The sequence below is a fragment of the Antedon bifida genome, chromosome 6 (assembly GCF_963402885.1).
Source record: "Antedon bifida chromosome 6, ecAntBifi1.1, whole genome shotgun sequence".
Taxonomy (NCBI): Eukaryota; Metazoa; Echinodermata; class Crinoidea; order Comatulida; family Antedonidae; genus Antedon; species Antedon bifida.
This window is the reverse complement of record NC_136231.1, coordinates 22865318-23097416: the sequence shown is the minus strand read 5'-3', so window position 1 is coordinate 23097416 and position 232099 is coordinate 22865318. Positions and strand designations below refer to the sequence as shown.

General features: G+C 32.1%; 15 protein-coding genes across 22 annotated transcripts; 7 read left to right on the top strand and 8 right to left on the bottom strand.

Moving 5' to 3' along the window:
• The first annotated feature begins 3773 nt into the window (after positions 1–3773).
• LOC144845829 (atrial natriuretic peptide receptor 1-like) lies at positions 3774–66943 on the top strand. 2 transcript variants are annotated; one of them, XM_078703275.1, is made up of 21 exons: positions 3774–4178; positions 22300–22402; positions 24073–24232; positions 24784–24904; positions 25336–25543; positions 35559–35710; positions 37615–37687; positions 38183–38324; positions 43674–43760; positions 43895–44038; positions 44766–44887; positions 49973–50114; positions 51091–51256; positions 52729–52942; positions 54396–54483; positions 54946–55085; positions 57934–58086; positions 60893–60991; positions 61291–61382; positions 62813–63035; positions 63681–66943. In XM_078703275.1, the coding sequence occupies exons 1-21, from the start codon at positions 4122–4124 to the stop codon at positions 63749–63751; spliced, it is 2757 nt and encodes a 918-aa protein (XP_078559401.1). In that variant the 5' UTR covers positions 3774–4121; the 3' UTR covers positions 63752–66943. The 2 variants fall into 2 exon arrangements, with proteins under 2 accessions (XP_078559401.1, XP_078559402.1); XM_078703276.1 differs by having other exon boundaries at positions 3776–4178; positions 62813–63029.
• Positions 66944–68520: 1577 nt separating this feature from the next.
• On the top strand, positions 68521–85550 carry LOC144844839 (uncharacterized). Of its 3 annotated transcripts, none has more exons than XM_078701930.1 (15): positions 68521–68573; positions 73754–74020; positions 75125–76908; positions 77196–77270; positions 77697–78239; positions 78349–78480; positions 78902–79133; positions 79559–79702; positions 80095–80208; positions 80905–80978; positions 81072–81182; positions 81820–81935; positions 82899–83037; positions 83649–83769; positions 84393–85550. In XM_078701930.1, the coding sequence occupies exons 2-15, from the start codon at positions 73909–73911 to the stop codon at positions 84485–84487; spliced, it is 3792 nt and encodes a 1263-aa protein (XP_078558056.1). In that variant the 5' UTR covers positions 68521–68573; positions 73754–73908; the 3' UTR covers positions 84488–85550. The 3 variants fall into 3 exon arrangements, with proteins under 3 accessions (XP_078558056.1, XP_078558057.1, XP_078558058.1); XM_078701931.1 differs by having other exon boundaries at positions 68522–68573; positions 75128–76908; XM_078701932.1 differs by lacking the exons at positions 68521–68573; positions 73754–74020 and adding an exon at positions 72654–72741 and having other exon boundaries at positions 75128–76908.
• Positions 85551–86974: 1424 nt separating this feature from the next.
• LOC144844848 (caveolin-3-like) lies at positions 86975–92349 on the top strand. Its single transcript, XM_078701943.1, has 5 exons — positions 86975–87045; positions 87906–87973; positions 90689–90859; positions 91628–91778; positions 92156–92349. Exons 2-5 carry the CDS (start codon positions 87911–87913, stop codon positions 92347–92349), a joined length of 579 nt encoding a protein of 192 aa, XP_078558069.1. The 5' UTR covers positions 86975–87045; positions 87906–87910.
• A 660-nt stretch (positions 92350–93009) lies between these two features.
• Positions 93010–97867, bottom strand: LOC144844846 (hyalin-like). The gene is made up of 9 exons (XM_078701941.1): positions 97548–97867; positions 97190–97309; positions 96576–96668; positions 96038–96244; positions 95405–95641; positions 94559–94819; positions 94067–94315; positions 93551–93665; positions 93010–93145 (listed from the first exon to the last, which is right to left on the bottom strand). Exons 1-9 carry the CDS (start codon positions 97630–97632, stop codon positions 93067–93069), a joined length of 1446 nt encoding a protein of 481 aa, XP_078558067.1. The 5' UTR covers positions 97633–97867; the 3' UTR covers positions 93010–93066.
• Positions 97868–98295: 428 nt separating this feature from the next.
• Positions 98296–197385, top strand: LOC144844849 (U6 snRNA-associated Sm-like protein LSm4). 2 transcript variants are annotated; one of them, XM_078701944.1, is made up of 5 exons: positions 98296–98303; positions 186641–186683; positions 187115–187213; positions 187358–187526; positions 196299–197385. In XM_078701944.1, coding segments are annotated over exons 1-5 (414 nt in total). In that variant the 5' UTR covers positions 98296–98301; the 3' UTR covers positions 196400–197385. The 2 variants fall into 2 exon arrangements, with proteins under 2 accessions (XP_078558070.1, XP_078558072.1); XM_078701946.1 differs by lacking the exon at positions 98296–98303 and adding an exon at positions 186511–186555 and having other exon boundaries at positions 186642–186683.
• Positions 99548–105910, bottom strand: LOC144844842 (hyalin-like). Its single transcript, XM_078701936.1, has 11 exons — positions 105203–105910; positions 104943–105059; positions 104417–104509; positions 103981–104196; positions 103402–103644; positions 103170–103307; positions 102770–102913; positions 102165–102398; positions 101251–101496; positions 100935–101043; positions 99548–100756 (listed from the first exon to the last, which is right to left on the bottom strand). The coding sequence occupies exons 1-11, from the start codon at positions 105294–105296 to the stop codon at positions 100669–100671; spliced, it is 1722 nt and encodes a 573-aa protein (XP_078558062.1). The 5' UTR covers positions 105297–105910; the 3' UTR covers positions 99548–100668.
• On the bottom strand, positions 105935–114736 carry LOC144844841 (hyalin-like). Of its 2 annotated transcripts, XM_078701934.1 has the most exons (10): positions 114303–114736; positions 112605–112718; positions 111999–112088; positions 110992–111207; positions 110312–110554; positions 109445–109705; positions 107864–108106; positions 106894–107139; positions 106576–106726; positions 105935–106197 (listed from the first exon to the last, which is right to left on the bottom strand). In XM_078701934.1, exons 1-10 carry the CDS (start codon positions 114397–114399, stop codon positions 106116–106118), a joined length of 1743 nt encoding a protein of 580 aa, XP_078558060.1. In that variant the 5' UTR covers positions 114400–114736; the 3' UTR covers positions 105935–106115. The 2 variants fall into 2 exon arrangements, with proteins under 2 accessions (XP_078558060.1, XP_078558061.1); XM_078701935.1 differs by lacking the exons at positions 111999–112088; positions 112605–112718 and having other exon boundaries at positions 114303–114733.
• On the bottom strand, positions 115010–122575 carry LOC144844840 (hyalin-like). The gene is made up of 10 exons (XM_078701933.1): positions 122468–122575; positions 121639–121743; positions 121139–121228; positions 120516–120734; positions 119764–120006; positions 119191–119451; positions 118545–118790; positions 117422–117667; positions 116973–117135; positions 115010–116653 (listed from the first exon to the last, which is right to left on the bottom strand). Exons 1-10 carry the CDS (start codon positions 122562–122564, stop codon positions 116560–116562), a joined length of 1764 nt encoding a protein of 587 aa, XP_078558059.1. The 5' UTR covers positions 122565–122575; the 3' UTR covers positions 115010–116559.
• Positions 124121–129847, bottom strand: LOC144844844 (hyalin-like). Its single transcript, XM_078701939.1, has 10 exons — positions 129759–129847; positions 129093–129206; positions 128324–128413; positions 127281–127496; positions 126649–126891; positions 126185–126445; positions 125292–125534; positions 124759–125004; positions 124480–124591; positions 124121–124338 (listed from the first exon to the last, which is right to left on the bottom strand). Exons 1-10 carry the CDS (start codon positions 129820–129822, stop codon positions 124257–124259), a joined length of 1671 nt encoding a protein of 556 aa, XP_078558065.1. The 5' UTR covers positions 129823–129847; the 3' UTR covers positions 124121–124256.
• Positions 133824–148696, bottom strand: LOC144844347 (uncharacterized). 2 transcript variants are annotated; one of them, XM_078701216.1, is made up of 9 exons: positions 147980–148696; positions 145273–145444; positions 144535–144732; positions 141922–142238; positions 139514–139674; positions 138927–139053; positions 138639–138776; positions 137780–137896; positions 133824–137334 (listed from the first exon to the last, which is right to left on the bottom strand). In XM_078701216.1, exons 1-9 carry the CDS (start codon positions 148011–148013, stop codon positions 136364–136366), a joined length of 2235 nt encoding a protein of 744 aa, XP_078557342.1. In that variant the 5' UTR covers positions 148014–148696; the 3' UTR covers positions 133824–136363. The 2 variants fall into 2 exon arrangements, with proteins under 2 accessions (XP_078557342.1, XP_078557341.1); XM_078701215.1 differs by lacking the exon at positions 147980–148696 and adding an exon at positions 146530–146703.
• Positions 151387–156941, bottom strand: LOC144844161 (transmembrane prolyl 4-hydroxylase-like). The gene is made up of 8 exons (XM_078700911.1): positions 156743–156941; positions 156230–156311; positions 155433–155587; positions 154940–155001; positions 154619–154653; positions 153924–154089; positions 153329–153584; positions 151387–152794 (listed from the first exon to the last, which is right to left on the bottom strand). Exons 1-8 carry the CDS (start codon positions 156929–156931, stop codon positions 152549–152551), a joined length of 1191 nt encoding a protein of 396 aa, XP_078557037.1. The 5' UTR covers positions 156932–156941; the 3' UTR covers positions 151387–152548.
• LOC144844912 (MAM domain-containing glycosylphosphatidylinositol anchor protein 2-like) lies at positions 157174–174797 on the top strand. The gene is made up of 14 exons (XM_078702020.1): positions 157174–157215; positions 157525–157626; positions 157945–158025; positions 158123–158261; positions 165521–165733; positions 166271–166414; positions 170953–171126; positions 171493–171810; positions 172083–172263; positions 172713–172810; positions 173168–173328; positions 173547–173721; positions 174024–174068; positions 174479–174797. Exons 1-14 carry the CDS (start codon positions 157174–157176, stop codon positions 174607–174609), a joined length of 2004 nt encoding a protein of 667 aa, XP_078558146.1. The 3' UTR covers positions 174610–174797.
• Positions 177118–179431, top strand: LOC144844581 (zinc transporter ZIP3-like). 2 transcript variants are annotated; one of them, XM_078701554.1, is made up of 2 exons: positions 177118–177197; positions 177724–179431. In XM_078701554.1, exon 2 carries the CDS (start codon positions 177800–177802, stop codon positions 178877–178879), a length of 1080 nt encoding a protein of 359 aa, XP_078557680.1. In that variant the 5' UTR covers positions 177118–177197; positions 177724–177799; the 3' UTR covers positions 178880–179431. The 2 variants fall into 2 exon arrangements, with proteins under 2 accessions (XP_078557680.1, XP_078557681.1); XM_078701555.1 differs by lacking the exon at positions 177118–177197 and adding an exon at positions 177452–177478.
• Positions 180735–186249, bottom strand: LOC144844843 (prolyl 3-hydroxylase OGFOD1-like). The gene is made up of 12 exons (XM_078701938.1): positions 185986–186249; positions 185713–185864; positions 185305–185351; positions 184906–185006; positions 184586–184702; positions 184070–184161; positions 183696–183824; positions 183174–183287; positions 183008–183087; positions 182274–182764; positions 181907–181965; positions 180735–181239 (listed from the first exon to the last, which is right to left on the bottom strand). Exons 1-12 carry the CDS (start codon positions 186167–186169, stop codon positions 181087–181089), a joined length of 1719 nt encoding a protein of 572 aa, XP_078558064.1. The 5' UTR covers positions 186170–186249; the 3' UTR covers positions 180735–181086.
• Positions 197386–200923: 3538 nt separating the features above from the next.
• LOC144844845 (metalloprotease TIKI1-like) lies at positions 200924–231361 on the top strand. The gene is made up of 6 exons (XM_078701940.1): positions 200924–201408; positions 201851–202414; positions 206727–207048; positions 221983–222073; positions 225583–225744; positions 228377–231361. Exons 1-6 carry the CDS (start codon positions 201286–201288, stop codon positions 228579–228581), a joined length of 1467 nt encoding a protein of 488 aa, XP_078558066.1. The 5' UTR covers positions 200924–201285; the 3' UTR covers positions 228582–231361.
• The last annotated feature ends 738 nt before the right edge of the window (positions 231362–232099 follow it).

Below are 232099 nucleotides of genomic sequence, written 5' to 3'. Positions count from 1 at the left end.
ATGTCTGTTTTCACTCAGACATCATTTCATTAGTATAGAGATAGGCATTGTTAAATCTCTATACAAGCGTTTTAGTAAATATTTCTATCTATCATCAATATTAATACATTCTTATTCATATTCGAAGAAAACCTCAAAGATTTTACTTTACGTTATATGTAAGTCTAATATTGTAGCCTAATTTTTTTGTTGTAAGTTCGTGAGAAATTCTGTTTACTGGAAAGAAAACTAAATCAAATCATATAATAAATCCCCAAAACATTTGTATTTAATACCAGATAGGCTCTACGTTATAATTCATTCATTCATTTCTTTATTTCGGATAGTACATCAATATACAAATCACACAACACAAACAAGAAGAGAAACAATTACACCAGAACATTAACAATATAAGCAACTTCCACGACTAAAAACCAATTTGCACCAACGCTGATGTAGGTTGGATTGTGGAAGTACGGTAATGATGGTGGTTTGAATCAGACTATTGCAACTGTAATGACGGTTCTTCCAATATTCATAGAAAGAGGGAACGTTATTCGTTACAAACATCATGTTTGCGCTATTAGGCCTATATCTAATTAAATAGAGTAGTTCAGACTCTATTATTTATGTTACACAAAATGTTTATACTACTGAAAAAATTAATAAGAAATCATTCATTTAATGAAGAAGAAAAAGTCGAGCGGCGTTTTATATAAGAAATATTTCTTAGAATTTATGTAGGTTTACATCAAACGAAGGGGATACATTGCATTGTCATTATTGCATTACATATGGCTGTTATAAACACCATCACACCAAGCATAACAGAACACACTTTCAGGCCATTGCTGTTGGGTAAAAACCAGATAATTTGATATCTGACTAGGTGTAGATCAATGATGTCCTCTTTACAATGAATGCGATCGATACAAAAGTTGACGACAGTGTGGCAGGCAACCGTTGATTTTAATATGTGGGTCACATCACAATTTTATTGATACTTTACAACAGAGAGGATTGATATAACTCCATGTTTTACATGTGGTTTTAAAAAGAGATCACTTTTATGTATTTTATGGTTTTGTTTTATTGGTGATACGTGTTCAAACTGTGTTATATTTGAAGGGCTAATAGTTAAGACGCAATAGTGTGTTTTTTTCACCATGTGGTGTTTATAAAACTAGTATTAGATCAATTAGGTATTGGTTCCATTTATGATTCTCTGATCAATATTACACATCTACATGTAGGCTTACTTATCAGTTTTCTTTATACTTTTGGATTCATTGACTTTAAAATAAAAAGTTATACTTTATACTTTAAAAACGATAGAAACATTTAAAACGTATATACTGTAGGCATTTACTTATTAACATCTGTTTCTTTCTTTTTTTATAAAAAAAAATAAAATAACTATTTTTCTAAAATGAAAATCAATCAATAATGGTAGAAATAGAACAATTATTTTACCTCAAATATAACGACATATATACATATACAATTAAAGGGTTATTAAACGATAAATAAAAGTTGACATAAGGGACAACTATAAATGCTTTGCGTAACCAGTAAAACAATTTTACGATTCGTTTTATTGAGAATGACAAATTTGATTCGCCGTATTCTTTCTGATATTCGTCAGTAAGTATTCGTATGCCTTCAGATACGTTTATAGTCATTATTTCAGACATTTTGTTTAAGCTAGCAGTGGTTGAGGCAGCGTAGTCGGTGGGTTGATATTCTGGGTCGGAATTGAAAATTGATCTTCAGATTTCAAACGTTATTGTTCTCCTATGTCACATCATTAATTTAGATTCTATATATAAGCATCGTAATAAACAAGAACATGGCGGTCCAATTAAAATGAACATTCTATGTAATGGAGTAACGTACTCGGTCCTCTTGATTTACAATCGTTGTTTGTGTTATTAGCCTGTATTTCATTCTTTTGTTTCATTACTTTGTTTAGACACGGCATGTGGCGTAGTCAGCTCTCAAAGTCTTTTTGGTTGGTTTATCTTTTAAACATAGCATTGGCTATACGAGTAGTATGATTTGATCCGAACGGTCCGGCATTGAAAGAACATTTTCTGGAATTGCTTTCTGACACCATACCTTAACACAATTAGCTGACTATATTTTTAAACCATATAACAAACAAAACAATCAATTTGATCGAAAGCCAATTAAAAGATAATTATATCAATTAGAGCAGTCAAAACATCTCATTAAAGATAAAAATATCTATTGTTTATTATAAAATGTGAACCGTCGCAACTTCAACATTGATGATAACCTCACTTATTTTATTACGAAAGAAAAGATGGGGCACCGCATCACCTCGTTAGGTGGGGTATGTTAGCAATGTTGGCTTATTATTAGCCTATTATTATTATTATTATTATTAAACACAGAGAAATTTAAACTACTCCTTAATCAAAAATATGTTAGCCTAGAAATGCATTTCATGTCATTAAACATTATAACAGCATTTGTAAGCAGAGCCTTCAACTATTGCAACATTCGTTTCCAAAATAAATGTCACCAAGTAAGTTATTACTGTCACTAAATAAGTACATACGTCAATGGCAGAATTAGCATGCTTAAAAAATGTATTTACTTGCGGTTAATAAAGAAAAATTAAGGCTATTACTATAATTCAACCTAAACATAAGGCTTAATAAATAACAATATTAACTATAAATCAAAATAATATAAAGCAATATTGCTGGCTCGTAAAATACAATACCGGTGGCATTTGTAGTTAATAATACACGTAGGCCTACCGATAGTTGCTTTAAACTGACAATCATTAAGAATATTCAATTAATGTTGATATTTTAAATAATACCAGCTCCAACCAAAGACCACCGCCACGCCCCACCCACCCTTCCGCACCATCAACTCATCCGCCACCACTTGCTCTTTGGAAATATTTTGTTGGATTTAAATATTTCTACTTAAATTTGAGGTATAGTGCCCTCTATGTATAATTGTGAACTTTTATATCTCGGATAAAAAAAATAAGATGCCCATGGCATACCTATATGGATGGATAACTGACATGATATTTCACAGGTAGTTACGTACCGGTAACCAACCGAAAGGTCTCTCTGACTTGATTATAATTTAATTAATTAAAACAAATTCTTTTGCTTAACTGCGTACACAGACAAAAAAATGTATAGGCCTAGGCGTTATGTTAGACAATCAAAGTGACATAGGAGAGTATCTTAAAAAATAAGCGAAATATAGGCTTACTCTTGAATGTAAAATTGTTGACAATCGAATTGGCTGTACTCCTTGTTTGTTTCACTTCTAGGCCTACTTCCAATTTCCTTGTCTACATATTTTAAAGAAAATTATGTTGCATGACTATGGTGATTGACAACTTCTGTGTCGGAAACATTCCCACAGGAATATCCGACATATCATATTTTCTTTCTTTAAATAATACGATCGAAAACAATTTTATTCCCTTAATACGGTTCTTGGTATAGTCTTATATTGTTGGATGTTTGCAGTGCCCCCTGTACAGTAGATAGTAAACATTCATTGCGTGGATAGTAGTTTTAAATTACATTTTCAATTGATTTGCACAATGTCTACACAAACAAATGTGAACACTGTAATAAAACACTTTGCAATGGATTGAATATTACATATTATTTCTTGCTGCTGCTCATACATAAAGTGTATCTGTGATGTCATAGCAGTGGTTGCTATCACGTGATATATTCAGCGTAAATCAGTGGTGAACTTGAAACGAAGCCCTCAATCTGAACACAAAGTACACAGCCGAGACTAAACATAAAACGATTGGAATCAAGAGAGAGACTTTATATTCACGTGTGCTTGCGTTACGATCACATCGTTTCGCACGAGACAAATCCATTCCTCGAAATCGGTGTTTACCACACATCAAAGGGAAATACTTCCCCTGATGAAGAACGAATTAGGATTTTATGTTCGCTGATATGGAAAGCATAAACCGTCTTGGAGATTTTTATTAGGAACTATTCGATTGACTTTGGAGTAAATTTTGACAGCTGATTTTAAACTCTGTTTGCAGATTGATTTTTACAATGTCCTAGATCTTTACTTTTTTTCAAAGAATATTGAATGATTTTTAATTAATGGCGCAAATACGAACTTTCGTCTGCCAGGTACTTTTGACATTGATAGTCGTGCAGGTAAGAATACTAATACAAATTTGAGGATTTTTTTATTCGTTAGTTTATTACAGAAATACCATCTGTAGAGGTATTTTCCATAGGAGTCTCATGAGTCTAATATTTCTGTCTTCTCAATAATTTAGCTAGTGGCCATCATAAATGCTTTGTGTTTTTTCCCTGGAACTTCGCCATGCCCTTGCTATATATAAGATTGAGGGGGAGGGGGGGGGGGGGTTTCTGATTCTTTTCTCAATAATCAACCGATTTACATCCACTTTGCATTATGTACAAATCGTCAAATACGGTTTCACATATGTATCACATGGTTAAGCTAAGGTTACAGTTAGATTGCCTGGTACAGGCACACAGTAGGCCTACATAGACTCGGCTAAAAAAATTGCAAATTTGGCCGAGTGTTTGGGGTGAAGTAATGGATCAGGAATTACGTCATAAAAAATCACAATACTAAGTCTGTTTGCCACAGTATTCATTTGTATAGGATAGTTAAATTACCCTAGAACTTGATAGATCTTTCTATCTATATTTAATTTTGACATAGATATATTGTTCATTATATATCTCTATGAGTTGATCATTGACCATTGCATACAATTAATAATAAGGAAATCACGGCTTGTGCTATTTTTAAGTCGTGTTTGTACGTTTATTGATAAAATCAACACGCATTCCAGGTAAGTACAATTAGTTAGTAGACATAATTACTTTCACTTCAACGATATTCTATATCCCTAATCCAATCCATAGAAGCATGGCTTAATCATGAATATAAAGACAGGGATACATAAATGGGACGGTTCCGTTTAAAATGCGGGGTTTAATGTGCGCAAAACAGCTTGTATACCATGTTAATATCATACATTTTACTCCAAACGTCAATATTTTATAGCATTTTTAGATATATATATGTATATGTTATAATGTTATGATTAATTACATAGATTTGTAAAGACTGTGATTGATCGTCCGTATGTGCAATGATACAACTCTAATGATCAATGTAGTATGTCTTTTTTCCTATTTGAAATATTTCCATTTATCCAACTGTTAGAAATACTGACCTTATAATACTGGATAAGATGGTAATAAATTGAGTATTTTGAAGTTAACGTTCATAATACTCTGGCTTATACGGTATCATTAAAAAAAAGTCGAAACAAATATCATATTTATATTAAACCTAAATAGATTCCTGTCATTTGATTGAACGATTATGGGTAACATGGTATTCGATAGACGGTACTATTAAATTATCGTGTGATAGAACAATTTTTTTAAATATTTTTACCTGAAAACCAACGCCAGGTGATCAGCTCCTTTCATATTTTTAGATTCACAAAATGTCCTTGAAAATAATAACATGAGTTTCTTGTCCACCCCACCCAAATTATATGAATCTATCGTATAACTATAACTGAAAGAAATAATCAGCTTCCGTACAATATGTGGTACTATATCAAATTTACAACCAATACTGCAGTTTCGGTTCCCTTATAATTTGGAAATAACTCAAGAGGTTACGTTTCTGTTTTAATCCGTTATATATGATATAGAATGTGTTGATCCATGACCAGTCTCAGTGGTACCCATATTAAATTTACAACCGATTTAGACGGTTAGGTCTCCTAGCCTGGACAGCAAGACGTATATGTTTTGTTGACTGTTGGTTTACGGTCAGTGTTAGACCTAGATTTGCTTTGCAGATAGCTATATTTATAAGCAGAATTTCAGATTATATGCTTTAAGGTATCTTTACTCTAAATATCCACATTATCTTCCTAATAATGTCAACGACTTTTAATTAAAACATTTAGTTAACATGGCTAATTGTACGATCACCCAGAGGGCTATTCACTGTAATTGTTCGCGCTATCAATACACATTACAGTTTAACGCAACAGAAATAACACATATGAAGTACTAACAGAGATTGTGGATATATTTGCAAGCACATAGGAAGAATTTACGTTGAAATTATAATTGCATTATAATTCACGCAATCGAACTGTTGGTTTTTAATTTATGGCGCTTCATAGCTACAAGAAACACATTCCATATATCTGACGTACCTATCGTATCTTATTTGTCAGGCCGAGCTATTATGCACCATACGTGCATGTTATTCATGGACATAAAAATTGACTTATGAATTAAATGTATCCATATTGTTAGTATTATATTCATTACTCTATTGATTCTATTAAATTAAATTCATAAAGCGTTGAGAGAACACCACACCATATGGCGATACTATATTAATTAATGAAAAGGAGAATACTGAAACATAATTACAGTATCCTATACCGACGTTTAAACTATATATTGAGATTCTGGTCCGGTGGAGGTGTCTTATTTATATTATACCGTTCCCATGTGTGGCCCGGTGTATTCGGTGCCCGTTTCCCATTTGAACTTTTATTTCCGCGTACCACGTTGAGTTCCTTCAATGGAATGTAATTGGTCTGTGATTAGAAACTCCTAAACTGTGATTGGAGTTTCAATTGGTGATTTCACCAACCAATGGCCTTGAAACGCAATGAACAATAATACAAAAAAGAACATACGCGCGCTTAAGCAGGCTCTCAATGCGATGTACATCATTGTACAGGAAAAATGGTTAGGCCTAGATAGGCCTAAATGAAAAACCTTTTGGGAAAGAAACGTCTTCAATTCGGTTTAAAAATTCAAATAAACACTTTCGGATTGAAGGGTATTCTACAAAGTTGGAGCTGCCACACCCTATAGGTCTTGGACCAAAATTTTGTTACGATACTTACGATATTTCTTAAGCGTGGTTCCCATTAGAACGCAACGCAGCGACGTATCAACGCAAAGTGATGTATTGCGTAATCACAAGTGGGAACCGAACAGTGCTGCAAAAATCGCAGGTTTGAATTCACGCAGGCGAAGGCAATCACAATTATTAGAAGGGCATTTTCTTACGTTGCGTAAGTTGCGTTACGTTGCGTCGCTAGTGGGAACCAAGCTATAGGGTAATTACTGTGCAGGCTTAGGATGTCTCATAGAAACACCTGCGTGGCTTCCCATCGTATAATTATTGATCACACTTGGTGTGAATGCAGACGATATCATTTTATTGTTTTTAATTATCAAATTCAAATTGAAAATTACAATAAGAAGATTCATTAATATAAAATAGATTGTTAGTAGAAATCTGGGCACAATGCATTCTGTAATAAATATGCAAAACTAGAAAAGTGTAATCGATATTTGAAATGAGGTATCGTTAAATTATGACTATAAAATTCAGCAACGAGTTACGTCACGCGGTTTAAAAAAAACCGAAATAATACATGTTCAATTTCATACCGTTATAGGTGATGCAGATGTAGTTTGCTGTGTAAAATCTGATTCTCATCAATAAATTAATCTCACTAACAACAGCGTAAAGCTTGGTTCCCACTAGCGACGCAACGCAAGGACGTAGACGCAACGCAAGTGAGTTGACCAATCACACGCGACTGTTCCAATAATCCATCGCTTGTGATTGGTCAAATCGCTTTGTGTTGCGTTACGTCCTTGAGTTGAGGTTAAAGCGTGGTTCCCACTAGAACGCAACGCAGTGACGTATCGACGCAAGGTGCTGTATTGCGTAATCACAAGTGGGTTTGATTTCACGCAGGCGGGGGCAAACACAATTATTAGAAGGGCATTTGCTTACGTTGCGTAGATTGCGTTGCGTCGCTAGTGGGAACCACGCTTTAGTGACGCAATTAGCGACGCAGCGCAAGGACGTAACGCAACGTAAGTTATTTGACCAATCACAAGCGATGGATTATTCGAACTCGCTTACGTTGCGCGTACGTCCTTGCGTTGCGTCTCTAGAGTGGGAACCATGCTTAACACATGGAAACGTAGCCCAATGTGCAACAGAGAGCAAGGAAACATACATTTTACTCTGTGGTACCATCAATCTTTAACCTAATTAGTAATTCACAAAATTAGGAAATTAAATTTTCAACAAAAGATATCATCCATTGAAAATTAAATACTTCCTTTATAGACGGAATTATTGATCGAGGACGTATCAGATCTCTCACGCCGTCCTGACTGTACGTACAGATTGTTCAGACGGACAGAATTGATTGTGGGGCCAATCAGACTATGACGTCCACGGCGTCCTTCTAATAATCTCTGCCTCAACCAATAGTGTTGACTGCATACTAGGTGCAGTTGATTACAAGCATCAAAGCATGGTTCGTACTCTACGCGCGCTAACACAAGCGCAGACTCGTCTAGTTTATGGTAATCCAGCTTAACTTGATCTAGAGTTCATCAAGCATCCTGTTAGAATGTGCAGAATGTGCCAACAGGCTTTATGAAGACAATTATCCGAACATCTTCGTTTTATTGATGTTGCTGAATGTAACATGTGATTTTCAACAGGTGGGCCTCCAGGAACCACTGACGTCAAATTAATTTTCCTGATACTTAATACTAAAAGTCATTATCCCGTTGCCAACTGTACTGGTGGTAAACCAGTTAGTTATAATTAGACCACTGTCCGTATTAAATGTATCTAAATGTATCAGTATTAAGTTTATTTTGCGTCATCTAAACAATTCATGACGCGATATCTTTAACATAAACACAAAGAAGTCAACTAAATTGAACATTATTTTACAGTGACGATAAAGTAGCAAATTGCATTTATTTTTATTGTTACATAATACACCAATGGTACTGTAAGTAAACCACACGATTGCCATATACACACTCATAACCATACTGTATACTGTATTCTTTGATGTACGTATGAAAGACCTTCAATGTAAAACATAATAATGATTAGAAAGGTATAGGCCTAATATAATTAACCTTAGTACAAAGACAAATAATTACCTGACGAACCGTGTATACAGTCGCCAGCTAAACAATACCGAATCATTTAATAAACCAAATAATTTGATCATTAAATGATACTAATAATATTCCAAATAATTTCGACAATATCATTATAACCTCGTGATTAACCTTCGCTTTCAATGTAGGACTAGTTGTTTTAAATGGTTATTAATTAGTGCTGGCACTGCCATCGAATGCAATTACCATGAATGTTCAATATTGTATTCGCACAATAACTGAAAACTCTGTCTACACTCAAACAAACAGTGATATTTCCAAATATGGTAGTGATATGATATCGTCATGTCCATTTATTTTTCACATAAAGGTTGATAGTGTAGACAGAGCTTTAAAAGGTGCACAACGTGCTTCTAATGGAGCAAGAAGCGCAGCCCCCGGCAATTTGCTTAATTGCTATTTATTGTATTATATAAATAATGCATTGTATATCGAGATATAACGAAACAAAGTTTATATAATTACAAACATGAAGTAATATAACAGGGTTGTGTAGGCTGAGTACATAATAGAGTATTGAAAGTTGGAGATTGATGTCATGCTAGTTTTCAAAACAATATTTTTTAAGTCCCTACTAGCAACTCATGTATTTAATTATTATAATTATTTAAAGCTCCGTATATGTTTTCTACGAGTACACTAGTTTCGCGGCATTTACTTCTTTGGCATTATGTAAATCATGACTCAAGTTGAATAAATAGCAGATATTCTGAAAACACAAGTCACATTTGATGAAGGAATCGTGATTAAAAAATATTACTAGTTTGGTGAGCATTCAAGTTATGCAATCTCAAATCAGACGCCTAACACAGATATCGTTTGTCAGCAAATATATTATATTCAGTCATATATGTTTAAATAACAATGTTAACATAGTTAATCATTATCCTTACTAAGTACAGTATTCATTATATTCTATTATATTCAGTATGTTTCTTACAGTTTATCATTTTCTTTACTATTTACTAGGCCTATTAATTATTTAATCAAAAATAATCCCACCACGTCATTTCATTTTGGTGATTGTTACTGATGGCATAATGATCGTGAAAACACTGAGTAGAATAATGACGATGATGAAATGGTGCAATGAAGAATGATAATGATGTTGATTATGATGGTGGTGATGATGATGATGAAATGAGGACAATGATGATGGAAACAATGCTGATAATATGAAGATAATGATGTGATGAAGATGATGATCAAAACAATGACAATATCAAGATGTTATGCGAAGATGATGATGAAATGAGGAGAATGATCATGGAAACAATGCTGATAATATAAAGATAATGATTTGATGAGGATGACGATCAAAACAATGACAATATCAAGATGTTATGCGAGGATGATGATGATGATGATGTTGATGATAATGATGATGATGATGTGACGGTTATTATGGCAATAACAATGATGAATAGAATAATGATCAGAGATGAGTAAAATTGTAAATCTACTCTTCCCTGATGATGTTAGTTAATGATGAGTCTATAACTTTCTTAAGCACAATTAGTACATACATCAGATTTGATTAGTTTTGATTGATTAGTTGATCTCCCGTCAATTACTTACATCATTTCGAGTCAACATTCTATTGTGTTGGTATTCATACCCAGAACAACCAATTAAAATACAAGTATCTTTGATTAATTAGTCAATATCTCACTCTAATTGGAAAATAATATAACTTACGCTAATTACTCGTTTAGCATGGATAGAAACTTATCTCGACAACGTCTCATGAATAATCGTACAGCATGTTGTTTATATACCTCTATGGACTGTGTACTTAAATACTATAAAAGTATCTTATCACAATTTGTATTAGCATTATTATTAGTTTAACGCACATTCATTTTCACACTGTCAAGACCTAAAACCGATGTTCTATGGTTCGAAGGAACAAAGCAGCTAGATGTGAAATAATTCTTAAAGAAAATCGGTAAATACCACTACAACCATGTTCCTTATTTTGAGGAAGATGTGTATACTATTAAAAATGTAGTCAAATAAATTTAAAAGTAGGGTGTTAAGTGTTTACACTCATTGTGAGATGGGAAATAATAATAAGATTGCATATTCCGTAATATGTCGTCAGTAACAACAATCAGAATGAATTCCCTGTTTCATTTTCATGATTATTTTATGAAACATGGCTATAGCTATACGCATTATTTGCCTATAATTTCTGACAAAGAATACAACTAATAACAATATAAGAAGTGACAGAATATTCCTACTGTTCTCTCGTGTTGATGATTCTCCAACGAGACAGGTGTTTATTACGTATTCGAGATGAACAAAAACACTGCTGAGACAGACTTTTGTCTTTGGCTTTAATTACGGATACTTGTATTATGCTAATAATGAAACTACGTAAATATGAAGAATACAACCAAGATACATGTCAATATAACCTAATTTCAGGATTGCCAATATCGGTCACTTGTTAACTAGACAAATGTGGTATTTGTATGTCATTGTTATTAAACAAACGCCATTAGAAAGAAGAAGACGTTAAAATGCATTTTGCTTTGAATATCGAGTTTTGTTAGTGGCGAGACGTTAATTAACTGACGATGATATAATGCACGTAGTTATGTTAATAACATTCTCAGATTGATGAAGTGGTGGTGGAGGTGAGCTAGGTAGATTGTGTTACTTTTCAAAAAAGACTAGCACCATCCTATTTGTCATACGTCAATCAACCAATTTTACCATTTGTTAAAATATTTAAAGAACTATTATCGAACCTCTTTTCATTAGTACTCCGATAGAAGTTCTTGGTTTAATTATACAGTTGAAATATTGTTCTTACTACTAATAATGTTTATATAGGTAGAAAGTACTCTGTTAGTAAAGAGTACGCTAACCCTCATCTGGGTTTACTCAACATTATGTGCTATTCGTTTGTTATTTTAATATTATTTTCACTTCTTTTTATGCATAGGTCTGTGATAAATATAACGCGCAGATGTATGCAAAATAGATTGATTACCATGCACTTATTGTTTTTAAATTCCTGTTTATACTTCCAATGAAACAGTCCCAAATCGATAGTATTTACCTCCCTTGCCTGCTATATTCATGAACTTCTATTTGAAGATTTAAGCTTCAATACATAAGTCCCACTGTAAGCTGATGTCTACTACTTATAGATTCCCTAAGGTATATTGTAGTCTGGACATTTTGTATAAATTGACGCGCCTTTTGGCCAGTGTAAACTATTTATTCAAATATCTGTCCGATATTTCCATTAGCTTTCTGTTGTGATTATATCAATGGCAATATGTAGATCGAGTTAAGATGTTCGTAATTTATACGTTCGGTACATAATAACAAAACAAATGATTAGTCCTATTATAATGTGTTTCCAGGTGGAAACAGATTATTTAAATTTGCCTATGCTTTTTTTCAACATGGAAATTTCAAAAACAATTGATAGAGATGCAAGTATATAACGGAGATGTCCAATTAAGGATTCAAATAGGAGACAGCTACAAATGAAGGATAGGTCCAAATGTAGAAAAGGACCAAATTGTAGGAGAGAAATCCAAATAGGAAAAAAGATGTCCAAATGGAAGAGATTCTTATAGAGGAAAGGCGCCAGTAGGAAAGGTTCAATAGAACTACCTTTCACCTCTTTAATTGATTTTCATAGAGTAGTTTCGGCCTCCATCTTGTTTGCCCAAACCATTCTCCATGCCAAAACTAAAATTATGTTATCATATATTTGATGGCATAGGTTTTACGTTATTTTCTATTACTTTTAATGATGTAAATGGATGTTTATGTTCTTACAACAGTCATTCGTTTCTATTGAACGTGTTTTTCAATTGTCACCTTCTCTATCTTGTTGGCCTAAACTAAAATTATGTTATCATGTATTTGATTTCCTTCTCTCACTCGAAATATTGCATACCGTAGGTTTTACACGTTTTTTTCTATTACTTTTAATGATGTTTCTTGTAAAAACTTTTTGTGTAAATTATAATGTTTATATTGTTGAGGTAGATGGATGTTTATGTTCTTACAACAGTCATTCGTTTCTATTGAACGTATTTTTCAATAGTCACCTCGGGGATTTTTCTTTAGGTGCGCCATTAAGAAATGAAACGTTTGCGTTTTCAAAATGTCATGTAGCATTAGATAATTGGCTAACTATTATTCAGAAGCACAGGTTTACGATTATTTACCTTTATTTGTGCTTGCTGTTTGTTGACTACTGTGTTAAATAGTAGACTTGTCGTTGGTGTATTTACTTTGACGTCTTTGCGACGACTACGCAGGCAGTTTCTAAGGTCTAATATTTACTTATTATAATATTTATATTCTTAAGATGTGCCTCATCATCAAAAGCGTTTAAATGTGGTGTGGGTAACCAGCCATTACACTTATCTCGAGTGATGATAGGTGTCGTATCTACAGCAATTAACAGTATGTTTACCGTACCTTAATATACTAGCACGTATATAAGGATGTTGGATGCATCACGTATTATACGCAATACCATTGCTTGCGAGAAAAAAAAATAGTTTTAGTAAATCATGAATTCCATTGTAGGCCTAATTAATCTACCTATAATTATCATAATAACTCAAATTATTATAATTAGTAAAGAATATTAGCTATGTTTTAAATGTTTGCTACGAATGCTGAATATTTTAACCCATCACTATCAAATTAAACCACTCCAAAAGGTATAGCATTCATTTTATACAAATCAAGATGAATTTTCAGATGACCAAATTTCATCGTATTCTATCTAGATTTAATGTCCCGTCTTCAAGGTGATAACGATCTCAGCGGGTATCTTATTAATGAATATATAAAACAATATTCAATTAAAATGACTATTTTGACACAAGTGTTGGAACAATCTATAGAGTTATTTTGTTAACCTCGATGATTGGAAATTCTTCCACTTTTTTCCATTTGCCTTTTCTATTTATTTGGTATAGGCCTATTACTTTTTTAAAGAGAGGAAATTAAAATGTATTTGATTTTATTTGAGTCGTTTCAGCCTTCATATTTCAATTAACAGCAATATAAATTGTCACTTATGGGTAAGTTTAATTGATTTGTTTTTTTATTATGAGGACATTTTTTCTTGCAATATTACCCTAAATTAGGAGGAAATATAATACATTGCAAAGAAACACGTCATACTCATGGTATTGTTTGTAGGATAAAGTTCGGTGTACTCCATTTAAGACAGCTGTATGTACAGTACAACCATGAATGAATTAGTTTAAACTTAATGATATTATTGTCCCTGATCGAAAAAAAAAGATTTAGGCCTACCTGGAAAATATGTAATTAAAGCAACATAGTCAAGTTGTCAGACAATGAGTTTTTAGTTGAATTTAGCCGCTTATTATATAATTTTGTTCGTGCTTTTTTTTCTACGAAAGTTTTTTTTTCTCTTTCGTGGGTTTAGCCTACTTTTATTCATTATTCCATTCCATGACAAAGATATAGGCCTACAAAGATTAAATATTTAGAAAAATGTGTTTATAACATGTATGTACAATAATTTCTACGAAAGTTACCGTTATAACTAAACATCTGTTTTATTCATCTTAATCTTCTTCATTTATGATTTCTGTAAAAATATATCCTCCAGGTACAACCAAAATGTACTTTTTAAATTATACCGCAATGTACAAAAATCATTTTAATACGACTCCTTTAGAGGGTAATCCGATTCAATAGTTCAGTTTTCCACGATGGTGAATTTAATAAGGGTCAGTAAGATGCAATCATTTGAATTGTAATTGCAATGATATATTTAATGTTCCATTCATTAATGTTCTCATTTGCGAATGACAGTTGTCATGTTTAGACAGCTTCATCACGGCCTATAAAGTTTATAGTCTTAATATGTTAATTCATGTGCCATCGTTACGTAGCATCAATTGAATTCCTATTGGAAGTCGATGTAAAGAACACTTATACCACAATATTGATAAGTATCATGCCGTATCAAGTCTTCTGACAGTAACATTCATCCCATGGGATACTGTATGCCTCTCTCCTGTAACACTGTAGCTTCTTCTTCTTCACTGTTGTCCGATGGTTAATGCTGCAGCTTTCCAATCAGAAAACATTTGTTCGAACACTAAGATGGTCGTTTGGATCTTTTTTTCACATATTGAGAGATTATTAGATGGTAGCGTCCAGTTTTTCTTAACTCACTATGTCGGTCGGTCGGTCTGTCGGTTGGTCGGTAAACATTAACTTGAGCACGCGACTGCAGCCATGTATATGCCCTTGTTTTTTCATCTACTGTGGTTAACCACCTCCTTTATTGTAATAAATAATATTAGAGTGAATTGTGTTCAGAACTGAATAGCCTTGCCTGAGCTATTTCCGCAATACTCGTAACCACGGAATAGATGAAATATTTGTTTCGTCTTTATGGTTTGTTATATCTCTCTGTTCATTACTTTCAAAATCTAGTACAGTTTATAATACGGCGCCGATGGAAATGAAGAGAACTTGTGTACAGCGGTACGTAATCTGTTTGAAGAAATTGTAATATTCTGCTTCCCTTTCTGATATTTTCTTAACATAAACATGAAGATACAGATTTATAGGTAGAAATAATTTAATGAATGCATAATATTATTACTCCATGTTTGCCGTCGGGGACCTATAGTAAATCATATATTTCTCTGCAATTGAAGATATACGTTGTGGGTCTACTGGCTGTTATAGGAAGCCGTTTGAAGTCCAATATTTCTGCTGTAAAAACTCTTAATTTTAAGAAGTATTTATTTGAAATACCAAGCGACCATCTTTATGCAAATTAGTATAAACCACGTCATTGAGTCCTAATTTCAATCCAGGGCTTTTAAATATATTATCATCTTGCCTTCAATTCTTATGCAATATTAGAAGCTGAAATTAGTGTTATGACGTAAGCTTTTGAAAATTAACATATTCTGAAACACATTTCTATACCACTGTGTAGTTTCTAGAACAAAATCTTAATATAAAGGTATGTCACTTCTTGTGATATGACGCCAAAATGGATTGAATTTCATGGTACGACGTCTTCCATGTCCGGAAAGTGGTTGTAGCAAGTGTAAAATAAAGAGGTTATAATCCCGCCCCCCTCACATACACCCCTGAATGTTTATGTCAAGTGTGTAATATCTTTCTGTATATTATCTGTACATCAGTTTGTGGATAAAGATTCGGTCTGACAGTTTTATTTTTCTAAAACGATTTAGTCATAATGGTTCATATAATTAGGCTTGCATAAACGCTACTGTCAAACATATCTAATATTTCTATTTTTAATTTGTTTCATAGTTTGGTATTTCAACGTACTCCGTGTAAAAATTCATAATGACGTGCTTATAGGTTGTTTTTCAAGAAAGCTTTGATTTATCAAATAACATTTTTGCCATATTCACTATTGTAAAAAGAACTATTGTGCATTGCTTAGGTCAAATACCTATACTTAACGTCATGTAATTGTTTCGCGTGTAATCTGTTGAAAAATATATATTTAATGAACGGTTCAGTTGCATATATCAATTGTAATGCACTAATCATTCAAACCAATTTTCTGATGGCGTTTAACATGCTGTCGCATCTCGGCTGTACGATCTCCATACTTCATTTTATTTTCAAATTAAGCAAATAGTGTTATCGCCAAGTGTAAGGTAATGTGGCGTATCTCCATTCTTTACATTTTATTGTAATTATGCGCTGGTTATGTTTGACTGGTGCGGCGCAGCATGGTTACATGCCTTTACGATAGCGCTGTGTCGTTAGACAGCTCTCCTAATTAGTCTGATTAGGGACAAGTCCCGAACTCTAACTTCTCTAAGTTTACACTAATAACCCAAAGATACATAAACTCGAAATTGATTAGGCATTTGTTTCACACACATTTTAATATGTTCGTTTTTATCGATAAGATAAAGAAGAAGGAGGAATTTCACTTATTTTAGTACTGTAGTTCAATTGTGTATATAAAGTTGACAAAATTGGAAACGGCAAAGGTGAAAATGTTTATTGAATATATATTATCTGCACGTTTAAAATGCTAGTCATAACCATAAGGAAACTTGAAGAATATTCATTTATAAAAAGGAAGATTTCGTAAAAAGTTCTCACAGCTTTCATTCACATTATTATGTCCATCCCAAACACGATTTAAAATTAGCTTAGCTCTTAAGACATACTTAAATAATAACAGTGTTTTGGCCTTACATTTAATTATTTACGCTATGAACACATCTTCTCAATAATATACTAATTAGAGTGCAAGATGATAGTAACTACTGTGTTTTAGCAAACGTTAATTAAGTATTGGAATATATCATTAAAATGAGAAAAACAAGTAGTTGTTAAATACAATTTTTAAATCTGTACTAAGAGGTTACTGTAATTAACTCGTATATGGAACATGTGATTATGCAGTACAGCAGACTCCACATTCTTTGGAAAACCTATAGTCTAGGGAACCCCTATTGGGGGAAAATTTTCCGTGAAATAAACGAGGTGCAATATGTTTTAACAGCTTAACCCAATTCAAGAAAACTCCCATTAAGGGGAACCTTATTAGGTCCGGAAGGGCCCCGTAATAAGGTTTCTAATTTAAGGAAAATGTCATTTTAACCATTGTTAATCTGTTTCACACTTCGACACATACACATGATAGATCATAATACAGATGATTCGTCACACACCCCGTATGGCCCGGATTCGGACAATACAATTGAAATTCCAATGCTAAAAAAAAACGGGTCGTGTGACTGACTTTGTTAACTGTACACTACTTTTGATCAATACCATTCTTTCTGTTTTAATTCAAATGCCGTTTCCTTTTTTCAAAAGCTTTCTGTCATTCCTCTACCTAGCTTCCTATCACCCTGAGCCATGTTCTAATTATTCGATTGCCTGTTGTCTTATGTAGCTACACTTGAGCATCTGTCGGGACTAATTGACGTAAGCCCTGGGCGCAGTTGCTTAAGTTCCCCTTTAAATTCAAATAAGTATTGATCGTTTAAGTACACAACAAGAATCACAATTAGATGGAGATGAATCAGCAGCAAAGTCTTTGTTGACATTAGTTTTCAATTAAACCAAAGTAATACTATATAAATGCTCGTAAAGTAGACATAATTACTAATAATACTGGTATGTAGTTGTTATTGAAATGGCTCACTAGGTCTTTCTGTAAGCTAGATGTATTTTCATATTTTTCTTTAAGTTCAATGTTTGTTTTGGCCTATATGTTTACGTTTCAGAACAAATAAAGCAGGCACAAACGCCCGGTCGTTCATAACACAAAACTGTAATTCTTATGCACTGCAGTAAAACAGACTCAATACGTGGTGGCTTCAGTTTCAGTCTTATTTATGACGGTTTTATATTTTATGTACGTTTCGAGTTTTATGTTATTCACCAACAATTATACCAAAGTACTTCGTTTTTGTTACCAACTGAACCATAAACAGCACATACCTTGAGCAAACATACCCTAGTCGTGTGTATTTAGTTTTAGATTATTATATAAAGTTTTTTTAACTTCAACAATAACAAGTACTTTTCTGTGTTGATTAAATTGGCACTTCTGATTTCAATTGACATACAGATTGCACAATGTGAAAGGAACCTACTTTTTTGTCCTAGAAAATCAGAGTGTGGTTTTATCGATACATTATTAATTCCGCAGTTATAAGAAAGCAATCCAACATGATATTCATCTTGATGGTGCAATGATGGTTCGAGCACTATTTCGTTTGGTACATGTGTTGATTTTAATATTAATTTAAATGTATACTTTGGCTGGTGAGTTGAAATATAATCTCATTATATCTCACCATCTTTCGGATGAGAAGTTAAGCAGTGTATATTCTTTTATATTCAACCCAGTTTGGGATATTATGTGCCAAGTGAACTAAACAAAAGACCGACTGGAAATTTCTGATTTAGTATAAGGCCAGATATTCTATTTATTCTACTGTCATGTTCGGAAACTGGACAATCCTATGGATCAATACATTCTACAGGGCAAGATTATGATAATGTTACACTTAGGTCACTTAACATAACCGCTTTCTGGTGCCATATGAGCCGCTATATGATCTTAACTTACATCAACAAATTAAGCACTACTTGATTAAACCTCCTTTGTTACTTAATGCTTGATACTCACTTGTATCAGGTAACCCAAAAGTCATTGCCTTGTGTGAGTAAACAACAGAGCATTGATCTTTTTCAACCAATATATTCAGAAAATGTGTTTTTGCGTCATAAGGGCATCATGTAAAAGTTAGCAAATCCGGAAACAAAAAATATGTGAATATTGTTGCTCCAGAACTATTCGTAATTAACGCGCGCATGCGTAGAAACCCTGTTCACGCATGTTCAGTGTTTGAATCGCCGTTGTTTTTAATTACCACGCATTACGGTACTATTTTCTGATACATATATGATATATATTATGATATACATACCAATCGTTAAAGAATCATCCAAACCTATTTTGCTCAATATTGTTATTTTATATAAAAAATAAATCAATATTCAAATCATTATGCGACGACGTGCGAGTCATTAATAATTATTAGGAATAAAAAAAAATTGTATTTATTATCACAAGTTACGTATTGATTTTATTGCATTGTGGAAATCCTTCCATATGAACACACCATTTCTCTTTCTGTCTATATATATAAACATATTTATTTTTCATCACTATGCGCCTTGAACAAATCATTAATAATTACATTTAAACAAATTATTGTAATATGCATAGATCGAAAATATTTGTTCTATACATCTGTTTGTCAATGTACTGAATTTTAGCAATATACGTTTGATATTAGATAATATAAATGACTTTTTATTTATGAATTTCTTAAAAGAGACGTCGTGAGTATATTTGTTTAATATCAGTAATAAAATAAGCAGTCGCGTATGAACGCACACCTTAATGCAGCGTGCTCCCTTTAACGTGTCGGAAAATATCCAGAAGGGTTAATGAGTTACAAAAGCTAGTGTGCGTTTACATCAGATAAATTCCAGTAACGCGTGAAAGAATGAAAATAACCGCCACGGCATCCCTACTTTCATACGAAAACGAAAATAAAGACATAGAAATGGCTTTTTAACGAGATCATGCACTGTTTATTACATACGTCTAAATCTCCCGAAGACTGTGAGAATAAGCTATAACAACGCAGTTGGCTATATGTACATTACGCATAATTTCCATCCATTTCAATAATTGCTAATGTTGGAATTTACATTATATCTTTAAATTAATGTAAACTATACGGATGGTATTCACAGAATTTTCATCCATAATATCATAATAAGAGAAATTTTATAAAGGCTTTACCTTCCTCAGAATTGTAAGATTTAAATTGATTATAATGGACTTCTAGCGCATTTCGTTTGAGACATTTAGTCGTTGGTTTGGGCATGTTTTGGATTCATGGTCAATTTCGATATAATTTCTCAAAGATCTAAATTTACTTCCTAATAAAGGATAATAAAATAAATCACTGTCATTATATTTTACTTGTTTTTATTTACGTTATTAATTGATAAATTCGTCAGGAACAACACCGCTAAATGGAACTCTCGTGGAAACTCAGTGATGCCACCGTTCAAAAACGATAAATTCGTCAGGAACAACACCGCTAAATGGAACTCTCGTGGAAACTCAGTGATGCCACCGTTCAAAAACGATAAATTCGTCAGGAACAACACCGCTAAATGGAACTCTCGTGGAAACTCAGTGATGCCACCGTTCAAAAACGATAAATTCGTCAGGAACAACACCGCTAAATGGAACTCTCGTGGAAACTCAGTGATGCCACCGTTCAAAAACGTTTAAACTCGCGTTTCCACTTGAGTGGTTACGTTACGGTCTGTTTACGGTTAAATAAATATTAAAATATGTCGGAAAAAAATACTGTACAGACTTTTAAAGAGCCTTTATCCACAATAAACCACATGCCACTGTGTGTAATGGTTTATCTATTGCGTACATTGACATATTTGAATTAAGCATTCATTTCTGTTTCTCTAGCGAATACTCATGGCAATTATTACAATCCAGTCTCATTTTGATATTTACTGTTAGACAATTACACAGTTGAACAAACATTGTGCACACGTGTTAATATTGGTCTCATTTTTTTGTTAGCTAGTCGTACTATTTGCCAATTTGAATTATTATCAATTATGTGACCTGCTAATTTCATATTTTTCAAATCAGAATTGTAATAGGAATATTAAGAGAATAGTATTTTAGTCATATATCTATAAAGCAAGGCTAACAGCATAACGTAGACTTCGTCTAAATCTCTGTCTACACATAAGTATGATGTCCCCAAATATGTTGGTTATATACTTAAATATGGTATTGATATGGATGGCACATCACATAGTTTGTCACATAAAATGTGATAGTGTAGACAGAGCTTAACAACATCATTTCATCATCATTTTTAGTATTTAATTTGTTTGTCCTATTTCAACTTGTTGCGCCGGTTATCAATTAACAATTTTCATAATTTTCAATAAAGTTCCATTCTCTCGTTTTTCAGATCTAATGTAAGGTCACAAACTACATTTAATGTAAAAATAAATACTATATGGTCATATTAAGATAACTTTTTTCGTCTTTAAAATGGTTAAAAATGTGAAAAACAAGTCGATTCTAATAATTTAAGCGGCCCGCTATAAATCCCAACATGCATTGCGCGCGGATTGATATTTTTATTTTTCTTCTGTAATTTACTCACTTTTCGATCGATCGTAAGGCCAAAACAAATGGAAGAAAATATACCGGGTTTCCTCCAATTTATATCAACGGATTCTGGCAAAAACAGAAAGACAATTAATGCAGCAACTATACAACGTCAGGCTAGGCCTATAGCTAGTGTACGATGTTCGTACGTTACCGATATTTACCAGCAAGGCCTACAAAACTAAGCCGAGCTAGGCTAGGCCTAAAGACCGTCCACGAGATCAGAGGACATTCACCGCGAGCTACTTATTAGGAGTACAGTGCATTGTTTCTGTCTTGTTATCATAATTTACCATAAAAAGTAGGCCTACATATTTAAGACAAGGAATGACCTGGTTTAATGTTTTTAAAGTATATATGCATTATTAAAAAAAAGTCACAAATTGTAGGGAATGAGTCTTTAATAATCGTATGTTTTAATTTTTTTTTCTTATTTATTATTAGAGAGGTTATGGATGGCATGATTTTGGTGATTCAACTTTTCACTGTTGGTCGTTAGATGCTGGACCTGAAGATAAAGACAATGTATTTGACTGTCAGGCAAAAGGTAAAGTTTATTATTATTTTTTTACAGATTATAGATTTATTATTTTTTAGGCTCACCTACTCCAATGTTTTTCATCTTTCCTTCATTCCCTGATCTTACTTTTGCACTATCAGTATCAACTATTAGTTTGAACTAGATGACTAGACTGTTAAAATAAATGTTATGAAACATAAACATTAAAAACATTTTTAATTTGAACATTGGCCGGTTCCTATATATAACTTATTATATTTATATGAATATGACTTCTGAAAATATAACATAAGTATCCTCTTCGTGTTTTGTATTTTGAAGGCAGCAGCAAAAGAAAATGATTAGGCTACACGAGCATCAAGCAATCAATATTGATATATCGATAAAATAAAAATAATAAATCGATAATAATTGTACTCTCATTGTATTCACTTTCTTAAGACAGAATTAAAGTTTTCAAAAATGAAGTTATTCGTAAATGTTACTTTGTTTTTGCCTTTGTGACGAAAGTGCAAACGAGTATTATATGAACGGTTTTTTGTTTATGATTTTGACGAAAAGGAAGTGATGATAACTTGAAGCACGATTCTTGCATACAGTATGTGAATAATAACATAATGAAATCCATTAGATATATGAAGTGAAGTTAGCATAAATTGTCTGGAGAAACATTCAGGAAATGTAGGCTAATTATTTTCAAAATGACTACCTTGCCGTACTAATGAATATAATCGACGATATCTAGTAGTAGTACTTCCATTTTGGTTTTGTTATATTTCTGATGATTAAATACCACACTTGCTGTGACTCTTTTCATAGTAGTAATTAAGTAAGTTGTATTTCATCGTAACAATTCAGTACATTACCTAAGTAGGTTAAAGCGTTCTCATTTGGATGCATTCAAACTTTCGCTTGTAAAGCGTGGTTCCCACTAGAACGCAACGCAGCGACGTAGCGACGCAAAGTGTTGTATTGCGTATAATAAAAACCGACGTTGCGTCGCTAGTGGGACGCAACGCAATCTACGCAACGTAACAAAATGACCTTCCAAACATTGTGTTTGACCCCGCCTGCGTGAAATCAAACCTACGATGTTTGCAGCACTATTGCGTCGTCGGTTCCCACTTGTGATTACGCAATACAGCATTTTGCGTTGATACGTCGCTGCGTTGCATTCTAGTGGGAACCACGCTTTATGCGTAACTTCCGTTGCGTCTACGTCATTGCGTTGTGTCCAAGTGAGAACCATTATTCATACGTACAGACCATATGACTTAAATAGTTACTGTTGTGTTAATTGTATTATCAGCGGTCCAATGCTGTCCATTCTGACATTAGGCCTACTATCGATGATGAAGTAACGAGTTATTATATATATTATATTTGTTTTTGGCCAAAATTATAGTCTGTTCCAAACGTAAATTACTTTTCCAGTTTTGTGGACAATTGTTGTTAAAAAACGTCAACACTTCGTCGTTATGCGCCATTCACACCCGCATTTCCATAAAATGTAAAATGAAAAGTAAATAAATATTGACATTGTTAGAAAATAATGTATGCCCAGACAAAATTATATTTTATCACAAAAATAACGTCCTGAAACTGCCACTCGTAAAACGAAAGACTTTAAGAGATTAAACGATGCGTGTATATTATTGATGATTTTAACCAATTTTAATATTTGTTTCTCAATTTAGGCTTATCGTTTGCTTGGGTTGGGGATGTTCCCAGCACAGTTGTTGCCGAGGAGACATTTTATGTAAAGTACAGTTTATCAGCTAATGACAAATTTTTCGAATGGGCGATAGATGCTAATTCAGATTATGCCCTGTTACATGGACGAATACTAGAAATGAAGTATGTAAAACCTGAAATATTATTATTGCTTTTAAATAATATACAACAGTTGTAGAGTAGGTTGAATAAACATGACAAGGAGCTTAATTTGAACAGTTTGTACAATAAACATGGACGTGTACATCGATATATAGGTCCATGCAATATTATTTGATGGGCATTTGCTACTGCTTGTGGAATATGGTACGATAACCCGCCTTTTATGAGCGTACGTGTTACGCGTATTTAGTCTGAATGTAAAATGTAACAACTAAACCCATAAGATGGACATAAAAAAAAACACATATAACCTGAAAACAATATTAACATTTAACGTAATGTAAATAATAATCATTTTCCAATTTAATTTATTTTATTTAGGCCTATTTCCACAATAATAATAATAATAATAATAACATACAGGATAATAAATACAATGAATTAAGCAAATGGCTATTCAATAGTTGTTGAATATCATAAGGAAAAAGAAAAAGAAAAAAAACTTCGCTAACCCTCCAACTAAAATATCGTGTATTTTATCTCATGATTTACACAAGTTTGGTTTATTTTAGCACTACAGAAGAAGCAAAGAATTTTTGCTATAATACTACATGTGACGATAAGGATAAAAATTACGACGAGAGTAGCTGTTGCTTACATCATATTAACGTCCACTCGTGTCCTCAAAATGCGGTAAGAAATATGTATCATTATTCAATGTGAACATGAGAGGAGGTACTTTATATTTTATATACACATATATATATATATATATAGAAAGGCAAATTACTGAAAAAATGACAATGCTGTGGGTATCAGTGGCTGAATCTCAATGGAGATACAAAAAAGCGAAAAGCTAAAACAAAACGATAAAGTAAAACATCACAGGCACAGAATAAATTCTAAACCGCCCGGTGAAATTTAATTAATTAATTCCAAACGATAAAGATGAGAACATCTGTGAGAATGAGAAAAAATTATGTATAATTAATATTATATTTATTTTGTGTGTGTGTTTTAATCATTTGGCAGAAATTACTTCTTATTCTATAGGCCTATTATAAATTGCAATATGTTATGAAAGTGAGTAAGTTTTCATATGCTCATTACGGCATTATTTTTAGATTGTTGGTAGTATCTGCGGACCATGGATTCCTCCAAGTGGAACCATATTTACACATACTCCTACCGTTTACGGTAACCTAGCAACAATGATATGGAGCACAGAGGTTGCTTTAGTTACACCAGGCCTGACTTCTATAATTGCTCACATTCGCCTGGGGAACATTCAGGCAGCCTTACATAGCGTCTTGACAGTGGAAAATGCAGTCGGTAAGTTACGCACGTGTTTTTTAACTCTTAAGCCAATAGCCTATGTTTGTGTAGCAGATGTCAATACAAACGTTTAATTGTCCCCAGTGGAGTTCTTCATATTGATTTCATAGCTTCGTGCATGTGCGAATATATATTTCAAACATATACAATTTTATAACATAACATAAAAAGGTATCATGACGGTCATGATCTGAGTCATTCAGTTTTTTGTAATGACCTTTTGTTTAATGACCAAGGAAATAAAAAGAAGGGAACCAATCATGAAAGTTTTCAAATTACTCTTCCGAAGAGGGCGCTGTTCCTTGATGTGTGTTTAGACATTTCCTTTAGTAAAGCTTGCTTTCCACTAGGACGCAACGCAAAGACGACGTAAGTATTTGACCAATCACGATGCAATGTGTCATTCGAACTGTCGGTTGTTACTGGTCAACAGACTTGCATTGCGTCTACTTCGTTGTGTTGCCTCTAAGTGGGAACCAAGCTTTAGAAGAGTAAGACTAAAATGAAACATTACTCTGTAAAGGCCAGTTTACACAGTAACGGTAATAGGCATACAAATATAGCATCTATGTTATTCCTTAAGCGTGGTTCCCACTAGCGACGCAACGTAACGCAACGCAACGACGTAGGCCTACTGACGCAAAGTGCGTCGTCGGTTCCCACTTGTGATTATACAATACATCACTTTGCGTCGATACGTCGCTGCGTTACGTTGCGTTGCGTTCTAGTGGCAATCACGCTTAACCATTTACACAAAGCGCGGAGCCTGCGGACATGCGGTTTCCGCTGAGGATAGATACAGATTCTACGTGGGACATGCTACGCGCTCGTCTGTGTAAATTGGCCTTAAATCTGTGCCTATAGTATAAGGTGTAGCTTAGGTAATAACAGATTCTAAAAGCAAAGAATCATCATAATGCAGAATGACCGTATGACATCTATAATTAGATTCGTCAACACAATTCATTGTGTATATGATTTACACAATGAAATCCAATAACGTAAAGCACATTCTTAAAATATCAGTAATTGCTACACGATATTTGGCACGGGGCGGAACAACTGAATCCGTAACTAAGCGACCAAAGTTTAACACCTGTTTTTGCCAGTTGGTCGGAAACAGCTTGAGCACCAAACAGGTGTACACCAAAATTATGTTAAGTCAACAACAACACGCTCGCGCTTAATCGTGCGCAACGCATTGTATGTATAACCGAAAATGGAAGGAAGAATAATTGAAAGAATATATATAAGTTACTAAACATAAGAATCATCCGTATACTGACAGTAATACCACATAATATGTTGAGGAATTCAGTATAATTGGCTTAGTGGATGGTACACCACTAAACAAGGGATGTTCATGTGTTTGGGGTGGAGATGGCTTTGTAACTGAGAATTATTTATGATACGCATCTATTTTGGGGGTAATTTTAAAGATATTTCATTTTGAAAACAATGATGTATTAGGGACTATAGATTCTTATGAACATTTGAATTCAACTTTCCGTTACAATTACACATAGGCCTATTTTTGGCATCGCTATATGTCGATTCAAAATATCCATGGCGTTAACGAAAATCTGGTAATCCTATGAATTTCTGTCAGCCATCTAAATTCAATCAAATATATAACATAACTCGTATTGAATTTAGTGAAAATCGATAATAATACTATCTTTGGGCGATAATTCAATCTTGTAATGCTAATCACAGTTCTCTGGAGTCATGTTCAAAGATAAAAAAAAAATAGGCTTCCTCGCGAAATTAAATTATTCTGTTATCTAAAACATTTGAGTTCAACCTCCTATAAGAGAAAAAGAGCATTACAAATATTATAGGCCTACAGTTTCATTGAAATATTTTGATCAAAATCTGTATACAGTAGCAACAATTTTACGGCATTGTCATCAATCACCATCCAATTTTATACGATGATTTTTAAAGGCTAATTTTAATGGTGACTGTGCATTGAGCCGTGAAAGGGGTTTCTTTGTACTCTGGTGCGACTCACATTACTGCTTTTTTCTTGCCGTTTTTCGGATGTTAAGTTTGTAAAGGAGTTACACGGTTACACAAAAAAATGAATATACCAAAGAATTGTATCAATAATAATAGGATATTATCATATCAAACATTGTTACATAAGAAAAAACGATTGGATTAAAACAAACATAACTCGTATCTAGATGACTCTCAACAGTCAATTAAGCATTACCTAGAGACAGAAGCAGATTCGGGTGAATGCCTAGTTCCTTTAATTTTGTGTAACAATTATCCGCTTTAATATTATGTAAAAGAATTTCAAGGATCATGTAGCTATATTTAAGTGTTTTGCTTTTGCTTTTAGTAATTCAATTCAGTAATTACATTGTCTAAAATCAATTTAGTCATTTTATCACTTGTATAGCAAATACGAACAAGCCTGCAAGCAATTCACAAAATAGTCTCAGTTAATTTAACATAATTATATTTAAAGGTTACAAGGGTAAATTGTAGTAAACCAAAACACAATGACGCGTCTAAACGCAAATACATGCGAATTGAGAGCTCGTCGTCGAAGATTAGTTTATTTGATACAAACTTAAATAAGACAAATATACGATATTTCTACCATGATTTTTCGACCTAACCTATTTAAAATGTATACAGTAGTAACTTGTTTATAAAAATGTTAAAAAGAACAGCAAAACAATATTGAGAGAATATATATGTTGTCTGATCACAATTTCTTTTTTTTATTCCGTTAAATAAGAAAAATACAATTTGTTGTATTAGTAAAAGTGCATTTTATAGGATTTTCCAGTATATTTAGAATGAACTAACCTCAATATTAATTATTTCTTCAGTGTTTGATAACTAGATAGATGCTCCATAATAATTTGTTGACGTAAAGCCTGGACATTTACAGTATTTAATAACCTATCATTGTTAGATTATCTATACTACTCGACAGTCTAAGTGCTAGTGGGCTTTTAATCACTTTAAATTCAACTTATGAATCACATATCTTGATAAATATTAGTTTTTTTCATAACTCTTGTTTGACGTATAACGTCTGAAACATTTCATATTGGCGTGACACAGGTATGTTTTAGTGTGATTTTTCTTTTTCAATTTTGATAAATCAACTAAATTGATACCGGTTAATTTACCTTCAAGATTGTTTGACGAAACTCAAGGGCTGTCGACATTGACGCAAATCTGTGTAAAAAGCACATTGACTGTTACGTTAAGTTAAATTGTAATACGTTTAATGTTACCAATAAGGAGAGAAAATTCATGTTTAATGTTATTTCCCGATGGAAATAGGCGATGTAATCACAGACGTCAACTGTCACCTTGTGCATGTCTAAGTTATATTTATGTTAATTTTTGTTATGATGGCGTAATACTGAAACGTCAGTATATATATTTATATTATAATTAAAGTATTTCATATTTATTATAGATGTCCCCTGAATATCAGTCAACAAAAAATAATAAAAAAATGTTTAATTGAAAAAAATTAATAAACAATTTTAAAAAGTGGTCTTTTTATCGAGATTTAAATTTTCAGAAATTGTTAGAAAACAATATGTAAAAGTCATGATTGCCAGTGACTACTAACTGTGGAAGAATGGATTATCGGTGAATGATTATTAATATTATCTCTATCTTGACAAAAGTCCTAATTTGCTTCTTATCTTTTGTTATATTATTCATATAAATCTTTGTTATTAGATATTAATATTATATAAGTGGAATCTTTGAATACCAACAAATATGAACACAGACAACATTTAGGGACAGTTTCAATATGCTATAATTCCTCTGTGATATTATTCATAAAAAAAGTACACCGAATATATTAAATATTATATTTAAATATTTATATATAAATATTAAAATTACCAATTGACACCAGCTGGACAAACCATAATAATAATAATCAGCGCATCATTTATAATATTCATGACATATGCATAAACTATGTATGTTAAACCATAGAATGTATTTTACTTCCTCCAACGCTCTAATAAATTCCGGTTAATATAGTCTGACGTATCCGTCGGATATTTAATTACCGCCAACTTATCTTTGTTAATTTACTCTAATACCAACGATGCAGGTGGGATTGGTATATTATATAGAGTTCCACTTTGATCATAAATCCAGGTGTTATCGTTACCGGTTTAGTTGTCTTTGGAAATCTAGATGATGCTAGTTTGACAATGAAGTTTGATTTTACTGTAGAAATCAAACGAAGATTATACGGTAGCAGTTTAATGGATTAAGCTTGGTTCCCACTAGCGATGCAACGTAACGCAACCTAACGCAACGTAAGAAAATGCCCTTCCAATTCCCTGCCTGCGTGAAATCATGGAACTATAATATAAGATAGTTCCATGGTGAAATCAAACCTGATTTTTGCAGCACTGTTGCGTCGTCGGTTCCCACTTGTGATTACGCAATACATCACCTTACGTTAATACGTCGCTGCGTTGCGTTCCAGTGAGAACCACGCTTAAAGACAAATCTTTCGTGTCTTGGTTCCCAACCAAATGCAAAGACAAAGACGCAATGTATGTACGCAACAATCTACGGAAACATTATTTTTTTTTATCTTACAACGTAAGGTAAACAAGGCCTAGGCCTAGCCAGACTAGGCCTGCTCATAAGTCTTATGGCGGTACTCTTTTAGGCCTATTCTATAAACTGAATTGATTTCTAATTCAATCGTATAGTGTTTTTTAATTTTTAACTAACTATTAAATATCAAGCTGTTTCCTACGAATGAAATCGATATAAACGTGTTTCTTTACTATATCATAGATCTAGTTAGTTTGTTTAAAGTCATGTCGTATACGGTCCAATTATTTAGTCATTTAACCGAAAAAAAATTACGAATGCTAATTGAATTTTTTTCATCCTAATATTATTCTTGTACCATTCTCATGAATATACATTTAGTAGGTTTGGTTAATTACATTTTACGGTAGGTTCAATTTCATGGTAGTTTACATTACATTTAAAAATAATAAATGATGTCATCAGTAGTCGTGAAGTTGGTTAGGGACCTCACGGTTAATTACATTATCATCTATTTTGCGAAGTATGCATATTGTAGCTCGATTAGATCGCTGAAAACCATCCCAACATAATCGTTTAGTCGTGATATAATGGGGGTAGATATTGGGCTAGGACACAACGCAAGAACATAAGCGCAACGCAAGTAATTTGACCCGATATACAATCACAAGCGATGGATTATTCGAAACGGTGTGTAATTATTGGTCAAGTAAATTGTGTTGAGCCTAAAGCCGATTTTCCAATAGGCGAATTTGTTCACGTGAATCGAAAGCGTCAGGTTATACACATGCGTAGAGAAGGATTTAAAGATGTTAGCATGAATACGCATACGAGGAAGTATTCGCGCGAATAAATTCGCCTAGTGGAAAATCGGCTTAAGGTGGAACGCAGCCTCTACGCAACAGTATACTGTATACGGGATTTAAATTTTCCGTGTAGAGTAAAACCATAAACTCAAGTGTTTTATGAGCTGCGCATCTAATAGCGAATGTGTTCTACAGTTTCTGAAAATGACGTCATTTTAAAAACAGGCGAGTTTCCAACGTCAGCAGCTCATCAACGCCAAAAGTAGTTTGTACACAAAACAAATAATTAGTATGTTTACTACCCTCTGTTTGTGCCATTGCATTCACGTTTAGAAAAAAAATACGTACTGCAGTTGATTAACTATTTTATTACCCTATCATATTATCGCATATTAAGATTTTTCATAGAAAACAAAAAAAAATCAAATTTGTTTGTATAACATTTCTACGTGGTACGCCTCAATCATGTAGAATTTTACACATTATAATCAATACTGACAACACATAATGATTAATCTGATAGCTTTGGGGTCAGACTGCTTGCCATTCCGATAATACAACTTGATTATAAAAATGCATTTTAACATGTTTTATTATTGAACTCAACATTTGCTAGGCTACATTAAATTATGTTTTTCCGCTAGAAATCTTTACTTTTTGTAACAGTTGTCTTAAACCTGTTCTACAGTATATCATACTCAAACCGTGACAACTAAGACGTTTTTATTTTTCTGTTTTCTTAATATATTTCAAGTCATGCGTCACACCTTTTATATTGTAGAAGTTGTATTTAACTCCCTAAGAGATTCAAGTTTTGTTTTGCGCAATGTGTTACCTTGCCCTGAAAAAATGAAATGAAGCCAACGATAAAGATTTGATAAAGATTGGAAAGTAAAAATCGAGATTCAATCTGTAAATCATGAACATCAAGTTTAGCTAACCTCTTCATATAATTTAGTACGAGTACCGGTAACATTTCTTCTTTTTTTTTCAAACAACAAGTCAAATATCCAAAGATGTAGATGTAGAAAACGTGATCATTCTAAATAGAACAGAAAGAATCTGTTCATTTTAAAAAGGCACCACAATGTGTGAAAGTTTTATTAACGGTAACTTGTATCAGTTTTGGCTTAGGCCTATATTCTGGTTGTGACTTTTGGTTATTCAGAATCACCAGTCTTGTAACCTGTGATCTTCAGATCGATATGATCTGTTTAAGGCGAATAACCCTTCGTCCTATGATCAGAAATGCTGTGACCCAACGGCCAAAACCCTTAGGCCTAAGACAACAATCTCAGTTTGGAATGTGGTATATATTACCATAACTATAATCTAGTGTTACTTCGGCTTATTGAAATGTCCTTGCCCCCTGCCCTTAACTTGAACAAGTATCCATAATAATCTAACAACAAACTTTGATACAAAATAAAGAATACCATTATGTAATCATAAAATATTTATTCCATCAGAGACAAGTATGCATATTACATAACATTTTTGCATATCTATAATGGTTACGACATCTGCATATCAAGCAGAAGGTTGAGTTCGGATCTTGGTTGGGGTGGCTTTTTTTCATTCCCATAAATATCATCATCTTTATCGTTTCTAAATTAACTAATCAATTTTCATATTTCACCGGGTGGTTTAGAATATATTTATAAGAATGACAAAAAGCTTAAACATTTAGAAATTCTAAACCACCGATGATATACTAATTAATTAATTCATTTTGAAACGATTAAAATGAGGAAATATGTGGGAATGAGAAAAAGCCTCCCAATCGAGATTCAAACTCGGAACATTCAGCTTAATTACAGATAATTCTAACCATTAGTAAATTATTAATCACGAGAGAATGTTTTAAACTGTTTTTGTAATATATTTAATTAATAGAAGATTGTCTTAGTCTTGTTATTGATTAAAGCGACAGTTTATTGATATATTCTTATAATTTTAATTTGTATTAAAATACGGTAAACGAATTTGCATTATTTGCAACTCAATTGCTAAATTCACTTCGCTGGTCCTGTCACAATTTAACAGTGGTAGCCTACACAAAATCAATATTTAAAGGTGTTGGCAAGTTCACCGTGTACTGTATCACCCATTGTATATTTTCTAGTAGTACCCCCCAGGTCTCGTTACCACTTTATTCATATTTTAGGTCATGTTATAAGACGTATGTACCTTAAGTGTTTGAATAAGTAACGCACCTTTGTACAAGAATGTTTGCTGAAGAGGAACAACAAACAGAAGTCCCTAGACTTTTCTTTTATTTACGGATGGCTGTGGTATCGATATTTGTCCGAAAGCGTGCTAATTTCAGACACGAAATCAAACAATGCTCCACAGAGAATCTGACAATGCACCAACAAGCGACATAATTATAAATGGCTGTCACAATATAATATTACTTCTCTTATAGATCTGACGTGAACTGGGTGTTTTATAATGCTACCTGGGTTCACCAAAACAAAAATAGGCCTACTTCTGTGAGCAGTGTATTTCACAATTTCTACAGAATTGTGGATACACTCCGAAAGTTGTACAATTTTGCATTAAAAAAAATGAGTTGGTTTTCCCCCAGATCTAGGTAATTTAATGTCAGATCATTTCTTTGTAAATTATATATAAGTTTGCCAATTAGGTTACAAAATTGTTAACAAATAATAGGTTATGTAAAAAATGATATGAATAATGGAATGTGTACCTATGGACAAACAAAATCGTATTGCTAAACATGTCAATCATACAACTTTTTTTTTGCATTTTTCTTTTATAATATTACTGCATAATCTTAATTATTTTTTAGGTTGGTTGAAGAGAAAGAGAAAGCACAATTGTTTTCTTCCCTTAGTATTTGAATTATTACAGGTCTTAGTTCCTTCACAACTAGGCATATATATAATGTTTTGTTCTAGACCCCACTTCACGAAATAAAGAAAGTTTCAAGGCTAAACCTCAAATTTGGGAATATTATTCACCATGCATTGCATAAGATGATTTTAGAATCGGGGTAATTCGGTATAGACATACTGTACTAAGTAGTATTAACCCGTATACACAGCTTCATCATTCTTTAACTTTCATACATTTGACTTTATATTAAAGATCGATGTTGAGTGTAAGTGGGAAAGGTCTTTAAGCAAATCTTTATTAGATTACTGTACTTTATAATTTAATGACTTCTATATCAAGCTAAATTAAATTTCATCAACTGGCTTTAAAATAACATTGAGTAATTGATCGATATTCGTTTGTGAATGTTTAGTTAGGAACTATTTTTAAAGTGAATGACGATTAAGAGCAACTAAATTCTGGCAAGCTGTGTGTGCGAGGAGTGATATTTTCTACATGTTAATACAATTAGTACGTGAAATGTCTCGCAATGGACGTGGGGATGATATTCTGTATCAATCGTCTCGTGGGGTGTCATAATAGAAAACGCACGAACCATGACATTCTGTTGTCACACCTGTATACAAATCAGTGTTGACGGAGTCATACGCGCGATGTTGTCATCAGAAGATCAGGGCTTATTTCAAATAATTTATAATATGCATGCGTTTCGTATTGACAGTTTAAAAGTATATCTATACTAATTACCACAAACATGGCGATAAGTCACGGTTCTAGTAGTTCCATCATATTCTTAGCTGCTGTTTTGATCTCAAATGACCAGTCTTCTTCTGACCTTAACACGCATTTTATAATCATTATCATACTGTCTCAGAATTTCTATTTCACATACCACTTTTTACTTACTTACGTTGTATATATGATATATTACAGTGCCATCTTTGAGCATTCGATGAGAATAATGTTTATAACTTTATAACAAAGAAATGGTTAGATTGTACAGTATAATGACACAAGGGGGCGCTAAATATTTGCGAGCTGGTTGTTCCGCTTTACCAATATTTTCACATAGCCCATACTGCTCTATATGAACGAAATTAAGCAATATTATTTTCGAGAATCTAGACTAATCTAAGACAAGAAAGATAATACTGTAACATCCTCCTGCCTACTCCGTACAAGTAATTGTTTTCTTACGTTAAATATACCTAATGATAGTTTTCGGCTAGATGGCAATCCGCCACTGAATGGTTTAATGTAGAGAATTGATGTTTTAAATAAAACAAGGACAAACTGGTTATCGTACAATGCAATATTATTACACGAGCATTATAACTCATTAATCTAAATAAACAAATTATCTTGCTTTCTATTTGGTGATCCCAAATAACACTTCAGCCAAACCAATGTTTTTTTAATTTATGTGATGGATGGGAGATCAATTTTTTCTAATTACAAGAGAAATTAAACGACATGCAAAATACAGATTATGATTAATTTAGTTTTTTTAAATATCAGATACAAAATAAATTGGGTTTTAATCTTGTCACTCAGTAGTAATGAGCCGCGTTAAAAAAAATTATTTATAAATAATTATTTACAAGATACGCATTTTAAAAACAGTGAATATATGTGTACGAAATATGAAGATACTTGCAAAGTATAGATCATTTCTCAAAATATAGTAAAGTGTAAATATTATTTACTGTATATTAACTAACAACAATTAACTACAACGATTCCGAATAAATGTTTTTTACATAATTTTGTAGTTTGTGGTGATGACTTGTGTGATACCGAACGAGAGGAAGATTGTAGCGTATGCCCTGCGGATTGTGGTAACTGTCCTCTGAGTTCAGGAGAGATTGCGGCTATCATTGCATCGATTTTCACAATCGTTGTGCTATTAGCACTTATATATCTGGTAAGCATTTTTGTATCTTTCTACTCGCTTCCTACCTCCTCCATCGGAAATCCCCGCCCTCTTTTTTTTTCTTTTTCTTTTTTTTTTTGGGGTGGCGTTTGTGTTTTTTCGTAGCAGCGACACTACTGTATCCAGCATAAATGGTCTTGGTATCTGGTCCACTCGCCCATGAGAATTAAAGGGATAACTGATTAATCTTACTTTTTCCTGGATCATTTTAGTACACTATATCTCATTGGATTGGTGTGTGCGTTGGCAAGAAACATATTGTGTATTAATTGTTAAATTTAATTTGTTTAGCCAGTTTATTCAATATAAATAATAGTTATTTTATTCTATATTAGTTGCAAAACATCTGGACTAAACTGCATATCATTTGAAATTGAATTAAATTTGTTTTAAAAATAACGGTTGATGTTTTATGTCACATGGTTCTTCCATGCATAGAGTTATGTAGCATATTAATTTCCAGTTATTTATATTCATGTAGTATCATAATTCACTTCAAGCTATAATCTTAATTATGAGCAGCCTGTACTTAGTTTATTTTTATTCATACATTCAAGAATCTGCATACGATCCATCCTATCATCGGAAATGCCGCAACAACTATCTCCGAATTGCCATAACTTGCATCTATTTGTCTACTCTTACCATTTAAAGCGCAATAATGTAATTGAATAACTTCTAAGAGATATAATTCTACTCAATTATTGATACTCATGATAAAACTAATCACGAATTACTGCACGGAAGTGGACAGTGCCGTAAGACGAGTAAAGTCCCGGTAGAACAAAATCACACACCGAATATTGATCACGTGTGTTTTAATGAGTGGAATCAAATAAACCATTACTTTCTATGTAATTGGAGATTAATAAACACATTACTAACGACATTGTTAACAGTTTTAATATATTTGCAGTTTAAGTTCAGCTCGTTCGTTATTGATTCTATTTAAAAGCTTCAGATAGTATGACATAGGCCCCGCTTATTCGTTTTTAGTGATAGTTATAGGGAGCGTCAATTAAATACAGCTGGTTAAACTGTTAAATTAGGTTAGTAATACTACAGAGAAATTAGGTTCATTTAAGTCACCACTGTAAAGTGTATGTTCAGTGACGTGATCGCATATGGAAAGCTCCTTTAATAAAACATTATATTAAGTTCCTCCCCCCTCCTTAACCCCTTCTTGTATGTGGTATGTGTTGCAAGTAATAGCCTAACTTTTGTTTAGAAAAATGTGTAACATTTAACGTTATTCACCCATCGCCTATAATTATTAATCGCCATACTCAAAAGTGAGAATATCGCAGTAATATAGAACATGATATTGTTAAAAGACGACGCTGTGTTTACATTAAAAATTATTATAATTCATGAATTCCAAGTATAACTACAATTTCCTACGAGTGCACTATATCATTGTTATATTCTAAGTTCAAGTTTAATATATATATATCCATGGAGGCCCATCATATAAACACCTGACACGATTCTTGCATTCATAATCATCATCAGTTACGCCTCTTTTATGACATGAGTTTCTGCCATTTTTGTCAGCCATGGGCAGGATGATTTTTGCCTTGTCGTGGCATAAATTAATAAAATATAACACTACAGCAAAATCAAAACGACTAAAGACAGATTTTAAAGAAAAGACAAACACATGTATAATTTAGACACGTTTTGAGTTTTCTGCCGTTTTAATTTCAACATTTAATTAATTTAATCAATCAATATACACTCGGGACAACATTTTAAAATGTAGGGTGGGGTGTCTAAGGGATGGAAACGTCCAGGAGAAGCCTCCCCCACCCCCCTTTCCAGTTATTTCAATCAAACTATTTACGTTAATCATATCTGCGGGTTTTTTTTAAATTATGATAATTTTTCATCTTTAGTATTTCTACTGGAAACAACAAAAAATGTTATGGGATGAAAGCTGGATAATCAACTATGATGAAGTAAAGCCAGGTAAATTATTAGTTTATCTCAAGCGAGAGTAGGGATTACAAAAAGATATTTCTAACACTTTTGTTGTAAATAAAACTGTAAGACAACTGTCCGTATGGTGTAAATTTCAAAAGCACAATATGGTCCTTTAATGTTGGTAGTAATGGGAAATTAATAGCATCAAAATGATTTTTCTTTAGTTATTAACGTCGGTACTTTTTTAATATGCATTATTATTATTATTATTCATTTAAATTAAATCTGAGAAATGGATTTTTTTTTATTAATATATATTTTTTCAATGAACATTTTAATTAAAAATAAATAATAGTGATGTGAATAAATTGTATCTGTAAACCTTCTTCATCAACCCACTCTAACTTCAGTTAATTTTTTTTATTTTAATGATGAATAATGGCGAATAACTTTGCTGATTGTAGAGTAAATGATCATATCTAAGATTAATTTACATTTTTACTGTCGGCTTACCTTTATTGTTTTGCTTACAAATGATAGATAATGGAGCTGCAAGAGGTTTAATGGGTAGTATGGTTAGCATGCTCCTAAGTGCAGAAAACCTTACTGATATCAGTAGTGGACACACAGGTTTGGCTTCACAGATGCAAAACAAACAAGTGTTTGCTGAACTAGGGCTTTAGTAAGTATACACTACATTGCGATCTATTCAGTTTTGGTTTTATTTTCTAAGTACAACAAAATACAGTGGAGCTACTCCGATAGGCGGATTATTTCAAAATGATATTTGTATTTCCTACCTAGTTTATGCTCATATACAACTTTAAAAAGGTGAGAAAATATACACACAAAAAAAACAAGATAGTAGGGCCTATATTGCAGGCATATTAAACTCTAGTGATAATACTAAAAGTAATGATTGCCCGTATCTGAGATTTAAAAATAGACCGGAGATTCGAACCCGGAATCTTCTGCATCATATACAGATACATTACCATTATACCACATCAAAGCAATATACAGAAACTTTGATTGCGTAATGCCTGTTTTAAAATAAAGAAGGCCAGATACACTTGCATGTATTTCATCAGTTTAAAATATGCTCTGTGACTTCGCGTGTAACTTCTTTAACTTAAGCCCCTTCTTTGGAGGCAAATACGTTCCGACACCATTATCATTATTATTCATTAACATTGACTATCCTTCAATAAGCAAGGCGATTCGTATGCGTGTAAACTGTAACACCATTTCTGAGAATCTAAAAGCCTGTGTATCCAATTTGCATTGATAATGCAGCTATTTAGTAAGTACAATCATACTGTAGCATACACAAATATACAATAATTGAATAATTTAGATAAATACATTATGTTTGTTTTGAAAGAAGACAAAGTGTATTATAACTAAAGACCGAATAATAATATTTTTTTTTTCAATTGTCGGTATGTTTGAAATTAAAACGACAAAAAAAGTAAATAGTATTGTTGCTATGTCTATACTATCTAAAAAGTGTGATGTGCCCAAATATGGTTGTGGTGGTCAAATATGGTAGTGATATGACATCATGTCCATAATGGGCATATCACATTTTGTTTGCAACATACAGTTTGATAGTGTTTACAAGGCTTAAAAGCTTGCACGGCGAATAAACAATGCACATCTATAGGTTTTCAGTACACTATGTGTTTCCGAAAGGAATCATGTGTAGTTGAGAATGCCTACAGAATTCGGTTGTTTTGCTGCAACCATTTCTTTGAAAAACAATATGTCCAGAAGAAGGTTTTAGCAAAACTACCAAAGGCATTCAACTATACTTTATTCCTGTTGGAAATAGAAACGTAACTTGACTATAAATGGTATAAGTAATAATGAAAATGGTGTTTCTGAAGAAATTGTTTAATGAAGTTGATCAAACTAGTAAAATCAAATATATCTACGATAGAACGATTGATGAAGTATTACATTAAATTTAGATAGACGACGGGTAATTAAGTATGCATCAACTCTTCACAAATAGCAATGTATCATTACTTTAATTATATATTTTGATACCGTATAATTAGACGTTAAGTGCCCATGAAATCTAGACGTCTTAAAAGTAATATTTTTCATTATTATTGATTACCATATTAATTAAAATCTTAGTCTATAACCTTAATAATCAAACTGTTATAGAGTATCAAAATAAAAAGTTAATAAAGTGGAAATCAATCAGAATGAGCACACTGATTGGCATTATAATAATACTTGACTTTCCACAGAATACGTGAATTGTGCTGCATTTTTATACCCTAACCATTTCCGAAGATTTGATTCTTTTTTAAATATAAAACAATGTTTCTAAAATGTAGTATTTAAATAGACTCACTACAGATCATCCTTCTGTATAATTATGCAAATTTATTCACGCGAACCAATAGTGATGATGGTTACTGCGCATGCGTAATCATATGTTCATCTACTTTTTGTGACGCGAAAAAAAAATGCACGACCAATTAGAATCAAGAATGGACTTTACGCAACCAAAACTATAATTTATGGCAAAAAATTATATGAAAAGTCACTGTGTCAAATAGCAATGATACCTAAACTTTTATTCATCGACTGAATAAAGTATAATTATAGTAATATTGACGATAAAACCAGTATTTTTGCTTAGAACTATTACACTAAGAAAGAATAAGTAAAATTAAATTACTAAACCACTTTTTAACGGTCCAGTGATTATATGTATTCGATAAGACTTATAAATAATAATAATAGCTAGTTCATCATACGTCATGGGAATTCTAATTATAACATAGTATGCCCATGTCGTAGATTTTTGTTCAGTTTAATTATTCATAATAAATCATTGTTGATTATGATCTCATGTATTGAGCAAATCAATCATTTAATATTATTTTCTCATCATTTCACTTAATGAATTATCCGTAATGATTGATTGTATCTTGAAATTAATTGAGACCTAGTTAATACGTGTATAATTGTATTACAAATAGAAAAGAATTATGACATGAATTGGACTGGAACTGGCCATTTTTACGCTAAACCGTCCTCTGAACAAGAAGAGCAGAACACTGCTGATACATTTAGAGATTATGACCTCATTATTAATGTTTGAGAAAATCACCAAGACTCATTTAATAGAACATAGTTCGTATTTAAAACTATTCAGTATAATTATTGATCGAGTTCAAACATGCACGACCGCAACTTCGCTGGTTTTAGATCCAGGGTATGCCACAACATCATGTCTATCTGAGCCCATGTCCCCACATCCCCCAATACAAAATCCTGCACATAACAATCTGCTTGCTGCTTCACTAGTTCTGTGAAACTGTACACTACATTTCATCATTTTCTACATTATAGTTTGGCCAATAATCATTTCATTTCATTTATTTGCCTCAAAACGATACATACAAAATTAATACAATACATGGTGACAGGGAACAAAAAAAACCAAAAGTAATCAAGGCTGGTGAGACGGGATTTATAAAACGTGAACCTTTCACCATCTTTTAGGTCTCCTGTTGTAATCATGATAAATACACTCACACAAAGAATAACTTGTTAAAAATAGGATCTACAGACTATTTTCACGAGTTGAAAGATTTACTGTTTTATTCAACCAAGCTGAGCAGACTGCTTTTTTTCAACGATGCGTATCCGATACGGTAAATCTTTCATCTCGTGAAAATGTTCTCTATCTGTCCAACAAATACAAAACATTCATACAAAATTGTTCGGCAAACTTTTATTCCATTAATATTCAGGCTTATGCCGTTGCACAACGAAGTTTTGTTGAAGTAGCCTTGAAATTACCCAAATAAAATTGTATAAACATAATAAGTTTCATTTCACCTGCAGTATAGCATCATATCCTGCATTTCTATTGAGAAAAATATTGATTTAAAAAGATATTAACACAAATAAAATAAAATTTAATCTTTTATTATTTTTTGTTGTTGCTTATTTAACTTTTTTAGCTTTAAATTTCAATAAATTCATCTGCTTCATTCAGTTCATAACGATGCGAGAGTTTATTATTTACAAGTATACTCAAATGTCTAAATATATACTTTTTTCTATACATTCGTTTTATTAATTCTTAGTATGTTTTTATTGTATATATCTCTCGATCCGAATATCTTATTTGTACTTTAAATGAACTAACCATTCATGCTTTGGTAACGTTAACTTCTTTAAATTCTCTATGGTACTATCAGAAAGAGTTAAGTGTCGAACAGATATCAATAAGATAATCCCTTTAAAAGAAAATTCAAATTAGTCGTTGCTTGTTTCCTGTGAGATGTGTATAATAAATAATGTGTTAGTAAAAATCTTGTGAAATAGTAGCAGATACCAGAATATGGTTATTACACCTTTAACCTGTTTTGTGAGCTTAATAATTGAGAAAACATTTTTAGAATTAAATTTCGCTCACTCACATTTAGCGTATCAAATGTATAAACAATATTTCTTCAATTTAAAACTCTTAACAATTTGAAACGTAAACAAAATAGAAAGCAAAAATAATGATTAGATTATATTGCCACGTTTGTATTATTATTATTATTATAACAAATCAGGGAAAATAGTTTACTTGAACAATCACAATACAATGTTTCTATTCAATAATATATTCGTTGCTGATACTCAATGTCAGCGCCACAAACTGTTACCATAATAGGCCTACGTGGTTGCACGCAGATTAGAACCGATACCTTAACTCTCTCAAGCTTGGTTCCTTCTAGGGCGGCACAGTGACGTAAACGCAACGTAAGCAATTTAACCAATCACAAGCGACGTTGCGCTTAAGCCTGTTTTCCTGTCGACGTCAGTCGACGCTATCGTTAACAATAATCGGCGATCTTCTACGTAAACATTGAAATGTTAACGATTTACAGGAAAAGGTACTCGCTATCGTTATCATTTCAACTTGATCGTTTTTAAACGATCGTCGTTGAACTGTTAACGATCAACGACGATAGCGTCGAATAACGTCGACAGGAAAACAGGCTTTACGCGCGCCTTAGCGTTGCGTCTTATTGGGAACCAATCTTACTCTCCAACAGTATTATATTTTGTAGCAATGTAAAAACAATACAGTATATTAAGAAAGATATTTTTATAATGTATGTATGTGTTCTTCAATCGGGACTTACTTCAAATGATACGCATGGTTCAGTTTGTTAATTACCCCTTTTTAAGTTCACACCAAACCACAATATGAAATTACATTGACCTTTCGACCGCTTGAACGTTTTAAATACTTACTCTACCGTAATCGAGTTTAGATTGCTTCTTCACCTCATCGTCGGTTGATATTTGTTTAAAAATTTCTCCTATAAGATTTTAAAACAGTCAACCTCTTAAATGTGTAATACCACTAAACCATGCGTATGCCAATATCAAACTCTTTGAGTCATAGACTGACGTGCGACAGAAGGTAGATCAATCCCATCTTAGAGGTAATCTTCAGTAAGCATTACCGGAATACGTAATCATTCGCCAATGTTTGAAACGGTCTACACACCATTGATCAACCATTGTAAATGAAACACTTTATGCGTTTGGCAATAAGTGCTATTTTGAAAAACGTACGAAGAACAGTATAAACTTTTAGAAATTAAATTAACTTATGACATACAATATTGTTAACATAGTACCACTGTGTTCCAGCATCTTCTTTCGTCAACTACCTGCTTGCCTCCTTACCTCTACTTTCCCATAACTGTTATTTTATTTACAAAAAAGAATTACAGGAATCTCTCTCTGTCATCTCTTGCCATGATTCATTGCTTCTTCTTTGGATTCTCTATTTTTTACAACTCCATCCTCAAGATCCTTCTTCCAATAAATCTAAATGTTTTTTGTTATTATATTTTCAGTAATCATTTTCATGATTCATTACTTTGGCTTCCCTGGCTCCCTCTTTCTGTTATTATAACTCCATCCTTAAAAGCCTTGATCTTTCAATAAAAAGTAAACCTGACCTTATTTTGTATTTATTCTATTTTTTTAGTAATGGTCAAACATTAGCAGTGAAACGGATAGCGAAGACAGTGTTTCAACTTACGAAAGCAATCAGAAAAGAAGTTAAAAGTGTAAGGTAGGTAGCTATACTATAACCACATTAATAATTAAATGAAACTAAAAAACAAATAGAAAACAGTAGTGTTTGAAAATAATAATAATAAATAGTAGAAAGTCTTAAAATACTGTATCTATATTTCTTTTTTATAGGGATGTTCAGCATGTCAATTTATGTAAATTTATTGGAGCTTGCATCGAGGTACCAAATGTTTCCATTTTAACAGAGTACTGTCCAAAGGGAAGCGTGCAAGACGTCCTTCTGAATGAAGACATTCCACTAAATTGGGGCTTCAGGTAACGAATTAATCAATACTTGGCATTTGTCTTAAGATATCTTTGACAATTATGTACGTCCGATATCGTTTAATCACACGTATCTGTAGGTTGATTCACTTGGCCACGTACGTATACATTTAACTAATTTTAAACAAAATGCTATATTCCCATTATTGCTATTTTATCAATAAGTTTGTACTTTAAAAAAGTATAATTCTGTGAATTACCAAGATTAACGTGATTAAAATCAATAGTGCAACACGTAACCTTTTTTTAAATATAAATTTAAACCCGTAGTTGGATTTTAATTCTACGTAGGCCTACAAACTTTTAAAAATATATATTTCTGACACTGTATACACCAAATTAGAATGCGTTGTGTTGTATTGGTAACTTTGTAATAAACTAGTACATCCTTTAACATTTTCTTCCCATAAGAGTTGATTAGTGTTGAAAGCTTAATTTCACTTCTGAATTTTGTCGCAATTATTTCGCCTTGGGCTGGAAATCACGACAGACGATACAATTTCAAAAGCAACGTGCAAATGAAAAATGTAATATATTATGTACTCTGAAGTATAACACCTGTAGATACAGTTGATTATTTGGCCGAACGCTAACAACTTTGATATTTGTCGATACTTCAATTATCTTTTTCGTTTTAGGGCTTGTTTGATTGTTTGCAGACATTCTTTCAGTTATTTTCAATGTATAGCCTCAATTAAAAATAATTGGTTTTTTTTAGATTTTCATTCTGTACTGACATAGCTCGTGCTATGACTTACCTCCATCAGAATAAAATATACCACGGACGGTTGACGTCATCAAATTGTGTTGTTGATGACAGATGGGTTGTCAAAGTCACAGGTAAATATACTTTCGTAAACTTTCTTTTGTGATCGTCAACAAAATAACAATAATTCGAATATGTTTTCTCTCTAATATAATGACTCCTAAACTATTGATATTCTGTGAATTAGATTTTTGTTCCACATTAATTTGAATCATTTAACAGAGAATGAGATTATTGTGAATAAAAGATAGTGTAAATAATTATATAAGGCAAATTAATTACAAAAGGGAGGAGGGGAGTACTAGTTCCTAACATGCAAATATGTTTCATGTATGGATATTTTTCTATGTACATGATAGTATTCATTTGCATACGCATCCTGTTCTTAAAATTATTTTACTTAAGAATTTTAAAATAATAGTGTATATTAAGACAATAATGCATTACTTAGTTTAAAAAAACATAATGAGGGTCGGTTGAAAAGCACTTACTTAATACATGGGAAATTGAAATGGACGTCTGTTCATTTTTAAATTCAGAATTGACGTCATAAACCTGCGCATGATCCCTACGTACTGAATTATTCATTTCTGTTCGCTTTGTGCTTCGGAATTGCTTCAATGAAAAGTGTTTATAAGTTAAGCTTTCTGTAATCCTTGTAAATCTACAAGAGCATACAATTCATTTACAACATATATAGTAAATATATATATCGTCAATTAAAGATTGATAAGAGAGCAGAGAATGGGTACGTAAGAAAGCCTGTTTGAATTATGCTCGTATGCTCGCGTTACTATCATTAAATCCCTCTCCTGCAATTATACTCCATCTTATTTGTATTACGAAGAGTGCGCGAAACGATTAACTGGAATTATGGTCTTCTTTAACTAAAGTCCATGCTTTAGAAATGTATAATTGGCCCACTGTAGATGAAGCGTATATTCAAACTCTTAAGTTGCAGTTTTCTTAGTAGAATTATATGCAATTGTGAAGAAATAAATAGTACTATATCGTTGATGGCATAAACACGTTTTGAGACAGAGTGGATTAAAAACAATGGCGCCATTCTATACTTCTAAACACCCGTCATTAGAAACGGTGTGAAATTATCATTAAGACAACAGGATACTAAGAGATAGAAGTGACATAAAAGTAAATTCATCTACATTTGGAAAAACGGTAATAACTATGAGTCATCGATACACCATTATCATTATCGTTGGTTTAGAACGGTACAATAGAATACTGTAAGGTACAAGATATCGAGAATAGATAAGGAATATTTATCTACCTATCTATATAAATCAAAAGGCAAATTACTGAAAAATGACAATGCTGTGGGTGGCTGAATCTTAATGAGATACAAATAACATAAGCAAAAACGATAAAGTAAAGCAGCCAGAGAAATTTGGGTAAACCTTTCATTAGTGCAAGTGTCTTCTACACATTATATAACATCTTTTAGCAAATACATGCAATATGATATAAATTATCTCGGATGTGTCCGCTTGCAAAAGTATAGGAATCTACATATGATTTTATACTGTTTTTTTAAAATGAATTACACGGTTTAATTTTGAATGTAAAAAAACACACAAAGAATTGAGAGAAATCAAAGTGAACTTGAACCTATAATGATGATTATCAAGCCTGGGGGAAAGTGATGTTGGTGAGGAGAGGCTAGCCATACTGCCTTTATCTTTAGGCTTGTCATTTATCTTCATTTGATTTACTTCACCAAGGCGTATAAATGAGAATCTGTAAAAATAATGACGTTTTTGACATTTAGTGTGTACTGAATTACACACAAAATTAACATGGGTCCCTATGGGGAATGAGGTCGTGTGATTGATTCATTCAAATGACAAGATAATTAAGCTTATATAGACACCAAATACTATTTAGTATACGAGTAATGATATTGCACAGGTTTGTAATAAATGATTCCAACAACTAATTATTTCTTTCGTTCTTAGAACTTCATCTTCTATAAAAAATAGCAAGATCCAAGCAAATTAATTGATATTGTAATTAAGTTAGAAAATGTGTAACGTCTTTGCCGTATCACCAATGTAAACTTGCAATAAAACAGCTTGTTTATAATAATAATAATCTGTTACAGTCTCATAAATTAAAGTTACTACTATCTAATGTAAGTGATTCCTAACATTTGATGTGCCGTTTATGATACCGGCTTCTTTTATGTTTCTAAACTTTCCCGTGACGAGTTCAACTAGAACGATGGTTAAATGAATCCGACATCAATCTGGACACTATCGTCTGCGACACCAAACTATGTCCTAACCACGTGACATGTGTCGATACATTAATCTTTTCTAATGTATCTAGGATTAGTTGATGATGCGTGGAATTAGCTGTTTCACTGCACCAGTCAAAACTCAATTATTCGCTCGAGTTCCAAGCATAGTTAAATGCACGGGGATTCCTTTACTCAGTCACAGAAACACATTATCATGTGAAAGGTCACAGACGTCAACATGTAATTTAAACTTAAGAGACCTAATGTTATTAGACTCATTAAATTATGTAATATTTACAACATGATGATATAATACAATGGAAGTTATAAATAGTTATGCGGCAACGACAAACCATCTATAAACCTGAACATATAAATGTTACATAAGAAATAAATACAAACACTAATGAGGGAAAACAATGATATTTGATCGAGGGGTTGATAACGGCGCACTTTCCTGAAAATTGACAAACGGATATGCCTAGATCAGCACGATTCACTGTGTCCATTTCAGGCTTAGCTATTTAACAGGATAAGTCGGCTTCAACTTCAACCAACAAATTTAAATCAATTACTAATAATATGCCATGTCGTTATGGTTATATGGGATTATTGATTTGAAACTTAAAGTGCAATTACTATTCAGTACAAAATACTGGTATTATTGGATATAAAGACTCAGGGGCACCTGTTAGTATTACACATTGGTACATTCGCGTATATCTATAGTTTGATTGCAAACTTCAATTCATATTAGCCTAAAATAGCTTAATTCTTATTATATGACAGAGACACATGTACAGTAATTAGCTCTTCCATAACAATTGTTCCATGCCACAGCTATGTTGCAACATTTCGCAATGTTATTGTAAAATTGGCTTAACGTCTTGTCCGAAAGATTGTATGATAATAACGTGTATCTTCTAGATAGTTATGATTACTAACAGTATCCTTAGCGATGGACATGACTAGGATTGAATGTTCCTGTAACGGTTTATTGGTCCAAAAGAGAGATATAAATATAGCGCTACCTTAATTCATCTCTGATAACATTAATCAGTTAACATTGTTATATCATTCAATGTAATCGTGTACGTCATGACAATTCTATAAATGAATAATGAATAAATAGTTATGAATACCTTTGTCGCCAGAATGGCGTACAACTGCTGCGTCAATATGTCTAAATTATGGAATAATCCCAAAAAGTGTTTACGTGCAACAGCCAACATTCTCGGGTTTCCTTAAAATACGCATTTCACAACTGGAAATATAATATACCTTATTAATTCAAATGCAGTGATTGTTAATTCATTTAATAAATATTCATGTTGACACCAGCATTATTATGCCTATTATTAAATTAGTATATTACATGTATTTCTATGTCTTCGCATAATATGACCTTGATATGTTGAGTAGGTACTTTCAAAGCTGATTTCGAAAAGTCCTAAACGATTCCTTTTTCAAACTTCATTATTAGCCCGAATAATGCTCTTTTATATATTGTGTAAACTTCTGGTGTTTTCCATAACACTTTTGTAGGACTTCCGAGGCACAGTAAGCCCTAGCCTACCGTATGTTGATGTTCTCCGTTTATAGATCATTCGGATTTAGAAAGTTTCCTATCTTTTAAAGAACATCAGTGTGGAATGTTACAAGGGATGATGTGACACTCTTTCATAATTTCCAAATCTACCCTTGTTTTTAGCCTTAGTAGACCTATGATTATCAGGGTTTTATATCAGCGTAGTACACTATAGCATTCTGTACTGATCTGTAAATGGTTGTGAAAAAACTTGTATAAGTTTGCTTCAAATTCGTTAATTATATAGACAGTTTGACGCAAAATGCTGTAGACTCCTATATTCGTCTTTCTTGAACTCACCGCCGTACACAATAACATTATTTCTGCCAATTTACAACAAAGTGGACGAATTTAAAGAATGTATTAAGTTGAAATTGAACAAGCTGATACATAATGTCCTTGGAGAAAACGTATGATTGAATTATCAGAAAGTCCATTATGATGAAAGCTGACAAGAAAGATTACCACTTAGAAAAATCGAATGAAAGAGTTTGATTTGATTGGCAAATAGCTTGAAGAGAAAAACGAAACAGTCGATCTAGCTTAATAAATGGGCTTAATTTAGCCAGTGTCTTGGTTTGCGCTCAATAACGATGGTTTTTTTTTCAAACAAAAATGTTTAAGAGACAGTTTCAATGTATATGTACCAAAGCATGTAGTCGTAAAGACACGCTATCGTTTCTTGTATCTGGTAATTTCAAACTGTGCACTTAGCAAGCTTACAAAGGATACCGTCTATACTGCTATTTTCTGGACATCTGATACAGAATCAATCTTAAATAAAGTACTAACTATCTAATATCTTGAACTTCTTAAGGCAAAATCCATTAGATCAGGTCAAGTGTGTTAGGAATCAACTGTGTTTGATTATCATTATAACTAATTAATGATTCACTGTTATTTCTTCTGAAAAATTACTTCGGCCCTAAGCCGTCTCGGCCAAAGTCAAGTCGGTCCCACGTCAAGTCGGCCCAATCAACTCGGCCCCAAGTCAATTCGGCCTCAAGTCAACTCGGCCTCACGTCATCTCGGCCTCAAGCCAACTCGGCCTCACGTCAACTCGGCCAAAACCTAATCAATCAACTCGGCCCCATTAATCACTTCTGTATCAGTGCTAATACTGTCTGTTCTTTTTTTTTTTTAATGTATAAGTTACTTTAAAACTAATACTAACCATGAAAATTAGATTTGTTGATAGGCCTAATGTAAGTTTAATGTTTTCCCATTCTCTTCTTCAGATATTTTCAAAGTAGACGAGTTCGAATAATGTGAGGTATCAAGTACTTTAGTCTTTTTTGGTCATATTTTCAGATTACGGTATGCCCCTTACTCGTCAAGTTGAAGATCAAGAATTTGACAGAACGTATAAGGACCAAGTGGCACGTGTCTATCTACCACCGGAGGTCATCAATAGCCATGGTATTGTACAGTCACCTACTACTGATGTATACAGGTGAGTAGTAGCGTACTTTCGATTTTACGCGACAATAGGTCCTACGCAGCTATTGCGTCAAACATCCGTCATTATCCGCATGCTAGTTTTCTAATAGCGTTGTTTCACATTGAGTTTTCTAATTGACACTAATGATAGTGGCGCGTTATGAAAACACAATTTCGCTATTTTGGAAAAGTAAGCAAAAAATGGTAACGTCTAAAACTTTGTCTACACTATCAAACTTCATGTGACAAAAAAATGCAATGTGCCCATATATGGAAATGATGATATCATATCACTACCATATTTGGGCACATGACACATTTGTTGTCAAATTTGTTTGATAGTGAGATAGAGCTTAATAAAAAAAACTGTTTGATGAATTTAAAGTAGTTGTATTTAATCCAAAACAAAACATTTCGAAGTAATTTAATACATTGTTTAATAGAAAGTTAATCATCATTTTCCATCATCTTCCATCATCACCATTACCTTTTCCTTTCGCGTGTTAATTATCAAAATTACTACTTTATTCTAGAGATGTAGTATAATAATGATTGTTTCTACAGGAAATAAAAGTAATTTTTTCACAGAGTTAAGCTGTTAAATCTTCTGCCAAACTTTGACGAAATATAATCGAATACGCAGCAGCCTACATAGAGAACTATTTTGAAGAAAAAATCGAGTGGGACAAAATGTTAGCGCTGAGCAAATCATTTCATTTATCAAGTTATAGATATCGTTAATATTGAATGTTATTCTGTATTGGTATTCACAATCAGTTCAACTGTTACCACTATCACACTATGTTTAATAATAATAATACATTATGTTAAATATCATTATCGCCACAAAAAAATTACTTTTCTTCAAAATCATTCGGCATTTAATATTTCTATCACCATCTTTCCAATATTTAACGTTTTTGCCAATTCTTTCTAATCCAGTATGATGGCAATACCTTATTACACCGTCAATATTGCTTATTTTGTAGCTACGCTGTAATACTAGTAGAGATTGCTTCAAGAAGCGAACCGTATGAATCAGAAGATTTAGAAAAGATCAATGGAGTATGGCGTCCTGAATTACCTGATCTTGCAGATATACCAAGATCAAACAACAATGATGAACATTGTCCTTGTCCTAAAGAATATATAGAGGTTGGTAAATGTTTTTAGTATATAATAAAGACTTCCCCTGAGTATAATGGGTTAACCGAGTGTTGAATATAGATTGTCCTTCTCTTTTTTCCACGGGAAAGTGCCTCTGAATAGGAGTGTCTCTAAAGGAGTTGTATGTTATCTGAATGTTATTCAATATTTTGACACAAAGTCAAGAAAGCTGAATAAACTGCCATCGGGTAGACTCTTCGTTAGCTGTAAAGGAGCGAAATATCGACTCATTTCCTTAAGCTATATACAAGTACAAAATACATTATGCCTCGTAAATAAATAAAGGTGTTATCGATATTTTTCGTTCGGGTTCAGATAGTTGTGTAGTTATCACATAATTAGGAAAATGATGCATCGGGTCATGTGTATTTTATAATATCGACAATCTTTTATAATTGGTAAAGAGTATTGTAGTCACAATATGACTGACGCATGTTTTCCGGGTTTTCGAAGTTTTTATCACATAGGCCTACCATTACATAAGATAGAAGAATTATTCTTTTCGTATCACTTATTGAGTATGAAATTCGGCATCCAAGTTACGTCACCAACAGGACGACAGAAGGAGAATAACACATTGTTTAATCAAAAAGCAGTTACGTAGAACCTTTAAACTCTTATCCTTAAGATATTTTCTTCAAGATATTCTTAAACATGTCTGTCTTTGATTGGCTATATTTTTCAGACGTTATTTTGCATCAGGATTTACAGTTGACACATGGGAATATTGCTCATAAAAAGTTGGCAAAACCAAATTATAAAGATAATCTTGTATCTTTTCCTCATAAATTATTCAATATTTCATATATTATTTACAATATTAATTAAAAATATTTACACGCTATTTCATTTATCAACGCAATATTTCAGATTTGATACCACCAACCGTTGATTTTTCAATTTCTTTGCAATTGATTAAATTTAATTACTTCAGTATTACTATGTTTATAGATGCAAATATATAATGATAATTTCAATTCGATGATAAGTTGAACTTGGTAATTAATTTAATTATTTTAATTTAATTTAATTAACTTGGTGAGTAATTAATTAATTAATAGTAGGCCTACTCCATTACTATTGAAAACATTTTCAAAATATCGAATTGTGACTACTAACTACTATCACATTTTTAGAGAAATGTATATATTACTACCAATCTGTTAAAAATACATTTTGAACTAGGACTATGAATACCTTAATTTTATGTGGTTTTTTAAAATATTTTTTTTGGAAAATAACTTTTTTAGTTAAATCTGTTTATAATTCTAATGATTTAGACTAGGTCTATGTATACCTTAATTTGGGTTTTTTTAGATTTATTTTGTAACTTTTCATTTTTAGTTAATAAAATATTAGTTAAATCACGTACCATTTTTTCAAAAATTAGTATTGTATGCATTGTGTTGAATGTGTATATGTTTTGTAACTGTTTGAGTTTGGGTTTTTTTTCTATGTAGTTGATTACAAATTGTTGGCAAGATTCAGCCTTAGCCAGACCCACCTTTAGTCACATTAAGCAAACTCTGTACACTATTAATCCGTCGAAACTCAGTCCTGTCGATATGATGATGCAGTTAATGGAGAAGTATTCCAAACATCTTGAGGTCCTTGTCAACGAACGTACACAAGATCTTATCCACGAAAAACAGAAGACAGACAGGTTACTTTACAGTAGGTTATTCGATTTTTGTGTTCTTTTACCAAACCTTTATAATCTACTGAAGAATTAACACACCATATTAAATTAAATTACATGAGTGAGTGCGTATTATTTTATTTGCGACTTAATGAATCAGGAACTATAATAATTCATTGTGCGCATGCGGGGACACTGCAGGAGTGTGCTTTCCTCACTTGACATCCCGGAACAACGACAAAATAATGCTTATATATGCTTATTAGGCCGTACAAAATCGAAAGTTTCTTATTATCATAAGGCCAAATCCAGTGCTAGAAAAGTATTCCTACACACTATCAGGCTATCATATTAGCTTGTTGATTACAATTCTATTATTTTGAATTAAATTGAACACAGTTTAACTTTGTAAACTATCTTTAACAACGCTAAATAATACTCCCATGTATTCGTCAATTGGCTTGCTTATTATATCGCAGTTATATCTATCGTTAAGTTTCAAATAGAACCGTCGACACTTCTATATTAATGTTCTTAAATAAGTGAAGTAACTATGACAACACACGAGTTACAGTTATAATGCATATAACATTAAAATTAGAATTAAATTGATATATTAATAATCGATGTGCGATGTCGCCATAATGGCGAGAGTGCAATTTTAGATATTATCATTATAAAATATAGGCCTTTTACTTTCTACAATACTCATTACAGGTCATTTATGATATTATGTTTTATCATGCACAATAATATAAAATTGTTAGTATAGGGAAGTTCACAATAACTGAAATATTCTTCAGCGTTAATTATTTTAAGAATTCCATTGTAAAATATTTATTGGCCACTTTATATTCATGTCGCAGTGAAGCTCTATACTTCTTTCAAGTTGGTAATTAATGCCGAAATTAATAATCCTTATTAATAATTCCCAAAACTCTAAACTAATAGAAGCAGAATATTTTGGAATAATAAACCGGTTTGATGTAATTAAATGCTAGCGGCAGTAAAAGGTGGTTTTAACGAGATAAACTACTGTATGAATATTATGTGAAGCTTAAATTACCTCGTACATTATAGGATATTTTGTTTGGAGTTTAAACTACTATCATATACTTTATCACACTTATTGTAATTCACTCTTACGTAATTTAGAACGTCTGTAGGTAACGTAGATAACTTAGCTCATTTTGTTTATTTAAAGAAAGACATTGTCTACCTTTTTTCAATAATTTATTAACATTTATTAAGTCTTACAATTCTAAACTGTAGTATGAATATTATTAAATACATTTAATCAAAATCTAGTAAAGTCAGAGATCGGGTTAATAATCTAAGGAAACAGAATGTATGAATATCTGGATGAGAGCATTCAATGACATACGGCAAAACTGAATATTATCAGAAAACAATCTACGTTACTTTTTCTAATATACTTAACGTCATCAATATCTAGATTTACAAAATTAAATTATCCTTTCCTCTCAGGTATGCTTCCTAAATCTGTAGCGGACGAGTTAAAACGTGGGAAAAGCGCAACGGCAGAATCTTTTGAAGGTTGCACCATATTTTTCAGGTACGCATAAAATATTATTAAACAGCTTGTACAATGAGATATCAAGAAGTAAGGCCTGATTCCATAATACCGTATACATATTTTTCTTTAAGCAAGATTATGTAAGCTTTCTGAAACTCCAAATTATGGTCAGTTTATGGTTGTCACTCTTCTATAGTGAGTCTATGTAAAGATACATACGATCATTCTCTATGTTTAAAATATTAGGATAATTAGGAAGGATTGGAAAGTTCTTTTTAATAATAACTAATATAATTTAAAGCATACTTTTATATTCAAAGCATGAGTCTAGAGCCTGATTTGTAAGTTAACGAGAATTGTGTTAAAGTCACGCACTGGCAAAATGATTAAGGCTATGAATACCAATTTAATACCTTCTTTTATCACTCATTGATTTTAGTTGAGAAAAAAAAGACCTAACCTCATAAAAATATATTATTAATTTTCTGTTTTCGTTTACAGTGATATAGTTGGTTTTACGAAACTTTCAAGTTCCAGTTCACCGTATGAGATCATTGCTCTTCTCAACAAACTTTACGTGACCTTTGACTCAATCATCGATAACTACGACGTATACAAAGTTGAGACAATCGGAGATGCATGTAAGTTATGATATGTAATATACGTATATACAAATTAAACCTAGCTCAATCCGAGGAAATCGCATGAGTAGGTAGGCCTATATAAGATCTACAATTTTTGCCCCGAATTACTAATTATGCTTCAATGATGCCCAATTGTTTATGTCGACAGATATTTAACTACGAGCACACCATTAAAGCATAGTTCACCTTAAGACATGCTTTATTTTTACTTTCTATGATCGATGTGTAAATCAATTAAACTGAATAAAGCATAGCCGCCATTGATTTGTTGGTGTAAGCCGATGGTCATTGGGTGTGAGTCCGTAATAGCATACTCGAGTGAGCACCCTTACAGTAGGCGTCACACCTAAGGTGATCGCGATGTTTATTATAACTTACTCGTGCATCATAACGCATTAATCATGTTCATATTCCATAAATATTTTTACTAAAATGAACACAAGTGAATTATTCTTTTGGATATGATAAAGAGAACTCACTTAACCAAATGTAAATATAATTGAATATAGAAACAGTTTAAGGCTTACTCAATCTGACGGGTTATAAGCTGATTTATTAAAAGCAGACGAACCACTTCAATTGACACATTCACGTTTATTAATAACTGAAGGTAATCCTATTAAGGTTTTCTAAAGTGCACTGTAATGTTACATACCTATTTCGAATAAATAGTATAGGTGGCCTACCGATATGATATTGGCAATCGCATGAAGAGTTAAAGACTACAAGTTTGAAATATCTATCAAGAAGCTGCGACCACATTCGACAAGGGTGGGAATCAGATAAAACTTATGCTACAGAATTAGGCAAATTCCTGTACAGGTATATCGTAATACGTTTTTTCAATGTGGTTCTGCTTCCACAACCAGTGATCTGGAAACCGCCTCCTCTTACACAAACTTTTACATTAAATGTAGTTTGCTTCTTTTTTGTTGGTTTGTTTGTTTATTAACATTATTCATCTGCCTACGACAGTTACTACAGTACAGCGCAGTGCAGTGCATATGGACCCTGTACACTGGGTAAGCCTTTACTCTTGCGGAAGAACAGTTCATGTTATTTGAAGTTCACGCTGTTCATATGTGTACAAAGAACCTCGAGAAGACTTGTTCTACCACTCGGTGAAAGCTTTCGATGTTGATCTTTTTACAGCCTTAACCGCCCGGCCAGTCGACCAAAAGCAGCCCATAGAAAATCGAAATATCATCTTACCAACATTAGCACGTTGGTATTGTAACCGACCCGCTTCGAATATTAATATTTATTTATTATAGTAGCAATTGTAATTAATAACTTCAATTTGCCACAAGGGGTTATTAGCGGAAATCTATCTAGATGTTTTAAATATACTAGCTGTTTTAAATATAGATTACGGCTTTTGGCAATTTTCAATTAACGAGTGTAAAGGTGCACATCATGTTCTCGTGAAATTGAAATGCTAGTCATAATAAATTGAAGAGCGATATAAAATACATAAAAGTAGCTTCAAGAAAGATGAATCGTGACATATATTGCCTTTTACCATTGAATTATGATTAATCTGTGCAATATTGGTAGCAATTTAGCCTTTTATACTAGCACACATTCTGACCTCTTAGAACAGTAGTTTCATAACCTAACCAACATATTATAATTGAAATAACAACTAAACATTTCTAAACGTATTTGTGCACAAACTCGGAGATTTAAGAAGTTACAGCTCAAATATTTCAGCCTTTTCTGTAATAGTACACATATCAGATTACATACACATATCAGAAAATGTGAGTTTTTAGTAGTGACTTAAAGGTGCTCAATAATGATGTTTGTTTAATGTTCAAAGGTAGGTGGTTTCAGATGCTAGGTCCAGAAATGCTGAAAGTCCGATCTCCCTAACTATGTTTGCTCCTCGGAATGGTCAGTAGCACCTGATGACTAGATCTTAGTTCTCGCTTTCTCTCTCTTTGTATGTCAATTTTATGCAAATCTATTCATCTTTTAAAAATAAACATTCTATGCAAATGTTATGTAATATATTTTTTTCATTTTTCTCTATTCATCATGTCATGTTTGATCACACATACAGCATTTTTTTTATATAAAACTACATGTACTTCCTTTTTTAAAAAGGTATATTCATATTAGAATATAAGAAATGATAGAATTCAAAACTTGTTCGACAGTCTACTAGTAGTAAAGATACTACTACTTACTAGTCATTTTAAAGCTCGGTTACATGCATATAATATCTGGTAAATGTACATAAAACAAATATGTGTAATAGAAATTACGGCGAAAAAAACATGAATGTCCCGGTTTCAAATGGCCAAATACAAAATTTGGCAAAATTCTTCTATAAAAGTCAGACAGACAGTTTAACTAATGTATTAGCATATCCAGTGACTCCCTGGAAAGTAAAAAAAAAAGTTGATGGGATATACGGTTGATAATGTTTGCACGAAAAAAAAACATAATTGTTTTAAAGTTCCTATCTCTTTACAACAGTTGTGTACACAAGGATAGGGATTTTACTGTGAAATTTGAACTATCCCCATCTGAAAAAAAATATAATTATATAAATATTTTCAACAAAATAGTGTAGCACAATAAAAATCCCAAAAATGATGATACATAGGGGAAATTATAGATCGATAATTATTGGAATGTATGATCAATAGAAATGTTTTGCCCGCACCTGGCCTTTAAGATAAAAGTACCCACTGGCATAATCACTCTTGACACTACTCAGGCCTCCGCGTGTGGTTGCGTCGTTTATCATACCTTTTGAAATGCATACATTTACGGAGTTCCAACAGAACAATTATATATGGATATTAATAAATCTTTTTTTTTTATTTCTACATAGATATGGTCGTCTCCGGTCTTCCAAATCGGAATGGAGATAAGCATGCCGGTGAAATTGCAAGCATGGCACTGGACCTCGTTAGGGTGTGTAACACATTCGTTATACCGCATAAACCGGACACCAAGTTGCTAATTAGGGCTGGAATTCATTCTGGTAAGTTAATTTTTCAATCAAATCAAATGTTGATTTATATTTTTGTTTTGACCTGCTCTGATTCAATTAGATTGTAATGTCTAGTTCAGGTATTCAATAAAGTCATCATTGAAATTAGATAAATGGGATTCCACCAGCAGACTCAATACATGGTTGAAGAAGTGCATAGACATAGGCCTAAGATACTGTACACTTTAATCCACCTGCAGACTCACCTATTAGAGAAGTGGAATGTACAACTTTCAGACTCAATATTATGACTAAATTAGTGGAATTGAGATATACCATAATCAATCATTCGCAACCAATCCACCAGACCTCGTGGAAATGCTCGATTCGAGGGAATTTTAAAAAAAAGTGGAAAATGGGCTCTACTGTATGCTCCGTATAAATGTTTGTAAGACTAAAACATTGTTACTTTTACTCTACAAATGCGACGATCAATTAGTAGTCCAATGTACATTATGTATTCATCTACTATACTTATATGTTATATATTATGAAGAAAAAGAAAGTGACCGAATTAGCAAGAGTATACCTATACTCGACAATGTAGTCAAATTTGATGACATTGAAAAACACATACACTTTTTACATCCACATCAATCAGGTCATTATTAAGTTTGAATGACGTTAAATAACGTATTGTCGTTTATCATTGTCCATTAGATGTATTGTCCAATGATTGTATTACCGCGACCCGAAACTGAACTGAAATAATAATCAAAAGAGAACGCAATGGCCTTAATATAAACCATTCTTCAAAAAAAAATGGAGGTTGCTTGGACTTTCGTGATCGATATACGTTGTGTTGTAGTAGACCTATTCAGCGCTCATTTTTACGTTTTAGCCATTGGCATAATGGAATGAATGAATTATACTTAATTATGAAACTGAAAACCAGTAATTGTATTGACTAATTACATTATAAACGTGTTATCAAATTGATCAGCGTTGGTAATTTTTACATAGATTTCCAAATTGGAATATCAACTTTTAGACCTAAAAAAAGTTTATTTTAGTCAAATAATGCGTATTATTTCCTACCTATGCCACAATATGTTTATTAACATTTCTGAAGAATGCCTTTGATTTACAATTGGTTAACACGAGTCCATATTCCCCTGTTATTTATAAATCGCTTTCATAACTGTGAAATATTGTTGAATACAAGTTCATTGTTTAGATTTAATAGAAATGTACCCATGAGGTAATATTACGTACTGCAATAATTTATAGTCTTATTATACATTGTTTGAAGTAATGGTTCAGAATGAATGTAAAGCCACTGTCTCATGAAAGGTCTCATTTAAGGAAAATAACTTCAATATATCAATTAAAAAAACGTGACGTCACGGTGGTCTATCTTACACACTATTCAATTTCAGCTCGGTTTAAATTTGACTATATTGTTAGGAAAACATATATGGGACATGTTACCAATAATCTAAATCAAAATTGTTTCACACAAAAATATTCAGTGAAGTTGTTTACTGCCTACACAGTTAAATATCAATGTACTCTGTTAAACTCTATCAATAATTTAAGAAATTTAAATGTAGGTCTATATGTGATTCTTTTTTAGCAAATTAAGCGCAGCATTGTTGCACAAACTCGATATGTGCCCAGCCAGAGGCGAATTGATGATTGGAGTTTAGAAAATTCAAAAATCAATATTTTCTCACTTGATGTGGTAAAGAATGTATTATAGAGTCATCAAGAATGAAATAGTAATTTTTAATACGATTTGATTGATTGATTAGCTTTATTTAAAAAAAAATATTTCCATGTCAAAATATTAGATAGGGTAGGTCTACAATGAAAAACACACAATGAAAAAGAGTTTACACTGAAATAGGATTTTCTTTTTTAGCTTACACAGAGTATCTTTGCTTCACACAGTGTACCTCACAGGTTTATATTGAATATTTGCAATGTATTCTATTTATATTCTTTTCTATATCCGTAAAGGTATTTATAATACTTGAATTTTCAAACGAATCAGCACTAAATTAGTACTAGCGGTGTATTATTCAGTGCATGGAATTATTTCAGATCTTCCTAGGGTCTGAATACCTCAGAATCCCAGTGAATCTAACACCCATACCTTGTGACCAATCTTTTATCCACGTGGTCACAATCCGCGTTCTACTTAATCTCATCCATCACAATGTTTAATGATGTGTGTTCAATAAAGATCAATAAAATGTCATTAACTATCAATCAGTGAAAGAGCGCGTATGACGTAATTCGTGTGCAGGCACTAGATGGGATTTTCTGAACGTTGAACGTGTTATTTAATACTTAATAAGTACTCCAGGCAACCGCTTTCCCATAGGCGGAATCCTCCTCTCATATTGTCGGTAGTTACACTACAAAGTACAATAGTACCATAATGCACAATCGGAATATAAATCATAATAAGCAAAGCATAATGACTATAGCATGTCTTTCGCTCTCAAGAAGTTTCATTTATAATTGTCTTCTTCTATAAAATAAAACTTCAACTTTCAAACTCAAAATGGCATTTCTGAGTTCATAAGAACATTTTACTGCAGTACAAATAGTAATAATAATGGCTATCGATGGATTGTTTGTTAAATTCACTAAATGAGAAATGTTTGCAATAATTTCTGAATGAACTTTGCTCTTTGGTAGTAGAACATTTCAAAATTGTAATTTTGTGTTTGGGTTTGATATACTCTATATATATACTCTATGATATATTATATATATACTGTATGAATAAAAATCCGAAGCAAAGGATTTAATAAATGCAATTCATAAATGTTTTGTTACATTTTAGGTCCTGTTGTGGCTGGAGTTGTAGGACTGAAAATGCCGCGGTATTGTTTATTCGGAGACACGGTCAACACGGCATCTAGAATGGAATCCACAGGAGAAGGTATGCAAAGTAATAGCTAATTTTAGTGGACAATTAAACATGATGATAGCTCAACGTTATCGACGCAAACTAAGCGTTGAAATACTGGTATGTGAAATGCATTCTAAAACGTGATTGCTTAGAAACATGTGCTACCGTAATCCTATAATTATCACAGTGACATAAGCATCAAATAGAAGAAAATTAAAGCAAAAATACAATTTGACGTAACCGTGTTTATTGCGAGGGCGTCCTACAATAATTTTGAAAATTGTATGAATAGAAAAGATTAGTTGATAAAAGATGTTGTTATTTTTCAGCTTTAAAGATACAGGCCAGTGATAACTGTAAGAAGGTTCTCGATAAGATTGGTGGGTACAGTGTAGAAGAAAGAGGAGAAATGCAAGTAAAGGTAATTAAATAATAAACAATTTATTTAGTTCAGATCCAACAGTCATTACAACCAGGCTACATTCACCATAATCAAGTTCGGTTCTTTCCCATGGGACGTAACGCACTAACGTATGCGTAAATGAAAAGCTTTGTTACCTAACACAACGGATTATTCGTCACTTGTGATTGGTCAAATTAATGCACGTAGGCCTACATCACTGCACTGCATTGTGTCCAAGAGGATCAAGCGTAAGGTCTTCATCAGGGCTAACTTATAAAAATATATGATTTGATTCTCTTTTTCCGGTCTCAATCTTGGACCCGTAAGTTTATTGTTTATTTTAAGAGATATGGTTCCTTCTGAAATGCAGGTTCTCAATATGTTTTTGTTTCTGCAGAAGAAATGTTGATTATTTTTCAGGAAAACACTATAACTAGGACGTGTAACATATTCTGAGCCCCTAATGAGGTTACTGTTCAAAATATACTATCTAAAATATATATTATCATGATATATAGTATTCAAAATGGCTTTGTAAATTAACCAGTTAGGACTAGTATACATTTAAGTGGTCGAAATGCAATTATGCTTATAACTACTCAAAGATGAAAAATTACTAGGCTCCGTTTTTAAGACACTTTCCCGCGTAAGTTTATGACAAGAGTTAAACGAAGTTGAGTTAGGTTTACGATGTATATTGCCGGGTTTACCTTGGGAATTGACACCTGTATCAAATACAATAATGAATGGGTAGCATCAAAGGTTAACCAAGACATAAAACGTAAATGCTGATATTTGAAATTAATCCTAATTTATTACTAGAAAATGTTTCGAGTTTATGAGATAGAGCAATTTCTCTTTACTGACGTATTTCTACGAATGTCCCATTTATTTGTTTACATGGCATACCTTTCGTTTTGAAGTGTCAAACAGGTACTTAGTTGCAAACATGTTAATTTATGCGTCTTACGTGATATTCACGGTTCACCTGTAATATCATTGTCGGGTTCAGTTTGTGACGCAATCTACCGTCACTTTGAAAGTGTTTTTTTTGCTCATAATTCCAAAACTGCGAATCGCATTTCGTAAAAGAAAAGTTAGTCTATAGGCCTGTAGGCAAATTAATACATTTAAAAAACACACTGTAAGTCAAGCAATAAACAGCTAGTATTATTTCAAGAAGAAGAAATCGCAAAAAAATTAAATCGAAAGTGTAAAACATAATATATAATTCCATGATGACACACCTTGCTCTACATTGAAAACTTGTCATATTCAATTCTCAGTTCTATTAATCAAAGTTTAGGACGTTAACAGTGATTGCATCCAAGACAATGAGCCATGGAGAAGTACAAGCCATGGGAAAAGAAGGTGTTAATATAATTTATAGTCAAAGTTATATTAGGCAGGATTATAATCTATTTAATAACTTATTTGGTTTTTTTCAGGGAAAGGGAATGATGAGGACGTATTGGGTAATGGGGCGTGTGCGTATTCCATCACATTCGTTACGTCACTCACATCATTCAATCGCAACAACAGGTGGATCTTCATCTGCACTAACATCTACCAATATCATAATGGATGAAGAGGACAATAGAACAAAGAAACTATCTCTAGAAGAACGAAGTGAAGACGGAAGTTTCAGAAGATTTTCCCTTCCAGGTACAGGTGATCAAAGCACTATTAAGCTCTGTCTACAATCTCAAACTAGTTAGACAAAAAAAAGTATGATGTGTCCAAATATGGTAGTAATATGATGTCATCGTGTTCATATATGATCACATTACATCAAGTTTGATATTGTAGACAGAGCTTTAGTTGATATGAATGTGAGAGTAGGCCCTGCGTATCGGGCATGCGCAATACTATTTTCCTAATTAACTAATGCAATGGCGTGTGCGTGTTATATATTTATCTTATAATATATACATAAAATACGATATATATACAGTACAACGTAAAATACGATCATGATTATCGTAACCTTAAATACCTCGCAAAAACTATAAAAAAAATGTATTGATTAATTATAAATCGTAATCGAAATACCTAGCATAAATATATATTATAACTTATCGCAAACTATCTAGGCCTAGATAAAAAAAAACACTTGTTATACCTAAAAGAGTTGTATCTCACTTTCCTCGAATTTCAGCCTACGTACGTCAACTACATGCATTATTTTTACCATTGGTTATAATAATAAGGCCTAAGTTTGATTGAATAATCGGCCGGTCAACGTCACTACAATAAACTGTAATACCGTGTTCTTCATCATCATTATTGATTTATTATGGTTTTTTTTCCTTGTAGGTTCCATAGAAGAAAAAGACGGTTTAGAAATGTCAGAGAAGTTATTACTTATAAACGAGAGTTCATTTTAACTTACGAAATGTGTTTAAACAACGTCTTCACCAAAGTCCGTTCTTGAAAATCAGGAAAACCGAACCAGCTAAATAAATTATTTGATTACTATTACAGATTTATTGGTAGAAAGATTTTTCTTAAATAAAAATTAAAATGTATTGAGATAAAAACTTCAACTTTACTGTGTAAGGTATTTGTAAAAATTTGCCATCGTTTAGTGTAAAAATACAAAAGAAAAGGTAGATAAAATGGGTACAATTTGTATTTAAATCACCAATTTCCTAGATCAATCCTCGCACATTACGTCACACATTCCAGATACATACAATATTGTTGATTAAAGGAAGACCTAAACGTAAGTCAAATGTATAAATAGTATCGTAATGTAAAAATGTTATATATTATTACCAGCAAAACTTTAGTTTGTAGACGGAATTTCCAGCAGAACTAGCTTACACATGGAAAGTAACAGTGCAACGACATACCGTTACTGTAATTAAAAAAACGAACTCTTTTGAGTGAATGATGTTTTAACCACGCTTAATGAGTAAACTCTCGCTTTTAGGAACTACTTGTTTACAATAATTATATTTATAAGAGATCGATTGAGCGTTTCTTGTCGACTATTAACACAGGAATGAAATTGTTGAATATTGATAGTTCTTTACGTGTAAAACGAAAACATTGAAAATACTGGTTTAATTTAGCCGGAACGTTTATTGTAATATAATATAAAGTAATTGCCAGTGTACATAGTAAAAGAAAGTTTTATTCCACGTTACGTACGTGATTTATATAAATAAAATATATAGTATTTATTTATATTACTTAATAATGGTACAATCATTTCCACCCCATTATAACTTCCAGAAAAATGTTATTTTTAAAATAATGTATTTGTATTCAACTGTAGCCATGGATAATAATAATTGTATAGGCCTAGTTAGGCCAAACACCACCCCTCCCGCCCCACCACAAAAATTGAAATCTGTTCAATTGTGTAATTAAACCAGCGATTCGTGTGTAAGATAATTGTAGGTTAGTGTCAGTTTTGCTTTGTTGTGTTGCGTTACATTAATGTAAATTGTATTTCGCAATGTGTGTACCCGATTGCCCGTTTGAAATGCGTTAAACTATATAAAATGCTTTCACATCGGTGAGCCTATTATTCTTTTGAAACGCGTTTTTATCGCACGCTTCATCTATGCAATCGGCCTCAACACAATGCTCTGTTCTTGCCTAAGTATTGCTGTCTTCCTTAAAAAGAGCAATACATTGTGGATTTAAAATTGATACCAAATGTAATGACTGAGCTGCAGTTTAGTATCGTATAAAATAATGTGCAGTATTCAGTCCTGTTATATTAGTGGAAGATCAAAACACGTCATCATTACGTAACATAAAACAAAATGACCAATGCTCTTTTTATTTGTGTATATTATTTGTTTGTTTTTTAAATTTGCTTTCTAAAAATGAATCTCTTGAAAGAATTTTTCTTATTATTCTTTTTATTCTGATGGTGCCTTCACTATAAAATGTTTTCAAATCCAATGCCTCCATCCTATGCTTTCCCAGGGCGTATGAAGTATCGAAATGGCAGGAATATAGTAAATGGGAAGGTTTTAAACTATGTTTGAAAATGATCTGCTATTTGGAAATGGTGTCTAAATGTCCAACTTTACCCCACCGTGTTGTTAGGTGTGTTTGTTATACAAAGTGTGAACGGGGTGGGAAGGGTACTCTCTATGGGTACCTTCGCCATAGTGTCAGAAAACGTGAGTACTTTGATCCTATGTCTTCGTTAATTTTCTATACCTATGTACTGTATTTTACAAACATTTAAAAAGTCAAAATGTTATTATTTGTTGATGCAGTGTGTATTGAAAATCATGTGATGTACCATGACGTCATGCCGTATTTTTAAATAAATAGTATTTATATTGAATGTAGATGGTGCACGACAGTGTATTTCATCATTATTATGTATATAACGTTTTGAGTTCTTCTCGTGTCTTTATAGTTTGTAATATACAATTACTACTACTCATCATGTTTAACATTATTTTTAAAGTTAAATGGCAAAAAGCAGAGATCTAGTAATGCCGATTTCTATCAACAGGTGAAGGTGTCGGTGGTATAAGCCTTCGCTATTTTTAGCACGCTCATTGAGACCATCTACCTGTACAATAATTATAAAAATGTTGAGTGTGTATAATAATTTAATAAGCCTACAGGAACCATGTAAACAATAGTTATTTTGTTATAATTATACGAAATCTATCCTATATTGATAATTAGATGTGTCAACCAAAGATACATGTTCATTAAACACAAAAGTAGGAGAAAGTGTTGATCTGAATTTGCTTCACCAGTGGTAGGTCTAGCAGTAAAACTAGTAATGCATTCGTCAAGAGCTTGTTTAATTATCATGTAAAGTAGATTATTGTCCTATTCAGAATTAAACTTGGTTACTGAAAGAGTTGGCACCGTATGATCAGATTTAAGGGTTTAATTACAAGATTTTATTTGGAGGAAGGATAATTTCCTTAGTTCGATTCGATACATTACTGTTACGTGATAGAGTATTAATCGTACGTATATGTCACCAGAATACTAAATGTGTATTATATATTAGTTGTCTTGCTCTACTGGATTTTCGTTTATTATTTTTCTTTTCGGTTTTATTTTTCATTTTTTTTATCACATACAAGTGTCCCGTTAGCAGATCCGTATGACCGATTTTATAGAGGTTATTTAGTTATATTTAACGACATAGGCCTATTCGATATCATTTACATCATACAAAAAAAGTACAAGTTACCCAATTAAAAACGATCCGACGAAGGGTGTGATATAGTTATTGGGCCTCATGTGTAACTTATAGCCCGATTATTACGACACCACTCAGTGCGAAGTCTATATTGATAATTTAGTTTCTCCTCCAATGTACAGACTATAATAGCTACATTCTGTATTGCGCACAAATGATTTTATGCAAAATATCTGTGACCATGAATAAAGAAACTGTTTTTGATCAGTCGAAATTGTTGTTCTTATGTCTTAGATTAGTTTCACCCCGTCTTTCAGATTGAAAATATAAAAAAAGAGAAAAGCCATCCAGATTAGAAAATGGTATAGTGCAATAGTACGCAGTAATAGGTGGTCGTCGTGTAAATGTTGTTTGTTAAAATCAATTTTTATCCCCGGACCCCAAGGGTATATTTTTATTAATGACGAAATAAACTATAGGATCTAAATTGTACAAAGTACGTAATAATAAATAAAAGAGAGTAAAACTTAATTAAATTTCTGTATTGTGAAGTTATACGTTAATCATATAAAATACTCAAAGATACGTCGCGACGTATCTTGATTTTTTCCATTTGCTAGAAAAAAAGTGTGGTTTTTTCCAACCCTTTCTTCTACAGTAACTATCTAAAAATTTGAGCTAAAAACACTACCATTGGTAGAAAGGTATGGCCCATTTATCAATCGATTTCTTTTACCTACATCATTTCTACATTTTTTGAACGGATTATATTAACTATTATAATGATCCATGTATACATTTATTAATCTTAATATCAATAGACAAATTAACAATGTTTTTTTAAGATCTACAATTAAATCTGCATTTAGAAACTAATGGCAACAACAATAATAATAATAAAGGTCTTATAAGCAACAATCAGGATTAAATAGCAACTATTAATAACCAATACTTATTATATATGTTTTATGTTACGTATAATATGATGAAATTTATGTATATTAATTAAAATATAGTATTGTTTTATTGAGTGAGTGGCCGAGCGGTTAAGACAGAACGATGGAACCGTAATTAAGGCAAGGGCTCACTAGCTCCATATAAACTGTAGATCCAGTTTACACATCTATAGCTCATGTGTACTTTAAAGAACCTAGTTCGTCTTTCTTCACAGCAGCTACTGATCATAACGGGGCCCTCTGGAGAGGTCGCCCAGTATAAATAAAATATTTCAATTCATAACTAATACTAAAACTAACTAATATACAAACAATTGATACATAATACATTTGGTACATAACGTCATAAAAAAAGTATATAACATTGTATATAACATCATACTAGGTTACCGGTGCTCCGCACGCTATTTTTATGCCTTAAAAATGTACTGTTTTGTCCCCCAAAAACATGAAAATGAAGATTAAATAAATCAGACTTTGAATATGTTATTTCGTAGTTTTAGTAAAGGAAAAAAGTAGAACAAATTATGTTTTCACGTATGAAATGACAAAATAAATGGTTATATTCAACCGAAAACCATTGGCTGGCAGCCAATTTGACCATTTTCTGCTTTAAATTACAGTTTTTTTCAGTTTCAATTTTTGGTCAAAGTGGATAACTATTATGTTACATTAAAATGGCATATTAAAAAAAAATGTTGTTAAGAATTATTTTTTTCAGGGGGACAATACACCTTTAATATGTGGTACTAATTCGCATAAAAGGAGTAAGTATAATACAAGCGCACATTGTTTTAACCTACGAAAAGATATTAAAATGTAGTGACTTTATTTCTAATTTATATCACTGTGCTCCACTGGCGTCAAATTGGGTCCACTTGAGCACAGTGTATTAACATAAGAAACGATTATAAAAGTAGTGACTTATTTCTATTTTATGTCACTGTGCTACCCTGGTGCTAAATTGGGTCCACTTGAGCAGTTACCGTAGTACTATTTCTATTATTGAAGTTAATAAAGGCATAAATGGCGCTCCATACCTCTATCAGCCTAGCATAACTCAACTAGCTCTCTGCACACATCATCATAGAGCGGAGCCCCCTCAGCAGGGAGGTATATTCAGAGCGTCATTTCGACGATCGAGCATTCTCTACTTCTACGGAGCGCCATTTATGCCTTTATTTACTTCCGAAATAGAAATAGTACTACGGTAACTGGTTCAGTGGACCAAATTTAGCACCAGTGGAGCACAGTGATATAAAATAGAAATAAGTCACTAATTTTAATATCTTTTCGTATGTTAAAACACTGTGCTCAAGTGGACCCAATTTGGAGCCAGTGGAGCACAGTGATATATAAATAGAAACAAGTCATTGAATGTTAATATCTTTTCGTATGCTAATACACTGTGCTCAAGTGGACCCAACTTGGAGCCAGTGGAGCACAGTGATATAAAATAGAAATAAGTCACTGAATTCACATATCTCTATTTAAAAAAAAAAAACAATATTAAAAAAAGAAAAAAAATATCCGTCGAGGTTCGAACCTCAGCCGATAGCACTCAAAACTGAGCATTACCCGTTACGCCACCAAGTACATGACTGAAAAGCTGATAATAGTCTATTTATACGTGTATTACGTAATTGATCATTACGTCATAAATATCCTATTAAACTTGCTAAAACCAAAATGATCAGTTAGCTCAGTCGTCTGAGCGTCGTGTTAACAACACGTATGTCGTGGGTTCGATTCCCACGCTGGTCGGTGGAATAGAGTTAAAGGCATGCGGCCACTGTGTTTGGGGTTCACAGATCATACGTCCCCCTTTCCACCACACACCATGAGGCGACAACATCAATGCATCTGGTGATGTGGTGGAAACGACCCCAAAAGGCTGTGGCAGGGCCTTAGTGCTGAGGCAGGGAGAGCACATTTACCATCTTTTTTTTTTTTGGCTCTCGCAAACTGCTTTGGTGGTTTAAATTTTATGTTTAGCGCCCTCAATTTATTTTAATGTTAAAAAAAGGGAACTAATTCTCTTCGTTACGTGTTTAGACGAGAATTAATTTTATCTCATCGTAGTTTGGTATGCCGTGCGTTTGTTATGCAAATGAGTGTGCACATGTGCTGTGGGAAAGACGGTATTGTTAGTCATTCGCGATCAACACACAACACTGTTCAATTTTAATTTTGTTAATCTTTTACATTAGAATTGTAATTCTACCGTTACACATTATAGTGTACTGTACTTTTAAATATCCGTTTCATGCAAGATATTGTATTGTAGGCCTACTAATATGTTGTGAATAAAAGTTTATGGTAGAATAAATAAATAAATATGTTTTAAGCAAATCTTCGAAATTGAAGCATAATTATGAAGTCGAGTTTTTTAAAACCCAACCTAAAATTCGCATCTGGATAGTTGAAATTTAACATTATAATTATCAAAGATGATATGATAATTCTAATTGTTTTCTAAATTATAGAAATATTAAAATTAGTAAGTAGGTTTCTGTGTGCTAGCTCTGTTTGTATTTCATAATTTTGTTTTGTTGAATTACCGTCACGGCCGCGTGCATTGCATGTCTCACACTTGGGAAACAATCACCATTGTATGGCTGGTTCTGAAAACTTGTATATTTCGTTTCATAATTTCCGGGGACTAAGCTTTCATTCTTAGCTCTGCCCCAACCATGGTGAGCTTAACTGGAGACTTAATATTTAATTTCATATTTCAATAAATATTTTTTCAGCCCCAATCATGGTGGGGAAGTGAAGACTCTTATATATCATGTTTCAAAATACTATAGGTGTCATTTCTGGGGACCTTGTAGCTATTTTAAACAGTTTGGTAAGCCCTGCGTTGTTATGCAAATGAGTTTGTGCAGGTGTAATGGGAAAGATAGTATTGTTAGTCCTACGCGGTGAACACGCCACAAAATAAAATTTAAATATTAAATTTTGATTTTGTTAAACTTTATTAGAAATTCAAATCATGTAAAGATACAATTTTCCGGGCGGGAATCTAGAAACTCCCCTCCTTTAGTTTAGTGATATAAAATAGAAATAAGTCACTGAATTTTAATATCTTTTCGTATGTTAATACACACTGTGCTCAAGTGGATTCAATTTGGAGCCAGGGGAGCACAGTGATATAAAATAGAAATAAGTCACTGAATTTTAATATCTTTTCGTATTAAGCATATTTGAATACCTACCGGTATGGTACCATACATGTTCGACAATACAGTGTCACATATCTCTATTTAAAAAAAAAAAACAATATTAAAAAAAAAAAAAAATATCCGTCGAGGTTCGAACCTCAGCCGATAGCACTCAAAACTGAGCATTACCCGTTACGCCACCAAGTACATGACTGTAAAGCTGATAATAGTCTATTTATACGTGTATTACGTAATTGATCATTACGTCATAAATATCCTATTAAACTTGCTAAAACCAAAATGATCAGTTAGCTCAGTCGTCTGAGCGTCGTGTTAACAACACGTATGTCGTGGGTTCGATTCCCACGCTGGTCGGTGGAATAGAGTTAAAGGCATGCGGCCACTGTGTTTGGGGTTCACAGATCATACGTCCCCCTTTCCACCACACACCATGAGGCGACAACATCAATGCATCTGGTGATGTGGTGGAAACGACCCCAAAAGGCTGTGGCAGGGCCTTAGTGCTGAGGCAGGGAGAGCACATTTACCATCTTTTTTTTTTTTTGGCTCTCGCAAACTGCTTTGGTGGTTTAAATTTTATGTTTAGCCCCCTCAATTTATTTTAATGTAAAAAAAGGGGAATTAATTCTCTTCCTTACGTGTTTAGAAGAGAATTAATTTTATCTCATCGTAGTTTGGTATGCCGTGCGTTTGTTATGCAAATGAGTGTGCACATGTGCTGTGGGAAAGATGGTATTGTTAGTCATTCGCGATCAACACACAACACTGTTCAATTTTTATTTTGTTAATCTTTTACATTAGAATTGTAATTCTACCGTTACACATTATAGTGTACTTTTAAATATCCGTTTCATGCAAGATATTGTATTGTAGGCCTACTAATATGTTGTGAATAAAAGTTTATGGTAGAATAAATAAATAAATATGTTTTAAGCAGATCTTCGAAATTGAAGCATAATAAATTATGAAGTCGAGTTTTTTAAAACCCAACCTAAAATTTGCATCTGGATAGTTGAAATTTAACATTATAATTATCAAAGGTGATATGATAATTCTAATTGTTTTCTAAATTATAGAAATATTAAAATTAGTAAGTAGCCTTTTGGTCCTGAAGACTTTTATATTTCATTTCATAATTTCCGAGGACTAAGCTTTCATTCTTAGCTCTGCCCCAACCATGGTGAGCTTAACTGGAGACTTAATATTTTAATTTCATATTTCAATAAATGTTTTTTTCAAAATTGTCTTTGCTCAGCCCCAATCATGGTGGGGTAGTGAAGACCCTTATATCATGTTTCAAAATACTATAGGTGTCATTTCTGGGGACCTTGTAGCTATTTTAAACAGTTTGGTAAGCCCTGCGTTGTTATGCAAATGAGTTTTTGAATTTTTACTCTTTTTTTTTGGCTTTCGCTACATGTTTTTGATCTCGTAAATTTTATGTTTAGCGGCTTCAATTTTAATGTAAAAAAGGAATTAATTATCTTCGTTACGCGTTACGTGTTGAGAAGAGAATGTATCTCTCATCATAGTTTGGTATGCCGTTCGTTTTTATACAAATGAGTTTGTGCAGGTGTAGTAGGAAAGATGGTATTGTTAGTCATTCGCGGTCAACGCGCCCCACCGTTAAATTTTGATTTTGTTAATCAATGTAGCGAAATGTCCGATTCTTCATAGTAGTTGGTGTGTATGGCCGCGCCGTCCCAGAATAAACATGTTTTAAACAGATAGTCTCCGATGGTTTTTATATGAGGTTAATGGAGAGTGAAATAAGATCAAATATAGAACATTTGCAAAGATGCCTATTTCCAGACCAATTTCGAAGCTTAGACTAATTCCGCCGCCGGGCTAGGCTATAGAAGTAGAAAACCCCACCTAAAATGCTGAAGTCGCATCTGGATATTGAAATTTTAACATTATCATAATTATCATAGGTGACTATGTATAGTAATAAGTATAAGTAAGTGCATTTCTGGTCTCTATTTTCATTGCTCTGCCTCAACTATGGATGGGCTAGTACTGGAGACTTAATATTTAATTTTATATTTCAATGAATAGGTGCACTTTACGGGGACAAGCTCATAAATATTGTCCTGGTGAGTCTTATATAGTTTGTTTCATTCAAATCATGTAACGCCATTTTTTCGGGCGGGAACCTACTGTATACAGCTCTTTTTTTCAAAATTGTCTTTGCTCAGCCCCAAGCATGGTGGGGTACTGAAGATTCTTATGCTTGTTGTTTGAAAACATAATAGATGTCATTTTCGGGTATTTTAAACAGTTTGGTATGTGCGTGCGTTGTTATGCAAATGAGTCTGTGCAGGTGTATTATGGTAAAAATGGTATTGTTAGTCATTCGCGGTCAACACGCCACACTGTTAAATTTTGATGCTGTTAATTATTTACATTAGAAGATGTTTCAAATCATGTAAATAAAATATTTTCCGGGCGGGAAGCTAGCAGTAATCTCGAAAAGAACTCCATGTGGAAAAGAAGCCCACTCAAGAGTACTAAAAATGAAGGAGCACATGGGCTTCTTTTCGAGGTTTTATGGCAGTTTGGAAAATGGAAAATAATGCCATGCAACTTTGTTTCTGATTTAAAAAAAGTTCCACTTGACATTTACAATCCTCAAAATATCTCTCTTTCAAAATAAAAGAAAAACAATATTCATTATTTTCCATTAATGGTGCCAAATTGGGTCCACTTGAGCACAGTGTATTAACATACGAAAAGATTGAAACTTTATTTCTATTTTATATCACTGCTCCCCTGGTACCAAATTGTCTTTAAAGATAATGCGAAGTGCTCTCTCTGGAACGGAGTTTATTTACAAGAAAAGAAAAAGATAAATTTGAATCAATGTGAATGCCAAGATGTTTCTGTTGATCAGTTTGTAATATGGGTATATACGAAACGATATTAAAAGTAGTGACTTTTATTTCTATTTATATCACTGTGCTACCCTGGTGCTAAATTGGGTCCACTTGAGCAGTTACCGTAGTACTATTTCTATTATTGAAGTTAATAAAGGCATAAATGGCGCTCCGTAGAGAAGTAGAGAATGCTCCAGTCGTCAGAATGACGCTCTGAATATACCTCCAGCAGGAGCCTGAGTCGTCGTCCACCAGCTATCAGAGAGTGGTGGCTAGCCTATACTAGCCTACAGCTTGTGTCTATTATATAATTCACTTTAATAGTTAATTATATATGATAACAATGTGAGCGATAACGAAGGGATATTCGTAGCGTTTTGTACAATTATGTTTACATCCTCTGGTTATTTCCGAGGGGTAAATTGCCCGTTTTATGTTCAAGGCCGCGGCATGTGTCGTCGGCCGTACTGTCACTTCAAGCATGTTCGAAGTTCCAAAGGTAAACGATCGTTTCTAAAGATATGCCTAGCTAGCAAGTTAGGCCTAAAATTTGGATGGAATCTAGGCCTAAGCAAAAATCTATTCAATGGATCTAAGCCTAGCTAGTCATCATCATAAGGTTCCAAATTATATTATTACTAATTAGGCCTAGGCCTAGGCTATGGTTTATACAAAAATATCGTCTCTTATTTCCATTTTCTTCTCTTCTCTGTCTTTGTTTAATTTATTCGAACGTAAACAACATCTACTAAAAGGCCTAGGCTAGGCCTACAATTTATACAAAATAAAAATGCACTGTCCTTGGTCAGTGGAGATCATAATACATCAACAAGCCATCGGCCCTTGTATCAAATATTAACATTAATGTATGTCATCGGTAAAACATTTAAAGACAATTATATCTTCAATCAATAATGCTCGCATACTGTTAGTAATATAGTAGTAGGCCTAGGCCTATACCAAGTTCCTTTTCGGAAATTCTGCTGGGTTCAAATCCTGTCAGAGTTTTTTCCATGATGGTTCCCTGGACTCGTCTGCCGGACCAATTTTGGCCTGAAAGTCCCAACTTCATTACAAATCTTATTTTGGAAAAAAAGTGAAAAAGATGATCAAAATTGTTTACATTATTATTATTATTCAGTAGCCTCACTCATTTCTTTCTTATGTATTCTTGAGTTGAACAACTTTACTTTTACAACAGATCATTGCATATGCTATCTGCACAGAAGTTTTTCCCAACAATAACACTAGTATTAGTTTCAGTCAACCGGCAAGTTCAAACAGGTTTCCAAAGATTATGCCTAGTTGTAACAACATTTTGAATGACCTCACCACCCTCATTTACACCACCCCTCGCCACAGTTAATCTGTAATAACAATTTTAATGAAAACCTGAATCTAATTTTTTTAAATCACACCCCAACTATTTCTATTGAAAATGTTTTCAATCATTAGGTTATGTAGAAATATTTAATTTCTTAATAATTGTTTTATTGGAAGTATTGTAACAATTGTGGTTGTGTTGAGTCGACTGGAAAAGTTCAGTTAATTAATTCTAGCCTCTATAAAATGGTTCTTCAAATTGGGCATTTTTTTTCCTCAGCAGAATCTCCTGTGGTTACAAGTAAAAATTCAAATCCAGTTGAAAGTGTTGGTGGAAATGGCTGCTCTTATGTAGCGACACCTCTGGCTAAATGCCCTAAAGATGAAGCCAGTGGCAGCAAAGACATATCTAGTGATGTTTTACAGTATAAGGCAACACCAATACCGAAAGAGAAGTCAACTACTGCTGAATTTTCCTACAAGGCAACACCGATGTATGGTCATTTTGGTAGTAATGACTTGGCTTTTTCCGAAACCGAACCTGATGACATCACAGACAAAACAAATTCTAATAAATACCTTGAAAACAGTGATGATCTGCCTGGTTCAAAGAGATATTCTTTCGACAGCGTACTCCCTACTGACGATGATTTTGTATATGATCCTGTGCGAGACTTACAAACCAATGAAGATGCATCTGAAGATACAGCCAATTCTCCAAGTAGCACACAGTTTGTATATCATGCCACCAAGTTGACCTATAATGACCTCTCGACAGCATCATCTTCAGAAGACAATGAACAAAAGTATCATCCTGCCAAAAATTATTCTACAAAAGAAAGTAAAGATAATCCAAATGATCATAAAATAAATTCACAAAAGACTAAAAATAAAAGGCTGATAGACGTAGATGATGAAAATGTATCTAATAAGAAAATTAAGAAAGATGAAGCTACTTTAATAGTCATTGAAGATGTAAACAATAAAGAAATGGAAGAGAAAAATATTGAACCAAATAATGATTACTATAGCTCTGATACTACTGGAGATTTGCAGATCATTGAAAGTGATGACCATGAAAAAGAGGATTCTGAAAAAGAGGAAAGTAACCATGTGCAAGAACCTGTTGTTAAACCTAAAATTTCAGAAGAAAAATTAGCAGAGTTCTTTAACAGAATACACACCATTAAAAAACCTGTTAAAACATATGCTAAGAAATGCAAAGTCAATAAATCATTTGGTGAAATGATAATGAAAAAGAAGAAATCTGTACAGACATTTAAACAAAATTCAAACTTGACCAAAAAAGCCAATAAAAATGAGAAGGACAATAGCAGTACAGACATTGACAATAAAGATGGTTTTCTTTTAAAAAGAAAGAAAGAAAGACAGGAATCACATTTATTGAAAATTGAAAAGGGAAGTTCCAAAGAAAAATCTAAACAACTCTTACGAAAGTCTGTTGAATTAAAAAGGTTAAAGATTGAAAAATCAAAAAGAAGAATTTCAAAATCTAAATCTCCTTCAAATGAAGAAAATAAGCTGAAAAATTGTTCAACTATGCATAGTGGGAAGAAGATAGAGGAAATAGATTTAACAGAAGATCTTGAAATAAGGAAAGAAAAGTCAGAAAACCAAGCTCCTAAGAAAGAAATTTATATTATATCATCCTCCAGTAGTGAAGAAATAAAAAAGACAAAGAAAAGAAAAATAAGCATAGAACTGTTTGGTGAAGATTCTGAGGAAGAAGGTGGAAATATTTTTAAGAAAATGAAAATTGTGTCATCATCGAAAAAACAACAATGTACTAAAAACTATAAGGAAGACAGTAGTGGAACACTTTCTGAAAAAGAAAAACCATCTAACAAGGTGTTTAAAAAACACAAAACCAGCAAAATCATTAAAAAGAAAAGTTTTACAACCAGTGATGATAACGACAGTTTTTCCTACAATGACATTTCAAGTGATCTTACTGATTTTGAAACAGATACATATGAAGAATGCTTAAAGATTTTCAACGAAGAGACTAAAGTAAAAACCGAGGAAGTTCCTGATGTTAAAATGGTCAGTTTTATATTTAATATTAAATTTTAATCTGAAAAAAAGAGAAGAAATACTAAGCAAATTGTAATGTAAATGTGGAGCTTACACTTAAAGAATGAAAAAAAAATGTGAAAGGTCTATTGATAGAACATTGCCAAGTCGGTTGGTCTGTAATTCCCAATTACTGTAGATATAAAAGGGAATTATGATTTGATCTTTATTCAAATGTTATATAATAAAATAATTGGAATTTTTATAAATAATAAAATTATTAAATGTTGTTATACAATAAATATTTTTTCTTCCAGAATATTGAAGAAGAATATGTAGATACAAATCAGCCTGGGCGAAAAAGACAAGCACATGTATCCAAACATGGAGAGGTAGGCACAAAACACACATGCATTCATACTGTTAAAAGTCTCCTAATTATTTTTGTTGAATGTCACTTTAATATTCACAAAAAATTGGATCAAACAAATATATACCCAAATAAACAATACATTTTTAAATAGTCAACAAAAAGCCCGTTGTCTGAATGGCAACATTAAATGGTTAAATGTAACCTTTATTTGGCTTCTTTTTTGTCTTTAATTCACTGAAAAAGGCTGGGGAACAAACTTGAAAATTGCAAAGTACAGTACATTTACAAAAAAATATTAACAAATTATTAATATTAGGCAAATGATGTGAAGAAAAAAAACTATAAAATTTATACATTTATGTTTCTGTTGGATATTTGGGAAAGACCTTGCATTATGATGGCATATAATTTATATTTATTTTTTAACTGTCTATTACTTTACTAGGTTAGACGTCCAGTCCAACGTCGTATTCCAGCCCAGAGCCCTGCTCAAATATGCCACAATCGATATCTTAAAATACAAGAGATGCTTGCCAGAAGAATGAATGTTCCTGCTGAAGAAAAGTCGTCTCTTGATAAACGAAGATTAGCACATCTACCTAAAGTTGTTCCAAAGACCAGTACACCAAAAGGGAATAAAAATATTAAAGCAACTCCTTCCAGAACATCAAGTAAATCAATTGACAGATCAACAACTCCTTCCAGTGCATCACGGAAGTCAGTTGAAAGATCAACAACTCCTTCCCAGACCAACTCCTTCAACTCAATTGCAGCAACTCCTTCCAGTGCATCAAGGAAATCAATTGACAGATCAACAACTCCTTCTAGTGCATCAAGGACTTCAGTTGACAGATCAGTAGTCTCCAGCAAAAAGGTTGTACAAAGCCCGAAACCCACACCATCCAAAAGAGAATCTGTAGACTGGGTCACTATTGCAGGAACGGCAGACAAAGGTGTCAAAAGAGTAGCCCATGTACCAAAAACAAAGGTAATGTTTTTTTTAAATACATCTTCCCTTGTATATAATTATCTCTAAACTGCTTTAGCTGTTATTCATTTAAAAGTTTCAAAATATTTCAAGAACATTTTATTTTTAGGCCAGCAAGAGACCTGTTATCCCACTTGGATATGGTAAGAATATACCAAATGTTGTACGACAACGTTACCTGACAATGTTTATTGATGAGCTGATAAAAGTTGGCCTAGAGGAGCAAACAGCATTTGATACGGTAACTCAAGTTATGATAGCTAGTGCATTACTGATTTAGACTTTTGCAAATTGGAGCTTCTCATTTTCCTCCTTAAATATAGTTGGTGTGTCCATTTAAGGCAAAGGTACAATTGGAAAACTAAGAGATAAAGTCATTTCCATATGAAATGAATATAAGTCAGAAGTGGGTACAAGGAGAGTGTATTCTTGGATGTCTGGTCATGAACATAGTTACAATGAAAGTTATTATTTTTTCTTAAAAATTAATATAAATTATAGTTTTTTTTAACCGAATGAATATTATTATTACCTCACTTACCACACGTTTTTGTGACAATAACCGTCATCTTTGTTGGTACAGTCATTTTGGTTGCATCTTTTTATCTCTTCACTAGTAAACAAACAATTACTTTGTCTTTTACAAAACCTTTTACTTTTAGGCGTTAGGAGAAGAGAAGCTTGCTTGTGAAAAAGCTTCATCGAAAAATGTTTATCTAAATGTTTGTATAAACACCGTGAAAAGAATTCGATCCATGGACAATAGAAATACTAAAAAGACATCAACTCCAACAAAATCTGTTTCTCATTTGGCAAACATTGGAGGGAAACGTGCAGCTCAAACCAGTTTTAGTATACAAGAGAAGATTGGGATGGATTTTTCAAAACTTAGAGGTTAGTTTTAGAGTATATTTCTTAAAAAGAAATTTGTTATAATTTCTACTTTATACTAGCTTACTGTTTTAATTGGTAGTTGTCTTTGACAGCTCTTGTTGTATCTTCTCAGTGCTATGTTTCACTGAAAGGAATATATAAATAACAAACTATTGTCAGCACATTCGAAAATTGTACTGTATTGTGTACATGGGTAATATACTGCAAGTACACAGAACCAATGGCTATACATCCCATTTGAAGGACAATGTATCTTGCCTTTAAAGGTTACAAGCAATATGGCACAGACGGATCTTTACCCCTCTCACAGGCTAGTCTAATATCCTTGATTGAAGGCAAGAAGATAGAGGCATCAGTTCTTGTTGCGCTACTAAAACATATCGTGAGATTGGAAAAAATCTATTTCATTGAAATTTTTTATACAGGCTTGAATTTATACAACATGTTGCAGAAATATTTAATGACAGAACAAGAACTTAATGATAATGGTTACCCACGGCCTGATTCAAACACATCGGGTAAGGCCATTGTCTATGTGCAAGTCAAGAAAAAAGTAAAATCATCCGATCGTAAGTATACAACTCTAAAGTCTTTAGTTTTGAACTTGTATTATATTTACCTTTCATATACCCCGTTCACACCATGTTTGGTGTGCTGTGTGTGTGTGTAAACTCTGGAGTTTTAATAGGCAATGTAAATAGAGCACTGTGGCTTGATTGTTGAGATACCAGGGGTCCTTGTTTCAATTCTATTTTTTCTGATAGATAATACCTTGCCACTACAAAAGGATAATATGATACCATATATATTTTTGTTGGTCTTTAATTTTAAGTTAATTTTAATCAGTGACCTTGACTCTTCAGTCTTCAAACTTTTTTTGGCCTATATCTACACACTTATTTATTTTAATCATTTACTAATAGTTTTTGTTTTGCTGAAATAAACAAACATTTTCTTGCAGCTAACCACAACATATGCACACGGTGTAGCAAAGCCTTTTTACGCAGACCAGATGGACGATATATTACAAAAGAAGAATGCCTATATCATTGGGGAAAGTTGTGGAAAAGGAAAGGTAGTTTAATATGTTTTGAAATATGTACTGTCCACTTGTAAACATGTATAACCCATCAAAACTGTGTCGAGGAATATAGTGAGGAAACATGAACCAACTTCCCCACATGCACATAATGAATTAACATGTCACTTTATATCCATTCTACATTGTGTTATCAGAAAATACACTTGTATTAGAATGCATATGAATGTATTCTTGCCATTTCATTGGTTAATTTTGCATCACATGCTATTCAGTATTATTTCTATTGCACGGTATAAGTTTGATTTGTTATTCTACTGTATGTTTAGACTCTTGTGAGCATTTTGAGAAGATTTTTTGAATGGTATAGCTTTCGTTATTTATTCAAACTGGAAGCAGCAGATTAATTGAATAAACGTAGAATGAGGAGAATATTTTCATACATTTATGTTTCCATTCAATCATTTAACTCATAAAATTCATTGTATATCGTTGCATTCTATCAGACAATTTCATAGTTTGAAACGTTTTTTATTCAAATTGTAATTGAGTATGTAAAACTAAAGGTACATTGTTTCTTTTAGAATGGACAAAATTCATTTTATTTTGAAATAAATATGTTTGTCTTTAGCAGATTAGAACATTATAATATGCTAAATTCGTAATTGACCACTGGAAATGAAATGAATAATATATTGATGTTAAATATTTAATCACTCACTTTATTTTTAGTTGCGGGCAGTTTTGAGTCTCGATACACATGTTGCTCTGGTGATGCAGAAGCCACAGGATGTTGTGTGGGCAAGGTACAATTATACATAGTTTAAATATAATTTGATAAAAATGTAAAATTATTGAGGTTCTAAACTGATTGTTTCTCCTGTTTTTTCCTATTTTAGTATCATGTTACTGATGAAAAATGTGAAAATTTTGATGGATTTATGAAAACTATTGCTAAATCACCTTTACCAAATAAAAGCTCCGGAGTATTTGCACTTGACTGTGAAATGGTATGTCTTTAATTACTCTTTACAGTATTGTGATTGCCTAGTTTCAATGGTAAAAATGCAATAAACCATACATTTTTATATTATTAGTTGTTATATTTTTGTTTATATATATATATTTCTATCTACTTTGTCCAAGTACAAACTCACTTGCACTGATGAAGGGCTAGTGTTGCCCGAAAGCTCTGCTAACTTTTCTGGCTGTTTTACTTTATCATTTTGATTTAGCTTTTCGCTTTTTTTTTTGTATCTCCATTGAGATCCAGCCACTGATACCCACAGCATTGTCATTTTTTCAGTAATTTGATTTGGATTTATATTTATCCTGTGCGATATGATTTCACTTTTATTACTTGTGATTTGTATGTGCACTTTTTATATACTGTTTATGCCTGATTTTAATGTTTTATATTGTAAGCATCATGTAATTCTTGTAATTTTTGTATTAAATAAAATGAAATGAAGTTATCTGTTATCTTCTAATATGCCACTGCCACAACCAACTTTTTCCATGATCCAAAATAGCAATTTTACACAAAAATCATCTTGATTTTTTTAAATCAAATAGTTTGTAAAAATATATTCTATACCTTGTTTCTTCATCAATAACCAGTATTATTTTCATTTATTCTGTTTGTAGTGCTACACTAACAAGGGTTTAGAGTTGACAAGAGTAACAGTGATTGGAGAATCTATGGAAAAGGTTTATGATAGTCTAGTGAAACCACCTAATCCAATTGTAGATCACAACACAAGGTAATGTAACGCTTGAACAACGATCGCGAAAATAAAGGGCATGCGAAATTCCCAAGATTCCCAACGATGTTGTTTACAGTCGATCAGGCATAGCCTAGGCTTAGTTAGCCATTATTTATTTACATCCCTAAATTTACAATCGCGTATTCTGTAATTTTACTCGACGCTATTCAATTGTTGTTTGACGTTCATCACGGAGGCGAAATACATTCGACAATTTGGTTCAACAAATTACACAAGAAACTTAAAATGTGAAAATAAAAGGTAGCAAAATAATTAAAAATGTAAAATCGCGAAAATTTAGGGCCGCAAAAATGTTGGCCTATACAGTATACAGTATGGTATATTGTAAGCCTGTTTTTCACTAGGTAAAGTTGTTTGCATGAATCAAAAGCTCAGCTTATATGCATATGTATTTGCTTCTTTGAATTTGAAATCAGTAGTTTGAATAGTTTCAATATGAAACTAATCAGAGCTCAGGAAATGAGTTGTCACATGTTCATGAGCACTCATGCGAATCAAACAGCTCAGTAGACAAGTGATGTAAACAAAATGTATGTTCGAAGCTTTCCTGTCAACCACAGTTCAAAGCCTTTGGGGTCACAACATTTAGAACTGGGCATTATAGTATAGCCTATTGTTAAATCATTTTTTTCCCTCTAACTTTTATTTTACTTACTCTGGATGCACCTTCATTCAAGAAGTGTGCCACTGTTTCAAAGGTGTAGCTTCCAAATAAATTATTAAATTATTATTATATTATATTATATTGAAAACAAACTATTTACAGCATAGCTCATAACTTTATATTACATATTTATGAAAAGGGTTGCCATTTTTATAAACAATGCTAAGTGTGTTAAATTGTTGTATGTATTTGTCTGTGTTTGTAGCTAGACGTGCAATCTCTCATATTTTGCCAACAGATGTTTGTGTAATTGCCTTTTGTGTGTTTGTTTTTAGATTTAGTGGCATAACAGAGAATGATATGAAGTCAGTGACCACATCAATACGAGATGTTCAAGCAGTATTACTTAGTTTATTCAGTGCTGATACAATTTTATTAGGACACAGCTTAGAAAGTGATTTATTAGCTCTCAAGGTATACATGTCTGCATGCTTTCTTTTCAATAGGTCTCAAATCAACTGAAAATTGGGCCCACACCAATCACAGTGCCATTATCAGCACAATAGGAGATGATCCCCCTACTCTTCCTCCTACCATTATCAGCACAATAGACCTTTACTCTTTCTCCTGGCATTATCACCACAATATGAGACGATCCACTACTTTTTCTTATGCGATTATCAGTACAATAGGAGATGATCCCCTACTTTTCTGCCATTTTTAACACAAGAGACAATCCCCTACTCTTTCAACCTGCCATTACCAGCACAATAGGAGATGATCCCCTTCTCTCTCTCCTGCTCTCGATCCTCTACTCTCTCTACCCCGTCCTACCATGACCTAGAAGATGATCTCCTACACCTCTCATATCATTATCAGTACACTGCTTTACCGTGCACAAGAGACCAATGACTTGATATTTTATTCAAAGGACTAAATTATGATGTAGTAACCCATATAAAGTATTGATTGTTTTTCTCAATCTAATTTATCAAATATTCAAATTCAAACATGATGCATATTTAAATGACAAATCATAACTCTCAAATCAGTGAATAATGTTGATTTCATGGCTTTCTATACAGCTTATACACAGTACAGTGATTGATACAGCAATTGTATTTCCACATAGAAGAGGTCCACCATTTAAGAAAGCTCTGAGAACCTTGATGGCAGATTGCTTAAACACAATAATACAGAACAATGGTAAGATCAGAAAATTCATTTGGTTGTAAGAATACAGTAAATAATCTTGCTAAATAGTACTTGCTTTGTTTGTTAGCACAATAGTGCCAAGAATTTTGAAGTTATCATTCTGAATATTTACAGAACATGCTTATTGAAATTCAAGAAAATTGGTCCATTAATAACTTTCTTGGCCATATTTTGCCAAGTACTTCACTCAGTTTCTGATTGCTTTTATTTTAAAGTTAGTCTTTATCTTGTGGCTTAAACAGCTCATTTGGAACTGTAGACTTTCTAAAACCAGACACTACCAATGCAAGAGTTGCAATTAAATGTCTTCATTATACTTGGTAACCTCTACAGAACAAAGCTGTTTACCCAGAAAGGTCATATTTCATGCCTCTTTTTACACTTGTCAAATTGTAAAATTGCTCCGTATCTTGTGGTTAATCAGCTTGCAGTTTAAGGGGTACAGTAATTGAAAAATCCACCTCATGAGTTGGGTTTTGAAACAGCTGGTTTATCTCAAAATTTACACCACAAGCGACCATTACACGTGTAAATTGTAAAGTCCGAACAGGCTCAAAGAGGTTGATAAATGCCAGCCCAGGGTGTTAGTATTATTATGTTTATTTTTTTTTCAGTGGATGGACACGACAGTACAGAAGATGCTAAATCCTGTCTACAGCTTATGCTCTGGAAAATAAAAGAAGATTCGAAAATCAAAGCACATTCATAACAAAAATACTAATTCTAGTACTAGTAGTAAATTCACAAAACAAACCCAAGTGAAATATTCTAATTATAGAGTATATAAAAATGTATAATTACTTTTGTACCAATCTCAATCAATCATATGATTGTTATTATTATTGTAATAATAATAATGACACCTGGATTTTCCAGGTGGCAAGTCTAAAATCATGTAATACATAATGACAGTTATTTATATGTATTTATTATTGGATGTTTTTCCACAATCATGCTGCTTGCAAATTTGATTAAAACAACCACCAAGAAAATATAATTTGTAACGACCTTATTACCCCCCAAATTTATTGGTTGCTGTACTTAACACTGTAATTGTACTGGATGCTTTAAACTTGAATGACATATAACAAAATTATTTTGTATCTTGTTCAACTTCTAGTTTGTAAAGTGTTTGATTTGTGATGACCAACAACCAATCTATGGTATGTCTGGTAAATCAATGTGTCATCAGTTGCCTAGATCTAGAAACCATCAAACCTGTTTAAAGTTGGTACAGGGATACACGTCTAAATATCTATGCATGCGCACAATTTATTAACACGACAGTTTGGTCGTCAGTCTTCGTAAGTGGAAAGCTGCCTACGACAACTTTGTAAGATAAAATAATCTTGCATACAATTGTTAATATCCAAGTTGTCCGCATTTTATATCAAGGATTTCCTATAATGATCATTTATATATTCACTATGTAATTACTGAACATTGAAGGTCCTTTCATTGTAAACTTTTAGTATTTAATGTCAAAGTATTTGTAATATGTTTCCTCTGCTTATAATATATTTATATTTTTTTATGTTTTTAAATCATTTGTTTCTATTTTTGTATCCAAATATATTCGTCCAGTATAATGTATAACTGAGCAATAATCAGTTTGTCAGTGCAATTAAGTAAAACAGGTTTATTTGTGTTATGTTATGTGACATGTACTGTTAATTTGTAGAAATAATTTATATTTTCATTATCCAGCTATTTTGTGTTGTTTTTCAGAAAAAGTACTTTTTTTTAAAAAGGAATAAATAAAATATTCGTTAAAAATATACTACTGTACATTGCATGTTCTGTTAATGTTAAAATAATCAACAGTTAAAGGGGAAATGTCAACATTTATTCTACTGCAGTCATTGCAGTAAGTACATTTTAACCTGATTAAAATGATTTAGGAAGCTTATTGTGGGGGAGGGGTGTTGTTTTTGCGGGAGGGGGAGGGGGTTATCATACAACTTGTTAATTGCAGTGACTGACTCGTATAGTTTTGAACGACGCAATTACGTTATAGATGTTTATTGAAAAAAAATGTAGTAACTGCAGTAAAAAAAATTGTTTAGATGATCCCTAGTGTGCATTTTAAATGTAATTTTTAATTAATGTGTTTCCGTTTGTTATGAATGTTCAGTATTCCTACAATATTAATTCTTACACATGACTTATCAACTATATATTAATTATCAACTGACCTTATATTGAATAGACATTGAAATGTTTATAAGACATGAGAATTATAAAACAGTAATTCTGAATGCAGTTTAATTTCAAGTTCAAACAAAATTATTTAATTGAATTACGGAAGGACAAGAGTCAGATGTAGTACAGTACTACAATAACAAAGTCAGTTGCAGATTTGAACTACTTCCATCTAATTATGACGTCATCATAACAATTATAAGTAGTAAATGAAAATACGTGTTGTCATGTTTAGGCCTAACAACAGACCAGATTCCAATGTATTTTCCAGGAGGAATCCAGGATTTTTAAAACTATAGATTAGAAGACTTTCCTTTGCCGTTTCACTTATATATTCCATACAGATAATAGGCTATACTCTATAGAAAAAGTGTGTATTTCATGGCATGGGGGTGGGGGGTGGTGTGGAAAGCGCATCACTACGTGTGTACCCTCGATCCGTCTTGTTTTAATATTTGTTTAAACATTAGCTTCATAAAATTATTTGATAGTCCTGAACCAAAATTACCCACATAAAGATTTCCTGATAATTTATTTACGTTTAAAATATTCATAAATTCCAAAAGCCAATAATACTAATACAATTGCAGTATCCTTTATGTTCTGTTATCCTAAATTATCTATATTGACGCGTTAGCATGCATAATTGTTGGCACCGTAATATTGAATTAATATTTTTCGGTCACTTCAAAAATTTCAGGAAGTGTCATCAGTGCGTCAAATAGTACAGTGATCTTTGCTGTTAGAGGGCCAAGGTATTTAAATTGGATAAATATGTGTAATGCCAAGCCTTACGATTTATGCATAGTTAATAATGTATCTACAGGAAAGCCTGCAGCATCTAACTTTTTGGGAGAAATAGGCCTAGAATATAGCTAGGTAAGTAAGTCGTTCTAAGTCGATTTAAAGGGCATACATTGGATTATAGGAATGCACATGTACTATAATTTTCGTTTTGCCATATTCCATTTATAGGCCTAAATTAGTGAGTTTGTATTTTGTGGAAAGTTAATCGTAATGTGTATGGTGTGGCTCAGAATAGACTGAGTGTGCTTGTGTGTGAATGTAAGTGTATTGCTTGAACTGTTTCCGATCTTCACTCTTTTCTATATTTTGTAAACTTCAGAAGTGCCTTCCTTCCTTCGTTAGCAAAATCTTATACCTACATTTTCCTTTTCTTTCTTTATCCATTTCATTAAGTTTGATTTACTAATTCAAGTTTTATTTTTCTTTGCCAATTTTTGTTTTAAATGTCAATCAACATTTTTATTATTTTAAATTATTTAAAATTAATATATTTATTAATATGGAAAAGGAAAGTCTTTCTAAAGTGATTAAGTTCACTTTCTATTCTTCTGTATTTCTTTGTAGTTTTTTAAATGATTAATTAATTTCAATTAAGTAGTCATACAGACTGCATGCACGGTGGGTTTCATGCTAGACTATTATGGAGACTTATAATGTTATTTAATTTATTTCCACTATTTATTTCTATTTTCTAAGCTTTAGGATAAATGATAATAATATGATTTTAACGTTGAAGTTGATTCACTTTTTCACGTTTCATGCCCGCATTCTGTAGGCCTAATTAAACTTAATTATGACTAATTTCAAGCAGAGTCAACTGGCGGATATAACTGTCAACAATTAGGCTTAAAGAACTTTCTGAGAACATACAAAATGAGATGTTACTTGCTTACAATGTATTCAGCAGTGATACTTTTACTGCAGTGCTAGAATACTGCAGTAAAAACTGATTTGATAGGATTTTTTGTAATTTGTATGAGTGTCTGCAGGAAATCTAGCGATATATCTATATCTTAAAATAGCACATTCACTCATGTCAAACTACTATTTGAACTAGGCCTATAAGCATTATGATGATCGCACCATTTTAAAATTATGATGTTAAATTTTATTTGCAGATTTTATGGATTTTAAACGTACGGAGGAAGGACCTATCTACGAACAAGCATGTCTTCATTATAATACGGTATGGACACAATTTAAATGAAAACTAAACACAAAAATATAAACCTAATAATAGGTTTATAACTTCATTTAAAATTAATGAAACGGAGGAATGATGTCGGATTGAAGAAGATCGGATCGGCAGGATCGGTCTATAAAAATAGGTAGATGTTTGTCAATTAGAAGATACTTAGGTTATTTATAGATGATTAAAAGTTAGTATTTTAGATTTTAGAAGAAAATTTCGATTTTAGAGGAAAATTATGGTTTTAGAAGAAAATTTCGATTTCAGAAAAGACCTCAAATCATAGATCATTACATAATTTGAATATAAATAATTCTAAATAATGTAAATTTTAAAAAAATATTTCTAAATGTAATAAAGTTAAAAATCCATCAACATCGGCATATATGCATTTCCGCCAATTGTTTAATTTCCTGAATCAATTAAATCTGGAATTGGACCAAAAGCGTCGTTTCTTGTTAACATTTTCTAACTATACCAATATGGTTCTCTTAGTTTTTATAACGTACATTTGATTTGACTATGTTGTTGTCACGGCTAATTAAAAATATGCATATGTAGGCCTACTGGTCTAAAGAAATTGTTTTGCAAAAACTTGTTGTGCTTTTGAACGGAAAAGCTGTCTAGTCTAAGCTAAGAAATGCCCTTTATTAGTCTGCTTAAAAGGATTTCATACTCGTTAACTGTAGACAGGAGATAGGCCTACGACCGAACGCAGCATAGGATAATTTCAACAGCGTTTTGTGAATTGAACACAATTATGAAGCATAGTACAGCAAGTACTTACAGAAGTTACACTGAGGTATTACGAGGTTCATAAAGTTTCTTTTTAGTTGCACCAAAAAAAAATGTTACTAAGAATATGCATAACCATACGGTCAGGGTTCAAGACATTCAAAGTCGTTTTATTATTGGATAAATTACAGTTCCGCCATTGCAAGGTTAGGCTTAATGTTTAGGTTTCGTGTAAGTTGTTATAGCTTACAAATGTATTATTTTGGATATGTCTAATTACTTTTGGGAACAATGTAAAAAGGTAAGGATATTCCTCCTTAAGATCTACTTGGTTAGTTGCTTAATTATGATTACTTTTATAATCAAGTTTCTATGTATTGCTCGATTTGTTGCCTTTAGGCACAGATTCAGTATCCTTGAAAGATCCTCGTATCATTATTTGCTTGTTATTATTGAACATTACACTTATATAGAAAATGATGACCAATAATTCACTTGAAAACACACCATATATGTTCATTATGTTTACTTCACATTTAAGATGTCATAAAATTCATAATAAACGTTTGCCTATTGTTTCGTTGAATTTATTTGGTGTATAAAACAGAATGTATATTTCCTATAATAGCTATCTTATTGTTTTACTTTCATTTTCCATTTTAAAAAGGAAAGCTAGTAATTCGTTTAATCTGTATTTCCTATCTAACCTAAAACAAATAAAGAAGTATATTGTTAATATTATTATCATTATTATTATATTTAATTAATACATTTATGAATATTTATATATTTTCCAAAGCACGCCTTCAGTAATCGAGCGTCTTTTGTGTCAGACCCGGTTCGAATACCATAACTTCAATGTGAAAATCGTATGAATTCCACCTGTTGTTTACTTTTGTATGCATGTCTTGTGTATACGAACTGCAATATAATTGCAGAATTACTACCTCAAAGCACAACCAGCGTAGTTCTTATAGTTCCAGTAGTTCCAGGTGCAGGCCAATTTCTTTTGTTCGACAATAATATTTAAAAACGTTTCTATTTATAAATGTCTAAATTTTCATTAATTGAACTATAAACTTGAGACTGTTATCATATCATATCAACTTAATTAAGTACAAAAATAAATAGTTCCAATTGAGGAATTAATCCTGAAGCAAGAGTAACAGGACGAGTGACAATAGAATAAGGAAAGCCTAATTTAGAATTATTGAATGATGAATCATTCAACTCAACCTATAATTTATGGAATATAATAACACTAGGGTTTATAGTAACATTATATAATGAAAGAGATCAAGAAAATGTATTCCCCTTTTCATTATTGCGTTTTAGAAACTACTACTGAAAAACACTTATCACGTATGAGTATGAGCATTTGGATCGAAAACTCGAATTAAATTATTATGGTATGATGAACAAAAGAATATGGTATAGGGGAAATGGCTCCCTCTATGAAATTCGGTACTAAGGGGTTTTAAGGAGTCTAATAGTCTTACTAATAGACTGTTTTTATAATTTAGAAATAGAGATGCTACCAAACGTAAATAATTTCCTTCCTTTGTTGCTACGGATTCCAACTAGTTTGTTATCGCCTTTCGTTGGAACATCTAGATACTTCGGCCAACCAACACAAGGAAATACATCTTGAAAGAATTTACCAATGCGAATAAAACAGCTAACTCACCCCAACCGAGGATTTTTAGTCGGATAGCTTACTAGAATTTGGGGCGGACAGTTTTTGTCTTGGTGTCTTTATTAGGGTACCGTACTATGACTATTTGGGACTTCGGCTATCTTGTTTTTGGGAGCTTTTTAATATAAAAAGGGCATATCAGATCAAACACAATTAGGAAGTTCGAATCCGTAACATCTAGTTGGTATGTCCTAGAAACGATTTTCATTCTATGTGGTGTCACATCACACGTTACGCGTCATAACTAACTAATTAATTTATAATTAATATTTTTGTTAAAGCCAACAATTATGTCAAACGGTGAAAAGATTGAATCCGAAATTGGGCGAAGACTATCACAGCATGAATTAACTGTTCCATACACGGAAGATACGGGCCCAAAAAAGCACAACCAAAACGTGATGGCAACCATGACAGAGAGAGATCCCTATCAAGTTAATGAGGACGTTCGAGTAAGTAACATTTTTCATGTTATTATGACACAACTATTGGACGTGATGTGATTTGTCAACAAATATATTAAGGCCTACATAAAATATTTCAAATACAAGTACAAGTAAATAAATATAATATATATTTACTTGTACTTGTACTTGTTGAAATATATATGAGGTATATATATATATATATATATATATATATATATATACTTTTTCTCATTCTCACAGATTTCCTCATCTCTATTGTTTCAAATTAATTAATTAAATGTCAGTATATCACCGGGCGGTTTAGAATTCATGTTCTGTGTCTGATGTGTTTATATAATATAAAAGTATCTCTTCGGAGATCCCGCTTCATGAATAAAAATGAAAGATGAGGGCGTATCAATTTGATCTCTGGTGCGCGTGCGTACAATTGAGGGACTAGTGCTGTTCCGCCGGCGTACCACACAGAGAATGTTAAAGAGTCGCTATCCAATCGGGTTTGAACAATACTATGAAAGCCTCAGTGGTCTAATGGTTAGTACATCTGCATATCAAGCAGAAGGTTCCGGGTTCGTATCTCGGTTGGGGCGACAGATTTTCTCATCTTTATCGTTTCAAATTAATTAATTAAATTTCAGTACCGTATATCACCAGGCGGTTTAGAATTAATGTTCTGTGTCTGATGTGATACATTAACGGATACATAGCAACAACAAGTTCCGTATATGAACTGCTAGCTAACCAACCAAAGTATTATTGTTTCTATGAAATATTATTGTTTATTTACTTTTTTAGGTTGGATTTGATGACGTATTTGCCGAACCAGATGGCATGCACTCATTCGATTTTGTATGGGAATATAGTTTCTTGACATTTTCCTCGTCAAAACTTTGGTGTTATAAGATAATAACAGCAGTATGCAGTTTACCGTTTTCATTGTGTTGGGGTGAGTAGTGAGTAAAGTAATGTATCATTTCAATATTAACGTATTAGTTGAATTTAAAGTTTTTGAGAGGTAGTAGGTTTAAGCCCCATCCTAAAACAACTTGAGAATTTTCAAAATCGGTGCACTTTTCGGATTACTTTATATTAAATTGAATCCTCTGAATCAACTAAGTATCTCGTGGGTGCATTACCTGTTGCTTCATGCGTGAGGTATAGTAGATTCGAACCCAATTTGCGAATTTATTCCACACATTTTCTAATATTCTTTAAATAAATATTCGGTAGAATTACGTCGGGTTGGTACAATGACTAATCAATACAGTTTAATTTGAATAGAATTTGTAACAACTATACGTTTGTTGCTTGTTTTTCTTACAGGAATTCAATTTGCATTTTTAACGTTCTGTCACATTTGGTATGTAATGCCTTGTCTTAAGATGTGGGTAGTTTCTCTTGACTGGGTAGGCAAGAGTTGGTCACACTGTGTAAGGACATTTGCTGACCCCGTATTTGAATCAGCTGGTCGATTTCTGGGAAACATTCGAGTATCGACAAGTAGTTCTACAGAATAGTTTTATATATGTTTATAATGTAATTTAAATAACGCTGCTGATGTTGAATGATGTTAAAAAGCAATCTATTTTGGGAATACGCAACAAAACGGAATTATCCAATCTCTAAAACATAATAAGAAGCAATTCTATCCCGACACACAAAGGTACCAAAATGAGTGTTACAATAGGCTGTATGACCACGTATACGATAAGGCCTAACGCATAATATTCTAAAATAAGGTTAAATTTAGGCACTTTTTAAAATTGTATATTAATTGTATAGTTTAAATAAAACAATTTAGTTAGGGTTTAGAAATGTATTTATAGTTTTGCCTAAATTTAATATATACAATATAATACTAAAATGTTAAAAAGCATTGTTCACAACTATATTTAAACAGGATTGAAAAGTTGAACAAATTTACATTTGTGTACTGTCTCACTTATCTTAAATTAGTCTATCTATCTATCTATCTATCAATAATAATGATATATGTTTAACATTTTTTCTAATCTTTTAATTAAAATTATTGGGGTTCTGTTTTGTCACTGTAGTTTATCAAGTGATCTTACCTCCTCCTAAAGTGTAATTTTAACTTTTAAATGTCTGAAATTCCTCCATTGAAAAAATGGCATAAAACTAGTTGGAATGCTGCTTGACTTACTGTTAACCTTTTTATTTAATGTTTACATAAAATACAGTTTTGTAAAATGTGTGGTATTTATTTATTTCTATTAATTAAAAGAAGCGTTGTTATCCTCCATTTTCATTATAATTCCTCCAGATAACCTGTCACACTTGCGTTTATAGTATCTGAAATAAAAGATTTAGGCGTATTGATTAAAAATCTAGAAATGTTTACTTTTTTGTTGAACCAAAATCAGTACCGTTTACCGCTTAATCAGCTCAATTTGATCATACTTATAATTCATTAGAAATTGCAAGAAAAAAACATTCCTTAAGTTTTCCATCTGTACTATGTTCGTTCCATTCAATTACTGCCAGGATCGCTGTCTAGTATATCGACTACTCCCACTCAAATTAAGTTAGTTCATCATATATCTTTTTTTTGTTCAAACATACGTCTAGTTTAATAATGTTTATTTTCTATCAAATTTACCCTTACTTGCAAGTTTAGTTACAATTAGTTTTTTTTCACTTCTGGTAAATGAAAGAAAAAATAATATTTGCTAAAAACATATAAAACACTTCTCAAACCTTGCTATGGTGATGTTTGTTAATACCAATACTAATACAATGACACCAAGAATGACAACAGCTGCTGTCATGTAGCCAGGTGTGACGTCAGACGCATTGTCATCTTGTGTTAAAGCTTTAAAGAAGAGTTTATAAATAAGTTAAGATGTATAATGCCAACGAAAAAGATGAAATTCATATATCGTAAGTTTGCTTCAGGCTGTATAAAGTGAAGAATTGGTTTATTAGAAAAAACCAAAACAACCCTATGCTTAATGAGAATTACTACAGTGAGCTTTTATTACACTTATGAAAAAAATTAACAAAAAAATATTAATTGCAGTGAATAGAAAATGCACCTTTTCTGTTATCATTTTTTGTTTGTATCATTACAGAGTGTAATTAATAAATATGAAAGGAAATAAAATATATACACTCCAAGAATGCTGTACACGTCCTGTATGCTTATAATTTAGAGGAAACTGTTGGTTATAGGTATAGGACGTATAAGGACTATGTAGGACTATGTAGACATACCTTGTGGTGCCTTGGGACTTGTAACATCAACTAAAAATGAACAGTTGCCATTGTTTCCAAATGAATTGGTTACTGAACATGTGACCTGTGTTGATCCACGTGAAAAGAGATCACCAGATGAAGGTATGCAGGTTGCCACTAAATCGATATCAACGGCGTCCACCACCGTTGGATCATTCCATGTCACTGGTTGCAAAGATTTATCCGAGCACGCTGAGATGCTGTGAGGACACATAACGGTAGGTATATCTACAAAAGAACGGAAGTTTTTGATTTAAATATCAGGTAATGTACGTACGATTTAATTAAGTGTATTATAAAAGAACTTTATAATTTAGAGTTGAGCTTCCACAGTTGTCTTCCATCACTTTAAAACAATCCGATTGTAGGTTCAAAAACAGTTTGTAGAATGGAGTGCAGTTTCGGTTCTAAATAGTAACACCAATGATAATAAAATAGTAGAGTGAAGGAAACCCCTTATTAAAAATTTACCTGAAAGAAATGTCTGACCTATGACATGGACAACAAATGAACAACTTCCTACATTCCCAGTACCGTCTGTTGCTGAACACGTGACAATAGTTGAACCAACATCAAAGATTGATCCCGATGCATGTGTACACGTTGCAGATATATCTTTATGTACGTTGTCAATTACTGTAGGTTTATTCCAAGTTACAGGATTTTCAGACTGGTCAACGTCATTGTTCACGGTAATGTGTTCGGGACAAGTGAGGGTAGGCTCTTTGACATCTAAATTTAGTATGTTGTAAAAATGGTTTTATATATTGTAAAACGTCAGAAGCAAGTGGAAGTGCAAGTACCATACTTACGTTGGTTTTTAGTGTTTTTACTACGCATCAACTAATTTATTTGTTTACGGTATATTAACATTTCTCATTTTTGCCACAAACAAATTGTCTGTATAGATATAAAAAAACAAATAGTCATAATGCATGCTGAATTAGTACCGTTCTTAAAATATTAATAATAATTATAACTGTTTGGCAATCACACTCCAGAGGATTAGATGCTATTTATCTGAATTTAAAAAAAAAACAGTCTAGTTGAGTATCCAATATTGTAATGACGTGCAAAAATTATAAAACCTTAAGCCTATATATTTTCCATCTTCCAAATCCATCTCTACGCATGCGTATAAGCTGACGCTTTCAATTCGCGAGAACAAATTCGCCTAGTGGAAAATCGGCGAAAGTTGTCACTGCAGTGTTTTACCAGGAAAGAGTGAAATTACACTCTTCTCTGGTTTTACAGAGGAAATGATTAACGGTAACTTTCAGTGCTTGTGTAAAGCGACTAATATTCTTAAATACTAACCTTTGACATGAACTACAAACGAACAATTGCCTTCATTTCCACTTGGGTCAGTTGCAGAACAAGTAATCTTGGTGAACCCAACTTCAAATAAGGAACCAGATGGCTTTGAGCAAATGGCTACACGGGCAGTGTTGTCAATAACAATAGGAGGTTGCCACCTAACAGGATGCACATTCTGATTGACATCAGAACTTATCTCAATATCACTTGGACACAAGACCTCAGGAGCCTGTATATCTGCAAAGATGTATGAGTTATTATAAAGTTTTTCCGTGAATCACGTCACTAATAGTTCAATATTATTAGATAAGTATCAATTACTTGTAAGTAAGCCGACATTTTGACGTATTGTTACGTTTCGCTGAGGCAATGACAGGTTATTTGTTGTTGGTTGCTAAGGGTGTTGTGTTTGCCCTCCAGTAGTCTAATTCAGGGACTATAGATGTTAAATATTTTATCATTTGTATGTGCCTTATTCTTTCTCTGTTGTTATCATGGTTTTTTTGATCCAGATAGCTTATAATTTACATCGGTAAATAGCTTCTTTAACATATCTTTTTGATCTTGTGTTTGTAATAATATTTTCGTGTTGTCAATCAATTCACACAAACTGTTTGTTTATATAGTAAATACCTGTGTATGCTTCTAGTTCACAAAGAGACAGGGCATCCGTTCCTGGTACATACACACTAACGTACTGGCCTTCTGATTGGCACCGTAGTTCTATGCGACGGCTGTACAATGAGCGGCTACGTATTGTGGGCCCACATTGGGAATTTCCTCTAAAAGGTGAAACATTGTCATTGCCTACACTCACAACGGCTCCATCTAACCGGTCTCCTTAAAATTGAACGAACAATGTTTTTGTTATAATTGTAAAGGTAAACCTAAAATTTGACTTTTGCCCCTACAAGTAAAACATGTACATCAACTTGTTCAGTTGATCTTATTATACTAGTCTTGCTATTATGAATACAGGAATTCCGTTAGTAAAACTAAATTCTAAATTGTACGTGGTGTACCGCAAACGTTATATTAACATTTGATTTCGCCATACAAACCTTCAAACAATATATCATCTCTGTTATATTATGACAATCTTTGAAATAGTTTTCGTTTAAATAAATACAGAAATAATTCCATGAGTAAAACTAAATTCTAAAACTCTTACCACAACAGTCATCTCTATTATATATAACAATCTTTGAAATAGTTGTCGATGATCCGAGATCAACATACCACCAAGGGTTTTTCCATCCATGTACTTAATGATATAATAGGAAAAGTAAGCAATTTTAAAGTGATTTTATTATAAAATCTTAAGTCGCATTTGTATTAAGTAAATCAATCAATCAATTAAATCAATCAAAATCAATTTATTCCATAAAGCTAATTCCATCAAAAAGTTATGGAAAGGAGAATCAAAATAAGCAAAGATTTTAAGCCGAGTTAATAAGAAGAATAAATTACTTTAAAAGTTTGTATAAGCATTAGGCCTACAAGAAAACAAGTCGGAAGTAATCTAAAAATATTAAAATAGGTAGTTAAATGGGTATGAATTTAAAGAATGTTTAATAATTATAGGTAGGCCTAAACTGTTTTATAATTTAACTCCGGTATAATTGATAACATTTTGTCCAATGTTTTTTCGAATCGCATTTATTAAAAGATCTGTTCTTGTTTTTAACTTCATGACTACTGTATTTCCCATTGAGCCCGGTCGGTATCACACAATTGTTCATAAATTAATGTTCACTATAGTTCAAGACATAGCTATATACTTACATGTATGAGAACAGGAATGAGCAAAATAGTTCCCATTTGTACCGCCATCAACTGCTCGATTTGCAACACCCGGTCCATGCGTTGAACTCTGAGTTGCATTTTTAAATCGTGAAACCAGCTCTAAGTAATACAAAAATTGTATAGGTCTTTGTGTACGAAAAAGACATCGAAAGGCAATACAAGTTGACATTATCATACTTAATATTACACTAGGCGGATTCACGCGTTTGCTTGATGGGTTTGTATCAACATGGATGCAACACCTTGACCATAAGTATCAGATACTAAAGAAACGTTAAGCAAGGTCTGCGGGTTTTTTTGAATACATTTTTATTAAATAATCGAATGCACAACTTACCGAAAGAACTTGTACCGCTCTTGGTAAAGAAACACTCAACCAGGGACAATAAAGTTACAATTAGAATATATATTCTAATCATCATGTTTCATTAATTTAGTAAAAGCAACCAAGTGAAGTAATAATTATCCACAAATGTGTCTTCAGCATATATTTAATGCTTATTTATAGGCTCACAATTGTTTTATACACATTTTCTGGTATTTAACTTTCAAGATGGTCAGAGATATATTACTTCCGTGCCAAGGTAAAACAATTCCAATTGGAGATTCCGCGTTACGTCATCACCGGTACGTCTATTAAACAACGTAATTAAATACTTGGTACTGGCACTGTTTGGATATTTTATCCCGGTGCCCAATAACAATGAATTGTGTCTTATTACATTGACCTTTTCTGTATTGGCTTTTTACTATTTTATTATTTACAAGTTAGCATGATATCTTGTTTACATAATCAGGGAAGAATTAATCTCACTCTTCTCTGACATAATATAGGCCTAGGCCTAATTGTAGTTGAACTCATTAACATTGACTATGCTCGTTCAAAGAAACTTTTTAAAGCCTAATATGCTTTTTCTTTTCTATCTCATGTTCGTGGTTGTAACCCACTTTTATTCATTCTTTCCTGAACACTCAGTAGAATCAGAGAAATATTTAACAAAACAACATGTGGTTATAAAATTGTACGATATTTCTTTTAAAACACAACATATTTATTCATATTTCCCCCACCCCTTTTTTTAAAAAACAACATAATGTATATAACATAATGAAAGAATAGTGCTATTTTCATATATAAATATAAACTATTATTATTTAGCATTTTTACCATTTGTCCATTTCTTAAATGCTTTATGTTAATTTTAATTTCTGAACAAACTAAATTGATAAATGAATTTTTCGATGTATATTATAAAGTACCGGTACTGTTATTCGGGGGTATTTTGAAGCATTTTAATGGCAGTTTATTCAGGGAAGAGTTAAATTAATTAATTAACTAGTAATTTAACTCTTCCCTGGTTTATTGTAGTAGTGTAGTACTGTAGTAATTTGTAGTGTATTAATCATTCCAAGAAACATTGTTATCCTCCATTTTCATTATAATTCCTCCAGCTAATCCATCACATTTGCGTTTATAGTATCTGCAAAAACAAAAAGAGTTGGTTTTTATTTTGTTCTATCTTAATTAGCTCAATTTTATGGTGCTTTACTCTTCAGTCTTTCTTATCCACACATCCTTTTTTTTTTATTCCTTTATTGTTAAACATGAAATTGATATTTTATGATGGTACTATTTCTTCAGATATTTGAGATAGAAAACATCACACCAAGTCCGCTACTTTCTCATGATTTATTTATTTTATTATGTGATACTTAAATAATGGAGTGCAGAACTTACCATAACGTTCGGCGACGAAGGGATTATAAGATTCAACAAGCGTCAATAAAGATACAAGAATATATATTCTAGAAAACATGTTTCATTGGTTATGTTAATATCTGAATTTGAGTCTAAGGTGAGGTCATACTTCATCCACAAATAATGCACAAATGTTGTTACACAAGCTGTTATGTTTACATATACTTTGTGTTTTTACACACATTAATTATCGAACTCTCAGGATACAGACATCTTCCGGACATTCATTCTTCCGTACAAAGTTTATAGATCCAATTAAAGCTTTTAATTTTCCGCCTTACGTAATTACCATCATTAAATAACGTATTTTAATTTCTGAAGTATTTCATACCGGTACCAAATAATAATAACACATACAAGTAATGGATTTTCTCATAATGTCTTGTCCTTAATTCTGTTCAACCATTTGACTATTAATGAACTTTACTATATACAACTCTCTGATTCAACTAAAAGCTGCTAAGGTTCAATTATTCATTTCTAAAAAAAGAAAAAACATTCCGATATTCACGATGAATGCATATCTTCTTGACATAATAATAAACAAGCGGAGACAATAAACATACATTTTAGTTGGTATTTATTTACATTAATATGATTAATTAGACAATAATAAAATTCACCTATAGGGTGTACTTTAATATTAGAAATATGTTAAATGTATTAGTTATCTGGCATAGCTAATTCTATTTTACATCAAATAAAACAATCCAAAACGACACCTATGCCTTAACGATTTTTTTTTCATATATATGCCAACTAGTACTATTAACACGTTAGTCTTATTATGAGCTGGTAAATATGGCGCTGGCTGAAGATGTATTTGCAATGGAATGATCAACTCAAGTGGGCAAAAACCAATGCCGTTGGCGGAGCAACAGAATAATTTGGCGTAATTACCGGAAAGTAAGTTATGTTTATGCACTTTTGTTATCCATTTTAGATCCGTTGCATCGAATAAAATAGTTGCAATGTATGCCTAGTATTGGCATTAGAAAATCGATCGAAGATTAAGATTGGTTGTAAAAGGACCTTGCTAATGCCCAATGCTTAACGGTTCTAAATTCTGCAGATCCGCATACAAAGTTAAGGAAGCCCTTTAATTCACGTGTGAAATCATCTCTGAACAAATAAACTTTTAGGAGTCATGCTGCCTATTTCATTGTTATGTTATTTGTTACTTTTTTTTATCATGCTAATTAATTGTCACATGTACATACAGTGGTTAAGATGGTATATAACTTCTTATTATTGTAATGATGATGAGAAATGGTTCTCGAAGCATGCCTAAGCTTAAATAATGTTGTGATTGTAATAAAATGCCTTCTATTTATGATTATACGTAATTTTTGTGGTATTATAAAAATGAATTACGTTAACAATACTATCCGGTCAAGTCATTGTATTCAGGATAACCCTCTAAATCCAAATGTGTGAATTTCACTTGTATTACATGTTGGTGCATCAATATATCAATACAATATTACAACATTTTACGTCGATAGGCTAGGCACTAGCCTAAATAATTCAACATTACAAATATAATAATGATGATCAGAATTGGTTCCCCCTGAACGTTTTCTGATTTGCCATATGCATTCTTAGTTTACCATTATATAATTCTTAGTTTTACAATATAGGATACATTACATTATTACTAACTAATGGAATTTTTTAAGATAGTGTAGAATAATTAAGATTATTTTATTAAGTCCCAAGTCACTGTTTCTTCTTGTGTTTTCATATTGATTCCAAATGTAATCTGCTTACGTTTTGCATTGTAATATCTGAAACAAATTAATTTCAGTAAAGTTAGGTTTGTTTTCAAAAGGAAATAATAAACATAATGTCTTGACATCTTCTTGAGAATGCTAGGCAAGTATGAGTCAAATATATAGAAATTGATCTTATCGAACAGTTTTTGAAACTCTTTAGTTGGTTCGTAAATAATAATATGAACATTACCTGATAACCACAATTATGACTGATGCAATAAGAACAACCATTACACAGCCTATTCCTATTACAAAATAGTGATGTGTGTCTTTAGACTCGTTGTCACTATGAGAATACCCTTTGAAAATAAAGATTTAAGAATGTTATTGAGATTTTCCGGTTTTTATAGGGTTGTTGGAACTATAAAGAAAATCACAAATTTGATTTAAGGAAAGATTTCAAAAGCACACAGAATAAAAGAATATTTTAAATTCATGCGAGCAGAACATTACATTATTTATTGACATATGTGTTATATAGTTGATATCGGGTGTAGGCTACTAACCCGTTAACTGTGTAGCACTTATCAGACTCTCAACATTAAACCAGCAGCTGATGTTAACAATAGGGTAAACTGCGTAACAAGTAACCCTGGTTGATCCAGCTTCAAACGTAGAGCCAGATGGTGGAATACAAGTTGGCTGTACGTCAGTACCAACGTTGTCTGTCAACTCTGGATCATTCCATACAACTGCAGGCTGATCCGTATTAAACGTAATGTCACGTGGACATACAATACCGATACTAACATCTTCCAATAATAATTAAAACATAATAGTCATAATTCAGTACATTTAAAAGTCCGGTTTAGCATAATTTGGAATTTAATTCTAAATAATATTAAATTTATGATTCCACAGTGCCATCAAACCAAAATAAGTGCAATATCAGTAGTTAGGCTGTAAATTCTAATTAGTCTTTCAGTTCTGCTCTTATAGTGTATTTTCCAGCACAAGTTTGGTTACGATGTAGTATGATATATTTCCAATGTGCATGTCCCATACCCAAACTAAAGTTTTGAATACTTGGATCTTTCTTGTGTTTGTTATTTGTTTGATTACTATTTTGAATGGCAATGTTCCTATTGGACGTCGTTTCGCACAGACATGCCATATCATGTAAATGTGCTTATTCTTTCATTGACAGTCTATGTTCACACTAATATATCTTGGAATAAAATTATGTAATGATAATTTAAAGAAATCTAGCTCTAAAGACTTTTAAAAAGATATCAAACATGTTTACTGTTCCAGTGATTACTAACTCAAATTTGCGCACGCGACTGCAGCTATGTATATGGCCTTGTTTATATTGTTGTATATTTTTCCACCTCCTGTTGCTAAGCTTATATGCAGACGCTCCTCGCGACAAAAACTGTAGGCCTACCTTGCAAGGGGCCTCCAGGTGACATACACTTACCTGAACTAGATCTCGCTTTAAGATGAACAACAAATGAACATTTTATTATGTCACCGTTAACGTCATTAGCCGAACACGTGACAATCGTTGAACCATTGTCAAAGACTGACCCCGACGGTGGTGTACACGTTGCTGACATAGATGTCAATGTGAGGTCACTCCAAGTTACTGTCCTTGATTGATCACTGTCCACACTAATATGCTCAGGACAAGTAAGAACAGATCGTACGTCATCTAAGATAATGTATGTGTATGGGACATTAATGTTATATTATATAGCATAATAAAATATTTTTTTAAATTCTTTGTCGTTTTCATTCAAAGATTTAGGTTGAGTGCATATCTTGCTTACTTATCCTTACCAGAAACAATACTTGTCTAAAAACCCAACATTTTAGGCTTTCTGATTGGCTCTTGCAATTAAAACTTCACAATTATTTGCACGATATTTCTGACAATATATTGTTTAAATAATATATATATAGTCAATTTCACAACAAATGGAGATGGTGTTTTAAAGAATGTCGACGTTATTTATCATTACATTTTAGTAGCCTCCTGTGTTTTTGATGATACGTGTTTTAGAATATAAAACTTATTCTTACTGGATTCAAATGTCTGACCTATGACATGGACAACAAACGAACAACTTCCTACATTCCCAGTACCGTCTGTTGCTGAACACGTGACAATAGTTGAACCAACATCAAATATTGATCCTGATGCAGGTGTACAAGTTGATGATATATCTAACGTATGAGAAACAAACTGAGGTCAGTTAGGGAGTACTGTGGAAGTTTAATTTAGGCCCGATAACAAATTACCTTTTTTATTTATTTTTTTTCAAGCTTGCGTGGTAATCTGTCGTCTGATTTTTACCCAGCAGACAACTTCAGCCACTTCTGATGCTATTGGCAAATTCTGATTTTTAAAGTAGTAAGTAAATAAATAAAAGTAAATGGATGTTTGAGAAAATTGTATCACAATGCATACAGATGCCCTTACCATGAAGCCAAACTTCCCCGCTTCCCCCAACAAAGTCGGATGCTGTGATGTCATTCCAGGTTACTGGATCTTGGTACTGATCGGTATTGTTTTTAACCGTGATATGTTTAGGGCACACAAGGTCTGGTTCCTTATCATCTAAAGAACAACAATATCTTGCATTTTTAATAGTCCATACTAGTTTAATTTCTGCGATTCGGCTTATTCGTTAAAGAAAGATATGTTTTCTGACCTGCAATATTTACAACAAACGAACAGTTTCCTTCGTTTCCAGTTGCGTCAGTTGCTGAACAAGTAACTTTGGTGAATCCGACTGGAAATAAAGAACCTGATGACGGAGAACAGGTTGCCGAAAGATCCGTATGAAAATTATCAGAAACTTCAGGAGGATTCCAAGTAACTGGATTTATAGATTGTTTAATTCCAGCACTTACTGTTATATCATCTGGGCACACTACTTCAGGATTTCCAATATCTGAAAAATAATTAATTGTCTTTCCTTAAATTTGCTTATTTTATTTTAAGGACATTGACAATAATTTGTTGTAAATGTAAGCATGTCATGCATATAATGTTAAACTATCTAAAATTGGAAGTTCCTTTTGCTAGAATTTGTTTTCCGTTGAGGGAATGTCATAGTCTTCTACTTTAAAATTCGATTCCTGAGCTAGTTCATATCTTTGTTATCTTTGGAATTTTCGAAATAAATGTGAATAATATATGAGTAAATAATAACGCCGTAGGTAATAACAATATAAGTGACAGATCTAAGCATGTAAGTGCATTTGTTGATATAATCTGAACACAGTACCTTTGTATACCTTTACTTCACACAGAGTAAGTGGTTGACTTCCTGGTAGCGATATGGTAACATATTGCCCAGAAACTGGTGGGTTGCAAGACATTTCTATGGGGTTTTTGGTCAATGCATCTATTCTTAAAATTCTCTCGCCACATGGTGAATTTTCTGAAAATGGTGAAGCATTGCTATTGCCGATACGAACAACCGCACCTGCTAATCTAGTTGCTTAAGTGTGAAAAAAATGTAAAAGGTTTTTTTTAAATGTAAATGCGCTATTAAGCACATAAAGACAGATTTTTTTAATTTAATGGTAATGATCTAGCAGTATCATACCAAGCTTAGATACTAAATCAGACCGTTATTTGTTATAATAATATTAACAATACTAAACAATGTTATACTAATAAGCCTACCGAACCGTTGAATATCATATTAATAGTCTTACCACAACAGTCTATTCTGTTATATATGATAATCTTTGAAATAACTGTTTCCGTTCCGAGGTTAACATACCACCATGGATTATTCGGTCCGATATCTTTTAAAAAACAAAATTATGAAAACATGAAATTCTCACCACAATAAATTAAAAAGAGTATTTAGTAAAACTCATAAGGGGCATCTTACCTTATAAATACTATATGTTTTTTAAAAGGTGTTTTTGAAAAAGTTTATGCTTTTTCTGTTTACGACCCATTAAAGTAGTGGATTGCATTCTGTTATCAATCGAATTTAGGGCCTGTTATGTTGACTTCAATCTACAGTTGGTTAGCCGATATCATCGGTCCGAACAGTAGGTAGTTCACTCTAAATCGAAACACAGTGAAGGAATACATTGATAATGACTCTCTGCGTCCACTCCTGGGTGTCGCTTCTCATAATGTGAACCACGTTAATTATTATTTTGTCAATAAATAACATCTAGAAGTGAAAAGACTCCCAAACTTACATAATTATGTAATGTCACTTACAAGTGTGAGTGCACGTATGTTTGGCAAAAATTCCATCTGTTCCACTATCAACAGCCCATGCCGCAACTGCATTGGACGAATGTGTATTAATTTGTTTAGCTTCTTTGAACTCCGAAACTAAATAATTTTGACAAACGTTTTTAAAATTGGTAAATAGTAACTGACAGTTCAGAATGCGCATTTTATATAGATACACATATTAACTCAACTAATCAACTAAATATTTATAAATTACAATAAATTGAAGGGTTGTTACTTACCTAATTCGAAAGTATCGTAGCATGAAATTTTTTGGGATTTTGTAAGGTGCAAAAATGTCATAGAAGAGACAATGATATATACTGGAGCAAACATGTTGTAAGAATGTTCAACCAGAGAATAGAGAAATTAATGTAAAGCGAGACTCTTTCAGTTCCTTTATTTACTTGGAATTGTACACAGTAGTAGTTTAAAGGAAATTGTAGCAACCACAATTTCCTACATAGGGCCTAATAGTTATCGTATTATAAGTTGCTGATCCACAGAAGTGTCATGTGTCCCGTCTATATGGAACAGAAAATACCTTAAATTTGTGCAGTTAGATTTTTAATAGTTTGGATACACTTGTAAATTAATTGAATACTATTTTATTTTGTTCTATAATTTGACTGTACAACGTACTGAACCACCAACTTGTTAATTTAATACGGTTGACGTTTTCCCTATGTTGTATTTGTAGGAGAGGGGGCAGAGCGTTTAAATAAGCACTTTCTGATCACTGGGGAGATAGTTAAAATTACGAAGTAGAATAATCGTTTGCATACAAATAATAATAGAAAGGCATATATTAAAATATTTACCAAATTCTTCAACACATTTTTATCTTCATGGTATATCAACAATTATCTACCGTTTTATACCACCTACTTTTCTTTGAAAATGTATTGAACAATGTCTCATAAAAAAGTCAGGCTAGGTCAGTTGAGGTCAGTTAGTTGAGGTCAGGTGTACAGTATCATATTCTGTATACAATGCTACGTCTGCTACAATTGTAGGCCATACAATGTTTATCGTGAATGGTATTATACTAGCTATGTCGAATCTTAGTGCAAGCAATTTGAACTACAGTACAGACAATATATATATTCTTGGCCTAAGACCGTATATACATGTATAACATATTTTGTAATAACATTAATTAACAATTCCCAAGGTCACGGAGTCTTTGTCTGTTTCCATATTGATTCCAAGTGTACTCTGCTTAGATTTACGATATCTGAAACAATAAACAAAGTTAATTTTACCTGAATTATTGAATCTCTTGAAATTAGCTAAAGTATGCATTTTCTTCGCTTGATTCCTGTACGCGACCTATGCACGCTATGTTTCTTAAAATTGGAATAATGTTTCGGCAAAGCGATGGTTATTTAAGAATGACATTTTTGTTCTTTTTTTAGCGAAAATTAAAAAGGAAATAAAAAGTTGTTTTCTTTTTTTATTTTAAGTTGTAAAAATCATTGTATCGGCCGAACAATAAATATCACTTTTCCATGATTATTACGATCGAAAATCTATGTTTGTAACATAGTTTGAGCAGAAAGATCTTTCATTTGGTCTGGCTATCTTAAAAATAAACAAAATTTATGAACATTACCTGACAACCAAAACTGTTACCGCTGCTATAAGAGCAAGTGTTATGATGATAACGAGTCCTCCTATTAGCCAAGACTGTGTATCGGTGGACTCGCTGTCGGTGGACGCGTTGTTGGTGGACCTACTGTTGGTGGACCCACTGTCACTTCGATCTGAAAAATAATCATTTAAACAAAGATTGATATCGTGATTGAATTCCAGTTTTTAAATATGAACCATGGGTGAACCACACTATTATGTTTGAGGCGGTCAAACTTCAACGGTCAAGAGTATCATCACCAATTATTACTAGTGTTTCATTAAAAGATTGTAGACTGACCTGTAAATGGCGTAGAACTTTCTATACTCCCAACATTAAACCAGCAGCTGATGTTAACAATAGGATAAACTGCGTAACAAGTAACCCTGGTTGATCCAACTTCAAACGTAGAGCCAGATGGTGGATTACAAGTTGGCTGTACGTCAGTACCAACGTTGTCTGTCAACTCGGGATCATTCCATACAACTACAGGCTGTTCCGTATTAAACGTAATGTCATTTGGACAGCCGATACCGATAGTAACATCTACCCATAATATAATAAAACAAATCGATGTTAAGTGAATTTTCTACAATGTAGGCCTATCAAGTATACAATTTCCATCCAGTATCAACATTTGTACACAATTTGAACATAAAACAATGTTGAATTTGTGTTTGGGAGCAACCGTGGTAGTATCAACAAGCAAAGTTACTCACAGGGCTTACTATCACTTGTCCCTAAATTCTGGATTTAGTGTTTCAGAATAATAGTTAATTTTAATTAATATTGCTCCTAAGAAAATGGAAATGGAATCTACTCCAATTGACACATACGATTCAAATTTACAATACTGTTTTGTTAGGTAGACTCGAATTTTTCGACATCCAATTTTATATTACAATAAAATATAATTTGCCAACACTTTCAAATTGTTCTAAAAACACCTAGATATAAATTGTAACGCGATTGGTAGACATTAGTAAACGATATTTCATAAACTTCTTCTAGAAACTAGCCTTGTAAATGAAAGTACAGGAACAACATCGTTAAAAAACATGACATACAGTGCTTAAAAATACAAATACTTCTTGAGACCGTTATCCAACTTTGGACACTACGGGTTCCATAATGTGGTTCCACTCTTTATTTAGAATGTTTTAAGGGTGTTGGTTGTCTTTTTAAGTCGTTTCTAATTGAACTGCTTTAATTAATGACTACACACTAAAAGTCAATGTTGTCAAGTGACATTAAAATAATATTATCTTACCTGAATTTAATATCTCTTTAACATAAACTACAAATGAACATCTTATTACGTCACCATTGCTGTCTCTAGCAGAACACGTGACAATGGTTGAACCATCGTCAAAGACTGACCCCGACGCAGGTGTACACGTTGCTGATATACCTCCTGGGGTCAATAAGGGGTCAGTCCAAGTAACTGGGTTCCGAGATTGATCACTATTCACGGTAACATGCCCAGGACAAGTGAGGACAGGTCGTTGGTCACCTGTACATTTAAGTTTTAAATGTTTTATTATAAAATATTAAACAGTAAAAGCACAATTTTGAAAATTTTGTTGAAAAAAAGTGCTGAAAATGGTGAAAAATAAGGCATTTTTAAAATGAAAATAATTCTTCAGAATGCACGATGACCCCAATTTTTTTTAACTTATTCTGGAAGCCATTGAGTTGTAGATATGAATTCATGTACACATTTTACGTACAAAATGTTGTGACGTCATCAAATGGCCACTTAAATTTAAAATTAAGTTTTTTCTCTCTTTCGTCATATTTTATCCCATTAAATAGAACGCATCTCTGTTATTTTGTGCCCGATTTTCGCTCAAATTTTAGTATGTGATTGCTCAATTAATTGACTTTCTCATGACTTGCCACTATTTTATTTTGATGACATCATCACGCGTAACAACTTGAATAACGTAGGTCGTGTAATTTCACCTTCGCCGTAAATTTGAATATCTTACAGCTCTTCAGAATTGAAGGTTACCTTGATGATTATAATTTATTATAAAGCTGATGAAATGTAGATATGAATTCATATAAAAATCAAGCCTATCGGATGTTGTGACGTAGTTTTTTCATCTTTTTCGTCAAAGTTATACAAATTTTAAAGAGCACGCACAGCGCTTCTACGTGCCAAATTCTCTTCCAATTCTTATATTTATTTGCTCAATTCATTATCTTTCGAAATTGTCATCTTCATCTTTATTTTGATAATTCCATCATACCAAAAAATTAGAACATCATGTGTGTCCTGTAATTTCACCTATGCTACACTGTATATAGATATACAGTATATACTGTACATATTGTATAAGGCATATAATAGGCACAACTCAGCACTATAAGCGTATAATAGGATGGCATACATTAACATTTTCTGATCGTATGTTAACGTACGTGCATGTAAAAAAAAATTATTTCAGTAAAATGATAAAAATGATCACCTATAATTCGTAAAAGTGACGAATTAAATTCTAGTTTTAATTAATTATTATTGTTAGGTGCTCTGTTCTTCGTAGTGCGCCATATAAAAACTTTTATAGAATAGAATCGTCATGAATATATTTTGATGAATTAGAAAGAGATTTATTCTGCACCCATAACCACCCATTATCGGACACGATGAATAGCTAAAAGAGATATAGCAATACGGTATTAATTTTAAAGATAAAAGTTTACCCTCTTGAGACAATTGCAATTATACTATATATATATGTATATGTATATTTGCCTGTTCTTTAGATAATAAGAAAAAGTAGTATGTTTTTAAAGATTAGGCTCTTTAAAGTACTGTATTGATAAATGTTAGGCCTGTGCTTACCAGAAATAAATGTTTGACCCGTGACATGGACAACGAATGAACAACTTCCCACATTTCCAGTATCATCCGTTGCAGAACACGTGACAATAGTTGAACCAACATCAAAGATTGATCCCGATTCAGGTGAACAAGTTGCGGAAATATCCTTATGCAAATTATCAGTTACTGTTGGGTCACTCCAGGTAACTGGGTCTTCGTATTGGTCGGTGCTGTTGTTAACAATTATGGGTTCAGGACACACGAGATCTGGTTCCTTATTATCTAAAAAACATTAAAAAAATTTACATATAATACGTATTTTGATCTTGAGCTCTGTCTACACTATCAAACGAGTTGACAAAAGAGTGTGATTTGCCCAAATATGGTAGTGATATTTTTTATTTATTTATTTATTTATTTATTCTGGTATAAAACTTACAACAGAAAGCCGCAAGGCTAAAAACGTTGCATTTACAAAATTACGCTCAAATATGGCAGTGATTTGACATCATGTGTAGACAGAGCCTTAGTTCAAGAGTATATTGGTTCAATATGTTCAAAATGTTTTCAATTATGATTAAATAAATTATAATTTAAGAAATAGCCATGTTTATTCGTTATATAAAGTTCTGTCTACAATATCAAATTTTATGTAATGTGCCTGTATATGCATATGGACTTGATGACAGTGTAGACAGAGCTTAAATTTGATATATTGGGTGGGGGGGGGGGGGGGGTTGGGGGATTGTAATACTTCTTTCAATAATACATTTAACCATACAATAGTGACTAATACAATAATTATAATAATAATAATAATTCCAATATCGAAACATAAAGATTTAAAATAAAACTTTGTAATGTTCATAGTATCATTAGTTTCCTGACCTGCAATATTTACAACAAACGAACAGTTTCTTTCGTTTCCAGTTGCGTCAGTTGCTGAACAAGTAACTTGGGTGAATCCAATGGGAAATAAAGAACCTGATAACGGAGAACAGGTTGCCGAAAGATCCGTATGAAAATTATCAGAAACTTCAGGAGGATTCCAAGTAACTTGATGCGAAGTCTGATTATTATCAACATTTACTTCTATATCATCTGGACATACAACTTCAGGTTTTCCAATATCTACAAAACCAATGTTAGTGCTTTAGTTGATTATATTATTAAACAGTTGGTAAATAAAGTTGTTATCTATAACATATATCTATAATATCTATAAACCAAATGTAGTATGGCTTTGACTTATAAAATGTCGGTATATTGTTTTTAAATTAAATTTGTTTATTGTAAAAAATTGCGAAAAATACTCGGCAAAATGCAGAGAACGACAGAGGGCGTGTTATTTAATATTGACGCATATTGAAGATACAGATAACTCGGGATTTTGAGAGCTATTTATAAAATATCGACTGTAACTGTTTTGTTGTGTAGTATGTAAAAGTTACATAAAACAAAAATACGTAGTAAGTTTGCAAACTGCTTTGCAAGCGTTCTGCCAATAATAGACAATAACACATAATAGACCTAAAAAATATTTATCGTATAATGATGTTTATACATACCTTTGAAAACCTTTACTTCACATAATGTAATAATTCCTGAAGTCAGTGTAGATACAGTAACATACCGCCCAGAAATAGGTGGATTGCATGATATTTCTATCGGGTTTATGGCGACTGCATTAATTCGTGAAATAGTCGATCCACATTGTGCATTACCCGAAAATGGCGAAACATTGTTATTGCCAACACGAACTTCCATACCTGCCAACCTCTCCGCTTAAAAAAATAAAATAATTGAATCAATAGCCAATACCACAATGTACGATAAATAAACGATGATACATTTAAAATATGTACGATACTGAGAAATATTGATTGTATTATTATTCTATCAACTCTATCATTTTCTTATAAAGATATTGTGGAATCACGTCAGGTCAAGTTCAATATTAAATATCGAAACGTGACAGGCTGAAGGCGCTTGACCTTTGACAATTAGATCGCCTACATTTTTTAGCATTTTAAACTTTACAATAGGCCTACTTGGTGTTGTGTATATTCTGGTACAGTCGCTCCATAATCTCTTTTGCTTTTCTTCCTTATATCTTTACTCTTTTTTAAAGTTAATACTAACAAATGTAATTAAATAAACGTATCTAATGATCAAATAACTATTTTCTCATAGTAACTTATATGAATAGTTTAAAATACTTCAACAATTGTTCAATTAAGATACACATCATACATCGTACATTTCTATCCTAACAAAATTTTCAAAACTTTCTATTATTTAAAAGTCGGATGGATGATTAGTTAGGAACATGAACGCTAGTTGATCATACCCATACCGTTTTTATCGTACGATTAATCAGGAAAACACCTCGCAATATCCTATGGGATTGGACCCAAACATTACCCATTTTAAAAAGATAGAATAGACACGGATAGTAACTTGCTTAACCTTCTACAGCGATAGCAATACACGCATGCAAAAGAGATCAAAATTGATATGCCCTCGAAAAAAAAACGCCCCAATATTATTTTATCAATGATTAATGTACTCTTACCACAACAATCTTCTCTGTTATATACAACAATCCTCGAAATGGCTGTTTCCGTTCCGAGATCCACATACCACCACGGTTGATTCTGTCGAGCTTTTAATTAATAAAAGAAATTATATAAAAATAAATATCGAACGAAAATATCCCTGTTTGCAGCATATTTGCAGTCGCGTGGAACGCGACTCATAGCTCACTATGTCGATCAGTCTCGGTAAACACTAACTCGGTCGGTAAACACTAACTCAAATTTGCGCACGCGACTGCAGCCATTTATATGGCCTTGTTATTTATGAAACGCACGAGCCAGGATTTTTGCAAAGAAGGTTGTTTTTCTACAAAAGGGGAACATTCATCACCCCTCCCATCCCTGGTTACCGGCGTTATTGGATAATTTAACTCGGTAAATCGTTAAATATTAAAACTTTCAATTCGTAAATTAATCATTCTTCTCTTCCCATTCAACTGATTGCCATTCACTACTAATAGTATAAACACATTTAGTTACACTCCAGTAACCTGGCGGGTGGGCAAGAATTAGAGAATATAAACATATTTCAACCAAAATTAACCATTAATAAAGACTATATACTTCAGGGCTCGTATACCTACTTGTATGAGAGCATGTTCGCTTGTTGTAGTGTCCACTTACTCCACCGTCAACAGCATACGAAGCAGGACCATTTGCACTCATTGAACTTTGTCTAGCTTGTTTAAACTCTGACACTGAAGAAAATGAAGAATGTTTTTAAAAGTTATTTTTATAACGAGCATATACTTTTAAAGACTCTGAAGATATAGACGTATGCCTGTTTTTCTAATCCAGAACCTCGTGTGACTGTGGTAGAGCAGGAATATATAAAGTTCTAAACTTTGTAAAGATACGTAAACATATAATAATGCAAAAATCCGAACGCATTCAACGCGTTTCCGTTGCGTTGGGTATGACGTAATTAACTATCGTTCATGTTGATTATTTAGCCGGTCATCGCTTGACCTTAAACGAATGACGAGTAGGCCTAATTAATTTTTGTTTTGATGATGATGAACTCCCAAGGAAGGAAAATAAAAGTTGAAATGATTGTTAACTATTTTTGTTTATATTTTGCTTAGGCCTAATTATAAACGTAAATTGAAAGAACTGAGCAAAAAAAGGTGATGAAGTGTCCGCGCGTGACGCAGTTGAACCATAAGAAAAGATTTAGTATGGTTGAACCAATCTGGAGTATGCTAAAGACGTCTGCAAACAACTATAGCATTTTGAATGATGTTAATTAATTAATATGCTACAGTATCAATTTTTTTTTTTTAAATCAATATTTTTGTTTTTATTTTGAATTTAAAAGGACATTTAGCTTATATGGTACAAGATACAATACTTTATTTCTTTGTAAAAAAATACAAAGAAAAAAAAGTTTGTCTGTTTTGGTTTTAATTGAAGTTTTATTTGAATGTGTTTCTATGATACTTTTTTTACATTTCTTAATTTTAGGCTAGTAATACGTACGATTACCTTTTATTATTATTATTTTTTTACCTTGTAATTTTTAATGTTTGTATACCAAATAAATAAATAAATAATAATCCAATACAAAAAACAGTGACATTGAATACTCGTTGACCGTTGGCGTATCGTTAGACAATATGGAGTTCAATAACATTCAACACGTTGAAGTCGTTGAGCGTTTATGAAAGCGTTTAACAATGCGTCAATCAATACATAATTACAGTGAAACCGCTATTTATCGGTAACGCATTTAAAGTCGTCGCCTCTCTTAGTTTTAACAATGGCTTTTGTGACGTGAAAGAAAGAAAACCAACGCGTTTCAAATACGTGTTCAAAATCAATTATAACTGCATCAAATTTTCTGTAAAGGCGTCTCTGATCTCTTTACTTCTATTATATGATTCGCCTTTATTAGTATTATTATCGTCGACATATTTTTCTTTTTATAATTGTGTACAGTGCGTAGAACATACCTTAAAATACGAATCATTCATATTATATCGTTTTCCTTGTGCGGAAAATAAAACGAAATTGAATTTAATTGAAAAATCTGGGTACCAATGGCAAATACTAACTTTGAAACGTCTCTATCATACAGTAGATAGACGGTTGAAATAAAAAGTAATTATATATAGGCCTATAGAAGGAAGTATATTTACATTACATAATAAATTCCAAAATAACTTGCCTAGTGTAACTCAAAACTCTTTTGCTATTTTGTTTAGTTAAACATAGAGGGTTTAAAGACTCGTTACAAGTATGCTAAAATAATTTAATGATTCAGAAAACAAAGTATAACTTACCTAATTCAAACGTATCGTAGCATGACTGAATGATTCTGGACGTCGATATATGCAGAAAAGTCATAAAACAGACGATAGTGTACACTGACGCAAACATTTTGCAAGAATGGCAAAACAGAAATTTAATATGCGAAATATAGGCCTACTGTGTGTATCGGGTTCTCACCAGGATACTCGTTTTCATAGCAACCAAAATGTTTACATCTGTTAAACAAATCTCTAATCCATTATTACCAGACCTACATGGCCTAACCTATAATGTCCTACCCAAATCTTAATTATTAACCCCAATCATGAACTATAAAGCCCTATAAATAATAATTGTAAAATATAAAATAAAAGTACAGTAAAATCAATAAACAAGTTTGTAATTTTGATTAGTATACAATTGGTTATTGTAAATAGAGAATTTAACACAAAAAAAGAATGTTTAGAAGTAAATACTTTGTATTGATGTTTAGTAATTCAGAAAACAAAAATAATAAATGAAATATAAATGGATATATTTAACAAAAATAATGTTTACTAATGGTATGATACTAAAGGCTAAAATTATGATATTAATGAGGGAAAAAAAACAGAAAATACTGAAAATGGTAGAAATGTTTAAATATTATGTAATGAAACATTCAATAAATAAAGATGGTGATAAACCACAAAAGATAAAAGAAAAGATAATAAAAGATAATTGTTTCCAAATAAATGTTCACCAGCCTATATATTAATTAGTTACAGACACTGTTTGAATTCTGTGTTTAGGCAACTGTGTGTGTGTTTCTGGTAGATAGGCATATACTGTCTTGTGTGTTTTTGGTACATAGGCCTAACAGCAAATAACTACATTCGTTGCAAAGATCAGAAATCTGCATTAAGTGTTGGTGAAAGTGTTTTTTGTTATTACAATATGAGTAGTTTATTTTCATGTTTATTTATGGAACCGTATAGAAATACCATGTCTGTAATTGAAGGTATTTCCAGTCTTGGTTAATACTAACAGTGTGACACTATGTTTGAAATAGTAATTGCACTATAAGGAGTGCATGTGCAACTACCGGCTTCGACAAAGTTGATCAAGATAGATTAAATTTGAATACGACATACTGATGCAGCCTCAACTCTTCTCATAATTGTTTTTATTATGTTATTATGATATAAGAGAGTACTTTGGATTCCACCCGGAAATATTTATAATATGATCATAGGACAGTGACATTATTATTAAAGAATTGTTGCACAATAGTTAGTACCCACAGATTTTTTTGAATAACGTAATGAAGTTTCGGCGTAAATATCTTTTTTTTTTGGTGAAAATGTACGCAAGGGTATACGATAATGTACAAGAGAGACTATGAATATTGCATAAACGATGGTAATTTATGTATTCAAATAAAATGTCCAACCTGGGAGTTACCTGCTGTCAAAAAAAATGAATCAAAATCATGAATCAAGTTATATAGTACCAAACACTAGATAAAACTAAACCTTGCCCTCCTTACGTAAATGTATAATAGATGCTGCCGTATAATTTCCTCCTTTAAATGAGGAGATAATGCTTATGAAAAGAAAGAAAGAACTCGGTACGGTATATAGATTGCAAACCCATGTTAAAGAGGAAAGAACTGATTATTTATTACCATGTTTCTTCTTCAAAATAACTTTTTTATTTAAGACCGTGTTTCCTAATTCTTAATTACTATAATCATCATCTGTGTACTGTAACTATGTAATCAGGCTATATAAATCATGACACTTGTCTCTAAATGATTAATTAAAATTGCTTAATGTATATATTGAGAGCATATTATTTTTAAAACATAGGTTATGTGAGATAGTTTCTTATTCCAACTTTCTTAAGCATTTTCCATACAAAGTGGTAGGCCTAATTAGACTATGTCGTCCGTCTTTAGATCTAGGTTTTTACAAATGATCATGGTTCTCAACTGAGAATAACTAAATACATTTAAGATGACGTACTGGTACTTTCTCTAAATAATAAGCAACAATTATTATGTAAATGCGTAAGATCGTTGTGGTCCGTTCCATACAGGTTTCAAAGAAATATAATCTTCTTCTTTCTTTTTTTAGAATGTAAGACAATCACTTTAATCATTTCTTGTTCCTAATTTGGTCATAGTACCAGTTTACACTGTTAATTTGGAGATGTCACTCGAATTTTAGTGTGTAATTTAAACAACAGTAAATGTATATTTTCGTCTTTAGTAGATTAAAACACTAAATAGGAAACATTCATTTCACATTAGTATATTATATTATTTCCCTTTTCCCAGGACACTGATTCTTCTTCAGTTTTCATAATGATTCCGAGTGTGCTCTGCTTTGATTTACGATATCTGAAACATGACAACAAAACAATTTTTCTATTTCTAGGACTTGTTTTAAATTAAAACCAAAACGTGTGCTTGCTTTGTTTGTATGTATATACTCAACTATTGTTTTGGTAAAGCAAATATGTACACTCGAGATAAAATGTATTAAAAAATGTGTTTGACAAAATAAAAGTTCAGGATTTTGCCTTTGTAATTTCAATATTTTCGTAAGTAATTAATTCCACATAATTCCGTAATAAACATTATATTTGGCTTCCCATTGTATAACATATAATAATGATATTCATAGATTTAGGCATATTACAAATAATTTAAACATTACCGGACAACCACAACTGTTACTGATGCAATAAGTACAAGCACTACGAAGCACATGAGTCCTGCTATCAACCAAGGAATTGTGCATGTATACCCGCTGTCAGTAGACCCGTTGTCGGTGGACCCGCTATCGGAGTCACTGGACACGATATCACTTTGCGCATGATCTTTAAAAATAATAACTTAACAATTAATGTTTATCATGCAGGTTTTTTTTTTTTAATTTCAGTTTAAAAACAATTATAATATACACATAATTGTGTTAAGTACTTATATAAATAGCATACATGATTTAATATAAAGTAGAAACAGAAAAATTTACTTTTACACCGACAAGGGGCGCCCTATTAACTCTAGATAATAATTAATAAGTTTTCAGGACGTCAATGTGAATGATCTAGCTATTATCCGAACATTTTCAAGACTTAATAACCCCAAAATGACTGTACTAACTTGCAAATGGCGTAGAACGTTTTATACTCTCAACATTAAACCAGCAGCTGATGTTAACAATAGGATAAACTGCGTAACAAGTAACCCTGGTTGATCCAACTTCAAACGTAGAGCCAGATGGTGGATTACAAGTTGGCTGTACGTCAGTACCAACGTTGTCTGTCAACTCTGGATCAGTCCATACAACTGCAGGCTGATCCGTATTAAACGTAATGTCTCTTGGACACACAATACCGATAACAAGATCTACCAATACAAATAATAAAACGTAGTTTATGTTGAGTGATTTACCAAATACTGACACAATTGTTTTGATTCAGTACATTTAAAGTCAATTTTATAATTTTAAAATATTACTAAAAATATTCAATTTGTGTTTTGGTCTGAACTGCCATATGCTTACACTGTAAGTAATCAAATGTATGTGCTACTGTAGTCTACTATTATTATTACAACTTGTTATTAGTAGCAATCATGATTTGTTGAATAAAAAAAGGTTGATCACAATATTAATTATTATGTATGTTTAACGTTAACATTTGATAAACAAATTTTAATTATTCAAAAACAATTCTACACATTCTGAAAAAAAATGTTGTAATTGTGAGTTTTGTCTGTATTAATAGTAATAGTAATCTGTTGTGGTAATAGTTGTAGTAGTGGTAGCAATTCTATATTAACTCTGACTTGTTCCAAAATTCTGTATTAGCACCACAGCTTAATTATTCTTCCAAGAAAAATAGAAATATATTCTACTGCAAATAGACAATCAAATTGAAAGCCACATCGTCTACCTTTCTCTTGCCTTTTGTTTTACATTTGCCAAACCTTTAGAATTAGTAGGCGTATGGCAGCCCAGATTTTGCAAGACAACATAGTATTTCAAGGAAACTTTAAAATTCTTCTAAAACTTTGGTACTACAATGTACACCATATATTTCCACTTTCAATTATTTAGACAAGACAAAACAATAAGGCAAGGAAAGACCAAACAGGTGCTAAGGTTTAAGTTGTTGGTTCTCTGCAAATATGTCATTTAGTTGTCTTTTGAAGTATTTCTATTGACTAGCCCTGCTGTTTATTTTGTTCTTTGTATTGCTAGTTCAATATTAAACACTCTTACCTGAGATAAATCTCTCCTTAACAATAACAACAAATGAACATTTTATTACGCCACCATTGCTGTCTCTAGCAGAACACGTGACAATTGTTGAACCATCGTCAAAGAGTGACCCCGGTGGAGGGGTACACGTTGCTGATATACCTTCCAATGTCAATATTGGGTCACTCCAAGTAACTGGTTTTCTAGTCTCATCATCACTATTTACCGTAATGTGCTCAGGGCAAATGAGAACGGGCCGTTCGTCATCTGTAAATATAATGTTATTTACAGGCGCCTTATAAAGATAAGCTTTTTTACATTCTGACAAAATGGGCTTCCGATTGACTATTATTTCCTTTATATTACAGTTTTTTCAGGTATAAATTTGTGTATCCACTGTTTGGTCAAATTGAATAATCATTAAGTGACATTAAAATGCCATATTCAACATTTTTTGTTAACAAAAAAAAATGTTCAGGGGACAACAGTAAGAGCTATTGCAACATTTACTTGTCTCGTTTATACTTTATTAGATGTTTATTACGTTACCGTATGCCAACTGTTTATCACTTTTCCTTTTTGAGACAAGCAACACTCTAGTTATAGTTTAACAGATCGTTTAACTAGGTACTGATAGCATAGGTAGGCCTACAACGGTTATGCTTACCAGATATAAATACTACACCTACGACATGGACAACGAACGAACAACTTCCAAAATTTCCAGTACCATCTGTTGCAGAACACGTGACAATAGTTGACCCAACGTCAAAGATAGACCCCGATGCAGGTGTGCAAGTTGCTGATATATTTTTATGTAAATTATCGGTCACTGTAGGGTCACTCCATGTTACTGGATTTTCGTACTGGTCAGTATGGTTGTTTACCGTGATATGTTCAGGACAAATTAGATCTGGTTCTTTGTTATCTATAGAACAAAAATATATTGCAATTGTGATGTACAAATAGCATATATGCAATAGTAGATGCTCTTAGACAAGGTTCTTTCATGCGTAAAATAGTGAAACAGTTGTGTCTAATTGTAACATGAGTTGCTGACGTTCTCAAAGAGTTTAAATCAAATTTTATGTAACTTTAATTGCTTTTAAAATAACCCTTAAACAATTAACATGGGCAATTAGAATTAGAACAATAAATCTGAAGATGGTAAATGCTCGGATGTGACTTCCCCATGAGTCCTGAGAGTAATTAAGTTTGAAAAAAAACGTGTTGTTACAACCTGCAATATTTACAACAAACGAACAGTTGTCTTCGTTGCCAGTTGCGTCAGTTGCTGAACAACTAACTTGGGTGAATCCGATTGGAAATAAAGAACCTGATGATGGAGAACAGGTTGCCAAAAGATCCGTCTGAAAATTATCAGAAACGTCAGGAGGAATCCAATTAACTTGATGTAAAGTCTGATTATTTTCAACATTTACTTCTATATCATCTGGACACACAACTTCAGGTTTTCCGATATCTGCAAAACCAATGTTATTTATATTGTTAAATTCGACAGTCGGTAATTTAATGCAATTTTTTTGGTTACACAACTTTACATCCATTTTTTCGACCATTCGTTTTATTAAGATTAGGCCTATTATAAAGAAATACAATATAGGCCTATATATTTATTTTTTTTCTCGAAAATATATTATTTTTTATACTCATTTATTTTATTATAACAATATTGATGACAATAATAATAATTGCATGGTGCAATTTAGACTATCACAATTATTATATTTCCTGCTTTTATTTTTGATGTAAAGCGCATTGAGAGCCTGCTTATATGCGCTATATAAGAACAGACTATTATTATTATTATTATTATTATTATTTTAAGAAATTAATAGGATTCTCAGACTGGGTGGAAAGATGTGATTTTAATGGCTTTTTTAGACAAATTAAGTTTACATGTGTGCCATGAAGCAGTTCATGATGTCGAAAAAGAAAATAAAAAAGTTCTATTACCAAGTATGTACAAACCTTTGTAAACCTTTACTTCACATAAGGAAAGATGGTCACGTAGACCTGATTTAATTAAAGTAACATACCGCCCAGAAATAGGTGGCCTGCATGTTATTAATATAGGATTGCTTGCGACTGCATCAAATTGTGAAATCATCCGCCCACACTGCGAATTACCGGAAAATGGTGAAACATTGCTATTTCCAACAAGAACACGAAGACCGGCTAACGAATCGACTTAAACAAAAATAAGAAAGAGCTCAATTATATTACTATACCAAGGTGCACTAGCAATATTTGAAAATATGCAAAACAAGACTTAACAATCATATTTCAGCTCTTCTGTTGTACCACGTCGAGTCTCGCTATCAAATCGAATTTGAACAATACCACGAAAGCCCCAGTGGTCTAAGTGATTTTCAACACTCTCAATTGTGGACTAGTAAACACATACAATACTTAGAGTAGGCCTACTTTTAAACATAATTTAATATAGCGCAAAATGATGGATGCCTCTAAGCGCCGCTGAACAATCTGAAAATGAGAAAAAGATGAAAAATCAAAATTAATTTCATTTCATTTAAAAAGGAAGAAACCGCCCAGAGAGAATTGCATTAAAATTACTATTAATATAATCTTACGACAACAATCTTCTCTGTTAAATATAACAATCTTCGAAATGAATATTTCCGTTTCGAGGTCAACATACCACCACGTTGTATATAGCCTACCTAAAAAAAATAGATAGGCAAACGAAAATAAAAAAAATAAAGAAAATAACCTACATGCAATAACGTGATAATAGAAGAATTGTAGACAATGGGAAAATATTGTCATTTGAAGACTCATCGTTTCTAAGCATGGTATTTACACTATTGCATGGGTTGTAAAGAAAGCAGAGTTTACCTGAGGCGAGAAGGACGATTATAAAATCTAAGATTAGGCCTATAAAAATATTTAGCCAAAGTTTTCATTATAACATTTTAAAATATAGGCTTACTCATTTTTAAAATATTTGAAAAATATGAATATGTTAATATTTTAATTGATGCTGGTAAAACAACGTTAGAAGTATTTCTAAGCCTATTTCATACAGAAAATACATTCATTAAAACAATATGCAATACGTAATATGACTTACCCGTTTGCGAGCATGAACCGCTCCTGAAATCTCCACCGTCCACAGCCCTTGAGGCTGAAGCGGACCACGCTGTTGACACCTGTGTAGCTGGTTTCAATTCTGACACTAAACAATTTTGACAACCGTTTTAAAAGTGGTTTTTTGTTTTCATTTATTTATTATTTTGTGGAATAATAGCTGCTTGAAAATTACATTATATTAAACGAAATGTATGATGTGCATGGCTAGGACAATGTGGCCTACTAAAAATTAGATTCATTATTATTATTAAATTAGATTTTACTATAAATTTTAAAAATAGAAACTAAGGTTTAAAATTACGGTTAGTGTAGGTACGGCACAAACACATTTCATGAGCTCATGCAGTTATATTTATATATATATATTTTACTATATCGTCCAAAATGGCAGATATTACAATCACCATAGGAACGCGGATGTCTGGGAATTCCATCCCTTCATCCAGTCCAGATTGCTTTTTTGTCGTTTAAGGTTTTAGAGTGTACGGTATATAGCGTTATAACAATTAGGGTTGGAATATCTAAAAAAACAAATCCATGGGAATACCTTTTAGTATTTTATTTATATTGCTAATTTTTAATTTAGATGATAGTAAAAAAGTGAATTAGGCCCTAGTTTAGTAATATAAACTAAATAATCACTTACTTTACTCAAACGACAAGTACTATCACTAAACTATATATATTCGTTTATATTCATTTATTTTATTACTACTTATTTACTTTTTTTGTTTAGTTACACGATTTGGGTTTTCTATATTATTTATGTATATATGCACACACATTAGGTTAGAAAAAAAATTACTTACCTAATTCGAACGTATCGAAGCATGTTAACATGACTCTACATGTCGATATATGCATAAAAGTAATAACACAGACGATGGTGTATACAGACGCAAACATTGTGTAAGAATGTTTGCAACAGCGAAAGACATTCATTTAAACATGAATGGATAGCTCCATAATTTAATAAGCGAATGTCTACTCATCAGGGAATACGTAACGGGTAAATTTCAACCAAAATAAACACACCTGTTAAACAAAAATTACCAAATTTCATCTAGCCAGCGTTAAAAATATCATCATATGATTATAAATACTACAAAAGTTTATAGATAAAATTAGATAATATAATGGCGGGGAGGGTGGGAGGAGGGGATAACAATAAGTGTAAATTAATGTTTTAAAGAATGTATAGATCTTTCACCTCAATTATGAGAGAATTTCAGAATTTCCAAACAATTTTCTTCGAATCATATTCTTCTCTATGACATACTTAGAATAATAATGTATATTGAACGATAGAGGAAGAATAACGATTTCTTATTTGAAAATAGTAGTTCCGATCGGTAAGGAGACCGTTTTGGGCCCCGAAACTAAGTTGTTCTTTTCTTTTTCTGTTCTAATGAAATCTTTTTTTTTTAAACAAAACATCCCTTTCAGAGTTTTCGTGGGGAAAAAACCAAATTCATTAGCCATCAAGCAATTCAATGTATAAACGTATGCTATGTATAAAAGTTTACTTTGTAATTGATAATAATAAGAATCCTCGTATTATTGCGTATTGTGTGTGGATAATTTTCAGCGTCAACAAACGGTGTGTACAACACTTGAAAAATACCCCTGTTTGAGGCAAGTCGTTTAACTTAAATTTGTTTTAATCGTCAAAAATCAATTATCTAACTTAACCTTAATTATTATACTGGTGTTCATTAGGTGTTAAAAATCAGTACAGTATATAAAGTATGTAGCCTATTTAACTTTCTATCATTGAGTAAAATATCTCAAATTAGGCCCGAAAGTTGTCCTTACGTATGTTTTCATTAACATTCTATGTGGGATTGGATGGAATGTGAGAACGGGAAGTGTGTTAATCTGTTTTCTAAGAATATGTCTACTATTGAGATTGTTGATCTCTTGAGTCTTCTGTTAAGTTTGTACAACGGGAAGTGGTTGACCCAATCGTTTATATTCAACATGTTTATAACATCATTTGGAACAACATCGGCATTGTTATAGACTTTTTATGTTAAAAATAGGCCTATATTGTTCTCCACAAAATATCTGTTTACAATATTTTCGTTGAATACTTACTGTTACTGTTTATTATTATTAATTCTGTATCTGTATTTAAAATGTAATTGTACTTGTATGTCTTTCTATAATGTTTGTAACTTATGACTATTCACTATTTTGCATGCATTTTTTTAATCATGGACCATTTGTAAGAACATTATTTTTGATGAAAATGTCACCCATGTAAAATAAGTTTATAAATAAATAAAATAAATAAATAAATAATGTCACATAATAGTTGACCAAAAATTAGCCGGAGATTTTAGGCCTACCTAAACAAAACTGTAATTTAAAGCAACCCAATGTTTTGGCACATCACTCTATACCTTTATGCTTCATAATATATCAGTTAGGACTAGAAAAAGAAAAGATAAGCCGGCAAGTACTGTTTCAAAGAGATGTTTTATTGGGGTTTTCTTTTCAAAATATTTGTTTGAAAACAACACAAAAAGATATATTGAATAGACATTTTCAATCTTCCGTTTTATAGGCTATATTATTATATATTCCCTTTACACATTATTTCATTATCTCCCATTTCACTGTTCCTTCATCCGCTTTCATATTAATTCCAAATTGATTCTTCTTTTTTTTACGATATCTGAAACAATAAAACATGCATCAGTCATTAACATTGAGAAGAATTGGCTACGTATCCAAGGTGGGGTTTTGATGCCAAATACTTTGCATTTGGTCTTCAAAATAAACAACATTTATCAATAAATATAACAAATAGTATTACCTGACTATTAGGCCTATAAGTAATGCGATAAGACCAAGCGTTATAATGACCGTGAGTCCTGCTACCAACAGAGAATGGGTATTCATTGATCCTCTGGCACTTTGCGCATGATCTTTAAGAATAGTAATTCAAACAATAATTATCATCGTATCTATTTAGGTTATTGAAGACCCAGATAACTTGACATTTTTATTTAAATTTTGACACGTCTCACCGATATATTTATGTTCATGAAAATGAGTAAGCAGTAAGCATCAATTGTAATTAACTGTTACTAACTTGCAAATGGCGTAGAACGTTCTGTACTCCCAACATTAAACCAGCAGCTGATGTTGACAATAGGGTAAACTGCATAACAAGTAACCCTGGTTGATCCAACTTCAAACGTAGAGCCAGATGGTGGAATACAAGTTGGCTGTACGTCAGTACCAACGTTGTCTGTCAACTCGGGATCATTCCATACAACTACACGCTGATCCGTATTAAACGTAATGTCACTTGGACACACAATACCGATAGCAAGATCTACCAATAAGAAAACGTATTTTTTTGTTTTGTAAATTAAAAACAACTTAAACGTAAACATAAATCCAATTTTTAAACTTGTTTTTAATTTTTAAAATGGAATATTATGAAATGTGTTTAGACTTTAAACGTAAGCCTAAGTAGAAAAATTGAAATTTTAAAAAGATATTTCACTAATGTAGTGATTGGTATGTGTGTTTTATTAAGACCTTTTTATTTTGAATGTCCTTAATTTAATACATTTCTTATAATTTATGTTGTCATGTGATATTAATAATATAGCTTACCTGAATTAACTCTCTCTTCAACATGGACTACAAATGAACATCTTATTACGTCACCATTGCTGTCTCTAGCCGAACACGTGACAATGGTTGACCCATCGTCAAATACATATCCCGATGGTGGTGTACACGTTGATAATGTACCTTTAGATGTCAATGTGGGGTTACTCCAAGTTATTGGATCCCTGGATTGATCACCATTAACGGTAATGTGCCCAGGACAAGTGAGAACAGGTCGTACATCATCTAAAATATTTTTATTTGTATATTAATATCAAACAGACCATTTACCTTTCAATACATAGGCCTACAACATAATTAAACACAACATAATAAAACATGATAAAATTCAACCAAATGTCCATTATAATAATAATTAATTATATAATTAATATAGTTCAACAATATTATACAACGCCTATATTCTTGTCATTTTAATGAAAGGTTGTGTGTCACATGATTTTAAATAAATGTTCTAGTGCACTCTTATTACGCCATTGAGAGTGCGATGTCATTATAATGCCAAAGTTTTGTACGTTGATGTTCTTTTTAACAGTATAAGCAACCACGCGCGCGACACGCGAGAAGCGTGGCTGCAGTTGTTGACTGATATCACGTTCGATTCGTTATATAAAGTGTTACGACATGGATGGATTGGAACCGTTACAAAAATTGCGCCGTCAACATTTCATTTGTAATAATTTGCCTTTTAGTAAGACTAGTTATGGGATGTGTCGAACTATTTAATTCCAAAATAACTTTATAATGTAATACTTTAGGCCTACAGTGGCAACTATTGCGTATTTCAATAGGCCTAAATATTATATTTCTACCATTACATATAAATACGAAATTGTCTAAGTTAGGACTGTTAAGTTGTTTCAAGTATTGCTTACTAGAAATAAATGTTTGACCTATGACATGGACAACAAATGAACAACTTCCCACATTTCCAGTACCGTCTGTTGCTGAACACGTGACAATAGTTGAACCAACATCAAAGATTGATCCCGATGCATGTGTACACGTTGCTGACATATTTTTATGCAAATTGTCAGTCACTGTCGGGTCACTCCAGGTTACCGGATCTTCGTACTGGTCAGTATTGTTTCCCACCGTGATATGCTCAGGACAAACGAGGTCAGGTTCCCTATCATCTGAAAAAACAAACAGCTTGTAATAGATGTACCTTTATGCCCAACTACAGATTCGATCATAGTTCTTTCTTCATTATTAAGCTTGGTTCCCACTAGGACGCAACGCAATGACGTAATTACCGCAAAGTAAGCAAATTGACCAATCACAAGCGTTCTTGTGTTGCGTCCTAGTGGGAACCAAGCTTTAGCAACAGTTTCCTGACCTGCAATATTTACAACAAACGAACAGTTTCCTTCGTTTCCAGTTGCGTCAGTTGCTGAGCAAGTAACTTTGGTGAATTCAACTGGAAATAAAGAACCTGATGATGGAGAACAGGTTGCCGAAAGATCCGTATGAAAATTATCAGAAACTTCAGGAGGATTCCAATCAACTTGATGTAAACGATGATTATTCCCAACATACAATTCTATATCATCTGGACACACAACTTCAGGTTTTTCAATATCTACAAAACCAATGTTAGTTCTTATAGTTGGTTATATTATTAACAGTTAGTAAATAAAGCTGTTTGATGGCAGGGTTCCTTCTTTCCAACTTTCCAACATGTTTTTTTGTAATGTAATAAAATAGCATACATTATAGATAATTAATTGTAGGTATTATTTTCAGTTTTTTTCCTCCACAAATGGCCCTAAAGGTGTGTTTTGTACGCATAGGTCTACAATTGGCATATTTTTCGGAAATGAAAAAAAAAATCGGAATTAGATTAATCATCGTTCTCTATATGAATAAAAAGATGTGTTTTTAATGATTTTTTAGACGAATTCAATGTCGAAATTCCATAGATGGTGAGCAATAACAAAGGCTTTATTACCAAGTTTAATATGTACTCACCTGTGTAAACCTGTACTTCACATAATGTAAGATATCCTCGAAGCTGTTTATATACAGTAACATACCGCCCAGAAATAGGTGGGTTGCATGACATCTCTATAGGGTTTATTGCGATTGCATCCATTCGTGATATAGTCCATGCACATTGTGCATTACCCGAAAACGGTGGAGCCTTGTTATTTCCAACACGAACCTCTGCTCCTGCTAACCTCTCAGCTTAAAACAAACAACTCACTGTTAATAACCAGTAACATTAACATGCGTTAGGCAAAAAAAAACACAAAATGCAAATACATGATATACTCAGTTTGTTTGTTTCGGTACTCGAAACAACATCCGTAAAGCTGACACAGCTTATTTCCAATGGTGTTTGTACTAACAATTAACAGTTACAATAACATTAACAATTCACAGCATTATTTAACAGTTTTCATTACTTTCAGTGTAGTCATGAACATTACCAAAATGAATCTTTAGTAGCACGTTTATGCTTATTTAATATCTGATGGAAGATTATTCATAAATAAATGTTTTCGAAGCTATCCCTTTGATATTAGGAATTACAAAATGTTCGTTTGATTTCCTTTGAAAATCTTTGTAAAATTATTTGCTAGAGGTATCAACATTAAGGTATAATTTATAGGTTTGAACAAGTTAACTTATGTTCAGATAACCTATCGAGGCGATGTCGAGAATAAACCGTACACTTTTATTTTAGGTTACCTGGAGTTTATTTTTGGAGAAATGAACTTATACCAAAATACCAGGCTGAGTCAGCATAGTCGAAAATAGTTTAAAAGTATAATAACTAACTGCCCATCGATAATATAGGTTGATTAGACTATGGTTAAACAATTCATATACATTGAAAGGAGACTTAATGTCGTATTCTGCTTAATATACATCCTAAATTAGACAATTGTACTTTAATGGTAAGTCTATGGAGATAAATAGCGACTCTTTAACACCTTCGACCGCGGTCACGACTAGAATTAAATGTACATGCAAATAGATACTGAGTTTAATATATTGTTATTACTTACCACAACAATCTTCTCTGTTAAATATAACAATCTTTGAAATTACTTTTTCCGTTCCGAGATCAACATACCACCATGGATTATTCATGAGAGCTTTTAATTAGAAAAATAAAAATACTGTTTAAGAATCTATCAATTGTCTATTCATAAAAAAAAATATACAGAAACGTTCACCTTGCCATAGAATGATAACATGAAGTATTGTTCAAAATTGGAAAATATTGTAACCCTTGCTTGTTCTTAATGTTTCACTTTCGGTTATCAGTTTTCATTGATCATTAAATGTTCAATTGAACTATGTTTCGGATAGGAAACCCAATTCATCGTTTGTAGCATACGCTAAACCCATTGAATACATGTTATTGCAGGTGAGGCCGTTAGTGTCATGTTTTTCTCCTATCAGGTTAAGGCAGAAACATAAGTAATTCATGAGATTGATTATGGAATATTTGATCGAAGTTCATGCTTATATATCGCCCCTATAATTTCCAACTGTATACCATAAATAATCTCTGCTTAAGAAGGATTGGAAAACAATAATGCAGGCGGAATAGGATATATAGGACGTCAGTCATGTTTACAGTATTTAGCCAAGGTTTACATTATAAAACAAAAATAATACAACTACTAAATTATTTAACGTTTGAATAAGAAAACTATTTGGAAATGTTTTATGTTTTTGATGCTAGTAAAACTACGTTAACAAGTATTGTTATAGAATATGCATACAATCCTAGAAATAGAAAATTAATTAAAACGCATTATCACTTACTAGTGTGCGTACATGTACGTTTGCTATACTGTCCATTTGTTCCACCGTCAACAGCATACGAAGCAGCAGCAGTTGCATGTGTTGTACTTTGTCTTGTTGTTTTGTACTCTGACACTAGACAATTTTGACAAACATTTTAAAAGCTATAATTATTCTTCAACAGTACAATGTCATACTTAATAAGACATGCTGTCATTTCAATTGGCAGATAACTACAATCAAATTTAGAAACAACGCTGGGTGTGTAGTGACTTCTGTTCATAATTTTAGCCCAAATTCCCTATTTGTTTTAGTCTTGATTAAGATTACAGTTATAGTTTTTGGGGTAGTCGACCTATTCGGATGTATACTAAAAATTGGAATGTCTGCTGCAGAGGTAAATCGTATTATTATTATATTGTTTTGACTAGAAAGTCATACCTTTTCAAAATGAGAATTGTAATGTACAACCATGCATTTCTCTTTGGTATCTCTACATTTTCCCATGATCGTAAATTGATAAATCATCTAGTCTTACAATAAAATAAAATACAATACGTTTAAAAAAAACTTACGGTTTTTCTCAAAAGTCCAATTTCAGTATTTTACTAAATTGTTTAATGGCCTACTTAGTATATGCACAATTGTATTAGATTTTAAAGATGTATGAAAATAAACTTGACTTACCTAATTCGAACGTATTGTAGCATGACTGAATGATTTTTGATGTCGATATATGCAGAAAAGTCATAAAACAGACGAAGCTGTACACTGACTGAAACATTGTGTAATAATGGGCCATCAGATGTGACATCATTCATTTAATATGTGAAATGTGTATAAGGTTCACCAGGAAACGCGTATTCAAAGCAACCAAAATGCTTACCTAGTATTGGTTCAAAATCTTCTGTATCCCAGTATTACTACTACACACAATCACAACACTCTACCATTCTTTATACTTTTTTTGCATTTGTTAAAATATTTAAGGAAATGGTGAATTGTAAAATTTAAAAACAATCTATAAATGGAAAATTAGAAGGAATTCTAAAGAAATGCTGTATCAAATACGATCAATTTTGTTACACATTCAGTAAATATAATTTTTGTAAAAATAGTATAGTATTTGAGTGTTATTTATATTCCAAACATTTATCAAAATTCCCATGCTGCATTATGATCATCGAATTCATCTCAATAGAAATAATGCTATCATTATTTTAAAGAAACTGAAATCGGTGTCTTCCTTTGCAAGCTTCTTGCCGCGTCGTTGTACACATCTGCATTCTCAGTGGTTACCGTGCTGGTCAAAGTCAATAGTGAGTAGACGAGAGGGGAAGGTAGACGTAAAGGAGGAAAATGCGTATAATTCTAGTAGCCTATACCTGTACTTCGTTCCGTTCATTATCGCGACTGTATTTTGTTTGATTTAACGTTCGGTCCGATATGTTATATATTATTAAAATAAACTAGTATCTAGACTTGTGGTGTCAAAAATGTAGAACCCGCTATTGCCGCCCATAATTCTCATTTTTTTCTGCCCCTACTACCTCCCAACTTTATCATAATCAATCATCTCTATGACGGAAATGATATGAATGTATTTATGACAAAATTACCGAAATTTTTTTTAAATATAGTACCATTTAGAAAAACTACAGTATGGGAATTTGTAGCCTAGCCTATATACAGATTACGTTTTCATTACTACAATATGTGTAATTTGTTTCTGTGTGTACAGAAAGTGTATTACCAAAACAATGATAACGAGGTTAAACAGTATATGTATCATTCTACACAATGTGTAAAAGATATCATATTAATAAAACGAATCATCTGCAAATCTGTTTTCTAAGAATACTTATTGGGATTGTTGGTGATCTCTTGATTCTTCGGGTAAATAGATTGTTCACCGGGATGTGGTTGACACAATCTTAATAGCAAGCACTCGATGTAGGAATTCATTTGTCCACAACTCAATGTTTTTTATCCATCATGTTTTTTTTCTAATTTTAATCTTTATTATTATATTGTATTAATTTTTATTACTGTAGGTCTATAGTGTGTGTAATTAAGCTTCAAGGAAAACAGATTCGCCTTGTGGTCATCAAAATAAAGATTGTTCTTATCTAATATATTTCTTATGTTTCTTGGAAGATACATTCTTAGCCTAAACATGTTTCTATAAAACATGGAGTTACATAAAAAACTCCGACAAAATTTAGGCAATATGTTATGTAAACGTTATCATGCTTAAAATAATAATATTAATTATTATATATCATTATCAATGCTACTACTGTTTATGCTATAGTTATAGAAAAAAAACATTTTTCAGGTGGTAAATTTTTTTTAATTTCCTTTTCAGTCTTTAATAACTTGTTATCATTCTATACCATCCGTTTCATTCCCTTTATTGCCAAGCTTTTATGGTTTTAGATTTTATCACCAGGAACCACTTCTGGGCCCATTTTGTTCAGAATTTCCTGTAAAACGATTTTAGGATTTAGGACGTTTACATACACCGTATTTTGATAGTATATGTATCATTCTACACAATGTGTAAAAGATATCATATTAATAAAACGAATCATCTGCAAATCTGTTTTCTAAGAATACTTATTGGGATTGTTGGTGATCTCTTGATTCTTCGGATAATAGATTGTTCACCGGGATGTGGTTGACACAATCTTAATAGCAAGCACTCGATGTAGGAATTCATTTGTAATTTTTTTTAAATTTCCTTTTCAGTCTAATAGGACGTTTACATACACCGTATTTTGACAGTTATGCCTAAGTAAGGCCTACAAATACTTTTTTTCAGAGGTTCTTTCTATAGCATTTGCCCATTGGTGCCTGACAGTTACAAGAACTCCTGTGTGAAAGGGTAATTTGACAAGGGTGCATCTTTAGATCTATAACTATCGAGCTAACTTCAACGAAGTTGAGGCTATATTCTTCTTTCAATTAATTGAATCTAAGCTGTAACAATAGTTTCAGTTATTCAATAGGATTAATAAGAGAGCTAAGAAAATGGGCTTCAATGTTAAAATGTTGTTTCAATCCATTATATAGTTTAAATGTCTTTATTTTAATATTGTTAACACGCACGGTTCTAGGACACCTACCCCCTAGACAGTTACCCCCGGATGTTTACCACCCGGACAACTACCCCCTTAGGACAACTACCCCCCGGACAACTACTCCCCGGACAACTACCCCCTTAGGACAACTACCCCCTTAGGATAACAACCCCCCGGACAACTACCCCCCGGACAACTATCCCCTTAGGACAACTACCCCCTTAGGATAACTACCCCCCGGTCAACTACCCCTCGGTCAACTACCCCCCGGTCAACTACCCCCCGGTCAACTACCCCTCCCTTAGGACAATATTTATGTTCAATCTTTTACTTTTGTTTACAATAATGAATAGTAATTCGTCAAAGTAACGAATTAAAATATAGTTATTAATTCCTATTATACACTGTTGCAGAGTCAGGTTGTTGAATGGTCTGGGTGGTAGTTGTCCGTCCGGGGGGTAGTTGTTCTAAAGGGATAGTTGTCTGGGTGGTAGTTGTCCAGGGGTTAGTTGTCCTACGGAGGTAGTTGTCCTAAAAGATTATTTGCCCTCGGAGTATTGTCCAGGTATAGGAGGTAGTTGTCCTACGGGGAGTATTGTGTCAGAGGTAGTTGTCCGCGGGGTAATTACCCGGGGGGGGGGGGTAATTGTCCGGGGGTAATTGTTCCTAGGGGGTAATTGTCCGGGGAGTAGTTGTCCAGGGGTTAGTTGTTCTACGGAGGTAGTTGTCCTAAAAGATTATTTGCCCTCGGAGTATTGTCCAGGTTCAGGAGGTAGTTGTCCTACGGGGAGTATTGTGTCAGAGGTAGTTGTCCGCGGGGTAATTACCGGGGGGGGCGTAATTGTCCGGGGGGTAGTTGTCCAGGGGGTAGTGGTCCTAAGGGGGTTGTTGTCCTAAGGGGGTAGTTGTCCGGGGGGTATTTGTCCGTGGGGTAGTTGTCCTAAAGGGGTAGTTGTCCTAAGGGGGTAGTTGTCCTAAGGGGGTAGTTGTCCAGGTGGTGGTTGTCCGGGGGTAGTTTTCCGGGGGGTAAATGTCCAGGGGGTGAATATCCGGATACGCCAATGTAATCGGTTGCCGAACACGTGACAATAGTTAAACCAACGACAAAGATGTATCCCGATGCAGGTGTGCAAGTTGCTGATATATCGTTACGCAAATTGTCTGTTACTATGGGATTCTTCCAGGTCACTGAATATTATTTGGAAAACCATTTTATAGGAGTCATTTTACAATACAAATTTCTTTCATTTTAAACACGGTTTTGATCTAATAATTGTTTGGTTTTGTCTTTATGAGTCATTGAGGTATTGTTGGTGGTGATCTTAATTACAATGATATTGGCAGATAGCTTTGATGATCGGCTCGGATCACATGAAACGGTTTATTGAGAATCTCTTATTTAGAAAGCAGTGTTTTCAATTTATATTCAGTATCTATTTTCAATAAAAAGGAATTGAATTGGAATAAATCGAGTGAAATACATTGTTTTCACTTTTCTTTGTTTTTTTTCTATAGTCATTTTGTATTATTATTTTACAATATGCAAAATGTCTTTAAATCATACGCACAATATAGAGGAGTAGGCCTACCTTTAAATTACAGGCATATAATACGAAATTAAATAAATTCTAAAAAAATACACACAAAAAAAAAGAAACAAAAGAAACAATGCTGTTGGCAAGCCTTTTATTTCGTGGATACACAAAGATAGAAATAAAAATGTTTGGCCTACAAGAATATTAACATTGGATATGGATGTAGTCACCGCAATATCCACATCCAATGAACAGCATACAGTATTCTACTTATAAATGCAACAGATTAAAAAAAATATACTACATTTCTACAGAAAATACGTAGGCCGATATTATACAAAATTATGACAAACACAACAATACTAATAAAAAGAATTTACAAAATGAAAAGGCAAATACACGAAGGAAAATAGTTTAGATAATATAATATTTACAATGAAAATTACCCAGAAATTGTAACGTAAAGCAAGTGGTAAACCACAATAAGGTATATTACGGTATGCTATAAGGATATGTTGCTAAAAAACAAAAAGTAACCCGCTTAAATTTTATGTAATATAAACAAATATTAGAAGGGTGAAATACTGTATGATGTTTTTGTGTTTTAATTTTACTTGACAATGTGAAAGTTCAGAAAAGAGGGCGCCATATTTGTTTGGATTTGGATTTCTACATAATAAATACTGCGTATGAATTCTATTTATAAGTCCTTACTAAAATTTGTTTTTTTTTATCTTCACTTAATTATTAATATAATAGTTTCATTCAGATTTAAAATAACAAGTTACTAGCATTTTCTAAACAAAGCTTTTGTAAATAACCTGCAAGATATTCCAGATTATTTTCTTTTAAGCAAAAATAAAAATTGAGTTGATAAAAATGATATAAACAATTATTTAAGGTAACATTGACATTTATAATTAGAAAAAAACCCTACCAATAATTTAAATACCACTACTTGCCAAATAAAATAATCATAATTGATTTAATTCTCTGAATTTATCGAATAAAAAAAGGTAAAAATATCACTATAATTTAATTTTGAATAATAATTTTACCCTGTAAAAGGTAAACAATTGGGTATTTTATCAGTTACACTAAAAATGGATAAGGGAAAGTATTTACAACAATTTTGAAAGACAATGTAAAGGGAAAGTCCTGAGATTGCCTCCACCAAAATATATATTATACAATTGGACACAAAATAGAATAGGGTTGACATATTATGTTAATAAGGTTTGGAAAGTTATCGTTAAGTTGAAGTCATTACGGTAATGTTGAACACTATAATACTAGCATATTTTATGCATAAAATATAAAGTTTCTTCCTTAGAAAATAAACGGTAACCAGCATTTACATAGATTTAAGTTAAATTCAGTAATGTATGTATATTAAAATTTACTATGAATATGTAAATTATAAACGAGCATAAACTTCATTCATTTAAATCATACCAAAGATACAAGTAAAAAGGTCAAATTAAATCCATTCATTTGAAAGATAGTATACAATTATTGATATCATGTTCTATCAAAAAAAATAATATAAAAGTAAGGAAACTTTGTTCACTAAACTTTATTTCAGTTTCTTCCTGTTACACTTTAAAAAAACACCATTAGAAAGTGCTGGCAAATTTGGTGAAAATACACCAAAATGTAGCTACGCTCAGCACAAATGGGCATCAACAACCCTACTGTGAACTAGCATATACTCAAATGGTTTAAAAGTTATTATGGAATATGGGTAATTACTATCAGACCAAGAAGGATATATACATATTTCTAAATTAAAAACTTCTTATTACAATCAAAGAGTGAATATTTTAAGAAAATCTGAAGAAATGTGTTTCTCACCATTTTTCCTTTAAAACCTAGAAATTCAAAATATACAGATTAGAATTAAGGTTTATCATAAAGTTGACACAGTTAAAAAATACGAGAGAAATATACACATTATTGTAATGCTTACACAGGCTACCAATATATTATTACTTATTGAATAGAGACAAGCGAAATATACAGCGAATACAGAGCCTGGTTTTCTTAAAATTTTGGTTCTTAATATTATTTCATTAGAGATGCTTCATAAATATGAGTATGAATTGCTATCAAGTTCAACAAGAATAGCATTGACTATGCATAGGTCTGCATTATGCAAATCATTGCATTACTGGTTATTCTTTACCAAACTACTATTCCAACAAAAAAACAGCTCTATTTTATTTTGCAGCCCAATGTGACTGCATGCATAGATTTCGATGAAAACCAGGCTTTACATTTTAATCTATTTATTTATTTTTATAAGTATACACTTTATGTATTGTAGAATTAATATTGGTGTTATACAATTACTTCATAAATACAAACTGTGAAGATATGTAAAATGAAGATAGTCATCCTTGTTCTGTCTTCTATAATTTGACTAATACGCTTATTAGAACAAATCTGATTTCTCAATTATTGCTTTTAAAATTTTCAAGATAATGTACACTGACAGTTAACAGAACGTTTATATATTTTTAACATTATTGTAGGTGTTCACTTACAAGGAATTTAAATTTTCTGAGCTAGTTCTAGTTAAAATAAAGAAATAAATATTTTTTTTTTATTTATAAGTTATTATCAAAAATTTGGGAATTATTAAGTAAAATCATCACTTATGTGACTTCCTCTGTTATGATGCAGTAGTTGTTGGTGGAGATGTGACAACCTCTACCATTTGCATCGGTGCATCTGTCTCTGACAGCTCAATTTCCATCGATACAACTGGTGCTTCTGTTGTCACAAGCTCTTGAGGGGTGGATTGGGCGACACTGTGCTCTGAATTCGTCTGCATGTTTGGCTGGGAAGATACCGTTACTTCTGGTGTTGTAACAACCTCTTGTACTTCGATAACCTCTTGTACTTCAACCTCTTCAACAACCTCTGTGGTGATAACTTGTGGTTGCAGTACAATTTGTGGTTGGGTGACTACTGGGGTAGCAACTTGTTCCTGCTGAGGTGCTTGTGGCAGAGAAACCGGTTGCGGCTGTAGAGTTGTTGGCTGTGACAAAGGAACTTGCTGAAGAGCTTGACGCTGATCTTGCATAATTCCCTGTGTTACAACTGAAATTGGAACAGTCTGTTGAGGTAATGTGACAGAGCCTGTTGGTACATTGCTTTGTGTCAATGCTGTCTGCAGAAGAGCAGATGTCTGTTGTGCAATATTCTGTGGCACTGCTGTTTGCAAAAGAGTAGTTGTCTGAGGCATCGTATTCTGAGGCACTACCGTCTGCAAGAGCGTTGAAGTCTGCGGCATTGTTGGCAAAGGTTGCAACGTAGCTGCGTGGGCTGCAATGGTGCCTGGTGGTAGAGCAGCTTGAATGGCAGCCAGTTGTTGAAAGGTAACCATCTGTGGAGCTGAGATTGTACCAGGTGCATATCTGACAGAACCAGGCAATGAGGTGACTGTTTGTAGAGGAACTGTGGTGTGTCCTAGAGATGATAACGGAATGCCTTGAGATGTTGTAATAGACTGTGGCACTAAGGTTTGCTGCGGTGCCAGCGATGTCTGCAACTGACTTGGAACTGTTGTTAATTCAACTGTATTACCTACAGATGTAGGGAATGCCACCCTCATTGAAGGAAGAGGAGCGGATTGGTCAGCTGGAACAAAAAATACACAATTACTATAATGACAGGTATTTTATGGTGGGGAAATAAATTTTTCATACAACAGGACATTTTTTGTAATTTATTAAGTACAACACAACTAAATGTTTCATTATTGGTTAATTTTGTATCATTTGCCGTTCTCACTTAGTGCTATTGTACGCTCAAATTTGTATTTAATAGTTATATTGCACGTTCATTTTGAGAATTCTGTGCCATGCAAGGCTGACTGCAGTGTTTGCCATATATAGTTTTTTCTGACACCTAAATCTAAAACATGGAAGCAGTGTATTCAATAAAACTGTTCTTTAGAATAGTAGGTGTATTAGTAAACAAATAATGAAGGTTTTGTATTGGATGAGGAGAATATTTGTAATCAATGAAAAGACAATTTCATGAAATAGTTTTCAATTAAACTCATAAATGTTTTTTTCCTTACCTGCTGTGGTAGACAGCATTGCGCTTGAGATGGCTACATTCCCATTCGTCTGGTTTATGGTAGATGGGTGTGTGACATTAAATCCTGGTCGAGGTGCTATAGCCTTGTATGTAGCAACTAGAAAAAAAAACAGATACAATCTCAATCCACATAATCAATCTTTTGATTAAATTTTTAATCATATAAATTAATCATAAAGAATTGCTTATCAGAGAAAATATTTTTTAATTAATTTTTGGTAGATTTCAAGAACTAAATATTATTTATATTATTTTAACGTCTGCAATTAATTACAACAAAGGAATGACAATACATATAAAATAGATTTCCAGATTTATAATATAATAAGATAATATACTGATTAATCTTATTATGGGAAATGAAAAAGAATATTTTAAAAAGTATAAATGGTGTCTTTATTATAAAACAGCTGTCTACATTTTAATTACAATTTGTGAATATGATGTTTTAGCCAAGAAGGTTCAATCCGAAGTTTGCACAAATCTACATTGCCAGCAATCCTATGAACTATGGTTTCCCATTAAAGGACCTTTCAATTGGACGGAGGAAGCTCATACCAATGTCTTTGCATGCACACAATGAATTAACAAGATTCGAAAGCTCAATAATATTGATAAGAATAACATTACATCTGCATTATACCATTTCAGAACACAGGAGATAGTCCCATACTCTTTTTGAACATATGCAATTGTTTATACAAAGAAAGGCCAGACATGTGTAGCGTTCATCACCAGTCACTGTACAACACTGTACGATCTCCGATAAATCAGGCTGCCAGTTTATTTTCCCAATAAGGGAACAAGTTACTTAAGAAGACAATAAGAACTTAACATACCTGGTAATATGTGTTTAGCAGCTTCGTTAGGCTTGGTTGTTACTAAGGACTGTGGTACAGCAGGTGCCTGGAGGGTTAACACCTCGGCTGGTTGCAGCTCTGTCAATGTTGCACTGTCGTTTGCCAAACTTGTTTGAACTGAAATTTAGATTACAAATTGTTTATCATATGCACACAAGATTGCTTATGCTTTTAGTACTGTACAGTAAATAGTTATAAATTTCAAATACATATTTTCAACAAAACAACCTAAAAAATAAAATAATTCAGTTAAATTGATTAGGTTACCTGAAGACAGTGGGACGATGATTTCTCTTGCTTTGTCTGTGGTGAGAATATTAGCATTTTGCTGATGCTGTAAGGAAGTAACATGAGTTATGACAGGCACTGCAATATTTTGGGCTGTGACGGGTACCTGAAAATATATACAATATACTATTTTAAATATAGAGTAAATAGTGATTTTGGTCCGGTGTTTTTTAACGGCTTTATTGTCCAGAATTTATTTCTTTAAACAATTATAATTGCTTTTTAGTTATTACAGTAGAGAGTACAGCCATATTAAGGGGATACTCTGTGAAATGAACAAGAGCAATATATTTTTAACTCCAATAATGGAACACTTTGTTGAGTGATGAGGGAAGTTCTACTGCATTAATAAACACTCAATTAAAAAACCTTACATTAGCTAGTCATTCTGACATTTTAAAATGTCCTTTAAATTAAAAAATGTTTTACTGTATCTTCCAATAACGGAACCATTTGTCAAGTGCTGAGGGATGTTCTACCTGTAGTCATTCTGACATTTAAAAATGTCTATTTACCCATAACTAAAAAAAATATTAAATTACTAACAAAATTTCCAATGAAAGTACCTGTAAGTTACTGACAAGACTCGCAACATTAGCGAGTGCAGAGATGTCGCTTTCTCCAATACTGTTGGTTGCAATCTGGTATGCTTTCTCAACAGCATCAAACTTTCCATCTTTGCTTTCTTTCGCCATTTCAGTGATAGCAATAGCTGTAGCTTTTTCATCTGCAAAAAAACGCACAATTGGTTAGAGAATGATACATGAGGATTAAACAAATGTTTGTAAACCACCAATACAGTACGTTGGTTTTACATTTTGTCTTTATTGGTAACAGACATACATATTATAATTTTACTCAATATTTTATTTCCCACAACCATTTAAATACAGAAGAATCTTCTTCGGGAGTTAACAAAGCGTCTCATATATAAACATATATTTCCCCTTGTCCTCTTAATAATAAGGGGGGGGGGGGGCCATAATAGGGGTGTGCTAAAGGAGGGGTTGTACTGTATACCATACCCATTTGATATACAGTCAATCACAAAGCAAAACTTTTAAAATAGACTTTGTAGCAATAAAACAAAATCTAAATGTAAATAAATGTCTAAATTCTATTGTACACCTCTGTTTTATGACTACTACGTACTACTATACTGTATATAAATCCAGTGGCAAATTACTGAAAAATGACAATGCTTTGGGTATCAGTGGCTGGATCTCAATGGAGATACCAAAAAAAAAGCGAAAGCTAAATTAAAACGATAAGTAAAACAGCCAGAAAAGTTAGCAGAGCTTTCGGGCAACACTAGCCCTTCATCAGTGCAAGTGATATATATATATATAACTGAAAAAAATAATTTTCAATTTCTGGTAAGTTTTATAATCCATTTACAGGTATGAAATAACATTTTCTTAATGAAAAATAAATAATTTTTTTTTTTATATAAATAATAAGTAATGTCTTTGTTGCATAGACAAATAATAATAATAATACATGTTAAAATAAATTTGACCATTGTGCACAATTTGCTGCAGTTTCTCTCAGTTTATCATAATCATTTGTAATAAGGCCAGGGTTAGATAAGTCGTTAATTAAAGATTTGAAAAGACAAATTTTGTGTCCTGTATAAACAATATTAATTCTAGCTTTCAAATCTATTCATTTTATTTTTCATTTCATGTTGATACCATCTTTCATTCTAATCATTTAATCATAAACAAAAATACATCTGTTAGTTACAACAAGTCAGACATACAACCTACTGTATATAATATTTGTATTATAGTATTCTACACAGAAATGTTAAAATAACAACAATTGTGTACAAATGTAGAAAAATATTTGCCCGAGGATGTTGGCAAACAAAAAAACAGTGTAGTTTATTGACTAGGCAGCGCATAATGCTGACAGAATATGAAAGTCAATAATGCATATTAGATTCAACGTTGATGCAATGGTTGCCATAGCAAAGGATGTAACAGGAATGAGAAATTCTCATTGATTATCATACAATTTTTTTATTACTATACAGTATTGCAATTAGAGACAAATGCAATGAATATTGTAAATATTTTGTATATAAGTTTATAGTATTAAATAATTGTGAAACACAATTGGGAGTTCTAAGAAAAATCGGCAACATTATTAAGGCGGCCTTCCATTTTCAATGACATATTGTAGTACATAGTAATCACTGTCAAAATATTGGATTTATCAGAATGGGGTATACAGTATTTCATTACTTGAAGTATGAATTGAACGTACAGTAATTGGTTGACTTTTCTTTTTCATATACTGTATTCCAATAAAAACAATATTTTTAACAATAAAATCATTTTTAATTCATTTTATTATTTACATTATTACATTTTATATAGTACTTTTTCATTTCAAGCTTTTTTGCTCAATACCATTTTGTCTTAAAATTGATTTGCGATTAAGGAACTGTTTTTAGTTTTAGTTGGTGGTCTAATTTATTCCTTACAAGAGGAACATGGTTGAGAGAAAAAAGGAACTACTGTCCTATCATGTTTCTAAGAGAAAACTTAGGATCACTCAACCATAACAATCAAATTATTCTCTTTGCATTGTTGGTTAATTAACTCGGTATCCGGTTGCTAACCTTTTTGTTGCTAAGGTCAATAACTTGATTTTCAAGAATTGTTAAAGAATAGATTTTTGTTTTTCAAATATACAGAGCCGCTAATGTGTAATATTTTCAATATCAATAAAACATTTATTCAATAACAGTATTTAAATAAGTATGTAAATTAAATGTTATCAGAATTGAATATAGACAGAAAAAATTCCACAGATGAAATTTAAATTAACAAACAAAAAATTGACAAATAAAAACTAAAAAATTATTTCAATGTATCTTATTATTGGGTGTTTACAGTCACCATATTTGTCTTTTCAACGAGTACAGTGATTAATGCACCAATCTTGGTACAAAGTGATGACTTACCTTCTGATGGCTCTTGTTTAATTGGTTGTCCTTGTATCCCAAGCAGACTATGAATCGAGTACGGTGAAGGAACTATGTTTACTACGCCGTTATTGATCTGTTGCTGTTGAAAGCTTTGTGGGTTAATATTCATGCTCATGGCTGCAAGGAGGCTTGCATACTTCTTGGCCTCGTCCTGGCTCATGTGGGCAAGTGCGTTCACTGTCATACTGGCGTTACTTGCAATAGCTTGCTGCTCTTTTGTGATGGGGACAGCCGAAGCTCCACTCTGCCTTGGCGATGGTTCTTCTCCACCAACGATCTTGCCTCGTAATATTCTTTAATACATAAAATAACAAATATTTGTTTAAAAAAAACTGATAATAACGTATACTGCAAATGGTTGGGACACATAATCACCTGATGTATTGTGCAAGATGTTACAATCACGCATTAATAAGATGATTATTATTATTATGATTTGATAAACAAACAGTTTATTTATTTATTCAATTTTCTGTCATATACTGTACAATACAAAGGAGACAAAACAAATATAAAAGGCAAGGAAAGACCAAACAGGTGCTAAACACCTATGCTAGTTGGTCAACCCAGAACATACAGAGCACAGAAAGAAAGAATAAATAAATTACGTTCTACAATTAAAGCACCTACAAGAAAGTGACCAACTACACACATTTTCAATATCAAAATTATTTAAAAAATAAATATTTAGATAATTTAATAATTTGATGTTAAAAAAATATCTAAGTTGCAAATTTCACTGGGTAAGTTGTTCCAAATTCTGATAACACGTGGGATATATGATTGAAAAGATTGAAAGATTCAACGAATATCAAAAAGAGTACCAACAGAAGAAGAGCTACGAGTAACACATTGTTCATACTAAAAGCTAGATATCTCAGTTTAAAACTAGAATTCAGTATTTAAAGAATAACTAATCTACAGGTATTTGTAATCAGTGACTATGTAAAAAACTGGAAAATGTTTATACAAATGTCATACATTTTTTGTACAGTATTAATCAAAGTTTATTTGTAAAAATATTATTACAAAGTAATTATTACAGTAGTACTGTTTAATTAAAAAAAAAAACATTCTACCTGCATTTATTGTGAGTTTACATAAAATATTTTTAAAATGTCACTGCTACTATGTAGAAGTGCTAGTATTGTATACAATATACACACATGTGTATTTAATTATAAATGAGAGCAGGCTGCTGCTCCATTTATACAATCTTTCTTGGATTTGATAAATGTTGAAAAGCCTCAATTATTCAAATATGTTCAATTTTAAAATGTTAACCGAAAAAAGAAAAAAAATCAATGGAAATTGTTTATAATGCAAAAAAAAATGCTATATATAATACAGTATGTAATATTATTTGATTTTTTCAAATAAAATAATGTTTCAAGGAGGATGTTAAAAAATTACTTTGGTTCGATTTACATTTTCTGACATTTTCTAATGTAATGTGAAATGTTTAGTCATTAATTAATGTTTTATTATTCATAAAAATAGTAGGCAAAAAATATCAAAATCTAACATGTTTATCAGAAGATTATAATTTCTATGGAACTACAATATTAATTGGCTAATTTCAGTCAATTGTTTTATTTTCATTCATATTTTCTTTCATTTCAAAGATTGAACATACTATTACATGCTCTTAAGCTCTGTCTACAATTATCAAACTTTATGTGACAAAAAAAATATGATGTGCCCATATATGGACATGATAATATCATCACTACCATATTTGGGCATATCACTACCATATTTGGGCATATCACTACCATATTTGAACATACTAAATTATAGTGCACGGTTGTAGACAGGAAACCCACTTGCAAAGTGCACCCCCTATATAACTTCCTTTGACAATCTTTTAACTTCAACAATTTTCTTCTTCAACAAATATTCTCCCATTAAACACATAAACATTCATTTTTGTATACTATTATTTTGATAGTAATGCAGATAAAGTATAAAAATAAGGGTGATAATGTGATACTGTAATATCCTGTTTATCACCTGCACTATTGTCGTGATAGACTAGCAAAAGGTTAGTCAACGTAAAATGTGTGAATAAGCTAATTTACAATTCAACTGCATGATTTGAAGTAATAATCAATTTACAAATTAGGGAATAATTTTAACTGATTGCTTTCCTTAATGACAATCATCATGTGATTTCTCTATTTTCAACTTAAATTAAAGAGTCATTATTTTCTGCAAGAAAATGTATTTTTAATTATTCAAAATATAATGCTAATAATATTCATTAATAGTACATGTTATACTGTATAATATTAACATGCTAATGAAAGAAAATGATAATAATAATTAGGTTAAACAGAAAAGAATAGGGCTCTGTATAATAATGCATAGAAACTATAAGAGAGAATTGTTTAACACTTTTATACATTACGGTAATGAATTTCTATTAATTTTCATATTTTAGTAAATTTTTTTTTTTTTTTTAAACACTTAACAATCAATTTTAATCTTATTATTGGATGCTTTTTTCATTTCATACTATTAAACTACTAATTTTTTTTTTTTTACATGAATTTAAAAAAAGAATTTATTATAATAAAAAATGTATACCTATTTATTGAACTAACGCTTGGTACATTCTCTGCTGTGCATATCTTCTCCTTCAGTAGTTGTTCTCGGATTTCCCACGCAAAGATTGTTGGATTTTCAATCTTGTAATTTCCGATTTTGGTAACAACCTCTGGCGTCGCCACTTTGGGTTTGCTTCCTCCTATGACCCCAGGCTTGATTGACCCTGTTTCATAATACCTGAAAAATATTAACACATTTATCATATATCCAAGCAAGCAATATAAAGTACGATAAATTGCCAATATTCATTAATAGAATAACATCAGAATGTACAGGTATAAAAGTCGTATTTAATAGTCTCAGTATTACTATTAGGGATGCACTAGCTACTGTAGGGATGTATACAGTAAGTGTGGCTGTTTAAAAAAGGGCAAAAACAAAACATTATTATGTGGGTGGGTGGGAAGTTGCCGTGTAGAAATTAGGCTGGGCTGAAGACTTTTAAGTCAAGTGACACCACCCATTAATACAAAAGGTTAAGTTGTAGGTGGTTATTTTTGCATTGTTCTATCACAGGACACATATTAATCGTCTGGTTTGGGTGCTTTTTTTTAAAGAAGTACTGAAGCCCTACTCATGAAGGAAACCAATGTTGGCACAGTCCAAATGTGTTTGGTTTTGGAAATTTGGTTCGTCCGAAAAAATAGTGAAAATAATTGTGCGTGTAAAATTGCTTAAAAAATACTACAAACTAAATACGTGTTAAACAAGCCATACCTTACTAAAATCTTACTGACACAGCCGTGGGAAACCTTCAGTTGACGTGAAATATCGCACGGTCGAACACCCTGCTGTGCAAGTTCAACAATATGTTGACGGATGGTGGGAGGAAGAGGTCGGCCATTTGCATATGACCCTCCTAGTTGGTTTACGCCAACTGTATCAATCTCTGTAAAAGAAGCATTCAACAGCAATTAGCTTTCTAATTTTTATTTGAATCATGGTCCAGTACTGTACAATAACAAATTACTTACATAAGTTATTGCGCAGCGATTTTTAACATTAATAATGCTAATTGGTTAGTGGTGAAATAGTGACCCTACTAACAATAACATTAATTATTATAGCAAAAACAAAATCATTATAATACTTAAGATTTTCACATTTCATCATGAAAAATGGTACGATAAACAACAATTAAACCAATAGTGCAGAGTATTTCGATTAAATTTAGACACAAGATTTTGGTAATAAATCTATTATTTGCAATCCATGTATAATCCCACCCGCTAATTTTTGCCAAATTTCGTCTCTAAGGACTTTACCCAATAATATGGTACCTGCAGTAGCCACCAAAGGGTTAAATTACTCTATATACAACTTAAATATAACAACAATAAAATGGAAAAAAAAAAATCTTTTTAATTTTATTAGCATGAATGAATGAATGTCGATCTGTATTAATCCATTCATTATAATTGATCAAAACTCTTACTCAATAGCTAGGCTACTGTAGTATAACATTTTTTAAAGAATTCTGTAAACAATGGTAATGTTATTAATCTATCTTTTCATATTACCGTGTGTGTGTTTTTGTGTAACATAGGACAGGACCTAGGCCTTGCCTGCGTTTTGTATATTGCAGAACGACCCCGTACGATGGCCATCAAAACGAACAACACGCGCTGTTAGTGTTACTGTTATATCGACAGTGAGTGTTCCTCAACACACGACACATTTCTCTCATCATGCATGGAACAGATCGTTGAATGTAGAAGATGATTGTTCGAACATAATGTTAAACAAGTTTAAATATTTCACTTAATTACAATTTAGAACCTGTATTATTGATTTTTTAGAATTTATTCCAAAGCTTACATCCCCAGGACAAACAACACACAGCAGGCAGAGCGCGAGAAGAAGGCCTAGAAACAACAACAGCACTCTAAATCGACAGGGCGTGGTGCCATATTGGAGCTGCAAATCATCTTCACAAAATTACGGATATTATCGACAATAACTATCTAAACATACTTCTCTTTTTCGACGAAACTTTAGGAGTTTCTTCTTCATTTTTCTCCTTATCAATTTCCTCGGTATTCGCTTCAGAGTTGGTCATCATAGGCACTTCAGATTTTGTGTTTATTCTGACCAATGTAGCGGAACGGATCTTGAACGCACAATCATGTAAACAACCGCGAAGAAGAAGACTCCCACGTGGTGTATGAGCGCCCTCTATAAGTCACACCATATTTTTCGCGCAATTTTTAAAAAGTCAAAAAAGTATTATAACCGAGCCTATTTTTTTTTAAATTAATCCATTCCTTTAAACAAATCTCGAACATATAGTAGATTCATGTCGTTTATGGTTTTATTTTGCCAAACCTGAGTAGGTCTAATGGCTGGGCTATCTGGTCAAAAAATCTTATTGCTTGGTATGTTCTTTTTGTCTTGTATTGACAATGCAGATTTTTACCATAAAATGAATGAATGAAGAATCAAAAACTTGACTAATAAGTAGAAGCATGTGATGGAGCAACATATACATTTCAGTTTTAAAATACTGCCTATCTATCCGTGACGTTATCACTAATTTTGACATGACTTTATTTGCGCAAACACAATACAAAGTGAATAGCCGAGCAAAACCGCTGAAGCAATTCTAAACAAATACCGAACTATACCGGAATTCAGGTTTCTTTTTATTCGACTTCGCGGTTTTACGTGCATTCGTTCAAGGTTTTATGTCAATACTCAACAAAAGAGGAGTATTATTGATCATAATCATAGTTAGCTTTTAATTATTAAGTCTGCTACTTGAGAAAACGCCCAGACTTATAAAAAGGCTAAGCATTATTGTTAATCAAGTTGATACAGGTATTTTTAAATACAGTAACGATCACCAAGGCCGATTTTTGTTAGTGTTTCACATAAATGAAAGGTAGACCAACTTAGGCCTATATTATAAAGAAACCCATGGATTCAATAAAGTTATATCAATGAAAATGTATCGTTGCGGTTTTAAAAAGAAATAGGGCTAGTGTTAAATCCACCTCACGGATTTTTAGTCTCCCAATGAATTATCGTCGCACTCTCTCAGAGCTTGCAAAACAGCAGCGGGTGAATTTATGGGTATTTATATTACTGAATATCCCCTAAATGTAAGGCGTTATCTGGAATAATTATTATTATTATAATTCGTTATATTAATGCAGAGAACATTTTTCGTAGCAATCCATATAAAGCTCTGATTACATTTTCATAGATAGCCTACATTTTGTATCGCACAATACACTTATATTATGCAAAAATATATTGAAATAAATTAGATATTATCAATATACCTGAATCTACTGTAACATGGAATTGCAGTAGTCTGGTTCATTCCAATAGGAAGGAAACTATCACTCTGCTAATTCCACAAGATAAATTCTCCATACTCTTTCACACAACCAAAAAATTAACTCCCTCCTACCCCATTTACCTCCCGTTCGTCTTCTCTTTGCCGTTTGCATCATGATGATGAGCAGTACTTCTCACAGTTGACCGGTTCTGATAGAAAAATGTTTTCTTTACAGTTCAGTGAAGCGTTGGTTCAAACATACGTGGTCTTCCCCAATCATGAAGAGAGTTTCTCCAGCGTACGGTTCAACGATCCTGATAAAAACACAGAGTTGACCACCGATATTTCAAGAAGTCTTCGAAGCTTGACGTGCTTATCCTCTCTACTTGTTCTTGTTCAATCGATCAGACGATTTACTGGCTTTCTTCACGCTAGTTGAACGATTGATTTTCTGTAAAAGGGTGGAGTTAACGATTGTAAGCCCAGCACTAAAATATATGGATATCCAATTAGAGTACAGTACGTATAATCCAACTTAACGATCAAGTCTTCTTCTTCTTCTCCCCAGAAAACCAGCAGAATCAGAATCTTACGTCGTATGTTTGCCAGCCAAACAGCGGAACCAAAATGGCCTGGAAAAGTTTCGTTTCGAAGCTTCCTGTCACGAAAGCATAAGCGATTTCTCAATGCCTACGGCTTGCATATAGAAAAGCTCGTCATTACCTTATAAAAAGAGCTATTGAATATGCAGTGTTCTCGTAACAAAAGACGGCATTATGCATGCACCAAGTAAATCTTCTATTGAAATCTATTCATAGTCAACACGATCTAAAAGTACACTCCCTCAGGTTCTATTTACCCTTCTTTAGAATTCCTTAGAACGCTATTTGTACGAGATCATTAAGCATTTGACCAGGAGGGGGACCCTTAAAGAATAAAAGAATAAATTTCCAGGAGTCAAAACTATTTTCAAGAGCTATGCAAATTGTATGCAATGTTTTTAAAAAACAAATTCTAATTTGGATATTTTTCTTGTGATTTGCCCTAAAAATTATCAATTATAATTCTAGCTATTTCAAACTTTATTTGTTCATCCTTAGATGACACAGTGCATTTTTATGTGAACCTTTTATTCCATTGTGAAATACCAGGTCTGTTTAACCATGAAGAAATAAGCTCAACTGTTTTTCTCTATGTTATAATAAATCGCGTCGAAGAATATTAATAACTTCCGGGATTATTGAATGCATTAAGCCGCAATTTCATTATAAAGTAAACGATAAAAGATATAAATATAAATAGAGCTGACAAAAAGTGAGCAGAACCAATTTCATATTCGCAAAAATTATTTCTATTGAGAAACTCTCGATTTTTGTAAAGCAAAATCAATATTCTTTCAGATTAAAAATTGCTAAATTAAGTTCATATGACGAATTCTGGCTACTGTATTGTATTATACCTCCATGCATCAGCCCTATTTAGCAGTTAAGTGTGAACTATAGTAAATGTGTTATTCTAAGGAGTGGTCAAATTCACACCCATTTATTATTGTATTATTCTTTTATCGTTTTGTAAATGTACTTGATTAGGGTTAGTGTTGTGTTTTATTATATTCCGCTTCGTATTACTGCAAACGTTTTGAGAGTTACTAATTAAATTAGAATCGATCGTAACATCCAATCCAATATCCATCCATTTCCAGCCTTTTAGTGTTTTGGAAATAGTATTTACGATGGTATACAGTATTAATACAGATATTATTCCATTGCATTTCTCCATAGCATGTTTATATTTGTATAAAGCTATGTCTACACTATCAAACTAGTTTGACAAAAAAAAGAGTGATGTGCCCAAACATGGTAGTGAATTGCCCAAATATGGTAGTGATATGACATCATCATGTCCATATATGGGCACATCACAATTTTTTGTCACATAAAGTATGATGGTGAGCCGCGCCTATAACTCTTGCCATCTTTATAGTACTGTACAGGTCATTCGCCACGCTTCCTTGAATCATTGAATTATTATTTTATATAAGTATTCTAATAAAACTTTAAAAGTAAATGTATATCGTGAATATAGCCTTACTAGACAAGAAACAATTTCAAGATAAATTGGCATCCGTAACAGTTTTGCATTTCAATCCATTTTTGTTTTGTGACGAAAAAATAGATTATGGAACTGAAACTGCGATCATAAGCTAAGTAGGCCTAACTCTGTTTCAGGGCCCGATATATCAACCAGAGTACCATAACAAACTATCTTTTAGGCCTAAACTGTCCGCTTCTTGCATTTGCAATTTTCGGATGACGCATCATCAATTATAATAATAATGCTTGATAATATTCTTGATATAATTCATATTAAAATAAATCAATAAGAGTTCATCTTCCGTATGTTTATGAGACAGGTTCAATGCCAGAGTGCACGTGATACAGTGTTCACAACACCATGTTGACTTATTAATATTCATATCTGTCACTAAGTAATTACTAATATTTTTTGACAATAGAAATCAATTCGGACCACAGCAGACGCACTTCACGGGAGTCCGTTCGTTTTTATCGTAATTTTTAATTATGAAATTTAACAATAGCAGACAAAGACATTGCGTTTTATAGCAGTCTACCATATCTCAGTTTTATGTTGTAATTTGTATACTAATGTACTCAAACTGTACGAAAATCGAAGTAAACGAAAAGAAACAAAATGTATAAATGTATAAACATCATTCCATTTAAACGCATTTTTTGTAACGGTGTCTTTAGTTTCCTATGGGGGATACGCTCTAGTCGGTTGGCAATGATATAAATTATTCCTTGTTGTTTCATTCGATCAAAGTTAACGGATGTATCGGTCTACTAGTCAAGCGAGACGATTTCAAGCATAACCAATTATGATGCCATGGTTTCTGATTTTGTTACTCTACACATGGAGCAAACATTGCTTTACGGTTTTATACCCGGGAGTTATTACTACAACCTAAAGTTTAAATACACACACATACTAGGCATAATATAAATAATTACTTTTCATACCCACGCTATCGGTACATAGTAATATTTGTATAAAACACATAACAATTGTGATAATGGTTTCGGTTGAGACAACATCAGTTTCAGTGAGTTTAGCATGTTGTTTGTTCAAAGATTTACTTAAAGTACGATTTCAAAAGGCATTGAAGTTTCAAGTATTTCATTCTTCTGTTCAAGTGCATTCAATGGGGATTTTTCTGTCGTAGATTAAACAACCAAAAGATGCATAGGTATGCCCTTCTATTCATTGAGTATAATTGTATTGCTGATGTATTTCAGTTATGGCGACCATGCATGACATGGTGTGGTGATTTTATAAACTGAAGTCAATTACAAGTCAATCTTTTCATAATTAAATGCTCCAACAAGTTTCCCTGAATCATTTAAATGACAATAAAACATTGGGACAAATAATAAAGTGCATTAACTGGGTCGTCCTTCTCTCTTCTATGCAATATTATAAAACTATCGAAAAAAAATGTCCATGTGAATTTTATAGAGATGGTTCCTTTTACTTTCATTCAAACGTCAAAAACAATAATATATTAATTAATACTTAGCAAAATGCATAAAGCGACAGAGGGCGTGCTATTTAATATTTCGGCCCATATTCTAACTCGAGATTTTAATTTTAATAATTGATTATCTTTCTTCTTCTTTCAAGCAATAGAGGACGTGCTATTTAATATCGGCCCATTTAATAAAAGATATAGCATAATCTTAATAACAATATAGTATATCGATCTTCCTACCAAAAAATCAATTTGTATTTGTTTAAAATAAAATTTAGGAAAAATGTGAAAATTGTAAACTAGAAAATAATAATAATGCACATAAAGCAGGTACTGTAATATACAGTAGTTGGCAAGTAATAATATAATACAACAATTATAAAAACAGTACATAAAAGAAATTTCAGTAATAATCATGACATGTATGTCGAGTAGGCCTAAGTAATCCATCCTTTAAGAAAAATATAATTTCATATGTCTTCGGTGGTGAGAATTATTTATTAATTACATAGAATATTCTATAAGGCACTAATCTTAATCTAATAGATAATAATCATAATTCGCCGTGAAAATAGTTTATTGCACAAAATAATTATTTGCATATTTTTTAAGTACTAGTTATATAAAAATACAGTGACATACATATCTACTATTTGAACATTATTCTTAGTGGTTTTTAAAATTTAAAATCTCATTCTGATTTCAATGAAAGAGCTAAGTAGCTTTTGAATTTACTTACAGTACCTGAAAGAAGATAGAAGATTATCTGTTATTTCATGTAATCAGATTAGACAAACTGTCCAGAAGTAATACAGTCGAGGGTGGGACAATGAGTATGTTCATTTAAAATACCTTGACTTAATTATCATCATGATAAGTTAAGCATGATTAAAATAGAAAGTAGATCATGAACTACTTATGCTAATGAGGCATGTAAAGTTGACCAATACGGTTGTGTAGAATGACGTACTAAATCATAGCTGATTGATTATCTTATGTATTGATTTCAGAATGTTAAACTAGGTTAATCACGTTTCTCTAACACGCTCCGTGATCATGTTAAAGTAATTAAGATGATCACGTTATTATATCACATAAAACGGCTTGATCATGATCAGTGGAATCATGATCAACGAACCTTTTGAGAAAATCAAAATGTATTATATACTGAGATCGATTTCTCTATCCGGACTCACATTAATCCAACGATTCATGATCCATTTTGTTCCCTTGGTAACTGGACATCCTCCGTGCCATGTGTAATCATCCAAATCACCTAGCCATCCAGTCTCTTCATCAACTAAGTGATTGTACCAGATAACAGCTTTTCCTAGCTCTGGTTTCACTTTTAGGTTAGCCTGGTTGCATCGGCTGTTTAGGTGGGTGTTGCCGCTTTGACGGAAAGTCTACAATATGATAGTAAATAATATATTAAATAAAATATACTGACTGAATTAATGCTCAATGATACTACATGAAAATGCTAAAATAAACAGTTTAGAGATCCACCAGGAGAAGTTGATGAGAGAAGAGAGATAGAAGGAGAGCTATAATATGTTATTTATTTATTTACCACTTATGGATATTTGTAACCTGTTGAACATCTATAGAAAACATCTCTTTATCTGCCCTGACGTTTGAAAATCAAGCCATTTAATACACTTTTGATCAGATGTATCAACAAATCGATCTCAGTATATAATACATTTTGATTTTCTCACAATAGATAGGTTCGTTGATCATGATTCCACTGATCAAACCGTACCCCTTTTCTCATTTATTATCTATTATTTTAGACAATGTTATCTGTACTTTATTTTTATTTGAGAAATAAATTTATTATTGATTGATATTGATTGATAAATGAATGAATGATCTTGAACAGACCATATTGACAATATGGTGTTGAGAAGCAAATTCATTACAACTGATACACTTACATGAATATTAAATGTCTCGTTGTTAGCGATGGGGAATGCAGTCTCACCGCCCTCCTCAACGTCATTCAAATAAAGCATGAACGTTAAGTATCGACAGATGCTGCATTTCTTGTTGCTGTGAAGATGGCAGCAAGGTTGGTCAGTGGACCCAGAATCTTGGTGAGCGTTATAGTGACCATGTCTGCCATAGTGGACAACTTGGATGGCATTGTATTTGTCAATTAAAACAGGAGGCAGTTCAAGAATATTCTTTAACCTTTAATAATATAAGTAGTTTTTGGTTAATAACTATGTCTCTCATATTCAACAAAGAAAAAAATCACTCAAATCTCTGATAACCATGAAACAGCGCATCTTATTATTATTAACATATTACAAAAGAGCTGACATACAGTACACTGCAGAAAGACAGTAACATTGTTCAGAGGTGGGTGGGTAATCTATTTATATAGGATTCATATTGTTTGTTTTTTCAGAATGACATCATAGTCACATGGAAATAAGCTACTGCATAGTGCACAGACTACCATGTTATCTGAATATGGTAAAAAGGGAAAGTGGTGAAATACTAACTAAATACAATACATTTCCTCACCTGTCTGTAATGGTATCCAACAGCTTATCTTTGTGTTCATTGGGGAAAATCCAAGCTTGTTCACTGAAGCGAGATTTCTTAATTGGTGAAGTCGTGACAAGATTGTTTAAGTATGCCTTCAAGTCCTTGGGGGAAAGTTTTGACATCTCATCTTTGGTAACAATGTCTTTAAATATAATAAAAGATAAAAGAATATCATAATATAATCAAAATTATTTCTTTAAAAGATAATAAAAATAATAATTACTGTATTTATGTTAATACTGTACTGTATGTTAAAAGCTATATTTAATCTAGGTATATATGGTATAAGATAAATCAATAGATATATATATCGCAGTGTTTACCAGCCTAAACTTAGCGCTGAAGAAAATTTCTGCGGATGATAGAAAATTTCAAGTAGAATTTCATTGCTCGTGCAAATATATTTAGTTCAAAAAATTACACCATTTTAATAAATTACAATTATTGATTTAAAAGTAAAATGGTTTTTCACAGATTTAAGCCTGGCATTAGGTTATATAAATCAACAACAACGAAATACCTTTCACACCTTTGGTGAATGTATTCCTTCTTACACTTACAGATATGTATTTCATTGGGTACAGTTTATATTCTAATTTTGTGCATATATACAACATTTTAATGTAGTACAGATTAATTGAATAAATGAATGTTACAAACAAATTACTTACCATCTTTATTTGGGTCAATTTCTAAATCTGCGTAACTGTGAAAAAAATATGAATTTCAATGACTATATAACTTATAATCCCAAGGTAAGCTAGGGCCAGGTCACCTCCCTAAGTCTCAAATAAGCATGGTAATACTTTATCTATCAATTAATTTGGCAAGTTACTCAGAATTTGATGTGTTATAAAAAAAGACTGCTCGGAAATGTGCAAAACTACTGTAGTAACCAAAGACAAATAAATGATTAATGAAAGATGGTTACAACAGCATTTGTAGGCGTCTGCTAGGCCTAGATGGACTTTAAAGGATGTAAATCAACTTACAGTGTTCTTATATCAGCATCATCAAGATAAATATCATAATTATCTTCAATTGTTATTTTCATCTGAAAAATAAAAAGAATACATTATTTTTATGGTAGGCTACAAAAAAATAATTATAAATCAATATAAAAATAATAATATTCATCTTCTTCTCATTACTTGCTTTGTACATGAAGTTAAATACAAGCGTTGACATAGATAACATATCAATTTAAATAAAACTAATTAATTTAAAACTAAATTTAAACAACAGGGAGTTTCATTATTAAAAGGTCTTTACACCTGACGGGAACCGTGCCGGAACATATGTGAAAGACCCTTTAAGCTCTGCCTACACTATCAAACTTTATGTGACAAAAAATATGATGTGCCCAATAGACATGATGATGTCATATCACTACCATATTTGAGCATCACTGCCATTTGAGCACATCATACTTTTCTTGTCTTGTTTGATAGTGTAGACAGAGCTTAAGGGGGGTAATACAATTACCTCTGTAATATCCAGCATCTTGTCACCGTTATTATCCATAATTCTTATACCATCAACATTGGTCTCCTGATGCGTCACACTGCTTTTAATTCCAACTTTGGTGGCAAGAGATATAATATGACTACATTCTTTTTTGGTCAAGAAATCTTTTATTTCTGGAATTAAAACATATACAAATGCAAGGCATATGGGGGAAAATGGTCTAAAGTTACTATACCAAGATTGTGATTCCTATTCATTAATGGGACACTTTACAACAAGGGGAAAAAGGCCAAACCTTAATATGGTGACACTATTAAAGGGACAATTTGTTAGTTCAGGGAACACTATATAAAGGGTCGACACTTTGTTAATTCAGGGGACACTATTAAAGGGACACTTTTTTGAGTCCTTAATGTGTGCCCTTAAAGATGTAATGTCCCCCAAAAACATGAAAAATAAAGATTAATAAAATCAGACTTTGAATAGAATATTTTGTAGTTAAGTTAATCACTTCCAAAGGAAATAAAACCGGAAAAAATAAATTTTCACTTATAAAATGACAAAATAAATGGTTAAATTCAACCAAAAATTAATTGGCTGGCGGCCAATTTGACTATTTTTTGCTTTAAATTACAGTTTTTTAGGTAAATTTTTTTTTCGATCCAATTTTTGGTCAAAGTGAATAACCATTAGGTGACATTAAAATGGCATATTCAACAACAAATTTTTAAGAATTATTTTTTCAAGGGGACAATACATCTTTAATACTGCATCTATAAGGTTTGATGACCAGTTCATTATGCATTACTATTTACCAAAAATTAATGGTTTCATATTCAACGTTGACAGTCGTAAAATTTTGTCTCCTTCTACCTTTACTTCACGAGAGTATCCAACCTTAATAAAACAACCAAAACAGGAAATATTTTATCTATACTGAATCCTAACTGAAATGATACTTTATTTTACACATACTGTACTTGTTTTAAATAAAATTGAATGAGATTTAAATATAATTCTTCTGTGTGATACACACTAATTAGTCACAAACATATGCTTATTATTAATATTATTAGGCCTACATATTTATATTTTGTATTGAAAAATAATATGAAAATATAATTTAATTCATTTTTCTATACCCACACAAGAGCCAGCAATTAATCATTATTCTAGAATCTACTAGGCTAGGCCTTTATATTATTATTATCTAGCAAAAATTACAAAACGTACACATCATACTCTCCCCACACGTAACCATGGAGCCGGCACGGCCTATAGTATCTATTAAATGCTATATTTATAATAAAAAAAGGTTGTGTAGCTACCTCAACTCCATCTAGCCGTGTCAGTTTTTTAGCTTCTAATTTGCTACAGTAATCATTTTGATCGTTTTCTTTCCTGTTGCAAGTATCAGAAGGTTTTTTAGAATCAGAATACTTATTTTCACTATCACAATAAGCTGAATTAATTAATAAAATAAAAAACAATGTATCAAGAACTTTGCAGAACCTCATTTCTGTTTACATTTTACAGGTCAACATAATTGTCTGACCTATGCCTAATTATAAAAAAGTATTCTAATAAGATACAAATTTATTACAAAATCAAAGGAATAACCATTTTAGTTAGTATAAAAAATAATTATCAACTACAAAAAAATTATTATAGTTATTTTTTTATCTTATAATCTAGAAAAACATTAAAATATTTATAATTAATCTTAATTGTTTATTATTGTTTCTAGAGCAGAAGTAGTATGGCTGCAGGTAGCGTGGAAATTGTTCCTCAATCAAAGAAGGTATTAATCCGTTTAAAGCTAGTTCAAACGATATAAATGTATTTACAAAATTAATTAAAGTTACATTAAATATATCATTTACAAAATTTGGTGAAATATAGACACTCTAGGGCTAGGCCTAGCCTACCTAGCTAGATTCTCTATTTTAGACGTTAGCAGGCGGCAGTTTGTTGTGATTCAAATTCAGGCCAGGTCGTTTCGACCCAGTAATTACTCTATTATCGGCAACTAAATATTTGTGCGGAATCAAAACAAACAAATAAAAAAAAACATAAAATTGAATTGGGACCTAATCAATTGTTTTAACAGAGTGCTGTAGAGATCAATGGAATACATACAGATATAGTTTGTACTTCATTTACTGACAAACTGATGCTGGTTGTGACTCAGTTCCAAAAGTTAGGCACAGTGGTAAGACTCTCTCTCTCTTTCAATTTATTTAAGTTTTACACTAATGATTATGATTACTTTTAGGTACTGTATCTTAATCTGAGAAGCAATTACTGTATTTAATTTAATTATAATTGTTGAATGAATGAATTGTTTTATATATATATGTTATTATTACTTTTAGTAAAGTGATTCTTCACTGATAAAGGGTTAGTGTTGCCCGAAAGCTCTGCTTATTTTTCTGGCTGTTTTACTTTATCATTGAGATCCAGCCACTGATACCCACAGCATATTGTCATTATTTTCAGTAATTTGCCTTTGGATTTATATTACTTTTAGATGTACATATTTAATGAAGCTGAGACTTCTGGATTGGAACAACCATTGTTTGAGACCAAAGTGCTTATTGGTAAAGATGAGGTAATTGTTAAATGTTTATTGGTAATTCCATATGTAACTTTAAATTTCATAAAATGTTATGTTACTTCATATATTAAAAATTAACTTTATTTTACAGCCTGTCACTCATGTTTTTGGTCGAAATATAGCTTTGAAATTACACCAACTTGGGAACAGTAAGCCTGTGTTATTGACTCTGGCATTAAAAGAGGATTCACCTGAAATGATGAAAGTGATTATGGACAGTTTATCACAATGTAAAGTATGGTAACCAGGAAAAAACGTTTGCGATTAATAAGTTGTTGGTTAACGAGTAAACATCAATTTTCGGACTAGATTGTTTTATACAACCAGAGGTGCTTATTGACCCAGTTATTGACTTGTATAAGCTATAAAAATGGTGCGACTAAATCAAAATATTTGGAAAACATTATAATAATAATGCTGACGACGATGAACAATTTTAGTGTAGATACTCTTTATTGTACTCTTTATAGGTGGCGGTAGACATATTATTACAGAATAGCTATAGTTGACAGTTTTTAATTCAGTTATTTGAGACAAGTGACCTTAGAAAAGGTCAAATACAAACTAAAATGAATAAAGATGCTGTGTGGCATACAACTGTAACAATTTTTTTAATATTTTTATTTAGTGTATTTAAAATAAAAATAACATGCATTATGTAAAATTTTGTAGGCTGCTGTACTTTTAAATTGAAAAATAAATCTCATGTTTTCAACAAAATTAAATAATAAAACATTTTTTTCTGTGTTGTGACATATTTTGGTATTGTAATTTTTAAAAGTTTTTATTAATATTAATCAATAACATAACGTGTAAGCTTGGTTCCTACTAGTACGCAATACAAGGACGTAAGAAGCGCAACCAATCACAAGAACTCTCTTTTCATTGGTCAACTCGCTTGCGTTGCGCTTATGTCATATTGTGTCTATAATTCGCGCATTCCTGGTGTTATATAATGTATGACGCAAACGACAATGCAACCAATAGGTTTAGGATATTTCATAATCCTGGATCCACTTTATCATAGTAAACGTGTACAACGAAAATGTGTTAATAGCGAACCAATATGACATCATTTGCGGCACTGTATGCACTGACAATTAACTGTCACTGAGTTAAGTTTTAAGGAAGATTCCATTATCTTGAGAATGAGCTTGAAGACACGTGGTCCATTAAACAAATCAACTTACTACCATTACCGACAAATTAAAACACACACACACGCTGTCAAAACGATTGTATCCTCATTATTAATCTGATGGGTTTTTCTCCCAACTCAAAAGAGAATTAAATATTACTTTGGTAAGGGTATATGCCTACTGTATTTTCTTTAATTTCGAGAAAATTCAAATACAAATTGCAATATGATGATATTAATTTACTCGATCTGGTATCAAAGTTGATTAAATTTCCCGATGTAGCTCATTAACTAATGCTGTCGTCAGTTACTTTGTATAAAATTGACAAAACCTTGAATAGTAGACATGAACACTAATCATATAGAGAGTATAGATAAACGCAGCACACCATAGACCAGTTTACTGTTTTTCATAATGCTTGTTACATTATAATAAGATTCGTATAATAACCCAGATCAGTGATCGCCTGCGGTTTGCATTTTGAATCATAGTCTGCTCTTTTTCCCGCGTGCCAACATCACATTCGCGTCATGTGTTAAAGATTTTTATTGGATGAATAGATGTACGTACGCTTATTAGTTATCACTGACCAGAGCTTATAATCAGATCATAATAATTGAAAGACTGTAGTTGACAAGATGAATAAGATGACGAATTACTGTCGACTTAAGTTAACAGTCCTATTGACCAGCATCGGTAAGTACTATATTATTTTAATTTGTCTAAATACATTATTGTTTACGCAAAAAATATAAAAGTACAGCTAATATAGTTAGGATATAATTTTAGTTTATGAAGTAAATTTGTATCAATCGGTGCTTGTCTGTTTGTTTATATTTATCTTTCAACTGTCTAACCTTACAGCAGTTAGTTGACAATATCGCATTTGCAAAAACGTTCCCGATCCATTTAGTTTGCATGCACGATATTTTGATTGTTTTAGTACACATTGATACTGAAGTTTAAGTCATGTTATTGATAGATCTAAATAGTTTTCATATTTTTGAATTTTTAAAAAGCGATTTTCCGAAAACAATACACACAATATCCCGGTACATTATTTATTTAAGCTGAGTATTTGTCGTTCAGTACGTACCTTTTCATAAGAGTTACAGTATTAACAATTAGGTTACTGAAACTTTACAGTTTTAAGATTTAAAAAAATCTTTGATGAATGATCGCATAGACCTTTGGTTAGACTTAGATATTTAGCTATACATAATACGGATTTTAGAATTTTCATTCGATAATACATTTTTGGTACACTTTTTATATAAACAAAAGATTACATTAATTATCATATGAAGTTTTTGTAGTTCATTATTGCAGATTTGTTTCATAAAAAATTCAGAAGAATTTGATCTTTTATCCGGTTGCTTTTTAATTTCAACAGCGTTCTACATATCGATTTGGAATATTTATGTAAATTTAAATACACTATTGTGGAAGAAAATATTTACAATTTATAGCAAAATATTCTAAATACAATTTTTAATAACAATTGTTGGTTTATTTTGTATAACAGGCACCATAATTCAATGGAAAAAAACTGTCTGCCAAAAACAACAACTAAACACAACATAGCCTATACCGTACTATTTTGATATAATGACAATAATAATAATAACAACAGCTATATTATATCACACAATATGATGGTTAGGTGAAAAGTCGCTCTATATAAGCGACGGCATACTGACTTCACAAAATGAAAGCAATAATTACAATATTAAAAAGGTCTTACTTAAAACAATTATTAATCTATGTCTGAATTATCTGAACGCACTGTCGATTAACCTTTTTTAAACATTAATAAGTTGTATCCATCCATAAATAAGCATTTATTTCGATTACAGAGTTAATTAATTCAAAGACTTTACCTTGATATAGAATGTCCTTATGGTGCTTGTTTGACCGCCTTCGCTATCAATTTAATTTACTAACCAAACTAGTTTATTGCAAAGAAATTGAATCTTTAACATTACTGCCTAAGCGGTCTGTTCAAGGTAAAAGGTAATTATTATAGTTCGTTGTAATATTTCCTGGAAAGCAAATTGTGATTTATTCGCCGAAAATATTGCTGCCTTCCACCATGTCGGCTTTATTTTGTGTCATCATCATATTCTTTTTTTGTGCATATGATTGAAAATGAATGATATGAATGAAAATTAATAACTATTATTTTTGTATGTTTCTTAATATTTTAAGCATAGTTACAAGTGCAGTTTAAAGCAAAACACATAAACATTTATGGCAGTTTAATTAACTGTTGGAGTAACTTCACCTTAGGTAGACCTAAACAATTAACTGCAAATTGTTAATGAATAATGTATGAACAATAATCACTTCACGTCACGATACCATGTGCACATTTCATGAATATGTTTGCTTCATAATAATTAATAATAAATTTGCTTCTGATTTTAACATGATATGAAGGTTTATACCCAATACATATATATATATATATCAAATTAATTAATTAAATTTCAGTATATCTATTTCCTAAGAAGTAACTCATTGTTGGGTCTGCTGATGTAAAGCGCTTTGATCATTTTACACCAATTTGGAAAAGCGCTATATAAATAAAATAATAATAATAATAATAGTAATATATCACCGGCCGGTTTAGAATTAATGTTCTTTGCCTGTTGTGTTTATATATATATCAATATATACATCCCTCCACAGCCCTCCTACAAATCCCAGATACTCCACTGCACACGTACATCTTTTTCCCATCCAAACAATTTTTAGGATCGAAAGTGATTTGCTGATGAACAATATTACAGGCCTAAACGAAATCCTTAAGATTTTTATTTTATTTAGTGCATGAAGAAATAGCAGGTTTATTCTCCTTGCTTGGGAATTACAGACAACATCAATCGTAAAATTACCGAAGGCCAGGACAAAACCCCGACATATGAAATCACTTATTAGTTATGCATAATTAGTATGGTTAATCACATGATGTCTTGACTCATGTGCATCCAACTCTGAAACTTCTGTCACGCAGGGGACCTGCACAGATTTACAAGCGCCATATAATGATGGTCGCTGTACATGCATCGATAAACGGTCATCAATGTTTGATTGTTAAACGCTCTTAAAGTTTGTAGTTTATTAAATTTTTAGAAATGTAGTTGTGAAAACAGTGATTCTTTCGCAATTAGTTATTGAAAATTAATTAAAAATTAAGACGGTCACCCATAATTACTTCTAACGTAATCTTAATGCACACATTTATTCATATTGAAAAATGATAGAGTATTTCTGCTTTTGTCTACTCACATTCTCTAAAAACTATTTGTAATTCGTATAGGCCTACATGAAGAAACTTATTTCTCCGTGTTTTTAGCTAAAATAATACAAATATATGACCTCAATCTAGGATTAAATTTAAAACTAAATTATGTTTGTATTGTACGTTGTTTCATGACAATGAACCGTACCAATTTCCAGATTTTGATTATAGGCCTACTATTGTTGATAAATGAAAAGCAGAACAAATCAGTATCATAATTATGTACATACCAATTACGATCAATATTTTGATGTCATATTCATAACAAATTACTTTTAATCTCTGAAAGTACAAATCATATTAGTGAAAACCACCTAGTTAATTTATTTCTTGTTAACTGATAACAAAAATGCTGATGAATTGATTAAACTCTACCAAATTAATGTTTGTATAATTTTCCATAAAGTATGAAGATGTATTTTGCTCTTTTATATAAGAGAGCTTTCGATTTGCGACGACTCATAGGACGCAGGACGCATGTTTTGTCGGGTCGAGTCATTGCTGGACCGTGACAGAACATTCTCTAGAATTCGGAAGATTCGAGCAGGGAGCTAGGCCTATAGCTCCATGATTCGAGTAGGAATCAATCAATCAATAAACCAACCAATCTAGCAATATAGCATTCATTTACTTCCTGTTTGTATGTAGGCCTACAATAACTTGATTTAGATAATTGATAATGGTGGATAAAAAGACACAAAAATATATAGATATGAATAATTACTTTGAAATGATAAGGAAGAAAGCAGGATCCCAATCGAAAGATCCGGTATATCGAATATGGTAAACCGTATAAAGACCATGTTTATTTTTTATTAAACCATATTTTAGGCAGAATAACATAATTTAGAAAAACGATATTGCCTTTTTAATGGTCTCGCAGCAACAAGAAAAAAAAACTATATGCCCTAATGTTAAGCTATGATTATGCTTGGTTATTATTTTGTAATTCCTCCATTATAGTTATTAACATCGCAAAAGAGACACCTGGGGTTGAAGGCGATAACATGTTTCGTGAATGGGCAAAGGACGAAGCAGATATGTCGTTTCTTCTTGTATATAATGTTTAAATTAAAAAAGACAAACTTGTATAACAGTATACTTTACCACTAACTCGTCTTTCAATGGTGGTATTATGTATGTGAGCTGTGATAGCCCTTTTATTCCCTCCATTTATTAATATTTTATTTTATTTTATTTTATTTTATTTCACATTTACATCCAACAGCCAAAGGCCAATAACAGGATGTCCTAAAGACACAATATAAATATAAATTTTAAAAACACTGAAACAACAACAAGACGAAAACAACAGGCAGCAAGACAAAAATTGGTTACGTTAATTTAAAAACTTTAAAAAATAAGTTTAAACGAACGCTCGGTATTAAAAAAGAAAGGGCAACTAGCAAATGACAACTGATGGTTAAAAATTGAGTGAATGTGTTAAACAGGTTTTAAAGGCACTAAGACTTAAATAGAAAATATCAATAGAAAATTATTGTGAAGGGCAATCGATGATCGATTAAGAAATAATTAACAAGATATAGGCCTATAAATTATTATACATACAGATGTAGCCTAACGTTCATTTATTTTCACCATCCTGCCCGAAACAAACCGTGGAAAACGTGTCGGAAGACGGAAAACTTCAAGAATGAATTAACTATTTTTACCTTGCTGCTGCTTAACATAACTATATTCTTTCTTTGTTATTTTGATTGTTAATTACTGTTTTCCCACATTAAATACAATATCTTAGTAAATCTATATATATTTATAAATGTTATGAGGATGATGGTGGTCAAAATAAGTATTAAAATCAACTTTAAAGATGTATTGTCCCTTTGACTAATTCCAAAATAATGAAAAATAAAAGATTTATTATTAAAAGTGGGTCATTTTGAAGTATCATAATAGTTATTAACTTTCACCAAAAATTAGTCGAAAAAAAAATCATTTAACTGAAACACAGACGTTTTTTTGTTTAAAAAATTACTTTGACTTCCAGTCAAAGTTTTCAATCAAAACATATCTCATAATGCAACGCGCTTGTTTGGCTACTCTGTATACATAATCATAAAACTTCCTCGCGATCTGTGTGAGAACACCTTCTCAACTGTGACGAGTTGTAAACAATCCTAATTAGCATCATGCATAATGCATACTCGTGGTTTGAAATCTTTGTTTACTTTCACTCGCGACGATTTTCCAGACGAAATGTAATCAAATTAATTTACCTGTTAATTACGTAAACTTGTTGTTTTTGGCTCGAATTTTCGACTTAAAGTAAGTAACTTTAATATTACTTTGATATGGCCAATTCAAATTTAGAATATTTTGACCTTCATTTTTTTGTGTTGGGACAATACATCTTTAAGCAATGGCCACTATTAACGAATACCAAAAAACCCATAAAGATTTCAAGTAGTCCTATTACTATTATTATATTCCGGTTTTGGTCTTAACAAATTGTGAAAAATGTCAACATAGAAAGAAGAAATGATTGACACTTGACGGTTTCAGTCAGTTGGATACTCATTGCAATCACTACGTCACGGATACGCTTACTTTTTTTATATTCTCAATTTACTTGTTGGTTGACGCTTAGTTCGACTTTGAGGAGCATAGTTAATGATCGGGAACTAATCAGAGCCGGTATTGACGTGCTGATCGACAATATTAAACACAAGTTTAGATCTGCCATAACGACATTAAAGAGTCATAAGCCCATTTCTTTATGATGTATATAAATTATTTTGTTTTTCAAGGCTTTTCAGAGTTATTATTTCAACTTCACTAAATTTAACAAACTTAAGGAACACAAATTTGGCGAACAAAGAAACCCCAATTTTCTTGATTTGAATTAGTATCAATAAACTAAAAAATAGATGATCAATTTCAAGTCAATTAAAATCTGTAAAGATCAGGGAATACCGGTTATACGTCACGGATTGAGACATAATATGTCGCCATGAAATTAATTTTAGCAAAATCGAATCGAAATCCGTATCATTACTTGAATATTGTTTATTGTTTTATATTTTAGCAGTAGAAGCTATTGCTCTGACAGAACTAACTCAGGGTTCAAATTCGTACACTGTTAGTGATAAATGTTCTAAAGCAGCTGTAGCCACTGATGGAGATGACAAAGCACTAAAAACACGATGTCTCGAGCTGACCGAACAATTAGAAGCGTATAAACAAGAGAAGATCAATTCCAGATTAGAGCTCTATGAATCCACGATTAGAACATCAACAGGTATCAAACTCTGTAAATTAGATTTCATATAAATACTATACGGAGTCTAGGCTAGATTATGCACCAACGATTTTCACGGTTAAGTATCAAGAGACCACACAGCCTAAAGAGCATACAATCCCTTTTCACAGTTGTTTCAAGTTTCTATGTTTGGTATCTCTGCATTCATGAATTGTACCTACTACCATTCAGAACTATGGTGACATAGCCCATTTATAATTCATTGTGTGCATTCCTTTCTTGTGCAGAAATGCCAAATACAAGTTTAGCTACACCGTTGGAGACCACTCTAAAAGGTCGGTTTACAAATCATCAAATTTGTTTTAGTATCAAATCTATGCTTACTTTTTGAAATTTTAAAATATCAAAATTGAAAATAATCAAATATAATGCACGATAGCAATACATTGGGAATTAAAAAAGTCAATAACTATTACTTTTTTGTACAACAGTAGGCCTACCTCCCCATTTTGTAAGCTTATTTTACTTTTAGAATTATCTTAATCTTTAATATCATATTTTTTAATTTCACTATAGTTTTCTCCAAAGATTGCCAGGACTCAAGTTGTCCTCCTATGAAAATCACAGTGCCAACAGGTGAAAGTGCTATTTTATATTGTAAGATGCCTACTGGAACTTCTGGAAATTTTGCTTCAACATGGTTTCATAACAACGTTGAATGTACGTGTACTTCTTTTACTTTTCCATTATTTTGATTATGTTTTAACGCCATTTTTCACAATATTTCCACATCCTATCGTCGTTATAACTTTTACTCAACATCCAATCAGAATGAGTTAAAATCATTATAATACTTCTTTATCTTCAATTCTCATTATCTACTACTTTCATTTCATTTTTTTCTTTCTTGTTATTACATTTGTATTCAAATGTGTTTCTAATAGTCCAAGAGCATTAGTTCATAAGTATAGGCAGACCCGGAAATTTCTGGTAACAAGCTAATTTTTTCAGGAAAGGTCGAGAACTATGATTGGAACATCATACTAAAAGTCCTGAAAAATCCTCCTTGTGCTCTCCGAGAAATCCAAGATGGCGTCAAAAATGGCTGCCATTTTAAATTGGTCTATAACTTTGTAACCGCTTGTCGTAGAGTATCGATTTTGGTGTCAAATAGTTCACAATATATACATTCCTATTTGCTCTAACAGAAAGTTTTGTCAAAAAATGGCCACTACTACAGTTTCTGGCAGTTTGACCTTTGACCTGGTCTTATCATATCTCGGTAATGGCTTGTCATAGAGAATTCAGATTAGGCCCAAATTGTTCAGAACATGCATATTTTTATTTGGTGTAATGAAATGTTTTATCCCAAAATGACCAGAAGTGAGGTTATTGACCTCTTATTGATCTATTCATATCTCTTTACCGTATCTCAAGAAATATTTGTCGTAGAGCATTACTTTTGGTGTCATATTGTTTGGAACATATACATTTCTATTTAGTCTAATACAACAGTTTGCCCTCAAATGCTCGGAAGTAAGTTAATTTATTGAAAACTTAAAAAATCAAAGAGCTACATAGGCAGAGGATATGAATACTGTAGAAAAAATCTAAATCAAAGTTTTAACTCTGCCTTAAAACATGTTTTGGGCATAGCACATCATCAGGTAAAGTGAATTGTTACAAAAAGAAAATATAAAGTCAATAAATTACAAAGAATAACTGTCAGTAGCTAATCAAAGTTGGTTAAGTAAACAAAAGACAATTGGCAAATACCTATGTACACAGCACATATCCGACCATTTATATGCAATTTTGAGTTGCGTGCAAACGCGACTCTATTGCTCACTATGTCGGTCGGTAAACACTAACTCATATCACTCATATTTTGTCGTTATTTTGACACTGGATATTAATACTTGTAGGCAAATATAAATGTTTTTAAACATTATTCAACATTTTTTAACCTTTTCAGCAATTTCGGTCGGTTGGTCAGTCGGTAAACACTAACTCACATTCATATTTTCTCGTTATTTTGACACTGGATATTAATACTTGGAGGCAAATATAAATGTTTTTACAAATTTTTTTACATTTTCAGCAATTTCGGTTATTCGGTCAGTTGGTAAACACTAACTCATATTCATATTTTGTCGTTATTTTGAAACTGGATATTATTTAATACTTGGAAGAAATGTTTTTAAAAATGTGAACATTTTTAAACATTTTCAGCAATTTCGGACAGTTGGTCGGTCGGTCGGTCGGTCAGTAAACAATAACTCAAATTTACGCACGCGACTGCAGCCATGTATATGGCCTTGTTGACTTTGTAAAAATAATGCATTTTGAAACATTCCTTGCTTTAAATGTTCGTTGTATGGCTTATTTATGATAAAAAGAGAATATACCCTAGGTATTTCACGTCAAACGCTCTTTACTCGGCATGCATAGACTTTCTTTTCCAGATTCAGATTTTATTTGGTCCTTGCTGAAATCTATGAAAAATAGATTGGAATACCCGGGCAATGATACCGGTACCTCTCACATGCTAAGTGAGAGCTCTACCATTTGAGCTAGTCCCCCAGTTACATATTTAACTAGTTTAAAGATGAAAAAAGTATCGCCATATGCCCTATATATGATTTATTAAATATTGAAAATATGCAAAATAAGGGTCTTTAAATCACTTGAACATTGATCAGCAGCATTCTGTTACAGTCATTCATCATCTGATGTTGCATCTTCAACATCTTGGTGTTTGTTGCTTCTTTCACATCATTATCATCATGTTCATCTGTATGGGTGTTGTTGCATGTTTGCCCAAAAGTTATGACGTTATGACGTTAGAGAACATTCAATAGTGCATTCTCTTTTAAAACAAGGAATGACCTGGTTTCATGTTTCAAAATGCATTATTTTTACAAATAAAATGGTCTTTAACATTAAGTTTTTGACAATCCGGAGTATAATATATGCCATGTACATAGTGTTCCCTGCCAATTGAGCATTTCCATGCGAAATGTATATGACCTGAACATTTCATTCTCACACTCACAATATCATAAAGTCTATAAATTTCCTAAATTACATAAAATTTCTACTTTTCTGAACAAAAATAATTATCATAATTTCTATAATAAATAATAAAAATAACGACGTGATTTCAACAAAAGCACTAATTCGCGTATGTACTGTAATGCGAGTTACAGACGAATAACGCATTTAAAATGTATTCTATGACATCTACATATAGGTGACATTTTGTAGCAATAACTTTTCAACCATAACTAGTATGAGAATTTCAATTAACGTGTCCCATGATATTCTTTGTTCTATCGAAGTTAAATAAATGATTATTTTGGTTTTTTCTTGTATAGTTCATACCCTTATTACAGTAAAATTTACCCTCAAGGTTATTGTTAAAAATAACAAAACACCTCTTCAACTACCCAATAAAATGTTGCGGAATAACCCATTTTTTTGTTTACTTAACCAACTTTGATTAGCCAATGACAGTTATTCTTTGTAAGTTATTGACTTGATATTTTCTTTTTGTAACTTTACCTGATGATGTGCTATGCCCAAAACATGTTTTAAGGCAGAGTTAAAACTTTGATTTAGATTTTTTCTACAGTATTCATATCCTCTGCCTATGTAGCTCTTTGATTTTTTAAGTTTTCAATAAATTAACTTACTTCCAAGCATTTGAGGGCAAACTGTTGTATTAGACTAAATAGAAATGTATATGTTCCAAACAATATGACACCAAAAGTAATGCTCTACGACAAATATTTCTTGAGATACGGTAAAGATATATGAATAGGTCAATAAGAGGTCAATAACCTCACTTTCGGTCATTTTGGGATAAAACATTTCATTACACCAAATAAAAATATGCATGTTCTGAACAATTTGGGCCTAATCTGAATTCTCTATGACAAGCCATTACCGAGATATGATAAGACCAGGTCAAAGGTCAAACTGCCAGAAACTGTAGTAGCGGCCATTTTTTGACAACATTTTCTGTTAGAGCAAATAGGAATGTATATATTGTGAACTATTTGACACCAAAATCGATACTCTACGACAAGCGGTTACAAAGTTATAGACCAATTTAAAATGGCAGCCATTTTTGACGCCATCTTGGATTTCTCGGAGAGCACAAGGAGGATTTTTCAGGACTTTTAGTATGATGTTCCAATCATAGTTCTCGACCTTTCCTGAAAAAATTAGCTTGTTACCAGAAATTTCCGGGTCAAACCCTAATGCTCTTGGACTATAAGGTAGCTAGAGATTAATCAGTAGAAACTCAATGCATTATCTTATTATATTACATAGCCTATGTAAATACGTGAACGTGATTGGTTGAAACTGCGTCACATGACTGTCGCTTCGAGGATCGTAAATCGTATATATCCTCGAGAACGATGATATTGACTGAGTAATTTTCGCGTAATTATCGTGTCCCCTGTCATTAATCCTATACATTCTCGAGTTCGATGATATTGACTGTGTACACAGTCGCCGATAAATAAACAAAAGTCATCTACTGGATTTGAACTCGGGTGGGAATTGTCACTCCATCGCAAGACAACGCTTCCGCCGTTGCGCCACGGAAGTTGCTTCAAGAAATTATTCATCTAAACTATTTAAACTATGCATACATAGCGCCCTCATTTGTTATTAGTCCTCCCTAAATGTGATGAAACACCGTTTGTGATTGGTCAATACTCACGGTAGTAACCTAGTAACTAGTACGCGCTGAACATCCGGTGATTCGGCTTCTCGAAGAGAAGACGATGAATTGTTTATTCGGCCTACCTGATTATAATATTATTATTAATAGGCTTATTGATGGAAATTCTTCTGTTAATTTAAACGACCTAGGCCTAAGTGAATATTTTATTGCCAAGGAATCATTAATTAGTAATTATCTGTATATTATTCTTCGCAAGGTAAGGTGTCTAGGCAGGAGGCTTGTTTACATACAATACAAATACTATAGAATAGGAGGCCTAGCCTAGCTTCACCAGCAGACTTGTTCTTGGCTATATAATATAACAGATATTGCCTTTTATATCGGTTAAATATAAGATTTGACATCCCCTTGGGAATGATATTATGTTCTCGGGGAATATATATTTCCCTCAGCTGGCGCTTCGGGAAATATATATTCCCTCGAACATAATATCATTCCCTCGGGGATGTCAAATCTTATATTTAACCTCTAAGCAGTCAATATCTGTATAATATTCTAGTGCTGACGTTTGATAATGAGCTAATATCAACACAGCGAGACATTCACTTGGAATATGACATTGCAAATGGTGTTAACAATTTGATTCTACGATCTATTACGGTACAGGATGCTGGAAACTATACATGTTATATTGACCAGCGACAGAGAAGCACGATTACCGTTGATGTTTTAGGTAAGACGTTTCCTAGCAATATATACCATAACAAATATTATTTAAGTGTATACTGACATAATCAGAAAAAACAATTACAATTAGTGTTTTAGTAATAACCAGAAAGTCCCGGTTAATTACGAAATTGAGTTAGTAACCCATGGATTAATGAATATTCATTCATTAATCCATGGTAAAAGAGGTAAAGAATATCCAATGGGATGAAGTTTGCTGTCAGAAAACGCGATAGTGCAAGCTGCTTATTGTCGCTAGACATGATATCAGCTGTATAGTGTGATGGTGGATGATAAGTATTTCTTAGCATAGTATTCAACAATAGCAAAGTTTTAATATAAAACGAGTTTGAAACTGCTCTTGTATTTTCAGCTCCTGGAAAAATTATTCAAATTGAACCGATGAATACTCGCACTCTTGGTTCAAAGGATCCAAACGCTAGGTATTTCAAAGAGTCAAGAGACGTAGTGTTGTTCTGTATAGCAGACGGTAAGCCATCACCGACAGTCACTTGGCATCGGACAAACCTACAAAAAGAACTCAATGATACACGATTCAAAGACTGTGGTCAAGGTGTAGCACGAATTTGGAACGTAAAAGTAGAGGACACGGGTGATTATGTATGTACAGCAGCTAACCACCTAAACGACGCCGAAGGTGACAGGCAGATTGTCAAACTTATAATCAAATGTACGTGTTAAGTGTCTCGAATAACTACTCTTCTAGATTATGTGGACATCTATATTTGTCTAGTAGTACCGGTATTTATCATTTGTATTCTAATTAGGGATGTATTTGTACTCTATATTGGTGGCAATAATGTATTAGTATTAGTATGGCCTGGTTTCAATAACAATTTTAAGAATATCACACTCATTGTAGAAACCTTCGTAATATTCATTAAAACCGTATAGATGAAATAATGAATTAGATAAACTAAACTAGTATTGTTACTGCCACAGATAAGCCGCGAATAAAACCTAGCCGACAGCTCTATCGTAGTGGTATTGGGAGATATGTTTGCATGGCCTGTTGTATCGACGCTTTTCCCGTACCTGATGCAGTTACATGGTTTCAGAACACAACGGTGCTTTCAAATCGTCAACCAGGTATTTCGATAACTGGTGACGATAAGCGAACAAGGTAATCACATCTAGTACACAACTCTAAATCCACTGGCGTCTCAAAAGAAGACGTACATGCACATCCTAGATTCTATAAGCTCCGCTGTGCTTTACACAATTAATACAAAATATCGTCAGACTACAGAGGCTAGTTGGGCATTGGGGAGGTGCACAATTTTGGAACTAAAATTCAGAAAATCAAAACAGATACAACTACAATAGGCCTACATCACAGGCAAGCTTTTGCTTTATAGAGGGAACATCAGAAAGCCTCTGTTCGACACAGAATATTCTATTTCCTCTTTACGTTTTGTACGCAGGAAAAGAAATGCATTGTTCGCCATGTTGAATCTTCTAACTCAACATTGCATAAACTTATGCAAAATTGACAATTGAATGTGTGCTATTTGGACTGAGTATAGAAGTCTTCTATGTAAATGTAAATATATTGTATTGGATCCTTTTTAGGCTGTGTATATCCAAAATAGAAGCAAAGCATTATGGAAACTTCACATGCAGGGTAACCAATGATGTTGGGTATACAGATGCGAACATTGTGCTAACCGGTAAGTGTAAAGGAACGTCGGGTCATCTCTAGGATGCTTAAGAAAACTTTAGTTTAAGAAAGGCTGTTATTGTTTGTAATAAGTCCTCTTCTATTTGGATGACGGTTGACTATTGTAATTATCCAGTGGTCACAGATTGAAACAATGAAACAGGAACAATGCAGCATTTAATATTAACATTGTGTTCCAATTTTATTTTAATCAATACTTTCTGAATGAGGAAGAACAGATTCGCTTCCTTGCATTTCTCATCTTGTACTATACTTTTACACGTTGAAGATAAATGATTTCTGAAGACAATATTATCAAATCAGTTCTATTTGCTAACATTTTTTCTTTTGCATTCATTGTAATAAGGAACGCCAACGACGCCTACAATAGTTTCCTCTGTCATCAGTTCGTGGCCTACTCGTTACTTGTTGCGATGGAAAGCGTCGAAAAGGGTGGAAGAAAGTCATCGAAATATTATTCCAATAAATGGATTCATTATCAAATATCAATATGTTTGGCAAACAGGGGTAAGTTTGTATTAGATATTAATGAATTGTCGTGTTTTGGTGTTTAGGCCTACTGGTAATTTCCAACTGAAAGATACAACATGTTCAACTTCAAGTAAAAGTATAAATACACATTCAATCATTGAAATATATTGTTTGAATATGCCTAATTATGCTTGTGCTTTTAAAACGTATATAACATAAATAACAGTGTATATTATTTCAATTGTTTATAAAAGGAAGGTCAACAAGTCATAAAATATATAAGTAAAGATGCTATTCCTACGAAATCATCTGTTTACGAATATTACATTGAGAATCTTCACCCTGATTGGAGCTATAAAGCTACTGTTACTTCTACCAACGATTTTGGAGAGAGTGACGAATCAACTCCGATATATTTCATAACGACAGGTAGGCTAAGTTCACGTGTAGAGGCCACTTTTTGAAAATAGGCCAATTGGTATTCAATCGTGTGATATTGGAATAATTTATCATCGAGTAAATTGGCCATGTATCGAAATAGTATTTTTTTTATTAACAGAAATGTCAACTTGTTGGTGAACATCCAGGCTGCTTGATCATCCTAAACGATATAATAAATATCAAATAATAGAGACCACCATTCACATATATTCTGAATTTCCTAGTGTCGGGAATAATAATATACCATTGTCAAAAAGTTGTATTGTGATCATTTATTACTTATCTTGTAGAGTTATTGGTAGAAGAAACTTCAAAAGAGACATCGCTAACACCAGGTAGTGTCTGATTTGATTTTGATTTATTTATTAGCATCGCATTATAAACATACACAGTTTATGAAACAAGATATATATACATATTATACAATTTACATTTAAAAAGACAAATACAGAGATGCAGGATAGCCCATGAAAGTCCCGATGTGGAACTTATTTCCAATGGGGTCATTTTATATGTTTATATATTTATAAACAACCCAGTAACAATTAATAGTGCAATAGTACTTCCCTGGTCTAATCAATAATATACACAATGTGGAAGCACAAGGTCGGTGATGTCGCAGTGGAAACGAACAAACATATTCTATGCATGTAGAACTAATACACAATACACCTCATGTGACTATATTACCGACTGTCTATAATGTATAATAATAAATTAATTTTCTCAATCTTTGTTTCTGTAGAAAAAAGAATCTGTCCTCAAGTTGGAAACATGGCTTCAGCTCTACCTTCATCGCGTGCCAATGTGCGATCAATGTCTCAACTCCTATTTACTTTCTGCTTACTTTCCTTTACATTAACATTTGGAACATAGTTAAATAAAGTATAGATAACTTTAAAATCTGATCTAATAATTAGACTAATCAATATTACTAGTAATACTAATAAGTAATTAGTAGTACTAATCATATTATCAAATTGGAGAATAATGTTTAAATAGCAATAATTTCACATTGATAAGACACATTTTCAAATGAAATGTTGAATTGTTAGGATTTCGATGGCTCAATTTTTAAAAAGAAATGAAATCTTTACTCATTATTATTGAATGAATGGTTTGAAAATGCAACAAAGATGAATGATTTCGTAGGAAGGTCATAGTGTGTTACAAAAGTTAACTTGATTTTAATGCAGTGTGTTAAATTTATTTAAGTGCCTGGTGTAGTCCTATCGAGGCATGGATAGAGATTGTCACTATTTTACATTAACTTATATACATTTGAGGCATGCGGGGATAGTATGGGTGATAATAGCTATTAACCAAGAGAACGACAAAAAAGGATGTATATAGTGTATATTGTACTAATCTATGTAATGTATAAACAATGACCCATTATTCCTACTGTTATTTTAATGGCAAACTGATTTCAGTTATTACTAATTAGGCATAGTCATTATTTCCACGCATCATACATCACCACTCTTCCCTGATCAAACTTATTAATGGACGCTCTGGATACGTCACTAAATAATCATCAAAATCCGCAACAACAGAAACACTACGACGCGCCGTGCAGTTTAAAGTTCTTGATGTGTGCCCTTTGTCCAATATTGCCTTCAATAAGCGCACAATGCTACTTAATTCAAAAATAATTTTCCTCTTATTCTTTAAAGTGAGCAAGGTAAACGTAATTGCCATCTGAAGCTCACGTACTTCATTACACAAATATCTACATTTGGTAGTGAGACCTATTTATTAATGCTATTCATATAAAAAATTGACTAAAACAGCACAAACAAACGACGAATAAAGTCATGATTTATTTCTGCCCTGTATACACTATCAAACTTTATGTGACAAAAAAATTTAAAGTCACGATCTCCCCTCAAGATTCTCCTCCCAAGTTCTAATAATAATTTATTCTAATATAATAATTATAATATAATATTGAGTATATTATTACCGTAGTTAACAATACATTTTTGGGACATTACAAGTCTGTACTAGGCCTATATAGTATCATTTTCTTAGTTGGCTGATATATAAAATTCTAAACACGCCTCCAAAATAGTATCGTACTTTTGTATAACCATGGTAAAACTACTGTGTTAAGGTTTCTTTATAAAGCACCCTCTATATCGTCACCACACGAATGTTCTCCCAATGTTTTTATCAGTGAAGGGTATCGCTACCAGAGAGTTGTAATTAGCCGAAGGCTAGAGGGCGTACTCCAGACTGAAAAGTGATTCCAAACAAGGAGGGGAACCAAAAAGATGGCGGCCACAAATGTGTTCAAAAACATTATTTAATATAAAAAATAATAATCTAACATTATACATTAAGACCACATAAACCTATAAACACATATTCTTGTTAAAGCACAGTGAAGTTTTTATAAAATTAAATTCATTGTTGTTATCACAAAGTAAAGAATAATTTCTTGATAATCTAGTATTTTTTGTATACGAAATAGTACTACGGTAACTGCTCAAGTGGACCCAATTTGGCGCCAGTGGAGCACAGTGATATAAAATAGAAATAAGTCACTACTTTAATATCGTTTCGTACGTTAATACACTGTGCTCAAGTGAACCCAATTTGGCGTCAGTGGAGCACAGTGATATAAAATAGAATTAAAGTCACTCAATTTTAATATCGTTTCGTATGTTAATGTGCTGTGCTCAAGTGGACCCAATATGGCCCCAGTGGAGCACAGTGATATAAAATTGAAATAAAGTCACTAAATCTGATCATGATGTGTGGTGGAAAGAGGGACGTATAGTTCTGTGAACCCCAAACACAGTTGGTCGCATACCTTTAACTCTATTCCACCGACCAGCGTGGGAATCGAACCCACGACATACATGTTGTCAACACGACGCTGAGGCGACTGAGCTAACTGATCATTTTGGTTTTAACAAGGTTAATATGATATTTATGATGTAATGATGAATTACGTAATATGTATAAATAGACTATTATCAGCTGTTCAGCCATGTACTGCTTTGTGACGTAACGGGTAATGCTCAGGTTTGAGTGCTCTCAGCTCTAGTAGATTTCGAACCTCTACGGAAATTTTTTTTTTTGAATGGAAAATAATGAATATTGTTTTTCTTTCATTTTGAAAGAGAGGGTTGTAAATGTCAGGCCTAAACAAGTGGACCTTTTCTAAATTTATTAATTTATCAAAATTTATAAATTGACGGCACCACTATTGAGTGTGTTGCCACTGATCCAAAAGTGTTTGTCAATAAATTTATTATTAATAATTATTATACCTCAAATCTTTGATTGCTACGCGCGCTGTGGTGGTCCTGCCAAAACTGAGGGCGCTATGCTAGTTAGATTACTTGTTTTGGTTTCGTCAAAGTGGTTTCGTGGAGGCTGCTGCTACGTCAACTCCATTATTTTTAATAATAAATTTCATATATACAGGTCAAGATATTTGTTGATTGCATAAGGTGAACACGTTAGGTGTATGAATTATGTTAACCAGACCTATAAAATAGGCTAGATAGAGGTATACGAGCGTCGAGGCAGTAGGCCTAGGTAGAGTGCAGTAGGCTAGTAGGCACTGTGTGTGTATTATAGCCTAGTAGTAGGTAGGGCTAGTTAAAGTAGGCCAAGCTAGGAGGTCTGTAGCCTAGAGGCCTAGCTAGTAATAATAAGCGGGTTATAGGCGCAGCTAGCCTCATAGACATAAGATAAGGGCCTAGCCTAGGATCGAATCGATGTTGCTGAGGTAGTAGGCTTTTTTAAAATTACAATTTTAATTTAGCTCTTCAATTTGAAATTGAACAAATTGTACAGAAGTATTTATTTGTGCAATTTGAAATGTTGTATTTCATAATACACTACTACAGTATTAATAAAAAATCCTGTAATATCGCGTTGGCTAGGTTTATACACAAACATAAATATTACTATCTTCCACACAAACAATATTATATTAGCTATTTTCTAATTTTTTTTTATTGGCATTCATAGATTTGAATAACAGCTTACAAGTATGATCATTTAAAAAGAAGCTTCAATAAACAACAGTCAGAAGACAAAATTGGTGATGTCGTCCTCTTACACAACAGCTCAGCATTCTTCTACTTCCCAGATCTTCCAGCCGATTGTAAATACCACCACACCAAACATGGCAGATTTGATGACGTTAAAAGTTGTATCAATGGGACTGGTTTTTGCTTCCACACTTCTAGGTGCCTTATCTCCAATACTCCTTTTCCGATCCAAGAGCAGAACCAGATCTGGACCCGTTCAACAAAGTACCAAAGGTAGAATTCTAAGTTTCTGTAACTGCTTGGCTGGTGGTGTATTCCTTGCAACCTGTTTCCTAGGCTTATTTCCAGCTGCACAGACACAAGTACAACAAATTATTAAAGAAAGACACATTAATCATGATTATCCTGTTTGTGAATTGCTAGTTATAATTGGTTTCTTTCTAATTCTGATTTTTGAAAAATGTGTGACGGCATGTACAATGAAGAAAAAATCGGCAACGAATGACATCGAAATGATGAAAAAGGAAACGCCTTTAAATGAAAGTAGTGGACTAGAACATTCAAGCGAAGATGAACTATTTAGTACTGAAACCGATAGATTGACAATGCTTCAAAATGGCAGCTCACGGAATCATCACGACCATGATCATAGTGGACATAGTCATCTAGGTGGTGGTGGTCAAATAAACAGCCTACGATCTTTAGTTCTTTTATTTGCTTTATCAATACACTCCGTTTTTGAAGGAATGGCTCTTGGGTTACAAAATGAAGCCAGAATGGTCTGGTATCTTCTCATTGCTATGATAGCTCATGAGTCGTTAGCAGCATTCGCTCTAGGTGCTAGTTTGTTGAAATCGCATGCTACTAAAAAAACTTTTATTTTATACGGAGTAATATTCTCTGTGATGATACCGTTTGGAATAATGCTTGGAGTTGGAGTGAGTTCGGCTCAAGGAATCGTAGCGCAGGTGTCTTCAGCCATCCTCCAGGCTTTTGCTGCAGGCATTTTTATCTATGTTACATTTTTTGAAATATTAAACCATGAATTTGAAAATGAACGAGATGGCCTTTGGAAGGTGTTGTTTACCGTTATTGGGTTTGCCTTTCTTGCTGTGTTTGAAGCAGTTGGGTGAAACTATAAACATGATTATACAGTATATTAATGATATATTGTATTGCCCTGAAAAAATAATTTTTAAATATTGTTTGTAATGGCCAAATAATTGGATTTTGAAAAAAAAAAATGTATCTGATAAAACTGGATTTAAATTTAAATGCAAAAATAGTCAAACGTAAGCCCATTGTGAATGGGTTACTGGTTAAATTTGACTGTTTCTTTAATAGCGAATCATTAAGTAATTTTAAACTTTATTAAAACTACAAAATGGCCAAAGTTTTAAGTTTGATTTACGTTTTTGGGGACAATGCATATTTAACAAAATATGTACTATTATAGGATCATTCCATAAAAATGTTGTGTTTGGGAACCAATTACCAAATAGTATTAATTTGCTGCTTTACCAATGGTCCAATATCAATTTTTATATACATGGTAAGAAATTAGATCTAAGTAGAGCAATACATTTTATTTAAATAAGTTCAATGTTCTTTAATTTGTTTTAAAGAACTAAATTTATGCAAAGTATTTAGGATTTTAAAATGCTGATAATGAATTCATATGCAGTGAAAGAAATGATTGGATTTGAAATGTTCAAATACAACAAGATTTGATTATTTGTACTTTTTTAAAAACTAAGATTTAAAACAAAATCAATGCAAACATATCGCTATTGAACAATTATTCTTTTTGAAAAATTGTGTTTATGTATTATATATTATTATTTATTAGATTATTATATATTATGTTTTTTTTTATATCTTGCACTGATGAAGGGCTAGTGTTACCCGAAAGCTCTGCTAACTTTTCTGGCTGTTTTACTTTATCGTTTGGATTTAGCTTTTCGCGCTTTTTTTTGTATCTCCATTGAGATCCAGACACTGATACCCACAGCATTGTCATTTTTTCAGTATTTTGCCTTTGGATTTATGTTTTTTTTATATATATATATTAAGATCTTTTTTACCGGTATATTTGATTTTGTTTGTTTATTATGTGTGCTATATTAATAAATATTGGTTTAAGTATTATCAATGTAATATTTTTAAGGTCGTCCAATAACCTTTAATAAATTTTATAATTTTTATATACTCATTATTTACTTAAGTATAATAATTTTTCAATATTTTATATCATATTTAGCTTTAAAAAAATTATTTTGTAGGTTATTAAAAAATATTATTTGCATGTACTATACTATTAGTTTGATTTATAATTTTAGTTTTTTTGTTTTTACATGTCATTTGTTTTTGCATAAATTTGTTATATAATTATATCAATGTAGTTATTTACAAAAGTAGATTTTTATTTAAGATTCAATATATTATTTGTATACTAAAATATATTTAACTTTTACTAACAATAACATACTAACATTAAAAATGTTTACTTTTTACCATGTTACCTGATTTCAATTGTTATTTTACTTTTAATACATATGTATACAAGAAAGGCAAACAGTAATTCCAAATCTAGATACCCTTTTTCTGGCCCATGGTCTTTAAGGATCCAGGTTTTGAAATATGGGCCTGAAACATTTTATGAATTTGCGTCCACAAGAACATTCTTATTTTAAAGAACATTAGAGTACATTTCATTAGAGTTGACTTTATACATTGTGTGGCAGTTTTAATTATATGGTGCTTTTGAATTGTTTTCCACTACTTAATCAAAAATTGTAATTTATTAATAATTGCTTTATAAACAAACTAATTATTATCTCTCAATGAGATTCTTAATATTTTATTTCTTTACAGAAATCTTGTATTTTTCATTGTATATATAAAATAATGCATTAATAGTCGCTGTGTTCAAATAATGCCTCATTAAATTATATATTTTTTAAAAAGATTAACACAAATTATGTACAGTATAATATATAGAAATTTTAATAAAAATGCTGATATAATAGTAACATTACTCAGTCTTACATTTTATCATATTAAGTATATTAGTGTATTGTCAAATCAGATATTTTGGGATATACAAAAAATAGGTGATTTGTGTAAATAATATTGTAATGCACAATAAAAATACACAATTCGCTAATTACAGGGTGGGACACCCATGCGTTCTAAAACAGCCGAGTCTCTTATCAGGATTAGGTCATCTAAAAAATCTTGAGACTGAGCCAAAATGTGAACAGAGGATCCGCTAAGCCGCAGTGACTATCACTGTATTACCCAGAATACAACCAGCAGAATTAAAACACTCCATTAAACCTTATTCATAGTAAACAAATGCAATGTCATGAAAGCTGGTAGCACCATCTGCCACTTCAGTTACTTTATGATTAATATGCTTGACAAAACGTAAGGTATCTTTATCACGATAAACCAAACTTAGGCAGTTTTCTTTTGGTGTGACACTCAACAACTATATTGAAAAGAAAACATATAAATAATGAATATTATTATGGAAAGCATCTACAAATCTTATTTTTGTGTGTTAATCCCTACAAGTACATAGAACTACTGTACGACTGTCTAATATATATATTCAACTTTTATTGCCACAAAAAAAAAATGTAAATATATATTTTAAAACCAATTACAGCATGGCAATGGGAGGTTAAAAAAGTAGATTTCTCTAATCGAGTTTAACCTCCTTTACAAATATAATTTTTTTTAAATACAGGTGGAATTGAAAAGAAAAAACCTAAAACGTACATTATTCAATATATTCATCAAATAAACTTTTTTTAACTTGATTTATAAACGATTTCCGATAAATAATACTACGAATTTCAACTGAAATGTTATTCCATAAATTTTCATCAAAACTAATCCTAAACTTCCCTAAAGAAATACGAGCTTGAGGTAACACTAAATTATAATCATTATCAAATCTTGTACTATGAGAGTGTCCAATAGATGAAATATGTGTTGTAGCAATGAGCTATCCAATGACACACTAGTCAATGTGTGTGCTTAAGGAGTCGTAAACAAAACTATAAAATCATAGCCCTTGTAGATTCTTAGAGCCATTACTTTATGTAATTCTCTGAAAGTGAAGTACAATTAAAATATAATAAAACATTTACCTCTTCGTCTTCACCTTTAGCAAGGTATGATGTAAAGCCACCATATTCATTATCCCAATCTGTGAAATTAAAAATAATCATTAACTTTTATATATCATTGCCAACATCCACTCATATCACTGTGGGTCCCAATCTACAAAACCCACCTTATACTATATACTATATACTATAGGTAGATTTAAATAGATGTGGAAACCAGGGGCGGATTGCAATATAAAGACCTAGGCTTAAGACCTTTATTGCAATCCACCCAATGTGTTTAACGTTTGAATTATTCAAACAATCGGGAAGATCTAGATTGACCAAAATGTTAACTGAATCTGAATAAAATACATCAACATTAATATAAAAACTGTTCTATAAATACCTTTACAGTTGAAATACAAAACAGCGTCTAGCGCAAATTCCGATCCTTCTGTATCAGTGTCATGAAGTAATGTATAATCACCATGTTGCCATCGTCTAACATCACCATGGCAACTTGGAGTCTTGTCTTTTATCTTATTGTCAGATGCTTCTCCTTGAGTTTTCATTGAACTTTGACTTTTACCAAGCTTATTACATGTTTGGCTTGTTTCGTTACTACCACCATTACTACTACTTGGCTCCTCAATAGCCTTTATTTCCTTGTGTTCTGGTTCGTCAGCATCTGTATCATCATCTGTATCATCATCTGGATCTTGCTTGTCTTCTTTAAGATCTTCTTCATCGTCACTGCTATCTTGATCAGGTGCAAGAGCATGAAGCTTCAATGCAGTGAAGTTGGAAAGTAATAAAAACATCATTTCAGACTTCATAACAGAAAGACATTCTTGGACTACAGGAGGCAGACTCTCTTGTTCGGCAATCTCATATTGGCTGGGAACACAAATGAAGCTATATTTATCTAAATCTCTGTCCACACTATCAAACTAGTTTGACAAAAAAGTGAGATGTGCCTAAATATGGTAGTGATATGCCCAAATGTCCGTATAAAGGGACACATAAAGTTTGATAGTGAAGACAGAGCTTAAAGATTGGTACATGGTCATAAAAAGGTGAGGAATCTGTTTGGAGTGTACCAATCTTGTGACTATGGTACAGTAAACTCAAATGACTTACCGTTTGTTTGCAGGGCCAATTCTTTTCCATTTTACTTTTTGATTAGAAAGTGCTTCACAAAGAGATTGATATTTATCTTTCTATAAATCCAATTTGAAAATAAATTATTTATTATGTAAATTTAATTGAAGATTGATCATTATTCTAATGTATTTAATGTACTTACTGCCAAAAATCCTTCAAGTTGAATTTCAGAATCATCCTGAAAACGATCCATGATTTCGGTTTGATTTTCCAAATCCAAATACAATGGATTAATCCAATCATAAAACATTTCTTCCTGTAGAAAAAAAATGTTCCACACTTATGATTTGTATAATAATTATGATATAAGAATTGTTGTTTGTAACAATGGCCATTTGCTAATGAAATTGAGTATGGACTGTATGCATAGGCAGATTCAATATGGGCAGCAGGCCCAGCCTCCCCTAAACTTTGAAAATTATAATGAAGATAAGACATCATCAGGGCCCTTCCCCTACTCCACTTTTGTTTCAAAATCTTGGATCTGCCACTGGTATACATCAAATTATCCAGGCAAAATTATAGTACATTATACTCTTTGTTAAGCGGACATCTTCGGGACATATGGGGTTGGATGAAGTGTTAAAATACATTGCACCCAATTTGTTTAACAATAAAATGTTTCCTTAATAGGTGTGTCTCTGGAATATGCTGTATTGTGTACCTTAACTTCTTGATGAAATGTACGAATCTTTCTTGGTTCCACAAATGGTGGTGGTCTTGCTAATGTCTCCCCATGGAACCACCCACTTACTGATAGACGGCACTTATTCTTTGATAAAACTTCTGCTACCTGAAATAAAGATTAAATTCTATCACTATATACTGTAGTAACATTTGATAATTCAAATTCTTAAGATAAAAATAAACAATGCTTGTAAATACAATTTGGGACACCAAGAAATGAACATGAGTCAATACATGATTTAATTCTACAGACAACACCTATTCATGGGACACTCCTATTAAAGGGACTCTTTTTGGGTCCTAAACTGTATAATGACAAATCCTGAATGGCTCTCTGCAATCCCTACATACCTGATGGAACGAAACTGGATTAACTTCGAAGAAAACAAGGTTATTGAATTTTGGAAACAGTGACCTGGCAATAGTACTAGGTTGTCCAACATCTATAATATATCAATTATACAAAATAAGTTGAAAATACAGAATGAAGAAAATATATTCTGGTCATCCATTGCATGAATGAACACTTCTTCTTATAAATGAAATGTAAACACAGTTGTATCAGGGATGAATCAGTAATTCTTCCATGGTTGTATATTTGAGAACTGCAGAAAATCAACCCTGGTCATCCATGGGTAAACCAGGGAGGAATTAGTTTAGAAGGAGGCATATCAAACAAAGATCAAAGGTAATTTTTAAAGTGAACAAATGTAAGGTTTCAATCTGTATGTGAACTATAGAAAATGTATTTTTTAGTGATGCTTAGATAAGTATATAATAACAATACTTTTTAAAAATAAATGTAGAATAGAATGCACCTAACTGTATTCTATTGATTAATATACTTTTGACGGTAGAATTCCATACCATCAACATCAAACAAATCCAAGGAGCCACCATCTTCCTCATTCCATGGTGGTACCAAATAATATATGAATGCTATTCTCCTTCCTTCAAGTTCATCGTCATGACAAAGTAGAGTATCTGTGGTGTAATAAAAGGGAAAATACAGTTCTGGTTATAGACAATAAAGTATTTAGAATCTTGATCTATATTAAATATGAATGTGTAATTGCAAAATAAGGACCATTGGAGTGGTAGCCAAGCATCATTTGGGCACATCAAACTTATTTTGTCAAACTAGTTTGATAGTGTAGACAGAGCTTAACAATGATAATCTTGCTTACCAGTATATTCATATTTGGCACATGTCATGTCAACAGTTTCTGTAAAACTGATATTGGTTACCGACGTCAGCCATTTGGTGAAATCTTGGTACAAAAGATTCCTATAAATAAATAGGGATATTTGTTTTTTTTTTTCCTAAAACTATTGTAATAAAAGTAATGTATGGTAATATCTTTGAGTCAGGGAGCTAAGTAATTTGTCAGATGTTTGCCCTACTAGGATGAAAGAACAAAAAACTCTAGCCCACAAGCTCCATATCATTATCCTGACATTTGATTAGTTTAGTGTTACTTTGCCTTTGTAAACACTTCTGCATGAGATATTTCATTTTTAAGATTCATTTCTAGTCTGAAAATGTAAAGAAATGAATTTTCTTTTTTTTTTATTATCAAACTTACTTCAATGCTGTTATGTTCGGGTTGGAAAGGTTTTGTAAGGCTTGGCTCTGAAAGGTAATTAAAAAATAATGCAAAGCTACATTGTACTGACCCTAATAATATTTTTAAATCATTTTGTTTTTTATTTAGTAATTTGTGATTGCTTTTTGATTGTTCTTTTATTGTTTTGAGTTTTCAAAGCCTACAGTAGCATAGCCGCAGCACTTAATAATAAAAGAAATGTTAAAAAAACACAATTATTGTTAAAGCTATGAAACAGTTAGTAAAGTCACAAAGGTCCAATACTTTGTCAATAAAGTAAGAACAGTCGAACACACACACATTTTGAGGTCAAAAAAAAAGTATAGTAAATGTAAACATTGCATACATTGTCATTTGTAAATTGTACATAAATATCCTGTTCTGTACCTGATGGAATTTATAGAGGTCGTTAGACTTCTCTAAAAAATCAAGATTGAGAAGCTCATCCTGAAGATCTTCAGTAAATTCATGGTTTTCAATAAAATTGGGCAAAACGCAACAAGTAAATGGATCACTGTGAATCTGGGCGTCAGTTTCATCTACAAAATAAACCCAAAAATATGCAAATTAATAAAGATATTACATCATCATTATAATAACACTCCATTTGGCAGAGTGAAGACAATCTCTTCATACCACCCTTTTTAAAAATAGACCTACCATGAAGAAAACCTTTACGTTCATTGAAAGAAGAATTGAATTTTTGCATCAATTCTTTCTCAAAATAAATCTGATTAACCCTGGAATTAATTTTGCTTGATTTAAATTTCTTTTTTGACTTGTGTTTTGATGTGGTGAATTCATCTTTTTTACTAAGATGCACTTCTCCACGTTTGGAATTCATTTCTGCCTACAATAATAACAAGGAGTACATTTAAATCATGAAATTTGGTGTTGCAGATAAACAAAATTGTGATTGTGACACTTATCTAAAAAAAGTAAACAAGAGCACATGTCTACCCTTTGACATTGCCTATTATTTGAAGATTTTTAATAATATTTTATATTCTTATTGAAGTACTTTTACTAATGAATAACTTAAAATAATATTTATAAGTACATTTTCGTTGCTAAGATAAATTATTTTAAATTTAACTCAAGGTAGGTCTTATCATAATAAATTGATTAAAAACAATTGTTTGTGTTGGGTTGTAAAAACGTGAGAGGGCAGCATTATCGTTAAAAGATCGTTGTTCGATCGGTTTTTTTTGCGGGGAATAAAACAACATGGTAAGTTCCTTAAAAATAATAAAATTGTTGTAGTCTTTGTAATGTTAACTTCAAATAATAAAAACATTTTTTGTTTTTGTTTGCAGCTTCCTTTGTCACTACTCAGAACTGCACAGAATCATCCTATGGTAAGTGATACTTGCTGGGCCCGGGAAGGGTAGGCCGCCTCCTTGCTGGCCTGGCCCTGGCAGGCTCTATTCTATCTAGCCTATCGGTAGCAAGACGTTTCGGACCAAAAGTGGGACGAATCATCCCACCAAAAATGTACCGAATCGCCTTTATCTATCTAGCTAGGCCTATTGCGCAATTTGAACACAAAATGTAGGAGGCCTAGCTAGGCATAAGAGGAAGCCCTGTATTTAATGTTATTTTATGCATAATTTTGAAATTTCACAAGGTAATAAATAAAAGCCAAAATAAAGAAAAAGGTATTCTTGTGCAATTTCAAATTTTGTTAAGTTTAGGTAAATAATATTATTTGCATTATTTAATATTTATAAATGTAGGAGCAAAAAATAAACAAAAAATCTACTGTATACTATGCAATTTTGTTATTTAGCTTGTTGAACTGAAAAATGGAGAGACTTATAACGGACATCTTGTGGCCTGTGATAATTGGATGAACATCAATTTAAGGGAAGTGATTTGTACATCAAGGGTACGTGTTATATTAACATATATATAATAGCACTTTAATTCTCTTTAAAATTTGTGCACAAAATCCTTTTTATTTTAATTTCTGCATTTGTTAAATCTCTTCCGTTTCACAGAGAGATTACAGCTTAAAACTTTTTCTTTGTAGGATGGCGATCGTTTTTGGCGGATGCCAGAATGTTATATACGTGGAAGTACAATAAAGTACTTAAGAATTCCTGATGAAGTTATTGACATGGTGAAAGAAGAAGTAATTTCAAAGGGCAGAGGTCGTGGAGGTGGTGGAAGAGGCAGAGGAAGGGGAGGACCTGGAAGGGGTAAGTCTACACATCATTATTTATTGCTGTCTTCTGATGTACAAAGCAAATGTCATTTATGTATGAACTCATTGTTTTCTGTAAAAAAAACTAAACAGTATGAATAACAGTATATAAATATTTCAGTTTCAATTAAATCTTTCTTAGTGAGCAGTTGTGACTGTTTGTTTAATTGGAAGTGAGCCCTCTGTAGTTTATTTACAATATTAAGTACATGTATTGGTTTTTGAAATGTGATGAAAACAAACCACTTAACAGATATATCTGTGTTTTTTGGGGGAGTTTTTTTTTATTAATGTAAAAAAGCATTTCCGTTCCATATTCAACTGACCTGTTTTCAAATTTATTCATTGATCGTTATATTTTGTTTGAAACACTTAAAATGAGGAGCATTTTAAACATTTTCTGTAGAAATAATAAAACTTTTTTGTCCGGCACATTAAATATAATGACGCGAGCATAAAATAGTGTACTTATTTTGTATCAGGTGACCAACAATCGGCAAATAAAATAACGAGAATCTATGTATGTCTATGTTAAATAATACATGTTATTTTTCAATCTGTAAATAATTAAATGATACCTCCCTCCTGTATTCTAAAACATTGCAAAACATATATACCAAGTATGCTTATTATAACAATTATCACCACTCATTAAGTAAATGATGTTTACAAGATTATAAAGTATTTAAAGCAGTTTTAAATTATTAAGTTAAAATAATAATAATCACATTAAATATGGTTTAAAACAAGCAACTTTTAAATAATCAAAACCAGACCAGACAACCAGAAAAAATCAAACCACAAGCTGTATTGGTCCCACTGGAACTCTGTAAAGGAACCTGCATTTGAAATTTTAATAATATTTGACAATTAAAAATGAATAGACATACTATACATTCATACCATAATTTATCTTCACCTGGTAGAGCTTGGTGACTGAAAAATTAAACCCATTCTCACCCAGAGATTTTTGCCAAAGTACTATACTATATCAATTTAGTTTAATGTGACCTTTTAACTTGTTGTTGCAACTTTGCTGTCTCTGTTGCGGAAGTATGAAATTGCCAACAGTAAATAACCAGAAAAACACTTGTTTTCACTTATAAAAATATGACACTAATGGTTTATTGAATCAGCAAAAATAAAACAATGAAAACAGTATTTTTATGTTTTTTAAATGTCTTTACATAGTTTTTTTTATGTGTTTTTGTATGTTGATTGAAAATAGTAATGACCATACACTCTTAAAATTACTGTTGTACCATATGATATAATACCAAGTCAGGCTAGGCTTACCACACCCATATCATTTTTTATTAAAAATGTCTAGCAATTTAAAGCTCTGTCTACACTATCAAACTCTATGTGACAAAAAAATGTGATGTGCCCATATATGGACATGATGATGTCATATCACTACCATATTTGGGAATATCACTACCATATTTGGGCACATCACCCTTTTTTGTCAAACTAGTTTGATAGTGTAGACAGAGCTTAAGAGATGATTGTGCTCTTTGCTTACATCTGCATGGGCATGTATCACACCAAAATTCCTTGAATTAATGTTACAGCATCATGGAGGAATTAATTCATTATCTTTATACCTCCATGATTACATTAACCTTTAATAGTAATTGCGATTTAATCACACAATAATTAAATAAGCATGTACTGATCATGATTATCTGACCTTGAGGACTGTGATACAGCATTACAGCATTAATGTATCTTCCAACAATAGGAATAATGAAGATAAATCTTTGCTAGTTGTTAAATGATTGATAATGTGTGAGTATGTGTGTCGGTACTCTTTTAGCCTATAGGCAGGTTGCTTTTGCCTTCAATATATCATCCTTTTAATAGATTTAATATGTATCTATTAAGAAACCATCAATTTTAATGATAAGACTACAGATTTGTTACAGAATTCGAAGCCTAGTTTTCTTTTTCTCTATTCTAAGATGTGGCCTTTTATTGTTTGTGACTTGCTGCTTTAGTTTCATTTACTAGCGATACTTTTAAAAGTCATTCATTACAACTTTAAATGATCAATTAACTTTTATTTATTTGTAAACTCCGCTAATAATACAGATCAATCATTACTGGTATTTCATTTCAGTACATTTAGAGCCTATTTAAGTTGCGATTAAAGAATAAACTATTATTATTTATTTCTTCGGCATCATTCAAGATACATGGCTGTAAAAAATTCAACTTTAGGAAAATAAATGTCAATGCACTGCTATAAAGTAGAATAACAATGAAATGTTTAAATGGCTATAGATACCCCTGATAATTATTTTAATTACATTTAGTAGACCAGTGACCCTGATTGTAAATGGCTTTGTAGATGTTGGTATCCGAACCCACTCACTTCTTAAAAGTTGAGTACAAGCTCAAAGATCAGACATTTGCAGCAGTCAGTTGGTGGCACCCAAGGGATCAAAATCTCACTACTTCATTACACTGTCGGTACACATGAAATAGGCTAAACCTCTATGGTACCCTTTCTACCAGTTTTCATTGAGACTGATTGTCACCAATTGAAATTGGTGCACATGAAATAAACCTCAGTTCAGTACTCTCTCTACCAGTTTTCATTGAGACTTATTGTCACCAATTGAAATTGGCAGAACTCTGGTAATAAAAGAAGAGTTGTATTGGTCCAAGTATTGACCAGGTGAGATGAATGCTGGGTAATGACTTTCATCTTATATACTGATCAAGTTTCATTTTGGAGACACATTTTTAAGGTTAATGACCTTAAACTTTTGTGTTCTGTGATTTTATTTTTAGTATTTATTTACAAGCAATATGTTGTCAGTATATATTAAACTAAAATATGAATTCATGAGAAAAGTACTGTAAAGTAAGAAATACCTCATGAAGTCTATGACTTTTAAATGTTATTAACGAAAACATATGAATTAATTAAGTCTAGATAACTATTACATAACAATTGAGATTTTACATTAGCAACAGAGAAAAAGCAAATAATAATTGATGTTTTAGGATGTAATTGTAGTTACAATACATACATATTACAAGATATAAGAGGCAAAGTAAAATCATCAGATCAACTCTCAGGTGAATTATAGACAGAACAACAACAACAATGCATATTGTCACAGTTTTTATAAATTATAATATGTTCAAATCCACAATCACAATTTGCCTTGTAGACATATTAATATAATATCATATCTGTATTCATTCTAAAAAGTATTGTCCCACAAGCTAGTGGGTCACAATTTTACTATATTTAAAAAAAATGTTGAGTAATGATCAGCAAGAATTCAAACACCTGAGCAACAGCAGCAGGTATTATCTGGTGATATAATAATCACTGAACACCTGTCTTGACCATTTAACAGCATCTGTATCAAATAATCTCCAACCCAAATTCTTGAACTTTAATAGTTTTTGCTACAGTATTGTACAACCACAAAAATGCTAAAATGATACATTCTAGGTTTCTTGATAAACATGTTTTTATTACAAATATTTATTTGTCAATCCTTGCATATTTGAACACCATTTACAGTACTAGATACAAACTATTTTAACTAATTGTTTAAAAACTTAATTTAATGTTATTGTGTTAAATTGTAGTAGCATTCAAAATCTCTATTATGTAGTAATGTAGCTTGTAAAACATATAAGAAAAAAGCACTATTTTCTGCTTTTCGATTGGCTGTTGCAAATAAAATGTCATTAAAACTAGTTAAGAAATGATTAATGACCGAGTTACAGTATCTAGGTACGTTCCCGGAAATTAAAGTTTCGTAGACACACACTCACTTAACGTTTGTTTTAATTATTGACATTTATAAGTGTGTTGCCAAGGTATATGTCGTCTCCTTGGCACGCTTTCTTCACACACACCCTATGTTGCACTGAGCTTGGCTGTACGGTGTACATCAAAGATATCGAGTTACTTGTTGACAATAAAGGACACCGCAACGAGTTAATGATATATCCTGTACAGCGGTCAGACACTTTGATGTCATTCAGGGTTCAGAAAGCAACTTGGAAGATGGAGCAATTTCAAGAAAGTTAAAGAAATACCATCATGAACCCAGTCTAGATACTAACATATTAATTACCGCATTCCTTTTGTACATGATTGCTGTAATTAATTCTTAATATTCCTTGTATTGTAACTATATCAGTTCAGGAGCCATAGATGTTTTTGCTTCTCATTTCAACATGTATCATATATTTTGTATTTATAGACTTTAGCTATTTATAAACCACTTCAATAGTTAATCTATAATTGATAAAGTTAAATCAAATTGTACGTACGTCTTCAGAGTATTTAGTGACACATTTTGTAGACATTTGAACGGTCGAGTATGTTTTCTTTTGTAACAAAACATAAAACTTTTTTAAAATGCTGTAGCAATGTTGAGTACTCTCTTTAGAGATTTAGCCTTTAACCTGTATGGAAATACACTAATCAAAAAGAATGGCAGTTATGCTAGTATTGCCCCTCCTAGATGTCTCCTACTATGGTACAATCTGTGAGGCAAGCCCTAGGAAATAAAGTATTCTATGCCTCCTGCATGTCTCCCACCAAGGAGCAAACTGTGAAGCAAGCCCTCTTGAAGTATTTGATGATATTCTAAGCGTGAGGTAGGCCAAAAGTGTACCTAATCTTGTGTTATAAATGAAGGCATTGGTATGTATTAAAGAATATAATTCTAATCAGGGTTTACTATCATATACTACTCACTCAGAAAATTTAGATTTATAAATGTAATAAATAAAAGAATAAAAGTGTAGATGTTAACCCAATGATATGGACAAAATATTAATTAAATTTGAATAGAAACAAAATACCAAGATGCTGGATTATTATAAACTAAATATTTAATTGAAAAATAAATGGTTTCTTTTACTGAAATACAAAAACTAGTTAAATTCATAAATTATTATTATTGCAAATTATAAACCGCACAAGTACAGTAAAAGTGAGAATTGTCCTCTCCAGTCTTCAATTTTAATGAACTTAAAATTTAAATAAATATTCTTTACTACAGTATCTGGATTAGAAAATCAAACTCTTCTTCACCTTCTTTATCGTATCTTAACAGATTTTTCAAAGAAATAAAATTGACAGATAGTATTAAGTATGCTACTCAGGCTAAATGGCATTACCTACTTCCAAATGATTCTTAGAATTAGAATTGTGATTGATGAAAGATATCACTACAAAAAAGCTATTTTTGCTACGCTACTTAATGTAGGCTTTATGCTAGCAAGTATTCCACTCATTTCTACCAACAACATGACAGAACTTAAATGTATTGTTTGAAGGTTTGCATGACAAAATCAAATGTTGATATAAAGTTTGCGGTACACCACATATATTAGTTCTGAAAAGAACTGTTGAGTTTCTCGACGTTTCGATCAATATGCTTTGATTGTCCTCAGGAGTGAGAATGTCATTAAATTTGCTGTCAAGACAATATTTTTGTACTACTACTACTACTACTCCGTATTCACTGCAGTGATTCTGTTTCTATTGGTCAAAATATGGTTGATTGAAGTACAGTACAGGAGGGGATCCAGGATTTTTTTAACAAGAGAGCGCTAAAACATATAATATCAATAATGTTTAAAGTAGATACTGTATGAATTTTAGCTGTGGAGGAGTGCACATTTCCCTAGTCCCTGAATCCACCCCGGCAAGTAATTTTTATATGAATTCAAATAAAGAAATGCAAATGTATATCCTACTCTACAACTTAATTAAGCTCTCAGAAACTGAGCGAAATACTTTGCAGAATTCAGAGAGCAATCGCTTAATATTTTAACCCATATTGAAGATACAGATAACTCTAGAATTCTATAAGCATCACCAATATAAAAAATAATTTTCCTGAAAAATAAGTAGGCATAGTCTGTTGGTACATAATTGTGGAACTTATCGTGCCTACAAATATACAAAGGATACACTCGACAAATGCATTGCAAGTATAAAGCATCAATATTTGTATGTTACCTAAGTAACTTGCCAGTGTGGGTGTTATTTAGTGGAAATACCTCTGTACCAGTGGGTGTATCTATGTCATTCTTGTATAAAGTACTAGCCAGGGGCAAGATAGTTAGATACTCTCCAAAGACCACTTCCCATAGACTGACTTCCATAATACCCCATTGAAGTAAATTTGTCAAGGGAGTTTGAATTACTCTATACTAAATGAAAGCACTTGTTCCAATAGAAATAGCATACTAATTGCAAGTCAATGGCTCTTGAAAATCGGGTACACAGTGTTAATGTAACAGCGAGTTCTTGATTCTTAGTCAATTATGTTATGTATTGTTGAAAGGAGACACAACATGTCTCCTACACACCAGACAGAAGAATAAATATTGAAAAGCGCTAATAAATTGACCAATTTATGGTTAATGTTTAATTACCTTCAATTAGTGTAGAATACTAAACTACATTCAGAGTCTATTTCTGTCGTAATTACTGTAGTTGACATATATATGGGTAAAAGAAAATTATTATAACCTATTTCTTGGCTCTTTACCTTTACAGTATGGTACTGATATATTGAACTACTATAAGAACAGACATTATGATTTACGCTACTAAATACAGAAAAATAGAAATATCTATGTTTACACACTCTTCTTCTTTTAGAGTTAAATTGTGATCTATCGGAGGTTTTGTCCTTTGGCAAAACTTTTATCGAATATAATCTGGTTGTGATCGGGTGGGAAGGTATTTCTGTCACTAGTCGTGAACACATTTAATGACAGTTTTATGTTAATAAAACCTCTGTTTTGTCTTTTATTCTGTCGATATTACATTAATACAGTACTAGTACAGTAACAGGTATACAGAGATTAGATCAAATTTAGACTGGTCATCTCTCCTACTCCACCCAGCCCAAATATTGTATCCTTGTACACAGCATTTGTAGTCGCGTGCAAACGCGACTCTATAGGTCACTATGTCGGTTGGTTGGTCAGTCGGTCGGTAAACACTAACTCAAATTGGAGCACGCGACTGCAGCCATGTATATATCCTTGTTAAGAAAGTGATTTTCTAAAAGCATGATATAGGAGTATCTACACATATAGTGATATGCATGCACAGTAGTCCAAAAATGTTGATAAACTACTGATATGGTAAAAGTTTAATCACTGTCTCGTTCCAGTGAATTAAAGGATATTAAGGCTGCATTGAGCCAAAATTAAGGAATTAAATATTGCTTGAATACTTTCACTTGATGTAATTCTGTATCATAAAAAAAAACAATTTCTACATCTGCTGAAGATTAGAACTCATCACATGAAGCAATTTAAAAGGCGGTATGAGGGAAATCGACAATTATCTTCTATCCTGTCTGCAATTTGATTGTATTTGTAGTCACTCATCGTGAGCTGTATAACTGTAACATTGTCATTTATATGACTATGATATTAGTCAAGCATGCTGAGTAATCACATTGATAAAGTAGTAACTAGGCTTTCTTGGTGACGATGAAAATTAAACTTGTACACAACTTTTAAAAGTACTAAAAGGCATATCAACATTGTAGTTTTGTGGTTGTTTATCTGAGCACCACCTGATATTCATTACATATTATATGTATATTATTATATTTATACATAAATTACATCTACACCGTTTGTGTTAATGATTAAGGTAAAGGAGACATGTAGAGAAATAGGGAAGACCTAAAAAGTAACCGACATTGAACAAAACCATAATAGCCGCATGAACGTCTCTGTACCTCTGCTTTAACAAATACCTTGGCGTTTAAAAAAAATTATACAGATTTGCTATAGTTAAACAGTATTCATTTTATCCGTTAAATAATTGTTAAACGTAATGTTATTAACTATAAGTCAATCAACTTAGCAGTTCTGTATTGTTCTTTACTTATGTTTTTTATTTCCTGTTCAAGTCTTTTGCGACAAGAAACTCCTAAAGGATGAGAATTATTATTTGTACTTTTTTCAGAAATCTATATTCACAACATCAACACCTTTCTTGTGGTTTACCACAAACATTTATATAATAATTGAATTTCTTTCTTCATTACCTGTTCAAATATTGTTTTTTAAGATGAAAGGCAACTTGCCTTGGAGTTTTGACTTTTGATGACCTCATAGGGTCAATGCCCTATATGATTTGCTAAATCTTTTAGTTTTGTCTAACATTGCTTTAGTATCCCACGCCAAGCCATAGGGATTCAAATGTTTGGTATGCCTAAAACAATCTATATTGCCATGGTTACACTCGCACACCCCTTTGGGGGGGGGGGGGAAGGAATCCCCTTGTAGAAATCCTGACTTCAGATGTGTGTTCATTGATAGTAATGACAATACTCTCAATTTTGCTTCCAAAAATATTAAATCATTTGAAAATAGATTTGAATCATAAATTCTGTGTTATTACTGCATTTATGGAGGTACATGCCCAAACTTAGATACAGCATTTATTTGAATGACCATCTTACATTTTTAATTAACTTTTGAGTTAAAATAACTATAGTGAGGCATTTAATGAATAAGCAAACAGCCTTAAAATGTGACATGTTTCTTATTTACATACAACCTGTCCTATTGGTATATAAGTACTCTAGGCATTGTTTTCTGTTCTGATGATGAGAATAGTTTCTCAAAACATGTCACATTTTAAGGCAGTTTGCCTATTCATTAAATGCCTCACTATAGTTATTCTAACTCGTAAGTTCGGTGGAATTCATGATTTATCTAATTAATTAACTTTTCTTTTTAGGAGCTTTTGGAGGTCGCGGTGGTGGCAGAGGTGGTCGTGGTGGAGGAAGAGGTGGTGGCCCAAACAGAGGTGGTGGTGGTGGAGGTGGACCAAGGAGATGATAGATGTATGAACAAAGCATAAAACATTAACAAATGTAAATACTGTTTTTACTGGTGGTAAACCTCTGCCATTTACAGTATTTTAAAAGGGTTACTCTACAGAAAAGTGAAGTATGAGAATGACCATGATGACAGAATCTTTACAGAGAATACAAACTGTTGCATTGAACTCTCCTCCATATATATTTGGTTACTGAACCAATTTTACTTTTAAAATTGTGTATAGAAATACACTGATATTGAAATTGCATTGCAGAAAGGATATTGAAGAATATTGTATTGTTTTTAAGAAAGCTATGTTGATTTTGTGATCAATTTTAATCATTTTATAACAAAAAAAACTTTGTTGATGATAACCAGAATTATTTTAAAAGAAATATTAAATATTATTGATCAAAAAGTAAATGAATATTTAACTGAGAATGTGGAATATTAAAATGATGATGCTTGTTAACATTCTGAAAACTAACAGATACAGTCTAAAGTCTGATAAATCTACTACTATACTAATATAGTACTGTATTGTCTGCATAGGGAAGAGTGAAATTGTTCCATGATCTGTACAACATGTATGATGATTTTGTAGAACATTTCATATACTGCTATGATAATATCCTTGCTTGGTTCTAAAACATAACTTAATATCCGAGTTGTACATTGGAGAATTGAGTATTTGCACTAAAGACTTAATTTATTGCTAAAAACTCAATCAAAACATCATTCCTCCAATTCTTTTTAGATAAACTAAAGATAGATCAATACAATTCAGTCATTAGGAGAGAACAAAATGATGTGGTTCTATTTTTATTTTAAATTTCCTGTAGTAAATTTTTTTTTGGAAATTCAAAAATAACATTTTTATTTAAAGAAAACCCTCCATAACAATTCATTTTAAGCTCGTATTTGACAATAATTATTTAAGAAATTCAAAATTTTACTTAATAAGAAGTATACTCGATAATGATTTCAATAAATTTTTATACTGTACATTACTTTGGTTAATTTGTGTTTTTTTTATATACATGACTGGCATCCCATTGCAAGGAAAGCAAATATAAAACGAATGTCTTAAAGTAGTAATGCATAATAATACTTTGGAAAACCAAGATGGCTTGGCATTTGGGCTTTCGTAAACCAGCTGTGACAATTTTATACCCAAATCATGTTATATTGTATCTTGAGTGGGCCCAAAAAATATCCTTAATATTGGCTATATATATGACTGTCTAGCTCCTTATTCGTTTCACTGGAAAGTGTCTCCCTATTAATAGGGGCGCCCTCTGAATAAGGTTTCTATTCTTCCATTCCGAGTCCAGTACATCATACAGGTACACTGGTTTGCTAAACTGTGAGTCGTGAGTTCGATTTGTGGTTTAAAATACTGATTTTTAGGTTTGAAAATAATTCAAAATCACTTGACTCACGGTGGCTCAAGGGCATGATAGGTTTACAAAAGGGACATATGTGACGGCTGAAAAATTGAAAGATGATTTCATGACATGGCAAAAAGATCGCCAACAATTGTGTTCTACTAACATGCTAATTTAGTTCTGAATATCATCGTTGATTTAAAACGCTTCTAAAAATAAAATTAATTGAACTGTCCTTATTAAATCGAAAGGTTTGAATTTAATATTGCATGTCACCATAGAAACGTAACTCTATTTTCATTTTTACTTAGTTTTGATTTAATTTTGGTTTTATCGCCGTGGTAACTCATCCCTAAATTATTTTCGTTTTAGTTAATAGGCCTACAAATTGAAATGATCATTTCGTTATTCCACTATCATGATCATAACCTCTTTTCTATCATTATTACACTTCCCGAACAAGTCGATTGTGGGTAATTTGACTAAAAATGTACTTTTAGGTTGATAAGTGGAAAGTCGATAATACAATCGCCTAGGATAGGATTTGGAAGGGAGAGGTGATGGGGACGTTGTTACTTCGGCATATTTCCGTTTTCAAGATCGTCAAAGACCGCATAGAGTGGTTGATGGTGTAGTACGTTTTTAATTTTAGCGGCAATAACAAGTAGGCCTAGGCCTATCATGATCAGATGCCAAAACCGATCCATAACCCAATCGTTCTCAGGTGGTAAACATAATATGTCTAATGTACTGCTTTTTGTTTGTATTTATTTATCATACGCCTAAATTAACCCTACCCTTGCATAATTAATTTAAGAAACAATAAAAAGAAATGTTCCGGCTAAGTATTGAAGTACAAGTGTAACAGAGAGCTACCGGTACCCGGCAAAAAGACCCATCCGTTTGAATAAGCGCCTCATAGGCGCCAATGAAGATATCAAACCACTAAGCGCCCCTCCCATTTCAAAGAGCGCGGCGCCTTCAAAGTTCAATGTAATTTAATAAATACATTACATTAATAGAGTTTGACAAAATACACCCACTTCAACAATTTGAACTACTGTGTTCTAAATAGTCCCTGACATTCCCTGAAGTAAATGGCTGAACCGCCCTTACAAAATATGCGTGTATAGGCCTACGTATTATTACTATTAAGTATTATATACTTGTGGCGCTATAAACTGGTATAATAATATTAGAAAAGTCGATGTGAAATGATAATTTATGACATGGATATATACTACATAGTTATAGATTCATTGTAAGGAAATGCAAATTACAATATGTGATGTAAACATGTAAACTAAAAAAAATAATAATGTTGTCCGTTAAAGTAATTCGTTAAATCAAGTTAAACTACATGACAGTCGACACAAAATAGGCCTATAGTTGAATTGTTAATAAACTCTGAGTAGCACTTTAGCTGCGCCAGCTTCTTTCAAGCTGACGGTGACTGACCACGTAGGCCTACCGAAACGTAATTATTTGCGTCCAACCCTCCTTGTTGTGGCGTAATTTGTCCGGAAAAGACGTATGGATATACGATTTTGATATTAGCTTAAGTATGGTGGTGGTAAATGAATAATTGAGACAAAGTTCTCTGTGCTGTTCCCAAGCTGTCTATCCAATCTTAGAATTGCGCTTTTTAAATTTGATTAATGTTGACTTACGGCCGGCAATTATTGTAATATATTCCCATGCGTTTTAATATAGAATATAATTCGTAGAATTATAATCAACGCCGTTAATCTGCCAGAGTTGACACTTGTCTTGTTTTCTAGGAATACGAGTAGAAAACGTATTGGATACATCTTTGGACAAGCGTTAAATTGATAAATTCTTTGAACATATTACTGCTATATGAACGGTCGGCATTTCTCGTACGTGCTTTTATCGAATTAGCCGAATTAGCCTCATTTAATGAATCAATCTACAGTAAAATATTAACAACTATTAAATGGTTTTAAAATTCAAGGTTCCGATTGAGCAAACGTCGTTCCGACAGAGGAGCTAAGATCTTTACCGCACACTTGTACATTTGACGTTATTAGCCAAATTCGGACGTATTTATGAGACTCAAAACTATAATTTATTGTGAAATGAACAAACAACTAATTCATTGAGTGATTGATCAAAATGAATGCCAAAAAGGCTCAACATACAACTTGTCAAAAATCGATATAGCAATTCATCTCAATCCCTTTAAAATCGTAACAAATGGTTCTGAGATGTAGAAAGAGCCTTTTTCGAAGAAAAAAAAATGTTGGACTTATTTACACTATCGTTGAACTTTATTTCATCGATAATCTAAAGGCCACGCCTTATACCGAATATGTGTATACAGTAATTAGAGTATTCATTCTTCAGATAAAATGTGTTCAAATAGGCCTAATAGTGACAAAATTAGAAGATGAAATCTTTCATTACGGAAGTTATAATAATACTGTAGTCTTATATGTACTATCGTCGGCGTATTGATCGCCCTCTTCAGAATTATTTGACATTTGGTAAGCCTAGGCATTGATGCATTGTTTAAAAAATGTATTACTAAATATGTAAATAATTATCTATCCATCATTCATCATCAGAATATGTTATAGAAGCTGTTTAATTCTGGAACATTGATTGAAGTAATGTTTGGTTTTAAGTAATTATAACATATTATGCCTAGGATTATGTCAAATGCAAATGTGATTAAAATAATAGAACTTTTACCGATATAAGTGAATCAATTAGAGAGAAATATCAAGTTGAAATATTCCGCATGTGGTGTGTGTGTTTTAAAACCTTGAATCCGTAGATTGATTCAGAATTACGGCAATAATATAATAATCATTTTAATCTTCCCTCTACACCCACGGAAATATATCAGGTGTTTCTAACTAGTGCTTTGAAAGAGAGCCTGCGAATGAAAATTAATTATTTATGTGATTTGGATATGCACGTTGTTTAATGGTAGAAAAGTTTACGAAGTTATGGTTTATTAACTGAGCCTAACGATTACGTCATTACAAAAAAAGAGGAGGACCTCGGAGACCTGAGACTTCAGCGCCATCCTTCGAGGTCAGCCAAGCATGAAATAGCCAATCAATGAACGAGGATATTGAAGCGGTACACACTGAGCATGTACTTACATTAGCAAAAGACACTACACGCGAATAGCATTGTTGATCAAGTTATAGATACTTTCTGTCGTTCGGAACAGAAGATAGTTTACTAATGCATCTTTGGAATATACACTGGATATAAAATGTTGAAGTCATGGAAATAGATTCAAAAGATCAATGTATTTTCGAATGGCGAAGTTAGCACATTTAAATATATACCCAATTCGGCTGGATATTTCGTGTTGTGCAGAGAAGGGATGTATAACTCAGACACACGGCAGGCCTGTCAACTCGTTTCGCTGCCACTGCAACAACACAGGGTACTCGCTGTCGGCTGCTCTGAGGGTCCTAGCAAAAATATAGTTTGTATTGGTACACCGTGTGTGTTCTCAGAAATAGTAACTTTAACATGAACTGGCACCAATTTCCAAGAATATTTATGGTGATTTATATGTGTCTTATCCCTTTAGCAGAGACTTATTCAATAAGCAAATTAAGAAAAGGAATGAGGTGTTCAAACGAAGACGAATCGGTAAGGACCCCTTGCAATCATAGTTTTTACGTTTTTTTTATATAATATTTGCAGAGTTGTTGACTACCATAGCAGCTGTGTCGTCATTAAGCATACCCTGGCTGGTTAGAGGGTTGTCTTCTGTTTAAGATTTTACTAAGCTACTTATACCGAATTCTGGCCTTTTGTTGTTTTCAACCAACCATTAATTTACATAGAACACAACCATTATCTTAGAGCTATTGAGGCATTTTGGAACTGAAAGGGGTGTGAAAACCTGATGGATACAACATTTTAGAAAACATTTAACTCAAATCCAGACGAAAAAAAAAAGATTTAAGTTGTTGATATTTGAATGTTAATGTTAAGAATATTCAGAATCTCTAGTACTAGCAGAAAAATCAATACCATTTTGTATTTTATTAACAGATACTAGTTAACTGATATTTTTATTATATTTCAGAGTAAAACGAACTCTTTCCTATGGCGTGTTCGACGAGAACCAGGCCCTCCTGCTTATTTCTTTGGGACAATTCACGTTCCCTATACACGTGTTTGGGACTACATACCAAGTAACACAAAACGTGCATTTCAAAATAGTAAAAATATATTCTTTGAGTTAGACTTAACGGACCCTAAAACAATATCAGAACTAACGTACTGTCAAATGTTACCTCAGGGAGAGAATCTACGAGATGTACTCCCTGAAAGTATGTACCTACGCTTAAAAAGTCATTTAGAATATGTAAGACTCATGATGCCGTCTTGGATGACGCAAGATCAGAAGGGAAAAGGTTTATATGCTGATTATCTGTTTAACGCCATTGCGGGTAATTGGGAAAGAAAGCGGCCAGTGTGGGTGATGTTATTAGTGAATTCGTTGACGGAAGCCGATGTGAAGGCAAAGGGGATACCAGTGTTGGACTTATATTTAGCGCAAGAAGCTAATAGATCAAATAAAGGGACAGGCGCAGTCGAAAAAGTAGAGGAACAATGTGTACCATTAAATGGACTAAATTTTTCGCAGGTAAGGAAACTTATGTAATAAAAAAAAAATATTTTTTTTTCTTTTTTAACCTAATAAAGAAAGTAAAGGTTTACTTAAATGGATCCTTTATTAGTATTAAAATTATAACTTTTTCAACAAATTAATTTTCTATATTTTTTACTCTATATTTATTGGTATTATAATATAACCATGGTCCAATCGACCTATTTAATTTCTACAGTATGATAGAACCAGGGAGTTGTTTAACAATTCTTTTACAGCTTTTTCTCTGCCAGTTCATTTAATGCAAAATAACAATAGAGCTCCTCATTTAAATGTAATTGTTTATAGATGTTTTGTTATTAGGAAGTCTCTATTGTCATTCTACAGTGTACTGTTTTACTACATTAATAGGGAAAAATTTAAACCTAAAATTATTAATTTTTAATAGAATTGTATGATTTAATATCTTAAATTATTGGCCAAATTGTTGCGAACATTTAATTTTAAGTAATAAACTGAAGTATACTACTCAATGTCTAGAATGTAATGTAAACAATGATACTGTACTTTATAGTATTATGTGGATATATAACTAAACACCTGTGTTTTTATCCATTTAGGTCAGTAACATTGGATCCCAACCTGATCCTATTGACTAAACATTTACTAATGAATACCTAGTGTTTACCCCATTCAAGACTATTAAGCCCCCCTAATAATAGGTATTTTTACAGCTGATCGGTCTTGTCAACAACATGGGAATGGAACTTACTAAGATCACACCATGTCTAGAAGTACTGGATTTGATGGTCTTCTTATTAGTTTAAAGATGTATTGTCCCCCAAAAATGTCAAAAATTAAGATTAATTAAATTGAATTTAAATTTTGAATAGGTTATTTTGTAGTTTTAATAAAGTAATCACTCCCATAGGAAAAACACCCAAAAAAATTATGTTTTCTCTTTATAAAATGACAAAATAAATAAATTTTGAGGGGGACAATACATCTTTAATACAGTACAGTACAGTAACTCAGTGATTGAACCATAAACCTTTTTTTTAATTAATTGATTTAATTGATTCTACTGTACATCAATGTTCGATAAAAATTAAAGTTTATCAAACTTTCAGTTTATTCCTAATTCTGCTATCAATACATGTTTTTCATACAATTTTATATTCTTACTACAGTAGAGTGGATATACTAAATAGAGTATATTCATTTTTTAAACATGTTTTGAAATTATGGCATGTTCAATAGAAAGTTGTATATAATATACAGTGTGCAGAAATTTGAGCAAATACGATGTGACGAAACATTTATTCATTGATGTTGTATCATCCGATAGCGCTGCAAGCTAAGCAACGTCCACAGTTTCAACGAAAAGTATTTAATTTTGGTTTGGAATGTTCTGGCCTCCAAGCGTGTTCTGCTTTGCATGTCCAGGAATGTTGAAACTGCGTTTCATAATCTATAACAGCAGCATTTAAAGTATGCCCAAATTTATTTAGTTAATGGAATAATTAATTAGGTAAATCAAAGTATTAGGGTGGAAGTGAATGCTGTAAACAAGTTGATCCCCTGTTGATTATGCTTTATTAGTAAGTCCCTATTCTATCCTGGTATTAATCACGTATTCTAAAATTAAATTACTGTATATAGGTTGATAGCATAAATTCTTGATCCTTTTAGTACTCTAGTAGGCGTAATGCTGTATTAATTTTTTTAAATTTTTACTGAATTGTCCAGTATACAGTAATACTGTAACTGTTAAAAAAAAAGAAAATTAATTTTTGTTGAATACAGAATACCTTAGAGATTTTACAATTTTTACGTACTTAAACTGTACTGTATTTTAAGCTGTACTATTTTTTTTTAAGTAAGTACAGCACTCCACTGTATACAGTAGTTGAAGAAGTTGAATTATGTGTACTGAATTGAATATAATTTTAACAAGACATACTGTACTGTACTGTAGTCTATACAGTACATTATACTGTATGGTACTAACTGTACTCTAGTTGTTTATTTGTAATTTTCCCTGCTAAGCTGATGCTGTGCTTCTTTAATTTAAAAGGCATAGTGGCATGATTGCTTAAAATTTTTCTTTTAAAAGTCCAAATTAATATCAGATTTAAGGCAAGAACATCCAACCTTGACATTTAACAAGCTTCAATATGACCGCAAAAGATCAGAATAATATCAAAATACCAAAAAATAAAGATATTTTGACTGAATCTTGCCCCAGATTTATTAACGAGTCCTTCAAAAGTGTTTTGACAGATGCATTAGAAGGGAAGCCCTACAGATATTAAAAGCGGAAATGTCTGACCATCTGTGTTGATTTGTATTAATATTGTTTATGTAAGCACGTTAGAACATGTGAAACAGCAACATGGGTACATGTACTCTGTAAGTAGGTTGAACCAAATCCTATGTTTTTCAAACTAATTCCACTTGTTATTCTGGGGATTCGATTCGTTGAGTTTTTGGTACGTTAGTTGTGAAGACATCACTAATTTGAAACTCCTGCAGGGCTGTCGGTGGTTGTGTGTTACAGCGGTGAGTTTGATGGTCGTAGCAACCATGGCTACCTTAATTGGCTCATGGTGTCTTCATAATAATGCATGCCTATTGGGAATGTCCCATATCGCTATTTCATTTCCTTCCCAGTTGACCGTCAGGAAACGCCATCGTTTTTAGACACCAAAATTAATTTCTAACTGATTTAAATTTGATTATTTTATGCAAGTAATGGTCAGATGCCTAAATTTCAACCACAAACTAAAATTTCAAAGAAATGTTAATCATCAAAATGAAAAACATTTTGTGAATGACAAAAGTTGTAATACAGAAAGATAAAATTCTTGCAGAACACGTGATACAGTAATGAGACTACAATTGAGTTTTGTTTAGTAATAAACTACAATATACCCCTGTAACCTGCCAAATACAATCATGGGGTACTGTATTTCTGTGTCTAACCTGATATACAGTGTATTAAAATACATCATTTTTTGCAGTGGAAACACAAGGTTAGTTTTATCCTTCTTCAAGGTCCTCATACAGTACTTCCATGTAGGCCTTTAATCCACATAATGTGCTTCCATACTGTACTAATGGATTATAATTAGCAAGGTAGGTAAAACTTAAAAGATCAAAGAATTTTTAAGACAGGTTCTGTTATGATAAGATTTCATTATGTTCCTCAATGATGTGCTAATGTGCATCATTGGATATAAGTATTTCATAATTGGACATTGTTATTAGCAGCCAATAAAGTAATCAATTAGGGCCATTTAAAGAGTGTTCATCGTTAATTAGTCATTTAGCTCACAGTCAATGCAATATTGATCTGGTATTTTAGGTGTCTGAAAATCAATTACATAACTTAATAATCAACATACAAAATTTAGTTTACAGTGTATGGTTGCTTCCTATTATGTTAACAGTAAATTAGCATTACATTTATATTGAGATAGGGTCTATAGACTATTATTGAGATAGGGCCTATAGACTATTATTGAGATAGGGCCTACAGTTTAGACTAAATTGAGATAGGGCCTATAGACTATTATTATTGATTCATGTCCTTCATACAGTATTTGTACTTTCATCTGTACCTAACCTAATTTAGTTTAGCACTTGGAAAAGTTGTTTACTTTTCATTATTGTATTATAGGTAGGGGGTAAGATGTCAAGATTGTATCACAGCTGGCAATAATGTTTGATATTAAGAGAAACATTTTAATGTACAGATTTAAAAATATTTTAAAACTTTCAATATCATGTACAATGTTTACATCATTAGTGGCGATCTTTTAAGTTTTGATATTTCTTTGTATAAAGCAAAAAAACGGAATTAAATTACTACTTGTTGTACTACCTGTACATAATAGTGTCTATTTGGTGTCTAATAGTACCTACAGTATATATATATATATATGTATATACTGTATGCCTATTTCTCTCCATCCAAGAAGAATTGTAAGAGTCCTACCATAGTTCTGCACAATTTACTACCATCTTTAATTATTTACTCATTATGTTCCTCACCTGTCTACTACTGTATAATTTGAACTTAATAGTACCTTGACATTGGCAATGCTTGACCCCCTAAAGGGCAACTACTACAGATTCAAGGTCACTTTCTACTGGTCAAAGTACTTGACCAGCTTGATCAATGCCCTCTGACTTTAATATCAACTTTGATATTAATAAACAGATGAGTTCATATTGCACACTTATGGCACTGTCATCATTATTTGTTTCCAAATAAAATGTTATGTGTTATCGTTGTGTAGATATAACTGTAGTAATAGTTAATAAAATTGACTATTTCTTTCAGGTGTTATTTGCTCTAAACCAAACACTCTTCCAGCATGAAAGTTTACGATCTGGGGATAGCCACATGTCATATACAACAGAAGACCTTATTAGACATTATAATTGCGGAGATTTAGATTCGGTAATTTTCAACCGTGATACAGCTCAGTTGGCAAGTGTGCTGAACACAACACTCTCGTCCGTTGAATATAACACAGCAAATGAGATTGATGAATATTTTAAAGAAGAGTTGATCATTAAAAGGAATCGTCGGATGGCGATGCGAGTGAAAGAGTTGCTTGATGAATATCCCAAGAAAAGCTTCTTCTTTGCTTTTGGTGCAGGTAAGATAAGCATACTAATAAACATCGTAGACTATTTCGTGCCTACTGTAGCTTATCTGGATAAACCGATAGCCCATGCTCTCCAGGGGGAGGGCTTAGATACGAAAGTAAAAAGTTCCTATAACTCCCCTGTACCATAATGGACTAGTCCGCAACCATGCCCTCATGTGGTATTGAGGTATTGTCTTTTATCCAGTTAAAACTATAAAGAAATATTTACATCTTTTAACATTCCTACAAATAATAATACTACTGTACTATCATACTACTGTATGATATGTTTGGTATTTTGAATTTGTCTAAAGCTCTGTCTACACTATCAAACAAATGAGATGTGCCCAAATATGGTAGTGATATGACATCATCATCATGTCCATACAGTATATGAGCGCATCACATAAAGTTTGATACAGTAGTAGATAGAATGTTTGGATTTATTTAAAATAAAAATGATACATTTATAACATTAAAAGCTACATATAAACAAACTAACCATTATCTTGGAAATTAATAATTTTCTCTCAGTAAATAAGAACATCCAGAACATTTTTGATTCCATTCAGTTATTATACTGTCTAGTCGTATTGAATATCATTTTAAAGTATTGAAAGTTTGACACTAATAAACAAGCATGATTTTTTTTAAGTACATTAAATGATATTAATGTTAGGAATCTATGGGATCTATTTGCATATCCTCATCCATACAGTACCTTTAGTTTAATGATTTTCGTAATGTTTTATTTGAAATTTAATTTTCGATATTCATGTTAAAAAGCTTGCGAGACAATTTTGCGTTTGCAAAATGTGAAAGTGTCTGGCGTTCACAGTCGGACGTGACATGACATTCAGATTGAAACGCTGTTCAGGAAGTCAATAGTGTCTGAGTCATTTATTGGAACCATATTGGATATGGTTCGGTGTGTAAAAACAACATACTGTGATGCTGTACCCCCAGGTATCCACTACCTACAGTATATCTGATTGGTCAGATCAAGATACAAGACATCATGCAGAATTCTTATGAAGCGATTCTTTTGATTGGTCACATTAAACTGCAGGATAGCATGCAGCCCAATCAGAGTGGCTGGTTGATCAAAATCAAACCACAGGTATCCTGCTAGAATTTGATGTATTCACCATCATAATGATTTTGTGCTGAAAATATGCCAGCTTTAGACTCAATTTAAAATTTGAAATATAAACCCTGTGTTCAAAGCACATTCAGATATTTAAAATATTCCGGTTATTCAAATGTACTGTAGATTTATTCGTTACATTTAATTCATTTACAATACTACAGTATAATATTCTATTCTTGTTATCTTTCCTGATCAGTTCCAAAAATCTTGTACATTGATTTACTGTAGGAACCTTTAATTTCACAGGAACATTTCTATTATTCTTGATTTGTTGTTGTTTACAATACTATAATATTTTTACATCATATTTCATACACAAGACACCTGAGGCAGTCAATTTTATTTATTGCCAAAGCTATGTATATCAACAACAGATCCCTTTCTGGTTACGGCGCCATGGGATACGTTATTTAAATCCATTAGCTACAGTAGTAAAGCTTTAGATTGTAACAACTTGTAAGAATTTAGAACATTACATCTCATAGGTACTTAAGTTGTCTACTTATCTGTCATATTTTCTATGTTTAGCTTTCTGATTTATAACATGATATAGTTAGTTAGTTTATTGTGATACTACTAAATTATTGCGATACTACTAAAAGTACTGTACTACATTTTTAGTAAAAATAGATATATTCATATTTCCACTTTATTAGCAATTTATAGTTTTCTAAACCCTTTTGGTTTAGTGAAATATGGTTGATTGATATTGAAGCTAAATTTCTGTTGCATGCATCTAAAAGGACATACTCCATTCCAATGGTCTTTCAGTTCTTTAGTGTATTAAAGCTATGTTTCTCTATCTACAGTATGTTCTCTCTTGGAGATAAAATGCTGTCTATCAGGGCATGCAGGAATTTTGCTCTATCGGGAGTTACATTCTGGTATTAGCTTGTTCTGCATTCACTCTGTCTACACCATCAAACATTATGTGACAAACAAAATGTGATGTGCCCATATATGGACATGATGATGTCATATCACTACCATATTTGAGCATATCACTACCATATTTTGGCACATCACTACCATATTTGGGCATATCAAACTGTTGTTGTCAAACTAGTTTGATAGTGTAGACAGAGCTTAACTAGGATATGATTCGGATCAGCTAAAGCATGCATAAGAACAAAGTTTAACTCTGAATCGAAAATAAAAGTAAATTCCTTTCAAGTGGTCTTTTAATAGAGTTACTTTTTAGTTGTCAAATAAATCTTTACCAATTTGAACAGATTAGGTGAATTAAAAAAGGTGATTTGTTGCCTACAGCTGTCAACAACAAGTTGGCATTTATGATTTCTCTACTTCCACTAAAAGTGTAATGACATATCTCAGTACAGGTATTAATAAAGGAAGGTTCGAACACACAGTACAAAACCACCTTAAACATTCATATTAAGTAGTAACCTTTAATGTCATTGGCTCAATGTTAATAACCATTACCATAGATCAGATTATGTTCTATTCATAGTACAGTAAGAAGTTAAATGTTCACACTTTCATAGTTGCTCCATATAAAATTGAATTGTTTTTCCTATAAAACGTTTTCTCATCTCATTGGTGCAATATTAATAACCATTTATATTCTTTTATTAGATTAGATTTTATGTCTTTACTATAAAACAACTGTGCTATAGGTTTAATATAGTACTGCAGGCCTCCTGCAATGAAATGGTAATGTTTAAATACAGTACTTAAAGTTTTGCAATGTACAATAGACCTTGTAGATTGGTTTATTTTTTCATCGGTTGTCAAAAAAGAAAAATGAAATTACTGTACAGCTAGGCCGATATATAATATTAAGTAACAATGAAATTAAAACCCTCTAGATTTTACTGTACTGTACATGTGGTAGTTTTGATTGTACATTACAATCAGTTTTTTTACACTCATTTGAATAAAAAGCCATATTGTGCAATGACTAGCTGTAGTGTCAAAATCAAATGATTTACTTTTGAAATATTTTAACATTGCTTTTTAGTTGACAAACGGAACATGTTTGATGTCCGAGACTTTTGTTGTTACAAATCACAAACTAATGGTCTTGAATCTAAAATTTATGTCGGCAACACTTTGATGCTTATTCAACAAATCCATGTAAACTGCCATGACATATTTTGTATTGTTGTTCAAGAGAAAGCTTATCAATGAAGTGTTATCTGGTTGAATAAGGATAACTGGTGGCTTTTGTCAAAGACATCCTTGGAATACTCTCCAAAATAGATTAACAGAATGTGTCCACTATTACTACATAATACTGCTGGTGAATCTAAGTAATTTGGATTATCTTTATGTTCTTTTATTTAATACAGTTAATCAATTCATTCCAGTTTAAATCATGAAGGCATCAAATACACTGTCTGATAGAATTGGTAAAACCTGTAAATAATAAGAGTGACTACTGTATAAATGTACTGTAGTTGAGTACGATAGTTTGATTAAAGGGTCAGTTTAGTCTTCAAACAGTGTTAGGGTAGGGTCCAACATGTTACTGTACCCATTTCCAACTGTGTATATTGACAGACAGTACTGTAGGTCTTTATATTCTTTACTTTACACCTATACTAAAAGTATAGTAAATAAAACAAAATGGTTTATTATTGTTTATGTGTTAGAAGAGATGCCATAGTTGGAGAAATAACAGATAATAACAAAATAGTTATTTCAATATGTGTCACACTTTAAATCGTACTGATGCAGAAACAAGTTGATGATCTATCATTCACCTGTTACACATCATAACATGGTTTTCTTTACGAAAGGTGGCTACAAACTCGACATTCTTCGGTCAATGAATGAAGAACGGTACTTTATAAAGGCAATACCGAATGCTTCATTAACTTTACACTAAACCGTTATTATTTATTTATATCCGAATTGAGTGAGAATTAGGATGCTTTGTGGAGCATTCTTCCAGGGCAATGAGTAAATCCATTGGCCATTTTTAAAGCTTATTCTTCCAATTTGACACTTGACTAAACTTCATAATTCTTTACCAATATTGCTCTAAAACACACAACAGCATATAACTAACTTTAAAGGAGGTAATTTTACATAGCACTTTATATACATAATATCACTTTAACATGCACATAAAATATAACCACAGACCATTAAGAAGCAATATCTAAGAATAAATATTACTACTACTCCATACTGTAGTTGATGGATAAATATTAATGATGATGTAGCCTTTTATGGCAGCTAGCCGCTTTAAACTCATTAATTTCACCTTCAATTTTTTGCTTCAATCGTCGCAATCAAAATACAAATGCTAGAGTACACTCTGAAGATAAATGGTCAGGAATTTTTCAATGCCGAATCTATAGAGAATATTTCAAATATAAATAATGAGTATTTATCTACTTATTGAAGATGAAATGATCATATTGAATTGGAATGTGACCTTTGTTATTGATGAAAATAATATCATCTATAAACACCTTGAAAATTATTATTCTTTATTATTTATATAGTATGATTGCTTTTATTCCAATTGGAAACTGTTATTAAAATAAATACATCTAAATATTATATTGTCTATTTGGTTGACTAAATATCAATCTTATAACAATGGCATTTCTGTACTTTGTTGTTTGTGTACATAATAGATTTTGTGATTTTGAGTAACAAACCTGTATTGTATTTTATTACTAAAAAATTACTATTTATAAATGATAATAGCTTGCACTCTCCTGAGAGCTGTGATACAAAAATATTCCTTTAGTATTCTCCTGCAATAATGGGCTCATCCACCAACCATGCCCTCACAGGGGCGCGGAATGCCAATGTACCATCATCGTCATTTTATTCAGTTTACTATTATTTCATATTCACTGAAATTGTCCATGTCTCCTGGTAAATTATTAATTTGTTACTTTTCAGTGCACATGTTTTCCTGTCCAATTTACACATCACAATAACATCAAACTCAATCTCATATTTCATCTCTCTATGAAATTTGATTTGCTTTATTAAACACAAATACGTTATTTACAAATTATTAAATTTTTATTGTAAACATAGTAATTTGAGCAACACTTTCATTGATGCCAACCATTCAGCCAGTTCTAGCAGCCAATTCGTGGGTGGAAATCCAACACCATTTTTTCAAACATAATTTATTTTAAACTTTGGATTTAACATATTCATATGTTGATGTTATTGTATATAATGAAGATATTTAATCTCTCTTTTATTATCGTCACAACACAACCATATTCAAGTCATGTTTTTCTATTTTTTCACTTAGAATTAATATGTACGACAGCCATTGAAAAAGAATTGTACTCCACCCAAAACATGAGAAGCATATGTGTTAATTATGTGGAAATAAGTTGATAGTTTTCTGCTTAAATTACAACCAAATGTACAAACAACAAATTATATGTATGAGATCATCAAAATTGCTGAGTAATTGTCATAAATTGCCATTTTGATAATATTTACCATTAGCATTATAACGACACAATAAGTACTGTAGCATCGGACTAGTACTCCTTTTTGCCAACAGTACAGTAAAACTGAAGTATACATTCTGTACACCAGGGCGTAAAATCAAGACTTTTGCTAAGCAATATGAAAGATGTATCAAAGGTTCTCAAACAAAGATTGTTTAACAATTTTTTGGTTTACAAACAATGTTGTCTTACAATTACATCACATTTTTGGTCATTTCTTTCAACAAATATCTACAGCGTAAAAGTAGTAAAAGTAATAAAATATGAAATATATATAACTAAATACTGATATACAGTAAACATACAGTGATTAAACTATATTTAAATTTAGAAGACATTGTTTTCCGAATAGGAAAACATTTGGAGCTAATTGATCTTTCCATAGGCAGACCTACTACAATTATACATTTAACAGCGGTTAGAGTACTACAGTGTCAAGTCCTGCAGCAATTACATTAAACAGTTTTATCGATTACTGCTGTTTTAACGATGCAATAACTGTCAGCACACCACAAACCTGTTACATGGCCTTAATTTCTATTCTTGGTGATTAAGATATGAGTATTTTTGTTTATAGATTTAGCACCTGATTTGACAATTTATTACCAAAAGATACAGGTTGTTGACAGGATATTTAGAGAATAATTACTACAAAATTTAACAACCTGCCTGATCCACCAAACACAACACCCGTGGACACCCTCAACTAATGCACACTACCCTGTTGTTCACCTGATTTACCATAGATGGTAAATCAGGTGAATTTTCTTTACTCTTTATTTTTGATTTATACATTATTGTTTTATGAAAAGTATTATATCTACAGTAAAGATAAGCAATTTACTAATATATTTTGTCAATGTTACAGTACACTACATTGAAAGGTTATTTTATCAAACGGTTGCTCTATGTTTATGATACCTTGCAATACTGTATATGTATTTTTTTTAAAAACACCTTTACTCCCCAAATTGAATCCATTACTACTTCTAAATCACAACCATATTAAGAATAGTCATCAACCTTGGTTGTAGTGGAAATTGCATCTTAATATTAAGTAGGTTTGTGGATGGCCAAGTGCACTTAAACGGCATTGCTAAGCCCAAATCTTACTTAAGAAGACTTAAAGTCCATGAAAAGACTGATTTTTTCCACTTGAAATTCTTAATACTGTATATCTAGTAAAAATATCTCTGACACATCCTGTCTTCTTCACTTTGAGTATTATAACAACTGTTCTTAGTACTCCTTACTGTCATTCATATTTTTATTTTATTTTAATCTTCAATCAATCTTTAAATTGTCGATTAATTGTTTCTTGTCAGAATGTTACAGTATTGTTCATGAGTAGATGTACTGTCCAGAGATGGATTTGATCCCCGGTCGGCAGTATGGTAGTAGAAAGGCTATACAATGTTGGGCCCATCCTTTTATAACTTTCTAATTATACAGTAGAAACATCTCCATTGGGACCTCCCTATTCAGAATTCACTCTAATTCAGGGGACACAACAAGGAGAAATGATAGAGTGAAGAGGTAAAGAATGCACACGTGACCATTTCAGCGTGTCTGATTGGCTACATCCTTGAACCCATGTTATAATATTTTTTAACGCATTGCTAACCTCTATTCAGGGGACACTTTGTGGGTTCCTGAAGGTGTCCCCATAATTTTCTACTACCTGTATATACATTAATACATTATTAAACCATTCTGTTATATTATACATTAGACCAAATCAATATACAGTCTGGTGTATATCTGTCAGCAAATCATTTTTTAGTAGCCTTATAATTATTTTACCTCTAGTACTATTAGACCTACTATTTCATTATCCCTACCACAAATCAACAGTCTGATATTATGTCTGTCCAGTGAATATTTTTTATTATCCTGACTCCTGTAATGCTTTTACCTATGCTTCTATCATATTTTATTTTTAACCCAACCTCCTTATTCATAAAATATACAGTTTTTTTCTTAAAAGACTACCATAAATTATTTAACTGAATGTTGCAGCTTGTAAATTCTGAACAAAAAGAATCATATGAACGGTATTTTATTTCTTCTACTATTTCAGTAATTTTTGTTTTATTGTGTGATAAAAGTTTACCTACATCGCATTAGGGTAAAGGCCTTTTAAAAAAAGTTTACATTAAAATGGTGTGCTTTACAGTAACACACAAAATCTACTTTTCATAAAATTCACATCCCACTCCCCCTTCCAACTCAACTCTCAATTAACCCCCTGTTTCACAATACTTTTGTTCGGTTCTTCCCACTACAATTACTTCACCCATGTTACAACTGGCCTATCTACTAGTGCCCTTCCACGACCTTGGCATATCTATATTTATTTGTACTATTGAAATCTTCTCTTTAAATCATTGTACATGTTTGATTGATGCAATGATAAATTATCAATTTGTTAGGATGAATGGCTTGCTAATGCAAACAATCGCTGAAATTAGTCCATTAACAGTGTTATATTTTTATCAAATTACTGGCGGCACAGGAATAGATCAATTGAATTTAGGTTAGAAAAAAATAATGTATTATAGAATTAGTAATAGTGTGGGAGGGACATTTTAGGGGCATTCCACAGTATTTGGTCCATGGGTTTAAAAATTTCATTTACTGATTTTGATGTAACTTTTGGCCATTTCTCAAAGTAGACATGTTGAAGTTTATTAAATAACATTTTTTTTATTTTTCTGATATTGATTTTTTAAGTTATTGAATATTAAATATGAAAAAGTCATATTTGGCGTTACGGACGGGACATTTTTAATCCTATTTATTTCATAAACTATGCATCTTAATATTGTTTTTTCAACAGATATAGTTAATTTATGTCTCAATAATACATAATCAAGTATTTAATTTAAATTTTGTTGTTTATTAATTTCATACATCCATTTTAAATTCATAAATGTCCCGTCCGCGACGTTTTAGGCGGTTTTTTTACATTTATTTTAAAAGTAATGATGCAAAAATCTTGATATTTCATTTTCTCCTCCTGAGGACTATATCTCATTATATTATGAACAAATTTTTTGACAATTTTAGATTTTGATGAAAATATCATATTTCAAAAATATATTGTTACGGACGGGACATTTTTGTTACGGACGGGACTTTTCATTTAAATCCTAATTATTTCACAAACCATGCATCTTTTAAATATTTTTTTGCCAGATATAGTTACTCTATGTCCCTATTGTACATATTCAAGCATTTTATAACACATATTTTGTTTATTAAATTTCATATGTACATTTCAAAATTCATAATTGTCCCATCCGCAAAATTTTAATAGTAGTTTTATGGTGTTTTTTACATTTCAGTTAAAAGTATTGATACCACAATTTAATATTTTGTTTTCTCCTTTTAAAACTATATGCAATACATTATAAACAAATATTTCGAAACTTTTGGTGAAAATATCATATTCAAAAATATATGGATGACATTTTTCGTAGGCACGGGACAGACATTTTTGTTAAGGACGGCACATATCATTTAAATCCTTTTTATTTCATAATAAAACTATGCATCTTGTTAACATTTTTGCCCATAAATATACTGCAGTTACTTTTTTTTAAAGTAAGCTCCAATTATTCATAATAAAGTATTTTATTAAAATTGTTTATTAATTTCATACTTGCGTTTCAAAATTCATAATTGTTACTTCTGAGACATTTCGATTGGGGGTTTTTCCTCACTTGTGTTTATTGAAGTAATGGCTTTAAAATTGTTATTTAATTCCTAATTTTAAATCTTAATTTTCAACTCCTAAGGATATTAAATTGTAATAGATTTAATTAATTTTATTAAAAAAACATTACCATCAAAATTGATTGAATGTTACGGATGGGACATTTTTTTTATGGATGTGATGACAATATTGTAAGAATTAAAAAGTGTTTTTGTACTGTAGGCTGAAAAGTACTGTACAAAGGTGTTAACTGTTTATTAATCACAAAACATTGTGGTCTGTATTTAAAATAACAATCCACAAAAGAACAATACCTAAATCCAAAACAACATGACCAGTATGAATGGGAGTATTGGGTGCGGTCATCGCTTTGTAGATTTCATTCTTTGGTGAATTTGCAACCAAGAACCTTTTATAAATAAATCAGATACTAAATAATTAAGATTGAATTTTAATAGAAGTAGGCCTACAGTTATTAAATCCAAGCAAGGATAGAAGGAAATTTCAGATGCAACTTGGATCCACTAACAAATTCAGACATCAAACGCCAACGCCAATTTTTAAAGATTCTCCTTAAATGTGTTAATATCTTGAAGTCTTGTTTAATATGCCAAGCATAACTTTTATATTAGTGTAAATAAATATTTTGATAACATTTTACAATATTGCTTTTTTTATATTTTTTATAAATAATATTTCATATTTATTAATTTTAATATTTTCACTTGACATAAACTTTTAAACAGTGTTTCAAAGGTTGAATTATATTTTGATTTGTAAATAAAAGATTACATTGATGTAAAAAACTTATTTTTAAATTTTTTTAATAGCAAAATTATACAATTTTTTAACGTGGACAAAGTTGTCCTGTCCGCGACGTTAGAAATGTCCCGTCCGTAACGACATATAAATCATATTTATTAATAAATTTTCAGTTCAATTTTTATAATTAACATTCAGTTATCTAAAACAACTATCTGGCAACATAATAATACAAAACAAATTTTAAAATCTCTTTTAAATGAGGAGAAATATTACAATACGTTAACCTTCTCAAAAGTCATGTCCATTTGCCGTCCCATCCGCGACGCATACAATTTTCATAATAAAATTTTTTTTGTACAGTCTTTTTTCTTTTTTTGACTTTCATAATAAACATTGGCCATATATGTATACATTTATTCTACTTTGAATCTTGTATTCTTTTTTATTTCTAAGATATGTCTAGTTATATTCTCAAAAATGTCCCGTCCGTAACAAAAAAATACTGTGGAATGCCCCTTTAAGGGATTTTGTTTGGAAATAACATTTGCCTGGTATGAGGAGGAGATCTACAGTACTGTAGCTACTCAAATTTAGTAGTAGTTAGTAGTACTCATTACGATTTTCAACAAGCACTGCAAGGAGAAGTTTGGTCTGCCCAATGCAGACCAGTTAACGTCTATTTTCTTCATGTATTCAGAACATCATTAAACCTTAATCATTGTAATCATCCTGACTATTAACAATTATTATATCGTTATAAAATCACCTCAACAAAGTAATTATTTTATCAAACGTCATTCATATTGATCTACTGTATGTCTTTAATCATTATCATTGGCGACATCATCATCACTAATTCAATGGCCTGGATATACCGAGTTGTGTTCATTTGCGTAGACTTTTTCTATTAATTGAATAAAAGCAAAGAAATACAGGTATAGCTTTATGCCTACCAGATGATGTGATGAATTAGGTAGATGATATGAAATAGGGTAAAGGTGTTCTCAGTCTGAGTTCAACGGGGCACAGCTCTTCATGTCCACAAGTGTATTGTTTATACAGGCGTTATCGGCACTATTTTTCAATTATCTATTTAGTCTTGCTCTTAGCTGGTTTCAAAGGAAAACCGACAAGTACATCCAGTAGTTCTATTTGCTCTATAATCAAAATACACTCGGCAACAATATGATTGCATAAACATGTGGGTACTGTAATTATTAGGCAATCTAATGAAGTACTTTTAAATGAAGGATGCTTTTCATCAGTCAGCTGTTTCTAATGTTTATATTCAATACAAAAAATATTGAGAGTGACATTAAAGAATGATCCCAGTAGTTTTTGGCAGCCCAACTTGTAAAGTGAAGGAATGATGATGAATATGTTGTGTTATTGACTGCTTTCAGTTCCCTCAACATTGACTATTTCAACTTTAGAATGATAAAGAATAATAGATCAATAAATTAGTGAATAATCAACAACGAAATGTAATGCTAAGTCTTCTAGGAGGAAGCCTGACTCAAAGACTGCTTGTACCCTGTATCTGTAGATGTACACTTTGTGTGTTGGAGCAGTTTAAAATAATATATATATTGCCTAACCTTAATTTTAATTTAAAATTTTAATTTATGTTTAAGACCTTATTAGGATCTATCACTGAACAGACTCAATTGTAGTTTAAAAAAAAACATTAGATAGACATTTTGATCATTTCAGACAAGTTGTACATTTCCGGCTTATGCTCTGGCCTGTTCAATGTGAGCATGTGCAGAATCCGATTGGAAAAACTTTACTTGTTCATAATCAGGTCTCTTCTAAACGGTCTGGTTTTTATCTCATCGTAAGCTTTGCTTGTTAAATTTAATTTATGTATTTTGTGATAACAAGTCTGTACGATATTATCTGTGCAACAAACAGTGGTAATTCTTCATGTTAGGCAATCTGCCCGCTTATATTTTACGACTACATTTTATCGATAAACTTTAGTAGTATGCTGGGATTCATACTATCATGTTTTTTAAAATGTACTCATCAGATTTATGAAGCCTGATGGTCGAAATTCATGCACAGTATACCTTTTACATACAATGATATTTTATAGGCTCATTGTTATTTATCAAATCAAAGGTCTACAGATTTTTCATATGAAATGGCTTGACCGCAAAATTGAGCCATTAAGCTGTAGTTGTTGGTTAAATTGCTGTTGTTTGTGGTCACCATTAAATCAGATAAAAGCTATTTAGCCTATTTTTAGTGAATCATTTAATGTAGATAATGCAAAAATTGCTTCCGACATTAACGTTGAGGTTACATATAATACGCCTGAGTATTTTGAGGCTCTGGATATATTTGAAAAATATCTGTTAATGAATATCATCCAACAGTCTAACACTTTATTTTGCTTTATACCAATATAGTTAATCAATCAAGAGGAAAACATCCAGTTAAATTAAATTTAGATTGGAACTGTGTCTTGATTATTTCAATATTAGATTAACACCATTTCCCAATGGATTCCACTATCATATTTCTACAGGGTTTTCTTTTTTTGTAGAGTGGCCTTGTTTCGGATTTCCAATAGAACGGAAATGATTAGGGGGAACGTGACAGAATTGAAACATCTCATGTTTGTGTTACTCTTTTAATCTCTTTACAGATTTGTGAACAATTATTGACTCGGCATAACTTATAGAATTGTTACCATGGTTATAATTGACCGTACTTAAAAGACTAACTACCTTCATAAGTAAATATTTTTTGAGACAGTGTAATTGACATGGAACACGTACCCACTCCAGGCAGGAAAAGCCTGTTGACCAGGATTGACCAGTGTGTAACAATAGACTAAGGGAAAGTGCAGCTTTGGATATTAACAGTACACAAATCCCGGCATCCTGGAGTTATGGTATTTTGACAATTTCCGGATAAGATTAGATTGGAAAAATAAATGAATTAGCAAAACTATTAAAAACTCAAATGAAGGTAACATTTAAAATACTGTACCTGAAGATATAAATGTAATTTTAAGTTTTAATAACCTTATACCATAATGTCATAATAATATCGTACAATGACAGCAGTTTAAAATGTGTGTCAATTAACCTAAATAAACAGATGAAATTAAATTGCTAAACAGTAATCAATCAAATTAAATTACAGTACAGTTGTCAATGTAATTGGTACAGTTGTACATTGGAGTTAGCATCTCAATGGTTGTATGGCTACACAGAAGTAATAACAGGTCTTCTTCAATTAAAAAAGTTATGACACATAAACTTTGCAAATTTAGCCATTTATTATATTGATTGGCAGAGGAAAAAACTTAGGTTTGATTTAGCGTTTTTCTCTCTGAAGTTGAAATCTAGACACAGTAAGTGATATGTAAGTTATATTGTTCGGTAATTTAAACACATAAATATTTTTATGTCGTCAGTCCAAAAAAAAAAAATTAAGGTAGATTTTATAATGTTATACCTTTCCTGATATAAAACCGAGTCTATTTCAACTGACACTTACAGCCTACATACTATACTGATGTATCACTATTCTAGTATAGGAAGATTATGTTGGACAGATATACTCTATCAAACGGAAATGAAGAGTGAAGATTATGTGACAACCTTACCTATATTGCTTAAAATTGATGGCTTTTTGTGACATGTAAGGAAACTTGTATCGATCAGTATATTTCGAAAAGATAAAAATCAACACGCACATCTTCCTAACAAATTATTGTCATGATCTTTTAAACTTCGCTTGTCAAATTATTTGTGAATTTTCATAATTCTGTTCTTGTCATTTATGAAATTGTCAAGAAAAATGATAATCAGATGATATACATGCAATATTGTTTAAAGGTTTGCATGGTGAATAAACACTAGTAAAGTTATGTTTTGAGAAAATAAAAAAAAATGGTTTATTTAATGAATATTTTGATGATTCTGAAAAATATTCATTTTATCTAACCAGTAAGTGTTGATGAATTGTTTTATTCTTTTTCTGATGACTACTACAGTACCAACACATATAAGAACCTTCATTCAAAAGTTACGTTTGTGGTTACAGTACACCATGTGTTAGCAAAAGAAAATAAGTAAACTCCAGAAGACGGTTGTACAAAACATTGAGAATTTATTTCATATTTTAAAACACAACCTTTCTTTACAAAAAATACAAATTTAACCCTCTATTGAAATTGTGCAAAGACAAATGGTTGCTTTTTTCTGCATCTGACAGGATTATTATATACATATATTTCCTAATTAATAGATTACAATTTTCTATATTAAAGATAACACTTAAAACATATAAATACAGTGACATGTGTGTTAACTAATCTTTCCCATATTTTATAATTTAATAAATCTGGAATTTACATCAGCACTCTATTATGCATATTGCATAAAAAAAACTGTTATTGCTGTGCCTAACTACTGTAGGTTTATTCATCATGCATTAACAACTCATCATTTATCCTTACGTGTAAATGGTTTCTTGACAGAATAGTAAATAGTGTAGTAATATACCTTTTTATCGATGACATTTAGCAAACCAATTTACCTGGGTGATACCACTGTTTTGGAGGTTGAAGTGGTGTTCCTCCTAAAAGGGAAAGGTGTTGTTGTTCCCTCAGAGATGAAAAGCCTGTTTATCCATAAAGTGGCACTATAATAACAACATTTCTGATTTAATATAGAAACCTGTATGCATAATTTTTTTAACATTTGTAAATCGAAGTGCTAAACTTAAACTAATGTCCTATATTTTGCATTGTAATTGTTATAATTTAGGGAGACTGACTGTAACATTGCATTCTTTTAACCAGATTATATTTTAATATTATTTTCTTGCAGGTCATTTCCTTGGAAATCACACAGTTATTGATCTACTAAAATCTGAGGGTTATACAGTTGAACATGTGCCTGCTGATGAAGTCATTCAAAGGTAATTTTATATATAACAAATACTGATATGTAGAAAGAATTAAACTTGCTTTTAGCAATGAAACTTCCAGAATATAAAGAAAAATACAGGTTAAAAAGAGGTGCTTTTATAAAGCTGCCTTATTAAAAATAACAGTTGAAGGAAAAGAAGACACAAGTGCTGTAACAAATAGTTAACAATAGATAAAAAGAGCAAGCAGAGACTTTGAACTAGATCTAAACAGATGAGTTAATCATGAAATAAATGTTTATAAAGTTTCCTGACAGAGTATTTTCAGATTTTGATATTACAAGGAATTATTTATTTATTTCTAGGGTGGTCTGGTAATAAATAGGTCTTAATGTATAGTAATCTTTAAAGGTGTGTTTGTAGAGATGAGACAGTGGTAATAATCAATGTTCCATGCATCAAAGACCCTAATACATCAATGGCCAACATTCCACTAGTCTAGATGTGGTTATGTGGTCATATTTTCCTACTAACAAAAGTAGTCCTATACAGTACTGTACACTATTTGTTATCTTTCAATGGTTTAACAAACATGCTTAAGTAAACATTAAAGTAACCATAAAGGAAGACATGATGATGACTATAAAATAATTTAATTTTAATAATGCAAATATTGACTTCTGCATACTTGGCTGGTGAAAAATATATTTTGATATCCTTAATGTAGGTCTATTATTCTTTCTGTATTTCATACTATAAATTGCGTCATATAGTATCAAAAATATATAATTACTAATACTTTATCATAAAAATTACACTGGAGTCTGAATGCCTGTCATGTGAACACATCATGAACGCATACAGTACTACTAGATACAGTAGAAATCAACACTGAACTTGCATTGCCACACTGTCCATTCTTGTATGGTTGGTAGATTTTAGATTTTTAGCATCAGTCTCTTACTAAATTCTTATCTTACTTACATTCTTCAAGCAAGGATTTTAAGGATGGGTCTAGTACTGTATCTTGTCATGTTGTAAATGTTTTAGATGTGTGTGGTCTTGTTTGACAGCAATGTTGACAATGTCACTAATGAAACCATCGTCTCTTTATAATTGAGTAACCCAGTGAGTTTAGTAATGAGTTCTTATTCTTGTTAACATTATTAGATAGATAAATTCACTTGGTTTACAGGTACACACTATATCACCTGGTTGTTATACACCTGTTATAACAGTATGAAATCCATCATACTATTTCATCCTGCTGCCAAGTGTCTGAATTTCTGACTTCTTGGGTGGACTTGTTTGTAGCAATAGGTGTATGTATACGTTAGGTACTACTGTAAGTACATAGTGTATTCATCTACATTACATAATATCATTATATATTATACTTTTCTTGCATTATATTATTTATGTTCATTATCAGTTGTATATTTACAGTATTATGCTACTCTGTATTTCGCTTTATTATTTGTGGAAATAAATATTATTATTATTATTATATCTAAGTGTATGAGTTCAAAAAAACAAATTCAGAATCTGTCCTCATGTATTCATATAGGTATAGGTATATATAGGTATACAATCATTTATTTTAAATATGCTGTAAAGACAAATGTTTTTGAGATTTTGAAGCAGTTGGGCTAACAAAATCAACAGTCAGTTTCTCTTTGAAGTGAGGGTGATACATTTACAAAATAATGACTTTAAAAGATGAGTCTCCTTTAGAAGAATATTAGTCTATTCTGTGATGTACAAAGCAATGCAATATATAATCAATGTTTGTTACAGACTGAATTACTCTAGGGCAATAGAGCAGCATACAACATAGCTGGCCATACGTATGTAGGTTGGCTGTGTGCCATGGTCTAGATTCCTTAAGCCACTAGTGCATTATGCCAATCACTGCACAACATACAAATGAACTTGATCCGGCCGGCCGCTGTAGCAATTCAAGACGTCGTCGTCGGTATTCATTCATGTGTTTCAAGTCAATAATGTTGATCGTCTTCATTAATTCAGTTTAGTTTATTGCGTCGTGTTCTAGTTGGCTTATTCTGTAATGGCCTTGTGTAACTGTGAAAGATGACACAGGCAGATGACAGTGTATTGGATAGTTCAATAATCGGTTATGTTTGTGTATCATATACAGACTGCTGCATAACATTTACTAATATTATCTTTTTTGATTTGTCAATATCCTAATTTTAAATGAGAATTAAAGAATTTCTTATCAACTATAATATTTCTAGAAAATAAATCAAAGTAGGTGGAAAAATAAAAATAAATTGTCATTGTTCATTACTGTATCATCACTCATGTCATATTCATCATAATTATTTTTATCAACCACTATATTACAGTTAGTACTAACCCGAAACTTTGTCCTCTATCTTTTCCTAAGAATGCTCACGCTGTTTGAGTGGGAGTGGACTTTTTACTGTCCTGTTTGCAAAAAATATTCAAAATTAAAACTGCCCTTTCAGTGTAATAACCAAATAAATCATTTGGCGCTCCCCATTCGAAAATCCTGGATTGGCTCCTGAATCACAAACTAGATGGTGCCCATTGACAGACCCTTTACTTTTTTTATAATTACTTTAGGATCTCCAGTTATTTTCTAGGCATATACAATTTCAAACATTAATATATTAATTCAATCAACATCAGTACTTTTCCATAATTATCAACGAAACGTGAATATCAAATGTGTGATAGTTATGGTTCAGTAATAAACAGATGTATTAGATATACAGTATGAAAAAAATAATTAACATGTTTTCTATTTTCAAAGTAAGATGTCAAATAGGATCCATATGATTGTAAATAACTTTAATTTTATGTAATGTACAAACCATACGAGAAGTACATGAACCTATAGGGCGTATATTAGCATGCAAATCAACAGAATTTAACTAAAGAATTTGCCTTTGAGCTGATCCGCCCTGTCTAATTTGACTTATTAAGTTGTTATACGAACATTGGTAGTTAGATTTTTATCTGCTGATAGGTCGATAGACCTATATTCATCATAATTCCTCTTTCTATATGCAATGATAATGATCTGGTCAAATTATATCTTTATAATTGGTTAATTTATATGGAATTTCACAATGAACTATGAATTAGACGTAATCGTGGACTATAGATCAAATTATGGTATTTCAAAATTACGTATAATTGGTTTGGATTTGGTCTTGTTGAATTGTTTCTATCTGGCTACGTTATTTGTAATTGCTTTATTTAAATGAGTTTCAATTTGTTACAAGCAGCTGTAGAATACTTAATTTAAAGTAAAGGCCTAGTAGATGTCTAAATCTACCACAAGCCACTAGGCGAAATTGTTTGTGAATCGAAAGCAACAGCTTATACGCATGTAAAAAATCACAGATATTCGCTCTTGTATGGAAAGCATAGTGCATTTTTTCTGTTTCTAAAATTTGTTTTAAAAGCAAATTTGAAAAAAGTGATAGATATTTTCATAAGTTAAATTGATAAAACAAGTTTGTTATAACTGTTATCAAAATTAATTTATAAATCTCGTAATGTTTCAGAAGGAGAAAGCCAAAGGATGACAGCTCCACCAGAAGACACGGAACAAACAAAAGACGAATAAGAAGGAAACATTTTAATAACGGTCGACCCAAGGAAAAGACAACACCACAACCAAAAGTAAACAACTTCAATGAATTATGGATTCATTTACCAAAAGAAACGTAAGTTTATACTTGAGATTGCCAAGTTTTATTGTCTTTTTTCCTGTAATGAGCAAACATTATGTGGCATTGCCTCTAAAGTGTAAACATAAAGTTATATGATAGAGGGCAGTATACCAGTTTTCTCTGGCACATTACATATCGAACATTGAGCTAGAGTAGTTACCACTTGAATGTATTGCAAGGACATAAGCGCGCCACACATAATTTGACCTATCACAATGCGATGGATCAACTGAACTGTCGTTTGCTACTGTTCAACTAACTTACGCCCTTCGTCCTTGCATTGCTTTGCATTACCCAAGTGGAAACAAAGCTTTAGAAACCCAGAAAACTTCTGAAAACATAATATATACTGATACAAACAAATATTTATTTCTCAAATTAATTGAATACAGTACAGCAAAAAAGATTTACCAGAAAAAAAAAATGATTTTGTTTTTATTGTTTATGTGGGAAATGATCACACTTCTATCCAATCATTGTTGATCTCTTTGCTGTAGTTTTCTACTTAAAAATGAACCAACAAAGTCTTCAGTTAGATACCAAAGTCATTGTTTACTCTTAAGTATCTTATTGTATTTACTTATAATTCTATCACTAGTATACTTTAGTAAACTTTATAATATACTTTATGAAATCAAAACTTCTTAAAAATGAACCAACAAAGTCTTCTGTTAGATACCCAAGTCACTGTTTACTCTTTTAAGTATCTTTTACCTATGTATTCACTTACGTTTCTATCACTAATATGCATTAGTAAACCTTTATAATATACTTATATGAAATCAAAACTTCTTAAGTCTGTACTTATCAGTAAGTAAACACTATAAGTATGATACTAAACAATTATGTAGCTGTTTCAATAGACCACTAAGAAATATTAGACAGTTAAGTAATAGGCAAGTGGAATTGATAGTTTCAAATGACTCTCATATATATTGGCAATGGAGATTATCGTGCCTGAGTTAGGAATTTAAGTATATATTTCAACTACTGTATTTGGGTACATAAGTCTAATTTATTGTTTGAAATTGAAACATTAAAATTGTGCTAACAATCCTTGAATAATAGGAAAGCACTATACAGTATTTTATACTGTAAGTCTGAATTTATTGTTTGAAATTGAAACTTCAAAAAATAAAATAAAAATCCTTGAATTAGGAAAGCTATATAACTATAAAGAATCTAAACCTTTTTTAAAAATAGATTCTAATATAGCGGACAAAATCGAACCGCGACAACAATCTTAGCACAATGTTTTTTAACAGTTTTTTTGCCATTAGATATTTGGGAATTGGAGAGTACAGTAGTTGGTACTGTAGTGTTATATTACCATTGATATTGACCATTAAAACAAGTTCTTAAATTGAATGAATTCATACACCTACAACCCTTTAATCATGTTTGCCAACATCTTATTCAGGTGTTGCCAGGTTTAGCACCATTATTCAGTTAAAGAAAGGGCCTAGAGTTTAATGGACTAGTACAATACATTAATATTTAACAGAATAAATAGAAGTGGGTACGTTTATAATCGCTGTGTAGTTTCTTCATCTTTCCTATTCTTCAACATATTCTACATACTCTTAGAAAGGTGTTAGTTATACAGTAATATGCAAACAAATTAGGCAGTAGTAGTATGATATGCCTTAAGGTGTACAAGACGCACAGTATGGTTGGTATGTGCCCTGCTGTAAGTGTAAGGGTATTTTGTGAGAAAAAACTTACTTCTGTTCTATAGGTTTACTCTGGATGTAGGATAATTTTTTTAAATTTTTGGAGTGGCTTTAATACTTACATATGTCATTCTTATGATCTTCTTATGAAAGTCATACAAAACTGTGTTAATTCTATTTAATTTAAATGTATGAAAAAATAGAATATTTTGGTATTAATTCATATAATTATTCTGTTTTTGATTAGAAGAGTCAATCTTTCAACTCATTCATTATTTGTATAGTATAGTAGGATGCCAGTAGCATTAAGAGAATGATGAATACAGTGACATTGCACGCTCCTCAAGTACAAATCAGTTGTGAACTGAAAGAAAAACATCATTCATAATTAAGAAGGCCCTACGCGTGTACCAATCGCCGTCATCTTGTTTATTTAAGCTCTATATATTAATTGACCTCCATAAAGACAACTCCTTGATTGAATTAAGAACTATCGGTGGCTTTAAATCAACAACTACACCACTTCCGCCCCATAGGATGAGAGGTGTTGATCAGATGGGCTGGGATTCGTGTCTGTCTACCGTTATTAAAAATCTGATTCGAAAATTGCACCCTGCTAGCTTCATTCGTAGAAAACGTGAGAGATAGCTCTATATGTGATGCGAACTTTGATTGACTTTAATTAGCTTTTGAAAATAAATATTGCTTAAATTATAGAGAAATTACCATTTGATTACATATGTACGCTTTGTTCAATGCGCTTAGATTGGGGTTACAGCAGTATATCGATATCATATAAAAATTCATATGAAAACTATATATAGATTTGATTAATTTAATTTTTGAAACTTTTCCAATCATCATATTTTATCTGATACCATAAACAGTAAAATAATAATTTTATGTTGAATGTGTATATGATAATTTAAATTATATTTACGATTTTCTTCCAGTTCTCCGACGCCATCAAAAGAAGTAATACCAGTTCCAAATGAGCAAGACTCAATTATAACAACAGTAGCAAGTCCGCAAGTTGCATATAGCAACATATATGTCACTTACGTACCCAACACGGGTGGATCGGCCAACTGTATGCCTAACAACTTTATACTGTCCCTTCTATTTGTAATATTATTACTGCATTCATACGTATTGTGATGAGAAAAAATTGGCTTACCATATTTGCTGATGAGGAACTGACCAAAAATATAGTATTTAAGAGAATATATAGTAAAATATCTTATCATAAATAGCTCTTTAAAGCATTATATTGAATATTGTGGTCTATTTCGTGTCTAGCTTACCTAGATAAACCGAAATAGGCCTTTTCATCTTGAAAAATAAAAAAAACTCTGAAAACGCCCCTCCAAGATAGTGGAATTGTCTGTGAGGTGGCCGCAGGTATGTAATTTAGAGGATCAAAATAAAAACGTCTGGAAATCCATATTATGTTTAAATTTACTAAACTACAGATGTTTTAAGAGTCTCCTGCAGACATTATTAAGTTTTCAGAGTTTTTTAAAGGTAAACGTAGAGTTTTTGTTTCTCAGTTCAAATGATACCAATTCTAGGTATATATACATTTATCAAATTTGAAATTCAGAAAATACAAGAATTATTTAACATCGGTAACAGAATAGATATAACTTTCATGGTAATACCATGAATTAAAAGGTAGCACAGAATAATGAAAAAAGAAATGAATGCAAGAGAGCATAATTTATACAATCTTGGCAGGTAATATCATCATGGTTTATTCATCAGGATAAAAGGTGATATGTATCTGCATAATTAACTAATTCATCATAATTATTGTCAGTTTTCACCCATCAATCATTGAAATATTCATTAATATTCAAAATGTCTGCTTTTAATTGCGAGTGCATAAATTAGTACCAGACCAAATTTGTATTCTAACTATAAGTACGAAATTCTTATATGATATGAGCTGTCAAAATAGAATTTGTATTAGATTACTAACAGCATTATTCTGTGACAGTATGTCATGAGTATTAGAATGAATATTATACCATGTATATATAAAAACATATATATAATATCTGTACTGCCAACTGCAAACAAGTTTGACAAACTGTACATGTATATATATTTTAATTTTTTACAAAATGTATAAAGTTAAACTTAAGTTTGAATTTATTGAAAAAAAATATTGCAGTTATTAGTAATAAATGATATTATTTATTTATTTTCCTTTGTAATATATATCTGTATATTATTTGTAAGGGTACTTAATAAACAATAATAAACAAGGTTATTTTGCCGCCATAGAACAGTAGCATATCTTGGGAAAAAATAAACAAATAACTGATTAAATTAATTTTGATGGCTCTGTGATGAAAATCTTTTCTATATTTTCTTGGGTATGCTACTTACTGTATATTAAGCTATATCATGGTATGTACTTATTGAATGAAATTATGCTAGTAACACCTTTACAAGTTACTTATTTGTGTGTGAGCAGTATTCAGGTAAGAAAGCGATATATATTGGACACTTCTGGTGTAGATTAGTTTGACTCTGGGAAAAGTTACAGTATTACAAAAAATATATTATTATGCCATTGAGGCATCTTTGATCTGACATCCTCTTTAGTTTTCAGTATCATCCTCTGTACCATGGTTATCTTAAATTCTTGAACCTTGACTCTTTTTTTTTTTTTTTTTCTATTTTGTACTGTGTATTGTGATATTTTGTATATTTTGTAAGATCATTTTAATCCAGACCTTTTTTTTTGAATTGCCCCGTGTGGGATGATTAAAGAATTTTGAATTGAATTGAATTGAATCTTTTGTCAATTAAGGCCATTCCCCCTCAAACTACATTATGTAATATATTCTCATGTGATGCCAGTTTAGCCTAAGTTATTTGTTTAAAACAAAATAATAATATAACAGTAATTTCCATGGTCATTCTTGATACTCTTAAAAGAACATGGAATGTAAAAACTAAAAGAAGCAAAAGGAACCTTGTCATCACTACTATTATAATTAAGTACTTAAAAAATAATTAAATGTACTGACAGTGTCAATTGAGCATCTATATTAAAAGCTGTATAGAACACACTAGAAATTGTGGTCATGATTATTTTGTGTTTCAAAACAATTGAATATTATAAACTGTTAATAGCATCTGATTGGCTTTTCTGCTAACCAAGAATATAACAAGAGTATTGGACAGTTACGTGTCTGTTGTGGCTACGCAAGTAATAATTGACAGGCTCTTATTAGGGCTGTATAGGCGGCGGCCTACCATTATAAGTTGCCAATGTTCCATGCTACTGTTACTAATAATCAATATCACTGTTAAACTTACCAGTACTGTTTGAATTCTATACTGGCCTGTATACTGCATATGTGTTTGCAATTGAACTATGTAATCAATATTTACTATTGGACGATGTGTATGGTATTTGCTATAACATGGTATATACTATTAAACTAAATGCTAATCTATACGTATGAACTTGTATTTGTTTCTTTAAGGGTATATTTAGTTCTTTTATTTTGGGGATGAAATAGACACATCTTGCTTCTGAATATGGCATTAAACCCTTTCCTCAACCCATTTAAGCTTTATTTGTGCATTTTCCATGATCTGGATCGATGCATAAGCAGAAAAACATAAAATTTAAACAAAATTATTAGTCAAGGATTCAGAATCAGAATAAATGTGACACAACGGCAGCAAAATGATGGTGATGGGAATCTGACTATATAATTTTAATAATATTTCAATCAAATTTGTCTGAATAAGATTCAAAATGATTTCTATTAAAAGAAAGAAAAGTGTTTTAAAATGTGTAGTAATACAGTATATAGAAACATATGTAGGCCATGCAGTTGCTAGGCTGGAGAATGTTGAGAGAATCCAAAGTGCATGAGTTGAATAAATGTACACCTCTTTGGAGACATCTGAAACCTGTATTAATTTGTGTTTCATTTAGTTGTTCCTATTGAACCGGAAGGAATCATCAATCCACACCGAACGCAACAAAATGAATTGTATTTTTCACTAAGGAAAATATAAACAAGAAATATTACTTACAAAAAACGCCGCTCAATTTTTTGATGTAACAGTTTAATTATTGTTCTTTCGTCATTAAATGATGCTTTTTTTTAAAAATTGATATTCTATTTAATAATTTAAGAAATATTCAGTATTAAAAACCAAACTGCTTTGATTGAGGATATATACAATATTATGATTGGATCCAGTTGTAGCTCATCAATCAATTAAAGCCGCAATCAATTAAAGCCGCAATCAAACAATCAACTTTTATTTCAGAACAAAGTCTGTGGCCTACTTAAACTACCGGGGTAGGGGCGTTACTCCTAATGTTGTAGTGACCCACATACCACAACATTCCATCAAACAATTTTTCATCTATACACATCAGGGCCAAGATTCCCTGATACCATTCGCCAAAACTATAATACCATAGAGGAAGGACCATTATATTATGCCTATGTTGACAGCCAGACTACTTGTCACGTCGGCATAGACTCTCTTCTGCCAGACGTTCTTTGGGGTTTGAGCATGCCCAGTCCAAGTTTCCAAATACTCTTTTTTTTCAGCCGTAGTAAACACTACCCCAACATTCCAATCAAACTATATTATTCATCTATAGGCCTACACACCGTAGAGGAAGGATTTGA

Bases quoted from the DNA above. Each gene is read 5' to 3' on its own strand.
- LOC144844840 (XM_078701933.1), bottom strand. From the start codon at position 122,564: ATGTTTGCGTCTGTATACACCATCGTCTGTGTTATTACTTTTATGCAT. The intron at 120,735-121,138 runs GTAAGATTATAT...TTTTTGTTTAAG, and splicing joins TAACAGAGAAGATTGTTGTC to TCGATTCGTTAGCCGGTCTT. The intron at 119,452-119,763 runs GTTGTAACAACA...TTTGTTCTATAG, and splicing joins GTTTGTTGTAAATATTGCAG to ATAACAAAGAACCAGATCTA.
- LOC144844839 (XM_078701930.1), top strand. From the start codon at position 73,909: ATGTTTACATCCTCTGGTTATTTCCGAGGGGTAAATTGCCCGTTTTAT. The intron at 80,979-81,071 runs GTACAATTATAC...TTCCTATTTTAG, and splicing joins CAGGATGTTGTGTGGGCAAG to TATCATGTTACTGATGAAAA. The intron at 81,936-82,898 runs GTAATGTAACGC...GTTTGTTTTTAG, and splicing joins ATTGTAGATCACAACACAAG to ATTTAGTGGCATAACAGAGA.
- LOC144844841 (XM_078701934.1), bottom strand. From the start codon at position 114,399: ATGTTTGCGTCAGTGTACACTATCGTCTGTTTTATGACTTTTCTGCAT. The intron at 111,208-111,998 runs GTAAGAGTACAT...TATTTTTTTAAG, and splicing joins TAACAGAGAAGATTGTTGTG to CGGAGAGGTTGGCAGGTATG. The intron at 106,727-106,893 runs GTCAGTCTACAA...ATTATTTTTCAG, and splicing joins AAGTTCTACGCCATTTACAG to ATCGAAGTGACAGTGGGTCC.
- LOC144844848 (XM_078701943.1), top strand. From the start codon at position 87,911: ATGGATTTTAAACGTACGGAGGAAGGACCTATCTACGAACAAGCATGT. The intron at 87,974-90,688 runs GTATGGACACAA...TTTTTGTTAAAG, and splicing joins CATGTCTTCATTATAATACG to CCAACAATTATGTCAAACGG. The intron at 91,779-92,155 runs GTGAGTAGTGAG...TTTTTCTTACAG, and splicing joins ACCGTTTTCATTGTGTTGGG to GAATTCAATTTGCATTTTTA.
- LOC144844846 (XM_078701941.1), bottom strand. From the start codon at position 97,632: ATGATGATTAGAATATATATTCTAATTGTAACTTTATTGTCCCTGGTT. The intron at 94,316-94,558 runs GTAAATTTTTAA...GTTCTTTTGTAG, and splicing joins AGGTCAGACATTTCTTTCAG to ATATACCTACCGTTATGTGT. The intron at 93,146-93,550 runs GTTTGAGAAGTG...CTTTTATTTCAG, and splicing joins ACAAACATCACCATAGCAAG to ATACTATAAACGCAAGTGTG.
- LOC144845829 (XM_078703275.1), top strand. From the start codon at position 4,122: ATGGCGCAAATACGAACTTTCGTCTGCCAGGTACTTTTGACATTGATA. The intron at 24,233-24,783 runs GTATGTAAAACC...GGTTTATTTTAG, and splicing joins GGACGAATACTAGAAATGAA to CACTACAGAAGAAGCAAAGA. The intron at 44,039-44,765 runs GTAACGAATTAA...GGTTTTTTTTAG, and splicing joins CCACTAAATTGGGGCTTCAG to ATTTTCATTCTGTACTGACA.
- LOC144844912 (XM_078702020.1), top strand. From the start codon at position 157,174: ATGGCTGCAGGTAGCGTGGAAATTGTTCCTCAATCAAAGAAG. The intron at 166,415-170,952 runs GTACGTGTACTT...ATAATATTCTAG, and splicing joins GTTTCATAACAACGTTGAAT to TGCTGACGTTTGATAATGAG. The intron at 172,264-172,712 runs GTAATCACATCT...GATCCTTTTTAG, and splicing joins GGTGACGATAAGCGAACAAG to GCTGTGTATATCCAAAATAG.
- LOC144844844 (XM_078701939.1), bottom strand. From the start codon at position 129,822: ATGACTTTTCTGCATATATCGACATCAAAAATCATTCAGTCATGCTAC. The intron at 128,414-129,092 runs GTAAGTGATAAT...TCTAATTAAAAG, and splicing joins ACGTACATGTACGCACACTA to CTCTCATGAATAATCCATGG. The intron at 125,005-125,291 runs GTAAGCTATATT...TCTTATTGGTAG, and splicing joins TGAAGAGAGAGTTAATTCAG to ATCTTGCTATCGGTATTGTG.
- LOC144844849 (XM_078701944.1), top strand. The intron at 186,684-187,114 runs GTAAGTGATACT...TTTGTTATTTAG, and splicing joins CTGCACAGAATCATCCTATG to CTTGTTGAACTGAAAAATGG. The intron at 187,214-187,357 runs GTACGTGTTATA...TTTTCTTTGTAG, and splicing joins AAGTGATTTGTACATCAAGG to GATGGCGATCGTTTTTGGCG.
- LOC144844842 (XM_078701936.1), bottom strand. From the start codon at position 105,296: ATGTTTGCTCCAGTATATATCATTGTCTCTTCTATGACATTTTTGCAC. The intron at 102,399-102,769 runs GTAAGAATAAGT...ACATTATCTTAG, and splicing joins AGGTCAGACATTTGAATCCA to ATGACGTACGATCTGTTCTT. The intron at 101,497-102,164 runs GTAAGTGTATGT...TATTATTGGAAG, and splicing joins TAAAGCGAGATCTAGTTCAG to ATGTTAGTATCGGTATTGTA.
- LOC144844161 (XM_078700911.1), bottom strand. From the start codon at position 156,931: ATGAGGTTCTGCAAAGTTCTTGATACATTGTTTTTTATTTTATTAATT. The intron at 154,654-154,939 runs GTAAGTTGATTT...TTTTTTTCACAG, and splicing joins GATGCTGATATAAGAACACT to TTACGCAGATTTAGAAATTG. The intron at 153,585-153,923 runs GTGAGGAAATGT...ATATTATTAAAG, and splicing joins TTGGATACCATTACAGACAG to GTTAAAGAATATTCTTGAAC.
- LOC144844347 (XM_078701215.1), bottom strand. From the start codon at position 146,617: ATGATGACCAACTCTGAAGCGAATACCGAGGAAATTGATAAGGAGAAA. The intron at 145,445-146,529 runs GTATGTTTAGAT...CTTCTTTTACAG, and splicing joins AGTTTCGTCGAAAAAGAGAA to AGATTGATACAGTTGGCGTA. The intron at 137,335-137,779 runs GTAAGGAAAAAA...TTTTTGTTCCAG, and splicing joins AATGCTGTCTACCACAGCAG to CTGACCAATCCGCTCCTCTT.
- LOC144844843 (XM_078701938.1), bottom strand. From the start codon at position 186,169: ATGAATTCCAAACGTGGAGAAGTGCATCTTAGTAAAAAAGATGAATTC. The intron at 185,352-185,712 runs GTACAGAACAGG...ATTACCTTTCAG, and splicing joins ACCTCTATAAATTCCATCAG to AGCCAAGCCTTACAAAACCT. The intron at 184,162-184,585 runs GTATGGAATTCT...GATATATTATAG, and splicing joins GGATTTGTTTGATGTTGATG to ATGTTGGACAACCTAGTACT.
- LOC144844581 (XM_078701554.1), top strand. From the start codon at position 177,800: ATGTCGTCCTCTTACACAACAGCTCAGCATTCTTCTACTTCCCAGATC.
- LOC144844845 (XM_078701940.1), top strand. From the start codon at position 201,286: ATGAACTGGCACCAATTTCCAAGAATATTTATGGTGATTTATATGTGT. The intron at 201,409-201,850 runs GTAAGGACCCCT...ATTATATTTCAG, and splicing joins GTTCAAACGAAGACGAATCG to AGTAAAACGAACTCTTTCCT. The intron at 202,415-206,726 runs GTAAGGAAACTT...TATTTCTTTCAG, and splicing joins ATGGACTAAATTTTTCGCAG to GTGTTATTTGCTCTAAACCA.